Here is a 253,855-nt window from a genome sequence, read left to right as displayed (position 1 = left end):
TGGCGTGTCAGGAATGACGTTCTGTGAGGGCTCTGGAGCCGGAAGAGCCCCGGGCACGGGTCTGCATTGTCTATAAAAAGATTCAAACGCCCTGAAAAGCTGGTCGAAAGTTTGAGGATTGCAAGATATTGACACCATGCGTGAGCCCTCACCACCTGCAGCACCCGCTGACTGAATACCGGAGGTGGAAGGCTGTTGGTCGCCTCCGGAAGCCATTGCAATCGCAACTATTTTTTAACACCTACAAATCTAGCCCGGCGAACAGACCCCTTTCTACTTCTGCTTTTTTTTCTTTTTTTTTTTTAATAAACTATTTATTTCTAAATATATATATATATTTATTTATTTATTTATTTATTTATTTATTTATTGTTTGTTTTTTTTAATTTAGTTATTTATTTATTTATTTATTATGTGTGTGTGTGTATGTATGTCTGTATGTATTTATTTATCTATATTTTACTTATTTATTTATTTATTTATTTTTGGTAATATAACCACAGCAGTAGGAGTTATTATCAAGTGAATCTGTAAATTTTAATCAAAGGATTTAGACGGAAGGGAATTACCTAAAGAGGACGCCTGACCAGTAAATATGTAAACAAATGCGATGCCAATTGAACGCTTGCCAAGCTCCTTAGTGTAGCTAAACCGTCAGCTTCGCACCACTCGCCTCTTGCACCAGGTACACTTGCTTACCGCAGGAGCTATGCGCAATTGAATGCCTTTAAGTCTGTTTCTAAATTCTATTAACTGGAATTAAATCGGGGGTTGGTTGGTTTTGAGACAACGCTGTTAAAGTGCAGGTCTCCTGCTTATAATAAAGTTATATAATTCTGTCTATATAGTAAGGTATTGCTTAATTGCTCTTCAACTGGTACAAAAGAGAAGGAAATTTTAATTTTGTTTTCCTTATCCTAATTTTAAAGACAATTATTTAACTATTCTCGTATTATATAGCAATAAATCTCCTACACTGCGGCAACGTGAACTGTTGAGTGACAAGCCTGGCTGCTAAAGGAGGTATAATGAAGTAGAAACAAGGTCTTAGAATCACAAGCTGCAATGACAACTCCTGCCGCTAGGTGGCAGTGTTCCCTAGTCCGAGGCAGAAACAACCCTCGGCTACAGACAAAGAGGCAGTTCACAAGAATATAAAGCAGCAAAATATCAGGCACAAGAATATACAGCAGCAAACTACTGGAAAACGGACAATAACCGAAGGAAAAACAACTAAGTACCTCTAAATGACAGAGGAAAAAGCGGATATAGAAATTAAATGTCCCCACTCAAAATGGCTGCCGGGGGCACCACGTGGACCTTCCCAAGATGGCGGCCGGGGAGGAGATGCCCTCAGTCAAAATGGCGACCACCACGTGGTTACACCAAGATGGCGCCGGCCAACCCTTTGCATAAGCCCCAAGTAAAAATGGCCGCTGCCGACTCAATACCCAAAGAAATAGCACGCTATAGAGCTAGAATTAAAGACAGGGTCAGGGGGGGACGGAGCAAGGCAGAGATAAGCTTTGCAGCACGCTGCCAGATGCAGGCACCTGGATAGAGAATTAAAGACTGAAAGGTGGTGTAGCAGGGAGAAAGACGGCACCAAGCAGGGGGATGGGGTAGGCTGTAGTGTGGTTTACTAGACTCCTACTCGCCAGGCTTAACAGTCCCACAGAATAAGGTGAAAACTAAACAAAGGATCCCCAAAGTCAAAGAACCTATACGACCTGCTCCGATGGGCGAAACTGAACGACTGCGGTGTAGGGCGCAGGAGGGCGGTCAGCTGTGAGGCGGTAAACGGCGGGAGGCGCGCAATCCGAGGCAGTGAGGTAACGAAGAAGGAGCTCGCGCCTCCTTCCAATGCTGGCGAATCCTACGAGAATAAGCTCCCCCCCCGCGAAAAACCCCCCCTAAAATTTTCCGCTCTTCTTGTGCTTGCCGATGGAGCGTTCAAAGTAACCGCCTGGACGATGCACGAAGAGGTAGACGAAGGGGGTATCCCTGGTATCCTTGGTGCTAAAAAAAAAGCTACTCTGCTGCCGAGGGGAAAGAGGGAGATTCCGGGGCGTGCCTGGCCTTAAATAGCCCAGGCCACGCCTCCCCAGCCCGCCTATTGGCGGGCAGGGGGAAGGCGGAGAGGCACGCCCCCGGGGATTCCCTGGCTCTCGCGGGGCTAAACTCCAGCCCCGCGCTTGTGGGAGGGGCCAGCCCCGCAACACCCTCTCCTCCCGAGGCTCGGAAATGGCTTTCTCCTTTCAAAGAGATTCCTACAATGAAGCTAAACATCACCATTCTTTTGACTTCAGTTTATGTGCACATCCTACATAGATGTCAGAGACCAGGCTGAGGAGTACTGCTCTGATGAGGAATGGTGGGAGCCTCCTTCCCCCTTGCCTCCTGACCAGGATCCTGAAGCTGCCCAGGAGTAGTTGAGTGGTATAGATTTGGAACAGTGGTTTACAGAGGGGCATAGTTCTGAAGACAAAAGTTGGGGCGAACTGGGGGGTGAACAGCAAAGTGAAGAAGAACTGGAAGAGAGAGAGCTAACAGACTCTCTCTTGCTAGAAAGTGTCCAGCCTATCAGTCCAGGGTCACGTAGAGCAGATAAGGTGGCTACACAAAAAGCACAGTGGTTGCGAGATCAGGTTGCAAGAGGCGCAAGTGACTAGGGGGGAAGTGGGTGGAAACCTTAATTGGGAACACCGTCATTTCGAGAATGGCTGCTTTGTTCTTTTGCTGTGATCATTAAAGACTCTTTAAATAGTAAATGACTCTTTTCGCTTTGTCCTGCTTATCTACAGTCAAGGGGGGGGGAGCCGAGTCACCAAAGCCTGACAGTAATATGTGCCATGTGGTATAAGGGTTAGAGCAGGCTTCCTCAACCTCGGCCCTCCAGATGTTTTGAGACTACAATTCCCATCATCCCTGACCACTGGTCCTGCTAGCTAGGGATCATGGGAGTTGTAGGCCAAAAACATCTGGAGGGCCGAGGTTGAGGAAGCCTGGGTTAGAGTGTAGGACTAGGAGGCCATACCCTCCAACATTTATCCGATGGAAATAAGGATGTCCTAAGGAAAAGCGGAACATTCCAAGATCAAATCAGAAACTGGGATGGTTTCTGCAAATCTGGCGCTGTTCCTAGAAAATAGGGACACTTAGAAGGTCTAGGAGGCGTGAAACACCAGAGTTGAAATCCACACTCAGTCATAAAGCTCAAGCCGATCACTGTCCCTTAGCTTAACCTACCTCACAGTGTTGTTGTAAGGATAAAATAGGAAGGGGGGAAACCATGTGTGCAGCCACCTTGAGCTCCTTGGAGGGGAAGTAAGCGAGAAAACTAATAAATACATAACAAACAAACAAATAAATGCTCTAGAGATTATTAAAAGTGAGGATGTTGAATGGGGTTTTCTGTCTGAGGAAGCATTCCTTACGCAGTGTGACCCTTCACCACACCAGGAGACTGGGGAAATAGGCCACCTGACCCATCACAAGAGGGTGACTTTTAAAGGCTTACTTAGACAAGCAAACCACAAGATGCCTATTTAAAACCAATAATCCAGAATCTGAAGTCAAACCAACTCATGTTACCCCCAGCATTAAAATCCCAGCCCAAATGAAAACATTGTTTGACACTTCTAGAAAAGATAGAATTGTAGAGTTGGAAGGGATCCCAAGGGTCACTGAGTTGACCACACTGAAATGCCAGAATCTCAACTAGATCACACACGACAGATGGCCAATGTCTGCTTATAAGCAAGTGAGTCTGGGAAGTCATAGAATTATAGAAGCATAGACTTGTAGAGTTGGAAGCAGCCCAGAGGGTCATCCAGCCCAACCCCCTGCAATCCAGGAATCTTACACAACAGACGGCCACTTAACAACTGCTTAAAAACCTCCAATGAAGGGAAGTCCACCACCTCCTGAGGGAGTCCATTCCATTGTCTAACAGCTCTTACTGTCCGAAAGTTCTTCCTGGTGTTCAGTTGGAATCTCCTTTCTTGTAACTTGAAGCTATTGATGTGGATCCTACCCTCTGGAGCAGGAGAAAACATGAGACAGCCCTTGAGATATTTGAAGGTGGCTATCATATCTCCTCTCAGTCTCTTCTTTTCCAGGCTAAACATACCCACTTCCCTCAACCGTTCATGCTCAGAGCTGGGCAAATCTTCAAGGGAAGGTGCTGTTTCATAGCAGCACCCAAAAATTCTCTTTTGCAGGGCTTGGTTAGGGGGTGCCTAGAGGGTCCGAGCCCCAGGTCTGTCATGCTGGGCCCCCATAATATCTGCCTAGGGATGGAAAGAAATTCAGCCCAAAATGCTGGGGAATTTTCATGGGAACATTTTTTTTTAAAAAAAATCACAAATTGGTATGGAAATGTAGAGAACTGAGCTTAAGATTGAGGGAAGAGAAACCATAATTGTCAGATTTGTCTGTCTTTACATCCACCCATCTCCCCACTTTTTGAAAATTAAATTGTTCTTAAAACTCTGATTATGGGGGGGCCTTGGATTACTGCAGTGCACCTTCCTGGTCAGACCCCAGGGTCCAGCCATTGCAATTTGCAACATGCAATAGCAGGGTGGAGAGGGAAAGGGTGGTATGTGGATTAGCGATGGGAGAGACGTTCAGTTCTGTTCACATTTGAACGATGTGAACCTCTCTAATTTTGCACTTTCCCTACCAAAACTGAACTGCAGCGCAACTACCCTTCGAAATTCACTCGATGCAAATTTCACAATGCAGTTCTCCAACAAAGAAAATGTGCTCGTGGATTGGGGAAATGTGTGCATACAAATGTGTGTGTGTGTGTGTGTGTAATATATATAATATTATAATGTACAATATGCATTAGATACGGAGAAATTGCTTGCTATGGGAAAGTTGAATACCAATATATGTATAGCAATAAAAAGGTATTGGATTTTTATTTTTTTTAACAAACACACACACCAATATGGAAATGTGAACTTAAGAATGGACAAATGAGAGATGGAAAGAAACCAACACTGACAGATTTGTCCTTCTGTAGTGAGGTGGAGGCGGGGGAGAAGTAATGTTAGACACTGCCAAAGACTTGTCTTAGTTTTACCATGCACATAATCTGCCGTTCTTGTCAATACATTGCAGGTGGGATGGAGACCCCAATTCGCTGGACCCAGAAAATTCTACTGGTCTGCCATAGATCAGAATAAGCCTTGTCAGAAAAAGCCAGAATTTAAGGTTGTATCTAACTAATGGGTCAGAACAGGCACATTGAAAATAAATGGACATGACTAACTTAGACGTTTTAATTTCAATGGGCCTACTCTCAGTAGGGCTTGGATAAATTTTTGGGCATGGGGTTCAACATGGCACTAATATGATTGTTCCATCAGCAGAAGTGCTGTTCTGGGATTCTCCCACCCCACCCTCCACCCCAAGCATGAGTTCTCTGGTTTGTGTAAATTGGCTTCCCAATTTATGTGGCTGCTTTTCTCCTTTGGGCAGAGTTGGCAGGTGACCCCATATCCAAGCTCCTGAGTCTAGCTTGCCCCAAGGTTGGAGCAACTGGGAAGAATGCTCTTGCAGGCTACTTCACCTCTCTCCACCACCATCAGGTCCACCATCAGGTGTACAGGAGCCACATCTGAGAGCCACATTCCCAGCCAAATACTGCACAATAAGGGTCATGTGGTGGCCCATCAAGGGATTGAGAAAATGCTTATATTTGCCGCTCTTGAAGAACGGGGGGGGGGGGGTCACTGAGAAGTGGGCAAGGCACACTGCAAGGATGGTGAGCTACATTCAGCACCATGTATGCAGGCCTAAATATGTGGGTGTCCTATATTCAATAAGACTCGCCAGCTAGCACTTTCCATTTAGTGGCAGGCATACAGACAGCGAACAATTTAACGAGCTTGGGAATATACAATCATCACTTCAGCCTTTCAGGCAATAAACCCTGATGTGCCTTGTCCTTCACCCACTGCAGCAATTTTAATCCACTTGAGTCGGTTTAGTGAGTGTCTTCTAGAAAGAAGAGATGGAAACCCAGGTAATTAATAAGAGCAGAGCTTGAACCTCTTTTCAGGGGTGAAATGCTCCATGAGTATTAGCACACTGTTATTCAAAAGATAAAAAAAAAAAATGTATCCAAGATGTCTCTGTGTTACAAAGGCTTTGGAAGAAAGCATTTTAAGTTATTCCAGAAATGATGGCAGAATGCACCATTTATTTACTGAATGCCCTTAATAAATGTTATGCCATCTTTTGTAACCAAAATATGGAAACACTGAGAATGCCGCATGCATCCAAAGAATGTTAAAAAGAAAATGGAGATTGACCAATGAATGTGAAGAGTCACCTATGGTCAGTGTCAAACATTCACTGGGTAATAGCTGAGTTGTGGCCATGGACAACCACTAGATTGAACATATGAAGATGTCTTACGTTCTGCCCTGGTGTACTTCAGTGTTAGAGGACCTCCAGATCCTGTGGGACTCCAACTCCCATCAGCCCTAGCCAACACGACCATTGGTCAGGGGCAGGACTGTAGCTGGGGGGGGGGCGCTAGCCGAGTGTTTTGCCCCAGGTGAGGCACCATTAGGCTCCCATACAGTATACGCAAATGTGTGGGTGTGTGTGTGCCAAATTGGGTCTTTGACCCAGGTGAAGTGAAGCCTAGTTTCATGGTGGGAGTACTGTACTAGTTCAGCAACATTTAGAGGGCCACAGGTTTCCAATGCCTGGTCCCCTTTGACTGGCAGTTTCTCTCTCAAGGTACTGGACATAACACACTAATTATGGTAGTATGGTAGCCTGTGCTTGCGCATCAAAGGGTTAGGCAGCAGCTTTTGCATTATTAACAACAGAAATGGCAAGGCAAATGAAAATTTAACATGTTGATCATAAGGAGGAAAAGATAAACATTCAAAACGACCTTGACAGATTAGAGAACTGGGCCAAAACAAACAAGATGAATTTTAACAGGGAGAAATGTAAAGTATTGCACTTGGGCAAAAAAAATGAGAGGCACAAATACAAGATGGGTGACACCTGGCTTGAGAGCAGTACATGTGAAAAAGATCTAGGAGTCTTGGTTGACCACAAACTTGACATGAGCCAACAGTGTGGCGCGGCAGCTAAAAAAGCCAATGCAATTCTGGGCTGCATCAATAGGAGTATAGCATCTAGATCAAGGGAAGTAATAGTGCCACTGTATTCTGCTCTGGTCAGACCACACCTGGAGTACTGTGTCCAGTTCTGGGCACCACAATTCAAGAAGGACACTGACAAACTGGAACGTGTCCAGAGGAGGGCAACCAAAATGGTCAAAGGCCTGGAAACGATGCCTTATGAGGAACAGTTAAGGGAGCTGGGCATGTTTAGCCTGGAGAAGAGGAGGTTAAGGGGTGATATGATAGCCATGTTCAAATATATAAAAGGATGTCACATAGAGGAGGGAGAAAGGTTGTTTTCTGCTGCTCCAGAGAAGCGGACACAGAGCAATGGATCCAAACTACAAGAAAGAAGATTCCACCTAAACATTAGGAAGAACTTCCTGACAGTAAGAGCTGTTCGACAGTGGAATTTGCTGCCAAGGAGTGTGGTGGAGTCTCCTACTTTGGAGGTCTTTAAGCAGAGGCTTGACAACCATATGTCAGGAGTGCTCTGATGGTGTTTCCTGCTTGGCAGGGGGTTGGACTCGATGGCCCTTGTGGTCTCTTCCAACTCTATGATTCTATGATTCTATGAAAGGCATCATGTATATGTATGTATGTATGTATGTATGTTAACATAAGATGAGCCTGCTGAATCAGGCCAATGGCCCATCTAGTCCAACATCCTGTTCTCACAGTGACCACCCAGATACCTGCAGGAAACCCTCAAGGAGGACCCAAATATAAGAGCACTCTCCCATCCTGTGGTTTGGGCATCAGCCACCGCTGATTCGGAGGCCTCAGAGCCCCTCTCCAGCTCTATGATTCTTTGCATATGATGAAGATCACAATAGCAGGTGCAGTCTAACCATTTTACATTAGCTGCTGAGGTGGTTTCCACCCCTATCTACTTTCCATCCGAAAAGCTTCGGATAATCTTGTAGCTCCATGTGATATTCCCATGGTGGTCTCCTCCCTCCCTGAGACCTTTATGTATGGAGACACTTCAGGAGATTCTGCTGAGCTGAGCAGGAAACCATTTCCAGGACACAGGAAGCTGTCTTATACTAGAGGCGGTCTTTGGGTAGTGTGGCTAGTGCGGCTGCAGCACAACAGTGCTGTAGAACGGAGCATGACAGTCAAGGGGCGCATGTTTTTAGCGTCACACATTGCGCTGCTGAAACTTGAGAGCCCAACATCTGACACTGCTTATACGGAAGCCAACCATTGAGTCCATCTAGCTCAGTAGTGACTGCACCATTTCCTTTCTGGCAGCCACTTTCCAGGGTTTCTGACAGGGGGTTTCTCCCAACCCTTCCTGAAGATGCCCAGGATTGAACCTGGCACCTTGTGCATGACAGGCAAGTGCTCTGCCACCCAGGTACATCACAGCTCTGCTCTAGAACCTCAGCCACATAGGAAAGCTTTTAAGCAGCCATCATCCCATCACAATGACATTTGAATGGGACCTAAGGTGACGTTGCAAACCCTGAGTGTAGGTTGAACATATAGTCTGAATTAACAAATTGAATCAGTCCTACATGGGTCTTACTCAGAGAGCCAGTGTGGTGTAGTGGTTAGAGTGCCAGAGTAGAAGCTGGGAGGCCAGGGTTCAAATCCCCACTCAGCCATGAAGCTCTCTGGGTGACCTTAGGCCAGTCACTGCTTCTCAACCTAACCTACCTTGAAGGGTTGTTGTTGGGATTAAATGAGGAGGGGTGAGCCATATACAGCACCTTGAGCCCCTTGGTGGAAAAGGTGAAATATGAATGAATGAATGATCGCCTGTTACGTTCAGTGGCACTTACCCCCATCTAAGTGTGTATAGGATCGCAGCCTAACCCTGTCATTTATTAACAGCAGAGGTGAAATATTATTTATAGGGCTTTAAAATTAGGGCATCCTTGTTGCCAGGGCATTACAGTGGTACCTCGGGTAAAGTACTTAATTCGTTCCGGAGGTCCGTTCTTAACCTGAAACTGTTCTTAACCTGAAGCACCACATTAGCTAATGGGGCCTCCCGCTGCTGCCGTGCTGTCGGAGCACGATTTCTGTTCTCATCCTGAAGCAAAGTTCTTGACCCGAGGTACTATTTCTGGGTTAGCGGAGTCTGTAACCTGAAAGGTATGTAACCTAAAGCGTATGTAACCCGAGGTACCACTGTACCAGAATAGGAGATGGAAGAAGAACAGTATCAGGTACAGTCTCTCCTTCCAGAAATAGATCCCACCTTCCAATTTTATAAACAAAAATGATCTCCAGAAAAAGAAGAGTGGCCCTTCAACTAAGGATTGGGTGACATGCAGATTTATTTAAATGAATCCAATGTTCAAAGTGCATCTGATAGTTTTGCACAATAAAATGCTTGAGCAGAGTCCTGATGTACAGGCCATGTAGAATTTTCTTCCCAACACACACACACTTTTGTTGGAAATAAGTATCTTCCTACAGCTAAACAAACCGAATAGCTGAGGATTCTTTCGGAAGCATTTCTCCAGGTAGCATGAGGTGTCATTCATAGCAGCCTTGGAGGAAACAGTCAGTGGTTAGTGGTGTACGTTTGAGTTTGTGTTTTCTTTTTTAAAACTTTAGAAGTGCATTAAAAAAGAAAAAGAAGATTGTCTCCTCCTCCTTCTCCTCCTCACCCCTCCACTACGTGCTCAGACTTTCCATCACTTGGGGGCCCCAAAGTATTCACTATTATCAGTTGAGTCACGTCTAAAGCCAGGCAAAAGGTCATTCCAGGTCATTCCAGAGATGAAAGGAAAGGCTAAAGTATGTGGGGGGGGGGAGGGAGCTTGAGCTGCAGAGAAGGAGGAGGAGGATGGGGGGGCATGTGGAGAGAAGTAGTGAAGGAAAAGGATGAAGGTGAAGAAAGAAGAGATGAAGGGAGGACATCGCCCGGGATTATGCACAATGTTATTTGCAAGGAGGCAGGAACAATTCTGGGATCCCAGTGTCTGTCTGTCTGTCTGTTCCCCGTTCCCCCCACAGACTGAGAGCCTGAACTTGAATCCGTCTCAACTCAAGGGAAGCAGCTATCGCTGTTCAAGGTCACCGTTTTAATTCATCTCCTTTGCCCAGATTTTTCTTTCTTTCTTTCTTTCTTTCTTTCTTTCTTTCTTTCTTTCTTTCTTTCTTTCTTTCTTTCTTTCTTTCTTAAGTCCTCTAATAAAGGATGAATGCATGAGAGGGGGTGGGGAGGGAGTAAAGCCCATTCATTGTTTCCTGTATAAATCTCACTATCCTTTGTTTGGGGTGGGTGCAAAAAAAAAAAAAAAAACGAGGAAAGGAAAGAGAGACAGAGGGAAAGATATGCACGCTCCATTCGTTTTATCGCGTTATCTATTGGCAATCGATTTTGCATTCAAGGACGGATTTTTTTTAAAAAAAGCATAAATGGCACAGCAGAAGCTAACCTCCCACTCTCCTCCTCCAGGCGGGTGAAATGTCCAGCCAGGCTCATCAGTCATTCTTGAATCCATTCCAAGGCTCGCTTCTCCACACACACACACACACACACACACACACACACGCTTCATCTCCAACCCTCAGCTCTTGCTGTACTTCTCTAACAAATCATTTTTGTAGGACAAGCAATTGGTGCTTTTCCTTCCTTCCACCCGCCGTCCCTCCTTATTCTGGTAGACGAGGCAGTATAAAGCAGGCACGGCTGCTATGAAACTGTCAATGGGAGCAGAAGGTTCCTTGAGGGAGGTCCTTCACTCTTCTGCATTGTGAAGCCCTTTGTGGGAGCATAAAGACCTTTGTGAGGTTCTTCTTTCCTGCCCCTAGCTTGCTGCAATGTGAACCTCAGTCAGGGTGTGTGTGTGAGCCCAACACTGTTGGATGAAGTTCATCAGGCAAAGGAACCCCTGCTAGCAGGACATCAGGGTGTCCACACAGACACACAAATGCAAGATTGATGCCTCATTATTCCGGAACAACTAACTGCTACATCCTCGGTTCTAGACTCATCAAAAAGCAAAGATGGGGACTACCTGTGGCCTGCCAGATATTGCTGGTTTACAGCTCCCATATTTCTTGAACATTGGCCGTGCTGGCAAGGGCTGATGGGAGTTGGAGTCCTCCATTATCTGGAGGTCCTAAAGTTCCTCATCCAGTCCTAATGGTCAATAAGACTAGACAGTGTTTAAATGTACCTTTTACAAGTGGATAGTGTCTAGCTTTTTAATGTCCTCCTTTACTGCCAATACAAAGGGCACAGAGAACATTTAGGGCTATAAAGGCAGAGTAGAAATTTAGCAATAAGCAGACTAACCCAGGACCCTGTGCAGTCAAGAAATTGTATATCAAGCACGGAATGAATTGAAATCCCTTTCCTGTCATGGGTCCAGCGTGGAAATTGCTGAAGGCCTAACTATACAGCCATCTATTCCAGCAACAAAATCATCAAGTTTGCTGATGACACTACGGTGGTAGGGCTCATTTCAGGAGGGGATGAGTCCGCCTATCGGGACGAGGTGGAGCGGCTCTGTGTTTGGTGTGGAGAGAACAATCTGGCTCTTAATACGGCTAAGACCAAGGAATTGGTGGTGGATTACAGGGGAAAAAAAGGCGGACATTCAGCCCTTGTATATCAACGGGGAACGGGTGGAGAGGGTGGCGGAATTCAGGTTTTTGGGAGTAGCTATCGATCAGGGCATGACTTGGAGCGCACATACCACTGCTCTGGTGAAGAAGGCCCAGCAGAGAATTTATTTCCTCAGACTTTTAAAGAAGAACAATCTGAGTGAGAGACTGCTGGTGTCCTTCTACCGAGGCTCCATAGAGAGCATTCTTACATACTGTATTTGTGCTTGGTTCTCCAGTTGTACAGCTAGGGAGAGGAAGGTGCTCCAGAAGGTCATAACCACAGCCCAAAGGATTATTGGTCATCCTCTCCCATCTTTGGAAGAACTGTACGGTTCCCGTTGTCTTAGGAAAGCAAATAACATCCTGCAGGATTCATCTTACCCGGGACACTGTCTGTTTGCACTACTGCCTTCTGGCAGAAGATATAGAAACATCAAGTCAAAGACAAATAGACTGAAAAACAGTTTCTATCCAAGAGCTGTGGCCCTTTTGAATGCTGTAACTCGTTAGTGTGACCTGGGAGTTTGATGGGTGTGGTGTGGGTGTGGCTGGAATGTGGTTTGTTTGGTTGTTGTTGTTGTCTTGCTTTTGTTGTTTTAAGGGATGGCATCCAATTTCGTTGCACTTTGTGCAATGTTGCACTTGTGTAATGACAATAAAGAATCTATCTATCTATCTATCTAAAGGCAGAATGGTCCAGAGTCATGGGGAGAGTTGAAGAGCTATTCCTATTTCTGCTGCAGGGTCCCTGTCTCCTGCATCCTAGAGCCAAATGATCAGTCACTGAAAAGTCTTCTCATCCATTGTGCTGATCAGAGCCAATCAGAATGAAAGGAGGCGAGTCAGCCACTGAGGACTGGCTCCTAGGGTCACTCTGAAGAAGAAACATGGGTAGAACACTGAGGAGCTGTTCTTTATGCTCCAGAGCTAAGCACTGAGGAACACTGAAAACAGAAGGTGCTTCCTTTTCAAGAGAATGGTGTGCAAGTTCTGTTATACACAATGAAACTTCAAGGAAAGCACAGCTTAAGAGACTGGAGCACTCCAAATCATAGGGCTATGTATGTGCATAGAAAACAGTAGATCTAGCTGAAAGTCAACACATGGAGATCAGTACTGATCATTGCAATGCATCCATTATTATTATTACAATAATAATAATAATAATAATAATAATAATAATAATAATAATAATAATAATAATAATAACAACAATAATAATAATAATTTATTATTTATACCCCGCCCATCTGGCTGGGTTTCCCCAGCCACTCTGGGCGGCTTCCAAAAGAATATTAAAATACTATGATACATCAAACATTAAAAGCTTCCCTAAACAGGGCTGCCTTCAGATGTCTTCTAAAAGTCTGGTAGTTGTTGTTCTCTCTGACATCTGGAGGGAGGGCGTTCCACAGGGAGGGTGCCACTACCGAGAAGGCCCTCTGCCTGGTTCCCTGTAACTTGGCTTCTCGCAGTGAGGGAACTGCAAGAAGGCCCTCGGTGCTGGACCTCAGTGTCCGGGTAGAACGATGGAGGTGGAGACGCTCCTTCAGGTATACTGGACCGAGGCCGTTTAGGGCTTTAAAGGTCAGCACCAACACTTTGAATTGTGCTCGGAAACGTACTGGGAGCCAATGTAGGTCTTTCAAGACCGGTGTTATATGGTCTCGGCGGCCGTTCCCAGTCACCAGTCTGGCTGCTGCATTCTGGATTAGTTGTAGTTTCCGGGTCACCTTCAAAGGTAGCCCCACGTAGAGCGCATTGCAGTAGTCCAAGCGGGAGATAACCAGAACATGCACCACTCTGGCGAGGCAGTCTGCGGGCAGATAGGGTCTCAGCCTACGTACCAGATGGAGCTGGTACACAGCTGCCCTGGACACGGATTTAACCTGTGCCTCCATGGACAGCTGTGAGTCCAAAATGACTCCCAGGCTGTGCACCTGGTCCTTCAGGGGCACGGTTACCCCATTCAGGACCAGGGAATCCCCCACACCTGCCCGCCTCCTGTCCCCCAGAAACAGTACTTCTGTCTTGTCAGGATTCAATCTCAATCTGTTTTACTATTACTATTAAAGAAATATAAGATTATTATATAATCTTAGAAGGGGAGTGGCTGTAATTTTCATGAAGGCCCTCTGTATTTTGCCACTATGCTACTGGGCCCAACATTTTATGTAAATAGTGGCTAAGCTGTGGCCTTGCAGGTTAGACACACCTGCCTTGTGTTTTGTGATGGCCCTTTTAGCTGCTCTTCTTTAGAAGGCTGTGGGTGGGTGGGTGTGATTTGGCTGACACTGAGGGGAATGAACTGAGTTCACATATTTCTTTTAGCCCGCCCACCCAGTTTTTCCTCTATACTTCAAGCACACTGTGCGAACCACTCCAGTGCTTGTAGGAAAGTCACTTTTGGACTGCCTCCATTGCCCAAACTGAAGTTGTGTAGACAACCTCCCACAAAGTGTTGTCATTATTCCATGGGAGAGAGGATAATGTTGCAACTGAGAAGGGGTAGAGATGTTGAACAGAATCTGAAGGACTATTAGATTAAGGTTACCAGACGTTCCCGTTTTCTGGGGACAGTCCCCGGATTTACAAATCATTCCCCTGACGAAATCCATCTATTTTGTAGGAAGTTGAAAAGTGTCCCCGGATTCATTGAAAAAAAAATCTGGTAACCTTATATTGTTGTTTAGTCGTTTAGTCGTGTCCGACTCTTTGTGACCCCATGGACCAGAGCACGCCAGGCACTCCTGTCTTCCACTGCCTCCCGCAGTTTGGTCAAACTCATGTTGGTAGCTTCGAGAACACTGTCCAACCATCTTGCCTTCTGTCGTCCCCTTCTCCTTGTGCCCTCAATCTTTCCCAACATCAGGGTCTTTCCAGGGAGTCTTCTCTTCTCATGAGGTGGCCAAAGTATTGGAGCCTCAGCTTCAGGATCTGTCCTTCCAGTGAGCACTCAGGGCTGATTTCCTTCAGAATGGATAGGTTTGATCTTCTTGTAGTCCATGGGATTCTCAAGAGTCTCCTCCAGCACCATAATTCAAAAGCATCTATTCTTCGGCGATCAGCCTTCTTTATGGTCCAGCTCTCACTTCCATACATCACTACTGGGAAAACCATGGCTTTAACTATACGGACTTTTGTTGGCAAGGTGATGTCTCTGCTTTTTAAGATGCTGTCTAGGTTTGCCATCACCTTTCTCCCAAGGAGCAAGTGTCTTTTAATTTCATGACTGCTGTCACCATCTGCAGTGATCATCGAGCCTAAGAAAGTAAAATCTCTCACCTTATATTAGATATGCCCAAAGTCAGCCACAAAGCCTCATTGAGGGCATGTTGGACCTAGGTCAGGGACGAGAAAACTGAAGGCCCTCCAACATCTGGAAGGCCACAATGACCTAGCTGCACAGTTCTTTGGGGCCTGGATTTTGTTAGTGAATTAATTCAGAAATCCAATACCCATCCAAAATGAGTGAGCTTCCTAAGCCACTTCTTCATATCCAGCCCAGTCCTCAAATAAAATATCAGTTGGACCCCAGATACAATCTTCCAATTTCTGAGCCTCTGAATGCTTTCAGATGTGCTTGTTTCCTTATGTGTAAACATGATTCTATGAGAAAGTGCTGCATACTAAACCATTTGGGGGATACTTATCCTAGCAAGCAAAGTTATGCCTTGGATTCTTGAAGCAAAAGTCTCCCCTCTTTGTCTGACCCTTATGCGTGTGCTCAAACCTAATGTTGCCATTCAAATCTGTTTCATAAGAGATTATGAGTGAGTCTCAGTTTTCTTTGTTAGCAGCAGAGAGAGAGAGCGTTATTTTGTCTGGTACGCAGGCTGAGACCTTACCTGCCCGCAGACTGTCTCGCCAGAGTGGTGCATGCTCTAGTTATCTCCCACTTGGACTACTGCAATGTGCTCTATGTGGGGCTACCTTTGAAGGTGACCTGGAAACTACAACTAATCCAGAATGTGGCAGCTAGACTGGTAACTGGGAGCAGCAGCTGAGACCACACAAGGGTCTTGAAAGACCTACATTGGCTCCCAGTACGTTTCTGAGCACAATTCAAAGTGTTGGTGCTGACCTTTAAAGTCCTAAACGGCCTCGGTCCAGTATATCTGAAAGAGCGTCTCCTCCCCCATCGTTCTGCCCGGACACTGCGGTCCACTGCCAAGGGCCTTCTGGCGGCTCCCTCGCTGTGAGAAGCCAAGTTACAGGGAAACAGGCAGAGGGCCTTCTCACTAGTGGCACCCACTCTGTGGAACGCCCTCCCACTAGAGGTCAAAGAGAAAAACAACTACCAGACTTTCAGAAGACATCTGGAGGCAGCCCTGTTAAGGGAAGCTATTAATGTTTAATAGTGTATTGTATTTTAATATTTTGTTGGAAGCCGCCCAGAGTGGCTTGGGAAACCCAGCCAGATGGATGGAGTATAAATATATTATTATTATTATTATTATTATTATTATTATTATTATTATGCAGAGAGGGGCTTGTTAAAATCACCTGCTTGCCATTCTTTCAGATCTACAGTAAGCCTAGCCCTCCAGACAGGGTTTCTGTAAGCCAATCAGCTGTCTGTAAACCTCTTCTGCTCCCATACCCTCAGCTGCTCCAATAGCCAATGAGAGCACTAGGGAGAATGACGAGCTCTAGTTTGTTGCAGGAACTGTGATTTAAAAGTGCAGGTGAGATGCTGATTGTGCAGGTTACAGCAGCACAACATTAAGCACAGGAGAGGGAGACTGTTTTAGACAGGCATGGGCAAACTCCGGCCCTCCAGATGTTTGGTTCTATAATTCCCATCATCCCCAGCTAACAGGACCAGTTGTCAGGGATGATGGGAATTGTAGTCCCAAACATCTGGAGGGCCGGAGTTTGCCTACGCCTGGTTTTAGACACCAAAATCATGGTGTCATGGAACCTAGCTAATTCCCAATATTGATATAAGAAAGTTAAGAAAAGCAAGCTAGTGGAAACCTATTTTAGTCAGCGAAACTATAATAAAAAACCAAGAACATTTATTTAGAATGGCTGTTAATTCAACATTGAGCAACTGTCTTGATTTTTTTAAAACCTGATGTTGTTATTGATTTACATTACAGAATGAAACAGTTATTTTCATGGGAGCTGGGGGCACTATTATGCAGTGGATCCGCTCCTTCCTCCTGGGCCATGTCCAGAAAGTGGTGTTGGGCTCTCACTTGTGGGGTGCCTCATGGCTCCGTCCTGTCCCCCATTCTTTTTAACATCTACATGAAGCCGCTGGGAGAGATCATCAGGAAGTTTGGGCTGGGTGTCCACCAGTATGCAGATGATGCCCAGCTCTACCTCTCCTTCAAATCAGAACCAGTGAGGGCAGTCAAGGTCCTGTTTGAGCATCTAAAGATGGTTGGCAGATTGATGGTGGCTAACAGATTGAGGGTGAATCCTGACAAGACAGCAGTACTGTTCTTGGGGTGGGCTGGGGTCGGGTGGGTGTGAGGGACTCACTGGTCCTGAACAGGTTAACCGTGCCCCTGAAAGACCAGGTGCACAGCCTGGGAGTCATTTTGGACTCACAGATGTCTACCAGCTCCATTTGCTATGCGGGCTGAGTCCCTACCTGCCTGCTGACTGTCTCAACAGAGTGGTGCATGCCCTGGTTATCTCCTGCATGGACTATAGCAATGCATTCTATGTGGGACTACCTGTGAAGATGACTCAGAAACTGCAACTAATCCAGAATGCAGCAGCTAGACTGGTGATTGGGAGCGGCCACTGGTACTATATAACACTGGTCCTAAAGGACCTTCACTGGCTCCCATTTCTGAGCACAATGCCAAGTGTTGGTGCTGGCCTTTAAAGTCCTAAACAGCCTCGGCCCAATATACTTGAAGGAGCGTCTCCACCCCCATCGTTCAGCTCGGACACTGAGGTCCTCCTCTGAGGGTCTTCTGCTGGCTCCCTCACTGTGAGAAGCGAAGTTACAGGGAACCAGGCAGAGGACCTTCTTGGTAGTGGTGCCCTCCCTGTGGAACGCCCTCCCTTCAGATGTCAAGGAGATAAAGAATTACACGTTGTTGTTATTGTTATTATGTCAAGCCTAAATGGAACATGTGTTAACTCTGGCAGAGTCCAGATCAGCCTTCCCCCAACCCGGTGCCCTCCGGGTGTTGTTGAACTACAGTTCCCATCATCCCTTAACATTGCACATGCCAGAAAGGGCTAAAGGGAACTGAAGTCCAAACCAGTTAGAGAGCATCAGGTTGGGAAAGAGTGGTGTAGATCAGAAGTGAGGAACCTGTAACTGTTGAAGTCCAGAACCACACATTTGTCAACCCTGTTCTAGATCATAATATCTGCAATATATTCACAAGGTGTTAGCATTGCTGGGATAGCAAGAGGTTTCCCTGGTATTATAAAACTCTTTATTAAATGTCTAGTTGGGATATGCAGTATTTTTTTTCATAGATTCTATTAGCAAAGTTAACTCAACATAAACTCTCATGCTGCGTAACTTGCACCGAAAGCTCAACAAAGGGGGCGGTGGGGACAGAAAACATCAAAAAGAAAAAGAAAACAACAAATTTATTTAAACTTTCCTTTCTGCTCCTAGTATCTTGTTTAATGGAGAGAGTGAACTCACATAAAAAATTAAGATTTACAGCCAAACAAAATAGAAATTAAGTAATTAAGCAGGCTTGGTCTTCTAATATTTATGCACTTGTAGACAATTGTCTGAACCCAGTTAGTTTCTTGGTGTTATTTATTATGTGTGGGGTACCAGGAATATATCTCATTTTATTTTCACAACCACCCTGTGAGGTAGATTATGCTTGGGGAACAAACGAAACATGAAGACAGATCTACAAAACTATACCCCCCTTCCCACCACATAAACACAATTGTTTTAACAGGATTTGGCTACAGCTGAATTAAACGCACACACACACACACACAAAATTAACCCCTGAGAGGTGGCAACTGATCCAAGGCCACTTAGTGCTATTTTTATTTTTAAAAAATTATTTCCTACCTTATTGACCATCTTGGCTGTGAGTCCTGGAAGAACCACTCCCTGCTTTGCAAGTGTTTTGCACCTGGCCTGAGAGGTTGGGAACCCTGATTGAATTAATCTACAAAAGCTGAGGCTGCTGATCAGACTTTGGGGCTGGTGTGTTTTGTTAGCAGGGGGAGTTGTTGCTGATGAGGAAGAGGATGATTGGTATCTTTATTTCAGATCTTCTTGTGATTTATGTGGGAATTGTTCTGTTTGGCTCTGTATTTTTTAATGTTTTATATATATTTTATGACTAATTTTGTTACAGAGTGTTAGGGGAGGGGCAATACCACTGATAGAGGACACATCATGTTCCTTCTGGGTAGTTAATCCACCATTGATCCCCCTCTGCTGCACCCAGCTCTTACCTGTGGCTTGTAGAAGCTGTCGGCATGTGACAGCAGCCTTTGACCAGCCAGCTAAAGCAGGTGAAGGTAGCCAATGGGTCTCAGACTCTTGGTGAGTTAGGAACATGCCCTGCATTCGAAGACAGGCTCTGGCAGATTGAGCGGATGAGACCAATAGTTGGTCCTACTGTTAAGAGGGTGATTTCTTTGTGTGCTGAAGAGGGAAGTGCGGGACAGATGGGTCTTGTCAAGGAAAACTGATTCGAAACCTCATGCAAATAAAATTATGTAGGCGGGTGGCGCTGTGGGTTGAACCACAGAGCCTAGGACTTGCCGATCAGAAGGTCGGTGGTTCGAATCCCCACGACGGGGTGAGCTCCCGTTGCTCGGTCCCTGCTCCTGCTAACCTAGCAGTTCGAAAGCACGTCAAAGTGCAAGTAGATAAATAGGTACCACTCCGGCGGGAAGGTAAACGGCGTTTCCATGCTCTGGTTCTCCAGAAGCGGCTTAGTCATGCTGGCCACCTGACCCGGAAGCTGTACGCCAGCTCCCTCGGCCAATAAAGCGAGATGAGCACCACAACCCCAGAGTCGGCCACGACTGGACCTAATCGTCAGGGGTCCCTTTACCTTTACCTTTACCTTTACTGTCCTCTGGCAGAGGCAGAGCTAGCTGCTCTGGCACCCAGAGCGGTGCACATCCTGTGCACCCAGGGGTGGGGCAAGCTGCCCTTTGGGCAGCGTGAGCATCCCAGGGGGGCATTGCCCACATAGAGCATCCAGGGGGGCAACGTGGTGATGTCACCGCCCTCAGGGATGACACCAGGGGTATACCACACCCACCGCACCCCCTTTCCTTTGCCAGTGTCCTCTGCCCCATCCTCCTGCCAAAGGAACTCAAGCTTTCTTCCCGAGTGGGGTTTGAATCCAGGTTTTCAGATTCAGGTCTAATACTCTGCCATCCACTCTGCTTTGTCACCTCTCTTAAATTAAGTGGGACTGTGGCTCAATGGAAGAGCATTGGCTTTGCATGTAAAAAGTCTCAGGTTTAATCCCTGGCATCTCTAGGTAGGGCTGGGAAAGACCCCCTTGCCTGAAAGCAGAAGCCCTTCCACTGCTCTACAGCCTTTTCCCCAGAACCCTAAACCCATGGGAGCATGTTACCAGCCAGCCTTTCATGTGGCATTGCTCTACAGGGAAGACTGAACTCATGCCCGACCCTATTCATTCTGATCCACTGCTGTTCTGCGAGAAGAGTATTCCTGGGCTTGGATATCCTCCTTGTGGAGCCCCTGCATCATGACATGCTCCTGTTTTTATTGTCCTTGTTTCCTGACGCCCACTGGCCTACTTTCACAGTTCCACAATGCCCTGGTCTCTCCCCCCCACCTCACTATATATAGCTGCCGGGATCATTCAATTTCTTAAGAAGTGGGACAAAATCTGGTTCAACAAAGCTTTTTGGTCTGGAGCACGGTGATGGAGATAAGGGAGATTGGCACGCCATACCCTGTCCTCGTGGTGGCAAGGCAAGGTCTGTTTTAGGGCTGTACACCTGGGCATCTCTTTTCAGAAGGGTCTGGGCATTGTCCAGGCATGGGCGGAGCCAGGGGCAAGGAGGGGCAGTTGCCCCCCTAAATAAAAATACAGTGGTACCTCTAGTTACGGATTCGATCCATTCTGGGATGCCATTCGCACTCCGAAAAGTCTGTAACTAAAGCGCTGCTTCTGTGCACGTGCGTGGCACAATAGAGAGCTTCTGTGCATGCACAGAATGCTTCTGCGCACACACGCACAGCGAAACCCAAAAGTATACATTTCCGGGTTTGCCACGTTCGCAAGCCGAAAGGACGCAACATGAACCTAACGCAGCACGAGGTATGACTGTACCTAGCTGAGCTTCTGCCCCCTCCCAATGAAAGGCCTGCCCCCCAACAAAAAGCCTGACACACACACACACACACACACACACACACACAAACCGGAAAAAAATCCTGGCTATGCCCATGTGTCCGAGTGTGATGGAATCACGAAGCATTTTCCAAAAGCCAGCAAGACCATCCATTTTCTTTGCAATGGCTGTAGAGTACAGTGTATCTGTGCAAAAGAGAGGGGAGTGAGTTTAAAACTTATCTAATTGCAAAGGAGTAAAGGAAATGCAGGTGTGTGAAAGAAAGGGGAGGATGGGGGTAGATTAAAAAGCTAGTAATTGGGAAACTGGGCAGTGAAAAACAGCAAAGGAAGAGGGGCTTTTGAGTAGGAGGAACTGTTGCTGGCATAGCACAGTGAATAAAAAACTGGCAGTTCCTTTTGGAATAAGCTCATCTCTGCCTTGATATCTAGGATATGCACACCCACTCTACAGGAGCAGCTGGCGCCCATTGAGGCTGGTAGGGTGTAAGGCAGGGAGGCCCGCAGTGAATGGAGCCCAAGCCAGTAACAGAGGGAGCCGACCAAATACTAGTCTTCTTCTCCATCCTCCTCTTTGCTGAACTCTACAAGGGCAACACTGAGAGTAAGGAGTAGGAAGGAGCTGTCATGCAGTGCCACCCCTTGGACTTGTTGTAAGTGTGAAAGCAGGAAGATGGAGGCCGGCTGAGGGCACACTGGAGTTTGTGAGGCAGCTCCCTATTTCTCAGTGTGGTATAGGAGTTAGGGTGTTGGACCAAGGCCTGGGAGACCAGGGTTCAAATCCTCACGCCACCACTGGGGTGACTTTGGGCCAGTGGCATTTTCATTCGCCATCTTGATTCAAAATGGCGACTGGTGTCCCAACATCAGTGAAAACTGCTGAACTCATCTTGTGAACCCTCTTGCCTAATGATATCTCGAGAAGCCGAACCTATACAAGACAGAAAAACAGACTACTTTCCAAAACGGATAGTAGATTTAGTATTTGTTTCAACAACTTATACACCTCTGAATTACAATTGCTTCTAAGCAGTGCACAAGTGACCACATCACAATGAAAATGAAACTATATCTCTTGAAAATACACAATCTTCCCCTATAGCTTCCCCTAAATCCTGGGAATTTCCTGTGCAATCCCAATTGCAACCTTCCTGTTCAAGTTGCAGAAGTAACCTTGTTTTAACAACTGCATCTGACAAACAGTGAATATGCTTTGTGCACATTCACTCCTTTTCAAAGATTCCCCTCTCCCTTCCAGGGGGTCTGCTTCATCAAAACATAATACAGGCGACTTCCTGAAAAGCAAATGTGCGCAACACCTTTGATTTGGGACCATGTCGTGTTTCTTATTGCAAAAAATAAAAATAAAAAAAATCACTCCCTATCACAAGAAACCCCCACAACTCCAACAACAATGTGTGATACTCTAGCAAAGGAGTTTACCAGAGAAAGAATATTCGTGCAGGAGAGAGACAGGGAGAGAGAGAGAAATGAGAAGAGTTGGAAGAATTTGATGAAGTGACTTCATTGAAAAGGGGAAAAACCCTATTGTGATTGTTTTTGTGTGTTCAGACTCACAGGCGGGACAAATGACCGAGAGTCAATTTGTTACAGTGGTTCATAAATGACAGAGTACGGGTGGGGTGCCCTTCTTTTTCAGCCTATCTAAAGCCATCTAATTCATTTATTTGCTTATATTGATATCCTGCCTTCCTTCCATCATGAAGCCTAAAGCAGCAACATGTGACTCCCAGGCAGTCACCTACAGTACCTAGTCATTTACATTGGTGTTTAAAACCCTAAACAAAGCGACTTACCAAAAGAAAAAAGGCTCACCTGGCACTTACACCATGATTTTTTGGGCACCAAGTGAATGCCTTCCTGTTCTTCAAAAACCTGTTAATTACAACCTTTTGGATGCTTTAGTTTTCATACCAAGTCCTGCCTCTCCTCCCCCCTCCCTTGGTGTGTTCAATGAAGTTTTCATGTTTTAGCTGCAGAGCTTTAGGATGTGTTAGGTTTAGCGAGCAATCCTATGCACAAGAAGCTGGCATTGAATAAGCTGGTGTACGTTAAGTCAGTACAGTGGTACCTTGGTTTACATATGCTTCAGATTACATATGCTTGAGGTTACAGACGCTGCTAACCCAGAAATAGTGCTTCAGGTTAAGAACTTTGCTTCAGGATTAGAACAGAAATCGTACTCTGGCAGCGTGGCAGCAGCAGGAGGCCCCATTAGCTAAAGTGGTGCTTCAGGTTAAGAACAGTTTCAGGTTAAGTATGGACCTCTGGAACGAAGTAAGTACTTAACCTGAGTTACCACTGTATAAAGTTACCCCAGATCCAAACCATATTCACTTGCTCTTGTTGCACAGCATAAGCCTGGCAGAGGGAAATCAAGTTTTTTAAATACAGTGGTACCTCGTGTTAAGTACTTAATTCGTTCCAGAGGTCCGTTCTTAACCTGAAACTGTTCTTAACCTGAAGCATCACTTTAGCTAATAGGGCCTCCCACTGCCGCCGCACTGCAGGAGCACGATTTCTGTTCTCATCCTGAAGCAAAGTTCTTAACCCGAGGTACTATTTCTGGGTTAGCGGAGTCTGTAACCTGAAGCATATGTAACCTGAAGCGTATGTAACCCGAGGTACTACTGTAGTGTTCTATGCCAGGCACATGACCAAGCTGACTGGGCTTAGGATCCCGTCTCAGCCCCGCCCCTTTGGTTTGGCCCTGCCATACCCCCAAAATACTCCTTTAGAGACTTGCACTGACCTTGGCTCAGCCCAGCTTAGGTTCAGCTGGCTGCACTCGAGCTGAGCCAGGATAAGCAATTTATGCCAGGGCATCTTTGGTTCAGCCCAGGAATCAGCAAGCTGAGCTGGAGATCTGCTGCCTCCTAAGGTGCTGATCCTGACAGATTTTGCTATAGGGTTGCCCCAGAGGCGTATTGAGTGGATTCTTTTCAATGTTCCCCCACGGCCAGCAGCAAAACACCAAAAGCTTATGCTGAAACACATCAGCTTAAAAGGGTCGTATTAGAGATGGCATGGAGAAATGGACTGCCTGGGAAATTATTTGTTGACTTCTTGGAGCCCATGTATCTCCCCCTCAAAGGACCCTTGGAGTTCAAGGTTCATTTCAGCCATCCAAGAGCAAGACAATAATGAGGGGCAATGGGAACACACAGCTACAAAGCTGTTTTGTTACAGAGCTTCTTCCAAAGAGCCCGTTCCCTGCAAACCAGGTGGAATTATATATACATATCAGTTTGGGCCTTCTAATCAAGCCACTCCACACAGTCCGCTACAATTTCCGTCCTTTTCTTCTCCGGCTTCTTCAGATCAAAGTCAAAACTCCTAGACGTGCTAGTCCCCCAGTGCAGCCCCTCGGAGCTTAATGAGCTCCAACTGAGGGACACCAAAAGACGAAAGGAAAACAGAGGCGATGCAATTCATTGAGTTTGATCAATGTGACAAAACGGGGGAGAGCCACCCACAAGGAGCGTATCCTTGCCACCTAATTTCCCAGTGTACTGCTTTGTGGGGTTTTTTCTTCTTCAATCCACTTCATCCTGGGCTGAGCAGGAGGGGAGAGTGCCCCACCCCCATTTCCAGAATGTGCGCTGGAGAACTCCTTACACTTCTCATCTCTTAGTGTGGTGGTCACCTTCGGCCTCGTTGCCAATGATTTCTAAAATGCTACTTCTTTTGGGAGAAGAACATTGCCTGTGTGTGAAGGGGGTGGGGAATGCTTCCTTAAAGAGGAACAGTTCAGGATGTTGAAATGCAAAAGTCAGGGGTTCTCTCCCCCTTCTCTCCTTCCTTTGAGGCCCAATTTCTCAGGCCACATGATCCCCCCCCTTAGGATTAAGTTGGAGGTGAGCTTTTGCATACAGAATGTTGTGTTTCTTTGTTCCCGCAAAGGCTCCCGGCCCCTCCTCCTCTTCCACAATCGCAGTCCGCAGCAAAGCCTGCCAAGATTCTCGCACATTATCAGGTCAGAATATTCAGAGCCCAATTATTTTAATAGTCAACAATGGTTCAGTGCACCAGTAGGAAGAATATTCCGGAACCTAACGAGTCGCTTAGTCTAACATCTGGCGAGGTTTCTCTTTCTCTCTTTTGAGGAAGACAAGGCACACAGAGATCCATGCCACAGAAGTCAATGGAAAGGAATGATAATTGCTCATTAAAGCGCCTCCTCCACAGGTTATTTTTAAACTCCCACACTCTTACTAATCACGGCACATGCCCCGGGTGATCCGGAAAGGGTCAGCATGTCAGTTGCGCCTCCATTTCAAGAAAGGTCTTTCTAAAGTCTGGAGGTCCACGTACCTAGAGGGCAAATGCACCTGTGATTCACCGTGGGATAAAGTGAGGAGAAATGCAGAGACACCCTCAAGTCTGAAGACTGTCTAACATGTTGCAATCGGTTCAAGTACAGTTGTACCTTGGATCCCAAATGCCTTGTGAGTTGAATGTTTTGGTTCCCGAACGCTGGAAGTGAGCGTTGGGTTTGGAACCTGAACGTCCGACGCAGCTTCTGATTGGCTGCAGGAGCTTCCTGCAGCCAATCAAAAGCCGCATCTAGGTTTCTGAATGTTTTGGAAGTCAAACGGACTTCCGGAATGGATTCCGTTCTACTTCCTAGGTACGACTGTATACCAAGTACACTAAATTTTTATGTCAAGACTCCCTGCTTCAGAATTTCATCAAATATCACATTCCCTTTGGAATTTCAGATGCTGCCTGAGATGCACCCGTATAAATCCTGAAGGCAGTAACATTGCCCATTTATTTATTGATGTAAGTCTTGTAAATTGTATACTGCTTCATCAAAGAATTCTCTAAGCAGCTTAAAGAAGGGCTGTGCGCAGGACCTGGCCAGAGCCCAAACCAAACTGGGCCAGCTTGGGTGAACCTGGAATTGGGCTGGATTGGACTGAGGCAGCCCCAGAACACCCTGGATTGGACAGGGTCCACTCAGCAGGGGTGCCAACTTGGATGAAATTTGGGGGGAGGACAGGTAAACCCCACCCCGCATAATCGATCACAAGGCGCAGTGCATACACACCAGTTGAATGGCAATGCCTATGAACTTTGGGGGGCCTGAAGGGAACTGGGCCCCTAGGAGTTGGCTCCTATACCACCTGGAGTTATCTGGGTGGCATAGGAGGAGGGAGCAGGTCTGGTGGGGAGAAGGAGATGCACCCACAGGGCAACCTTGGGCCAGTCATCATCTCTCTGCCTAACCTACCTTGCAGGGTTGTTGTGAAGGTAAAATGGGGAGTGGGAGAACCATGTATACCACCTTGAGTTCCTTGGAGGAATTGTGGGATAGAGATAATAAATATAATAATAATGCACAGCTCTTGGGACAGAAGGTGTGTTTCTAGAAGAAGAGAAAGCCATGCTCTAATGAAAGCTCTTCCCTATAAACTCAGATATGTGGGGGTCTTCTGTTGTTCCTCAGAGGTGAGGGGAAGCCCACCCTGCACCTGCTTAGGAGCATTCAGCTAGTTTTATGTCATACATTCCAATCCCCGGTCCTGGCATTGGAAACAGATGCCGGGGGCTGCCCGCTGGTACAAATTAACTCTGTCTGAAGTACAACCAGACAAAGCCGGAACTGAGAGGAAGAGCTCATTTCTTCCCAAGACATCCAGTATGGAAACCATACCAAAAAGGTGCTGCAAAGGGCAGCCCAAATGATCAAGGGGCTGGAGCAACTCCCCGACGAGGACCGGCTACAACATTAGGGACTTTAAAAAAAAAATTGGGGGGAGAAATGGCAACTTTACAAAAAGACGTGACTGATGTGTATAAAATATACATGGTGTGGAGAAAGTGGAAAGAGAGGGGTTTCTCACCTTCTCTCATAATACTCAGGGACACCCAACAAAGCTTAGTGTAGGAAGATTCAGATAGGACCAAAGGAAGGAATTCTTCATGCATCACATACCAAGCTATGGACCCTGCTCCCAAAGGAAGCAGTGATGGCCACCAACTTGGGTGGCTTCAGAGGAGGAGTAGACAATTTTATGAAGGATCATGTTATCAGTAGCTACTTGTCATGGGGGCTAGGTTCTACCGCCACTGATGGAGAAGGTAAGTCTCTGAATACTGGTTGCCGGAGAGCACATGTAGGGAGAGTGTCGCTGCTGCCCTCATGTACTCCTTGTGGACTTCCTGTAGGAAATCTGTTTGGGGCCAGTGGGAGCAAGGTGCCGGACTAGATGGGCCCTCAGATCAGGCAGTGCCCTTCTTACATTCTTAACCAGCTTGTTGGTGAAATCTAGTTTGTATTCACATTTTCAGACTTAATGCCACCTCATAGCTATAATCTCACTTTCAGAAACAAGGAAGGAAGTTCTCTGTTAGCATCTCTGGCGACACGGAGCTCTGTTGAGTCTATTCCTCTCTTTGCATTTCACCATATTATTATATTAATGTTTAAAGCTTTAAAAAGAAAAGTAGAGATTTGTGCTCAAGTAACTCATTCCATTTTGACGACATGGTTCGATAGTGTTCTTGAAGCTACCAGCATGAGTTTGACCAAACTGCGGGAGGCAGTGGAAGACAGAAGTGCCCGGCGTTCTCTGGTCCATGGGGTCACGAAGAGTCGGACACGACTAAACGACTAAACAACAACAACAACTCATTCCATTACTCCAAGGATTTCTGCTTGCACAACAGAACTTTTCCCTCCCTAAATCTGATCTGGGGGTTCCTTCAACCTTCTGGAGCAGATCTGGGGAAGGGTGCTGTGCAGCAATGAAGCCTAGTGATCAGTGCTGGGTTTTTTTTTAGAAAAAGAGGCACCAGAACTGAGTTCTGGTGAGTTCCAGCTGAAAAAAAAAAGCCCTGCTAGTGATAATGGAACAAGAGCATTGGATACCGCCCTTAGCATCTCTCTCCGGGAAAATAGGATATACAGTGGTACCTCTGGTTAAGAACTTAATTCATTCTGGAGTTCCATTCTTAACCTGAAACTGTTTTTAATCTGAGGTATCACTTTAGCTAATGGGGCCTCCCGCTGCCACCGCATGATTTCTGTTCCTATCCTGAAGCAAAGTTATTTTTTAAAAAAAATAATAATTCAAAATTAAAACAAAACATATTATCCAGGAACATATCATCCTTATGTTTTCCCCCATTTGTCCTCCCTCCCTCCCCCCACCCTCCCACACAAACCCCACCCCCACCCCCCGGCTTCCCTCAGTTCCAGTCTTTGATTTCTCTGAGAGTGCTGTTTTCTGCATGTTACACAGTTGTATAGATCCTGAAACTATTTAGCTGATTATTATCAATAAAAAGTTTGTGAATGTTTATTCAAAGCCAGCCAAGGAGTCCAGTTCGCTTTGTTGTGTCTTCAAATACTTTGTAAAGGGTTCCCATTCATCTTTAAAGTCACAGTTATCCTTGTCCTGTAGCTTATATGTCAGTTTTGCCAGTTCTGCAGAGTCCATCAGTTTTTCTTGCCATGATTCTTTAGTTGGGGTTTCTTCAGTGCTTAACCCGAGGTACTATTTCTGGGTTAGTGGAGGCTGTAACCTGAAGCATCTGTAACCTGAAGCATCTGTAACCCAAGGTACCACTGTATAGTCCTGTATTAAAATTAGGGCAACTCCTTGTTCTCACTGCAAGGTAAAAAAAAACTTTGGTAGCATCCACACCACACATCTGAAGCCCTGTGATATAACAGTCATTACTTTCCCTTAAAGAATTCTGGGAACTGTAGCTTGTTAAAAGTGCTTGGAGTAGCTGGGAGACTCCTCATAGTGCTACAGTTCCCAGCACCCTTGACAAACTACAGTTCTCATGATCCTTTGGAGGAAGCTATGCTTGTCCAAGTGGGATAATAGTGAATTAAATGTGAGAAGAAGTCCTGAACCAAAGAGGGATTCTATGCAACGGGTTGCCTGTCATGAACAGTCCCTTGCCAGTCCTTCAAGAAGCAACTCCCATTGTGGGCATTGTTTCTTGTCCTGTTACAAAATGATATGGAAGTGTTCACAAGCTGCCAACTAGCTGGGGAGAAAGAGGGAATGTGGCCCCATTGCCAACACAACTGAGCAACACTCTCTTGCCCTAATCTGCTTGCGCAGAACAAGCAAGTTAGAGTAGGCAAAGGCACCTGATTGCATGTGAATTTCATGGAAACTGGTGGAGCAAAAATGGGCCACCACATTTATTCATGCATACCTACTTGCTACAGAGCCAGTGTTTTGCTGGTCATTGTGCTGGGAGCCACCACTAGCACATTGCAGCAATAATCATCATCATCATCATCATCATCATCATCATCATCATTTGTCTTTTAAAAGTAAAATAGTTGTTTATTGCCTTGACATCTGCTGGGAGGGCGTTACACAGAGCAGGCGCCACTACCGAGAAAGCCTCTGCCTGGTTCCCTGTAACCTCATTTCTCACAGCGAGGGAACAGCCAGAAGGCCCTCGGCGCCAGACCTCAGTGTTCGGGCTGGATGATGGCGGTGGAGACATTCCTTCAGGTATACAGGACAAAAAGCCTTGGTCTGATAGCCTTGGCAGTTGCAATGTCTTCCATCTTCTTCACATTCAGAATGAGGGCAACAGAAGGCTTTATTTGCCCTCGGCGATGTCAACAGAAAACCAAAATTTGCTTGGCTGCATCATGCCATGACATCATCGCTTTCAGTCTGTGATCCCTGATTGGCTGGGACCACGCCGTGAAGAAAAGAAAGACCCCTAACAAGTACCACCAAAAACTCTGAACAGCTGCAGATTTGTTTATTTGTTTGTTTGTTTACCTGTTTGCAGAGTTAGGAGCCCTTCACATCCTTCTGAAGCCTCGGCAATGTTCTAGTGTGGAAATCCCGTGCAGCACAACCCACAAGTGCAATGCAATAGTGGCACCTAGTGGCCAGAGTTCTAAGACAGCAGCCCAGAGGATGAAATTGGAGCTTTGATTCTTTTTGTTTTCCCTATCCAGAATCATACCACTTAAAACAGCTTTGGTTGCTCCACAGAATCCTAGGAGCTGTAGTTTATAAATGCTTCTGAGAATTGTTTCCAGGCCACTGTTCCCCACACTGAGCTACAATTTACAGAGTGGTTTGACAAGCAATCCCTCCTCTGAGGAAACTCTAGGGATTTTAGGGGGGGTTGGGGGGGATAGGAGTCTTCTAGCAGCTCTCAGCACCTGTAGCAAACTGTAGTTCCTGGGATTGCACACCAGGGATCTGAAGTGATAAAGTTCCCCCAGCAACTTTGCTATTTATAACTAAATGGTCTTAGGTACACAGGTATTATAACTAAATGGTCTTAGGTACACAGGTTCTATTGATGCTCCTATTGCATCAAAGATGCTTCTATTGCATCAAAGCACTTGGTCCATCCAGCTGCCAGTACTGTCTGCACTGACTGGCAGAGGTTCTCCTGGGTTTTGAATGCGAGTCCTTCCCAGCCGCACCTGGACATACTAGGGATTGAGCCTGGGACCTTCTGCATGCAAAGCCTGTCATTGATCTACAAACTTTCCCCAAGGTGCCTTATTGTTGCTACGTAGATGTTATACTTTAGAGGACTAAGGCAGCCGAAGATGTGAATAGACACCGCAGAAAGGAGGGGGTTCTTTGTTGTTGTTGTTTTTGGTGTGTTTTTTTGAGACAATATGACAGTTCTGTCTGTGACACACAAACCACCTTCATCTTCTATTATTTATGCCACACCCATCACTAATTTATCCATCACTAATAAAAAAATTCCTTCCAGTAGCACCTTAAAGACCAACTAAGTTAGTTCTTGGTATGAGCTTTCGTGTGCATGCACACTTCTTCTGTGTATCTGAAGAAGTGTGCATGCACACGAAAGCTCATACCAAGAACTAACTTAGTTGGTCTTTAAGGTGCTACTGGAAGGATTTTTTTTATTTTGACTATGGCAGACCAACACGGCTACCTATCTGTAACTTATCCATCACTGTAGAAAAAAAGGCATGCAAGTCTAGCAAAACGAAAGGGAGAGACACTGAAAGAAGGGAAATAATGTGCCAAGTGAATGTCAGTCAGGAAAAAACAAGAAGGACTGTGATGGAAAAGGGCAACAAAAAAGCAAAGGAGTCGGCTGCATCATTAGAACATAAGAGATCTGCTGGATCAAGCCCATCTAGGCCAGCATCCTGTTCTCACAGGGGCCACCCAGCAGTGCCAGATTAAAGCCTGTGGAGGCCCCTAGGCAGTCAAAATCTCAGGGTGGGGCCCTCGCAAATGATCTCCTAATACATTCTAGTAAAATTTTCTTTTTTTATAATAATTTTTATTGTGTTTCCATTTTACAATATTTATACAGATTCTCGTTATCCACTTAACTTCTTTTGCTCTTATGAGCTTATCGACTTCCCTCCCTCCTGCCTCTTGGTTTTCAGAGTTAATCTTTACATCATAGCATTTATACATTTTCCAGTTTACATTTCGCTCATTCAAAATATCACCATTTTTAAGTAAATGTAAAAAGGTAAGAACAGTTATCATTACAAGCCTTCTTACAACCCTGCTAGTTAATTGCTTACAATGGTCCTTCAAATATTGTATAAATTTACTCCAGTCTTTTTGGAATGCTTGATCACACTGGTTTCAGATTTTCTCCATCAGCTTTGCCAGTTCTGCAAACTCCATCATCTTCATCTGCCACTCTTCTTGCATTGGTATTTCTTGTTGTTTCCATTTTGGGGCTGAAATAATTCTTACTGCAGTTTTGCATACATAAATAGGTGGGTTTTTGTTTTGTTTTTAATCTCCCTTTGGTATCTCTTCTCCAACAATGCCCAGTAAAAATGCTTCCGGTTTTTTTTTTGGACAAAAGTATTTTTATACTTTTTTTAAAACTCATTATATATCATTGCCCAGTAAGCTTTTACCTCTTTACAAGTCCACCACATATGAGAAAAACTCCCTTCTTTTCCTTTACATTTCCAGCACTCCTTAGTTCTTGTCCTATACATTTTAGCAAGTTTAGTTAGTGTTAAATACCACCTATACATCATTTTCATCACATTTGCTTTAAGTGCACTGCATGCAGTAAAATTAATAGAGTCATACCTTGGGTTACAGATGCTTCGGGTTGCGCATTTTCGGGATATGGACGCACCGAAACCTGGAAGTACCAGAATGGGTTACTTCCAGGTTTCAGTGCTCGCGAATGCGCAGAAGCACCAGATTGCAACCCATGCGTGTGAAGACGCGGCACTGTGGGTTGCGGACGCTGCGGGTTGTGAACGTGCCTCCCACACGGATCACATTCGCAACCCAAGTGTCCACTGTACTTTCATTCTACAGAAGTCAGTAATTTTCTTTCAAGATCAAATCAGTATTATTTTGATCCATTGTTGCAGGGCCCCTAAAAGGCATGGAGCCCCTAAAAGGCATGGGACCCATAGGCCAGTGCCTACTTTGCCTATTTGGAAATCCAGCACCGCCTACCATGTTCCTGTGGGAAACCCACAAGCAGGACCTCAGCATGATCCACTTGATGGTGGGGAAATCCCCCAAGCCTATGGAGCTCAACAGAGAAGATATTAAAATGATTGTAAGGTTGAAGAGATCCAAAGGACCTATGAAGAATAAGCCGAGGTGATAGGCTGCAAGGCTATTTCATGCTGGAGGCACTGAGTTATGGACATGTGTGTTCAATCCAGTGATCTGAGTGCATGTGTGTCAGGTCACATGCGTAGATTCATTGAAAATGCAGTGGGTTTCGAAAGAGCCGCTTAGCCTACATCCAGAATTTCTCCTTTAATTTGCAAGCAGCTCTTAGGCTGCAATCCTAACCTCACTTAGCCGGGAGTAAAGTCCATTAAATTCGCTAGGATTTACTTCTGAGTAGACATGGTTAGGATTGCACTGCAAGTTGTTGCAAAGAATAATAATGCACTTGGCGTCTTGATGGTTGCTGCATTAAACCTGGGTGTCTGTCAAGGGGCATGTAAAACCTCCAATTTGATTGGCCAGTGAGAAGTCTGCTTTGCATCTCATCACCACTGGCTAAGATCTTAATGCCGGTGATGCTCAGACCACCAAAGTAAGCAGCATTGCACAGCCGCCAAAACACAGGCATTAGTGATGGGAAAGGGGTGTGCTGAAAGACAGCTAAGAAATGAAGAAATACAGCGCACTATAATTAAGGAATCATAATTTCTCTCCCATATTCCTACCGCAGCTGTCAGCAACGCCCAGGAGGCAGGCCTTGTTTTTAAATACCATGTCAAACACTTCCTTTTTGTTTGTTTCTTTGCAAGCAGGAAAAAAGGAAGAGAAGGTGATGAGGGAGGGAGCAGAAAGAGTGCTGTGACAGATCAGGCATGCACCTCCACCTGTCTCTTGACTGAAGCACTGGCTGGGAGGTGTCTTGCTTCTTTCTTGCTCACAAGGCTAGGGAGGGGCAAATCGGTCAAGGCTGGATTACTGCAATGCACTGTTTGTGGGGCATCCCTTGCACTTGATCCGGAAGCTGCAGGGGGTGCAGAATGCTGCAGCATGGTTGCTAAGAGGAGTGAAGCCCTGTCAGCATATAACACGCCTGCTCACAGATCTACACTGGTTTCCAGGTGTTAGTATAAAGGTAAAGGGACTCCTGACCATTAGGTCCAGTCATGACCAACTCTGGGGTTGCGGCGCTCATCTCACTTTACAGGCCAAGGGAGCCGGCGTACAGCTTCCGGGTCATGTGGCCAGCATGACTAAGCCGCTTCTGGCGAACCAGAGCAGCACACGGAAACGCCGTTTACCTTCCCGCCAGAGCGGTACCTACTTGCACTTTGACGTGCTTTCAAACTGCTAGGTTGGCAGGAGCAGGGACCGAGCAACGGGAGCTCACCCCGTCACAGGGATTCGAACTGCCGACCTTCTGATTGGTAAGTCCTAGGTTTGTGGTTTAACCCACAGCGCCACCTGCGTCCCTCTGCTATTAGTATATAAGACCCTTAATAGCTTGGAACCAGTTTGCCTGCAGAATCACTTTATCCCATATATGCCTGATAGACCAGTGGAACTAGCTTTGTTACAGTTGCCATATAATTCTCATACAGTGGTGCCTCGCAAGACGAAATTAATTCGTTCCGCAAGTTTTGACGTCTAGCGAATTGTTCGTCTTGCGATGCACGGTTTCCCATAGGAAACAAAGTCACGAAACGTTTTCGTCTTGCGAAGCAAGCCCATAGGGAAACTCGTCTTGCGAGGCAAATCGAAAACGGAAAAACTTTTCGTCTAGCGAGTTTTTTGTCTTGCGAGGCATTCGTCTTGCGAGGTTCCACTGTACTCATTTTTTTAGTGCTGCCCCACCTACAGGTTGGAACTCCCTGACTATTGACACCAGGCAGCTGCTTTCACGGTTTTGTTGTTGTTGTTGTTTAGGCAAGCCTATCCAGACATTTGTTTCTTTTTAGCTACTGTTGGTTTTAATAATCTTTCCAATATTTTTAAAACACCTGCATTTAACTGCTTCTTAAATCTATACAGTCATACCTTGGGTTGAAGTAGCTTCAGGATTAGTATTTTCGGGTTGCGTGCTGCAGTGACCTGGAAGTAACGGAGCACATTACTTCTGGGTTTCGCCACCTGCGCATGCGCAGATGGTCAAAATGACATCACGCGCATGCATGAAAGTGGCAAATCGTGACCCGCACATGCGCAGAGACATGGACATGGGTTGCGTTTGCTTCTGGATGCGAATGGGGCTCCGGAACGGATCCTGTTCACATCCAGAGGTACCACTGTACTTCCATTGCTTTATGTTATATTTTTTGTAAGCTGCTTAGAGGTGTTCTTATGATCAAGGCAGAAGTCAAGACTGAAGGGCAGACTGTGATACAGGAACGCACCAAACCTCAAGAAGACTCGACTGCTCCCGGAAGACTCGACTGAAACAAGAAGGCTTCAATACTCCTTACTGCCCAGGAAGATCCAATGACCAACCTGGGTGGGCAGAATCAGTCCAAAACCTGGAAGTACTTCGCAGAGAAGGGACCACCTTCAGTTCAAAGGTTCACCACCAGGGGTAGCTGTGCACAGAGCCAGCTGCTCCTGAAAATGGCAAGAGGGAAGCCTGCTACCTTGTTAGAGTTATTCGGTAGAATCCCTCATCTGGACCTTGTGCAGAAATAAATGAGCTTTCCACCCCAATATTTAGTTTCAAAGTGTACTGACTTAAAACTAGCCCCCCTGACTTCTCTTTTCCTGCTGTGAGAGATCTGCAGCTCAGGTTTCCAGCAGTGAGTCATCAGGTAGCCTAAACCCTATGAAAAGGAGAAACACCAGGCTTCCGCTTTCACCTACAGTGGAACCTCACAGCTACATTAGTGAAAAAATAGCATTTTGAATGCATTATAAACATGCGACACCAGATGGCGACGGAGAACAAAAAAAAATTCTTTGCTGTTTTCCATAGCTTTTTTTCTTTCGTTACCATGATTTAATTCCTAGTTTATTTATAACGTTTTTTATTTGTGTAGCTCCACCCTTAATGTAAACCTGTCAGCTTTGCAAATGCAAACTTCTACGTAAGTTTTGACTTTAGTGCATGCAAACATTACATTTAATGCATATAAACTTTTAACTTCAACAAACTTTTCCACCTGGGACATCACCATAAACAGGTTCCAACATCAGCAGTGTAAGTTAGTAAGTTAGTAACTTTGCTTCAGGATGAGAACAGAAATCGCTTGGCGGTGGCGGGAGGCCCCATTAGCTAAAGTGGTGCTTCAGGTTAAGAACAGTTTCAGGTTAAGAACAGACCTCCGGAACGAATTAAGTACTTAACCTGAGGTACCACTGTATCTTCCATTCATCTCAGACCATTGACCTCAGGAAATCAAACTGGGGATACATACATTTCTGGAGTGCAATCTGTCATTAGCACAATAATAGTGCATTAGTGGTGGGTTTATACAGGACCATTCAACTTTATTAATTGTTCTGAAATGCTTCTCCAGTGTTATCACATCATTGCCACCTGGAGGGGCTCTCTTGTGCTCTAGTACAACGTGGAACCTTTGCGGTATGATTTCAGAAGGAAGTCATGAGACATGCACCAATTGGAAATGAAGCAGGTGGAAACAGGACATTTGTGGATGCAAAGAGTATTAAAAGAGGGATCATGTATAACTGCCCCCATCATCATGAGTTCACAATAAAGAGGGCATTGAGGTAAGGGGCTAATTAGCCCCAGAGAGGTCTGCAAATCTGTAAGAAAAGCTAGAGATTGAAGAGACTGAAATTGCGGCATGATCACCAAACTCCTATTCCAAAGGTTCTTTGGAGGAAGCCAGATTGGTTCAGCTGGTGGGCCTGTTGATGCCCTAAAGGAGGGGAGGGAAAACCTGGTGCCTTTTGAATGTGGTTGGACTCCAGTTCCCATCAGCCCCATGGCCAATGGTCAGCAATGATAGGAGTTGTAGTTCAGCAACATCTGGAGAGAGACCTAGACCCACCCAACCCCTGCGTTAGAAGATTCTCTTCTTTTCCACTATTTTGGTTAAGATCTGCAAGCCTTCCCTGTCTCATTTGGGTCATCTCGGTGGGCTGGTGGTGTTTCTAGCTGTTGAAAACCAGCAAAACATTTGGAGGTTACCGTATTTTTCGCTCTATAAGACGCACCAGACCACAAGACGCACCTAGTTTTGGGAGGAGGAAAACAAGAAGAAAAAAATCTGAATCTCAGAAGCCAGAACAGCAAGAGGGATTGCTGCGCAGTGAAAATATGCTTCAGGTTACACACTCCGCTAACCTAGAAATAGTGCTTCAGGTTAAAAACTTTGCTTCAGGATAAGAACAGAAATCAGGCTCAGTGGCGCAGCGGCAGCAGGAGGCCCCATTAGCTAAAGTGGTGCTTCAGGTTAAGAACTGTTTCAGGTTAAGTACAGACCTCCGGAATGAATTAAGTACCGGTATTTTTCATACTTTGGCAGCTTCCCCCCACCTCCCCCCGTCCAATCCGTGTAAAGCTTTTTGGGAAAACAACACACAAATATTTTATGCCCTCCCCCCCCAAAAAAAATGTAGGTGCATTGCACCCAAAGTTGGAGCTTGTTTTCCCTTCCAGGATCTAGTTCTCTCTGTGCAGGAAAATAAAAACCACTGCAAGTAAAGTTTTAGGGGGGGGTATAGCAAACCAATAGAAGTTACCCCATTGTATGAGCACAAATGCCTTTCATGGTACCCCCTGGGGAAGTGACTGTATGGCCTTCATCCCGTCAGACGGTTGCTCTCCCCAGGGGACGACTAAAACATCTTGTTTTCTTTTTTCTTTGGGGGCGCAAGAATTTGGAGCTCACAATAGGCCCTTTATCAGGCTGGCCTTATGTTTCCCATGTCGATCATCTGAGGCACAGGCTCTAGAGATTCATCCAGCACCATGGATACGAATGCTTAATGCCGTTGATGCTCAGCACCGCCACTGGATGTTCCTTCCTTTATCCCATTGAGTTCCCCTGCCTTCCAACTGCTCCAATAGGGTCACTCCTAAAATGTGAACTTGAAATTGCTACTGTTCTGTTCACACAAAAAGTGGGTTCCTAGGCTTATTTCTCCCTGCCTGGTTTCAGAGAGAACTTCTGGGAAAAACTAGATGGTGAACCTATCCCTGAAAATTGCAAATATGCAGCTGCTTCTTTTGAAAAATAAGTGGAAGATGCAAGAAGGCCCAAGATGGATTAGGACTGTACCATATGATGAGGGGCCTCTGCAATTGGCCTCAGGGCAGAAGCCCCCACTCAGAAAAGTAGCAAGTCCATCTATTTTTAAGGACTTCTTACTTGAATACAAAGCACTTCCTGATTTGGGGGGGGATAGGGCTGGCGAGAGGGTCTTCTTGGTGGTGGCCCCAAGAATGTGGGTCTCCTTCCCCAGGGAGATGCTTTTGTCAGTTGCTGATGATCCCAGCCTTTGAAAATTAAACAATTGGCAGGTTCACTATCATTAAGCAAATGGCAGAAAAGTTAAGAGAGTCTGGCTCAGTGTGCAAGATGAGGAAAGGGTCCCACCTGGGAATGCTGCTGCCCTCAAGATCAGACTCACAGGCATGTGAGGAGGCTGTCATTAGTTTAAAAAGGTTAGCGGCATCATGAGATCCTTAGAGGAGGGTGGGATGAAAGTGGAATAAATGTAGCATCAATGGCATCCTAAACCAGTTTTGTATTTTTCCTGAAGCTTTAAAAAACACATAACCCGAAACAGCAGCAGTTATTTCTCCAGCTTTAGAAATCAAGCTTGAGTCTCCTGATATATATATTTTGTGTACTTTCTAGCACATGGGTAGGCAAACTTAAGGCCCATGGGCAGGATCCGGCCAAATTACCTTCTAAATTCGGCCCACAGACGGTCTGGGAATCAGCATGTTTTTACATGAGTAGAATGTGTCCTTTTATTAAACATGCATCTCTGGGTTATTTGTGGGGCATAGGAATTCGTTCATTTTTTTTACCAAAGTGTAGTCAGGCCCCCCATGAGGTTTGAGGGACAGTGGACCAGCCCCCTGCTGAAAAACTTTGCTGACCCCTGTCTAGCAAATCTGCTCTCAAATATCAACAGTGTCAGCAGTATCAAATGTCAGCAGTGCCTATCACTGAGAATTCTTCCTTTGCTTCATGTTCTAGCGATGCTGAGTGCACCAACTCTCCTCTCCACAAGATGGCAGAGAAATTCTATCTCAACATGCATTTGAAGCACAGTCCAGTGCATATCAAAAGCACACAAGTTTGCTCAAACAACAGTTCCCATGATTCTTTAGGAAAGTTATTTGCTTTAAATATGCATTGGATGTGCCTTAAAATGTATGGTGTAGACATGTATGTTTTGGGGCTACAACTCCCATCATCCCTTGCTAACAGGACCAGTGGTCAGGGATGATGGGAATTGTGGTCTCAAAACATCTGGAGGGCCGAGTTTGAGGGTGCCTGCTCTAACACTACACCATACTGGAACATATCACCCCCACATTTTCTATTAAAAATACACAAAGTAGCTTACTATAAAATGAAGGTGGAATGCAACAGTGGAAGGACAATGAAAAACAAGCCAGTCTAGCTTCACTAGGAAGTGGGTTTGGGAGAAGCCACTGAGAAAGCCCTCTTCCTTGTCCCCTCCCCCCAAAAAACATGCTGCAAGGGGGGAGGCAGGAGTAAGAGAAGATCTCCCACAAAGATCTGAAAGTCCAGGCAGGCTCATGTCAGGAGAAACAGTCCTCCAGATAGCTGGGATCCAAGTTGCACAGGACTTAGTAGGTCATAACCAGCACTCTGAAACAGCTAAGTAGACAGTGGAACTGTTTTAGGAGCTGTTTTATGCTCAGTTGTGTGCTTGGTTGCCTGAGCTTCAAAGTTTGGTTCATCCATTGTCTCATCCCAAGCGTCCTTGCACAAGTCACATTTTTCCCCCAGCTCATTCACTTATAAGAATGGAAATTGGTTGCGGGAAGATGTCACTTCATATGTACATAGCAAATCATCAGACATTTTATTATTATTAAAAACAGGTAATGTCTTTATTGAACACCAGAGCAAACTCCAGGACCTGAAAAGGAAATATTGTTATTATGCCTTGATAGCCTAGGGCTGCCATACGTCCAGATTTTCCCAGACATTACTGGGATTTCAAAGGCAGAATTGATGTCCGGGGGGAATTTGTGAAAGGTGGTGCTTTGTCCTGGATCTTAGGCAAGTTTTTTGAAATATGGCAACCTTAGGATAGCCTCAAGATTCCTCCTGATAATCACCTGAAAGATCATCTCACTGTTTTGAAGAACAGCCAGCTTCCCAGCCCAAACTTAGCTAACCAACAAGAATGTAAACATAGAGATTTGGCTGGGGTGGTCCAATGTGGCTCCATCGCAGCTGCTAACCTGGTTTTGTGTTCCATGTCTGATATGGACCACTGGGAACTTTCCTGTATGCTGCTTAAAGGAAGGGCAGAATGCACACAGGAAAAAATAACCTCAACACACAGCAATTCATTGAAGGGGAAATAGCAACTGACCAAGCAGGCCCTAAGCCTGGTTCCATGTAACTTCACTTCTCACGGTGAGGGAACAGCCAGAAGACCCTCAGAGTTGAATCTCAGTGTCTAGGCTAAACGATGGAGATGGAGATGCTCTTAGGTTAGGTTAGGCTACTATAGGTTAGGTAACATAGGAAGCTGCCTTATATTGAGTCAGGTCACTGGTCCATCTAGCTCAGTAGTGTCTGCACTGACTGGCAGCAGCTCTCCAAATTTTCTGCACATGCTGGGGACTGAACCTAGAACATTCTGCATGCTAAGCAAATGCTTTCTAGTGAGTTACAGAAGTACACCCTTGTTTATTGTATTACTATTTTTACTATGAAGAAATTCTGAAGTTATTTACAGCTGGAGCAGGGGTTGGCAACCTAAAGCCCAGGGGCTAGAAGCAGCCCATGGAGGCTCTTTAACCGGCCCATGAGCTGCCCCCAAGCCAAGCCACCCACTGGCAAGTCCCCCAGCACAGCGCGGGAACTCTCTTCCATAGCTCCAGAAATCACTTCTGCACATGCCCAGGTGCCGGATATTGTTTCTGCGCATGTCTGTGGTGCTGAAAATTGCTTCTCCACAGGCACAATTTTCGGCGTCTGGGCATGTGCAGATGCGATTTCTGGTGTCACACTGCGCCAGTCCGGCCCATGGGAGGATCCAGCCCATGCCCAGTAAGCCTTGCTGACCCCTGAGCTAGACTAAATGTGCAATACTAAAAATGCATGTTAAAAAAAACATAGTCAAATTAAAAACATCCAGTTGATAATGTCCAGAAAAAAAAGAGCTTTGCCTGGCACCGAAACAATGGCAAAGCTGGCACCAGGAGGGTCTCCCTGGAGAGAACATTCCATGGATCTGGGAGTTATTACAGAAAAATACCCAATTTTCCACTACCAGCCTCTGGCTCACAAGATGATGATCTCTGGCTCACACAGACAAGGGAGTGTGGGGAAAGGTGGGATGAGATAAATACACAGCAGCACTGAAGGTCATGGGTGCGGCTCATAAAGACACTGGTGATCTGGGAACGATTAAGTGAGCATCAGAAAGGGGATATGACTGCAGCGTCCCAGAATTCCTTGGATGTGTGCAGAATTGGGTTGTTAGTAGCTCCGAGTAATTGTTTATCGTAAGAAATGCAAATAGCCTACTTTTCTTCAAAAGAAGAAACCAGAGGAGCTTAGAGCAGCAAAATGAAATCATATTGCAGCAGTAAGCTCTGGTCCCCATCAAAACCGCAGGATAAAAAGCAAACAGTAGTAAAAACAAAAACAGCTGCATAGTTAAGTCTCCCCCTCCTCAAGACGCCAAAAACCAGCAGATCAAAGAAAGGGGGAGGAAGACAACCTCAGTATAACAGCAGCAGCAGCAGCAAGAGGAGGCCACAGAAGAAGACTTTTGCCCATGACAAATGCATCTCTGGGGGTGGAAAAACCCTACAGCAACTCTGAAATTATAACCTTGAATCAGAGCAGTACTGTGGGTGCCTCCAGACAGAAGGTGGTGGACTCTCCTTCATTGGAGATTTGTAAACAGAGGTGGAGTGGCTATCTATCAGGGATTCTTTAGTTATGACCCCTGCGTTGAAGGGGGTTTGTGTCCTTTACAACCCTACAGTGCTATGATTCTATGATACTAACATCCAGCCCACCCTGGTCGCCAATATACGTACCTTGTGTGAGATTGCAAATGCGTGCTTCCCACATTCACCTTTTTAGGTACACACTTATCTCAGGTACACATATCTGGGGAGGGGAAGGTATTGTGTGTGGAGTGGTCCTCAGATTTTTTTAAGAACATGAAATTGCTTTCTCTTCAGAATAAACTGGTGCATTTTCACCATGCACCACATGAAAACCCTTAGCCAATATTGCGTTCTGAACACAGCGGGTGGCGCTGCGGTCTCAGCCACCGAGCCTCTTGGGCTTGCCAATCGCAATGTCGGCAGTTTGAATCCGTACAATGCGGTAAGCTCCTGTTGCTCTGTCCCAGCTCTTGCCAACCTAGCTATTCAAAAGCATACCAGTGCGAGTAGATAAATAGGTACTGCTACGGCGAGAAGATAAACAGCGTTTCCGTGCACTCTGGCTTCCATCACAGTGTTCCATTGCATCAAAAGCAGTTTAGTCATGCTGGCCACATGACCTGGAAAGCTGTCTGTGAACAAATGCCGGCTCCCTTGGCCTGAAAGTGGAGATAAGCGCCACACCCCATATTTGAATTAGATGAGACTTAACCGTCCAGTGGTCCTTTATCTTTTACCTTCTAAACATTTGGTGTCCTTGTTGACACAAACAGGGCCAACCCAGGAAGGGGTGAGTGAAGATCTGCACCAGTAACAAAGGAGGTAATAAAGACCTACATCAGGATCTGCTGCCCCTGTGGATCCTGAAGACTGAAGCAGATGCCTCAGCTTGCCTCACAGGTGGACCAGCTGTGGTCACATGGACACATTATGAGAAAGCAAGCTATCTTCATGAGCCATGACAACACATATTACTCTGGTATCTTTGCAACATCCCATATGTTCCCGAGAAGTAAGCAAAGGTATGTTGATGTCAGTTCCAGGAATGTCGCCAGACAGCTTTTGATTGCCTGCTTGAATGGCAGGATTTGCTCTGCTGAGATAGGTGCTTATGCAAGGGAGATAAGAAACAATAAAAAAGTTAACATGCAACCCAGTCCTAGACATTTCTTCTTAGAAGAGAGTTCTAGAGTTCAAGTAGGATCACAGCCTGAATAATGAGGCTGACTTCTGAAAGCAGACTTGCAAAAGCAAGTGCTTTCAAGTAGCTTTTTGGATCCTGGCCACCGTTGTTCAATTTTGCAACATGGTTTGAAACAAGTAAACTCTTGCAAGAGCATTTCCTGGAAACACTGGAGTCCTTTTCTGCGGGTAGCAACCCAGAGCTGAGCCACGGAAACCCTTTGCATTTCCTCCTCTTTGTTCTTATTTCACAATGCTATTGCTATTGTTAGCCTATAGAAGGCTTCATATGGGGCAAAAGGAAGCAGAATTAAGTTTGGGGTGGGGGAGAGCTACCATGAGCCTGTCTCTTGCTCTTGCAAATATTCAGAAAAGCTAAGAGCAGGCCTGGTGTCATCACACGGCATGTCCAGTTCCCACATGCAGCTTAAAAGACGAGGCAGTAAAGTTGTTTTCCTCTGCTGTGTTTTAAGTTGCATTTTTAGGTTGCTGTACACACCACAGAGAGGAATATCTTTGACTGATACACATTACCCTGTTTGTTTCCTTGTGCCTGCCTCTCTCACACACACCCCAACTCCTACCCATCTGAAAATTCAGGACAGATAAAATAAAGTACCATATTTTTTGCTCAATAAGACTCACTTTTTCTCTCCCCAAAAGTAAGGGGAAATGTGTGTGCGTCTTATGGAGCGGATACAGGCTGTGCAGCTATCCCAGAAGCCACAACAGCAAGAGGGCTTCTGAGATTCAGAATATTATTTTCTTGTTTTCCTCCTCCAAAAACTAGGTGTGTCTTATGGTCTGGTGCGTCTTATAGGTCGAAAAATACAGTACTTATTCACGCAGTTAAACTGTGGAATGCACAGGTGTTGCTTTGGACAACGGGTTCCAGGCAGGAGCAGTTTGAGAACTTGGAACTGCAAAGTCAAAGCCCATACTAACTCAGCACAGAGCCAGAGCCTGAAAAGGTGTGTGTGTGAAGCCAGCTCGTGGGCATTCAATGAAGCAGAATGTTGGAAGATTCAGGACAAACAAAAAGGAGTGCTCCTTTACACAGTTCATAGTTAATCTATGGAACTCATGCACACAGGAGGCAGTGACGGTCACCAACTTGGATGGTTTTAAAAGACGATTGGACAAATTCATGGAGGGGAAGGCCATCTATAGCTACTAGCCACAATGCCTATGCTGTGCCTCCATGCTCAGGGGCAATGATGCTTCTGAATACCTCCTGAATACCTGCAGGAGGGGTGAGTGCCCTTGTGTTCAAATCCTGCTTGAAGGTTTCCCACAGGCATCTAGTTGACAACTGTGAGAACACAATATGGGATTGGATGGGCCTTGGGCCTGATCCAACAAGCTCTTCTTATGTTTTTGTATGCAGGTTTCCTGTGTTAGCCAAGCAAATAAGTCCCATCAAAACTACAGCACAGGGAAGTTTCAGCATAACAGGTCTCCCTCAATAATTGGGATGGGCTCATGGTTTCAGCCCACTCAAGTTTGCGGTGTGGGGGGGATGAGTGAGCCGAGGCATTATATACCAAGTGAGTAAACAAGGCATCTCAAAAGTGGAATCCAACTAATCAGACTTCATCAGATCAGTGGATCTGGTGATGTATGAATCACTCCTTCCATTGATAACAGTTATTCTCCACCTCCTTACTGGGGAGGGCACAGTGTAATTGCCATAAAGATAAGATTTAGCAGTCAAGCGTGGCTAGATAGTGTTGGGGGCTTGTGGTTTAACAGCATCTTACAGACCTGGTTGTGACGTGATATGGAAATATGGCTTGTGGTCGTCCAAAGTTTCTTTTGCAGCAGAGACATATTCAAATCCTTTATTGTTGGAAATGTATATATATATATATATAGAGAGAGAGAGAGAGAGAGAGAGAAATCAGTGGGATTCCTGGGGCCACTTTGCTTGAAAACGATGTGCTAAAGCAACCTCTTGGGCCAGATCCTCTTCCAGTGGTGTTGAACACATGACTGTGCATGAACAAAGCTGGTTTGGTGGTGGAGAACACAGTAAGCCTGCATTTAACTTATGCACATTCAGATTTCGGTGTGTGGTAATATATGGAGGAGGGGGCAGATTCCAGGGGAAATGACTTTCGCAATCCCACCTGCCATTGAATCCAATGGGTTTTGATTCTATGTGATTTTGGCTTTAGGAACAATCCCTGGAGCGTAACCCCTGTGTATGTTGAGGGCTTCATCCTCCCAATTCCATATTTAGGTTGCATCATCACCTTCAAACCAAAGAAGGAACTCGGAACTTCAGATACAGGAACAAATAATCACTTTAGCCCTCATCACTGGCCTGGAGAAGAAAATTCTGTGTAGGTTCCACCATAGCAGGAAAACAATGCTAGGTAGCTGAATACTTAAGACTGAAATCATAGGTGCATTGGTTGAAGCAGAGGTGCATTGGTTAAAGCAGAGGTATCTACCTGGGGCCCTCCAGCTGTTGTTAGACTCCCATCAGCCTCAGCCAGCTTGGCCAATGGTCAGGGATGATGGGATCAGTTCTCCATCAACTGGGCCAGGTTAAAGGTAGTTGAGTTAATGAGCAAGGACCTAAACAAATTGGGCCTCCAATACCTCAGGGACTCCCTGATTCCTGGTGCACCACCTCAATTGCTGGAATTCTCAGAAGGGGCACTTCTGGTGGTTCCTCACACCCTGAGGGTCAGCTGGCCTTGGAGACTGAGCCTTTAGTGTGGCACACCCTGCCCTGTGGAACTCCCTGCCAGTAGAAGTTCATCAGGAACCATATCTCCATTCTATCTGACATCTTTTGATTTATTTTATTTATTTAGACATGCATTTACAGCAAGATTCTTTCTCTCTTTCTCTCTCTTTTTTTAAAAAACAGTTGGTATTTACTGATGCTTTTAATGATTTTTCATGGACCTTTTGTTGATTTTATCCTTAAAACTTGTACAGTGGTACCTCGGGTTACATACGCCTCAGGTTACATACGCTTCAGGTTACAGACTCTGCTAACCCAGAAATAATGCTTCAGGTTAAGAACTTTGCTTCAGGATGAGAACAGAAAACATGCTCCGGCGGCGCGGCGGCAGCAGGAGGCCCCATTAGATAAAGTGGTGCTTCAGGTTAAGAACAGTTTCAGGTTAAGTACGGACTTCCGGAACGAATTAAGTACTTAACCAGAGGTACCACTGTACTCTTACCTTGCTTTATTTTCATGAAAGCGCAGATGAGAAATTCATCAACAGACAAACAAACATCTGGCAGGCCACAGATTCCCCACCCCTTTTTGAAAGCATTCTAATTCAGTACCGGAACGGCACTTCAGTGAATGTTCATGATTGCAATTACACCCCAAATTTACCTTTTCCCCAACAGTGTGGGAGAAAACCCCCTGCAAACTGCTCCTTCCTATGTGTCTGCCCCAAGTTCTTGGCCACGCTGAGGTGAAACCCACCGGCAACCTCCAGGGCCAGCAACCTCCCATTTCCTTCGCAGCTTCCACTTTGCTCTCCAGTGAACCTGACAAACTCTGGGGAGAAAAATACCATGAAGAGTCAGCATTGCTGAAATTCACACGGCTCTCCTCCGTGTTCATTGATGGTGGGGGTGGGTAGGAGTCGGCATTGCTGAAACTGAGAAGGCTCTCCATGTGCGTTGAGCTTTATTCCAGCCTGGTCATTTTCGTTAGATCGCAGAGAAGGAGCTCAGCATCTGTGAAAGTGTCTCGACTTTCCTACCGCGTAGGATGGAGACGCTTAAATGCATGTGTGCGTGGTGTGTTCAGCCACCACCACATACGTACAACGGGGCGGGGGCGACCTCAGAATTGGCTTTAGCTGTTCTCACATATAACACAAAAACCACGGAAAGTTCGAAAAGCAACTCCTCTCTCGGCGTGGACGCTGATCGGTTTTAAAAAACCCTGACCCAAGGGCATTTAAAGGCATTCACTCAGGACAGGGCTATGCGAAAAGGGGGTGCCTTGGTTCTTAATGGGTCCAACTATGGGGCAAAGCACTAGTCACCCCCCCCCCCCAGAACCCTGGTCTCTCTGACAGATGGGGAGCTAGGGGCTGATAAGAAAGGACCAGACTCCCAAATGAATGAATATTGCCAATCGTGCCTCTTTCCTCCACGTATTGTGGATGCGGGCGGGATACTAGTATCAGCAAGAGGTTCCGGATCTCGGGAGGTCCAGCTCCCCTCTTGCAGACAGCGGAAGCTCAGTCTCAGCAAGACTTCCCAGGCTCTTGGACGCGCCTGTTTCTGTGACAGGGGCTGCGGCTGCCTCTTTAAAAGAGGGGGCGGGGCTTTGTTGGCAAGAGATGCGGGGGAGGGAGAAGACGAGAGAGAGCGGCGGGGAGAGAGCGCGCGCTCGCTCGCGCCTGCCCATGCCCGGATTATTATTTTGGTGCTCCTCTTTGATCCATTCAGAAATTCCTGATTGCGAAAGGAAAACAAAAGGGGAGGGGGCCAGCCTCTTCCGGAAGGCGGCGGAGGCCGCGCGCCGATTGGATGGCTCTCGTTTGGGGCGCACGTGCGGCCGAGGGGAGGGGCGGGCAGGGCGGGAGGCGTCAGCGGCGCGCAGCACCTTTGCAAAAGCAGCCGGAGCGGCGAGAGGCGGCCGAGTGACTTCGGGAAGAAAGCTCGCCGGCAAGCCAGGAAGCCGCCGCCGCCGCCGCCGCCCCGGGAGCCGAGAAGCCTTTTCTTTTACGCGCAGCGCCAGGCGCGCCACTCCTCGCGTGGAGCCTCTTCGAGGAGGAGCTGCTGCTGCCGCTGCTGCTATTGCAGCTGAATCCACCAGTCCGCCTGCCCTGTGTGTGTTCGCGATGGCCGGATGATCGCTCGGCACCAGCCCGCCACGCCGCGCACCATGGCCGCGAAGGAAGACCTGTACAGCAAAGTCACCCCCCGGAGGAACAGGCAGCCGCGCACGGGAACCATCAAGCACGGCTCTTCCCTGGATATCCTCCTCTCCATGGGTTTCCCCAAAGCCAGAGCGTGAGTTAGGCCGGAATAATAATAATAATAAAAACCCAGCGGCGGGTAGGTTGGAGGGAGGCAGGGGGTGCCACACGGTACCACCCCATTATTTATTGTTTTAAGAAAAAATCCCGATCTGTTGTTTTGTGCGTGTGGGGGAAAGAGTGGTTGAGTCATCCCTTTTCCTCCGAGAGAACCGAGAAGGCGGAGCCACGCTAATTAATTAATTAATGGATTGATTGGTTTCCAAAATCGGATCTGCATTTCCACCCGGAGAGGAATGCAGGGGAAAAGAGGAGGAGGATGACTGGCAGCGATTTGGCAGCCTGTGTGGTTTGTTGCCCCAGCGTGTGCGCCGATGCGATGGCGGGAGAAGCGAGGCCGCTCCGGGACGGCGTGTCCGCGCTGCCGCGCGTGCAGGAACGCCGCTGACATCTTGCCGGAGCTGTCCTGTGGGACGCGCGTCCGGGGGGGGGGGTTAAAGCGGGTGCTGCGCGCTCTCTCGCTCGCGCGTTTGCATTTGTGCATCGGGCTCCTCGATCCTGCTCTGCAGCGAGTAGGCAGAGAGGCCGATCTGCCTGGCGCGCGCACCCTCGCATACATACACACATACACACGCACTGCAGTGTCATGTGCATTTATTGGTGGCGCGGGTGCAGGGAGATAGACGGCACGTTTCTTCCGAAGGCGCTAGCCAGCACCTTCAGCGGCGATGCAGACGGTGGCGAGGGTGCTGCCTCCTCCCTCCTCTCCCGGTTTAAAGGAGGAACGGAATCGCCCAGCGGAGGCTTGAGTCCCTGCCTTCCTCTTATTTTTCTGATGGATCCCTTGGCTTTTAAATAGCAGCTTGCGAAGGCTGCTAGTTCCAGGAAGGTGGCCGCATCCAGCCTCCTCCTTGCAATGCCTCCTTGTAGTAAAGCCATTGTTCTCCAGGGTACCTGGCAGAGCTTGGCATCTGGGAAGCAGGCAGATAGGGCATCTTCCAGACTCTGGCTTCTTCATCTTCTCAGGAATGGAGGAAAGAGTCCCAACAGGAACATAGGAAGCTTTCTTTATGCACGCAGTCGGACCCACTGATTCACCACTTTCAGGACCGAGGACTTGGGCAACTGCCACCAGTCTCAGGCCATCACAAGGGTGTCTCTCAGTTCCGATGCTGAGGATTGGCACTGGGCCCTTCTATGTTCAATGCAGATGCTCTCCCACTGAGAGCTGCAGGCTGTTCTTGGAGACAGCAGGCCCATGACTCTGGTGGGTGCTGCCTGGCTAACAGATGTAGCCCCCCACCCATATTCAGAAAATGATCATTGGTGGGGAGAGATATCTATCCAGACACAGTCCACAAAGGAAGCTGCCTGGTACCCAAGTCAGAGCACAGATCCTATCATCCTTGCCTTTGGCTGTGAGGCCTGGGGCTGTTGGGAGTTGGAGTCCAACAACACATAGATGGAGGGCACCATGTCCGCCACCCCAGTAGACCATGCTGTCATCACTGCGCTGCAGAATGTTGGACTAGATAACCCTTGTCACTCTAGAATTCTGTGATTCTTTCCTAAGCTAGGTGGACCAATGCTCTGACAAGGCATAAGAATGTAATGAGAGCCTGCTGGATCAGGCCAAGAGTCTATCAAGGCCAGCATCTTCTCACAGGGGGCAGTCAGATGCCCAAATGTGAGGGCAACATCCCTCTGAGATTCCCAGCAATTGGTATTCAGTAGCATACTTCCTCTGGCAGTCGAGGTAAAACACAACCATTGTGACTACTAGTGGCAGCTTCCTACATGGATGTTGGCTACAACTATGTAATAATCCAGCACCTTTAACCAGCAGACGGACACACAGAAATGCAAGCAAGTTAAAGCTTTTTGCAACACTCGCCTGCGTATCAATCAAAGCTTTGCTTTGCTATTTGCATGCTAGGGCTGCTGTTGAAAGCACAGGAGCACAGCAAAAAGCATTCTTAAAGAAATGACCAACTTGATGGCCTTGAAATCATTATCACATGTGCAGTTGTTCCAGCAACTTTAATAACTGGGGAAGCAATGAGTGTCATGTGTGTCGGAAGTCGTTCAAACTAGATTATTCAGAAACATAAAGCTTTGTAATCCTAGAGCTTGTGCTTTCCTTAAGCGATCTCTCTCTCTCTCCATATATGTGTTGGACAGTATGTCTGATATGTGGGATTATTAGATTTAGGATGAAATTGAACTAGGAAGGTGTAGGGCAAGGTCGGTCATGGCAGTTTTGATCTGCTTAGCTTTCCCTTCTATAGTCAATCTATCGTGAACTAACACACATACAGGCTTCACTTTTTCTAACCAGCATATTAAATGTGGGTCTATTTTTAAATCATCAATGGAACACCATGGCTCAGTGCAGGATTGGATTTTTCCCCCCTCAAGTGCTATCATTTCCCCCCCCCCCCAGACTCAGCCCTATGGAAGGCATGACAAAATATCAAGCATCTCTCAGCAATTGGCTAGTTTTGTTGCAGCCAAATTTTCTTCTTCCCTGGCCCCTGGCTATGCAGCACTACGGAATGGCCTTTGGATGGGGCGGTGGGAGGGGGAATGGTGTTGCATTGCTGGGTATTTAAATGATTCTGCACCTCTTACATAAATGAAAATGTGTGATGTTCCCATATACTATATTTTATATGCATAGGTGTGCTTTAGAATTTGAATGTCACAGGCCGGCTGATTTCCCATCCAAACAATCTCAAATCAATGCATTTGCAAATTGCCCCCCACCCCCAGATCACTCCAAACCAGTTCCTCTTCAGTTCACTTTACCCCCAATTAATTAACCAACAGATTATATAGCTGTTCAATTTCTCTTTAATTATGCCCTCATTCATTACCCCCTCAAATCATCTCTAGATAAGGTCATCTTATAGTAATTGATTTCCATAAAGTAATGTCCCAATCACACCCATCCACTCTCTAAATTCAATACTTCCTGAATTCATTACCTACCCAGAGATACCAGGGGAAAAGGTTCAGAGTCTGTGCCCCATGGACACCCCTCACCCCAGCAACACCCCCTCCTTTGTACCCCTATGGTTGTGAGATGTGTTTCAGCAACCTCACCACATCCACTGCCCTACTTCCTTATCTTTATGTATGTCAATGATGAAGAGCCAGATATAGATGCTGAGATCTACTGCTGAAATGCAGCACTTGCAAATTGCTTTGGCTGAGAAAGGAAGGACTATGGGCTCAGATGGGAATACACTGGCCTGCCATTGCTCACTGCAGAGAAGTGGGATTACAATTTGCGTGGCTGGTACTTATCCATATTTGAACACCCTGGCTATATCTGGATTCAAATTTCAACTGAGAGTGCGCAGCTATATCTGCTTCTATGCCTTGATGTTTGAAGATCTGGAACGGAAGCCAATTGGGTTGTCACAACTACAAATAAGTGTCCCGTCTCTCACCTTAAAATACTGCTTTTCACAATAGGAGGTGTTCCAATGAGGTCACATTGGGGAAGAAGTTAATTAATGTGCTGATGAGACTGCAGAAAGCTAATGAAGCAAAGGCATTTATAATTAGAAGCCAAATGTGAGTTGCTTTTTTGCAGGAAGGGACAGCCAAGGAGATTTAGCAGGCCTCCAAACACCCCTAGGTTAAGGGAGGCTCGTTTCCCTACCCAGATGCTATTTAGATATGAACAATTAAAGTAAACTGCAATATGCTTTTCCTAGAGCTGGTCTATACGGAGAGAACAATTGGATGTAATATTTTTTCTCAGCTTGTTGGGTTCAGAGATGATCACCTCTGTGTACCCAAGCAAGGTTTCCCAATCCTCCCCGCACCCTCCAGACATTGTCACAGAGGTGTGCAAGTGTCTTGTGCTTCAGTCTGTTGTGCTGCTGCTGTTGTGTGTTTGTGAAAGGGGTATGGCCCTATGACTTTATAGAGGACTCTTTTTTTTTTTAATTGTAGCATCTCTTACAGTTGTGAATTCCAGCTCTTCCTTTCCCACCCGTCATCAAAAGTTGACTCCCATCGCACTTCTGTGCCTCTTGGATGGAACCAAGACTGTGTGTACTACGCTGAGCTCCATGGCAACCCAAAGCCTATTGTGGGGGGGAAGGGATACTCGTTTTTTTGTGTGACTTGCATAACTTAAGCATGCTTCTTGCATGATTATGGTTTTGCTAGCTGTGGGAGGGAGAGGGGAAGGGAACGAAGGTGCTTCCATAACTTCTGCAAATCTCGTTCAGCCTACCCTTTTTTACTCCTGATCTCAGCCGATGTTTCCCATGTGTTTTGAGGCATATCTTCAACCTACTAGCATGAGTAAAATGCTCTCACTAGCACAGACACAACAGGTAGAATATTCACATTGTCTTTCATCATCCTGAAAGGCAATGCTTTGCAATGGAGCCAGTATCAATAGCTTTGCCACAGTGATTTATGTCCCATCTTCAGTAAATGTTAGTTTCTGGGGCTTTCAGGTGGGGAAACTGCAGTTGTGGGCATTTGGGTAGCCACTATGAAAGCCAGGTATTGGTCTAGATGGGTTTTGGGGCTGATCCAACAGCAGGGCTTCTCTTACATTCTTGGTGCTCACTTGTTGGTTGTGGAAAGTGGAGAAATCACGCAATGTGTGAATTGGGCCTCTGTTAAAGAGGTTTGGCTCAGTCTTGAACCTGGGGAGGAATGTTCCAGGCTATTCAGTGATCCCAGGATGCTTTTTCCTATCCTGCTTGTTGTTTGGCTGCCTTGTTTGGGTTGTTTTGAGCTCCTATGCCATGTTCTCTGTCTATATCACACTATGATCTGGACTAGGTAAGCTGATATGTGGTGGGACTTGTGGGGTGAAACGTGGAGTTTCCAGGAACCCTTGCTTTTGTGTACAGAACCATCCATCTGGCGAGTCAGAGTACTGCAGGACAGAGCAGTGATGTAATCGCAAGCACTGGATTGGCCTTGCCCACCTAGACTGGCCACTGGGGCCTCCTATGTTATTTTATTGTTATTTATTTATGTTTTATAACTCCCCCTTACTCCCAAAGGGAGCCTAGAATGACCTGCATGAATCATCTTTTTATATACAGCTGCACTGCAACATACTACAGACAGAAGGTCAAATCCAGAAGTGTAAGAAGTCCTAAAACTCTTGACCAAGCGCCTGGATAAATAAATTTTGCAGTCATTGTGTGCTTACTGGTTGTAGGTGAAAAGATGGACTGCTTGATTTCCCTCAGGAGGATATGCCATAACCAAGGTGCTGCCACCAAGAAGTCCCTGTTCTTCATACTATTCCTACAGATGGGACGACCAGCAGGACCTCCTAGATGACAGGTCGAAAGATAGAGGTGGAGGTGCTCCTTTAGCCCTTGACTCCCAAGCCATAACTCAGGAGGCCACCAGCCTTTTGTAGGCCTATGGGCACATTTGGATTTTTGAGCAAGGGTTGTTCTTTCCACATCCCTCTGGCTTCCTCCTCCCACAGATCAGTCTCTGTTTACCACAAGACACAGAAGTGTGCACACACACATACCAGTTTTCTCAAGCGATTGGGGATGGGGTGGGAATCGGAGCCAGTACAATTTAATTTGATCCTTGAAAAGCACACTGAGCTGACAGAGGAAGTGGGAAAGAGTGTCATCCCGCCCAGGGACCCTCAGGTGAAGGGCGGGTTATAAATACTATTAACTAACTAACTAACTAATAACTTCCTCCTTTAGCAATATGAACTTCTCAAGGGAAGAGAAAGGTAGCTACGTTCACTAACTCATGGCCAAAAAGGCAGTGAGTAGGTGGCAGTGGGTGGGGTTCACAGATGCTAGGGAAATACTCAAGGGCAACATTACACCCATGGGTGCCGTGTTGCCAACCCCTCTGCTAATGTCTGAATTGGGCCTGGTAGCTCATGGGCAGGCAGTGGATTGTCCAAAGGTGATTTGATCTCCTTTTCCTGCTCCATATAATAACTGTACAGCAGTGACCTAGACCAGAAAGGCTGTTAAAAAAAAGCATCCTGTTTGGGCTTTTTGCCTGGACACTATTCTACCTGGATTAAGTATGCTGTGATGTGTTCTTCACTCCATTCCTTGGCCCTGATCTCCCACCTCCCCTTAAATTATAACCGGCTGCTCAGTCTTATAGTAGTCCTGTGTCAGAGCTGGGCTTGGATCCAGTGGCTTTTAACTTCCTTCCACCTCCATGGTTTTAAGTTCTGAACTTCTCCAGAGCTGTCTTTAATTCCTCATTCACCTCTAAGCTTTGACTCTCTCACCGCCTCTGTGTAATTCTGAAAAAAGACTTTCTATTGATCTCCCACTTCTATGCCAGCAAGAGTCTGGCTTGTACTCAGCTATGAAGTTTCACTCATTTTATGATTTTCTGGGTGTGTTTTTCTTTTAAAGGAAGCAAGGGGTAGTTTGTTTGTGGTGGTGGTAAGAAAGTCTCACAGGCTAGTCCTCTGAAAACCACTTGGCTGCCATCTTGGAATTGCCCAGTGGTGGCACCTCTGAAGTCCAGCACCAGTGCCCAAAATCATCTCTGCAGACCTCATGCAAGATGAGGACCTAATCTGATGACTGGTCAGTGCCCTATGGCAGGGATCAGAAACCTGTGACCCTTTGGATGTTACTGGACTATGTTACCGGCCTGTCCATGAGGCAGACTGAGGTAGCTGCCTCAGGCAGCAAAATCCAAGTCGCCCTTCTGTGGGCACCGCTGCCAGAGAGCAGAGGGGTTTCTTCCATTTTCCTCCTAGGTCTTCAATACATGTTGACCATATTCCACTTCCTCCTGCCAACGTGAGGACTAGGACCATACAACTATTTCATTTTTTAAAAAGTAATGTGCATTAACTTTTAAAAAGTATCTTATGTACTATCCAGAAATATCATGGGCAAGAGAATGGGCTTGTGTTGCCCTAGTGCTGGCAGAGAAAAATGTTGCTGAGAGGGGCTTTTAGCTCTCCTACTGGACCTGGATCCTGTGTTTTGAGTTCCTTCAATTTGCCTTTTTGCCTCTGTTTCAGCAGATGAGTAAATGTAGAATATCTGGGAATCTATGAGAGTACAGTGATGAAGTAACCTTGGACTAGATCCTTGGGGTTCTCTTCCAACTCTGCAATTCTTTGATTCTACCCAATTATTTGATGGCTTCAAAATACTGCCCCAGTGACCTTGACACTTATTAATTTTGAGAGTTTGTGGTTGTTTTTAAGGGTTGTACCCAGCTAAGTTCTGTTCTACAGGTCTATTTAAATTAATGGACCTAGGTTAGTCATCTCCATTAATGTCAACGGGTCTACTCTTAAGTAGGATTGACTACACCCCTAATTGGTTTAAATACGTTTTTATTTTTAATTGTATTGTTTTATCCCTGAGGTGCCTGCAGCCCTGTACTACTTTTGGGAGGAAGGGAGGGATTCAAGTTTCATGAATCATCGTCACCATCAAGGTATTGGTGTGCCAAACATCGGCAGTTGCTTGTTCTGCAAAATCCACAAACCGACAGAAGTCTTGAAGGCAACAGGGCGCCTTTTCTTCCTCAGTAAGAAAATGTTGAAAATGTCTGGCGTGAAAGGAGAAAGCGGGCAGCTGGGTGGGAGGCCAAACATGCCTTTTGTCAGGTGTTCTCCTAGGAGATTGGGGTGATCTTGGGAGGAATAGACACAAACACAAAGTCCTGTTGTTTTGCAAAAGCCTCCGGAGCCTTCTGCAAACAAGACGGCCGAAATTAAACTTAGCATTAAAGAGGAATTGGGCTTGGGGGTCTAGAATGGCTCTCTGTGTCATTTATTATCCAAAGACAAGTGAGTCATATTTGGTCTCCTAAGTAGCTTGCAATAAATATTTGAGAGACTGCGCTCCTTGTTTCTTTAAAAACAAAACAAAAGAAAAACAAATCTGTCCCCTCTGCCAGCTCTCTTGGTTTTCTGTTTTAAAGTATCTTCCCCACATGCGTGCACACTCTCTCCTCTGTTCTGCAATTAGGAACAATCATGTGTAAAAATGTGTGAACTTGAAATAACAACTTGAACTGCTGTCATTGCAATCCTGTGCACTCTTTGCAGTGCAACTTACTCCAAAATAAAGTCACACAAGGTGTGGGCCCCTCTGATTCAGATCAGAACTGTGGTGGGGTCACAGTTTTAATCCTGTTCACCCTTTGCCTCAAAGGAAGGACTAATGGCATTATTAAAAGTGGCCTTTATTCAAGCTGTTCTTCTTAGCCTTGATACCTTACCTGCAGAATAGGGGTAATAACGCTGTCCTCCTTTACAGTGCTAGCATACGCAAAAGAGCCAAGTGCTTTGAACATTACAAACACGTATAATTATTGTGATTTTATATTACTTTGTACACCTGAAAGAACTTTTCCAGTTAACTCAGTAGGAAATTCTTTTTAGGACCGGATTGCAAAAGGAGTTGTAAATGTCACTGTGCCACTTTTCCTGCCCACTCCTTAAGCAAGGCTGTCAGGTCTGTTTTGTTGCAAAAGCAGCCTTTTCCCTTTTGCCCATCACTTCTAGACTGGCATCATTACCTGTCTGGTTGCTGTAGGTACTGGCCTGGAGAGCAGGATCTGAGATCAGCCTTTTTCTCTATCCCTCTTCTGTGGCAGTGGCTGAGGAGTGCTGCGCATCTGGTTTGGAAATGAGCCCAAAGAGGGGGAGAGCTGAAGGGCTGGGAGAATCAAATGTTGCAATCGAACAAAGATTCAGCAATTGCAATAGCAGCTGTATGGGGGGAAAAACACTGGCAAGGGAAGTTACCATTTGGAGTCGTTCATTCGGGGGCTGAGAAGGTGTCGTTCCACATAAGGAACTGTAATTGACCCATCCTCCAGAAATTAGCTGTCTTTCAAATGTGCTTAATAGGAAGGCATGGAACACACACGCTCGCTGTGTGTCACATACATTATGTCAACCTAGACATTTTTTTACAACTGCTCTTTTAGTCTAGAGACGACTCTCTGCCTGCATAGGAGTTTCCGGATGCTTCAGGGACCACTTTCTGCATTTGGCTAGGCTGCCATGTGACCCCCATCTGAGCGCCCTCTAAGGACAGAGGAGGCAGCCTTGCAATGGGGGAAGGGGCTTTGTAGGTCACCTGGAAGAAGCTTCTGCTTGAGATGGCAAACCCAGAAATGGAACAACCTCAGCAGACAGCTGCCTGCTTTCCTCTCTGAAGCCATTCAGCAAAAGCAAATTCACCCCCACCCCCGGCAATTGGTTCCATTGTCAAAAAGTTCCTTTTAAAAGTTTGTCATAATGTGCAACCAAGATCTACCCTATGGAATCTAGTCTTGCCCTCTATGCAAGGACGTAAAGTAGAACCTACCAGATTGTTCCAAGGCATGCTGTTCTCACAGTGGTGGACCAGATGCCTGCAGGAAGTCTGAAGGCAAGGTCTGAGTGCAGGAGCGGATCCCTTCCCATCTGTGATTCCCAGCAACTTGCATTCAGCAGCATCCTGCCTCTTGACTATGGAGGAAGAACGTGGCCATTGTGGCTGATAGCCACTGATAGCTTTCTCTGCCATGAATTTGCTTAACAATTTGTTGCTTGGCTGATTAACGGGGGGGGGGGGATGATTACAGTTTATAAAACCATGCACAGTGTGGAGATAGTGGTCCCTCATTCAAAGAGTCTGGGCCACCCAGTGGAGCCAACTAGCAAGAGATTCAGGACAGGCGAAAGGATGTAGTCTTCATGCAACACCTTAATCTGTGGGACTCATTGCCCCAAGCTGTGGTGATGGAAACCAGCTGAGATGGCTTTAAGAGAGATTAGGACAAATTGGTGGAAGACCATGAGAGGTTTAGATAGATGAGACGACAGATAGATGGGACCTTCAGGTTCAGAGCCAATGTGTCACTGACTGTCATTTGCTGGAGCGCAACAATGGGAGAGTTCTGTTGCGCTCATGTTCTGGCTGTGGGTTTCCCCAGAGGGATTCTGATGGCCACTGTGGGAAACAGGACCTTTGCACAGATGGGCTTTTGGTCTGATACAGCAGGGCTTTTCTCATGTCCTGCAGGAACTGTAGACTCAGCCACACAGATGAGAGATACGGATGCATGAAATGAAAACATGATACTCCAGCAAGACTGAGCATTGCCCGCTGTTTCTGTGTGGCAGTGATGCCTTCTTTGCCCGTTTGATAAGCCTTGTGGGGTTTTTTCTTGGCAAGGAAGGAGACCCCTGCTGCAATAAAGGGTCCAGCTGAAGAATATTTCAGGAGCGTGTGTTTTTTGCATTGCGAGTTTTGTCCTTTGGCATCACATAGTCCTGATTGGCAAATGCCTGGTGGTTTGAGACCAGGGCTTGCAGCGTGCTCCCATTGCTTCTCACACAGTGCCTGGTGTGCTGACACTGACAGGCTGACTTCCTGTCTGACAGTTTTTTTCCACTGACCTTCTAACGAGTGTCACATCGCATGAATCTCCAAGAAACGTGGCCAGATGTCTCTGAGCTGGAGAGTGTTAAAGGATTCCTAGTCAGCTGCACAAGAGATAGCAATCTGTGTGATTATTTACCAGCAAAAGGGGCCCTTCGCTCTGTGAGTGGGGTGTGTTCAGGGGGCAGAGGTGGATGACTTGGTCAGTTTTCATTTCTCATTTTTGCAATCTGAAGCTCAACTCACCACATTTTCAAATCAACTTGCAAATTCATTTTATTTATTTATTAAATTGGTCAGCAGTTTAGTGTTCATCTCTCCTAACAGACACACTCCTATGTGTTATTTTACCTAAAATACGCATTTTCCCAAGCAGACACAGTAGGACTGTCTTCACCCCTTTGGTGAGTTACATTGTGTTTCCCTTTGAAATTACAGTCATCTATTACATATAAATTTCACATATACAAATCTAGATCCTCTTTTTCTTTTTCTTAAAATGATGGTGATGCATTTTCTCTTTTGGAACGGTACATAAGGGGTGACCCTAAGTGGTATTTAGTGATTGATACAACTGAAGGAATGTGTGGGAAGGTTCTGGTTTTACAAGCCCAATTTGTCTTACAACATTGCAGGCTTGGGCTGACCTCTAATGTGTCCTCCTGACCACAGATTACAGGGTAAGGGAGTGTTTCCAAGAATATCTTGTGTATTAGAGGGTGCTTCAGACCAGAATGATTTACAAATTACAGACTCCGTGCGCAGCACAGCCACCTCTGGGATGCAGAGTGACATAGCAAGGGTAGGAGAAAAGGGTTGGCAGAGGATGTTGCTACACCTCACAGGTCTTAGTCACAGCCTCTTTTCCGGGTTTGGCAGCCCAGGATACATCCAGGGGCACACACCCCTCCCCTCTAGCTCCCTTTGTCAGCGATTCTCCGACTGCATCAGGCCTTCTTAACCCTCAGCATGGAGTGGGAGGTTTGCTTCGGTTGACTTGCCAAACTTCAGGAAGGTACTCGATGCACTAGTTACAATAGTGTGTGGATTTTTGTTTGCACAACAGAGCTTCCCCTCTGCATGCCTTGCACCCTTCGCAAATCTGTTCTGGAGAAGCTGCCAAAACAGGTTTTAGGGGCATGCAGGGGGAGGTTCCATTGCTCAAGCACAAATCCTTGAGCTAAAGGAATGTGCTTCCCAGCGCTACATTGGATACACTCCTTATTTTCCAGCGAAGAAGCCCCTTTGGGTACCAGAAGGAGCTCGCAGCACATCCAGGCTTTCTGGATTTCATTCATGTGGGAGGAACTCAGTTTGGCTCACATTTAAAGGCAAACCTACCTAATTCACACTTTCCGAAACAATACGCAACCTGAAACGCATCTTTTGAAATTTGCACATCTCCCGAATTTTGCAGTGCAGTTCTCCAGTCAAGTAATGCGCACAAAAATGCATCTGTTAGGGTAAAGCTTGCATAGAAATGCACATGCAAGTGAAAATAACGATATCAAAGGCATTACAATTGGGAAAATATGCTTTGCAAGAAAAGATACAGGTGTTAAGGGAAATTGCCTACCAAAAAGAGTGTGTTAGGGAAAGTTTGCATTAAAGTGCTGGTGAACTTTAATGAGGACTTAAAATAGAAAAGGAAACTAATATGGAATGTGGCCGACTGAACTTAAGACTGGGGAAAATGAGAAATGGAGAGAAACTGAAATTGACAGGTTCACCCAGCCCTTTTCACAAGTTAGGAGCATGCCAAGTTTTGAAACTGACTGATGACTTCCTTTTCTGTTGCTACCTCTGGGTTGTTCCTGAAAACTCACCCTCCTGATCTCATCTTCTGCATTCCCACTTACAATGCCATCAAGTGCATCTGACTACAGCATTTGCTAGGGCTGGGTGATACCTGGTTTTCAACATCATGATATATCACCAGTTAAACATTGTGATATATCAGTATATCACAATGTCTGAAATAAGAATGGAGCTATGTAGAAGCATTGGCTGGCTTCATGGTTTTTCCCTTCATCATGATTTTTGCTGGTGCCTTCTATTGTGATTTGCTGCCCCTTGCATGAGGCAGGCGAGAACTGAGCAGGCAAAGTTATCAGGGGCTGCAGGAATCAAGAGAGGTGTTGTCTGGCTTCACGGTTTTTCCCACATTGTGATTTTTGCATAGCACACACACAGGTCACAGGTCACACGTACACATTTTTGCCAGGTCAAAAATTAGGAAACCAGTATCATGGTATGGACTTCAAACCAGTTTTGGCAGATGTATCGCCCAGCCCTAGCATTTGCTGAAAGTTCCTTTTCTGCACCTGGGCATCCCAATAATCAAGCAGGTAGCCAGGCCCATGATGTAAATATCCACCCACTTTGTCCTGGACAGTACCCTGCCTTTTGTCCTGTGTCCTCTAAAATGAAAACATCAGTAGCATTTCCTTGTTTCATAAACAATGAGATGAAGTGCTGTCCTTTGTGAAGCCGGAGATCTTTGTTCAAGCAAGAGGCTACCGTTGTGATAACTGAGAATTTGTAAGAACTCATAACATCGTAAGTTGTGCTGCTGGCCTGTTGTACCAAAGTGGACAAAAGAGTCTCGTGACCTTCAACATTTCAGGTTCTGCAAGCCTCTGTTTCTTTTGTGACAACTTGGTGGAGAAAACAGGTTCTTGATCAGTGATTTTGTTCCCTGTGCTCCGAACTGCAGATTGCAGGAAGCATCTGTAGCTTGAAGAAATAAAAATGACCCAAAGTTTTACTGAAGTCCAGAAGTAGCAGTGCTTTTTTGTTTGTCTATGGAGAGTGACGCGTTGCATGGGCTATTCACATTGGAATAGATAATGAAAATTGGGAGCTTGTGCTGAATATTGTGCTTCTCGTGCAATCTATTTCCTTTAAAATGGTTTTCTAAAAAATGTTTGAGTGATTGTTGTTGGGTTTTTCCTCCTGTAAAACTGGTTGATTAGGTTGCACTTAATTGCATTAGTAAAGGAAGAGGCAGCGAGCCATTAAGACAGGTGAAGTAGACTGCTTAAGAGAGAGAAACCTTCCCATCTCCATTACCCTCCCTCCCTGACCTCCATTTGCTGCCTTTCTGCTCAACCACAGGGATCCTTGTCTTTAGTGATCACCTCTATTAAATGCACAGGGATGTAGCTATGTGGTGATGCTCACTCTGCCCAAATTACCATAAGTTATCTCTCTTTGGTTTTTAGCAGCCAGAGGAAGAGGGAATTTAGTGCAGACGGAAGGTTCCTTGATTTGGTTTCATGCTGATGGATTGATTGAAATGGAAATCCCACTTTTAGCCGTATAGGTCTCAAAGCAGCTGGCAACAGTCAAAAGTCTATGCTATACAAAATTTAGAACCTAAATGAAACCTCAGAAATGTAAACATAGAGCACTGGAACATTTACAGGGGAAGCATTCATGATGCAAAAGCCTTCTGAAATAAAACGGTTTTAAACCAGGCATCTGAAATTTAGCAGGCACAGTGCCTGTCTGACTTCTGGTGTCTGGGAGGTCCACAGAGTTGGGCCCAAAGCACTGAAGACACGACTTCTCATTGATTAATCTGAGTCATGGCAGACCACTAACAGTGCTCCCCCAGATGATCTCAGTTATTGACTGCAATATGGTGCAAATGGTGTTTTAAGAAGATAGGAAAAGCCCTGCTGGACCTAGATGGAAAGGGTCCATCTTCTCATCCAGCATTCTGCTTCCCAGTGGCCAAGCCAGATGCTTCTGAGAGGCAAGGTTTGGACACCATTGTCCTGCCTCAAAGTTGTTTCCTGACATTTTATATTTAGGGGTCCTACATAGCCGCTGTGACTAACAGCTGCTGATGAGCATCTCTGCCTCTTCCATTGATTTGCCCAGCCATTGAGACTAGTTGCCATCACCACATCCTGTGACTGTGGATTCCATCAGTTAGCACCGCCTTCACCCCCGCTGCATTTTGAGCTTTGTGTGTGTGTGTGTGTGTGTTTCTAAACGTTAAAAAATATGTTTTTATTTTGTTTGTAGCTTGTACACACAGCTTCAAGTGGTGTTCTGGCGGCAGAAAGGCAGGACAGCAATGCTAAATAAATAAATGTGATTTATTCATTTATCTCTGTATCTCGGCAACTGCCCCAAATTATATAACTCATTTGCAGAATCACAGAAGCTTGAAAGAAGTGTTTTATTTTTATCCTTGCAGGATTAATGTCGCCCTCTTTGTGCGTTGACAGAGGCCTTTGTGTGCAGGTGTTAACTTTTGATGTTTTATTGTATTATTAGATTTCTGTGTTGCATTGCCTAGAGGACTAGGTTTATTAGGCAACAATTTGTTGTAAATAATACAGTTCCACCATGCCAACTGTGTACAGCCATGGGCAGAGAGGTGCTAGATCTTAGATGCTGTACCTCTGAGTGAATGTTGTCTGGCTGTGGGCCAGGTGTGTCCCTTCTGCCCTTTCATGGCTCTCTGGTCCAGAAGCAGCTTGCCAGCTGGGATGGAGCCACTGTGCTGGCTTCCTGGCAGTTGGATCACCATTGTGTATCAGGAGGGCACAGTAGTGTAGCGGCAAATTCAGAAGTGCAGGGCCCCTTCATGACAGTCGCAGCCACACACCCTCTCAGCCATGCCCCCTTCTAAGTTTATACCACATTCTAATAATGCAGTCATTGTATGATTATATCATCATCACAACTGGGGATGTATTGCAATGATCTATGCAGATCTCCATGTGTTGCCTTTCACCTGCTGTTTTCTGTGCACGTAGATGGGTGGGTGTTTTGGAGTGACCTGGTATCGTCGTAGGTTATGTTGTCTGTGCAGTGCTGTTGCATGTAACAAAGCATATGCACCATTCTCTTGAAACTGGAGTGCCTTGTGTTTTCAATGTCTCCCAAAACTTAGCTTTGTTGAATACAGGACAACTTGGTATGCTTCCCAAGTGCCTTCTCCAGAGTGATCCTCGTTGGCTGACTCGCCTCTTTTCACTCTGATTGGTTCAAAAGCTCTTCTTTCCTGCTGATTGGGCGACTCTAGGATGCTGGAGACAGGCACCTTGCCGCCAAAACTGGTCTCCAACCCCAAGCTTACGCACCACTGGGGAAGGACGAGGTGGTGTGGAGGTTGTTGTGGAGCCAGTTTGGCACTCCTGCCAGTGCATTTGAACTTCATCGACCTCCCTGTTGTCTTACCCCTCCTCATCTCCCTCCCACTAAGGAAGAGGGATCTGCCTTCCAGGAAGCTAGTCTCCACCCAGTGATGGGGCCCCGGCACAAACGCAGCCCAGCTCTATGTATTCCAGTAGATGATTCCATGTTTTCCCCCATCAGCCTGCCCTATGAGTAGTGGGGGAATGTGACGTCTAAGGAAGTGTGTCTGAAATCCACTAATGGTGGGCAGAATCTCCTCTACAGGGTTTTGAGAAATATCTCAAGGCATTGCACATTTCAAGTAGTACTTTCTGTAATAGCTCCTTGTCTGAGGAATATTCTCCCACTGGGCACCAACTTTGGCAGTATCCTACCACTTTAAGCAGTCAGGGCTTCCCCCAAAGAATCCTGGGAACTGGAGTTTATTAATGCAGGTAACAGCTGTTACTGCTTTAATATACAGTGTGGACGAGGCCTTTGTCATCACTACGGTGTCAGGCAGCCCCAGACATTTGTTTTCTGGGCATGCTTTTATTCTAACTATGTTATTAGTTTATGTACAGTATTTTTAATTGCACTCTATTCTCATTATAAATCGCTTTTTTGTGAGAAGCAATGCATAAATTCATTGAGCCTAACTTAACCTGCCAGCTTCCAGCTGCATGCTTCCTTGTCCATGTGATGAGAGACCATTTTACTCACTGGCTTCCCCAACTTGGCCTGAGAAACTCGGATGAAGAGACCTCTAGATGCCTCTCATTATCCCTGGCTATGGGCCTTGCTGGCCAGGACTGATGGAAGTTGGGAGTTCCACAATATCTGGAGGGTCACTGCCTGCACCCCAGCAAAAGGGAGTTGCCACTGAGCAGATGATTGCTTCTGTAAATAGTACAGCAAACAAATAACAGAAATTGGGGAGATTTTTCTAAAGAACAGGATGCAGGGTGCATACCAAAGCAGTCCCTTGTCGAGCAGAAACGAGGGGAGGAAACGAAACGAAAGAGTCTTGAATCCACCAGAGATCCAAATTTAGCCTCTCGTACAATGGATGTGAGTAGGCCAGCGGAAACTGTGATGGACCTTGGCTGGTTTGTCAGTATAGATTTGAAAAGAGCAAATTCTTACTGAAGGTCATTTGCTAAGGTCCATCATTGCTGACTCTTGTGACTTTTGGAAAATTGATAGTGCAGCATTCATTTTTCATTATCATCACAAACAGTTCATTAGCTGCCAGCTCCTTTACTAAGGTTTGTTTGTTTATTATTATTATTTATTATATTTTTATTTTGGAACTGTGGGATGGAATATACACATTTTCTTTAAAATGAATTAAGTTCATAGGGGAGCAGCTATTGCCGTCTCTTTGTCCCAATAGGACTGGTTAATACCTACAAACTACTTGGCATCTAACTCTGTCCAAGATAATTTAGATCTGCATTAATGTTCAAAGAGGAGAAACCAAAACGATCAAAGAAATGGAGTGACTCCCCAATGTGGAAAGGTTGCAGCATTTGGGACTTCTTAGTTCAGAGAAAAGGCAAATAAAAGGTGACACAAAAGAAGTTTATATATAAAAAAATAAGCTTGGCATGGTGAAAGTGGACCTAGAGAAGTTTATCTCCCTCTCTTACAACACAGGAAGCCTATGGACATCCAATGAAGCAAAATGTTGAAAGGTTTGGGACAGATACAAGAAAGTAGTTGAAGGAACATCTCCACCCCCATCGTTCTGCCCGGACACTGAGGTCCAGTGTTGAGGGCCTTCTGGCGTTTCCCTTGCTGTGAGAAGCCAAGTTACAGGGAACCAGGCAGAGGGCCTTCTCGGAAGTGGCACCCACCCTGTGGAATGCCCTCCCACCAGACGTCAAAGAGATAAACAACTACCACACTTTTAGAAGACATATGAAGGCAGCCCTGTTTAGGGAAGCTTTTAATGTTTGATGTATCATAGTATTTTAATATTCTGTTGAAAGCCACCCAGAGTGGCTGGGGAAACCCAGCCAGATGGTTGGGGTATAAATAATAAATTAGTAGTAGTAGTAGTAGTAGTAGTAGTAGTAGTACTCATTTACACTGCAAACTTGCTCGCCCCAAAAGGCAGTGGTGGCCACCAACTTGGATGACTTTAAAAGAGGATCGGACAAATTTGTGGAGAAGTCTGCAAATCGCTACTAGCTGCAAGGGCTATGCTCAGTCTCCATGGTCAGAGGCAGTAATGTTTTTGATTACCACTGTGCTGCTTGGGCTTGCCGATCGAAAGGTTGGCGGTTCAAATCCCCACAATGGGGTGAGCTCCCATTGCTCGGTCCCAGCTCCTGCCAACCTAGCAGTTCAAAAGCACATCAAAGTGCAAGTAGATAGATAGGTACTGCTCTGGCGGGAAGGTAAATAGTGTTTCCGTGCGCTGCTCTAGTTTTTCCAGAAGCGGCTTCGTCATGCTGGCCACATGACCCAGAAAAACTGTCTGTGGAAGCGGACAAACACCAGCTCCCTCGGCCTTTAAAGTGAGATGAGCGCCGCAACCCCAGAGTCGTTCGTGACTGGACTTAATTGTCAGGTGTCCCTTTACCTTTACCAGTTTCTAGAAATTGCAGGAGGGGAGAGGGCTGTTGTGCTTGGGTTTTGCTTGCAGGTTTCCCACTGGTGTCTGGCTGTGACAGCTCCTACTCTGGTTCCACAGGTGGAACTTGTTCTCTGGACCCTTCTGTGCCTAATTGGGCAGAAATGGTGCTTAAAAGAGCACAAGGAGATGCCTGGGTTGGGCCAGGACCCCATCTACTTCAGTAGTCTTCCCTGCCCGTGAGTTACCAGATAGATGGCTTTCAGAGGACCACAGATGGGTGCTAATGGAGACAAGGGAGGGCCTTCCATGTCAGAGGTAGACCACTCCTGCATGTGTAGGTTTTGACTCACCTGTTTTTTGATGTGACACTCTCTTTCCTGGTTAGGAGAGCAGTAGTCAGTGCTGACTGTCTGCCCCGCTTCCTCTTTTGCCCTTTTCAGCAAAGTTCTCCTGAAAGCGACTGGCCCATATTTCAGTTGACATTTGAGGGAGGAAGAATTCTGGTGCAAAGGATTTCTTGCCTTCATCTGAGCGAGTCAAAGATGGAGATCCACCCACAACCCCAGCCTGGCTCAGGAAGACCACAAACATTTAAACTGGTAGAATAATGTACTAAGATGTTGCTGATTAATCCATGGCAGCAATATAAATTAGTTTTGGGTGCATTTGTGTAGGGGAGGTGTTCTGGTGTGCCTTTATAATGGCAGGCAAAATGAACATATTTAAGGTGAGCTTTCCTTCCATTTTAATTGTAAGCTACTTGGGCTTTTTTTCAGTGTTCAAAGGGCATCCTTTTTCAGGTTTCACTGATATGCACATCTAAACCTTACCATGTAAAAGGCAGATAATGTAATGTTTGAATTGCTTGGCAGGCCAGATAGCAGCATAGGAAGTTGCGCTATACCAAGACAGGGTAGCTAATTTTATCTGTCCCATCCATCCCAGTTCTGCAAGGAGGCAGGATTAAATCTGCCCCATCCCATCCCTGCAAGGATTTTTAATGGGAAATCCTGAAAACAAATGTGTGTTCAAAGAAAATATATTTCCAAGAAATGGAGGCAGTGCTGCTGCAGTCTTCAGACCCTCTCCCAAAGGAATCCCCAGGGCTGTATGTACTGAACTGGTCCCATGATTCAATCTGGGTAGCAATCTGCCTGGATTAAATCATGTGATTCCGCTTATTCTGGAATGTGATTTTGGCAGGTTCCTCCCCCATCTCTATTCCAATCCCTACTAAGAGACGCAGAGGATTGAACCTGGGACCTTCTGCATCCAAAAGATTTGCCGAATCTTGATCACTGCATGTGCAAATATGGTTGCTGCACAAAAGAAGCCAACACAGTGCAGGGAGTGATTTCCCTGTCTTTGATAACCCCACTCTCATTTTTTTTCAAAGATTAATTACACCAATAAATATTTGTTATGCGCTTTGTGGCTCCTTGAATTCGCAGGAAGTGTACACAACCTTATCTTCTAGCCAGAAAGGTTTACATCTGGGGTTGTTAATTAGAGCTTTCTGGGCTTGCTAATTAGAGCTTTAGGCTCCTTCCCCCACCCATCCGAGTGTTTTCCAGTGGGGTGTGCCCAGATCCCTGCATTTAATGTGCAGATTATTCAGAATCAGCATTAATATCCTGGCTGGCTTGCCTTGGGGCCAAACACTTCTGCGTAGAGGCCCAGGGTTGTTTATGTGGTGCAGGGAGTAAAATAAGGAGCTGAAAGGTTGATGTTGCTACAGAGACATGGTTGATCCATGCTCTTTCCCAGCAATTTGCAGCAGAGGTGTGAACCCATTTATTATTATTATTATTATTATTATTATTATTATTATTATTATTAATTATTGAATTTATATCCTACCCTTCATCTCTAAGCAGCCCAAGGGGGCAAGCATAGATACAATTTAAAAACAAAGCAAAAACACTCTAAAACAGTTACAATGTTCTAAAAGCAAGTACATTTTAAAATGTTCAAAAAGCACCTACATTTAAAATTATCTTTCCATTCATACAACCATCTTGGAGGTTGACATAAAAACATAAGAAGTCAGTGGCGTGCGGTGAAATTTTTCATAGGGGAACAGTAAGGGCCAGAGGTGCCAGGTTGCGAGGGCAATGTGGGGGCCATGTGAGCATCCTAAGCCGAGCAGAAGCTTCCCAAGCTTTGGGAAGGAGGCGTCAGGCTTTAATACTTTAATACTCTGATTTACTGGGAACATGTAGGGGAATAGCCTAGTCCCACTAGTCCACTGACTGCATGCCCCTAGTAAGAAGGACCTTGCTGGATCCAAGCAAAGGCCTATCGGGTCCAGCATCCTGTTCCTACAGTGGCCAACCAGATGTTTCTGGGATGCCCACAAGCTGGGCATAATGATCCCTCACCTGCCCTGACTCTCCAGCAAGTAGCTGTCAGTGTCATGCTGCCCCCAAACCCATAGCAGTGCATGCAGACATCATTGGGGGGAGGAGGAGCTATAGGGAATTCCCCCCTCCATGAACTTGCCTAATTATCTTTTAAAGCTCTCAATGTCCATGTCCACATCGCGTGGCAGCAACATGCATAGGTAAATTGTGTGCTGTCCTCATGGCACGTCACCAAACAAAGGGGACACAGATTTGTGTAAGATTGGCATCAGTTACATTTGAACATTGAAGGGATGCAGGTGGCACTGTGGGTTAAACTACAGAGCCTAGGGCTTGCCGATCAGAAGGTTGGCAGTTCGAATCCCCGCACCGGGGTGAGCTCCTGCTGCTTGGTCCCTGCTCCTGCCAACCTAGCAGTTCAAAAGCACATCAAAGTGCAAGTAGATAAATAGGTACCATTCCGGCGGGAAGGTAAACGGCATTTCCGTGCGCTGCTCTGGTTTGCCAGAAGCGGCTTAGTCATGCTGGCCATGACCCGGAAGCTGTACGCTGACTCCCTCGGCCAATAAAGCGAGATGAGCGCCACAACGCCAGAGTCAGCCACGACTGGACCTAATGGTCAGGGGTCCCTTTACCTTTACATTTGAACATAAGATGTTGCCTTAAAATAAGTCAGACCGTTGGTTCATCTAGCTCAGCTCTGTCTACACTGGCTGGCAGTGGTGCTCCAGGATTTCAGAGAAGTTTCTCTCCCGGCCCTACCTGGTGGTGCCAGGGATTGAATGTGCAGCCACAGCAGATGCTCCAAGCCTTCGCGACGACCCTTCCTCCCAGTGTTAATTTGGACTCATAGACAACTTTAGAAATAGCTATTCAAATAGAGATGTAATACCTGGAGGAAAAGGCTATTGCCATGGAGAAGAAGGCTCTCAGTGGCTGCTAGCCATGAAAGTTCTGCTACACCTCCACTAATGGAGTCAGGAATGCTTCTGAAAACCAGTTCCTAGAGACCGCTGGAGGGGAGAGTGCTCTTGTGCTCAGATCCTGCTGGAGGGTTTCCTGTTAGGGGCATCTGGTTGGCAACTATGAGAACAGGATGCTGGTCTAGATGGGCCATTGACCTGACCCAACAGGACTGCTGTTCTTGTGTTCATTCTCCCCATAATGGCGAGTACTAGGAACAGTTGACCTGCAGGTCTCCTCATTCCTCTATTCAGGTGATGGCCATCAATGGGCAATTTCTAAACCTCTCCATTTCTTCCATCTTATTATTAGACTTAACATAGACCAGATGACCATTCAAACAGAGGACTGTCCTCTATAAAGAAAGGTGAATAGGCACCGTACCTGCCAACCAGTTTAATAGGAAGATCCTAAGCTCTAGAGGGACGCGGGTGGCGCTGTGGGTAAAACCTCAGCATCTAGGACTTGCCGATCGCATGGTCAGAGGTTCGAATCCCCACAGCGGGGTGCGCTCCCGTCATTCGGTCCCAGCGCCTGCCAACCTAGCAGTTCGAAAGCACCCCCGGGTGCAAGTAGATAAATAGGGACCGCTTACCAGCGGGAAGGTAAACGGCGTTCCGTGTGCTGTGCTGGCTCGCCAGATGTAGCTTGTCACGCTGGCCACGTGACCCGGAAGTGTCTGCGGACAGCGCTGGCTCCCGGCCTATAGAGTGAGATGAGCACACAACCCTAGAGTCTGGCAAGACTGGCCTGTACGGGCAGGGGTACCTTTACCTTTACCTTAAGCTCTAGTACTATTTGAGAATTTGTTGGGGATGGTTTCTCCATACCACCCATAACAAGATTGGTTCGCCCCAGAAATGAATTGATTCAGTGTGGCAGTGCCTGTGTATTTTTTTTGGCCAGCGAAGCCGTCAAAGGAAAAAGGGAAATGTGGCTTAGAACCCCTTGATAATGAGCAGCAGCAGTTGCCTGTCATTGGGGGTTATTTTGTGTCATTGGTAATTGTCAGCCTCAAGGGAAGGAGGCTATAATTAGCATGTGTGTTTATCAAAGAGGGAAAATGGTCTTTAAAAGATTGGGTGGCTTTTGTTGTTCACTAAATTGCAGGAGCAGATGGCGCATGCTTTAGCAAACCTCCCCCTGAGGACCTTCTGTGATGGGTCTGGTTTGTATGAACTGGGAAAGAGGTAAGGCTGGACTGTACCTATGCTTGGAATGGGCAAATCAGTCAGTCTCTGGCCCACATGCATTTTGTACGTGTTCGGTCCTAAATCCATTCTGTCTCTTTTCCCCAAGTGAGCCAGTGGGGTCTAGCGTTTAAGAGTATCAGACTAGGAACTAGGAGACCAGGGTTCAAATCCTCACTCAGCCATGAAGCTCACTGAGTGAACTCTCTCAGCTTAACCTACCTCACAGGGGTAGAGAACCATGAGGGGGAGAACCATGAGCTTCTTGGAGAAAGAGGTGGGATATCAATGCAATAAATAAAAAATAAAAATTCACATGTGGATAATGTATTTTGTCACAGAAAACAAATTTAAATACAGTGGTACCTCGGGTTACATACGCTTCAAGTTACAGACTCTGTTAACCTAGAAATAGTACCTTGGGTTAAGAACTTTGCTTCAGGATGAGAACAGAAATCACAGCTGCATTGGGAAGCCCCATTAGCTAAAGTGGTGCTTCAGGTAAAGAACAGTTTCAGGTTAAGAACGGACCTCCGGAACGAATTAAGTACGTAACCAGAGGTACAACTGTAAGCATTTTTATCTCAGTGCACGGATTCTTAAATGCATGTTATCTTTAAAAAATATTTTTTTAACACACTTCAATAATCTTTTCAGCTGTATTGCAAAATTCTGAGATGTCCACATTCCAAAGGAAGGCCTACCTGTTGGTTTAGGAGATGCAAACCAGTTCAATATGGATTGATATTCATAGGTGCTGAATTTAAATGAAGGTTCACTGCCTTAAGTGGTCACAGTGAAGAACGATGTCATCAAAATGGGTGACAAACCACCCTTCCTCACAGCCTTACTCTTTGCCAAAGAGGCTTGCCCAAGTAGCAGGGTCCTCTGCCTGTGTCCACCTGGCATCATCACCCTTGGGGTCCCACTCCTCAGTGCTTGCCTAGGTCTTTATAGACTCCAAAAGCCATCCAGAATGGAAACAAAACACACACTCTTCCAGGTTCCTAGGGCCGCTTCCTTATCACAGGGAAGCTGCAATTGGTAGAGGGCTGGGGATCAATAACTGTGATCCTCCCACTTCATCTTCTCCAGGAGAAGGAGATGCTCTACCACTGAGCCATTCTGACCGCATCCATCATTATCCACACCAAAAGGGACCCTAGAGAACATTTGGTTGTATCCTGCCTTAGAAGTAAGTAGCTAAAATGTGTAAAGGGACGTAAAAAAATTCCTTATATTGTCCATCTAGCTCAAAATTTGTCTACCCTGAACTGGCATCAATTATCCAGGATCTGGGACAGAATCATTTTGCAATATTTGCTATCTGAGCCTTTAAATAATATAAACCCTGGATATATCAAGGACTGAACTTGTGTCGTCCTGCATGCAAAACATGTGTGATCTACCACTTTCCAATAATTCCCATTTGTAGAGGTGGAGAACATGTGGCCCTTCAGATGTTGCTCCCATCATCCCCCAGCAAGGATGACCAGTGATGATGGGAGTTGTAGCTGCCGGCAGTCTCTCCCACTGCTCAGTCTTTGGGCTGTGTCCGTCTTGCTCTTCTGAACTCAGTCCAGTCTGTGGGATGATTGAGAGGCGCCAACAAAGATGAAACCTTCACAGTTGCTATGAACCTGGAGGAATTAAAAGAAAAAGAAAAGAAAGAAAGAAAACCAGTTGACAAGTTGCCCCAGGTTTTGGAGCGCTGCCCTTTCTTAGTCTGTTCAGTGCTTAACTGCAATATACATGTATTTGGGTAAATTACTGAAACTAAGTTATTTCCAGCTGTGTGTGGGAGGTGGACGGGAGCCAAAGTTGCTGCTTACAGAGAGGCCTTTGCTTTGTCGTTTGTTTGGTTTGGTTTTTTGTTACAGCTTTTTTATTGTTGGGGGGGATCTCTCACACGTGCACTCAGTCTCTCTCTCACTCACTCACATTCTCACACACAGAAAGAGAGAGAAACATTTCTTCTATAGATAGTCCATTAAGGGTAAATGGGGCCCTGCCCCACCAATGTCAGTCTTCCATCAACCAGCCTATATTCTTACTTACCTCCAGTCCAGCGTGCAGCACTTGTTATCTGAGTCCTATCTGTCTCAGTGTTGTCCTTATAGAACTCAGTAGAGTTAGTTGGCTCTTCTGCCTGTCATTAGCTCTGGCGCCACCTACTGTTGGCCTCCCTGCCTTTCCCCCCAACAGGCACCAGCCACTGCTAAGTAAGCAGGGAGACAAAGGCAGAGGGTTAACAAAAACCTCTTGGTTGTTAAAAACGAATTGGCTTAAAAGGAATTCAAAATATTATTAAACTCAGCACTTGAAAATATGCATTATGAACTGAACTGCATATTAAAGTACACAATATCCGTTGTAGCTCCATTAAGATCCAATGCAGCACCGAGTGAAAGTCACTTAGGGTTATGCTTATTTCACTGGCAAAATGGTTTTGCGCCAAGAGGACGTTGTTGCAGGAGAAAATGCATAAGCAGTTCGCTGGTAACTCTGTTGTGCAGTAGATTGCACGATCTGTTGTGCAGCGAGTTTCCACAAGCACATCTGTTGCACTGGACTCCTCTGTTGTGCTACGTTCAAACTCACCCGCTCTTGTGCTAGCAGACAGAGAACATCAGATACAGCCCTATGTTCCTATCCAGAGGTATTGTACCCGGGCAAAGCAGCTCTCGTAATGAGTTAACGAAACACTAAAATAATTGTCACTGGAGAATGGCACGACAAAGAGCTGCCGTAACCAAAATACATACCAGGCTGCCGGTTTAGAAGAACAATGTAGCTATTGTGTTGCAAAAGCAGAACTTGGCGCCCAAGCAAAGACTGAAAGAGAATAATGTTTTGTTTATTACGGAAGTGATGAAATTTAACAGAAGCTTGTTTTTCCTTTGGTCCCCCCCCCTTCCTTTCCTTGAGACATGTTTATTTCCATTGCTGAATGTCGAATGTGGACTTAGATGAGAGGAAATGGATTGTTTCTTCAGTGGTGCAAATTTTGGAATCTCACACTGCGAGTGCAGGATCCTCAGTCCTAAGAAAGATGCAGCCATGAAGTGACTTGCACCAGTCTAAACCTTGTCTTGTACCGAACCTTTTCTCAACTGTTTAACTGAATTGGCAGGCAGCTTGGGATCATGTGATCAGGTGCCCCACATTGCAGTGTCCCTGACTGCAAAGCTCACGTGTGGGATGAACCTCTGGGAGCAGGGCTGGGAGCAGCATTCAAAATTCACCAGGTGCCAGGCACATTTTGCACCTGTCTATCAGTCACTTGCGACCAAGTGAAGATGCTCAGGAGCCAGGATGGCACCTGACGCTTCCACCATCTGGAGCTGCTTGCCTGGGGATCCTTGGATCTTGACTACTTTCAACACATCCTGTAGAATTTTGCCTTTGATAGTCTATCTGCACAATTGGAATGAATTTCGGGAACCAAAATGCCGTACTGAAAAATATAGCTTTCACACCATTTTGGCAACCGTAACCCTGGTTTAAGGAGCCATGGTTTCAGTTGCCAAAACAGAATGCCTTGTTGCCGTTTGGGGGCCAGACAGCTCTAAAGTCCTATTTTTCGGCACAGTTTTTTTGGTTCCTGAAATTCGTTCTGCTTGTGCAGATAGAATATAACAGAAAGAATTCTACAGAATGTGTTGATGGTCTGTGAAAACAGTCAAGATCCAAGGACCCCCAGTGCAAAATGCGCCTGGCAAATTTCAAATGCTCATTGTGCCTGCTAAGCATGCCCAGCCTTCGTGGAGATGTATAGGGTTGCGGGGATTTTACATTTCTGCAAATGAGGCTGAACACACTCCTCGCATTCCAGGATAATGTTCTAAGGGGCTACATGAGGATCCGTACTTCGAGAATAAATCTTCCTTGGTATAGAATAGCTTTTCTGAACCTGGATCCTTCCAGATGTTTTGGACATCTCCCATCACACTTAACCATTGGCCCTGTTGTTTGGGGGTGGTGGGAGTTGTTCCCCAAAACATCCAGAGAGCCCCAGGTTAGGTAAGGTTAGTATTTAGGATTTCCTGGCACGAATCAAAGGTTCACTTGCATAGGATTTCTTGGTGGAGTCCCCTTCAGGCATTGACTGGACTTGAACCTGCTTGGCTATAGGGAGGTTTCTTCGCCATCTACCTCCCAGACTTTGCTTTCAGATCCAGCGCTTCGACGTTAACTCCAAAGTATCCTCGAATAGACTAGATTCCTGCTGCCGCCACCTCTTTAAATATGGAACTGCTGATGGCCCCATTCTTAAAGTTCATCCTCACTGATAACGCCTTGCAATTCGAAATTCCACTGGCCCAGCAGCCCTGCTGAATGTCGTGCACTTGCATGTGCAAGGCTGGGCTCAAAGTGCCGATGAAATAATGTTGGCAGTAATTAGTTGGGTTAACATCACCAGCGCTTACTGTCTGCCACCTGGGCACTCCAAACAGATTTACCGCCAGGGAAGAAGAGGTGCGTTTGTTGGCAGAACGTTTGGGAAGGACATGAATCTTGTTTAAGGATATGGTGTTGAGTGGCACCCTGAATGGGGCTCTTGTTTTCTCCTCTCCACCAGCGCTGCCTTCCTGCTGCTTCATGCCAAATTTGAGACAGTCCTCCAGATTTATCGCGTCAAGCAAGCATTCTTATCTCCACCACACAAGTTTCTCCAAAGCAACAGGTTTCCGTGCATACAATGCAAATGCTTCCTTCTCCTCCTTCTCCAGCTTTTGACCCTGTTGAGTTGGCTTCTCTAGTTTGCATTTTAAAAAAGAAGAAGCAAACTTTAAATAATAATAACTTTTAATAGCCTATTTGGTAGGAGGAGAAACTTTTTCGTTGATTCAGTTTGCATGTGTTTACTACTGTTCGTTGACTTAAATATTTTGACTCTTGAGATGGTTGCAGAGGATATTGGGCACATGCACACCATACATGCAAAATGCTCTTACATCACAGTTGTGGCTTCCCCCGAAGAGTCACGGGAACTATAGTTTGCTAAGGGTGCTGGGAATTGTGGCTCTGGAAGAGTCTCCTAACAACTCACAGCACTCATAACCTGAGGATTGTCTATGCTAAGATATTCATGATCTCTCTCCTTCTAATTGATTCTTACTCACATGAAACCAAACCATTGTTTAGTGTGCACAAGCAAAAGTTTGTTCTGCTGGAGTTTTCTCAGGGCCACTTTTCTCCTCCCTGGTCGTTCTGCTGCTGTGTCACACTGAACTAAGCCACTAGGCTCATAGTCCATGTTCTCTTCAGACAAACCAGACAAACCAAGGTTTCATCTATGGTTCTCAACTCCTGGTTTGCTTGAGAGAGCTAAATCATGAGCCAAGGTTCAGATGACAGACTAAGCTAGGCATGGTTTATCTCAGCACAGCCCTGCAGCAAAATAACCAGAGAGGAGCAATGCAGCTGTGATCTCTTCTTCAGGAGCCCAGACATTTCCTTGTCTGCACTAAACCATGGTTGGTTTATTTCCTGCTTCACACTGAGCCATGGTTTGACTTAGAACTGTGTGTAAACTGAGCCAAAATACCTGTACTTATCTGATCCAAATACCTATAGATTAGAAACTTTGGTTTGCGTGTACAGGAAATGAGTAGGCATAGCATAGGACTCTTTGTGTGTATTTCCTCAGAGCCTGCATTTCCACACAAGGAAGAAATTACACTTCTTAGAGAGCTGTAGGTGGTGACATCTCAAGGCTACATGCAAACAAGTTCTGATTTGCGCCATAAAGCCGTCTGCATCATGAATAATTTTAGACAGAAAAACCTTTCTGCCATCATCCTCTGTTCCAGAGCAAAAAGGAAGTGTACTATGGCAACCAAATTACATCTCCCTCTGCCTGTATCCCTAAAGGTACTGCTTTTTATTTTTTAAAAAAACATCCCTGATTCAGAATGCGTTATTGCATACCCTGCCGTTTGAGGGCTTATCTCTCTTTCCTTAAAAAAAATAATGAATCTATTTCTGTGGAAATGTCTGCATTAATTGCTTCGCTCCTGCAGCATGCACACTGCTTCGTTGATTCACATATTTTATTCCGAAAAAGAGAGGGGATGTGTGGCAATTGCATAGCCCCCAGTAATGCCCAAGGTTTATTTGCCAAATACAAATTTGTAGCTCAATCCTGCAGTGAGCTGCAAAAAGCAATAAATAAGTTACTAAAAATGGATAGGTGCAAAGGACCTTAAGAAATGTCTTATCTGAACATGCCTGAGCATTAAGATCCACATTAGAACCCTTTATGGGGCTGTTGGCAGTCGTGGTCCAAAATACCCTGAGGTCACTCGGTTGAAAAAAGCTGCGTTAGATGGGTGCAAATGGACAGGGCCTTTTTTGTGGTGGCCACAGAGCATGTGCAGATGCCTCCCAGGTTCCTTCTTGCATGGTTGGTTGGCTGGATGGATGGATGGTTGGATGGTTGGATGGTTGGCTGGTTGGCTGGCTGGCAGGCAGGCAGGCAGGCAGGCAGGCAGGCAGTTACGACCTGCTTTTTACAGCAAGCATTTGGCCTCTGTAGCTGGATTTTTAAAATAATAATCTATCAATGCTGTGTTTGTTTCTGTGTTTGGATATCATGGGGGTGAGTGGGTGTGTTGCATTTTACTGCTTCTAATTTCAACAAGCTGCTTTGTATAGCAAAGTAGGATACAAATCTATTGAAATTAGGAAATGAATTGAAGGAATCAAATACTTCTTTTCAACGCATTATTAGGACACCCCCCCCCCAGGCTGTGGAATGTCCACCCCACGGAGCTGTGTCTGGCACCTTCATTTTGTAGTTTGCATGGTATGCTGAGAAACACCTGAGAGAGAGAAATATTTTAAGACCCACTCAGTTCTTTGGACTGTAACTTATTTTAACTGTTTCAGTATTGTAACGGCAGGCGTCTCATTTAGCTATAATAATAATAATTTATTATTTATACCCTACCCATCTGACAGAGTTTCCCCAGCCACTCTGGGCGGCTCCCAATCAAATGTTAAAAACAGTACAGCGTTAAATATTAAAAACTTCCCTGAACAGGACTGCCTTCAGATGTCTTTTAAAGATAGGATAGCTGCTTATTTCCTTCACATCTGAAGGGAGGGTATTCCACAAGGTGGGTGCCACCACCGAGAAGGCCCTGTGTCTGGTTCCCTGCAACCTCACTTTACGCAATGAGGGAACCGCCAGAAGGCCCTCGGCGCTGGATCTCAGTGTCCGGGCTGAACGATGGGGGTGGAGACGCTCCTTCAGGTATACAGGACCGAGGCTGTATAGTTAACAATAATGAGTTACTTTACACCTGTGGAATGATGCCAGTATCACCCTGCTGGTATAAAGCTCTCCTTTCTGGCTGCTGAATGTGTGGGTGGCAGATGCTCCAAAACTGAGCATTACAGGGCAGCGAGCTGAGGGGCTGGACTGGCCCTGGATCCATTGCATCCAAAATCAGCTCCACCTCTGTCAATGTGACAGCACCTGATCACTCTGCCAGCTCCAGGCTGGCACAGCCATTTGTCTGCTCCACCCCCTTCTGTGAATGCAGTTAAAAAGGTAAAGGTAAAAGACCCCTGACAGTTAAGTCCAGTCATAAACGACTCTGGGGTTGCGGCGCTCATCTCGCTTTACAGGCCAAGGGAGCCGACGTTTGTCCGCAGATAGTTTTTCTGAGTCATGTGGCCAGCCTGACTTAAGCTGCTTCTGGCGAAACCAGAGCAGTGCATGGAAACGCCGTTTACCTTCCCGCTGGAGCGGTACCTATTTATCTACTTGCACTTTGACTTGCTTTCAAACTGCTAGGTTGGCAGGAGCTGGGACCGAGCAACGGGAGCTCACCCCATCGCGGGGATTTGAACCGCCGACCTTCTGATTGGCAAGCCCAAGAGGCTCAGTGGTTTAGACCACAGCGCCACCCGCATCCCCTTGCAGTTAGGATGGTGCAAGAAGATGCTCTCTGGATGGGGTGAAGCTGCTAGCTAGCATCCCAGCAGGTGGGTTGCTGTCGCTTATCGGGAAGGGGGGGTAAGGTGGTGGGGAGATCAGTTCGGCGCATGCACACCAGGAGGCTAGCAGTGTGGTTCTGACCCAGAGGGTGAGTTGCTTCTGGATTTGCCCTCCTTAAAGCCTTCACATTCATATGGACGAGGCTCTGTTGTCCATTATTTCATCCAAGCCCTCTTGGTCAGGGGTCAGCAAACTTTTTCAACAGGGGGCCAGTCCACTGTCCCTCAGAACTTGGGGGGGCGAACTATTTGGGGGGTGGGTGAACAAATTCCTATGCCCCACAAATACCCCAGAGATGCATTTTAAATAAAAGGACACATTCTACTCATGTAAAAACACACTGGTTCCTGGACCTTCCGTGGGCCTGATTTAGAAGGTGATTGGGCCGGATCCAGGCCCTGGGCCTTAGTTTGCCTACCCATGCTCTTGGTGAATGAAGAACCTGCTTCTGAATCAGAGCTTGACTTTGTCTGCTTTTTGCTGACTCCTGGAACAGTCCTTACTACTGGGTGAGTCATCCCTTCTCATATCAACAAGATGACACGTGAGTAAGCAATTAGCACATCCTTCCCAATTTAAGTCTCGCCTCCTGGTTTTAATGAGACCAGAAAAGCACTTGGCTGAGAATGCATCGCTCAATGACCTTTCTTATGGCAATCTTTGCTCCATCTCAGTGTTTTTCAAGGTTCATCTCCTGTTCTCTTTTCTTTCCTTTTCTTTTAGATTCCCCCACAGCTTTCTTTCTTAAAATATATAATTCATTTGCAGCATTATTGGTGGGAAGTGAAATCATATTAAGTGTGCCTTTACAGTGTTTGTGAAAGGACTTGTATAAATAGGGCCCAAGTAGGAGGACTATAGGATGCAGGCGCAGAACTGTGAATTAAGTGGCATGCAGTATGTTTGGGAAATCTCTGGTTTTCTGCAGGAAGCCTGATCTGCACATCAATTTATGATTGGGGGAGAGGGATGAGGAACTGAAATTGACAGTCACCCATCTCTCATTGAAAGATTCTTATTCCTTTTATTTATTTATTTATAAAAAATGTCTATCTGCCACTTTTCGTGTGGGGGGGAACCCCCCAAAGCTGTTTACAATGACAGTACATAAAACCATACAATTAAAACTATATGGAATGTTAATAACAGATGAGTGCAGAAGCTCAGTCCTTATTCTGGGAAGTGTAGTTTGTTACCTGTGCTAGGAACTGGGGCTCTGTGAGGGGGAAACTACAGTTCACAGCAATCTTTGGGGAAATCATGTGCTTAGGATATGCACTGAATGTACTTTAAATATATGATCGAAATATATATATATATATTGTCAGGGGATGGTTAGCTGCTTGTGCTTAAAATTATGCCCCTTCAGAGTTTGTGCGACCCCACAAACCTCTGTGTGTGACAGAGCTCCTCAGACATGTCTGCTCTAGTCACTAGTAGAGTCTGACAGTGGCTGTCTGCGGAAGCGCTTCCAGCAAAGAAGTTCCTTAACGGAAACGCGTCTCCTGGACTCACGACGCGGCAGCTTCCGGCGAAGTATGGGTCTCCCTGCAGTTGCTTCTGACACCTCCCCGCTATTTTCGCTCGAAGTGTCTCTCACCCCTTTCTCTCCCCTGCTGCTTCCTGCCTGGGCTGCTGCGTCTCTCTCAGCATTACTGAGATCCTCCTCCAGAGACCCCGCGCTCCCCCTGCTGGTCCCTGCTTTGGCTGTTGACTCTCTCCCAGTCTCTGGGAGCCTTACCACTTCCCTTTCCTCCGATGTCAGTTCCCTGACATCCACCTCCCCTCCAGGGCCCCCCTCTCCCCCGCCCCTACTTTCTCCTCTGGGCGGTGAGGAGCTGAAACCCCTAAAAGAATCCTCTTCATCTTCAGACGTCTCGAACAATTCCCTCCATCGGTCTTCGTTCCGACTCGCTGAATCCTCCTCCACCTCGGAATCAGCGAACCCCTCCAACTCTTCTTCGTCGTCGGTGGTGGCGAAGTATTCCCTCCGGAACCTCGCCACTGGCTGGGGTTTTCTAGGGAATCTCTGATGAAAAGTTTCAATCAAAACCTCGTCATCTACATCCTCTGCCCTGACCCAGGTGTTTTCCGACTCCGGCTCCCCTTCCCACATTACCAAATACTCTACTTGCTCTCCCCTCCACCTAGAATCGAGAATCTCCGCTACATGGTAGCTGTGTTCTTTTTCCTCCATAGCTGGTCCCCTATTGACCCTCCCCTCTCTGTCCCCTATATACGGTGACAGCAATGATCTGTGGAACACTGGGTGCAACTTCATGTGGTTCGGTAACCGGAGTCTGAAAGCCACTGGGTTGACCTGTTGCGTGACTTCAAATGGGCCCAGCCTTTTGGGTCTTAACTTCTTACAACCTCCTTTAAATGGTAACCCTTGGGTGGACAGCCACACCTGGTCCCCCACCCTAATGCTTTCCCCTTCCCTTCTGGTTTTGTCTGCCTGCCTCTTATATTCCTCCTTCGCCCTGTTTAAATTAAGTTGGAGCTGGCGATGGATCGCTTCCATTTCTTCAACGAACTGTTCTGCGGCAGGAACGCTCCAGTTCTCCCCCTCCCCCCCTGGGAAGGCTCGGGGATGACACCCGTGATTGGCCAAAAAAGGGCTCATCCCCGTGGACACGTTCTCTGCATTGTTATAGGCAAATTCTGCCAACGCCAGCTTCTCCACCCAATCATTCTCTCTGTCATTCACATAACACCTCAAATATTGCTGGAGGACACCATTAGCTCTTTCCGCCTGCCCGTTGGTTTCTGGATGACGGGCAGTGGAAAAATTCACCTCTACATGCAATAAGCTCATGAGCTTCCTCCAGAACCTGGAAGTAAATTGTTTCCCTCGGTCCGAAACCACCCTCAAGGGGGCACCATGCAACCTAAACACATTTTCCACAAACAATCTAGCGGTTTCTTCTGCTGTGACCGCATGTGAGCAGGCTATAAAGTGGGCCATCTTGGTTAACAGGTCTACCACAACCATAATGGCTGTCTTCCCTTTGGACCTGGGCAGATCAGTCATGAAATCTATTGCCACTGCCTCCCATGGTCTTTCCGGCGTGGGTAGTGGTTCTAATAAACCTGCCGGTGCCCGCCTCTCCCCCTTGGCTCGTTGACATCGGTCACACCCTCTCACATATTCACGCACATCTTCCCTGACCTTGGGCCACCAGAATTCCCTGGTAACCAGCCACATGGTTTTGTGTTGCCCAAAATGCCCTGCTGTGGGGCTATCGTGCAGTTGCTTGAGTACCTTTTCCTTCAATTCCCCTTCAGGTATGTATAACGCTCCCTTGTAATACAACGCCCCGTTTCTCTCCTCAAAACCCCCGGGTTTGTCTCCCTCCCTCCTGAGACCCCTGAGTTTGTCCTGGGCGTATTCATCCTGCACCGTTCCCTCTACCAGTTCCCTTTGCCCCACCAAAGCCGCCCCACACACCCAGCGGTCCTCGGGAATAACATGGGTCTCTTCGGGTGCACCCTCTCCCTCCAAATATTCAGGTTTGCGTGAGAGAGCGTCCGCCCTAACGTTCTCCGGGCCTGGTACGTAACAAATCTCAAAGTTAAATTTGGAGAACTCCTGGGCCCATCTCAACTGCCTTTGGTTGAGCACTCGCGCAGTTCTCCAATACTCTAGATTCTTATGGTCCGTGCACACTTGCACCTTCTGTTGTGCACCAATTAGTAGGTGCCTCCATCTCCGGAAGGCCTCATAAATAGCAAGAAGTTCCCGGTCGTGCACCGTGTAGTTTCTCTCAGATTTGTTCAGCTTTCGCGAAAAGAAGGCACACGGTCGCCACTCTGACCCCTCCTTCCCCGGCTGCAGAAGAAGCACCGCCCCTATGGCTCTGTCAGAAGCGTCTGTTTCGACCCTCAGCTTTTTTTGTAAATCCACATGTAGAAGTTGTTCGTCAGAGGCGAAGGCCCTTTTCAGTTCCTCAAACGCTCGCTCCGCCTCCCCCGTCCAAACAAACTTCTTTTTGCTGCTGAGACAGTCCGTGATGGGCGCCGTCAGGTGGGCGAAGTTTCGGATGAACTTACGATAAAAGTTTCCAAACCCTAGGAACCTCTGCACATCCTTCTTGGTCTTGGGTGTTTTCCATTCCAGCACCGCTTGAACCTTGCCGGGGTCCATGGCCAACCCCTTGTCTGACAAGCGGTACCCCAGGAATTCCACCTCCTTGGTATGAAACTGACACTTCTCCAGTTTCACCCACAGTCTGTTGGCTTGCAGCCTGCTCAACACTTCTCTGACGTCTCTCACATGTTGCTCCTCATTCTCCGAATACACCAACACGTCATCTAAGAAGGCCACGCAATTCTTGTAGAGCAAAGGCCCCAGTACATGGTTCATAAAGGCTTGAAAACACGCGGAGCCTGTTTGTAATCCAAAAGGCATAACGAGGTATTCAAATGCCCCCAAAGGGGTGAACATGGTGGTCTTCCATTCATCCCCTTTCCTTATACGTATCAGGTTGTACGCCCCCCTTAGGTCCAGCTTTGTAAAAATCTTTCCTTTTCGCACCCTGGTCAAAATATCATCAATCCTGGGCATAGGAAAAGCCGCCGGCTCTGTCACTGCATTTAGGGCCCAAAAGTCACATACCAGCCTCGGCTTGTCCGTGTTTTTTTTATCCACAAAAAACACTGGGCTACCCCCTGCTGCCTTGGACTCTCTGATGAAGCCTCTCTTCAGGTTCTTGTCAATGAACGCTCGCAACTCCTGCATCTCCCTGTCTGACATGGCATACAACTTGCCTACAGGAAGCTGTGCTCCAGGGAGTAAATTGATCTGGCAATCAAAGGGCCTATGCGGGGGTAGTTGGTCCGCTTCCTTCTCGCTGAACACGTCGCTGAGATCAGCATACTGTGGTGGCACCTTCCCCTTCTCCATCACTTCCGTCCCTGCTAGGGTGGCTTGGGCCCCTGCTGACCCCTTTTCCGCCCTGCAGTGTTCTAAGCAGTGTGCGGAACCGAAGGAAACCACTCTTTGATGCCAGCCCACCAGCGGATCATGTAGGGCTAGCCAGCTCATTCCCAAAATAATGGGAGCGCCTCCCAAGGTGGCCACATTAAACGCTATCAGTTCTGTGTGCCTTGCCACCCTCATTATCATTGGGACGGTCTGCAAGCTGACGCCTCCTCCCAACAGTTCCCTGCCATCAATCGTGGTCACCTGCAGGGGGTTGCTTAAAGGGATAGTCTGTATCTGGTGCTCAGCAGCAAACTCCTTGCTCATGAAATTGCAGGAGCTGCCTGAGTCCAACAGCGCCTTTATTTTTAGGGGGTGTCCATTTTGCAGCTCTAGCGACACTTCAATCACTAGAGCAGGTCGAGGAGCTTCTGGCACTGGCACTTGGGGAAGGGGCACTTTCACTGCTCTTTGGCCTGGCTGCAGTGCCCTGCTGGCAACCAGGCGTTGGCTTTTACCTGCTCCGTTTCTCCCTGCTCTTCCCCCTCAACAGCTCCCACCATCCCTTGCCATTCCTTCCTCTGGGGGCAGACTCTGGCAAAGTGGCCTGGCTGTTGGCAGAGATAGCATTTCCGGGCTCCCTTTCCCTCCTTCTTCGCCCCCTCACTGGGCTTTGAAACTGCGCGCGCGCGGGCTGTTCCGATTTCCATCGGCTCTGCCGGCGGGAAAGCTGGCTCAGGAATGTCTGGAATGCGTAACTCCTTCCAACGTTCCCCTCTCCCTTCCCGCCTCTCCAAGGCTCTTGCCTCCTGGCGCGCTCCAATGGTCAGCGCAGATTTGGTCAGCTGATCCATAGACCCCGCCCTGGGGCTCCTGGCCAGCTCGTCTTTCACAGCTGAAGAAAGACCTTCTTCAAATAGCATCTGAATGGGTGCCGCCAATAAATCCCACCCCAATCTGTGAACCAGCATGGTAAATTCAGTCCAGTACTCACGGACAGATCTGCTTCCCTGCTTGCAAGCCATTAGCTGTCTGCGTAACACCCCTTCCTCAATATCGCTGGAAAACATGATATCCATTGCACGAAAGAATTTCATAGTGTCCTTTAGGATATCGTTGTGCGTTGCCATCAGGGGTCGAACCCAGTCCCGCGCCCCCTTCTCAAGATGCCCAATTACGAACGCAACTCGCGATTCCTCATCAGGGAACTCATCAAACTGCACATTCAGAGCATATTGCATCTCAGTCCTAAAGGCATGGTAATCCTTGGGGTCCCCCCCAAACTTCTGCACCAATCCTGGTACCTTTCTGGGGAACTGAGTGGTTCTCCCCTTTTTGTCAGCATCCTGAGCCCTTCTCTCCTCGAGCCTCGCCGTCTGCAGCGCAAGTTGGACCTCCAGAGCTTGATACCTTTCTTCCAAGCTTGGACCAGCTCCAACCCCTGCGTCTCCGGTTCCGACTGGGTTGCTCATGATGCTTTCTCCTGCACAGGCAGCGTACAGAGACTGTCAGACTGCTGTCAGGGGATGGTTAGCTGCTTGTGCTTAAAATTATGCCCCTTCAGAGTTTGTGCGACCCCACAAACCTCTGTGTGTGACAGAGCTCCTCAGACATGTCTGCTCTAGTCACTAGTAGAGTCTGACAGTGGCTGTCTGCGGAAGCGCTTCCAGCAAAGAAGTTCCTTAACGGAAACGCGTCTCCTGGACTCATGACGCGGCAGCTTCCGGCGAAGTATGGGTCTCCCTGCAGTTGCTTCTGACACCTCCCCGCTATTTTCGCTCGAAGTGTCTCTCACCCCTTTCTCTCCCCTGCTGCTTCCTGCCTGGGCTGCTGCGTCTCTCTCAGCATTACTGAGATCCTCCTCCAGAGACCCCGCGCTCCCCCTGCTGGTCCCTGCTTTGGCTGTTGACTCTCTCCCAGTCTCTGGGAGCCTTACCACTTCCCTTTCCTCCGATGTCAGTTCCCTGACATATATATATTTGCTTTCGTAGATTTTCACGGGTACAGGAATGCAGGTTTTGGTGTCTTCGGGTGTCTTCCCGTGTAAGAGTCGGGGTGTCTGTGCGACGTTTCGACGAGGTCTCACTCGTCATCTTCAGGCTGGTGCTTTCGGCTTCTTGTTACTGGAACAGAGCAGAGTCTGGTGTTTGAGTTCCTATAAATACTGTTGAGGGGTGTGGTGTATAGCCTCCAACGTTCTGGGCAGAGAGGAAGTTCCTAGATTAGTGTGTCTTTTCTTCTTTTGTTCCTTAATTACTTGAGGGATATCTTGGGTGATTTCATGAGTGATATTCTGAATACCACTGGGTGGGTCATTAAGTGTAGATTAGTTGCTAAAGCTTTCGTGTCTTGACCTCTTGAGCTTGTGAAGAGTTTTTCTGAGAAGATGGCTGTGCTGCATTTAGTTGTGCTCTGGCTTGGCTTCGTGTATAGGGGCGAGCTGTGGTTTTGTGCCTTGTGCCAGCCAGATCTGTGTAGGGATTGCAGGGGGGTGCAGCATCCGGAGGTGCCACTATAGTTTGGCTACTGGATGGAGTCTGTAATATGTCTGTGGAGAGGGTCTGGGTTTGGGTCTGGTGTGGTTGATTGGTGATGGCGTTCTGTGTGCCTCTGGTTCTGGTGTCGGTTTCTCTATCTCGATGGCTTCCATGATTATTCTCTTGTGGTGATGTTCCATGTTAAAGAGCAATTTGGAATCTGCAAAATTAATTTCGTGTCCTGTTTCTTTCATGTGTTGGAAAAGAGAGGAAGTTTTTTCTTCTTTTTTGACGGCATTCTTGTGTTCTGCGATACGTGCATTTATTCGTCTGTTTGTTTGTCCAATGTACGTGGCTGGGCAGACTTTGCAGGGTATTTCATAGACCCCTTGGTTTTCCAGCTGGATTTTGTCTTTTGGGTTTCTGAGGATATTGGCTATTTTTTGGTTGGTGCAGAAGGCTGTTTTGATATTGTGTTTATGGAGGATTTTGCTGATTTTGTCTGTAGTGCCCTTGATATAAGGAAGGAGGGCCATGCCATTGTTTTCTTCTGTGTCTTGGTTTTTGGGGGGTGTTTCTTTTTGGATTAGCTTCGTAACCATCGAGATAGAGAAACACCCTCACAACATGAACAAGCGTGACGACACGTCCCGCCTGCCAGACATCTGGAAATTAGCCCTCCCCACAAAAACCGACACCAGAACCAGAGGCACACAGAACGCCGTCACCAATCAACCACACCAGACCCAAACCCAGACCCTCTCCACAGACATATTACAGACTCCATCCAGTAGCCAAACTATAGTGGCACCTCCGGATGCTGCACCCCCCTGCAATCCCTACACAGATCTGGCTGGCACAAGGCACAAAACCACAGCTCGCCCCTATACACGAAGCCAAGCCAGAGCACAACTAAATGCAGCACAGCCATCTTCTCAGAAAAACTCTTCACAAGCTCAAGAGGTCAAGACACGAAAGCTTTAGCAACTAATCTACACTTAATGACCCACCCAGTGGTATTCAGAATATCACTCATGAAATCACCCAAGATATCCCTCAAGTAATTAAGGAACAAAAGAAGAAAAGACACACTAATCTAGGAACTTCCTCTCTGCCCAGAACGTTGGAGGCTATACACCACACCCCTCAACAGTATTTATAGGAACTCAAACACCAGACTCTGCTCTGTTCCAGTAACAAGAAGCCGAAAGCACCAGCCTGAAGATGACGAGTGAGACCTCGTCGAAACGTCGCACAGACACCCCGACTCTTACACGGGAAGACACCCGAAGACACCAAAACCTGCATATATATATATATATATATATATATATATATATATATTGTCCAGTATCACCTTAGAGACCAACTAAGTTTGTTCTTGGTATCTGAAGATGTGTGCATGCACACGAAAGCTTATACCAAGAACAAACTTAGTTAGTATCTAAAGTGCTACTGGCCAATATATATGCATCAGGCCAACACGGCTACCTACCTGAATTTAAATATATGGTGCAGGTCTGCCCTCCCTTATTGTCTGCAAGTCTGAGCTGTTTGCAACTATGGCCAGTTGATCTGCCTAGTACAGCTAAGGACTGAATGTCCACACTCATCTTGCAATTTGAGATGGATGGATGTCAATTTCAGTTCCTCATTTTTCCAGTGTTTAATTCAGTTCATCCCCATTTCTGCATAGTTTGCATCTTTTTTAAAAAAAATACATGACAATTTCTGCATAGTTTTGTGTGCATTTCTCCTTTAATACACCCCCCCAGTTTTCCCTAACATCATTCTTTTGCTGTTATTTGTTTCCAATAATGTACAGTGCCTCTAATTTCTGCAGTCTTTCCCCTCATTTTGCTTAGGGAACTGCATTGCAAAATTCAGAGGAGTGCGAAGTTTCGAAGGATAGTTGCATTTCAATTTGTGAAATGATTCGGGAAGTGTGGATTTAGGATGGTTTGCATTAAAATTCAAAACGAGTGACTTCTCCTCACATGCCTTCTTGTGATAAAGACACACTTAGAATTCAGTCTGGTCTGAATGGCTTAAGCATGGCTGTTCCACTAACTACCATGTGCCTGGTGGGGTTGAGTCTATGCTGTAGCTCTGTGAGAGTTTCTATGGCACTGGGAACACAATTTAGTTTTATGAGCATCTCTGCTCCCTTTCACTTCTAATTTCAAAAAGCAACTCTAAGTTGACAATCCCATGTGTGTTTAAGCCTAGCAAGCAAGTGCCCTCTTGTCAAAAGACTTCTGTCTTTGCATTGAGGTTGTTTAACCTGTGCACACTTACCTGTGAGTAAGTCCCAGGTTTAGGATTGTGCCATCACTTTCTCCCCACTGCATTCCTGATTGGAAGGGGGAGTGTGTCCCTGCAATTTCCTTTTGAAAAGTCACCCGCACAAATGCTGATTGTACAAAAGGCATCTGGTCTCATCTGACCTATAGCACTCCATCAGCTGATTACAGGATCAAAGGTGACACCAATTCAGATCGAAGCTGGTTTGGGTGAGGAAAACACACCAAGATACTGTATTTCATGAGAAATGGTAGGTTCAATATGGATTGTGGCTAATGTTTTGTGTTCACTGTTTCCCAAACCAGTGGTGGCAGTGCGCCAGATGAAAATAGGAATTCGTACATAGCTTAAGTCATAGAAACACCCAACCCTCAGTGTTGGATCTTCAGTCCTGAGCAACTCATCTGCTGGGCGAGAACCATACAGACCTTAGTCTGTACCTCCAGTGTGGTGTGGAGAGCCAGTGTGGTGTAGTGGTTAAGAGGGGTAGACTCGTAATCTGGGGAACCGGGTTTGCGTCTCCGCTCCTCCACATGCAGCTGCTGGGTGACCTTGGGCTAGTCACACTTCTCTGAAGTCTCTCAGCCTCACTCACCTCACAGAGTGTTTGTTGTGGGGGAGGAAGGGAAAGGAGAATGTTAGCCGCTTTGAGACTCCTTCGGGTCTGTAAAGTGGGATATCAAATCCAAACTCCTTCTCCTTCTCCTCTTCTTCTCCATCCTTTGGATCTTGGCTGGCTGACTGTTAGGGTGACCATGTACCTCATTTCACAGCAGTATCTGGAGGACCATAGGCTCCCCATCCCTGCTGTGATGCCAAGTCCTTTAAATAAGTTCCAGAAAAGCATGATGTGTAATCATTTTGGCCTTGCTTTTGTGACTCTTCCAGAGAACAGAACTTCCTCCTAGCAAGATAGTTCCTGATTCTGCCCCCCACCTTGAATCTTTATAACAGGGGCAAACGATTCAGCTGTGAGTCAGGGTAAGAATTAGGCTCGACACTGAATCATCCCCAGACCACTTCCTGCACCACCATTGCTTCAAAGTGCTCTGTTCCATATGCCGGCCTGGCTGGCCTGCTGTTAGCTTGCACAGTCTGAGAAAGTCTCTCCTGGGGAGGGTCTGCAGTGCTGGTGTGGTGGTGTGTGTGACCCTGGGACCACTCTTTGTCATCTCCAGCTACAGTGGTCTTGGCTAACAGGACATCTACCAGAGACCCCAGAGGCCTGCTTCCAGGAGCAACTGGATCAGAGATGGAGGACTTGTGGCTGTCCTGGTGGCATTGGACTACAGTGGTGTCTTGCAAGACGAAATTAATTCGTTCCGCGAGTCTCTTCGTCTTGCGGTTTTTTCGTCTTGCGAAGCATGGCTATTAGCGGCTATTAGCGGCTTAGCGGCTATTAACGGCTTAGCGGCTTTAAGAAAAAGGAAACAAACTCGCATGAACTCGCAAGAAGTTTCGTCTTGCAAAGCAAGCCCATAGGGAAATTCGTCTTGCGGAACGACTCAGAAAATGGAAAACTCTTTCATCTTGCGCGTTTTTTGTCTTGCGAGGCATTCGTCTTGTGAGGTACCACTGTACAAGTTCCTGACTCTTGGTCATGCTAGCCAGGGCTGATGGGAGTTGGAGTCCACCACCAACTGGAGGACCACAGGTTCCCCATTCCTGAACCATATGAACAGGTGGGCTGCCTTGGCATTAAGGTGGCTTCATCCGCAAGGTCACCCAAGAGCGTCCTAAGTCAGGGTTTGTTCCCATTACTGCTTCCTCTGCATCCAGCGTTCTCCCACTTCTACTTTTCAAAGCCACGTTCAATGCCACATTAGCCACAGTCCATGTCAATTCAAATGGTGCTGTTCAGTCGTTGCGCATGCTTAGATGGGCAGGCATGCGCAGATGACAGCTTCATGAATAGGAGATCTGGGGGAACCAAAAGCACCCTGAAGCTGAAAGGTTCCACCAGGACAAACCATGTATTACCCTTGGACATAGCAACATTTGTACAATTACCTTCCTTCCTCATTCCTCAGGTCTTCTACTTCCTTCTTGCTGTGTGAACACTTCCCTTTCCTACCCACCCAGTCTCTCAGCTTTGCCTTTTCAGCAGCCGATATCTAACTTCCCTCTTGGACATTTTTACCAAATGTGGTCACCCTAGACTCAATCTGACTGCACATCAGTGTCAAGGATTTTGACTGGAATTCTTTTGATTAAGACGAGTTCTGTAACCTCTTGGGGGCTGTGTAGATGAGGCCTTCTTATGTCTCTTTAATCTATTGGGTACCACATCTGCATGTTTGCTGAAGGGAGCCTCTGTGGATGGGGCAGGTGCACCATCTCCTAGGGGCTGAGGCAGTTTTGGCCCACATGGGCCCCCCTCAATCCCCTTAAGAAGATGGCGCCTCTGGGATGGGGGCTTCCATGCGGTCTGCAATACCGCATATCCAGTGGGGCAGAGGTGTTGGGATCAGGGCCTGTGGGCATGGTCCTTCTCCCTCTACCATCTGTTGGGAGTGGCTCATCAGCAGGGGCTTCTCTCACCCAAATTCCACTCTGGTCTTCTGCTTCCAGGCAGAGTGCACTGATCCTTTGTTTTTAATCCTCCGGTTTTATATCTCCAGCTGAAACTCCATGCTTTGCTATAAACACGGTACAAAACCGTATCTCAGTTTTAGCAGTGAGAGAATCATATGCACCAACTGTGTATGGTGTGCATGAGTTTACATGACCAGCTGATGTGACTAGATGCTGCTGCTCTTTGCTTGAACACCCCACTGTATCTAATGAAGACATCAGGTAGATGTTCAGAACTCCATCATCCAGGGAGATCAGGGTGAGGGTGTGAAGAAACAGGGTCTCTTCCATAGCACCCCCAGGACTGTAGATTCAGATTCCAGAAGAGATGTGGCAGCTTAACCCCCCCCCTTTAAACAATAAATTTAAAGGCTCACTTCTTGGTGGCTGCTCCCTGACTTTGAAATTCTCTCTGTAGAGAAGCTGAACTGGCTTCCTCCTCATTGTCCTTCTTCTGGTAGGTGACGCCTATTTTATTCCAACAGGACTTTGGGGACTGGTTTGTTTGTTTTTGCTTTTAAATGGGCTTTTAAATAGCGCTGTGCTGTTTTTCCTACCTGTATATTAATAGATCTGTTTCTTATACAGTGGTACCTCGGGTTACAAGACGCTTCAGTTACAGACTCTTCAGGTTACAGATTCCGCTAACCCAGAAATAGTACCTCAGGTTAAAAACTTTGCTTCAGGATGAGAACAGAAATCGTGCGGCGGCAGCGCAGCAGCAGCGGGAGGCCCCATTAGCTAAAGTGGTGCTTCAGGTTAAGAACAGTTTTAGGTCAAGAACAGACCTCCGGAATGAATTAAGTTCTTAACCCAAGGTACCACTGTATTGTTTTATTTCTATTATAGTTTGATTACTTTTAAACTATTGTCTTTTTATGTTTTTAGCTATCTTGCGTTTTCATCTGTGTTGTTTTAATTTGTGTAAGCTGCCTTGAGTCCTTGTCTGGGGAAGAGGCAGGATACAACTCAGTATAATATGATGGCGATACAAAAAGGCACGTACTGAATAAACAGCCACTGGAGGCTGTAAAGAGGAATGGCGGAAGCTTGGGATTTTCCCTTTCAAAATCACTCCACCCCCACATTTGTGGTGTAAGAGGAAAAGATAGAGATCTCTTCCCCACACCCCCTTTCTGCACCCTTGCAGTTTGGCTCTTTGTTTAGGCAAGCTGTTGCAATCGGAGCTGTCATTATAACCCGACTCTCAAATATGCCTTTTCCCACCCAGCTTCCACTGCGCCTCTTTTACTTTTATGAATGTTAAGAGTGTTTTGTAAATGGCATCAAATGGTTGGGGAGGCAGGATATGCGTGTTCTGGAATGAGTGGGCCTCTGCTTAAGCACTCACACCTGCCATTCACAGTCCATAGTGCCAAGACATTTAAAGGCCTTGTTCGCATGGCACTTTAAACAATAACTAAACCAAACAATGGTTTAAAGGTGTGTGGTTGTGCACCCAGCTGAAATTGTGGGCATTGCGCTCCTCCGCTGCTCCTGCTGCTGGGAGCTTAGCCATGGATGAGCTTAGCATTACACCTGAACCTAGGCTCATGGTTTGTTTTTTTCCATGCCAACCATGAGCAGGAAACCAAGAATGAACCTTGGTTACAGCTTGTGATGTTTCATTTTTTGTTTTTTAGAGAGAGAAACAAACGACAAGCCCAGGTTTGGACATTGCACTAAACCAGGGGTCAGCAAAGTTTTTGTGGCTTGGGCTGGTTTACGGTCCTGCAGACGCCGTGGTGGGCCGGAGTGCGTGCGTATGCACGCATGCGCAAATGTTATTTCCGGCGCTCCTTCCGGTGCGGAGGAGGCGTGTGCAGCTTCCCATTGGCTGCAGGAGCCTCCTGCAGCCAATGGGAAGCTGGCCAGTGTCGCAGAAGGCGATCCCCGCTTTGCTCTGCACTGGTTTAGCCGCGGCCCATGGGAGCTGGCCGAGCAGGCGGTGGGGGTCCATGGGACCCCTGCACTAAACCAAACCATGGCTTAGCTCGTAAATAAATAAGAGGCTGCAGGATCAGGCCAGTGGCCCATCTCGTCCAGCTTCCTGTTCTCAGATTGGCCAACCAGATCCCTGTGGGGAGACCCCAAGCAGGACATGAGCACAACCAACACACTGCCCTGCTGCAGTTCCCAGCAACTGGTTTTCTGAGGTTCACTGTGGCTGATAGCAAGGGTGGAGCCAGGCTTCATAGCGTGCACCATCCAGCTGCATTTAAACCATGGTTTGCTTTAAAGCAGACATGTTCAACCGGTTGACCACATTTGACAGGTAGATCCCTGGGTGATCCTGGTCAATCATGGGATCCTTATCAAGTGGGTGGTGTTTGGCGTTTCATGTTGGCGATTGGGAAAACGATGGTTGGCTTTAGCACTGTGTATGTTCATTAGTGGTGAAGTTTTAGGTGAGTGCTTTATGTCCATCCCCCTTAAAAAAAGCTAAACAACTTTGCTCAATTCCCCCCCCTCCAAAAAAAGCTCAACAACTCCGGTCAATCCTCAGTGACAGTAGGTAATCTCTTGGGAGTTGGATGGGCCTGTTTAAAGTGATGTGTAGATGAAATGTGAGCTGTCACTTTTTATCACCACCAGCACCTTCCCCTTTAAGCCACGGGAGCCTCTTCCTCCTTGTATGAACTGAAAGTAGAGTCTCAGAAACGTGTTGGGCAGGATGGTTCAGACCTCACTGAAGCCACAGGGCTGCTGCTTAGTGCAGCCATACGGCGTGTCAAGATCTCTGCTTATAATTTGGGGGAATGACCCAGAGAGAGCCGTGCAACCAAGTTCCCCAGAACAGCAGGTCTCTGGCTTGTTAGGCAACCAGTACCAGCCCCCAGACACAGTGGCGTAGCGTGGGGTTGCAGGGGGTGCCGGCTGCACCGGGCGCAACATCTGGGGGTTAGGGTTAGGGGGCGCAAGTCCACGGGTTAGGGGGCGCAAATTACTTGCCTTGCCCCGGGTGCTGACAACCCACGCTACGCCACTGCCCAGACATCCATTTTTAAAACCATGAGAGGGGAGAAAATCTTAATACCACCATTTTTAGGACAAAACGTGTCCCTTGTTGGGTTGATGTGATGTGTTTGTATTGAAGAAGTTTTTTAAAAGAGAAAAGAAATAACAATCTTGACTGGAGATATCAGAAACAGAACTGAAACGGTCCTGCTTTGGAGCTTCCTATTGGCCACTGTGAAAACAGGGTGTTGTCTTAGGTGTGCCCTTGGTCTTGTCCAGCTGGGCTCTTCTTATGTACCCAGTTAAAGAGGGAATGTGGCAGGAGTTGGTCTGGGAGGAGCCCAATCTGTCATGGTCTCCTCCATAGTCGCTTCTGAGTATCAGCTGCAGGAAGCCACAGAAGGGCAGAGTGCTCTTCTGCCCAGGTCCTGCTTACAGGTTTCCCACAGGCATATGGTGGGCCACTTTGAGAACAGGAGGTTGGACTAGGTGGGGCATTGGCCTCATCCAGCGGGGTTCCTCTTATGGTGGATGATTGATCCATTGTTCGTCTTACTCAGGAGTGAGCAAGTGCCCCTTCACTACACGTGACCCAAAAGAGACCTTAATGAGAATTTTGTTTGAGAACTTCCCACCATTTGTGGCTTCAGAGAACAGAAAGAGGGGTTTTGATTCCAGCCTCCCTCCCGCTTTTACATAGAAAACAGGAGGGGAGCAGGGCGTGTGCATATCCTATTTGTCTTCCAACATAGGGAGAGAAACTTATTTATTTCAAATCAACACGACAGCCATTTCCTTTCCTGGCTATCACTGCAGCTCCAGATGGTGCGTTTGCAAGTGTATTTGAAACCTCCAACTGCATTCCCACTCTTTCCTTTCTTTATTTTCCTTTCTTTTTATTTTAATTACAAAAACAGCGCCTTCCCAGTTGCCCCTTCTTTGCCTTACATCCCTGCAATGGAAGTGAGGAGCCCCTCAGCATATTCTGTCTTCTGTTTAGAAGTGTGCTCCTAACAATGCAGTCTGTGAATTCAAATATATATGCAATATTAATGTTGGTTTAAAAACACACGCTGAGATCATTTTAAAGAAGTCAGCATGTGCCTCACACAGGGAGCCCGAATGGCTTCTGTCCCCCTTGGAACAGCCCCTGTGCCATGACCCACATGGATTCCATGTGGTCTGTAGCAAATCGGCACTTCTGAGACCTGAGCTGGGGGAAGGGGAGTGAGTTTATCCATCTCTATGCTAATTGATGGTGCATTTCCCCTGCCCCTGTAATTCCGTGTCCTTGAAGCTCTCAAAGCAGCCTTCTAGTTTTATCCAAACTTCTGATTATCTGTATTCTTAGAATGTCCCCTGCTTTTTCCTCAAGGCCATGTGGGTTAATGATCTCATGTCAGGCAGCAGCAACAGACCTCTTTGAGAGGGGGGCGGGCGGCGGGGCAAACCAAGACAGCACATTTTTCTGGTTATCTTTCCCATTGCATTTTTTCTCCTTTAAATGAGACCGCTGTGCTTCCCATCCACGCTTTTGATTTAAGGAGCCAGCCAAGCAGGAGATTAAAGGCTGGCACACATGTGCGGAGGAGACAGGGAGCCTCTGCAGCAGACACAGCGATCTTCAGCCTGCAAGAGGTTACGTAACTGAAATATTGAGCGCCCAGCAGAGTCAACGTATCCTATAGCCCTCCCCCAACATATCTCTCTCTCTCTCTTTCCATTGCTTCTCCAGCTTGTGCATTGCTGCTGGAGCATCTTTGGCAAAGAAGAGAGCTCCGTGTTTGTTTGTTTTTTCTCTTTCTTGTATTGGGTGTGGGTTTATGCCTCTTGAAATAGGTCACGTTAGACCCCAAGTTACGACTTCTACCCATTTGTGGTGGGTGCTAATGCTGATCTTATTTGTCAACAATTAATTATATATCTGCTCGTCGCCAGTCATTTTGTGATTGCTCAAGGATGAAAGGGATGCATTCTGTGGTTTAAAAAGTCATTTTATTGCAATCTCTGAAAAACTGATCCATAATATACGTGCCGCCATGCAGACCTCTCAGATTTTGCATCTGTTTGGGGACTGTTTGTGATTTACAATCTCATGGTTGGTGCATTCCTATTAAATATGGGTTTTTTCATGGCAGTGTTTATGAATACTTGATATATTTTGTATAAATACGAACTTTGTATCCCACCATGGGATATGTCTTACACTATTCATTCTTTCTTATGCTTTTTTACCTTGTATTTTTTAGTCTTCTTGCACATATGGCATTCTTATTATGTGTTTTAGTTTGGGGTTTTGTTTTGTTTTTGTTGCTATATTTGCAAATCTTGTTTTTTTAAAAAAAAAATTAAGAAAGAGGGCAGTAGCCTATGAAAGCTGCAAGAGGAAACACTTCCCCGTTCCACTTTCATGGTCTATCCCACCTATCCTAAAAGCAGCACCAAATGGTCTCCCACCCAGGAACTCACTAAACCCCAGACCTGCTTAACTGCAGCAAAGTTGTGACATCATGGATTGCAGGCATTGTAGTGGCACATGACTGTTCTGTCAGCATAAGGAGTTCTGCTTGCACAATGGAACATTCTCCCCCTCTTCCTCCTTCCATGTGCCCTCTAAATCTGTTCCATGAATTCCCCCAGCCCTCTGGAGCAGTTGTAGGGGGAGGATATAGGTTGCACACAGGGGGAGGAGATGGTCCCATTGTGCAAACAGAAATCCTTGTGCAATACCACCCCATATGTCTTCAGACCATACCCTGGGAACAAAGCCTAATTTATTGCGCTTTTTTCCTCCAAGGCAGTGTATGTGGCTGTTCTTCTATCCTGTTCTTCTACGCTGATAGAGAGGGGGAGAGAGGGAAACTATCCCAGGGCACCCAATTGTTTTCATGGCTGAGTAGGGAACTCAAGTACCTTCCATCATAAGGCGAACCACAACACCATTAAATGCAGTTTCTAGAGTGTGTCCTACTGTATAGTTCAGCCTTTTGCAGCTTGTTTGTTTATTGATTTCTTTGTTGTATTTATATCCAACCTTTTCCTCCAAGGAGCTCAAGGCGGCATACAGTGGTACCTCGGGTTACAGACGCTTCAGGTTACAGATGCTTCAGGTTACAGTCTCCACTAACCCAGAAATAGTACCTTGGGTTAAGAACTTTGCTTCAGGATGAGAACAGAAATCGTGTGGTGGCAGCGGGGGGCCCCATTAGCTAAAGTGGTACCTCAGGTTAAGAGCAGTTTCAGGTTAAGAATGCACCTCCAAAACGTATTAAGTTTTTAACTTGAGGTACCACTGTATATGTTTCTCCCCCTCCTTGTTTAATCCGCACAACAACCCTCGGTAGTGGCGCCTTCCCTGTGGAACACCCTCCCACCAGATGTCAAAGAGAACAACAACTACCAGGCTTTTAGAAGACATCTGAAGGCAGGCCTGTTTTGGGAAGCTTTTAATGTTTGATGTATTATAGTATTTTAATATTCTTTTGGAAGCCGCCCAGAGTGGCTGGGGAGGCCCAGCCAGATGGGCGGGGTATAAATAATAAATTATTATTATTATTATTATTATTATTATTAGTTAGGCTGATTGGCATTGACTGATTCAAGGTCACCCATTGAGCTTTGTGGCCAAGCAAGGATTTGAACCCTGGTCTCCCGGATCCTAGTCCAACATTCTAACCACTACACCACACTGGCTGCTATGTTTGGACATGGTCCAGAGATGCATAGGAATGCCTTTGGGGCAATCCTCCTTACTGCCTCCAGTATGTCATGTGATGTTTACAGTGCCTCATGTACAAGCCAGTTTCGTGCAGGCTGACAGCATCTACAGAACCATGGACAAGGGTTTTTGATATGCTGGGGTGAGTGCCTGCACAGCACACTCAGGGCCCAAACTTTTATTGTACCACACAGCTATTGCTCAACACCTTTCTCGTAAAGATCTTATTGCTTAGCTAATGACTGTGGCAAGGCTTACCAGTGCAAGATTTTGGAGGACTTTACATCCAAATAATAATAATAATAATAATAATAATAATAATAATAATAATAATAATAATAATAATTATTATTATTATTATTATTATTATTATTATTTATTTGTACCCCGCCCATCTAGCTGGGTTTCCCCAGCCACTCTGGGCGGCTTCCATAGAAACCCAAAAATACACTAAAATATCACAGATTAAAAACTTCCCTGAACAGGGCTGCCTTAAGATGTCTTCTGAATGTCAGGTAGTTATTTATCGCTTTGACATCTGATGGGAGGGCGTTCCACAGGGCGGGCACCACTACCGAAAAGGCCCTCTGCCTGGTTCCCTATAGCTTTGCTTCTCGCAATGAGGGAACCGCCAGAAGGCCCTCGGCGCTGGACCTCAGCATCCGGGCAGAATGATGGGGGTGGAGACGCTCCTTCAGGTATACTGGGCCGAGGCCGTTTAGGGCTTTAAAGGTCAACACCAACACTTTGAATTGTGCTCGGAAACATACTGGGAGCCAATGTAGGTATTTCAAGACCGGTGTTATGTGGTCTCGGCGGCCGCCCCCAGTCACCAGTCTAGCTGCCACGTTCTGGATTAGTTGTAGTTTCCGAGTCACTTTCAAAGGTAGCCCCACGTAGAGCGCATTGCAGTAGTCTAAGCGGGAGATAACTAGAGCATGCACCACTCTGGCGAGACAGTCCGCGGGCAGGTAGGGGCTCAGCCTGCGTACCAGGTGGAGTTGTTAGACAGCTACCCTGGATACAGAATTGACCTGCACCTTCATGGACAGCTGTGAGTCCAAAATGACTCCCAGGCTGCGCACCTGGTCCTTCAGGGGCACAGTTACCCTATTCAGGACCAGGGAGTCCTCCACACCAGCCCGCCCCCTGTCCCCCAAAAACAGTACTTCTGTCTTGTCAGGATTCAACCTCAATCCATTAGCCGCCATCCATCCTCCAACCGCCTCCAGGCACTCACACAGGACCTTCACTGCCTTCACTGGTTCTGATTTGAAAGAGAGGTAGAGCTGGGTATCATCTGCATATTGATGGACACCCAGTCCAAACCCCCTGATGATCTCTCCCAACAGCTTCATATAGATGTTAAAAAGCATGGGGGAGAGGGCGGAACCCTGAGGGCCCAGGGGTCTGAACACTCATCCCCCACCACCACTTTCTGAACACGGCCCAGGAGGAAGGAGCAAAACCACTGTATAACAGTGCCCCCAGCTCCCAGCCCCTCTAGACGATCCAGAAGGATGTTATGGTTGATTGTATCAAAGGCCGCTGAGAGATCCAGCAGAACTAGGAAACAACTCTCACCTTTGTCCCTAGCTCGCCGGAGATCATCAACCAGCACGACCAAGGCAGTTTCAGTCCCATGATGAGGCCTGAATCCCGATTGGAAGGGATCCAAATGGTCTGCATCCTCCAGGCGTGCTTGGAGCTGTTCAGCAACCACGCACTCAATCACCTCCCCAAGAATGGAAGATTTGAGACTGGGCGATAGTTGGCCATACTGGCTGGGTCTAAAGATGGTTTTTTAAGAAGCGGTTTAATGACCGCCTCTTTCAGCGGATCTGGGAATGTTCCCTCACAGAGGGAAGCATTCACCACCCCGCAGAGCCCATCGCCCAGCCCTTCCCGGCTTGCTTTTATTAGCCAGGATGGGCAAGGATCAAGGAGACAGGTGGTTGGTTTCATGCGTCCAAGCAGCCTGTCCACATCCTCGGGGGTAACGGATTGGAATTGATTCCATGCAACTTGACCAGACAGAGCTCTAGCACTCTCCCTCCCCGGCCCTGCTCCCATGGTGGTGTCTAGCTCCTTCCGAATATGAGTGATTTTATCTGCAAAAAAACTTTGCAAAATCGTTGCAGGAGATCTTGGGGTCTTTACAAGGCCCCGGTGGTAAAGGTGGTTCCGTTAAATTGCAAACCACCTGAAAGACTCTCCTGCTACTATTTTCTGCAGATGCAATAGAGGCGGTGAAGAAAGTCTTCTTCGCCGTCGCTATCGCCATTTGGTAGGCTCGACGTTGAGCTCTAACCTGTGTCCGGTCAGATTCGGAGTGAGTTTTCTGCCACCGACGCTCTAGCCGTCTCAGCGATTGTTTCATTGCCCTCAGCTCCGAAGAAAACCACGGGGCTGTCCGGGCTCCATGCAATCGGAGAGGGCGCTTCGGAGCCAGACAGTCAATAGCCCTGGTTAATTCCACATTCGAGCGGGCCACCAGGGAATCAGCTGAAAGGCCATCAACATGGGATAAAGCATCCCCTACCACTCTCTGGAAACCATTTGGATCCATTAAGTGGCGGGGACGGACCATCCGAATTGGTCCCACCTCCCTGCAGAGATCTATTTGGAGTCTGTATTTCTCAACTCTGGGGTTTAATATCAGGGGACAAGTTGACGGCGCATGTTCCTGAGAACTGGGCAAGAGAGCTAATGCTTCTCATTCAGCTTGGCGTAACTTTATTTTATATGCAGCATCAATAGAACATGACTATAGGCCATAGACCATAGAATTTGAAAATGTTCAGGAAAGGGCAACCAAAGTGATCAAGGGGCTAGAATGACTCCCTTATGAGGAAAGCTGGTCACATCTGGGACTTTTTCTTTCAGAAAAGAGGTGAGTAAAAGGTGACATGATAGAATACACCCAATGAAGCTTAACGTCGGCAAATTCAGGACAGAAACAAGAAGATAGTTAAACTATGGAACTCACTCCTGCAGGAACCAGTGAGCAACACCAAACTGGGTGGCTTTAAAAGAGGATTAGACAAACTCATGGAGGAGAAAGCTATCAGTGGCTGCTAGTCATGCGGGTTATACTCTGCCTCCGTGGTCGGAGGAAGCAATGTTTCTTAATACCAGTTGCTGGAAACCGTAGGAGGGGAAAGAGCTCTTGTGCTTGAATCGTGCTTGTGCGTTTTCCAAATGCATCCGGTTGGCCACAGTGAGAACAGCATGCAGAACTAGATGGGTCATTGGCCTGATCCAGCCGGCTCTGCTTATGTTCTTATAGGCCTCCGGCAGCACATGGTGACTTGTGGAACAGTAGTTTTATTTCATGGAATGACTTGAAATGATTGATGTGCTGAAACTCGGTGCTTCTGTCAGGGCGGTTGGGAGAGTTGGTTGTTGTTGTTTTCTTTATGGATATTTGAAAACAATAAAATGCATTTCTTTTAATAAAAAAAAAAGGCATCCAAACCACACATAGCAGGGTGGATCCAGATTCAGTCGTGCTTAGACTAGACCTGTTGAAACTTAAGTTGATTAGACAAATCCATGGAGATAAAAACCGTGAGTGGGTTCTCCAGTCACAATAGCTATGTTTTTCCACCACAGATGGAGGCAGATGGAGTAATTCTTCTCAATACCAGTTGCTGGAAAACACAGGAGGGAAGAGGGCTCTTTTGCTCACTGCCTCCAAAGGCATCTAGTTAACTACCGTATTTTTCGCTCTATAACACGCACCCGACCATAACACGCACATAGTTTTTAGAGGAGGAAAACAAGAAAAAAAATATTCTAAACGAAACAGCGGATGTATGATTTTTGTGGTTCATGCTGTGGCCACAGACATGTGATCTGACGGTGAGTTTGGGGTAGCCCAATGTAAAAATCCTGAGGATCCATGTGGATCCATGCTTTGTAACCACGTTTTTGCACCACTGTGGCCCCAGGCAACAGTGGGTGCGTGATTTTTTTGGTGCAAGCTGTAGCCATGGACATGCTATGTGATCTGATGGTGAATTTGGGGTGACCCAGTGCAAAAATCCTGAGGATCCATGTGGATCCATGCTTTGTAACCACGTTTTAAGTGGGGAGGGAAAGAAAAGCACTCAAGGGACAAGGAACACTCGTGGGGTGGGTGGAGAAGGATGCTGTTAATAATGCAGAAGAGGGGTATAAGAGGAGAAGGCTCCTCTCCTCTCCCGCTTTGCTCCTTTAAAGCAAGCAGGCTCTCTGTCCCTCTCTCCTCCCCACTCAGTGGCTCTTCTCCCACTTTGCTGTTTCAAAGCAAGCCACGGAGGAGGGAAGGATGGGGAACCATGGATCCTCTGCTCACGACTGCAGCAGACCCCCCCCCCCCACCATCTGTAGGCATTCGCTCCATAACACGCACAGACATTTCCCCTTAGTTTCTAGGAGGAAAAAAGTGAGTGTTATGGTGCAAAAAATACGGTACTTAATTTGCTTTATCCAGCAGGGCTCTTCTTATATTTTTATTGCTTTAGTTATTAACTAAGTTAGTCTCCTCTGCCTTTCCCCAACCTGATGCCTTCCAGATATTTTGGACTCCAACTTCTATCAGACCCAGTCAGCATGGCCACTGGCAAGGAATGATGGGAGCTGTAGTCTATCAACATTTGGAGGACTTCACGTCCTCCCCCCCCCCAACCCAAGCAATATATAGCCCAAAAAGAAGTTATCCTTCAAAATGTGCTACTTCTCCAGATTTGGAAATGCAGTTCTCCAAACAAAGTATGTATATAATAATGCATATATAAAAGGGAAAGTGTGCATCCATTAGGGGAAATAACATGAGAAATTCTACAACTTTGCGTACTTATGTATGTGTGCATGTCTCTATGTGTATACACACTCACATTCATTCATGTTATTCTCATAGACTAATAACCATTCCAGTAAAGAGTCATGCCACTTATTCAGAGAAGCTATTCAATCTGGTTGCTTTTCTTAAGAGCTAATGCCTCATTTCCTATTGCAATAGCTTCCTCTCAAGTAAATGGAAATGTCGCCATTATACCTTCACATTTATTGACATGCACCTCTGTATTGAATGGACATCCTTTGCGGTTACTGCTTACTCTCCGTAATGGACTGTATGGGAAGCTAAAACCTTTATGTGGCCGTGAACATTACATAGTGCGAGGGGGATGTGCTTTTTCCATTGGAGGTTTATGCAGAGAGCTGGAAGCGTCTGGCACCTGCCTTAGGAGCAAGTGGGTTTGCAAGGAATGGGGGGTGCCCAATGCCAGAGGGTTTGTGGGTGTGCCTTGCCCTTTTCTCCAGGGAGATCAGATTATGCAGGTTGCCTCCCACCCAAGTATTGGTTCGGGCCAAGAAGCCTCAAATGAAGCCATTTCTCTCTCTCTCTCTCTCTCTCTCTCTCTCATATCAATGATGCGAACTGCATTACAGCTTTTGTTGAGCAAGGAGTCAGTGTTTCCTGTATCCCTTAACTCCCAACATACCAAAGAAGTGATGAGGGGAAAGATTGAGGTGAAAATAAAACAAATTATTCCAAACCGGCAAAAGCAAACCTGGTGTATGAAATGGTCTGATATATTCAATATGAAGAAAATTAGAAACAGAGAGCAGCCACTTTCACACCATGCATTTAAAGAACTATGTTGTTACTTTAAACAGCCATGGTTTCCTGCAAAGAGTTTGGGAGTTGTAGTTAAGGGCACTGAGAGCTTTTAGGAGACCCCCCCCCCAATTCCCCTTCCAGAGCTCCCTGTAAGAGGGATTGAATGTCAAAACCACTCTAGGAGGGGGGGCAAGAGTCTCCTAGCAACTCTCAGCCCCCCAACAAAACAACAGCTCCCAGAATTATGGGGAGGGGAGGGGAACCATGACTATATCTTCGTGTATCTGCTGTTTTGTGTGTGTGTGTCTACTATTTTGAAGGCAAAAAAAAGCCTAAACAAGAGTTTGGGTATCTGATAACGACGCAGGTATTGGAAAATATATCATTACATATCTTTAGGTGCCAGGCAAAAGGGGGGAAAAAAATCCTCTTCTCCCAGACTTTTGGTTACTTAAACAATTTATGGCCTTTTAAACTTTGTGTAGTTTCGGTGAGGGGTGGGGATTATTGGTTTGTTTGTATTGTTATGTATTTTCGTGGTTTCGTACAGTGAACCGCCCTGTGATCCTCGGAGGAAGAGTGCAATATACATTTAATAAACAATAATAATAGGCGCTACCTAGCTCCCATAGTGTTTCCTGGCAAGAAAGCAGGCTTAGTAAACTGCTACCCATCGCATGTTCCCACTGCTCTGGAAAGCAGGGAGCGCAAGGCAGGGTTTCCCTAAGGAATTTTCTCTTTTTCAATGGAGTGAGTCAGCAAAAACTGTGGGTGGGTTGAGGTGGCAGGTCTTTCCTGCTCTGTCATGTACCACTCAGTCCTGGGAGACTGGAGGGAGCCAGTTAGTGGCTGGTGGCTGTCAAAAAGAATAACCAGCCAACTCCTACCTGACTCCCCTTAGTTTGCTCCTAGTGATTCTATTACTGGCATATGCTAAAGCCAGGAAGGTCTTTGGAGGAAATAACTTTTTAATGCAAATAGATGCTTGATGCCACAGATAACTTGAGAGAGAGGGAACATTGTTTGCTGGAGAGAGTGGGTGGGGTTTGCCTTACATATGTGTAAGCTATAAAAAAGGGTGGGTGTGTGGAGATATGGAAAGATCTTATCAATAAATAAATGCAAAGGACGTCAGTGTGGAGGCTAAGAAGAGGCCTATATCTTGCAAATCTTAGAGGGAGTGTGCTGCATCTCTCTTTGGAGAGAAAGAGAGATTGCCCACCTTCTCATCACAAATTTCAAGCAGTATGATAACACTTTGAACAGTCACAGCTTCCCCCAAATCACCCAGGGAGCTGTAGTTGTGTTAAGGGTGCTGAAAGTTCTTAGGAGACCCCTGCTACCGTCACAGAGCTACAACTCCCAGAGTTCCCTGGGAAGAGGGATTTGACTCTTAAACCACTTGGAGAATTGCAGCTCTGGAGTGGGGTGGGGGAATGGGGAGGGATCTCCTAACAGCTGTCAAGACCCTGAACAATCTACACTTCTCAGGATTTGTTGGGGAGAAGCCATACCTGTTTAAAGTGGCGTCATAGCACTTTAAATGCGTGGTGTGAATGTGGCCTTTGTGTTCGCACCACGGTGCCGTCACTGAGGACCCAACTAGATGCAAAATAGAAGTACCTTGTGTGGTGGGTTCATTAATTTCAATGAGCCTACTCTGAGTAGAACCTACTTGAATTCAGTCCATGATCTTCTGCAGTTTTTTCTTCCTTGAATTAAATAGAAGCTGGGGGTTTGATTTAGATTTAGATCAGGACTGTGATAAAGAGAGCAAAGGAAGATTAATCCCTTTCCGTTTTCATTCTTGACTGAAATACACATACAAACAGCTGCAAGTGTTTGGGGCTGTTTGCTTCTTTGTTGTTATACTTTTTCTATTCTCCTGTTCCTCCAAGGAGCTCAGTGCTGAGGCAGTATGTGTAGTTATTGCCTTTGTCTCATTTTAACTTCACAACAACCGTGTGATCTAGCTTAGGCTGAGAGAGTGTTGGTCCTAAGGCCACCTATGGCTGAGCAGGAATTTGAGATATTTGTTTCACTCTTGCAAGGATACAAATTGCCGGGGCGGTGGTTGGAATATGACAATGCACACCACCTTGAGCTCCTTCAAGGAAAGGTGGGCTTATAAATCAACCGCAGTAGTTCAGGCTTCAGGCGAGACTCTATAAAAGAGTAAATGGCTGCTATTACCAGCCAGCAAAATAGTTCTGAAACAGCCTGCGGTGTTGACTGCAAAAAACAAAACAAAACAAAAAACAAAAACAAAGGCCGTTTTTGTTTTTAGAGAAAGTCAGCAGCTGGAAAATAATTGGGAAGCTGGAAATTGGTCTCAGAGTTCTCCACATGCTGCTCGCTGCTGCCTCTTTACCCCTACCCCCCCCCGTAAGAGTTACTGGCGTTGTGATAGTGCAGCCAGCGAAAACTCTGTGCTGCCATTAAACTGCAGCTGCAGATTTCTGCATGAGCTGTTTCTCAGTCTTTCTGGACTCGCTTTCCCCAGTTAATCAGTCAGGAATCTCAGCGCAAGCGAAAGTTTCCAAGGGAGAGTGGACATTTCGTTGAAAGCAGCATAAATGTCTTTTTTTTTTCCTTCTGCTTTATCGGGGAATGAAAATAGATTGAAGGTGGTAAATTTTAAATAATCCGAGGGGGAATCCTGGTGCAAGAAATGGATCAGGGTGGCAAACTTTCACCCCTAGCTGTTGCTAACTTGTTCAAAGGAACGGCAGCAACTTCACCCTGCGATTGCCATCTAGTGCTAGCTGAGAGCGCTGACAGTGGGTCTTTCTTTCTTCCCTTCCTTCCTTTCCTGCAGGCAGAAAGCTCTGGCGTCTACAGGAGGCCGAAGCGTCCAGGCGGCTTGTGACTGGTTGGTATGAATTATGACCTTCTACACTCTTGAAAAATCAAATTTTTGATATCCGTATCAGGAGAAAGTACTTGGAATAGGAGTGCACATCAAGGGACATGGCTGGCGCTGTGGGTTAAACCACAGAGCCTAGGGCTTGCCGATCAGAAGGTCGGCAGTTCGAATCCCCGCGAAGGGGTGAGCTCCCGTTGTTCGGTCCCTGCTCCTGCCCACCTAGCAGTTTGAAAGCACGTCAAAGTGCAAGTAGATAAATAGGTACCACTCCGGCGGGAAGGTAAACAGCGTTTCTGTGCGCTGCTCTGGTTCGCCAGAAGCAGCTTCGTCATGCTGGCTACATGACCCGGAAGCTGTACACCGGCTCCCTTGGCCGATCAAGCGAGATGAGTGCCACAACCCCAGAGTCAGCCATGACTGGACCTAATGGTCAGGGGTCCCTTTACCTTTACCTTTAAGATGCCTTGTATCAGACTGTGGGCTTCATCATTGCCCACACTGACCATCAGCAGTTATCCAGTGTCTCCAGAAGGGGCCTTTTTGTTTTCTTTTCCCCCACCCCATCCTGCCTGGTGATGCTGGGGGTTGATCCTGGAGTGCCCTGCATGCTCTGCTGCTGAACTACAGGAGCTCCCGGTGCAAACTTGGTCACCCTCCTCTGTACACGTTCCAGCTTTTCAATATCCTCCTTAATTTGTGGTGCCCAGAACTGGACACAGCCCTCCAGGTGTGGGCCTGACCAAGGCAGAATAGAGTAGTCCCATTACTTCCCCCGATCTAGACAGTATACTTCTGTTGATGCAGCCTAGATCTCATTGTAACCAGGTTTTCACAAGGCATTTCACAAGGGCAAAAAGGAGGAACAGACTAGGAGATGGTGTTTTCCTAGGGACATGTTCTAGAAACGGGGGGGGGGGCAGTCCTGTCCCTTGTAAACAGGGACACTGGAGAGCATATGGTGTGGTGCCATTGCACTGCAGCGCTGTCAGTCATGGCGATTGGAATGCTGTTTCCATACATGGAGGCCCATGGCCTGCCTCCACATCAAGAGCCGCAGCCAAACAGCCGTGGGCAGAGCTTCCATCTGGGTATGGGAGATTTTCACCCACAACCCAGAGCTCCTGAACCACCACCACATTTCCCACTGCACCCCCTGAAATCTGTTCTAGAAAGCTGGCAAGGAGAACTTCTGAAATATCACCAAGAGCTGTCCGCAGGACAAAGAATCTGGAGAGCTTTGGTGCTGTATGAAGGGCTGGAGCTCAGTGGTTGAGCATTTCCTTTGCAGGCTGAAGGTCCCAGGTTTAATTCCCTGCCTGAAATCCTTTCAAAAAAATTAATTTTATTTTTCATTTTCACATTTTACCACGTTTAATGAGAAAAACAGAACCTTTACAAATTTAATTTGCATTTCCCACAACTTCCCTCCCCTCCTTTCTGTGGTTATTTAATTTATATCTTTTTATTACTGCATATCCAATTCAAACCTATTTACTAATTTTCCTTTGTCTTCCCCTTTAATTATCTCTTAACGCACGTGTTTATATCAACCCTGCTAACGTTTTAATTTGTTTATAATATATCTTCAAATAATCAATAAATTTTCCCCATTCTGCTTTTAAAAAGTCTCTCATCTTGATTTCTTATTCTTTTGGTAAGCTTTGTCATTTCTATGTACTCCATCAATTTTAGTTGCCAATCCTCTTTTGCTGGAACTGTTTGTTCTTTCCATCTTTGGGCATAAATCATTCAGACAGCTGTGGTAGTGTACATAAACAGTTTTTTTCTGTTCATTGGGTACCTCTCCACTGGTTATACCTAGAAGAAAAGCTTTTGGTTTTATCACAAAAGTTATCTTCAGCATTTTTTTCAACTCATTATACATAATTTCCCATAAAGCTTTTGCTAACTTACATGACTGACATCCTGGAGAGTCATTGCAGCAAGCCAGTGTGGCCAAAACTAAAGTAAATGGATCCATATATTATTATTTTTTTAAAGGTAAGGAACCCCTGGACGGTGAAGTCCAGTCAAAGGCGACTGTGGGGTTGTGGTGCTCATCTCGCTTTTCAGGCCAAGGAAGGCAGTGTTTGTCCGCAGACAGCTTTCCCTTTAAATGGATCCTTAGTCTGACCTTGCATAAAGCATCCTCCTTTCTTCCCAGGAATGCATGCAAGACTCTTAGATTCTTGACTGTTTCTTTCTCGCTCCAGACTGATATTTTTTGCATCCTGGCCTCTGTATTGGTCATCTTTTCTGACTGCATTCATTTGCCAAACTTGTTTCTTCCCTTCTCCTCTCTTGCAACGGCTGTTCATTTCCCCCTGTTTTCCCTTACAGGCTGTTTTCACACGTATGCGACCCCTTTCTCGATGACCCCCTGCCTCGGGAGTACGTCCTCTACCTGCGTCCCACCGGCCCCTTAGCGCAGAAGCTCTCCGACTTCTGGCAGCAGTCGAAGCAACTGTGCGGGAAGAACAAAGCTCACAATATCTTCCCCCACATCACGCTCTGCCAGTTCTTTATGGTGAGTTGGTCCTTTCCCCTTCAGCCTGCATTGATCTGTTGGCCAAAGTGCTTCCAGATGTCCTGTTTGTGGAGCACTCGTCCTCACTGACTTACACAAAGCTTCTGAGGAGGTTAGACCATGCCTGGTCTTCACTGAGCCTTTGATCTTCCCAAGGAGGTTATACAACAATGAGTATTCCTCCTGATTTCTTTGCAGGGTGTGCCTGCATCTTCTTGAGGGTTTCTTGCAGGCATCTGCTTGGCCACTGTGAGAAGTGGACTAGATGGGCCATTGGCCTGATCAAGCAGACTCTCCTTTATGTTCTTAAAGCTACAATAAGTTGTACCAAACTGCTTAAGGCAGGCTTTCTGAGATGATGTTACTGTCCAGTTTACAAAGTAGCTGGAAGATCTTGGCCAAAGTGGAACATTCAGCTTTTGAAGACTCCAGTTGCTTGCGACAGCAATTGGTTAGTCCATGGAGTGTCCACACTGAGCTGCCATCTGAATAGGTTTCCCTGACTTTCCCTGTGCATCTCTTAATTATCTTCCACCTACAGGAAATATTGAAAAACACAACCTAGATAAAGTTCTCTGAACTTTATACTTTTTTTTGGTTTTGTGCTCATGCACATCTCACTGCCGGTATGAAAGTAACAGCTATGGAAACTTCACCTGGTAGACCACTGCATTTTGGTTTGCATGCCGTGGCGATGCAGTGAGTGGGTTGCTAACTGAAAGACATGTGGGGAAATAAGGCAAGTGTAACAGGAGCCCTAGTCCAACAACATCTGGAGGAAACTGTGTTGGCTACTCTTGGGCTGCAGAATCTTGGGACAATCCAACTGATTTGGGGGTTTAAAAGGTACACGTTTCCAGTGCTCATGGTGCATCGGATCATGGCCTCTAAACTGACCACAGTCTCTTGGCAGTGCGAAGACAGCAAAGTTGAGGCACTCTGTGAAGCTCTCCATGCTACTGTGACCCGGTGGCGATGCAAGTTCCCCGTCCCTTTGCCCCTGGAGCTCTACACCTCGTCCAACTTCATTGGGCTCTTTGTCAAGGAGGACAGCGCAGAGGTCCTCAAGAAATTTGCCGCAGACTTTGCTATGGAAGCCACTTCTAAAGCCGGTGGGTGCTCAGGGCAGGATGCAACTTCTTTAACTTTTATATTTTATTTCTTTAATGCAAGATGTTTCTGTTCCACCTTTTAGACTTCTTTGTGTTTATGATTTTAAAAAGTCTCCCAGGGTAGTTTACAAAGTTGGGAAAGCCCCTGTAAAGTTTGGGGCCAAGGTATCTCAAGGATTGCTTGCTCCCATATGAACCTCTCCATGCTCTTAAGACTGGTGTGGGGCACTTTTAACCCTCCAGAAGTTGATGAACTACAGTTCCCATCACCCCTGGCCATTGAGCATAGTTTCCTGGGGCTGATGGGAGTTGTAGTTCAGCAACATCTGGAAGACTAAAGTTTCCCACCACCTGCTTCTAAGATCAGTCAGTGAGACGTCTCTCCTGGGTCCACCCATCTGTTAAGAGCAGATGAGTAGTGAACAGAGAGCAGGGCCTTTTCTGTGTTGGCACCCACTCAAAGAACATTCTTAGTTCTGTAAGCTGGTTGCTCACACTTATGATCTTTCTGCACTAGGCTGAAATGTTTTACATATCCAGGTCTTTAAACTCAGTTTGTTGCAAGAGTGGCTGGTAGGGAGGGGCAGAACTGCAGACCCGGCCTCCTGACAGCAATATACCAGTGCTCTCAATGGTATGTCTACTACACTGTCCTGACTTTGCTGCTGTCCTCATGCTGTCCTAGAACACTGTAGTAACACTGGTGCCAAGAGATCCATGGTGCCAGGTGAGGTATTGGAATAAAGTCTGACCACCAGGATGCCACCACAAAAAAGGCCCTGTCTTTGGAAGTGCTTGCCTAACTTTCTGAAGGTGCAAGGACACCTGGTGGAGGGCAGCTTCTTGTAGTGGGTGGCAGTCTTTTAGTTACAGAGGCTCCAGACTCCATGCTGTATAATATGCCCTTCGTAACACAAGTAAAGTGCTTTTTATTTTCCTGACATATGACCAGTTTGCCATTATTCCCACCTTCACCATGTTTTCAATATGCAGTTTGGCTCACTTGCTGGAGCCCTCTGCTAGATCCACTCCCCCACTTCCTCCACTTCTGGCAGTTCATTTGCTCTGTAGATTGCCTAGGGTGGTTTACATGCAGAGAAGTTTCTGCATGTGCTGAGATTATGTAGGAGCACAAGATATTTTAACTGTTTAATATATATATTTTCTGTTTTATGCACTGTATTTTTTGGCGGGTTTTTTTTTCCATTTCTGTAATTGCTTCAGCTACACAAAAATAAATAATATTCACAATCCAAAAAATAAACAGATTGTACAATGGGGCTTCCAGTCTCTGGATGTGTCCTGTGTGGCTCCTTCTATTTTCCAACACTTTGCAATGCAAAATATCAAGAGTCAGTCCCGAGAGAACAGACCATTTTTTCCTTTTCTTTTTTTGAGCTCCTGGAGATCTGAACTTTCGTTCTTGAGCTAAGAGAGAGGTGCCCCACTGTGTTCTGCCTCAGCCCTCCCACTCTCATTGCTTCAAAAGAAAAACAGAATCTATACTTCCTCTGATTCATTATCTCCTGAGAAGGAAGCTGACATTTCGGCAGTTCTTTAACCTTTCTGACAGATGCGTGTTTGTTCTGTGCTTGCAATACTGGTGCTTCCTGCATCCTCTCGGTGTCTCAAGATGCCTGTAAACAAAACCCTTTCGTTGATGGGCAAGAGATGGGGGAGAAGGGCCGTTCAGTTTGCATTAAAAGGCAAAGCTCTCTCATTTGCACCTTCGGAAACAACAGGCAGACCGGAACTCAGCCGTGCTTTGGAATTTGCACATCTCTGAAATTTTGCAACGCAGCTCTTCAGTCAAGCCGTGCATCCAGAAATGCACGCGCTAAAATATACATTAAAATGCATATAGATATAGATATGAATGCATTTTTGTATTTCATATTCACTATTAGGGAAAATTGCTTTGCAAAATGTGTATGCTGTGGGGGGGGGAGAGTGGGATGTGCAAATGTGTACATTAGGAGAGATTTGTGCTAAAATGCTGGTGAATTGCACACAGAATTACCATTCCCAGAGTCCCCTTTGTAGAGAGATTTTTATTTATCTATCAAATCCCCACAACAACCCTGTTAGGTCGGGGGGTAGACTGAGAAGCGGTCACTAGCCCAAAGTCACCCCCTGAGCTTCATGGCCAAGTAGGAATCTGGCCTCTCAGGTCTGTGAGGGGAATGGAAGTTTCCAGAAAACTCCCAGCAGATAACACTTCCCAGGATTCCTTGTGGGGTAGCCATGACTGTTTGAGGGGGCATGATATTGTGCTAAATGCATAGTGCAGATGGGGCCTTAATAATCTCTTACAAGCCTTATTTTTTATATAAAAAAATAAGGGATGTCTTCAATAGGGGTTGAAAAGACAACAAAAACATCCCAGAAGCACCAGATCTGAGCTAGGCTAACCTGGCTGATATCCAGTCATCTCAGTGGCTCCCAACTGACCACAGATTTCCAATTTGCAGATGTCCACGTGGAACCCCATAAGAAGCAGCTCCACGTCACCCTGGCCTATCACTTCCAAGCCAGCCACTTGCCGACGCTCGAGAAGTTAGCTCAGAGCATAGACGTCAAGCTGGGCTGCGACTGGGTGGCTGCAATATTCTCCCGGGATATTAGATTTGCCAATCATGAGGTAAGCGTGGGACTCCTTGTTCCCCTTAGGGGAAATGAAGGCGGTTGCTGCGTTTGATTCCCAACACACAGCGAGGGTGGGAGTTGTTCTTGCAGGAGAATCCATGTCTGCTTTAATATAAAGTAGGCACAGGCAAGTTGTGGCTCCAAGGGTTTAATCCAGATCACGAGGTCTGTTCTGTCTCAACCCAGTGCCAATCCACATAAGATGTAGGAGCACTAGGGTAGGGAGGGCAGTTGCTACTGGGGAAAGAGATTTATCTTTGGTTGGTTGGTTGGGGAGGAGCCATTGCTTAGCATGTGCTCTTCATAAACAAGATCTCCTAGTTCAGTCCCGAACATCTCCAGGTCGGGCTGCAGATGTCCCCTTTCTGAAAATCTGGAGGTCCACTTCTAGGCATCGTAGGCAATCTGAGCTGAATAGACCAATGACTTGCAACAAGGCAGTTTCTGATGTTCTTCTGCTCATTCACCGTTGGCTTAAGGCTTTCTCCTTCTCCACTCCTTGCAGACCCTCCAGGTGATCTACCCATACACCCCACAGAATGATGACGAGCTGGAGCTGGTCCCGGGGGACTTCATCTTCATGTCTCCCGTGGAGCAAGTCACCACTAGCGAAGGCTGGATTTACGGCACTTCGCTAGCAACAGGGTGCTCTGGGCTGCTGCCTGAGAATTACATCACCAAAGCAGATGAGTGCGGCACATGGGTGTTCCATGGGTAAGAGGTCTGATCCTGCTTGCATGGGTGGCAAGGGCTTTTATTGTGGATGAGTCTGCCACTAGAAGGTCACAGCATGGTGGTAGGGAAGCTCAAGCTGACTCACGGATGAGGGAGAAACAAGTCATTTTCGGTTCGGGCATCAATTATTGACTATGATTATGATTACTATATTTATTTATATCTCCCTAGTCAGATTCAGTCCTTTGACATTCATGCACCTATCTAACGATGGTTCATTCATTTAAATGGGTCTTCTCTCACTGCCAATGTAAACCAGCGAACGAATGGAAAGAGAACCTGCTCAAGTGACGCTGCCACAAAAACCTCACACATAAACCAATTTTGAAAAAAGGAAAAATAATATGTGAATTTACCAGCCACTCTCTCCTCCCACCTCTCTTCCCTTTCAATCATGTACTAGATACAGAATTGTCTAACATTGAACATAACTCAGAGACTCTATGATCTCAAAAAGAGAGAGAGAAAGAGACATTGCACTTTCAAGTTGTAATTCAAGAAAATATTTAATAAAAATTATTTCGAAAAGGAAAAAAAAAGAATTAGTAAACTGCAACCCAGAAATCCTGGCTGATCATCTCACTCAGAGCCTGCCCAGTCCTTTTGTAAGATGCCTTATACATACTTTGTTATGGGGGAAAGTGGGTTGTACATCATTAAATAGATGAAATGCATGTCAGCATCCACAAACCACCTGTGCCTGTTTTGGCAGGTCATATTCCATTCTGAACGCCACTTCGTCCCCCTCCCTCCTGATGTTCACTGACGGAGTGATGGATCGAAGGTTGCAGGAAGAGCAAGGACCAGGGGATACTGGGCCCCTCACAATCTTTTGCCAGAGCATGCAGGTAAGGTTCATCTGCACCTTTACCTGCCTCCAAGGCAGGCTGAAACACCAGAAGGGGGAAAAAGAAGGCTGGTTATTTATCATACTAAGGTGTTGCTTTTTTAACCTCCTCCTCAGCCCTTAAGGATCGCCAACTCACCTGGGCCACAGAAGAGGTGCCTTTTCGTTTGCCGACATGGCGAAAGGATGGACGTTGTGTTTGGGAAATACTGGCTCTCACAGTGTTTTGATGCCAAAGGTGAGTTTGTTTCTGTCACAGTGTTTTACTTTTTTTACTGGGAGACATCCAGTGCCATGCGAGCAGACATTAGTTTGCTAGGAATAGAGGAGGAATCTGCACTACTGAAATTTCAAAGTGGACTCCACAGATCCAATCAGACCAATCGTCCTCTTCAGAATCTACAGTCTGGTAGATTCCATTACAAGTTCAAGGGATGCACGCTGCCTCCATTCCCCACACTCCATTCCCCAACTTTTAAAGTTGTAAAGTAGGGTGTTTGCTTTTCAGTTGCCCCCCCAACCCAAGTGGCTGATGCATAGGGCTTTTGACCTCTGCACACTTTGAATGCATGGAGAGCAGCTCTGCTTGGGAATGACAAGACATATTGACATTCTCTCACTCTCAGGAGGAACTGTATTGAGGTGGGGATCTAGCTACTTTCAGGTAAACACCCTGGGACTCCCTGCTGCAGGATCTTCTCTCTCTCTGGAACGTCACACGATCTCCCAAATGTTTTGTTGCCTCTCTTGGATGGCTGGGGGAACTCACATTACAATTTGAGAACTGCTACCTGAAGGACATGCACTAGGGGGAATCACCTAAACTTTTGCCTCCTTGCTCTCTGTGTCTCCTGACAGGAAGGTACATGCGGACAAACCTGAATATGCCTCACAGCCTACCTCAACGGAGTGGTGGTTTCAGGGATTATGAAAAGGACGCCCCCATCACCGTGTTTGGCTGCACTCAAGCACGGCTTGTGGGTAAGCTCCCCACTTGGGGAACAGTATTTTTCTTTTTCTATTAGAGGTGGCGCTGTGGTCTAAACCACTGAGCCTCTTGGGCTTGCCAATCAGAAGGTCGGCGGTTCGAATCCCCATGACAGGGTGAGCTCCTGTTGCTCAGTCCCAGCTCCTGCCAACCTAGCAGTTTGAAAGCACACCATTGCAAGTAAATAAATAGGTACCACTCCGGCAGGAAGGTAAACAGCGTTTCTGTGCACTGCTCTGTTTTTGACAGAAGCGGCTTAGTCATGCTGCCCACATTATCCGGAAAAACTGTCTGCGGACAAACGTTGGCTCCCTCAGCTTGTAAAGCGAGATGAGCGCTGCAACCCCAGAGTCGTCTGCAACTGGACTTAACTGTGAGGGGACCTTTACCTTTACTCATAACTTGTCTCCTTGAGAGTTTTGGGTTCTAGTCTCTCTTGCTCTCTTAACGGATCCTTGTCTGTCAAATATCCAGCCACAACATGAGCAGCTGTAGCACATTGACCACGATAGTAATAATAATAAAATCAGGCCTGCTTGCTCTGTCTTGCAACTCGTCCAAAACTATTCTGGCTCTTGGGTATTAGAGGACGAGAGGTACCAACTGTGGGGTGGCTTTTCCTACTTGCCATCACCTTGAATTAAAGTGCATGAGGCCCACTGCAAAGAAGACGTTATGAGCTGGAAATCAGAGATGGCTCAGAGTCTAGATTTTCTAGTTTAAGAAATATGAGCCTCAGGGGCTGGTCATGCTCACCTCAAATTACAACTTCCCAATTCTTCTTCTGGCTCAGATTTCGTTCTCAGTGAAAGAAAAACCCCATTCCTCGCTGTGTCCCTCCTGCTCACCTCTTCCCATGATCCTCTACTCCTGGAGTAGCCAGTGTGGTGCCTTGCAGGTGGTGCTGCACTACGACTCCCATTATTCCTGGCTTGTCGGCCATACCAACTGGGAGTGGAGACCCAAGAAGATCTGGAGGGCCACCCCGTTAGCTGTGCTTGACTGCTAGTGTGCCTGGGTGCAAGGGTGCAAGTGCTCCTGCACTTTTAATAGCTTTGTAAAAAAAGAGAATTTCATTTTTTAAAAAATAATTTTTAAATTAGATTTTCACATTTTTATACATTTTATCTCTAAGTAATTCAAACATTAGATTACAAGGTTCTCTGATCCTTCAGACTTCCTCCCCTGCGTCCCATTGGTTGTTATATTAAAAGGTTAAGTTTTCTGCATCTTATGCTTTGTCCAGCTATTCTATATCTATGATTATCATAATCAATTTCACATTACAAATGTCATTACACTACCAATGATTTTAACTGTTTACAGTGGGGGTTTTTAAATAAACTACAAATTTACTCCAGTCTCTAGCAAATACTTGATCCTCTTGGTTTCTGATCTTCCCCATCAGTTTTGTCATTTCTGCATATTCCATCAATTTCGTCTGCCAGTCTTCCTTTGTTGGTGGTGGTTCTTCTTTCCATTTTTGGGCTAGTTGCATTCTTGGCACCGGCGCCGTTGCATACATAAAAAGTCTTTCTTTTAGGTTTAATAGGTGAAGAAATACCAAGAGAAGATAAAAGACTTTTTAAAAAAGATAATTTCAGCTTAGATGACAAACTACATTTGGCGAACTGTCCTCTTCTATTAAACGTGCAGGTGACCTGCCCTTTGTTTTTGCATCTAGACACACTAGCAGCGGAAGCTGGGATTTCAGCTGGTGCAGCTTGCTATACAAGCTGAAGTTCTTTACACAACGCATAGTTAAACTGTGGAATTCACTCTTGCAGGAGGCAGTGGTGGCCACCAACGTGGATGGATTTAAAAGAGGATTGGGCAAAGTCATGGAGGAGAAGGGCTATCAATGGCTATGAGCCACAACGGCTATGCTCTGCCTCTGCTGTCAGAGGCAGTAATGGTTCTGAAAAAGCAGGTTGTGGAAACCACAGGAGGGGAGAGGGCTCTTGGGCTTTGGTCCTTTTTGCAGGTTTTCCACAGGCATCTGGTTGGCCACTGTAAGAACTAGATGAGGCTCTCCACATGCTCTTATGTTCAGAGAAATTATTTCCTTTACACTGACATCGTTTGCACTTGGGCACCCTGTCTATTGTTGTAAGTCATTAACTGGCAGGGAACCAATTTTGTATTGGCTCTGAACCAAATACTCCAAGTGTGGTGAAGGGGAGAGAAGAGAAAGAGGTGGAAAAACACGGCTATTCCTGCCAAAGGTTAATCTTATTCAGCAGCGGCAGCCATTGGGAGAATGGACCCAGGGGCGTAGAAAGGGTGTAGAGGGTGTGTGCAGTCCGCCCTGGGTGTCATCCTTGAGGGGGTGACAAAATGGCACACTGTGGGGGGCGGCACTTACTGTGGGGACTGGGAGTGACATGGTGGCTCAAGGCCCCACGCTGCCCAAAACGGGCTTGCATCTGCCAGGCGTACTCTGTGGGCAGCTCACCACGGCACCCCCTGGGCAGATCGCCATGGTGCCCCCATGCGTGAATCGCTGCTGCAGCCCCGTGGGTGAATTGCCCCATCCCTGTGGGCAGATCACCCTTCCCCCGCTGCTCCAGGTGCCGGAGCAGCTAGCTACGCCCCTGAATGGACCTTGAGCCTAGAATTGTTGCAAGTCTCTTTGCTTGGTTGGTTTAAGCCAGGCTTTGCAACCCTGGTGCTCTAAAGAGGTTTTGGGCTTCAAACCCCTCAGCCCCAGCCAGCACGTAGTCAAGCATATTTAGAGGGCACCAGGTTGGCAAAGGCTGGTTTAGACAGAGAGCTGTTGCAATTTTCCTACATTCTGCATGAGCGCAGCAGTTTCCAAGACTTGCCTGGTGGCCCTGTTGCCCTTCTGTGCTGCCATTTGTGCCAGTTCCTGTGCGAGACGAGCAGCAGCCATTGTCGGGGTGACTTTGGAGGTGACGACTTAAGCTGTGATCTCTATTTGCACATAACTGTCAGCTCAGCAGCGAAAACACATTTGGCTGCAAATCCATGAGCTGCTGTAGTGACACATCGATTTGAGTGCCTGTTTGAGAAACGGAACGAGTCGCTGGGGATGCTTCCCAATGCTGAGATTCTCCAAGCACTGCGTGAGAAGGCCGGCTCCTTGCTTCTTCCATGCAAAATATCTCGGGGAAGCAAGACATTCGACACCTAGTCATACAGCAGGGGACAAAGCATTATTTTCGCACGTGTGGAATTTTTGCCTGTGACTATCACTCACAACCCTGAGAGTTGCCTGCTTTATCACCCAGCAAACTGTGGGCAGTCCAGTTACCCATCTCTGTGTGTAGAAGCCTCAGGACCTTATTGTGAGCACAATAGAATTGTTGCTCGGGTATCATTATTATTAAATTCATTGTTCCGCCTTTCACCATCAGGTTACGACCATTTAAAATTCAGTCTTATAAAACAGTTAAAACCGATTACAGTTTCAGGAAGAGGGTGATACCCTGAAAATGTGCTTCTCAGGTGTCAAAGGTCAGGGTAATAATTAGATGCAAAAAGAAATGTTCCTGTCTAGAAATGTTTGATTTAAGTGGCATGATGTTAATATAAGTTGTGCTGCATTTGCAATAGGAGAGTGTGTGTTCAGGAGGGAGTCTCTTGAGAAGGTAGGAAGGGGGCAGGCTCCAGCCATGCCCCTCTAAACTGGCCTGCTAGGGAGTCTTCATGTTGCTAGAGGACCTCTCCTTTATCTGTGGGTTGGCAATCAGAAGTTGCAGGGAGAAAAATCAAGGCAGTAGATTTGGCACCAGTTAGGAATCCTTATGGCTTGGATCAGGACGGTCCTACTTTTCATACCAAGAGGGCCACACACTGCCTTGTTGCACAGGATGAGGTGCAAGTCCAAGATTGGGCACCCCCTTCCCATGTTCCCAAAGGCAGCTAAGCAGAGGCACCAGGCTTTGGGATGGAGGCATGAGGCTCTGGCAGGGTCCTAGAGCCCTCCCACCTCCTTCCCGAAGCTGGGAAAGTGCAAACTAGGCTTTTGGGAGGAAGAAGGAGGACTCTAGGACCCTGTCAGAACCCTCACACCTCCTTCCCAAAGCCCAGCACCTCCCTCACCTGGCTTTGGGAAGGTAGGGCAAGGGCTGCAGGGGGCATCAAATGTTTCCAAGGGCCTCCAAAGAAGCCCTCAAGCATGTGTTGGAGTGCCCTGCCTTAGATTGAGAGAGGATGAATCAATTGATTTAATTGACCAAAAGTACAAAGTTGCCTTATACCAGACTAGACAAGTCTGTCCATTTAGTTCATTATTGTCATCTCTGGCATAGTCCTGACACAGACCCGACTCCCTTGGAAGGTGGTGGACTCTCCTTCCTTGGAGGTTTTTAAGCAGGGGTTGGATGGCCATCTGTCATGGATGTTTTAGCTGAGATTCAAACATTGCAGGGGGTTGGACTAGATGACCAGGGGGACCCTTCCAGCTCCATTATTCTAACCCACTACCTAATATTTCTTAACTGTCAGTGCTGGGAATTCAACTTTGGACCTTCTGTGTGCAAAGGATGAGCTACAATCTTTCTTTCTTATAAGAGAAATAACTGATTGCAACAACAGCTATATACGGACAAACTATTTTCCTATTTTATTAAGCGTTCTCTAAACACAAGCATCCCTTAAAATGATGAACGGATAGTCTCCCTGAAGCCCACCCTATTGTTTTGTTAGTTTCAGTGGGCTGCCCAAATAGGACAATTGCAGCCAGAAGTGTTCCCAGCTTACAGCAGAACAGATCAACTGGGATGCTCAAATAATATCTGCCCTGTATTCATACAGAGTGCAAGATTCTTTACTTAAAGCAGATGGGAAGTCACAGTGAAATCTGCCAGTTTTTTCTACCAGAACCCTAAGAGTTGGAAAGTGCAATGCGGCTGCCCCCTGCAGGTGGAAAATGAGTCTTGCTTCGCCACCAAACTGCTGTGTTTGTTTCAAGACTGAAATGGTTACCTGCCAGATATCGAAGGAACTGCTGTGGCCCCAGCAGCAAAAGCCCTGCTTTAAACAGGAAACAACTATTGATCAGGAGCAAACTGACCCAGAGCAATAATAATAATAGCTGGCTAAGAATAGATGAACAAAAGACGAGCCTTCTGGGTCAAGCTGATGGCCCATCTCATCCAGCCTCCTGTTCTCACAGTGGCCAGCCAGATGGCCATAGGAAACCAGCTAGCAGGAACCGGGACAGTATGGTGTAGTGGTTAGAGAGCTGGAGTAGGAGCTGGGAGAACAAGGTTCAAATCCCCACTCTTGCCATGAAGCTCACTGCATGACCTCTCGACCTAACCTACTCCACAGAGTTGTTGTGAGGGTAAAATGGGAAGGAAGAAAACTATGCACACCACCTTGAGTTTGGGAGAAAAGGTGGGGTAGTTAGAAAGAAAGAATCTGTAGCATTATAATCAAGAAAACTGATGCAATATTCTCCAGGTCTGAATGCACTCTTATTTTGAGCATGTGTCTTCAAACAGGTGAGGCCCTCCTTGAAAGTAACACAGTCATCCACCACATCTACTGTTCCCCGTCACTGCGCTGCGTACAGACTGCACACTATATTTTGAAAGGTAAGAAGATGGCAACAAGGTAGCTGGATGAAATAATAATCATATTTTTATTATTTTTATTATTTATACCCCACTCATCCGGTTGGGTGTCCCCAGCCACTCCGGGTATATATATAAGAGCATACTAAAACATCAGACATTAAAAACTTCCTGATACAGGGCTGCCTTCATGCTTTGTTCATATTGTCTTCCTTCCTTCCTTCGAAACTCCGGTGGTCCTTTCTGCAAACAGGGGTGATGTCTCATTTTGATAGCCATAACTAGGCGGGGTGGGGGAGGAGGAATTTATATGCAAGGGGAGGCACAGATGCCCTGGAGTGAAAATTCCCCCCCCCCCCAAAAAAAAACCCTATAGCTGAACAAAACCTACAGCTACTTTGCATACCTGCAGCTTCTGAGGCTCCATCCCCCAAAGGGGATGAAATATAGTGGATTTTTAGTTAAGGGCTCCCAAAATATTTGCAAAATCAGGAATGAGAAAATGCCTTGGAGTGTCCTATTTATGTCCCTGTCCCGGACTTGTACTGTGTTTCTTATTCAGAGCGCCCTATTTTTTACCTTTCAACTCCCAGGCTTGCAGCAGGAAAATAATCTGAAGATTCGTGTAGAGCCGGGCTTATTCGAGTGGACGAAATGGGTCGCTGGAAGCTCCCTGCCTGCCTGGATACCTCCAGTGGACTTAGCGGCAGCCAGTTTGAGTGTGGATACAACTTATAGGTAAGAGAAGCCAGTGTGGTGCATTTTTTGTTTGTTTGGGACCTTGTGAAGCTGGAACACAGGGAGCTTGTGTTCCTCTACTCCAGCCTTACCCAGACTAATGCCTTCCAAATGTTTTGGACTACAACTCCCATCATCCCAGACCATGGCCCATTCTGGCGGGGGTTGGTGAGAGGTGATCTGGAGAATTCCTCCCCTTTTTGATGGGAAAGGACCGTGGCTCAGTGGTAGTAGAATGCATGTGAGTGCCTGGAGGCGGTTGGAGGATGGATGGCGGCTAACAAATTGAGGTTGAATCCTGGCAAGACAGAAGTACTGTTTTTGGGGGACAGGGTGTGGGGGACTCCCTGGTCCTGAATGGGGTAACTTTCCCCTTGAAGGACCAGGTGCGCAGCCTGGGAGTCATTTTGTACTCACAGCTGTCCATGGAGGCACAGGTTAATTCTGTGTCCAGGGTGGCTGTCTACCAGCTCCATCTGGTACGCAGGCTGAGACCCTACCTGCCTGCAGATTGTCTCGCCAGAGTGGTGCATGCTCTAGTTATCTCCCACTTGGACTACTGCAATGCGCTCTACATGGGGCTACCTTTGAAGGTGACCCAGAAACTGCAACTAATCCAGAGTGCGGCAGCTAGACTGGTGACTGGGAGTGGCCACCGGAACCACATAACACCGGTTCTGAGAGATCTGCATTGGCTCCCAGTACGTTTCCGAGCACAATTCAAAGTGTTGGTGCTGACCTTTAAAGCCCTAAACGGCCTCAGTCCTGTATACCTGAAGGAGCGTCTCCACCCCCACCGTTCAGCTCGGACACCGAGATCCAGCACCAAAGGCCTTCTGGAGGTTCTCTCACTGCGAGAAGTGAGGTTACAGGGAACCAGACAGAGGGCCTTCTCAGTAGTGGCGCCCACCCTGTGGAACACCCTCCCTTCAGATGTGAAGAAAATAAGCAGCTATCCTATCTTTAAAGGACATCTGAAGGCAGCCCTGTTCAGGGAAGTTTTTAATATCTAACGCTGTACTGTTTTTAACACTTGATTGGGAGCCACCCAGAGTGGCTGGGGAAACTCAGCCAGATGGGCAGGGTATAAATAATAAATTATTATTATTATTATTATTATTATTATTATTATTATTATTATGCTTTGAATGAAGAAGATCCACAGTTCAATCCTGGCCATCTCCCAAGTAGGGATGGACAAGCTCCCATCTGAAATCCTGACAAGCCACTACCAGTCAGGGTAGACATAGTGCTGACATGGTCGGCCAATAATCTGTCGGAGTACCGGGCAGTTTCCTGTGTAGTTCAAAACTTCTGGAGGAGGGCAACAGGTTGAGGGTAATGGTTCTGCACGCTGAAAAGCCCAACCAGTTCACCCGTGGTGCATTTAATCAGCAGCCTGCTCAGGCCAATGGGATTTACGGCAGGAAAGAGGCGACTGCCAGGGAGCTGAACTGAAGCATGGAAGGTGATGCTCTGTAAGCATCTCTGCATCTGGAGAATCAATATGGAGGGTTAGGGAGCCAGACAGATGTTTTGCAAGAGGAGGGGGGAGGCATGATGCCTAAAGTAAAAGGCAGAGAGCAAGCTCCTCGTGTTAGGAGCCAAATGAGTTATGAGCTGTAGTTTGTGGCCATTTGGAGGAAAGGAGGAGGAGGAGGAGGAGGAGGAGGAGGAGGAGGAGGAGGAGGAGGAGAAGAAGAAGAAGAAGAAGAAGAAGAAGAAGATCAAACATTAAAAACTTCCCTAAACAGGGCTGCCTTCAGATGATAACTGGTATTAATTGATAGCTGGCATTGATAACTGGTATCCATCTGTGATGGAAGAGCATAGCCGCTGTGGCTAGTAGCCATGTTGAACTATAGAATGCTAGATATGTTTATGTAAAAAATTTTAGACCACAGATACACGTGGAAGGGGACCCCCGGTCATCTAGTCCAACCCCCTGCAATGTAGGAACCTCAGCCAAAGCACCCATGACAGATGGCCATCCAACCTCTGCTTAAAAACCTCCAAGGAAGGAGAGTCCACCACCTTCTGAGGGAGACCGTTCCTGTGTGTGTGTGTGTGTGTGTGTGTGTGTGTTTGTATGTTTGGGTGTGTGTTTGCACTCCATGAACACATGGTAGAAGCCGAGCCCTTTTTATTCTGGCAAAGAGTTCGGCTTCCTTCTAGCTTTTTCTTCTCATCCCAACCATCTTGCATTTGAAGAAGTGGAGGCTGAGTGGGAGGATCCCTGGGATTGTCGTTGGGTTTGTTGAATTCATGCGGAGGTGGAAGGTTGGATCCTGGCCTCCCCCAACCCCACAAGGCATTATTACAGGTGGACAGGCCACCTCCTCCTCTTCTGCTTCTCCTCTCCCACTCCTGCTTTTCTTCTACACTTATATTTTTCTGTCCACAGACCTCATATACCGGTGAGCAAATTAGGCATTTCAGAGTCATACGATACATACATCAGCAGAAGCTACCAAGTAACAAAAGAGATCCTAAGTGAATGCAAAGCCAAAGGCAAGTAAAACCCCACCTTGCAGTCCAGGATTTGCTCAGTTCAGTTGGGTTAACTCCCAAGCCAGGGGTGTACAGAATTGCATCCTCAAGAAGTCGCTTTGTGGCGTCACGTATACATCTAAGGGAGGTTGAAAGGATCATACAGCTAAACCACAGAAAGCAGCAGGGAGTGTCCCCAAGGTGGAGTGAGAGATTCATTCTCTCTAATTCCAATGGTCAGAGCATCATTGCTCATGTAACCAAATTGCAGCATTCATGCACAACAGGGGAGGTATAAGCTGCTTTTGGTGAACTGCAAGATTTGTAGTAGTACCTATATATATATATATCCTAAGAAAAATTCAAAGGGACCCAAAAAAAGCCAGCCCAGTAATGGCTGTGCATGCTCAGTGAGCATGGAATGCTCCTTGACTGGCGTACTGGGGAAATTGAAAAGGGGCAGGGAATGGAATCGCAGCAGCATTTTGTTGAGGGCCCCAATTGTCTGTATTAAAAGTAATACCAAGAGCATTTTTGCAGCTACCAAATGATGAATGTGCATGTGTAAATTGGCCTTGTTGCTAGTCCTGCTAAGGCCTTTTTGCCCTTCACACATTTAAGAACAGAAGAGTCGTGCTGGATCAGGCCAGGGACTCATCTCGTCCAGTTCTCACTATGGCCAACCGGATGCTTGCCAGATACACTCAGGACCCAGCACAGGAGCACCCTCCCCTCCTATGTCGTCCAGCAACTGGTATTCGGAAGCATTCCTGCCTCTGAATGTGGACGAAACAAAATTAAAAAAAAACCCTTCCAGTAGCACCTTAGAGACCAACTAAGTTTGTTATTGGTATGAGCTTTCGTGTGCATGCACGAAATGGGACACGGATGCCACTGTGGGTTAAACCACAGAGCCTAGGACTTGCCGATCAGAAGGTCGGCAGTTCGAATCCCCGCAACGGGGTGATCTCCCGTTGCTTAGTCCCTGCTCCTGCCAACCTAGCAGTTTGAAAGCACGTCAAAGTGCAAGTAGATAAATAGGTACCACTCCGGCGGGAAAGTAAACAGTGTTTCTGTGCACTGGTCTGGTTCGCCAGAAGCGGCTTAGTCATGCTGGCCACATGACCCGGAAGCTGTATGCCGGCTCCCTCGGCCAATAAAGCGAGATCAGCGCCGCAACCCCAGAGTCGGCCACGACTGGACCTAATGGTCAGGGGTCCCTTTACCTTTACCTAAGGTGCTACTGGAAGGATTTTTTTTATTTTGTTTCAGCTACGGCAGACCAACATGGCTACCTACCTGCAACTAGAACTCTGAACGTGGAGGCAGAGCATAGCCATTGTGTCTAGTAGCCATCGAGAGCTTTCTCCTCCATGAATTTGCCTACTACACACGATGGCCACCCAAGTTGGCGGCACATCACTGCAGAAGCACATAACTGAGTGGAGGTCATGTGAGGAGGTGTTGGGGAGGAAGCCCTGCGCCCTCAAATACATGACCCCCCCTTTACTTACAACTCTCCATGAGTGAGAGGGTCAACCTCTGAAAGCAGGAAGCCCCCTTGGCTCACGGGAGCTCCTTGTCCAATTCGGAACCCCATTTAGAAGGTGATTTCAAGGAGTGAAAATAGTCGGAAGGGGGGAGGGTTAAGCACTCTACCCTTCCCACCACTTCCCCATTCGAAATCACAGGCTCCTGAGGTTGGTTTTGCATTATAAACTTCATCGCAAACAGGTGGCTGTGATGTGTCAATTTCTTTATGTTCTCTCCCTGCAGGGAATAACATTTTGATAGTGGCCCATGCATCCTCCCTGGAAGCTTGTACTTGCCAACTGCAAGGACTGTCTCCTCAGAATTCCAAGGACTTTGTACAGATGGTCAGAAAGGTAACGGGAACCCACCACTAATGGAAAGATCTTTAGATGTATAGCAAGGGGGGCCCTCTGTTGCCCCCAAGTGAAAAATCTTCCAAGTTCAGTTGTACTCTGGAAGTTGAACGGAATCCGTTCCGGAAGTTCGTTCGACTTCCAAAGCGTTCAGAAACCAAAGTGCAGCTTCCGATTGGCTGCAGGAAGCTCCTGCAGCCAATCGGAAGCTGCGGAAGCCTTGTCGGACGTCTGACTTCCAAAAGAATGTTTGAAAACCGGAACACTTCCAGGTTTTGATCATTCGGGGGCCGATCTGTTCGGGAGCCAAGGCATTTGAGATCCAAGGTCCGACTGTACAAAGATCATCATATCCCATTGTCTGAGCTCCAAAAGGCTGGAGAATTAATGGCTGTGTTCCATTTTTGTGACTTTTCCCCTAGCTGTATATGTATATTTGAGCTTTTGCATGGCATAAAAGACACTTCTGCAAGTTTAATGCTCATTTCTGAGTTATTTGCTTCCAGAAAAAGAATCTGTTTGCAAATAATATGGAATTGAGTGCTAATTCCGTGCTGCATACAGTGGTTCTCAACCTGTGGGTCCCCAGATGTTGTTGGACTACAACTCCCATCATCCTTGAGCTCTGGCCTTGCTAGCTAGGGGTGATGGGAGTTGTAGTTCAACAACATCTGGGGACCCACAGGTTGAGAAATGCTGCACTATAATAATTATTCTGCTGTAGTTTCCCTCTCCTCTCCTCTCTCCCACTCCTTCTGGTTTTTAATCCATCTCTTTTATGAACCACAGATTCCATACTTGGGTTTCTGTTGCTGTGAAGAACTTGGAGAGACGGGTCTCTGGCAACTTACTGACCCACCCATCCTCCCTCTCACTCATGGACCAACCGGCGGCTTTAACTGGAGAGAAACTTTGCTACAAGAATAAGAGCTGGCCTTTCAAAAGACTGGAGAATGTCTCATGTATTGGAACTCTTCCCCCTCTCCCCCTTCTAATTACTGATGATGGAGAAAATTACTCATAACCTTTTAGATGGATTTTAAAAAATAACACTCTAGCATATCTTCCACAGAGTGGCATTCGTGCGTCTAGAAAAATAGCTCAATATAGACGTATGCTTGGATTGTGGAACAATATATGTGTACTCAAACACTCTCTCGTTCTCTCTTCAGGCTTCTGTCCAGCAGAAATGTCTTTGTGACGTAAGCTACTGAGCTTTAATATATAATTTTTTTTAAAAAAAATGAATTAAGCTCCAGGGAGGAGAACCAGTTTTCACTGCCTTCTGTATAACGTTAGTGACAATTAGGACTGTGTTCTAAATTGTGGGCTTCTCTGTTTTGTTGTTTGTTAGATTTTTAATTTTTCACAGGATTGACCTTTGCCGTTTCATTCCGAGCCATTTCGGGTAAAGTACACCCCACACCGTATTTTGCTAAGTTATTCTATGTGCCACATCTACATTCCACAAGATTCCCCCCAAAACATTTGACAGAAGGAAGTGGAATGGCTCCCCCGATCAGAACTAGTGTAGAATTATGTGCCTCAGGGGTTTGGTTTTTTTGTGTGTGTTTAAAAAAAACGTGCAGTTGAATGAAAAATGTGTAGTTGGAAAGCTGATGATGTGTACTTGGAAAATGGGGTGAAAGCGGGACACATTAGGTGTATGTGTTTCTTAAGCATTTGAATGACAGGCACTGTCAAGGAAAGTGTGTGCGCACAAATTACTTAAGGGTAGAATGTGCTCAGTTTCTGTTCTTAAACTGCCCAAACCACATTACATTTTCATCATCTGGGCCAGAAGCTCCTCTACTTCATCTTCAGGCAGGTAACACTTTGTTGTAAATGCCCTTAAGGTATTCCTGGTTTTGCACCTTAGGCCTGTCTCGCACCCTATGTTCCTTCTTCTGCACCTAATGCAAAATAGCTAGTCTGGTGTCCCACTCAGCCAACGGTGGCTTATTATAATGAATGTAGGTATAAGTTTTCTATTTCCACAGATGGTCAGGCCCTGCTTTTCCTTTTCAGCATAGCACTTGCACGTACAAGCCCCTCAACATTGGCATTATGAGATCTGGCAGGCAAGGATCGGAGCAGCTCTCTTGTAATTTGGCAACCCTGCAGAGAATTTCACCTTGTCCCTCAAAGCCTTGGAGAGCATGCTGTCCACACACTTAATGCCCAATATCGAATCGGCGAAGATAGTTTTGCTTTTTGCTTTCTCGGAGGAAAGCTACACATAATTTCCCTTCCCCCACCCCACCCCCAACACAAGAGACAGAGAGAGAACTTCAGATGGGTGTGAGAAGCTGAGGAGATCCACTTACTGAGCCAGTCCAGAGAACTACTAACTTATTGATTGATTTTGGCTCGGCTCACTAAACCCCTCCATCTCCTAATCAGGTCTTTCAGATTGGCCAGACCAGTCAAAGGACTGGACTGAGTCTGAAACGGACCATCCAGAAACCCTCGGAAAAAGCTTCGTTGGCTAGCAACTTGATTCGGCAGACAATACAAATTATTCTGGCAGAGGGGGCCGAGTGGACCATCCTGCCATTTGCTAAACACAGCTGCCAATTTGACTCTGCTTTTAATCCACTGAGTTGCCTGGCTTGAAGGAGCAACTTCTGCAGGGTTTATGGATTCTCCATTGTGGAATTCATGTTCAAAGCCCAAACACCAGTAGACATGTCTTGTTTGAAGGTGTGTGTGTTTTCTGACAATCTCTAGATCAGTATACATTTCAGTAGATCTGTTGTGAGTTCAGCAGACCTGAAAATATCAGAATAGATTCAGAAACCTGCGTGGAGAAACCACCACTGATACAGGGTGAGCGCAAGGAGCCAAGCATCTGTTGTGCTCGCTTTTTTAACGTGGGGTGTCTGACGGGGAATTTGTGCAATCGGAGGATCTGTTTTTTTTTTAAAAAAAAACATAGCATAGCTAGTTTACTGCCACCATTGGAGCATTGTAAATATTTCAGAGATCTTTGAAATGAGCCCAAGGAATCTTGGTGGGGACACAATTGCTATGAGGAAGGGCTCATTCACACATCGCTTTGGTCTCCCAGTACTTGGTAACTCTCAACAAGGTGGCCTTCTGTTTTGAGCATCGTGTTTAGAGGTCATATGGAAGTTTCATCTCTGGTGTTTGAACCTTGATGGCTTTCTTACACAGCCAAAGTGTCTCTTGCGACGAACATGCATATGCTCAGCAGTGCCGGCCAAGGCTGGTTGTGCGAACTCTGTTGGCAGGCCCCCTAATGGGTCTGACAACTTCCCATGTTTACAGATTATTTCCATGTTTCCTTATCTTTTGCACGATGACCAGTCCCTTGGACAAGGGCTGTTAAGGGCATGCCTCTCACCCATTTGCATTTTTTACTTGCAATATGACGATTCCTTTCTGTAACAGGCCCAAGTCCAAATGCCGCGCCATTCCAGAGAAGCCACCTTTCGGACTCGTAGAGCCAAAAAAAGTAGAAATGCATGACACCCCCCCCAAAAAAGGAGAGAGGACAAAAGTGGGCACTGATTTGCATAATCTTTGCATCTGTTTATTTATATGTATAGACACACATTGAGAAATAGAAATTGAAATTAAGTACATCTCACCATGGTGGGGAAGACTGTGACCAGGGGATCTGGGTGCCTCCTCCATCTCCTGTCCTGGTGCTATCAGTAGATGGGGAACTTCAAGGCCCCTCAACTACTCTCCCTTCTTAGCATTCTTTATCATTAAACTGGATTTGGACCGGACAGCCCTTCAAACAGAAGACTACACTCCATAAAGTAGGAACAAAGGGCCACCCTAGCAGACAACCAGTTTTTAAAGTAATGACCAGTATTAGCTGAGAGTTTGTTGTTATTGTTATTGTTCAGGGCACACTCTCACATTACCATAGCCTATATTTTTGTGAAGTTTGCACTTCCAAACTTGCTGTGTAAGAAAATACTCTTGGCAAGTGAGCTCTGTCTTCAAAAGGACCACTGGGGTGCTTTAGTCAAGTCAGCAAATCACATTTATCTGAGTTAGTCATTGGTTTCGTCAGATGTACCCTGGCAAGTGAGGGAGAGGGAGCTGTTGTGTACATGTCGTCAAGCCCAGTGGCACCATTTGGCAACCCTGGGAAGCTTCTGGGGGCCCAGTGCCCCACAAGGCCCACTACTGACACCTGCCATGGGAAACTATTAGACCTTTTTTTGCCCAGTTCCAGGCCACCATTTTTATGTTCCACAATGCTCCCATTGTAGAAACATTCCAAGGCATTATGGGAAATTAAAATGGTGGCTTCCAGACACTCAGATGTTGCCGGAAAGCTATTGGACCATTACAGCCACTGCCCTCATTTGCTGCCATTGCCAGGTAACCCCAGCAGGGGGCCTACCAGAGTGCGCCTTAAAGGATCCCCTCAAACCTGGAGCCTTGACAAGCCTGTAGCTACACCTCATAATGTGATTACCACATGCAGTGATCTCTAAGGAGCACCCAAAACATTATGGGAACCAGAAACTCTGTGAAATAGGCCTGCTGTTTACATGAGGTAATATTACCATAAGTTCTCCTGGAAGACAAACCCAAGTGCATAGGAAAAAACCTGAGTAACAAATTTGGATAATGAAAGCTCTGTTTGTCAAATGCTACCTGGAGTATTACCCTGAAGTGACGGATGTGTCATTGAGATTTGTTGACCAAATTATTTCTTTGAGGAACCACTAATGTCATTGAAAACCTTCTTTGATGCAGGTGGCTCAAGGCAATGGTAGAGAACCTGTAGGGCTCTGGTAGTTTTAGACTGCAACTTCATCCCTGAGCCCCAAGATCTCCATTCCTATGATAATTTAAAGCAGACTTTCCCAACCTGGTGTCACCTTGGACCACAGTTCTCATTAGCTCTGCCCAACACGGCCAGTGCTCAGGAACAATGGAAGTTATAGTCAGTCATACCTTCCATCCGAAAGGCCACAGGTCCCCTCTACATTTGCTGATCTTTTTTAACCAAGCTGTTTGTTTGCTTTCTTTCATTCCCTCAGCTTGCCACCCATGCATACTTGCTTTTTTAAAAACAAATAACACCCTCTATGTATACTGATTGGGTGATCTGAATGAGTGGCAGACCAATCAGCCAACAGCTTTGCCACACAGCCAGCTTCAGCTGAGATTAATTCAAGTCGCATTTGATCTTACATACAGGACAGAATCCGCTCCCATAGGGAGCTTTTTCAAAGAGTGAACAGAAGGCACTAAACTGAAACTAGAGTTGGCAGAATGCTGTTTGAGTGCAATATGTATATTTCCTTAACTCGCAACGTGTACATTTAACATGTAAAATGCCACAGGACATTCTCAAATGCATTATTTTTTACCAGGGATGTATAGTGAAAAGTCGGGGAGATAAAAGTTACACGACAGCAGTGAAGCAAACTGTGTTGTTTGCAGTTGTTATTAGCTGCTGGTATTTTTGGGAATACATATATATATCTATCTATATATGCATATGTAATTTAAACTATTTTTGGCTATGTACAGACATTTTGAGGATGAATTGGTTTGTGGCTTCTTCAGATCTGCTTTCTGAGGAAGAGTTTTAATGAACTGAATGACAATCATGACCAAAATGTTGGTTACTGGTGTATATTTCATTCTGGGGGCGGGATAGCTTGCCAGGGTGGGACAGTTGTTGTTCTTTGCACTGATAGCTTGCGAGTCGTTAACTCTTAATTATGTACTGTACAAAAGTATGTTTGAACAGCATACAATGGTCAAAAATGCATCAAGATGCTGCCGCAATTGGAACATTTTGTTCCCTGGTCTTGTCGGAATGTTATTGATAACATCAAATGAGACCCATTCCCAGTGGAATGATTGGATCAGTGCACATTTTTGCTCTCTTGGCTATTTAGGTTGCAGTCCTATGCACACTTAACTTGGGAGTAGCACCTCTGAAAATCATAGGATTTACTTCTGGGGAAAGCATGCCGAAGAGTGTGTATTTTAAAAAGCCAATTCTATTCCAGAAAATGGACAAAGAGGGAGGAAGACTATTGTACAGTACAAAAGTATATTTTTGGATGTTAAAGATTTTTCTTTTCCTTCTCAGATGTTGGGTTTCTAAAAAAATAACACCCATACCACTGGCACTTCCAGTATTTTCAGAGTGGAGAAAGATTTTGCATTAGAGGAATTGGTGCTAATAAGGCAACACACTTCCAATTATAGAAGCGCTTTACAATACCAAGGGAAAACCTTTTGCCTCCTCCAGAAGATTTCATTAGGATGCTTAAAAAAAAAAAGCCCAAGAAGAGGGAAAATTGCTGCTTATGTTTTGTGTTACTGCTCATCTTCCATGTTTTTGCCACTAGAAAATTCTTGATTTCAATAATAATAAAAAGTATTCCGTCTGAGTTTCTCACAATCACAAAGCTTGAAAGTGTTGAATCATGCTGTTTCCTCTGCAAAAGTGTTGTGTTCTCCCACCAAATTTCTGTTTTGGAGCAGGTGGCAGGAAGATTGCAGAAAAGGGGGGGGGTGAGCGTGCTGACAAAAGGTGGAGCAGAACCTTCTCTGCAAGGAAAAATAGAAGCACTGGAGGAATAATAATAATAATAATAATAATAATAATAATAATAATAATAATAATAATAATAATAATAATTTATTTATACCCCGCCCATCTGGCTGAGTTTCCCCAGCCACTCTGGGCGGCTCCCAATCAAATGTTAAAAACAGTACAGCATTAAATATTAAAAACTTCCCTAAGCTTCTCTAAATTGGAAAGTTTCCAATTTAAACATCGGAGGCAGTGTGCCTCGGAATGACATTTGCCTGGGAATCACAAGTGGGGAGAGTGTTATTGCATTCAGGCACTTCTTTCAGGCTTCCCATATGGGGTCTGGTAGAGTCTTGTAAGAACAGGATGCTGGACTAGATTTATCTTTGTCCTGATCTAAGAGGGCCGTTCTTTTATGTTCTTAAAACTAAGGGGGGGCTTGATAAATTTTTGTGGAAAAGATGGAAGTGCAGGACACAGACACATTCTTCAACCCCTCTCATAATATCTATGGATAACTATGGAGTTGCAATCTTAAGTGCGCATAGGGGAGTGTAAAGCCCCCTTTTATCTGCCCCACCTGTGTTTCGCTAGCTGTTGAGGGCACCCTAACATTATACATATCTGAAAGTTCTAGGGCATTTTTAAATGAAGGTTTTAACTTTTTTAAAGGCAATTTTGGTTCCTTTTTCTGTTCCCCACACCTCATTCTCATGTTCAATTGCTGCCCCTCCTTTTTAAACAAAACATGTGAAATTGTGTTGAGGAAGAAAACTGAGGCAGGGAAAGTACGTCTTCTGTCCATTGTGCATCCTTCTCAGTTCTCCATACCTTTATTTGGACACTTCAAAGCTTTCAACATGAAAAATAGAAGGGGGAGGGGAGGGTGGGTTTTTTAACAGTTACATTCAATTTTTGAGAACGGATTTGAAATTTGGAAGGTGAAAGTAAAGCCCCCTTGAGCTCTGTAGGACTTTACTTCTGTGTAAACATGTTCAGGATTTTGCTGTGAGTCAGCCAATAGTGTTGACTGGTAGCAGGATCAAGACAAGCAGGGCATTAGTCATTTATACATGACGTTTCATATCCTACCTTTCCTCCAAGGAGCTCAAAGTGGTGTCCATGTTTCTGTTCCTCCCCATTTTTATCCTCACAACAACCCTGAGTTGGTGACTGGCCAAAGTCACCAAGAGAGTTTCATGGCTGGGTGGAGATTGGAACTCTGTTCTGCCAGGTCCTAGTCTGACACTAACCACTACACCACACTGTCTCTCCAGTGTACATAACTCCAATACATAACTTGGGATGGCCAAATGCATCTATTCCTTTCCGTTCCTCTTGGTTTCCATTTTTCTCCCATCTTGTTTGTCACATTTCTGCAGCATTATGCATTTTTTTAAAAAAATGATGAAAATTTGTAATCAGGATAGTATGCATTTCCTCACGTACACAGTTTTGTCTACTACACATTTTACAAGCCATTTTGTACGATGTTTTTGTGTTTGTGTGTTGTTTTCATGAACATGTGCATTTTTATGCATGCTTCCTCTTACTAGATGCATTTTTGCTCACCCTTTTTGGCTGAGGAACTGCACCACAAAATTTGGAGAAGCGTGGGTTTCAAAGGACGGTGCTTTTTCTTTGATTCACATGTTATTTCAGGAAGTGCAAACGAGAGAGGTTCCAGTGAAAATCCAAACCAAATTTCTCGCCATCCCTTTTCTGTGGGATACCCTACCATATGGAGCTCAGATAAAGCAGCTTGGGGGGAAAATCCCAACGGGCCAACACAGCTTGGTAAATACAGTGGTACCTCGGGTTAAGTACTTAATTCGTTCCGGAGGTCTGTACTTAACCTGAAACTGTTCTTAAGCTGAAGCACCACTATAGCTAATGGGGCCTCCTGCTGCTGCTGCACCGCCGGAGCCCAATTTCTGTTCTTGTCCTGAAGCAAAGTTCTTAACCTGAAGCACTATTTCTGGGTTAGCGGAGTCTGTAACCTGAAGCGTGTGTAACCTGAAGTACCACTGTAAACACAAGTGTGCACAACCACCTTAATGAACAAGCTGAACTGGAAATTGTGTGAGATAGTTTTGCCTTTTCCATATATGAAGCAGCAAGGAAAGATGAAGTACATGTTGGGCTTCAGAGAGGAATCAGCAGAGGTGTCTGATGTCAGCACTGCCCACATAGAAAGTTAATTTTAGAGCAGGCTAACAAGTGGCTACAAGTTTTCTTGACTTCAGCCGCAGAGGAAAGTGTCCGCCGTCTGAAAGATGTGAAGGGAGAGAGGAAAGGGGGCAGATCCTGTCACTGCTGAGGTCATGGCACATGCACTTGGTTGCCTGTTGAAAAGGAGGAGCCAGCTGCAGGCCCCTGACTTCAGATGCAAAGAGGAAGTTTCTTCGGTAGCAACTTGGGGGCTGCCGTTGAAGCAGGCACCATCTCAACATGTCCCTCGTCTCGGCACTCTTTGAGCTGGCTTTGCTGCTGCAGCTGCTACAAGGTAGGTCACAACAGTTTATTATTATTATCATTTACTGCATTTGTATCCCACTTTTCCTCTGGGCAGCTCCAAGTGATGTGCATAGTTCTCCCCATTTTATCCTCACATGAACACTGTGAGGTAGGCTGAGAGCGAGAGGCTGGCCTACGGTCATCCAGTGAGCTTCATGGCTGAGGAGGGATTCAGCCCTGGTCTCCCAAGTCCTAGTCCAGTGCTCTAACCACTACACCACCGCTAGTTCTCTGAGCTCATTTGGGTGATGTTCAAACTTGCCAAGTTCAGAGAGAGCCATCCCTGCACTGGGACACCCAGAAGATTCTGGGAAATGGTCTAGGGTGACACACTTCAACTTTTTCAGACCTATACACACCTTTAAAAAAGATAAAGGGACCCCTGACCATTAGGTCCAGTCGTGGCCGACTCTGGGCTTTATTGGCTGAGGGAGCCGGCATACAGCTTCCAGGTCATGTGGCCAGCATGACTAAGCCGCTTCTGGTGAACCAGAGCAGCACACAGAAACGCCATTTACCTTCCCGCCAGAGCGGTACCTATTTATCTAGTTCACTTAGATGTGCTTTCGAACTGCTAGGTTGGCAGGAGCAGGGACTGAGCAACGGGAGCTCACCCCGTTGCGGGGATTCGAACCGCCGACCTTCTGATCGGCAAGTCCTGGGCTCTGTGGTTTAACCCACAGCACCACCCGCATCCCTATACCCACCTTTACCCAAAGACAATTTGAGCAGCAGAGTCTGGTGCATCAGGGCAAATGGTGCACTGCCCCACCAATCTCAAATTATTATTTTTATTAATTTTCCAAATGATTACAAATGAAACTGAATTACTTCAATTCAATACAATTTCTTCAAATCAGGTTTCCCGCTCCTGTTGCAAACAATGATCATTTCCTCCCATAACTGCATAATTTGTTATTTAGTGTCCACTTGTTGTCCTTCACTTGCCGTTAAACCGTTCTTCCAGCTGACTGTTTTTTTCATCCTTACAAACAGTGCCTCTGTTACATCTTCTAAATACAAAATCCATTTCACGTGTGTAGTCTCACTGCCCCACCAATCTCAGCCTGGCCTCACCTGCCTGTAGTGGCATAGCGTGGGTTGCTGGTACCCAGGGCGGGCAAGCCATTGATGCCACTGGAGCGTGCCCGACCTCATCGGATCCAAACAGGATTGCACTGCACCACCTGCCCACCCGCACAGGGAGGAGCCCAGTCAGCCGACATGGCCCTTACCAGGCATATCCCACTGATACCTGCAGAGGAGAGCACCAGGCAAGGCCATGCTGGGATAGCCCCTCGCTTGCCTCCCTCACTGTGGGCCTGGACTGCTCATTAGAAGCCATCTCTACCATGCCCATAATAGCCTTGCTTTATCCTCCTATTAAGGGACACGGGTGGCGCTGTGGGTTAAACCACAGAGCCTAGGACTTGCCGATTAGAAGGTTGGCGGTTCGAATCCCCGTGATGGGGTGAGCTCCCATTGCTCAGTCCCTGCTCCTGCCAACCTAGCAATTCGAAAGCACGTCAAAGTGCAAGTAGATAAATAGGTACCGCTCTGGCGGGAAGGTAAATGGCATTTCTGTGCGCTGCTCTGGTTCGCCAGAAGCGGCTTTGTCATTCTAGCCACATGACCCGGAAGCTGTACGCCGGCTCCCTCGGCCAATAAAGTGAGATGAGCCCAGAGTCGGTCATGACTGGACCTAATACCTTTTTATCCTCCTATTAGCTTGTACTGGGAAACACTAGATCCCCAGGCAGGAAAGCTTGGCAAGCCACACTCCTTTCAGGAACTGGGGTGGGAAGGCATTGTCTTTCCAGTAGGTCTGGTATGGCTGGATGTATGAGGACAGGATCCAGGCATCACCAAAAGGCTTCTAATTGGGGAGCCAAACCGACAACAGCCACCTCTTATTCTCCCAAGCCTATGCAGAACGTAGCTCTGTTTGGGGCGGGGAATGGGCTGCGAAGCAGCTCTGGGTGTTTCTGTTGTTGTTGTTGTTTAGTCATTTAGTCGTGTCCGACTCTTCGTGACCCCATGGACCAGAGCACGCCAGGCACTCCTGTATTCCACTGCCTCCCGCAGTTTGGTCAAACTCATGCTGGTAGCTTCGAGAACACTGTCCAACCATCTTGCCTTCTGTCGTCCCCTTCTCCTTGTGCCCTCAATCTTTCCCAACATCAGGGTCTTTCCAGGGAGTCTTCTCTTCTCATGAGGTGGCCAAAGTACTGGAGCCTTAGCTTCAGGATCTGTCCTTCCAGTGAGCACTCAGGGCTGATTTCCTTCAGAATGGATAGGTTTGATCTTCTTGCAGTCCATGGGATTCTCAAGAGTCTCCTCCAGCACCATAATTCAAAAGCATCAATTCTTCGGCAATCAGCCTTCTTTATGGTCCAGCTCTCACTTCCATACATCACTACTGGGAAAACCATAGCTTTAACTATACGGACCTTTGTTGGCAAGGTGATGTCTCTGCTTTTTACAATGCTGTCTAGGTTTGTCATTTTTCTGGGTGTTTCTACAAAGACAAAAACATGACTACCGTACATGGGTGTTAACTGGAACTTATAGATAAGCTTTGTGAGGGGCAGTCAGCTTTAGGTGAGTCCTGTTGAAGATGGTGTGCTGCATTTAGCCTGTGTTTAATGATGTTGCGTACAAAGCTGAGGTGCAGCTGGGTGCCATTCAAGTGGGTTTAGCATGCATTCCCTGCACTCTGGACTGAGAATGTGCAACCACCTCTCATCTCTCATCACAGCAACCACCATCTAGACCAGAAGTCCTCAATTTTTCAGTTCCAGGATCTGCCTTGAACCCAAACAAACCTTGGGAGCCCCACTTCTCAAGTTTTTTTACCATGCATTGGTATGGTAGTACTGCTGCGATCCACTGTAGATCAAGCTACGACCAAGCTGCAGCTTCCTTCAAACCCACCAGCTGAAGACTGATGGTGCCCTGATGGTCTAGGCCATATACACGGCACTTAAGGTTGCCTGTCGTAACCCTGGATTTTCTAATGCCTCACATGGGAAAGTTTTGGGGTTTTTTGCACAAATGAATCTGGGCTGTGCGCACTCACACATAAACTTCCTTTCTCTTTTAGTTTCAAGCTTTTGAACGCATATGTTTTTGCCTCCACTGATGCTAGTGGCAGGAAGCAGTGAAGTTATAGAAAGGTCCCATAGAAAACCACAAGCACAGCTTTCTCCGCCTTGATACAGTGAAGTTTGCAGTGTTTTTCTTTAAAGTCAGAGCTTCAGAAGGTTCTCATGTACCCTAACAATTTCATCATATGAGTGGCAATCCTTATGCATCCAAAACAGTCCCTTCCTCACAAAGTGGGGGAGGTATCAGCAGGCTTGGGGAAAGCACCAAGGTTTGCAGAAGCACAAGCAATCTTTAGAGAAAGAAAAAACAATAATGGTAAGAAATCCCTACACACACACACACACACACACACACACACACACAACAGTCCAGCAAGGAATTGAGCAAGGTTTGTGGTCTGCTCTGCTCATGGGACACTAGCTAATGGTTTGAGCTGCTAAGTTTCATGCTAAGTTTCTGCTGTGTGGTTTGTTTGTTTGTTTGTTTATTGTCTTAAGGGCTTGCATTTTAATTGTATTTTGCATTTTCTTGTCTATGAAAATTGCCTGGAGGTGGCACATAAATGCAGTGAATGCCTGGGGTAGGGAGAGGACAGGAGGAGTATCCTCTGGAAGGAGCATAGAAGGTTAGAACTCTGAACAGGAACATTCAACGCTGCAACATTTTGTTGCAGTCCTACTTGTTTCTCTGTCAGAAATCATATCCCTCAAGGCAGCCTCCTTTAGTAGTTACCACAACCGTGTGAGATAAATCAGGCTGAGAATCAGACTTAACCCAGACAGTGCAGAACTGATGCTCGTTGGTTGCGTTGGTAAGGAGACAGCCTGGATAATTCAGTGCAAATAAAGCATGCTCCTTTATCTAATCCAACCTAAGTTGTGTACCTTTGTCACAGAGGGATTGAAATGGTGAATTGCAACATAGGGCTCACCACTCATTTCGGGGTTTTTTGTTTTCTAGCTGCAACTCATTGTTCTGTGGAAAATAAACAGGCTCTCTCCCCTTACTGCACTGTAATTGTGGTGGTGGTTCTTGAGTGTGTGTTTTTTCTTTTCATTGCACTTATCCTCAGAGTCCCCCCTGAGCACGATCATTTGGCCCAGTTTGGCTATAATGCTGGTGGCACTCACCACCTGAGTTCGCCATTGTGCTGTGTGCACAGATGTGGAAAATAAACACATGTTTAAAGGTGTGTGACTGAAGTGAAATATCAGCTCTTTAAAACAGGAGAGGGCTGTTCTATCTTGTTCCAAGGTGAGCTTTCGGCTCGGAGCAACCCTTCACGAATCCATTTTCTTTAGCAGGGTCTTTTCAAGAAGCTCCCATTGAAAACGTAACTGTAGTGGAGGGGGAAAATCTGGATCTACGCTGCGCTGTTGCTGGGGACATCGGATCTGCCGTGGAGTGGAAGAACCCACGTGGGTTTGTGATTTTCTTCAGGAACACCCAGCGAGGTAGGTGCTGGGGGAAGGCAGGGACCCCATAACATTTCCACTGGAAAGAGGAAACAAGTAAGATTTCCCACGGAACAGCGATATGAGTCACACACACCAACACAACTCAGTTTTGACAGGTTCACTCACAGCCACACTCCTGCAGGAAGTCAATGCAATGAAGGCCCCCTTTGCAGTGGTTAGGATGTGTGAATACAGCAATTCCTTCCAACGGGTTTATTATGCCGCCCCTACATTTGAAAAAGGAACGGAAAGAAAGCCCACCACTCTTTCCAACAATCGGTTTGTTCAGGTGGGCTCTAACATGTGCCACAAGTGTGGTGCAGTGGTTAGAGTGCTGAACTAGGACCTGGGAGACCAGGGTTCAGATTCCCACTTGGCCATGAAGCTCACCTTGGGCCAGTCACTGCCTCCAGGCTTAGCCTACCTTACAGGGTTGTTTTGAGGATTAAATGAGGAGAGGGAGAACCATGTCTACCACCTTGAGCACCTTGGAGAAAAAGGTGGGCTGTATGGTAAATGCAATCAATCAATCAATCAATCAATCAATAGGTAGGTATTTAAAGATGCCACTTTACAGGAGTGTTTTGCCTATACTTTTGATTCTTGGGGCACAGGATTTCCTGGATTACAAGGGGAGGCATGCTTCCCTCTGCCCCCTTATCCCTTCAACACAGCCCATTACTCCCCTTCATAATGAGGCAGAACCTAATGCACTGCTATGCAATCTTTTACTGACTTGCCCCCATTGTTTCTCTCTCTTGCAGGCATAAGAGATCCAAGGTATACACTTGTCCATCATTCAGCAGCTGACTTCTCTGTCCGTCTCTCCAACGTCACGGTGCGCGATGAAGGAGTCTATACATGCCTCCACTACATGGTGCCAACCGGAAGGAAGCAGGTGAACGTCAATGTCTTAGGTGAGCCTCCAGGCTTTCAGTGGATGACGCAGTGATGGGAAGGGTGGTGTCAGAGTGAAACCTCCAACAGCTGCTGAGCGGGAGCCACAAACTCCTTGTCTATCCCGGGATCAAAGACAGGAGCTGAAAACCAGAGGCTGCATTTGCACTTCCAAAGATGCCAGAGTCGCTGGATGATCCCAGTTCATTTTGCATGAGCAGCATTTCATTTATTTAACTTGTTTGTAGTGAAACCAGTTTACAAGAAATATTGATATTATCCGTTAAAAACCAACTGAAAACATCAAAAGCTAATTGAAATTAACAGTAAGAGATAAAGAAAGGTTAAAACAGCCAAATTAAAAGTAATAGCAAAAAGTTTAAAATGTATTTGTTTCTTTGTTTAAATGTTTATACAGCTCACATTCATAAGAAATGCAACAAAGCAGTGTGGCAGCACATGCAAGTTGCAACGGTATGAAAAGCATCAAGAAAACATCAGTATAAAAACCCATAAATTTGGCTTGGTTCAAAGAAAATTCGCACTTCAAAGGCCTGTCTAAATAGCATAGTTTTCAGAAAACCTCTAAGCAGTGCTATTTTTCTAGAAAAAGAGGTGTCAGAACACCTCCCTAGTTCTCTTACAATGGCAATTAAGAAACCAACCAGGAAGCTGAAATTAAGCTTGGCTTTCTGTTGCTGGGGATAATGGTTTGTTGCACCCTCATAATCAGGATTGCCAGCCAGCCAGAAACCATGGCTTGTTGTTGACTTGTGATCCTTGGCTTGTTCACTAGGTGAACATCTCTTATCTGCAGATGTTGAAAAATTTGGAGTGAACCCTTCATTCTTTGTCATAATGAAGTTGCGGTGGGGAGACTGTCACCTCCAAATCTGATTCTGTCTTCTTACAGCTGCTCCTTCCAGACCTCTGCTGGAAGCAACAAGGGTCAGAGTTCACGATCAAGAGGAAAAGATGGTGTTAAGGTGCTCCACCTGGGGTGCTAAACCCTCTCCTCAAATTACGTGGTTGCTGGACAATGGGATGGAACTCTTTGGTATGAACTTGCTTTCCACTTGCTTTCTTTGTGCAGTGTATTTTGTCTTTTAAAAGCCATTCTAGAACCATTGGTCAGGAATGATGGGTTGGCCCTTGTCTCACTGAAGCAAATTTGCATGCACAATAACCAAATTTTATTCCATAAAATCACCTTTTAATAACTGCGTTCAGATACACTAATCATAGAATTGTAAATTTGGATGGGACCACGAGGGTCATCTAATCCAACCCCCTGCAATGCAGGAATCTTTTCCCCCTTTCTGGTTTCCCTTTCTCTTCCAAATACATTTTTAAAGACTTTCCTCCCAGGTCTTCATAATTTTTTTAGAAGCAAATGCTGGTAGAGTTTGTGTTGAAATTAACACTCCAGATCAAGGATAAGGATCCTCTGGATTTGGGGCCAAATGTGGTTGTGTAGGCATCTGTGTCTGGCCCTCAGCACTCTCCTTCAGGCCATGCACTGTCCCCTGGGCACACTTCACACCACCCCTCTCTTGAGTGAATCATAGAATTGTGGAATTGTAGAGTTGGAAAGGACCTCAAGGATCACCTTGCCCCCCCCTGCAATGCAGAAATCTCAGCTAAAGCATCCATGACAGATGGCCATCCAACCTCTGCTTAAAAACCTCCAAGGAAGGAGAGTCCACAACCTTCTGAGGGAGAACATTCCACTGTCAAACAGTTCTTCCTGTCAGAAAGTTCTTCCTGGTGCTTCTGCCTGGATAGAATATGTCCTCGAAATCTGGATAATGCCAGCTTTTGCACAGCCGGAATGTAGCCTACTGTGTACCAGGTGGTTCCCCCACTTTTGGCACTGCCCCTACACACTACTGTGATGCTGCCCCTGAAGGGATACCCACAAGGGAGTGTGACCCTTGGGCTGAAAAAGGTTCCCCGTCCCTGATACAGGTTTAGAATTTCAAATGTCCCATTCATTCTGGATAGATCAATATGGTAAGGCACTATAAGGGATTTTGTGGCGGTCCAGTCAGGACCAGAGTGACTGGCTTGCCTGTCTGCCTGTTACAGAGAAAATGGCCAATTGAAAGGGCTTTCTGGCAGTGATTGGTTTCGTTATGGTGATTCTCAGAAAGGGCAACGCAGGAAGAACCCAGCAAAGGAGGGATCAAATTATAAAGGGGTCCGAATAAAGCAAGCTTGGAGACAGGAAATTTCTGAGAGAAGAAGGAGGGGGAGAAAAGGCAACAGGAAGGAGCTGGAGGGAAAAAGGAAAACAGAGAATTGGCAGGTCTCTAGCTGTCAACTAAAGTTCCAAAAGTTTTAATTGCTTGCCATTCCTTTTCTTAAAACCATCCATAGGAATTATTTCCTTCCTTGTATTCCCAAATGCATTTTAGGTGATACTAAGCACCAGCTGGGAGAGAAGAAATGGAATTCAACTAGCACCCTCACAGTCCACACCTACACCCAGAAGTCTGGCGTTACTTGTGTTATTCGTCACAAAGCTCTCCGAGGAGGAAATTTAACAGCAAATTTACACCTTGGGCACAATGGTAAGTGCCAAATGTGCACAGTGTGGCTGAGGTGGCTCTGTGCCATCAGCATTCAAGACAGAGCAATACCGAGAGGAGAGAAGGCACAAATTCTGTCTTCTTCACATCAAAATACATTCAATGGCAAATCAATAGCGCAGATTGTGGCAGTCTGCTTTAAAAAGGAGGGACTGTCATATTATGGCAGCAAGTTAGCTCAGTTGGTTAGAGCAGGGTGCTGATAATGCCCAACTTGCAGGTTCGATCCCCATACGGGACAGCTGCATATTCCTGCTATTGGACTAGCTCAGTGCTCAGGATCCCTTCCAATTCTACAGTTCTATTAATCTAGATTAGTAAAACCAGGGCAGAATTTTGCCAGGCCCCATGCTAACCTCGTTGCTTACTAAGAACAGAAGGACATAAGAGCGTAATAATAGCTCAGCTGAATCTCAAACCAAAGGCCCAACTTTTCCAGCATTCTATTTCTTTCTGTAGCCAACCAGAAACCTCCAGGATACCTCAAGGAAGTTGTGAAGAAAATAGCCCTTCTTCCATTTTTGCTTCCTAGCATAGGTGCATGGAGGTAGACTGCCAGTGAAACTGGATTCTCCATTTAGCTGTTGTGCATAATAGCTAGCAAAGGTTCTGCCATTCCTAAACTCTGCTAACCCTCTTTTAAAGCCACCAAAAATAATTGCCCTTGCCATTTCTTGTGAAAGTGAGTTCTATAAATGACCCTGAGTTCAAATATTATTTGAGAGCAGAAGAGGAGTGGCCTTGTTCTGTGTCCTTCACCATTGGGGGTACAGTTGATGCTCCAATGCCTTGCATCAGGGATGCGAAAACTGTATCCCTCCAGACTTTGTTGGACTGCAGCTCCCATCATGACTTCTAATCCTCAACCATGCTGGCAGAGGCTGGTGGCAGTTGGGAATCCGACAATATATGCACCACAACCATACATGGAGGAAATGAGGAAAATTCTGAACAAATCTGTTTCTGTGTTCCAGAGCCTACCACAGACTTCACCCCAACAACACTTGCAGTTAGTACGATAACTCCAGAAAACCTTCCCCATTATAAAGGTAAAATATCCCACCACCATTTTGCAGGGTGTGATGTACTCACTACATTCTCCTCATCCAATGCTATCTGATTTTCCTGCCTTTCTCCCCAAATCCAATGCAGTGGTACCTCGGTTTTCGAATGCTGAAAACCCAGAAGTAAATGCTTCCATTTTCGAACGAGCCTCTGAAGTTGAACGGCTTCCACTGCATGTTTTTCAATTTTCTCAATTGAACTTGCAGCCAGCCCTTTGTGCCTCAGTTTTCAAACATTTCGGAAGTCAAACGGTCTTCCGGAACAGATTACATTTGAGAACTGAAGTACCACTGTACATGGACAATCCGATCTGTTCAGTCTGCAATGAGCTGTTTTATTTTGAGAGCTTGGTTTTTAAACTTTGTTTTTTATACTTCTGCAAATATCAGGGTTCTCCAGAGCATGTTGATACAGCCAACTCCTCCATTTTAGTCCTAATCCCGTAGGTGCTCACTACTTGTGTTCATTATTAGAGGGAGCTGGTGGCTTTCAAAGGGCATCGGGCAACTTGAAGGGGATAGGTCTGTCAATGGCTGCATTAGCCAATGGGAAACAAAAGGAGGAGAGGGAGGCCATTGCTTCTTCAAGCTTTGCCTGTGGTCCTCATGGAGGGTCCAGTGCGTCACTGTGCAAAAGAGGATGCTGGCTTAGGTAGAACTTCTGATCTGATCTGTCTGGGCTTTTCTGACATTGATCCTCCACAGTGGAGGCTGGTCTATTAGGGTGCCCCACCAACTTCAGTCTGCCCCCAACTACTACTTGCAACCAGTCAATCAATCAATCAATCAATCAATCATCCCCTGGGTAAGCTTTCCCAGAAGATGTTTAGCACATAGCTTCCGCGCTATGGAGACGAGGCTTATTGGTCTATAGTTGGATGGTAATGTGTGCTCTCCCTTTTTGTATATTGGAACGATTGCACCTGTCCATGCCTCTGGCATAAAAAGTCCAGTCCTATCTACCCTTGTGAATAGGTTGGCCAGCAAGGGAGCCCACCGGTCAGGGTCTAGTTTAAGAACATTGGGACCTATGCCATCTGGGCCAGTGGCTTTCCCTTACTGGCCTATTAACATTTTTATTTCATCTGATGAAACTGGGGGCCACTTGGGGGGCATTGATTTGCATAGAATGATAACAAGCTGTCCCACTGGAATGATCCTCATTGCAAGACACTTGAAAAGTAATGGTACCAACCAGTAGGCGAAACAGGTGGAGAGGATAAGTCATTAGTGTTAAATGCCCCAGAAACTAAGGGCCAGAATCTCCTTTCATCATTTGACGTTATGGCATACATAGTGGAGTTGTTCCCATTGTTTGTTGGTATGTTCAGATCTCTGTCTTTTTAAAAAATAAGGTGCTGCAGTAAGTTTTGGGACCTGAAATATTCTGGGGGTAGGGCGGTGGCTTCGTCCTTACGGTGTGGGTGGAAGATATTCCAGATGTGTGCTTTGAGATCTCTGCATTCCTTATGAAACCAGGTTGCAGCAAAGGGCTCCCTGGGTCGTTTTCGCATAGTGAATTGTTGTTTTGAAAACTCATTCAGAGATGTTATTAGGACTTCAAATGATTCAACCAGTCTAGAGGGTGGCACTGGACGTCCACTTCCTCCTCCTTAGGATTCACCCACTCTTCTGCTTGTCCCAAGTCTAGAAAGCACAGGTCTGAGTGGTTTTTCCCTTGCCTCCCTCCTTTCATAGGAAAAGCCCACACCTTAGTGCTAAATCAGAGAAAACTTGAATTGCTGTTTGCTCCGACTGAGCACTAAAGAGCGCTGTTCCCTGAGGGGAAGCAGTGGGACGAGAGTCAGTGTGGAGAAGCCCTTAGTCTCACTACTGACCATATAAAACTCAGTAAGGAGGAGGTTTGGGACAAAGCTAGAATGGGTTTGCTGTGACTGTCATTAACTCTGGCTCCCCCTACTGTCAGCCTCCCAGCCTGCTGCCCAACCAGTCCCAATGGGCACCAGCCCCCCGTGGTCCTGGGGTAAGAAAAGGAGGAAGAAGACTTTTTAAAAATTCTTTTTTATTATTTCAACAGGGCCAGGCGAAGCATTAAATATTACAGAAGGAAGCCCTGGAACACCAACACCACACACAAGTGCTGCAGCAGCAACTCTGAATTCTAATGCTACCAACGGTATGATGAAGCAGTTTAACAATTATTTCCTGACGTTAAAAAATGAAGTTGATTTCCGATGACAACCCAACCCCATGCAGCTTACTTCATCTCCTGGAATATCAGTATTGCAGCATTTTACATTGGGGTCACCAAAAGAAATGACTCTTTTGCTTGATGCAGAACATTGGGTAGTTCATTGCTTTTAGATGTGGTGATAGTTACCAGTCTAGACGTCTTGAAAAGTGGATTAGGCAAATTCATGGAGGCTGAAGCTATTGGTGCCTATTTGTTCAGATGGTTAAATAGAACCTCCCAGTTCAGAGGCAGTATACCAGCACAAAGCAACAGCAGGAGAGGGCCTTTGCCTTTATGACCTGCTTGTGAGCATGAGGTTCTTAATCTCAGGGTTGTGGGTTTGAGCCCCATGTTAGGCAAAAGTTTCCTGCATTGTAGGGGGGCGTGACTCTTGTGGTCCCTTCCAACTCTACAATTCTATTATTTCCAGAGGCATCCAGTGGCCATCATGGTAACAGGATGCTGACCTAGCTGGAGCATTGGTCTGAGGCTGAGCTAGTAGGATTCTTTATGAGTTCTTAAATTTTTGCTTGGGAATTAAAGGAACAACACTTCTCTTTTCATTTTCTTCAGGCTCAGAAAAAATATTAAATGCAACAGAAGAAAACCTTAGTATACCAACTCTGTCTCCAACTGGAGGAACAACAATCCTGAATTCTTACGCCACTAAAGGTATGCTGAAATAATATTAAAATAATCGTTTCCAAATGGAAAAATGGAATTAACTTCTGCTGCTAATCCTTAAATATACAGGTTATTTCAACCTATTCACTGTAATGCCAGCATTGTTATATTCACTCCTCTCAGGATGTGAAAGGAATAAACCTTCTTTTTTTTCAATTCAGCAGGATCAGATAAAATATCCAATGTGACAGAAGGAAATTCTAGTACACAAACACCGTATCCAGGTTCTGACACAGCAACTCTGAATTCTCAGAGCACAATTGGTAAGTTAGTGAAATGTTAACATCCTGATGTACAGGTAGCCAGTGTGGTGCCCTACATATGTTTTGGACTTGTGTTCTCATACCCAATCCAGCTTGGCCAATGGTCAGGAATTATGGGAGTTGTAGTCCAACATCTGGAATGAATGCTCAATAAAAACATCTAAACTTTTTGGAAACACTCAATAGACAGGTCATCTGCAAGTGACCAAAAACTCGTTCTACCAGCTGAAGAGAAACTTTGCAACCAACCCAATGCACTGTTGTTAACTCGTTTACTGGTGGGGATCCATCAGACATTGCCCCTAAAGGAACCATGGCTGTTACAGAAATATGATGTATCCGCAACACACAGAGGACAATGTACCAAAAGCATGAATACTCACATTTTTGTTTTTGTTGTTTTTGTTTGTTTTGTTTTGTTTTGTTAACAGGAACAAATCTTACACATGAAGGAATCGTGAAACGAGCGAGCCTTTTGCTTCCCATCCTTGTGACTGTGATACTTTCTGCTCTCTTCATCATCGTCCTGCTTTTTGTGGTGAAACTGTGGAAGGCACACAGAGAATGGAAGAAAGGTTAGAGAGGACAGACAAATGAAGGGTGTGCATTCTGGATGCTTTGACAACCCCTCCCCTCCCAAAAGCAGTGCAGGGGGTAGGACTGTCATTATGCACACTTAAGGTAAAAGTAAAGGGACCCCTAACTATTAGGTCCAGTCGCAGACGACTCTAGGATTGCGGCGCTCATCTCGCTTTATTAGCCGAGGGAGCCGGCGTACAGCAAGACTAAGCTGCTTCTGGCGAAACCAGAGCAGCACACAGAAACACCGTTTTCCTTCCTGCCACAACGGAACCTATTTATCAACTTGCACTTCATGCTTTCAAACTGCTAGGTTGGCAGGAGCAGGGACTGAGCAACGGGAGCTCACCCCGTCACGGGGATTCGAACCGCTGACCTTCTGATCGGCAAGCCCTAGGCCCTGTGGTTTAACCCACAGCACCACCCGCGTCCCTTTATGCACACTTACCTGGGAGTAAATCCCAATGAATTCAGTGGGGCTTCAGATTGCAATTGACCCCTGCCTCTTTGTGAAGAAATGTCATACACACACACACACACACACACACAGAGCTGCTGGTGCTGTTGCTCATTATTTTCCTTTCCAATGTCACCTATGTAGAAACTGAAGTTTCGGATCAGACGCTTGAAAGTAACAAATCTCGGCCAAATGAGGACAACCATGGGCAGGAGAAGAATAGAAATGGTATGCATGGAAATTTTTGTGTTTGTGTGGATGGGGGCAGAGGGAATGATTTGAATTAAGAAATGCAACCAATGTAATAGCTGATGGATCAACTAGGGATTAAAGTCTAATTGTATTTTTGTTCTCAGTTTATACAACTGTTCCAAAACAATGGATCTGGATTTCATCCATGAAAACAAAGTTGTACCACAAACCCCACAATTCAAGGCCTATGTCCAGAAAGGACACAAAGAAAGTGTCTACAAAAAGGGGTTACAATTTAAAAGGGAGGTGGAATAAATGATACAATGAAATAAATTCCAATACAGTCACACCTTGCATCAGTACAGCCATCAGTAAAATCAACAAAAGTTTAAAAGAATAAAAAAGAGGGGAGGGTTCATCTGAAGGCAGCAAGAGAGAGGGGACGAAATGGAATTCTCAAGGGAGGCAATCTTCCTGATGTTAAAAGGTCCTTGGCACCTGACAACCCATGTGGCAAGGTCAGTGTAGTGGTCACAGTGTTGGACTGGGACTTGGGAGACCAGGGTTTGAATCCCCAACACAGCCATGAAACTGACTAGGTGACCTTGGGCCATTCTAACCTACCTTAGAGGGCTGTTGTTGCAAGGATTAAATGAGGATGGAGAGAACCTTGTCCACCACCTTGAGCTGCTCAGAGAAAAAGGTGGGATGTAACTGCAAGAAATAATAATAAATAGAATTTTAGGTCCCAGATTGCTTCGAAATACATGAATAGGTTCTGATTTCACTAATGGCTGACAGAGATAACTTCATGTCATATTACACAGCAAAATAAGCACTCTGTATGATGGGCAAGAGCAATATATATTTGTTTTATTTTTTATCCAGTTATCCCTTGGAAGATCAGTAAGAAATATGTAATTGGAGGATCGTGCACGAGGACAATGAAGAATTCAGAGGGGAGTCAAGATTCATCAGTCTTTGAAAAACATTTGCCTTCTGTTAAGGAAACTGACCTGTGAGCATCACTCCCTACTGATAATATTGGACTATGTACAATGGCGTAGGACGGCATTCACTTTATTTAGCCTGTGGCTAAATATTCACCTTTCTGTGAAAAACACTTCAGAACCAACATTTTCAACAGGATTTCAAACCAGCGGGAACAACTGGTTCATAAACGTGGGATTCAAGCTGGGCTAATTGTGTTGTAAATAAAAAGACAACCATACTGCAAAAGCTGTTGAGAATCTGCAACTTGTATATGTTATGATTGAGCTAGCATCTTAATAAATACAATGCTTAGCCCTTTGGAGCATACAAAGCAGTTCACACATTTCCCCAGTAAACCCTCCCAACAATGCAGTACAGGTCAGAATAATTATCCCCATATTGCAGATGGGAAGACTGAAACTACCTAGAGAGTTGACCTGAAGTGACTTATCTGGTGTCTGACTGTGGTTTGAACTTGTTGGAAGCCCTGGGTGACCTTGGGCCAGTCACACCCCCTCCGAGCCCAATGGGTTGTGGTAGGAACACAGCCCACTACAAAAGCTGTTCATTGCCTTTGGGGCCAGCACTATTGTTAGGCAGAATGAGGTGGGTGACAAAGGTAGCTGACATTGGGTGTCATGAAAGGGCAAAAACTGCTAAGCTATTTAATGTATTGCTATTTTCTTTTTAACCCCATCGAGAGGCACTTGCAGGGTTTTCTGTTCTCAGGAGCTAAAATAATCTGGGTGGGAGCACCCCTTGACTTGGAAAAGGAGCACCGTTTGCTCTTCTGCCTCAGACAGCAAAATATATTGGACTAGCCCAGTATGCCCTGCACCACGCGGGCTTTAAACGAGGCTTTTCCCTATTGTGAGAGAGGAAAGGGAACTGCTCCTGCCATTTCCATTTCTGTCAAGACAAATATCTGTATCCGCTGCCAACTATAAGGGTTTGTGCACAAAACGCATACATATATAAACACAAGCAGACGAAAATTAAAAACTATGCAACTTAAAACATAGAATGCATCATCGTGGCTGCTTATTTCAATGTTCAGTTGCCAGATGTTTAAAATCCTCCGCTGCCACCAGTTTATCTTGATCCGCGGAGACAAAAGTCGCCCAATAGTCAGCTGAGCATCCTCAGCGTCCTCTGCAATCTTGGGCGGAAGGTACCATTCTGCCCCGACCGCGTTGGTCTCTCACCCCCCCCCCCCCCGTTACGGAGGATTGGTAGCTGCGGAGAGGGCGGGGCGCCGAAGGTCGGTGTATCTGTGTACCGTTGCTATGGAGACGTGGCGCTAGTGGCGCAGCGGGAGCTGCGGAGAGTAGCTCTGTGAATAGCCTGCGGCGTCGCTGCTGAAAGGTAGTTGGGGAGCAGAAAGGGAAAAGGGTTCGGATGGGGTGGGGGGAAGCAGGCAGGTATCACTCGAGAGGAGACAGGAAGGAAAGGGGGTGGGCATTTTCCAGCATGATGTCAATGAGGAACAAGAACTGCACCTCTTCCGAAGTCCTGCTCCCTTTGGCCAGCTGCTGGAGGTGCAGAGAGTCCAAGAGGTGCAGCAGCTTCTCCTGGATGCAGTGGCGGAAAACGCTTCCCCGGTTGAATTTCTGCCAGTCATGCAGCTATTAAATGAATCTAGAGGTGGGAGGAGGGCGATGAGCAGCTCAGAGGACACCCGCCCCTCCAAGTTTGGAGGGGCCAGTTTGACTCAAAGGGTTTATCACAGATCCGCAGGGAGAAAGGTGTGTGTTTAAAAGTTCGTCTGTGCTTATGGTTTTGCAGTGGTGGCTTGTATTGGGCTGTTGCTGTTTTGCCTTGTTGGGTTAGCTGCCCTGGAAGATAGGTGTGCTTAAGGCACGCAGTTAATAGTAATAAATAGATGTCAGTATATTTAAATGTGTTGTTATAACTTATGATACCAGCTGCCTAAATGATTGCAAGAAGCAAAGGCTTGGCTATAGACTACCCCCTCTCATCCTGACCCCACATATGTGATGCCTTCTTTATTCCATTTATGTTGTGCCCTGAGACCAAATATATCTTTAGTACCCTTTTTCCAGGCAAGGAGACCTTATGACAGGGGTCAGCAACCTTTTTCAGCCGTGGTCCGGTCCACCGTCCCTCAGAGCATGTGGTGGGTTGGACTATATTTTGGGGGGGGGGGATGAACGAATTCCTATGCCCCATAAATAACCCAAAGATGCATTTTAAATAAAAGCCCACATTCTACTCATGTAAAAACACACTGGTTCCTGGACCATCAGTGGGCCGGATTGAGAAGGCAATTGGGCCACATCCAGCCCACGGGCCTTAGGTTGCCTACTCCTGCCTTAGGATGATCAATTTACACGGCTGCTTCTGATCTAATGGTATTGCTCCCCTGCCCCCCCCCCCCATCAAAAAAGAGAGAAATGTGGTCAGAACCACATACTGCTTTCCTTTTGTTTACACTCCAGAAAGTACAGAGTAGTCCTTATGCAGGAATACTAACTCCTATGTTGCAGAATGGGGATTACATACATAGGCCTAGGTGTGCCAACCTTAGGCTGTTTGCGCATTACTAGCTTAAAGTGCAGCTAGGTCATTCTTTTCTCAATTCAAATTGAAGCTGGTTTGGGGAGAAATGCATCAGAAGGCAGAATTTCACAAGGAACAACAGGATAGATGCGGGATAGATATGGATTGCGGCTAAGACATGTACCGTAGGAGCCAACTCCAGGGGGCTGTGGGTGCTTGGGCACCCACAATTATATAATTGTGGGGGCCAGGCACCCACAAAGTCAATGGGAAAAGCTGGCAGGCAGCATTGGCGCTGCCTCCGAGATGGAAGCGGTCCAGCTCCGCCCTCTGCAGCCAGCAAGCAAGGCACCCTTTTCTGAGCCCAAATCCCTCCCCGCAGAAAAGGGTGCCTCTGTGGCTGTAGAGAGGAGGAGGAGGGAGAGAAGCCACCGTTGCTACAACACCGTGGACATGAGACATCACCCGCACACACCTGCACATATGGTGGTGAGCACCCACAATCCTGAGGGTGAGATGGCACCCCTGCCGTGTATGATGCTTCCAAAACCAGTGATGGAACGTGTAATGGATGCAGAGGGGGTTATACACAGCCTTAGATAAAGCAATAGTAACATTTGATCACTTGTGCTTAAGGCCATTGGGATTGCTGAGGAGTCTTTGCCTACAAAAGCAGGCCCATTGTTGCAAACATAAAACACAGATCAAGACTGTAATGCCCTTTTTTATATGCAGTGTTTACATGACTTGAATATACACAATTATTTAATTGTTATTGCAAGTTGCATTAGAAGGCTTGATCATTTTTCAAGCAACTTTCAGATTTTCAGACCTTCCACATTTAAGCTTGAAAACATTTTTAAAAAATTAAAAATGGCTATTCTTGGGTGTGTGTTTTTAACCTTGAGGATTCCAGGGGGTTCTGAGCTTCCAAAGTAAAATCTTGAAAACACTAAACTTACTTATTTTTAAATGCTGGCCTTTCTTTCATTGGAAATTTGAAGAGTTGAAATGGTCTTTGGGGATCATATGGTCCACACATACACCTCTTTTGCATATAATTGTAAGCCATCTCAGAAACAGAGCAGGCAGCAATAATTAGGATATTGCTTACTTTGTTTTACAGAAGGGTCACACACGTGAAGTGGATTTTTCTGCTCATTCTGAACTTTTTTTCCCCCTGCACCATGAATGCAAAGAGCCCATTATCCCAAAATGGTTTAGTTCGGCCGCACGTCCATTACTCCTTTTTGGAAACGGCATCTGAAGGATTGTCACAGAGTGACTCTGATTCTGAAAGCCTTGCTCAGGAGATTCAGTATCAGCTTGAACTTCAGAAGCGGATCCACAAAAGTGAAGAGCTGGTGGGCCAGTCTGGTGATGAGCTGGAAGAAGACAGCTTAGACGAAAACAGCTTAGATGAAGACAGCCTGGAGGAAAAATGTCTAAGTGGAGGAGGAGGAGAAGTCTCTGATGGAGAAGAAACACAAGTTCCAAGCAGAAGCGGTTCTGGAAAGGAAAACTGCAGCCATGCAAGGTAAAGCATTTGCATTTTAATATACAGGCATTCCTGCACTTCTGTTTTCGGTCAGGACATGTTAAAAATATAAGGACAAACCTAAATGTGGCCTACTGGATCAGGCAAAGATCTGTCTAGTCCAGAGACCTGTATATGGTATTGACTACAAGCAGACCATGAAGGTAGCAACCCTCCTGTCTCCTGAGGTATACTCTGTTTTTATGTGGACGTTCCATTTAGCTTTCATGGCTAGTGGCTGCAGAGACCTATTCTCCTTTATTTGTCTCAGCCTGATTTAATCACATATACTGAGAAGAGTGAATGACAAGACGGTCATTTACCAAGTAATAAGTTATCATGGTATACATGTGATTTCTTGGTAAGCAGGTTGTTGTTGTCTTGCTAAGTGGTGGAGATCATTCTACTGCTTGCATGCAATTCTGTTTACATGCAGAAGTGAAAAATCAAAGATGGCTTCTTGATTACTGTTCGTTGAACATTTAGCCTGGTTTGTTTGCTCAAAATTTGCGGGGAAGTTAGATTATATCTTCTATTTATTGTGCATTGATCTTGATTTCTTTGCAGGATCAAAGTTAGGCAATGCAGTCAAGCAAATGTTATGCTATACTTTCCAGTACATTTTTCTGTCACTTCTCTTCTTCATAAAAGGTCCAATTTGGGGATGGGAAAGAGAATTTGTTGCACAAGAGCTCCAAATCAGCTTTAATTGCACAACCTGAATTTTGCTGGCATGTGACTAAATCCCAAACAAAAATAGTGATGGTCTAAAAGCACCCATAGAAATGAACCTCAAAGTTTTGATTACCTTTAATCTGCCAGTTTTCATTTACCTGGTCCTTTGTTTTACATATGAACTTGATTTTTTGCTTATTTTATTCCTATTTTATTTTAAGGGGGATCAGCCTAGGAACCTGAACAGTGGTATACAAATACTTCCAGTAAATTAAAAGTGCTGAAGAAAATTGCTGTATTTCTTTGCAGAAGCATTCTACTTTCTTCTAGTGACCAATATGTTCTAAGTAGAACATTCTCTTGTGTTATCAAATATAGTCATACCTTGCAAGTTGAACGGAATCCATTCCGGAAGTCTGTTCAACTTCCAAAACGTGCGGAAACCAAAGCGCGTCTTCCAATTGGCTGCACAAAGCTCCTGCAACCAATCAGAAGCTGCTGAAGCCCTGTCAGACGTTTGAGTTTCAAATAACATTTGCAAACGGGAACAGTTTGCTGTGTTCGGGAGCCAAAACGTCCGAGTACCAAGGCGTTCAGGATCCAAGGTACAACTGTAATAGAAACAGAGTTGACACACTTATTTCTTTTACCATAATCCAGTAACTGTAAATACTAATAGAACGGTGAGATTTAAATATTTTTTTAAGAATAATGTTCTACATATTTGTTAACTTTAAGATCACAGTGGTATCTTCAAAACAATGCTTTTCACAGTGCAGTCCTATGACATAAGAATTAAGTTTATTGAAGTCAGTGATAAGTCTTCCTCCCAGGTAAGCATGCAGAGGATTGTAGCCTAAACAACACAGTGTGTCACAATCTTTATCACAGGGGTCCCTAACCTGTGGCCCTCCAGATGTTGTTGGACTACAACTCCCATCATCCCTGACTCTTAGCCATTCTGTCTAGGGCTGATGGGAGTTGAGTTGAATTTCAACAACACAAGGAGGATCCCGAGTTTCTTTCCCATAATACTTTTGTTTGCATGATGTATTGAATTGATTTTTAGCTGTGCTTGACAAAGACCCTGCTGTACTGGAAACTTGTTCTGCAAAAACATACAACATTCTTATTTCATTTCTCTGGCCTGAAGACTGGTGCTGCCCTCCTTTATATTTTTAAATAACATTCTGGTCATTTCTTGGCTGGGCAATGCAAACAGACTGCTTACCAGACTACTTGCACTCACTGGCAAGTTACCAGCTGTAAAATGGGCATAAATTCTATTGGTTTCAAGTGTGTATACAGTCCTTCAATCACATTTTTAAATGTATCTGCTTATGCTAGAAGGCTCTATAAATTTTAAAGGACTTTTGAGGATGTGCCAATGAAATAGTTGCCTTTTTTATTCAATAACTGCATAAATGCCAAATTAAAAAATTCCAGAGTGGTTATTTGTTTTCCCTGCTTACTTTGAGAGGTGCATTAACTTCCCCATTCTGTGCAACTAGAAATTGGATTTGTTGCGTGCACTGAAGGCTTAATGCTGCGTAAATGCAAAATAATTGTTGTTTAAAAGGATTAAATTAAGCCTGAATCAAAAAACGATAAACACAATCCATTTTCATGCTCCGCTTAGAAACAAACATGACAAAAAGGAAAGAGGGTTAAATTATTAACGGTGCGCTTTCATGCACCTCCTCAATGGGCAAAGTGGCTAGTTATTGAACATTTTATTGCAAGTGGGAAAGGATGTTAATTGTGTAGGAAACATGCTCCAGCCTTTGTGGGGAGGGGGATTCTGACAGAGCACAAAGCTCTTCATTCAATGGAAATTTGATGTGATGTTCTTCCAAATTATCGCAGTACGTGCTCAGATGGAGTTCATTAATGGAGACAAATATCATTCCCTGTGCCTGTGATGCTTCCTGTCTGCCTCTATTCTGAGCTCGGAATTTGAAGTGGAACCCCTACATCTGTTGTTCCAGAGAGAGTCCATATAACCCTTATTTAGCAGAGAAAGCGGGGCACAGGATTACTGAGAGAGAGCGACAGAGACAGAGACCCTCTTTTTGTCTTGTTTTGAAGATGAATCTATTCACCTCCGTTTGGATTCACCAGGTTGACCCTAGACAGCACAGCGCAGCAGAGCTCATGCTCTTGGATTTCAGTACAATAAGCCTTGGCAAGGATCACACTCTGTTGTTAGAAGCATTTCCATTGTTTTAAGCCCAGTGTGACATATTTCTGGGCTTGTGCCACTTCAGAAAAGCTCTCCTGCGTGCATATCATTTGCATTCATGAATAATCATGGCTGGTTTTGGACCACCCTCCAGATAAACCTGCAGGGACATTAATAATGTGTTCCGGTCCCTAGCCTAGCCAGCTGCAGGCATTAGCTGAAGTCAGGGGTGCCAACTTGAATAAAATATGGGGGGGCAGGTAAGCCCCGCCCTGCATAATTGATCACATGACAGTGCACACACAATTTGAATGGCAATCCCCATCAACTTTGAAGGGGCCCATCCCTCTCAAATATTGTATGGAGTTGGCTCCTATGGCTGAAGTTCACTGGATAATTTACAGTGGTACCTCGGGTTACATACGCTTCAGGTTACATATGCTTCAGGTTACACACTCTGCTAACCTAGATATAGTGCTTCAGGTTAAGAACTTTGCTTCAGGATAAGAACAGAAATCAGGCTCCAGCGGTGCAGCAGCAGCAAGAGGCCCCATTAGCTAAAGTGGTGCTTCAGGTTAAGAACAGTTTCAGGTTAAGTACGGACCTCCGGAATGAATTAAGTACTTAACCCGAGGTACCACTGTACATGGTTGGTGTCTCCAGGCTTTCGAGGGCTCCTGGCCAAGCAAGACACACTCCATGGGCCACCCACCCTTACTGAGTTTACTTCCTCACTCCCATTGCCACCTACTTGCTTCCCAGGAAGGGGGAGCCACTGAGCAAGCAGGAAGTGGCAGCTCCTCCTCTTAGTGGTCGCCAGAGCAAGAGGTCGAATGACCTGAATGGCGTTCAGGTTGTAATGGTGAAAAAGAGGAGCAGACCCAGGGGAGGCTTCTGTCATGGGCCACCTGTTGAGATGTGGACCCTCGACAGAGGCCCATCCATGCTAATCCTTGGCACCAGCCCTGTTTGCAACTGATCCTAGGGTTAAGCTTTTGGCCTGTATAGACAGTGGCCAAAGTAACTTTGATTTGACTCACCCCTGAAAGACATCCAGCTCCCATTTCAGTTTGGAAAATTGCCTCGCATCCACCACCCCAGGTTGTTATTTTTCATAGTCCTGATTGGAAAGCCAGTGCCACATACATTCCTTGAAAACAACTACCCTCAAGAGAAAGTGAGTGAGGAAGCAAAAGGCTTCAGTAGTGGCTGAGAAACAAAGGGTTGTACCCAACTCCTCAGAGTAGGCCCTTAGAAATGAATGGACCTAAATTAGTTATGTTGATTAGTGTCAGAGAGTCTGCTCTGAGTATGACCAATTCTGGCTAGATCCCTGAGTAACAGACATTGAAAGCTCCTGGTTCAAATTTTACCTCTGCCATGAACTTGTGTGACCTCACACAAGCCTTTTCTCACCCTCGCTCAGTAATATGGATTTTTTTATTTGTGTTTAAGTTTCAGAACAGTCAAAAGAAAGTACAGTGGTACCTTGGGTTGAGAACTTAATTAGTTCTGGAAGTCCGTTCTTAACCTGAAACTGTTCTTAACTTGAGGTACCACTTTAGCTAATGGGGCCTCCCGCTGCTGCTGCACCGCCACTGCACGATTTCTGTTCTCCTCCTGAAGCAAAGTTCTTAACCCGAGATACTATTTCTGGGTTAGTGGAGTCTGTAACCTGAAGCGTCTGTAACCCGAGGTACCACTGTATGCACATGATTAAACATGATTAAACTTTGGAATTCTCTCCACAAGAGGTAGTGATGGTCACCAACTTGGAAGGAAATCAAAGGCTGCTAGCCAGGGTGGTTGTGCTCTACATCAACGGTTGGCTTGATCCAGAAGAGCTTTCCTTATGCTATATTCTTAGGTTTCTGTCTCCTTTCCTAAAAACTTCAAAGCAGTACTAGCTGTACAGGACATAAGGTGCTGGAGACTAGCTGCCGGAGACCTTGATTTGAGATGCGCGCAGACCACCAGTGCCTTCTAACAAGTGAATTTTTAGCGTCTGGTGCTCACCGTCTGCTGATTAACAAAAATGGAACAATTGTTTCAAGTGACTGTAGATAAGTTGCTTTCTGGTTGTCACAAAAACCATAACCTGCCATTGTAAGCACTAAAACACCCAGGTATATTCCTTGCATCCAAACCTTAAAATTCTTATAATAGTTAGGGCCCATGACTGGGATTGTAAAATAAGAAGCCTTTGAAAATAATGCTTTTCTTGATCAAAACTTCCTTTTCGTTTGTTCCTTTTAGTAACGAAAAGGAAACAGTGGACAGGTATTCAGAGCTGAGATATAATCCCAACTGGAAGAATAATAAAAAGGTAGTAGGCTTTGTCGAATTAGATGGCTGTCCCCCAGAGGAAGACGAAGACTTGCCTGTTCTCTCCATCGATTCAAGTGGCAGCCCTTCCCAGTTCAGATTCATATACAGGCATCGGCAGCACCAGGAAAGACCTCAAAACAGACCACCTGTGTTTGACAGGGAGCTCTTGTACTCTAGCGATCAGCCTGCAAAGGTCAGCAATGGATCTTGTGGTTTGTATAACAAGGAACAGGAAGTAGTAGTTCTTTGCCATTATAACAGCTGTTCTAGTATACACAGCGACAGTTCTTCTACTCAGATGAAAGAGTTTAAACCAAGGCCTGAGAAGGACTTTGTCGAAAAGAACAAGCTCACTTTGGGACTAGCGATCCAAGAGAACAATTCTTATCTTCAGCGCCATGGTAAAAAGCAAAGGGAAGACCATGAAGAAGAGGTAGGTGAATGACCTCTGCTCAGAACGTTCTGACAGCACTTAGCAATTATTTACATGTCAATGTGTTCAAAACCCTTCATGTCTCAGATTTTATTTTCTTTAATTTGTACTGTGGGCAATGCAATATTTGCAAATCATCCAATAAAACGAGGGTTTGCGTTCCATGAAGTTGCCCCATTAAGCAGCTTATTTTTATCACTTTGTATTTTTATTATTATTATTATTATTATTATTATTATTATTATTATTATTTATTTGTACCCTGCCCATCTGGCTGGGTTTCAAACAATGTTTTTAGAATGTTGTAAGCCTCCTGGAGTCCCAGCTTGGGAGAAACGTGAGATAGAAATACAAAAAATAAATTAGCACCAGGACTTCCTCCAGATGGGGTGTAGGGTTATGAACATATTTTTGAGACGGGGGTTACCTGGGAGTAAATCCGGTTGAACTCATTGGGACTTGCTCTTGAGTAGATGTGTATAGGATGGCACAGTATTGATTTATGTGGCAGATGACGTAGATATAAAAAATATGCATTGACTGTGAAAAGGATTTGACAAATCAAGCTACAATCTAGACAAAATGAAATCCTTTTCACAGACGATGCTTCCACCCTACCTACTCCCAAATCAGACATTTCCTTGAAGGATGTTCTACATTACTTCAGTCCTAATCTCTAGAACTTGACATAAACTTTTTCATACGCTAGGGGGCACTGAATGAATGCTTTAATGTTAGTTGGAGTCCTGGCAATTTCTTTCCCTGACAGCAGTATTTGGAAATGCAGATTTTGCATATGGAATTCATCTGGGGCAAATACTGCTCACTTCGAATGAAGGAAGATAAAGGATGTGTTGATGTGTTGATTTTTCTATATTTGCCACTGCTGCAGAATTGGGAATATGTGTGGTGTAGCCTAGAGTCATGCCACCCTGCAGATTTTACCCTTAAGCACCATCTTTCCTTTAAGAATGTGCCACTGTTTCCAGTATAGCAGGTCTTTATTTCTGAAATGTGAAAAGTGATTATAATGATATATGGTTCAGTCTGTTTAGGGCTGCAGCTATGGCAATTATACAGCAAATTTCAAATGTACAAAACACTTTTTCTGAATAATCTCCCATAGCAAGAAGCACCCACATTTGGAACACCACAATTTTTCCTCTCATTGGTGCACCTCCTAGTAGGCCATTACTAATATTGCCATTTTGCAGGTTGGAGAAGCTGAGGCTGAGAGAATGACTTGCCTGAGGGCACCTAGTGAATTCACGACAGAAGCAGGATTCAAACCCGGGGACCACCTCATTTGTAATTTGGACTTTCATGGCCCATCCTATGCATGCTTACTTGAAAATATCATATTTTTCGCTCTATAGGATGCACCTGACCATAAGACGCACCTAGTTTTAGAGGGGGAGAACAAGAAAAAAAAATTCTCTCCCTCTCTGCGCAGTGCCTCTCCAGCAAAGTGAAGCCAGGAGAGCAAGAGGGATCGGTGCGCACCGATCCCTCTTTGTCTCCTGGCTTCAGCGAAAGCAACGCGAAGCCTCCGGAGCTCAGCACGACTGCTCCCACTGCACTCCGGAGGCTTCGCGTTGCTTTCACTGAAGCCATGGAGCCTGCATTCGCTCCATAAGACGCACACACATTTCCCCTTAATTTTTGGAGGGGGAAAGGTGCGTCTTATAGAGCGTAAAATACGGCAAGTCTCACAGAATTCAGTAAGCCATACTGCCAAGTAAGTGTGCAAATGTTTCTTTATGCTTATGAAGCATTAGGACAGGGTGGGTGATTCTGGACTACAACTCCCATGATCTCGGGCCACTGGCCTTGTTGGCTGAGGCTGAAGGGAGTTGTTGTCCCTCTATCTGGAGGGCCACAGGTTCTCCATCATTGAATTAGGGTGTGAAATTGCTATGGTTTCTTTCTTCCTTTCCCACTTCCTTTTGCGTTATAACTATTTGTAATTAATAATACTACTACTAATAATAATCCTACAAAGGATTTATTTTTGGTATTATAAATAGACATTGACTGATAAATAAGACCACGACCGGAACTGTGAGAACTTGCTAGGATTTAATTTTACTGCTCTGGAGTGTTATATAAGAGTTTATAGTTTATTGTTTAAAATTTATTGCGGACAGACCTGAAGGCTACTGATCCGGTCTTAGAAAAAGCAAACAAGGGGTGAGAGATAAATTACAATAAGGAAAGGAAGTGAATGTAAGGAAATTGTGGGAGGGATTAAGAAGGATAAACGCGGGCGGGAAGGGAAGGTGGGGAAAGGGACTACATAAAATACAAGATGGCTCATACAGGAAAGAAGGGAACGAATGGGGGTACACCAGGAGAGAGGAGAGGCTCTAAACAGGAGACAGACTTCAAGACAGATATTCTGAAGATGTTTGCAGAGATCAAACAAAGTCAAGTAAATGTCGAACATAAGCTAGAATCGGTGGACAATAGAATTGGGAAATTAGATAAAAAAATGGAGGAAACTGTGAATGAAAATAAGGGCCAAATAAAAGAAATATCCAGGAGAACGCAGCTCACAGAAGAAGGTTTGAAAAGGACAAAGGTAGAGATAAGAGAGGTCAGAAGAGATAAGGACAAGATCAAATCAGATGTGATGGAAATATGTAAGACACAGGAAGAGATAAAAGATATTATAGCAATGAATGAATTAAGGCAGAGGGAGGTAAACCTGAGGCTGAGAGCAGTCCCAGAAACACAGAACGAGAATATTAAAGAAAAGTTGACGAAGGAGTTAGCAGAATGGATGGGTTTGTCTGCAGAAGAAATGACCAATAGTAGACTAGAACCAATTTTTCTTTGGGGGGGGGTGGGCAGGATTCTCCTAACAAGCCCCATCAAGCAGAGGCCCTATGCAAGGACTTCCGCTTGTGCAATCGGGCTTTCCTCTGCCTGTGCACCCCCAAAATTGGCTTTAGGGGGAGTCTGGAGAGTGTCCGGAGCAGCACACAGGGAGAAGAAGGTGGAATTGTCCTAACTGGCAAGCCAAAATGCTTGCACAGGTGGAATGTTTGTCATGGTGCAACATTAAATCCTACCCTTTGTAACATTTGGGGGCTTATTTCCAAGGCAACACTCATGGGAACTTATTTAATTTGTTAATTGCAGCTGCAGAGCGGGGGCAGGGTTTTTTGTTTGCTTGCTTGCTTTTGGACCTGCTGGAAGGAAAGGGTTAATCCATCTTCTGCTCCAAATCTGGGCTTTCATCAGCTGCTATTTACATCGGGGAGGGGGCAGATATACACAACATTAAACCACATGTAATTTGACCTTGAGTGTCCACCTGAAAGATGCACATCTAAAAGAATGTAATGTGCAAAGCAGCCTTAAGATTAGGTTATCTTGGAACAGTTAGCGAGGAAAGCTATATAAATGCTAATTATAATTATTGTTGCTACTCCCGTTGTTGTTAAATGGGTATACATCTGCGCCAGGCTGTACAAATCTGGGCTGAAGTGAATGTTTCCCTCGTTCAGATTGTATTTTCTAAAGCATCAACTTCTTTTGCAGTGCTGCCTGATTCCCTAAGAACCCGATGATGAGTTTCTTTGAGCACGAGAGCGAAGTAGCGGGGCCTATCTAGCTGAGCTGTGCTCATACTGAGTTTCTTTTCCTCCCTGTAAACCCCTTACTTCAAAGCGAGGAACATAATGTACGATTTTTTAATGGCTCTAGACCAAGGCACTCAGACTCTCTGTGCACTGTGCCTTACCTCCGTGTAAACACCTAATCAAGATTGCCTGCGCTCCAACAATAGCAGCCAAATGCAATTCGAGAACCACAAGCCTTTGAAGTCCTCCCTGCAAAGGCCGGTTTTCTAGTCCGGGATAATGACATCTCATGATTGCTGCCTTTGTTGTATCTTTTCAGCAGAGAAGCAATTACGGGCCTCAATTTAACAGAATAGACATTACACAGCTTATGATGCTCAAAATGCAATTTCATTTGATCATTTTCTCAATTTGATTGGCATTAATAGAACAGTTCGCTTCCAAAAAAAAAGAAGAAGGAAAGGAGAGTGGGTCGAAGTTCTGTCCTGTTCTTCTTTCAAAGAGATAATGCAGAAGCATCCTCTTACCTGCCCGGCGCACTGTGCGGCTTGTGGCGCTACCAAAACATTTTTTCTCCCAGCAGCAAAAATCTGTCTGTCTCCGTTTGTTCTGGAAGAGCTGAGCTCTTGGGTGGCTTCTCAATATTTCTAAACTGCCCTGTGGTGCTGTGAGGGCTGATAGGCTCAGCCATTAATTAGTACTTGGATCAATGTGACTCAGCGAGAGGATTAATTACATGAGCTGAAGACCCCTGAAAGTTATGGTTCTGAATTTCCCTTGGTTTGATATGGCTACCCAGCTGCAAAGTGCTGTCTGCCTTCCTGGAGCAGCAAAGGCAAATGGGGTCAGGCCACCAATGCCTGCACCATTCCTCCTTTTGGGTCATTCTCAGCTGCATGCTATGATGCTCAGCACATTATTTCTACCCATAGCAGGACCTCACTGAGCATGCTTTATATCAGGGATAGCCAGCAGGGCACCCTCCAGATATTGCCAAACTGCAACTCCCATCAGCCCCCAGCCAGCCTGGCCAGGGGTCAGGGGTCAACAGCAGTTGTAGTCCGACAACACCTGGAGGATGGAACGTCTCCCAGGACAGCACCATGGAAGGGCATTTTGCTTCCTTATTTATCCAGACACAAACACGTTAATTACTGTACAGCTACAGTTCAGGCAGGACCTAAATGAGAGGTTGGGGGGGGGCAGGGGACTGTAATTAATTTAGCCTCCTCCTTAGAGTGTAATGCAAAAAGGGATTGGAACAATACGAGGCTTAAAGGGCTCATTTGGTCTCGTGCTCTTAAAATAAAAGAGAAATGCAGTGGTAATGCTTGCAATTGAAAGAGGAGTAAGGATTTGCAAGATTAATAATTAGGGGCATGTTTAAAGGAGCAGCCAACTCATGCTGTAGATAAACAGATTGTGGCCCAAACCACCTCACAAGGGGGGGGGAGAAGGGGCAAATGTCTGTTCCTCATTCGTTGTTTGTTTGTTTAAAGCATCTTCATCCTGTTCTTCAGCCAAAAAAAGGCTTACAGATGTCACTGACGAAATGGTCTCAACCCTCAGGCTTACAACCTAAAAGTCATGACATAAAAGGAAAAGCGACTCGGGAGGGAGAAGGGGGCAAACAAATGCTGCTTCTTAGGTTGAAATCCACCCCACCCCCTTATTCTGGGCTGTGAGGCAGCACAGGAAAATAGGAAGCTCCTTTATACTGTGCCAAGCCCATTGGCTCTTCAGCTCAGTATTGTCTACACTGGCTGGCAGCTGCTTTCTAGGGTTTCAGATAGGAGTCTCTCCCAGACCTACCCAGGGAGGCCAGGGATTGAACCTGTTTATTTTATTTTTAACATAATGTATATATTGCCTGATTGTAAAAAGCAAACAAACCTCTAAGCAGTTTACAACAATATAAAAGAAAACATTAAAAATTATTGGTAAAAGTTCTTTTTTTAAAAAAACGGTTTGGGAAATTTTCAAAATATGATTGAAATCAGCGGTAGCAAAAAGTAAATGAAGCACATATAACTTCTGCCTATGAATTTCTACATGCAAAGCAGATGCTGTATCACTCAGCTAAAGCCTTTCCCCTTATAGTATCCTTTCCCTTGCTTCTGTCAGCTCAGCTGGCTTTTGAACGGGCAGGAGGCATGCTCGCAGTACCTCTGCCAGCGGAGTCTGGCAGAAGGCCCTGAAATGGAGGGTTCTTAGCATGGGACTGCACCAGCTCAGAATCTGATGAGTCCTGAGCTGGTCTTGCAACTGGCACTGGCCAGCATCAGACACAGTCCAGGCCTGATCACTATGTAGCGGTGGACCTTGGGGGTCTCAAATTTCAGTGGCACCCTGTACGAAGCTAAAATTCAGTGGCAGCGGGGCACTGAATTTTAGCTTCGTACAGGCAGCCACCCCATTCGTGCTCCCCTGAATCCATCTCTGCACTGTGCCAGCATGGAGATGGCACAGGGATCAGGATCCATCTGCCTGCCCCAGACTCCATCCATACCACTGTTAAGCGGCCATTTTGCAGATGCAGCACAGAGCCTTGGAAGCAGGGAGTTAAGATCAGAGGTGGGGGATAAATTCAGTTCAGTTCTCTTTCAGAGGTAAACCCGCATCATTCTCGCTTTCTGAAGCCGTACCCAGACTGAAACTCTGCTATCCTCCGCAATTCGCCCTTCACCGAATTTTGTAACACTGTTCTCCAACCAAACAACGTGTATAAAAATGCATATATTTGGGCAAATGTTGAATGTGTGAAGGAGAGCTATCACAGGATTGGTCATCTGCCATGGATGCTTTAGTTGAGATGTTCAGGGAAGTTTTTAATGTGTGACATTTTAGTGTATTTTTGGTCTTTGTTTGGAAGCTGCCCAGAGGGGTGGGGTACAAATAATATTGTTGTTGTTGTTGTTATGCCTGAATTGGAAGGAATTGGACTAGATGGTTCTCAGGATTCCTTCCAACTCTATGATTCTATGGATATTATTATTATTAATTCAACTCACAGTATATCCCGCCCTATACCCGGAGGTCTCAGGGCAGTTCACAACAAGACCACAACATATCAAATCAAATCAAAAGCAATAACCCAATAACGCCCCCCCCCCAAAAAAAGCCACGTTTTAAACAGGTATTGGATGTCAATAAGATCAACCAAAGGCCTGGTTAAAAAGGAACTTTTTTGCCCACCGCCTAAAGGTGTGTAATGTAGGTGCCAGTCGAACTTCCCTGGGGAGAGCACTCCATAGATGGGGAACCACTGCCAGTGCATAGCGTGGGGGGTGCAGGGGGGGCCGGCCGCACCGGGCGCAACATCTGGGAGTTAGGGTTAGGGGGCGCAAATCCACGGGTTAGGGGGCGCAAATTACTTGCCTTGCCCCGGGTGCTGACAACCCACGCTACGCCACTGACCACTGCAGAGAAGGCCCATTCTCGTTTTGCCACCCTCTGGACCTCTCGAGGAGGCGGCACACAAAGGAGGGCCTCAGAAAATGATCTCAGGGACCGGGTAGGTTCATATGGGAAGAGGCGGTCATGCTATTGTTGACTCTTGGATCAACACTCAAATTCAGTACTTTTCAGCTGGGTCAGTTTCACCCATGAAAGTCTCTTCAGAGTGCATACCCTCCAACATTTCTCCAATGAAAATAGGGACATGTTGTTGTTTTGTTGTTGCTGTTGTTGTTGTTGTTGTTTTGCCCCTGGAAAATAGGGACACTTGGAGGGTCTGTGAGTGTTCTGATGTATACAATAGGGGCAAGTGGTATTGTATAGGGGAGCTCTGCTCCTAATCTGTCCACATTTTTTAAAACGGTATTTCAAGAGCCCTTGTACGTATAGCTGTATCTGGCAAAGACTCTCCCCATATGATGGCTTTGAGAAAGGCCATTTCTCTCTCTTTCTTTTTTTTTAGTTGGATTGTGTGCTTGAGATTATGGTCTAACCTCTTGAACATACTGTTTTGAGTTTCCAGCTGCCCACTCTTTAGGAGACAAGCCAAAGAGGAATGTTATGCTGCGACAGTAAAGCGATGCAAGTTTTTCTTTGCTGAAAAGTGAATTTTTAATTCCCCCCTTTTTTTCTTTTTACAACACCGCTCAAGGCACCCAAGCAGGAAAGCGATGGCCAGCTCACCGCTTGCCTCCGTCTCACGCCGAGACTGTAGGGCTATAAGCAAGATTTGGCTCTGCATATAAACACTAATCACTAGAGAAAAGGTCTGGCTAACAGGTTATCGTCTTGTCACCGGGAGCTGGGATTCCCTAGTGCTAAAGCTTTCACTAAAACATTCTGCTCTATATGTGACTTAATACCTACCATTAAGCAGTTATTCTGAGTGCATACACTCTGCCTTCAATGCAAGTGTTGGACACAAAGGAACCCTGGGGAGGCTGGAGGATGAAATGGAGGAGTTCAGTGCGGACAAAGATTAAATGGATTGAGAAGGGCTTTGTGCGTTACCTCTGGGGAGTCCAGCGTCTCACCTCATGAGGAGTGGCACCTGAGGCCTTAACTGGAACTTGATGAAGCTTTAACTTTTCCCCCCGCAATCCATTTTGAGTTTGATGGTTCTTTAAAATGGTGAGGGAGACCTCTTAGCTCCTATTCAGACATTGACTCAGCCAGGGTCAGCGCTGCCATTAGGCAAAGTGAGTCAGGCGCCTCAGGTGGCAGTTGCAGAGGGGGCTGTGAGTGAAGAGAGCTGTTTGTGTGCTACATAGCCTGCCTGCGGTCTACCTTCGCTTGCCTGTTGCCCTTGAATGAGACCCTCTTTTATTGCCACTGTCAAAGTCAGATTCACCTGCCAGCCTGGTTGGCTTCTCTCATATATATATATATATATATATATATATATATATATATATGCTTTCGTAGATTTTCACGGGTACAGGAATGCAGGTTTTGGTGTCTTCGGGTGTCTTCCCGTGTAAGAGTCGGGGTGTCTGTGCGACGTTTCGACGAGGTCTCACTCGTCATCTTCAGGCTGGTGCTTTCGGCTTCTTGTTACTGGAACTTCTTGTTACTGGTTCCAGTAACAAGAAGCCGAAAGCACCAGCCTGAAGATGACGAGTGAGACCTCGTCGAAACGTCGCACAGACACCCCGACTCTTACACGGGAAGACACCCGAAGACACCAAAACCTGCATATATATATATATATATATATATATATATATATATATATATATATATGCTTTCGTAGATTTTCACGGGTACAGGAATGCAGGTTTTGGTATCTTCGGGTGTCTTCCCGTGTAAGAGTAGGGGTGTCTGGGCGACGTTTCGACGAGGTCTCACTCGTCATCTTCAGGCTGGTGCTTTACCAGCCTGAAGATGACGAGTGAGACCTCGTCGAAACGTCGCACAGACACCCCGACTCTTACACGGGAAGACACCCGAAGACACCAAAACCTGCATATATATATATATATATATATATATATATATATATTATTAGATTTTCCGCAATGATAGCAAAAACCACAAAGCGGAGTGGTACACAAAAACAGAAAAAATAAAAAAATAAACAGATAAACAATAACAACAAACTTAATTCTTCACAAATCCAACCTTTTAAGCATCTTAGTTGACTTCCTCAAGTCCTTCCCTTCTGAGTTTCCTTGTAGTTAAAAGTAACAGCTTTCCAATATCATTATTAAACTAAAACAATTTCCAATTATAGTCCATCTTATTCACTTTTCTTAACATTCTAAATCCCATTTATTTTATTATAACTTGATTTAATCCTAGGCCTATTTGTTTTCTTTCAAGTAATTTCTAATTTTTTATGTTACAATATTTATTCAAACAGTCCTTAAATTTCCTCCAGTCCTCTTGGAACTCCTCTTCTTTCTGGTCGCGGATTCTTCCAGTCAGGTCAGCTAGCTCCGAAAAGTCCATCATCTTCATCTGCCAATCAGCCTGGTTGGCTTTGTACATGGAAACGGGGGAAGGTACCATCCTGTCCTTTGCATGGAGGAGTAAAACACCTTGGACAAGCCCTAGAAGCAGCCGATTGATCTTTTGCCCTCATCACCATGAACCTAAAGCAATGTAGGCACAGAACAGAAGCCCATTCCCCAAAAGGCCAAATCAGGCAGTTCTACCCCTGGGGGGGGGGGGAAGGTGAGCTTAAGATAGGAACACAAGGTGATCTTGCAGGATCAGGCCAATGGCCCATCTAGGTCAGCATCCTGTCCTCTTGGTGGCCAACCAGATGCCTGTGGGGAACCTGAAAACGGGGCATGAGTGCAGCAGCTGATATTGAGAGGCATCCTGCCTTTGGCAGAGGAGGTACAATGCTGGTATGATTCAAACTCTTCCAATATGGACGTTTGTATGAAGAACACACAGAGCGCACGTTAATTTTCAAGGCACAGTGGCAGAAGCAGCAGGCCCTCCTCCCGATGCCTCAGGCCAGTCCTCGATTTGCTTCATCTTGTTGCCTTTTCTAAACACAAGTGTTACATCTTTTTGGTTGGGCTGTTGGAGAATTAAAGGAACTTTGGCTCATCAGTTATACCAGGGCAGGTTGTAGCTCAGTGGTAAGGCATTCGCTTGTATGCAGAAAGTCCCAGATTCAACCAGTGGGATCTCAGGGTAGGGCAGGGAAAGGCTGCCAGTCGGTGTGGACAATATTGAGCTGCGTGGACCACTGGTCTCACTCACTATAAGGCAGATTCCTATGTTCCTCTGATTAAATTTGCACATGGGCAAAATGAAGAGTTCTGAAGCAGCTTCCTTCTTTGTTTTTAGATGATCACATATGTGTCATTTAGTAAGCATCATCTTCAAAGAGGCATGTTCTCTTTTATGGATGAATATGAAGAATTTCCCTCTTTTTCTTTTTCTTTGGAGTCCTCTATCTGGAGCCTCTATTAAGGTCCAGGGATTGCGTACTCCTGGGGGTGTTAGATGGTTAATAGAGGGCCCTGGGTAGAAGACAGGGGAAAGTACATCTTCCAGGGTGAGAGGCTGGGAAGGGAAAGGAAAGGTCCCAGCTGAGAGCTGGGAGGAGCTGCTATCCCTCTGTGGATGGTAAGGGCTAAGAATTACTAAGAGGAGTCTGTACTTTTTCTATTTGCATTTTTTGTAGCTCCTATTTTATTGTATGATGAAAAACTTTAATAAAAATCTCCAAGAAAAAAAGATTTGCCTTTTAACATGGCACTGACCATCTGTCAGTTTTACAACTGCTAGGTCGCCCTGACCTAACCACTGTGATCCACATGACGGTCACCTCCAGGCTTGATTATTGTAACTCACTCTACGTGGGGCTGCCCTTGAGACTGACCCAGAAACTCCAGCAGGTGCAGAATGCCACAGTGAGACTCTTCATGGGGTCCTTGCCATGGGAGCACATTCATCCGGTGCTATACCAGCTGCACTGGCTCCCGGTGGAGTACAGGATCAGGTTTAAGGTGCTGGTTTTAACCTTTAAAGCCCTATACAGCCTAGGACCCTCATACCTACTGGATCGCCTCTCCTGGTATGTCCCACAGAGGATCTTACGGTCTTCAAATAAAAACATCTTGGGGATCCCAGACCCCAGGGAGATTAGACTGGCCTCAACCAGAGCCAGGGCTTTTTCGGCCGTGGCCCCGATCTGGTGGAACGCTCTGTCACAAGAGACTAGGGCCCTGCAGGACTTAACATCTTTCCACAGGGCCTGCAAGACAGAGCTGTTCCACCAGGCCTTTGGCCAAGGCACAGTCTGACCCCCTTCTTCTGTAATCCTCATAGAACTCTAGCCCAATGGTTGCCATTAATTTGATTCTGAATTGATTTTAGAATGAATTGATTTTAGAATGTATTTCAATTAATTGACTGTGATTTTATGTAAACTCTGCTATTTTGATTGTTGTTAGCTGCTCTGAGCCCGGCTTTGGCTGGGGATGGCGGGATATAAATTATTATTATTATTATTATTATTATTATTATTATTATTATTATTATTTACTAAAAAGGGGGATTAAGAATCTGCTGACTGATTAATTAATTAAGTTTGAAAGAAGTAAAATAGTTTATTAGTCTAACATTCTTTGGTCTGATGTTGCTGTTTGGTAATTTTGGCATAATAGATTTGTTACTTTTCAGGGTGCCCCAAGACTTCATTTTTTTAACACTGGTGTTTTTGCACTTACAATTATCCCCAAGTCTTCTTCATTTTAGTGTCAGGCCTCCTTAGGGAGGAGGGTGTTTGTTTCTACGGAAGATTGTACCAAGACATTGCTGCCTTGTTTATTTTAGGATGCAGTAGAGCACAATTGACTGATGCAGAAAAAATGTAAAACTCTTCTGAAATTGAATTATTATTATTTTTCAATTTCACATATTTTTTCCTGAGCCTGCAAGCACTGTGCTGGAAGGCAGGCAGGAAGGGAGCAGTCCTTGAACTTTAAGATGACCGCTTACCACACATACACTTACCGTAATTTGTCCTGGTCACACAAAATCCAATTTGCATCTTTTTCATGAAGTAATCGTTTTCTGCTTGTAACATATGTAGCTCGCATGAGCTGATAATCTTGCAAATGTTCCTGTGCAGAACCATTAGATGCAAAAATGCCATGCATTGATTGCTTACTACTTGTGTAATACTTGAGGTATACACAGTGGTTAAAGCTTGTTTACATGGTACTTGGAGGGAAGGCGGATGCCTTCATTTTGACTCTGGATCGAATGCAGCCAAGGTCATGAGCAAAGCATGCATTCTTGACAAGCTATGTTGCTAACTCTTTTGAAGATTGAGGCATAGAGGAATATTAGGGCGAGAGAGTTCATCAGTATTATCACAATTCCAAATTTTAACAGGCAGTAGTAAAGTTGACCAAGCTTGCTCATGACCTGATGTTTCAAAGCAATGAGTCCTTGAGCACCTCAACTTTGTTTAAGGTCATAGAGTTCCACTCTCCCTATCTTATCTCAGTCACAAGGTCTATGAGTCTTCCCCTCGTTCCTGTTTGGATTCAACTACAGCCACTTTGCCCATATCCCAGCGGGTAAAGGTAAAGGGACCCCTGACCATTAGGTCCAGTCGTGACTGACTCTGGGGTTGCGGTGCTCATTTCTCTTTATTGGCCGAGGGCCATGACAGCTTCCAGGTCATGTGGCCAGCATGACTAAGCCGCTTCTGGCGAACCAGAGCAGCGCACGGAAACGCTGTTTACCTTCCCGCTGGAGTGGTACCTATTTATCTACTTGCACTTTAACGTGCTTTCAAACTGCTAGGAGGGCAGGAGCTGGGACCGAGCAATGGGAGCTCACCCCGTCGCAGGGATTCGAACCACTGACCTTCTGATCGGCAAGTCCTAGGCTCTGTGGTTTAACCCACAGTGCCACCTGCGTCCCATCCCAGCGGGTAGGCATGGTTTTATATGAGTGTTCGTCTATTTGTATTCTGTTTCTTTTTATTCACTTATCCTCATCAAGAGCTTCTCCCATTTCATCACTACAACCTGAGAGATGGTAGATTGTCCTAAAGCCATCCAACTAGCCTCTCGGCTGACCAGAGATTTGGACCCAGGTCTCCCTGACTCACTTCCAAAACTCTCTCCACTACAACACATTGGTATCAAATTTTATTTGATAGGTACATGCACAAAAAGGACCCATCACCATCCAGGTTTAGGGCAGCTGTTGCATATAGTGTGGTAGCCTGCATAGTATAGCAGTTAGTGTGTTGGACTAGCACTGGGTTCCAAATCCCCACTATGCTGTGGCATTTTCACAGGGTCAGTCATGTCTCTAAGCCTAACCCACATCACAATCCCTCCCTTGGAGAGGCTGGGATAAAGATGTCATATTAAAGTGTTGCTTGCCCGCATTTTCAAAACATGATTCTTCATGAATGCAAGATATCTTGAGTTTCACGATAACTTTGTTTGCTTGTTTTAGGCTCACCCATACCAATGGCCCGAGATGGGCAGAACAGACTCGAGCCAAGCTGCACCCCCAAAAGAAAGCTCTCTCCAGCATCCATTGGGAGCCCAAGTAGAACTAAGAAGCCAGTATGGTAGATGTCACAATCTGTTAGAATTTGAGAACGCTTGTGCAGATTCCAGCTCTTATAGAGAAGCGCCTGATTTGGAGCAGGACGCCAGACGTCTGTTGCATCACAGGTTGCATCCAAAGCCATTTGCCGCTCCTTTAGCTGCCAGAAGGTCTGGTCAGGACAGCCCGTTCTCTCCAGACTCGGCCTATGTTGTTCATCAGGATGGCAAGCAAAATTCCATGAACTTGACCTTTGCTAGGAATCCTCTTCAGCCAAGCTCCTACCAGAACTTCGCAGGGTTTCCTTCACCATGTACTGGTGAAAAGAAGAAATACCGATGTGATCCTGAAAACGCTTCTGGGTCCCGCCACCAGTATCCCTATAGGCATACAGTTTCAGAGCCTCGGTCTACCGCCAGACATGGCAAGTGTTGGAACCTCGTAGGGCACAAGAGCTTTTCGGATGCCTACAATGCTAATCTTCAACAGCCTGTAAACGGAGAAGTTTTGTCTTGGAACCCCAGACAGATTTATACAAAGAAGACCCTTGGCAGCTATGTTTCTGGTAACTCAGAGTAAGGATGCAGGATAATCAATATTATTTAAAGAGTCAGAGAATCAGGGGAGCATTGTAGATATATACAGGGCTGTCTTAAGCATATCCGGTGCCATGATGAAAAGATCCCTCTGGCGCCCCCCCCCCCGGCAACTCCAAAACAAGGGACGGGGTGGTAGAAAATGTCCTCTGCCCCACTGCCCCGATCCCTGCCATGGCAGCGGCGATTAAGCAGGAAAATGTGCTGGCAGACATGCTCTCTGGCGTTGGGGCACCCGAGAAGGCAGCCCGGGAAGGCTGTGCACCACCTTTTGCCAAGAAGCAGGAGGAGGACCACGACAGGGAGCAGGGCAGTCTTTAGCAGATGCAGAGGCTTGGGAGGGAAGCTGCATACAGCTTCCATCCTAAGCCTACAGGGGTCGCTCTCCTCCTGCGGAGGCTTGGGAAGGAAGCTGCATGCCCGCCAGCCATATAGTTGGCAGGGCGCAGCTGGAGGGCATGCAGGGAAAGGGGAGGCTGCCGGTAAAGCTGCACAGCTCCCCCACTCGCTAGGGCACCCCTGAGAGGCTGCGCCCTGGCGCAATGAACCACTAACACCAATGGGAAAGACGGCTCTGGATATATAGCTAGTACTTGCTCGTTTTCTCTTGATTTGGGCCTGAAATTGCCATGAATACGGACTGTGGTCCCCAATTAGCACATAACAGATACTATCTTTTCCGCAGTATTGCCGTGTTTTTACCTATACAATTGTCTTGCAATACCTCTCATCCACTGTAACAGCTTTTTTCAAAAAAAAAAAATTGTTGTGCTGCTTCTAGCATTCATCATGCATCTTCATCTCTCTTTCACACACACACACACACACACACACACACAGGCTTTGTTATCCCACTTAGCAGCCAGGTGAGTGGGGTAGCTGGAAGGCTCACTCATTTGTTTTAGGGTACAGAGAAACTTATTTGGTTATGCTATCTCATGGTACTTAACTAGCCAGCCAAAGCCGTCACCTTGACAAAGGAACTGGTTTGGCAAGCTTGCTCTTACACATTCTACCCCACCAAATACAGGATTGCAGGTTCTGAAAGGGATTCCATCCAGACTGACCTCCCAACTCATAGCAGTTTGTTTGTTTTTCCAACCAGCAGTTGTCTTAACAGACTGCTTATTTCCACACTCCACTGCAATATATATCATGGAATCATAGAATCCTAGAGTTGGAAGGGACCCCAGAGGTCACCTTGTCCAACCTCCTTCAGTGCAGGAATCTTACCTAAAGCATCCATGACAGGTGGCCATCCAACCTCTGTTTTAAAATCTGCATTGAAGGAGAGTCCACCGCCTTCTAAAGAAGTCTGTTTCACTGTCAAACAGCTCTTACTGTCAGGAAGTTCTATCGGAATCTCCTTTCTTGCAATTGAAGCCATCAGTTTAGATTCTACCCTCTGGAGCAGCAGAAAACAAACTTACTCCATCTTCCATGTGACAGGCCTTTAAACAGTTGAAGATGGCTATCATATCTTCTCTTAGTCTCCTCTTTTCCAGGCGAAACATACCCAAGTCCCTCAACTGTTCCTCATAAGGCTTGGTTTCCAGACCCTTGGTCATCTTCATTGCCCTCCTCTGCCCACGTTCCATCTTATCAATATCCTTCTTAATCTGTGGTGCCCAGAACTAGACAAGGTACTCTGCGTGGAGTCTGACAAAGGCAGAATGGAGCGGTACTGTTGCTATACCTTACCCAACTCCCAACTCATATGACTACCTAGGTAAAGGTACCCCTGACCATTAGGTCCAGTTGTGGACGACTCTGGGGTTGTGGCGCTCATCTCGCTCTATAGGCTGAGGAAGCTGGCGTTTGTCCACAGACAGCTTCTGGGTGATGTGACTAAGCCGCTTCTGGCAAACCAGAGCAGCGCACGGAAACACAGTTTACCTTCCCGCCAGAGCAGTACCTATTTATCTACTTGCATTTTGACGTGCTTTTGAACTGCTAGGTTGGCAGGAGCAGGGACTGAGCAACGGGAGCTCACCCCGTTGCAGGGATTCGAACTGCCGACCTTCTGATCAGCAAGCCCTAGGCTCTGTGGTTTAGACCACAGCGCCACCCGCGTCCCTATATGACTACCTAGATAGGTCTAAAAACGATTCTCACCCCGCTGCTGCTGCTTTCCATGGTCTTCCTTTTTACTTTGTTTCCTTTTGCTTCCCTTTTCCTGCTCTTCTTCCTTGAGGCTGTCCCAACCACCTGCTCACACCCCTGTAAGAGCCCTTTCCCCAGCCACCCGGCTCATCCAGGCGGCAGAGCGGCATCACCGAGAAATCTCTCAGCTGGCAGATGATCACCTCGCTGTGAGCCAGTTCACGGCCATGTTTCCTCCCATTATACAGAGGGGAGAGAGCGACTCGCAACTCAACATGGAGAGCTGTGAACAGACCCGCCAGCCCATTCTGAGCCGCAGCAATTCCGAAGGCTACTTGATTCAGATGGAAAAACAGAAGGAGAGGAAGGAGAACAGGAAGGTAAGCTGGGAAGAGCACCAAGAAGAGCAGGGGTGGGTGGGTGAAAGGAGGCCTGTGGTCCCCTGGTGTTTTGTGATAGATCTGCAAGGAATTCTGGCTCTCAGTTCCTTGAGTAACAATGAAAAAGATCCCTATCACCTCCTTCTAAATCAGTGGTTCCCACCTTTTTAAGAGAGGACTCTGTGTTTCCTTTTCTCTTTGTTTCTCAGTTTTTGTTTTAATTTAGATTACTTTCTTTTGTCTTACTGCATTACCAAAAAAAAAAAAAAAAAGCTTTAATAAAATCTTACCAAAAATAAATTAATCAGTGGTTCCCTAAGTAGGTGGTAGCACCCCTGGGGTGGGGGCAGGAAGTTACCTAGTGGAGCACAGGATGTATAAATGACTATCAGGCTTTGAGAAGCTGGTTTTACCAGAGCAAGTACACCAGTTGTTTGTTTGTTTGTTTGTTAAATTAATAAAGCTAAATAGTTTTAATTGGATTTTGAATAAATTATTACTGTTTTGAATTTTGAGTTAGTATCTTCCTTAGTGGAAAGCACTGAGGAGGAGTTTATGGACACAAAGGGACAGTGGCCAAACAAACTTTGGAAACCACTGTTCCAATTTATTTATTTATTTATTTATTTCCTAAAATTAATATACTGATTAGTTGTTGTTGTTTTGTTGTTGTTGTTTTTTAAAAATACCCACCTTAGGCTGATGAGATATAGAAGGTATTTCGGGACGTGGGTGGGGGGAATCAGGTGTGTTTTTGTGTGTGTGATAGAACTCGTGAAAGGGGAGCAATTCAACTTCATTAGCATTTTGAGGCTCCATCTGCCCTGTGCATTGAAAGCAGTATCACAACACTTTAAACATTCACAGCTTCTCCCTGTGTTTGTTAAGGTGTGGTTGAGCAGCCAGCCTTTATTCCCAGGGAACTCTCAGCACCCTAACTCAAGGATGGGGAGTTTGTGGCCCTTCCAGATGTTGATGGGTTCCAACTCCCATCCCCCCAGGAAGCATGGCCAGTGGTCAGGAGTGATGCGAGTTGTTGTCCAGTGAGGAATGGAGTGGTGCCTTTTAAGATTATGTTTGCCACCCACATTCTTTGTAAGTACTAGTTTCATAAGGAAAGAAAATCTGCCCAATTGGCTGTCCATTAGCAAATTAATTGGGGAATTAATCCATTGTACAAAGTGCCAACCCCGCAATGAGAAATGTAATTTTGGAAAGCACCAAAGTGTTGCAATTAAGGTCCCATAACAAATGAATAACATAAGCAAATGGTGACAATGGCAACGGAAGGGTGTATTTAACTGCACATGCCAGAGAGGGGTATTTTGTTTTTCAAAAATTTTTATCCTTCTCTTTCCCACTCCCCAAAGAACTTGCTCAAAGCAGTTTCCCAGTATAAAAGCAATTTGTTGTTGTGTTTAGTTGTTTAGTCGTGTCCGACTCTTCGTGACCCCATGGACCAGAGCACGCCAGGCACTCCTGTCTTCCACTGCCTCCCGCAGTTTGGTCAAACTCGTGCTGGTAGCTTTGAGAACACTGTCCAACCATCTCATCTACTGTCATCCCCTTCTCCTTGTGCCCTCCATCTTTCCCAACATCAGGGTCTTTTCCAGGGAGTCTTCTCTTCTCATAATGTGGCTAAAGTATTGGAGCCTCAGCTTCAGGATCTGTCCTTCCAGTGAGCACTCAGGGCTGATTTCCTTCAGAATAGAGAGGTTTGATCTTCTTGCAGTCCATGGGACTATCAAGGGTCTCCTCCAGCACCATAATTCAAAAGCATCAATTCTTCGGCGATCAGCCTTCTTTATGGTCCAACTCTCACTTCCATACATCACTACTGGGAAAACCATAGCTTTAACTATACGGACCTTTGTTGGCAAGGTGATGTCTCTGCTTTTTCAGATGCTGTCTAGGGTTGTCATTGCTTTTCTCCCAAGAAGCAGGCGTCTTTTAATTTCGTGACTGCTGTCACCATCTGCAGTGATCATGGAACCCAAGAAAGTAAAATCTCTCACTCACTCCATTTCTTCCCCTTCTATTTGCCAGGAGGTGATGGGACCAGTGGCCATGATCTTCGGGGTTTTTTTATGTTGAGCTTCAGACCATATTTTGCACTCTCCTCTTTCACCTTCATTAAAAGGTTCTTTAATTCCTCCTCACTTTCTGCCATCAAGGTTGTGTCATCTGCATATCTGAGGTTGTTGATATTCCTTCCGGCAATCTTAATTCCGGTTTGGGATTCATTCAGTCCAGCCTTTCGCATGATGAATTCTGCATGTAAGTTAGATAAGCAGGGAGACAATATACAACCTTTCCCAATTTTTAACCAATCAGTTGTTCCATATCCAGTTCTAACTGTAGCTTCTTGTCCCACATAGAGATTTCTCAGGAGACAGATAAGGTGATCAGGCACTCCCATTTCTTTAAGAACTTGCCATAGTTTGCTGTGGTCGACACAGTCAAATGCTTTTGTGTAGTCAATGAAACAGAAGTAGATGTTTTTCTGGGACTCTCTAGCTTTCTCCATAATTCAGCGCATGTTTGCAATTTGGTCTCTGGTTCCTCTGCCCCTTCGAAATCCAGCTTGCACTTCTGGGAGTTCTCGGTCCACATACTGCTTAAGCCTGCCTTGTAGAATTTTAAGCATAACCTTGCTAGCGTGTGAAATGAGTGCAATTGTGCAGTAGTTGGAGCATTCTTTAGCACTGCCCTTCTTTGGGATTGGGATGTAGACTGATCTTCTCCAATCCTCTGGCCACAGCTGAGTTTTCCAAACTTGCTGGGATATTGAGTGTTAAGCAATTATTTTTTAATAAACAACAATTATCTCCTCACTAAAGCACAAATTAGCAAACTCAAAGCAGCAGTATTAAGAACAAAAGGAGCAGCACTCACGAGCGACATGACCAGGAGCAACATAATCAAAAGCTTATTGAGAAAGGAGAGTTTAAGAAATAATAATTCATTTGCTAGTATTTAATTCCTAGTATCTGTGCTAACCAATCCATTTGCTACATCTTCCCTGCCGCCGCATTACGAGATCTGTCATATGGAAGGATGCAGGGGGCACTGTTTCACCTTTAAGCTGTTGCATCCATAAAACAGTTTCAAGCACAGCCATTTATATATATCAGCAGGAAGCCAGGCTGCAAGTCCGAGAGGGAACCATTACCCTTGCCATGCCCATTTTCCTCCTCAATATACCCTGCCCACTTCCCAAGGAAAATAAACCGGATGCTACAGGATTCCTGAAGCTCAAATATTCTCACAACAGACTTAACCAGGGTCCCAGTTCACTACAGCTTTGATTTTGTGGTTCCTTTTTTCAACAGCACGTCCAGACTCCATGCAGTAACAATTACATCCTGAAACTGGGACAGGACGATTTTGAAAAATATCCTCATGCACCCATGACAAATTGTAATGTTTAAGAAGCAGGCTTCTGGCCCCAGAGCAGACGGGCTAAGCTGAAATAATTGTCCATGAGTGATGACTCAGATGGCTCTTTGTGGATTGCTGCTTCACTGCCCCTAAGAAGGGGGTTAGCTGGATTAGAACCATAACTGCAGGGCAGATTTCCTTCCCTTTCTCTTCCTCCATATCTAGACTATCATCTTTTGTTCCCTTTTTTGAATAACGGTCTTAACACACAGGCACACAGGCTTCTGAAGAATTTCACAGAGGGTTGCCATTTATAATACAACCTGGCCCCCAACTTTTGAGAAGTTCTCTTTGCTTGCTTGCTGGAAATGTTTGCATTTTTCTCAAAGACAGCCACAACACCACCAAGTTGCGAAAATGATCCTTGACAGAAAGGGATATCAGTTTCTAATTCTAGTTTTCCTTATCAAGCTTCTGGCCCAAGTCTTCCTTTTCCCCCCAGCCTGTGGGTGGGACTCTCACAGCCAAATTCTCTGGGGCTATTTTGCTGGATGCTTCAGAGCAAACAGAAATTTATATCTCGGCAGTTAAAGCTGTGTGGGGCAAGTGAGAACCCAGACACGCTCGCCGGAAAACCTAAAAGTAAGATCCCCATTCCTATTGCAATTCCTGAGTTTGCAATTGGGCCTGTGCAGCAAATTCAGAGCCTTCCTGTCAACGCTTGGGTTGTCTTTGGCTCAGCTGAGTTGTCACAGGAAGCCACTGTTTCCCATACAGGAGCAAGTTATCGCAAGGAGCTCATGTGTCATACCTTGTCCTCCTCTTGTGCATGCGAGAGGAAATCAAAAGCTTTATTCCAGTCCTGAACAAACCACAGTTTCTCTTGAAGTTCCCAAACTCAAGGAACTGTGGCTTGTTTATGCTCTAGTTAGTGAAAGCAAACCAGGATCAAAGCAAAGTTTCAGGTGCTCACTTGTTCACTAACTTGAGTTTGAACCAACCACAGTTTCACGAGTTTCAATGTCATGAGGAATATCTTCAAGGCCCCTCTCCAGTTGTTGTTGTTGTTGTTGTTGTTTTTCCTGCTCTTCCTGTGGTCATTATTGATCCTTGCAGTCCTGGTTAAATAAGTCTTCTAATAATGAATGGTGGAGGTCTTTGTCTTTTGCTCAGAATGCAAAACTTCATCTCAACATCCCAACTCTCTGCTTAGGGTTCCAGGACAAAAGGCTACATGAAGATGGACCTCAAGCTTGGAGGCCTTGGACCTGACTATGGAACCATCAAAGAGAAAGTAAGCAGCATGCATGGCAATAAAAGAAACTAAAAAATAGTTTGCACATCTTGCAACTGCCCTGCAGTGGGCACAACAACAGGTGCAATATTATTGTTGTTAATATTAATATATTTAATATTGGGCGGTATCCAGTGCTCCCCTTCCACTAGAACAAGTGATGTACACTATCAGAATGGACCTCTCCTCTCCCCTGAAGCCTCTGGTGTACTTCCAAAATCGGCTCTGGAGGGACGAAAGGAAACACAAACACTACTGGGCCAGCAGAACTCCACCAGTGCTACTTTGGATACAGGCTATGGTTGTTGTTGTTACTGATCCTACTACTACTATATTTTTAATTGATTTGTTAATTTATTAGATTTGTTACCAGCCCTTCACCACTAGCTCCTAGGGCAAGTCACAACAATGTAAAAACGCAGTATTAAAATCAGTTAAATCAACTTACAATCAGAAAAATTGGGATGGGGGTAGCCTAAGGTCCCTGAGCCTGCTGTCCCTTTCCCTCCCCCCCCCCAAGGAAGCACAGTCCTGGTGAGACCCCAGCCACCCCCACTGTCTTCATTTTCCTGGAGGCATCTATACCTTTAAATTAGCACCTGCAAATGGTACACAAATTTGTGGTGTGGGGCTGTTCCCCAAATGAATTCTTTGTGTTATGTAGCAGCATCCCTAAGGGACAATGAATTTGAAATTGGGGGCAGTGGAGGTTTTTTAAGTCGGGAATGGTGTGGAGACTTGGACTCCCGTCAACCCCTCATCAATGGCAATTATGTCAGGGGCTGATGCGGACTGGAGTCCCCAAAACATCTTGGTGGGGGCGGCCTGAGGGAATCTAGACTAGATGATCTGCTCCCATCCATCCCTGTGGTTCTGTTTGTTCTTCCTGACCCAAAGAAACTGAGGTGGGGGCAGGGCCAGACACTGCGTCCTCCAAACCCAGGCGCATTCAAAATAGATCATATTTTCAATCTGCCGTTTTCTTTGCCCTTTGGCAAAGGTATCCATTAGTCGATACTCACCTGCGGAGAATTCCAATTGCAGATAAGTACACCCAAGTTTATTCTCTTCCGGCTGGTTCAAGTGTGCATTACTTTAATGCAATTGAGCTGCCCTTGCGAATTCAGATGGCCTGGCTTTATTGCAGAAGGGAGGAAAATGAAAGTAAACAGAGCAAATGCAGCCGCAGAGTAGCTGAATGCACATTAGGCCCTGTTAAGAAACATCAGGTGTTGCTGGACCAAAGAAGAAGATGGAGCCAATCATCCAAGAAAGGGCCTGAAAGAAGCCTCTTTTCTCCCCCTTTACCGTGGATGATTTTGCAAGATGCTCTGAGCAGATAGATGGGAGAACATAATCCTGGCTGCCCTTCCACCCTACTGATAAGACAACAGTCATATAGCATTTGCAGTCTAGGAGAGCACCGCGGGGTGTTGCAGTGGGGGAAATAATTCAGCAGACAGCACCAGTCCAGAGTACTTTAAAAGCTGCTTTGATTCCTTTGGCCTTGTGTGTGAAATGAAGCAGATTGGACAGCTGAAATGGGAATAAATGCAGAGATCCATAGCTACACATACAGCCTTTGTGAAACCATGAGGTTTTGTTTCTCCATAAAATTATGTGTCAAGGATAATGTGCCATTCTGGTACGACTAGGGCCACAATGATGTTTTATCGTGTTTTTAATATTTTTTGTTGTGGTGGTTGTTGTTATTGTTGTTGTTGTTATTAGCCCTGAGCACTGAAAACGTTATATGCCCGCCCCAATATGATTTTTTAAATAAAAAATATATATTAAACCATAAAATAAAGATTTAAAGATTTAAGCACTTGCTTCTCCAGACCAGTGGTTAATCCATCGCCACATATGACTGGAATGGCACGAGTGGCGTCTAAGACAAAAAATCATTTCTAAGGAAATTCCCACCCACTTACTATAAATTTCAGTAGTTAAATATTGAAATTTTTAATATTGTATTGCTTGTAGGCCACCCAGGGGCTATTTATTGATGGGTAGCTATAAAAATTTAATGCATAAATAAACTTGAGTTTGAACATGTCTCCATTGTTGAAATAAGGCAGATGGATATACAGTGGAACCTCGTGTTATGTACCTTCCCCCTTGTGAACGCTGCAGGTTATGAGCTCTGCTAACCCGGAAGTAGATGCTCCCAGTTGCGACCTTTTCCCTGGGATGCGAGTGGAAGTCGCGCGCCAGCAGCATGGCAGCAGTGAGAGGCAGCATTAGCAAAAGCGTGCCTCATGTTATGAGCGGTTTTGGGTTACAAATGGATCTCCAGAATGGATTAAGTTCATAACCAGAGGTACCACTGTATAACTGTTTCTGTTGTTTTGAAAACATAAAAGATGAACAACCTGCCTGGAACATGAGAGGAGGGGCAGGAATGGTCGCTGATAGTCCTGTTCAACTTAATAGAATATCCATGTCATGTCATTTATGAAGCCAAAAGTGAGCTAAACTCTCAGTGATTTCTCTTTAAGTGTCCTATCCACACCCTCAAAGTAAGCTGGGTGAGCTGACCACGCAATCAGAAACACAAAAGAGAATAGAAGATAATTTAAGTCATTAGTCATGTTTGTATCCTGTGTGTTCCTCAAGATGTTTATGGTGGCATAAACCCCATTTCATCTTCACAACATTCCTGTGATGTAGGCTAGGGCGAGAGACCATGCTTTGACAAATACCACCCACTGATCTTTGTACTCATGGGATTAAGAAGTCCAGCACTCTATCCTCTTCCAGAAGCAGCTGACACAGTGCCCTCCAGATATTTCTGAACCACAGCTCCCATCATCCCAGACCATTGGCCATGCTTGGTGGGGGAGTTGGGAGTCCAACAACAGTCCCTGCTCTCGTCTCTAAATTTATCACCGACCATCACACCGCATCCTTACAGTATCCGCCCCAGACTTGTTAAACAGTCCTTCCACTACTGCCATTTGTCTCCTGACAGTCCGAAAAGATGAAGCAACAGAAGGAATATGCCAAGCAGGTTAAGGAACACAACATGAAGAACATCTCGAGCGCTCGGAAACCGCAGCCAAGGCACGACAACAAATCGGCCCTGTCCAGGCAGAAGGTGAGTCAGCTCCCAGAAAGAGAAACTCAGCAAGTAGAGGGATAAGAGGCACACTGGATGGCTCAGCCCTTTTCCTTGAGTCAAGAGCACATAGGATGCTTCCATGCGGCAGTTTATTGCTCATGCATCACATGCAAGTGTTGTTCTTTTTTTTGGGAGGGGGGTTTTGCATCATCCATGCAATACCATTCTCATCAAAAGGCCATCCTACTTCTCATCCTCACACCTCAGCTCAATCCACTTTTTCCATTTCTCTAGGATTTTATTTACATAATGGATTTTCCACTGGAAACTTTGAATCCAGATTAAGCGGGGAGACGGTTTGAGGTGGCCTTTTGATGAAAAGACGGTGTGGTGCAGGCACTAAGCAAAGCTTTTACGCATGAGGAACACCGAGTCGATAAACTGCCACTTGGACGTGCCCACAGAGGCTCTCTGTGCTGTAAAACATGCAGTTCACGCGGTAAATTACCACTTAATGAATGGTTATCTCTGTTCACCTGCTGCTTCTCCCTTAAAGCAGCATGAAGGTGATTTCAGCAGACCAGTGGCTGGGAAGATGGCAGGCATGGTAAAGCATCCTTAACCCGTCCACCACCCACTTCTCAATTTTTTAGATTTCCCCAACCCTAGTTATTTTTCTCCCATATTCCAAACTTGCATGTGGAATCCCAGCTGGGGAGGAGGGACAGTGTGTAAGGGATGTGAGTGGGGAGTCGTTGCGTGGAAACAGAAGCCAGGGGGAAGGTTAAGCACCCCTCCTCCAGCCTATGGCTTCCCACTTGAAAACTGAACCCAGCCACCAGCACTTCCAGACGTGAAGTAGATGCTGGATGTGTAACTGTGTCCTTTCCTGGGAAGCGCAGTGTTCCCCCTGCTGTGTTCATTGATTTTTTCATTTGCTTCCTTCAGGCCCTAGAGTACGCCAAAACCATCCCCAAGCCCAAGCTATATGTGTCGAGGCCATCGGAACAAGAGCCCAAAGACGAAAAGAACCTGGCACGCACCTTAAACGGAGAGAATCTTCCTCCCATTTCATCTCTCGAATCCCTGCAGAACAGGCACGAAAAGGAGAAGCAAGTCGTTGCAGCTTTCAAAACCCTTCATATTGTATGAGACTGAGCCCAAAGTCACAGGGACTGCAGGCCTTCCGAGGCAGCAGAGAACTGGACCGTTTTGCTCTGCTCTTTTGATGGTCGCCCTGAATGCCCAAGGACTGGCATTGAATTATGAGTTTCTGCTATCTCAAAATGAACTTTGAAGATGTGAAGTATTTTTCTCTCCTTATTCACCCTCCCTCCCTTGTTTTTATTTTATTTTTATGTCAGAATTTATTGTTGCTAATTAAAGACTGTTGGATAGGTAATGTTCTAGAATGGTCTTAATTTATTTACACCACCTTTCTCCCTTTTATTATTTCCTTGCCAAATCCTTCACTGGGCCAATGTCATATTATACCTAGGGCCACTCCAGGTTGGTGAGGGGTTGTGGTTTGGGGGGGTGGGGGGGTGGTATGAACTCTGTTATTTTCCAGTCAGGCAGAAGTCAGCCATGTCCGCTAAAGTAAATATATGATTTTATGCTAATGATGAGTGTTGAAATGCTGTCAAATGCTCAAGCTGACTTGAAATACCATTGGAAATGCTCTGGGGTGGTTTGTTTTGAAGAAAAACTGCAAAGCAACAGTTATGCCAAGGTGTAATTTTGGGGCCTTCCCCAAGGGTCACAGATGACACTTGATCGGGAATTTGAACTACTAAAAGCTTAGTGAACTACTGGCAGCCCACCCAGCCCAGCCCTGTTTATGTGGGGGTTACATCCCAAGGCACCTCACGTGCAGTGCCGGATTTACATGTAAGCTAAACAAGCTATAGCTTAGGGCCCCACTCTCTAGGGGGCCCCAAAAAAATCTAAAGGGAAAAAACTGGATGTACATTTCCAAAATATAAGATAAAAAACAAATAAAACCTACATACAGCAACAGTGTTTTGTGTTGTGTAGGCTCCTATTTGTTATGTGCAAGTGGCTTTAGATACCTATGAGGTCCATGAATTACCATATAGCATATATTCAGCACAAAAAAACAGTGACAATTTGTTGTTGACAAAGGACAGCTGGACATATAAAGGGCCCCATTACCTTCAGTAGCTTAGGGCCTCATCAAACCTAAATCCAGCCCTGCTCACGTGTTGGTGAAATCACGTATAATTGAAACCCATGAAAAAGCCTGCAAACACCCCATTCCACCCTTTTAGTGAGGTTTCAGTGACATCTTTATGACATTTCCACGTCTCTTCCGGGTTCAGCACGACGCATATGTGCACATATTGAATGCACGTAAACGGGTGGCTGTCTGTACTGAACTAAATCATGGTTTCAGTTACTTGGGCGTTCATTCTGCAGAAACAGTGGCATGGAAAAGTCACCCTTCTGTGCCTTCTAGGACTCCACAAATTGTATTCAGGAATCAAAGTGAGCAATATGGCTTCCTTAGCCCTTACTCTACACAGTGTGAAATGATTCCCAAATCAACGTTTTTCCAGTTTCATTCATATATATATATATATATATATATATATATATATATATATATGGTTTTGGTGTCTTCGGGTGTCTTCCCGTGTAAGAGTTGGGGTGTCTGGGCGACGTTTCGACGAGGTCTCACTCGTCATCTTCAGGCTGGTGCTTTCGGCTTCTTGTTACTGGAACAGAGCAGGGTCTTAGTGTTTGAGTTCCTATAAATACTGTTGAGGGGGTGTGGTGTATAGCCTCCAACGTTCTGGGCAGAGAGGAAGTTCCTAGATTAGTGTGCCTTTTCTTCTTTTGTTCCTTAATTACTTGAGGGATATCTTGAGTGATTTCATGAGTGATATTCTGAATACCACTTAGGTGGGTCATTAAGTGTGGATTAGTTGCTAAAGCTTTCGTGTCTTGACCTCTTGAGCTTGTGAAGAGTTTTTCGAAGATGGCTGTGCTGCATTTAGTTGTGCTCTGGCTTGGCTTCGTGTATAGGGGCGAGCTGTGGTTTTGTGCCCTGTGCCAGCCAGATCTGTGTAGGGATTGCAGGGGGGTGCAGCATCCGGAGGTGCCACTATAGTTTGGCTACTGGATGGAGTTTGTAATTTATCTGTGGAGAGGGTCTGGGTTTGGGTCTGGTGTGGTTGATTGGTGACGGCATATATTCAGCACAAAACACTCCATAAACACAATATCAAAACAGCCTTCTGCACCAACCAAAAAATAGCCAATATCCTCAGAAACCCCAAAGACAAAATCCAGTTGGAAAACCAAGGGGTCTATGAAATACCCTGCAAAGTCTGCCCAGCCACGTACATTGGACAAACAAACAGACGAATAAATGCACGTATCGCAGAACACAAGAATGCCGTCAAAAAAGAAGAAAAAACTTCCTCTCTTTTCCAACACATGAAAGAAACAGGACACGAAATTAATTTTGCAGATTCCAAATTGCTCTTTAACATGGAACATCACCACAAGAGAATAATCATGGAAGCCATCGAGATAGAGAAACACCCTCACAACATGAACAAGCGTGATGACACGTCCCGCCTGCCAGACATCTGGAAATTAGCCCTCCCCACAAAAACCGACACCAGAACCAGAGGCACACAGAACGCCGTCACCAATCAACCACACCAGACCCAAACCCAGACCCTCTCCACAGATAAATTACAAACTCCATCCAGTAGCCAAACTATAGTGGCACCTCCGGATGCTGCACCCCCCTGCAATCCCTACACAGATCTGGCTGGCACAGGGCACAAAACCACAGCTCGCCCCTATACACGAAGCCAAGCCAGAGCACAACTAAATGCAGCACAGCCATCTTCGAAAAACTCTTCACAAGCTCAAGAGGTCAAGACACGAAAGCTTTAGCAACTAATCCACACTTAATGACCCACCTAAGTGGTATTCAGAATATCACTCATGAAATCACTCAAGATATCCCTCAAGTAATTAAGGAACAAAAGAAGAAAAGGCACACTAATCTAGGAACTTCCTCTCTGCCCAGAACGTTGGAGGCTATACACCACACCCCCTCAACAGTATTTATAGGAACTCAAACACTAAGACCCTGCTCTGTTCCAGTAACAAGAAGCCGAAAGCACCAGCCTGAAGATGACGAGTGAGACCTCGTCGAAACGTCGCCCAGACACCCCAACTCTTACACGGGAAGACACCCGAAGACACCAAAACCTGCATTCCTGTACCCGTGAAAATCTACGAAAGCATATATATATATATATATATATATATATATATATATATATATATGCCCCAAACTCTACGGTCTCCCCAAGATACACAAAGAAGGAACACCACTCAGACCAATAGTCAGCTCCATAGGCTCACCTCTACAAAATCTCGCTAAATTTCTCGCTAAGCAACTTCAGCCCTATGCAGAATCCATCGCTTCACACGTTACTAACTCCTTCCAGTTCATAGAAACAATAAAGAAGCAATACCTACATCCCGATGACCTACTTGTGAGCTTCGATGTTGTATCTCTCTTCACTCAAGTGCCCATTAATGAAGCCTTGACAGCCATTCAAAACAAATACAACCCCCCCAAATACATCCTGGACCTGACCAACCACTGCCTAACCAACACGTACTTCATCCACAATGGACAAAGATACAAACAGATAGAAGGAGCACCTATGGGATCACCCCTCTCACCGGTCATCGCAAATTTGTACATGGAACACTTTGAAACCAATGCTTTAGACAAGTCAGAACACAAACCCAAACTTTGGCTCAGATATGTTGACGACACCTTTGTAATTTGGCCACACGGGAAAGAAAAACTAGATAGCTTCCTCACACATCTCAACAGCCTACACCCCAAAATACAATTCACTATGGAAATAGAAGACAACAACCAACTCCCCTTTCTTGACGTCCTAATCTACAAAAAACCTGATGGCTCCCTAGGACACACTATCTACCGGAAAAAAACACACACCAACCGCTACTTACATGCACAATCACACCACCACCCTGCACAAATAAACTCCGTAGCCAAGACTCTCATCTCCAGAACCAAACGCCTGGCTGACAAAGACCACTTGACAACTGAGTTACAGAATCTCTCAAATGTGTTAATCGCCAATGGATACCAGAAAAACAGGGTTACGAAGCTAATCCAAAAAGAAACACCCCCCAAAAACCAAGACACAGAAGAAAACAATGGCATGGCCCTCCTTCCTTATATCAAGGGCACTACAGACAAAATTAGCAAAATCCTCCATAAACACAATATCAAAACAGCCTTCTGCACCAACCAAAAAATAGCCAATATCCTCAGAAACCCAAAAGACAAAATCCAGCTGGAAAACCAAGGGGTCTATGAAATACCCTGCAAAGTCTGCCCAGCCACGTACATTGGACAAACAAACAGACGAATAAATGCACGTATCGCAGAACACAAGAATGCCGTCAAAAAAGAAGAAAAAACTTCCTCTCTTTTCCAACACATGAAAGAAACAGGACACGAAATTAATTTTGCAGATTCCAAATTGCTCTTTAACATGGAACATCACCACAAGAGAATAATCATGGAAGCCATCGAGATAGAGAAACACCCTCACAACATGAACAAGCGTGACGACACGTCCCGCCTGCCAGACATCTGGAAATTAGCCCTCCCCACAAAAACCGACACCAGAACCAGAGGCACACAGAACGCCGTCACCAATCAACCACACCAGACCCAAACCCAGACCCTCTCCACAGACATATTACAGACTCCATCCAGTAGCCAAACTATAGTGGCACCTCCGGATGCTGCACCCCCCTGCAATCCCTACACAGATCTGGCTGGCACAAGGCACAAAACCACAGCTCGCCCCTATACACGAAGCCAAGCCAGAGCACAACTAAATGCAGCACAGCCATCTTCTCAGAAAAACTCTTCACAAGCTCAAGAGGTCAAGACACAAAAGCTTTAGCAACTAATCTACACTTAATGACCCACCCAGTGGTATTCAGAATATCACTCATGAAATCACTCAAGATATCCCTCAAGTAATTAAGGAACAAAAGAAGAAAAGGCACACTAATCTAGGAACTTCCTCTCTGCCCAGAACGTTGGAGGCTATACACCACACCCCTCAACAGTATTTATAGGAACTCAAACACCAGATTCTGCTCTGTTCCAGTAACAAGAAGCCGAAAGCACCAGCCTGAAGATGACGAGTGAGACCTCGTCGAAACGTCGCACAGACACCCCGACTCTTACACGGGAAGACACCCGAAGACACCAAAACCTGCATATATATATATATATATATATATATATATATATATATATCCATACTGTGCTTTTTATTTTGAAAATGACTTACAGAATGCCTTAGAGTTAAGCAGTACTGTATACCAAGATATGGAAGGAAGGAAGAAATACTCTGCAGCATAAACTTCCCCAAGCTTATCCACAATATTGCTGTCTGGAGGGGTAACTCTTGCATGATAGCACAACAAAAGAAAAATCAGGGAGGAAATCCCAGTAGGAAAATTTACAGGATTTCAGTGGGAAGCTACGGGACATGCACTGTTTGGAAATGAAGCAGCATATCCACCCCAAAATGCTTGCAGGCACAAATAGAATTGAAAGTGGAAATGAATATAACCACCCCAATACCATCCTGAGCACAAATCATCATGAATGCACAATGCAAAGGCTGTCTGACACAACCTCAAGTGAATACTCAGAAGCCATGGCAAATTCCAGGGGTCTGGTGCATAGTGAACAGTGTCATTGGACCAGTCCTGTGGAATGCTCTTCCTAAGGAGATCCAGCAGGCATCTTCTACATTAACCTTTAAATGTTTGCTGAAAACCTTTCTGTGCTGCCAGACTTACCCAGACCACATATTTCCTGTAAAAGTCAGCGGGTGATCTGTAAATTTGCATGTGGTCTTCATTGTGCAATTGTTGTAAACAGCTTTGATTTTCTTTTTTGAAGTTGAGATGCAGAAGTGGCCTTTTTAAACAAATAATATAATAAATAATCTTACATACCTTGCGCAAAGTGTGGAACCTTGCACGACCCAAGAATGTGGCTCCACTGCTCCTTTGGAATGCCAAGCTAGAAAGCATTTAGCAGGCCCATATATTGAAAGCGGCTCAGTTTCTGGACCCCTTCACACCTAGGAAGTTGCCTTATACAGTGGTACCTCTGGTTAAGAACTAAATTCGTTCTGGAGGTCCGTTCTTAACCTAAAACTGTTCTTAACCTGAGGTACCACTTTAGCTAATGGGGTCTCCCGCTGCCGCTGCACGATTTCTGTTCTCATGCTGAAGCAAAGTTCTTAACCTGAGGTACTATTTCTGGGTTAGCGGAGTCTGTAATCTGAAGCATCTGTAACCTGAAGCATCTATAACCCGAGGTACCACTGTATAGAGTTAGATCATTGGTCGATCTACCTCAGTATACACTGACTAGCAGAAGCTCTCCAGGATTTCAGAGACGGTTCTCTCCCAGTCCCACCTTGGAGATTCCATCAAGGATTAAAACTGGGACCTTCATGCAGAACAAATACTCTGCTCCTGAGCTACCATATTTTTTGCTCCAGAAGACGCACCTGACCATAAGATGCACCTAGTTTTTAGAGGAGGAAAGGAGGAAAGCCCCGTTTTTGGGAGGGGATCAGTTCACAGTTGTGCACCTTCTTTTGCAAAGGGGAAAAGCCCCTTTTTTGAGGATCAGCTCAAAGTTGTTGAGCTTACTTTGCAGAGGGAAAGAATCCTGTTTTTATGGGGTTCAACTCACAGTTCTGCAGCTTCTTTAGGAAAGCAAAGGGAGCCATTTCTACAGTTTCCAAACAGATAATCTAATCAGCCAGTCACATGTCGCTGGGGAAACCCGCCTCTGTCTGCAGAACATTCAACAATGGAGGCCTGGGCAAGGGGGTAGGGCCAGAAAGGGAGCCAGCGATCGGCCACACATTCACTCCATAAGACGCACAGACATTTCCCCTTACTTTTTAGGAGGAAAAAAGTGCATCTTATGGAGCGAAAAATACGGTACAGCTTCTTCCCCTAGATTCCCTGCAGAGCAAGGGCTGCTTCTGCAAGGCACAAAGCGACATTGCAATGGTGTGCATGTGAGGTGGGTCTTTCTCAAAGAATTGCCTTCACCAGAAAAACACACACCAAACCACATGATCAGCCCTGCCCACATGTGCAGTCACACACTTGCTGTGACAATGTGGCATTGCACCATGCTGAAGTGGCCCACACTCAGTGGTGGAGTTTTCTTTCTTTCTGGGTCTACTCCAGTTTAGGCTCTGTCTCCCAGCTCCCCTCCTTTATATTCACTTAGGTGACAGGGAGATGCATGAGCACCCATGTCCAAATTTGCTATAATAATAATAATAATAATTTATTATTTATACCCCGCCCATCGGGCTGGGTTTCCCCAGCCACTCCCAAAAGAACATTAAAAACACGATAAAAGATCTGACATAAAAAACCTCCCTGAACAGGGCTGCTTTCAGATGTCTTCCAAAGTCAGATAGTTGTTTATTTCCTTGACATCTGGTGGGAGGGCGTTCCACAGGGCAGGCGCCACTACTGAGAAGGCCCTCTGCCTGGTTCAGCTCTCCCCCAGAGTGCCACTGAGGCAGCTGCCTCAGCAAGCCTCATTATAGCACTGGCCCTGCCTTAGGTCTCCCAGATATTGCCTGCAATCCTGCAACAGAGTAAAATTTCCATACTGCATAAGAACTGCTTATCTATAGATAATAATCATCCCACCCCAAAATGGTAACACTTTGAAGCATCTCTTAGTAGGGCCCAAAACTTGTTTCTCTGATTAGATGTGATAATCCCCCTAAATACAAAGCTTGAGAACCTATTTTTTAATGAAAGCTTCAGAGGGATATCAAAGAACTATTTACTCGCATCTAATATTTTAATTAGATTATATTCTCAATTTAACCCATTACACACACACACACTGCTTTGATGAGCTGCACGCCTAGTGTTTGGCCCCAGATGCTGGAGGTAATGAATGCTGGACCTCTTTGATTTAATAAGCATTTCTGCCTTTCCAGTCTGACTCTCTTTGTATCTATTTTTTATTAGTATTATTATTTTTTTCCTGAGCCCATAGAATTTGGTTAATTGAAGGAGTCTCTTACCACCACACATTAAGGGCTCTAAATTAGCATTCCCTTTTCCGATTAGAAAATGCAAGCGGGCATTTTTGCTTTGATCCAAGGATTTAGCTGAAGTAGCCCGTGCTCCCTTGAAAATGAGCTGATGGCCTTGTTATTAGGATAAAATGCAAATGAGGCCATGTGTTAGGAAATGCTTAATGTCTTAATTGATCACCTTCTGTACTGTCTGTGCCTTCCTTACATCTTCCACATCACCTGGAAATGAGGACGCCATTGAAAAAGGCAGGTACAACCTCAGCTTTTAGGGACATTCAAATTGTACCCATTAAACCCCTAAATTGTACCCATTAATCCCCTAAACACACGCACAGCACTTTAACTTTTAACAATGCCCTGTCACTTCTTTTAACAGTGAACTTGGGCAATCAATGAAGATATTTATACTTTCATTTTCAATTCCTTGAAGAACTCCATCTCAGTCTTCGGACATTTAGCTTATTCTCTTTGCAGAGTGGTATTTCAATTGTTGTTGGCTGAGATAGTTGGAAAAGGGGAGAGAGCCATTGCTGGGTGGTGGAGCATAGAGTAGTCTATGCAAATAGTGTCTGTGTCTCTAGGTAGAGCTGTCTGAAACCCTGGAGAGCTGCTGCCAGTCAGTGTTGACCTACTGAGCTGTATGGACCCAGGTGGTCTGACTTGGTGGTAGTTTCATTGTTGTGAATGTCCTCTAAAGGTTGAGTGGCTAAAACTTACCAAAGGGTCACTGAAAGTGCTGACTTCTCTTTTTTTAATCCTTTGAGGCCAGACATTTAGAGGCTGTTGCTTTTTTATTATTTACAGCAGTGATTAAAAGACAGGGAGGCCTTGCAATACCTTTGCCAGTCAATGCATGTCTGTAATGTCTTCCTTGTATGGGGTTGCTTTGAAATTCCAGGAGTTCTTGGGAAGTAACCATGCCCCCAGCTTGAGAAAGATGCACAGTGCATGTAAGTCCCATGGTGATCAATGGGGCTTACTCTCTTGTAAGCATGCTTGGGCTCTAAGCCTCCAGGGTTTCTCAAACTTGGGTCTCCAGATGTTTTTGGACTACAGTTTCCAGCATCCTGGACCGCTGGTCCTGCTAAGCTAGGGATGATAGGAGTTGTGTTCCAACAACAGCTGGAGACCCAAGTTTGGGAAACAGTGCATATTAGAGCAAGGGTAGGGAGTCTGTGGTCTTCCAGATGTTTCTGGATGCCAGCTCACATCATCACTGACCATTGGCTGTGCTGTCTGGGGCTGATGGGAGTTGGAGTATGGCAACATCTGGAGGGCCAAAGGTTCCCCACTGATCCCTGTATTACAGGAATATTAGTCAGGCTGGCATGAGAAAAACAAAATTAATAAGTAGAAGGTCACAGCACTGATCCATGTCTTACAGGAATATTAGCCAGGCTGGCATGAGAAAAATAAAATTAATAAGTAGATGGTCGCAAGAAGAGGACAAGCAGAAGTGATTTAATGGAAATGCTAGCAAGTAAGGGGATATGTTTGTTTTTACTTAGGTTGTCAACCACTTTGAGGATTTTGATTTTTAAAGAGGGTTGTAAAATTAGAAATAAAGTGTTGTCTTTGTGTCAAGAGGTAGACTACTCTGGAATACAAATATTTTACCTTCCTAACCATGTTTAATGACTGTGTTTATATTATATCCTAGACAACATGATCCCCCGTTTCGGAATGATAGCTTTTTGCTATCCTATCATTAGAATGAAATGTGGAGGGCGCGCAATTTAGCTTGTTATCCAAAAGAACAGGTCAGACTGCCCTTTTAAACTTCCAGATCAACAATATTTTCTTTCTGTGCAGTCAGGAAAAGGAGTTTCCCTTGGTTAAAAGGCACAGTCTTTATGGTTTAACCTTCAAGCTTGCATTAATCAGCAGACGTTGTTTTTCAAACTGTGCTCCAGAGAACCTTGAGGGGTTCCAAAGAAACAGATCTTGGGTAACTCAGTGAAATTATCCATCACAGCACACAAGCGACCATGTCAGACCAATGGAATAGCTGCAGAGAAATGCACATTATGTTCCACATTATGTACAGCACTTGACGGATGGAGTCAATGTGGAAATGCACCCACTGCTGTGTGTTCAAATGTACAATCACCAGTCCTCTTGTGGATCAAGCTTGAGGAGAGACATTTATGCATGTTTTCAGCAGAACCTGTCTGTACACAGCATCAGTTGGCTAGAACCAGTGATGCAATGAACTCACCGCAAGCCCTTTTTGAACGTTCATATCAGTGTGACTTTTTTTTGTACCAACAAGCAGTTTTTCAGTTTTTAGACAACATTGTTGTACTCTTATTAAGGATTAAGAGACCCGTGCATGTTTGATTGGATACAGATGCATTCAGTCCTTGGAAATATTTCTTTAAAGGCAGGCAGTTTGTCTGAAGCACAGGGACAAGTGCAGATCAGATGAACAAGATCTACATTCAAATGGCTGGCCAGTACATCTGTCAAATATAGGGCAAAGATGTGGGGGGGGGGATCCAGACTCAGAAGTGGGGGAAACCATAGAGTTGAATCAAGACACTGGTTGTGTGCACATCGTACATCCAAACCACCTGACTTCCCCCAAAGTATCCTGGGAGTTGTAGTTTAAGGGTGCTGGGAATTGTACCCCTGTGAAGGGCAAACTAGAGTTCCCAGGATTCTTTAGGCAAACCCAAGTGCCCTAAATGCATTATATATATATGAAGCTTTAGGCTGCGATCCTAACTCTGCTTACCTGGGAGTAAGCCTCTTTGAATTAGATAGGGCTTGTTTTCTGAGCAGACACGGTTATGGGTACAGCCCTAGTCATACTGTACTTGTTAGGGTTCCATTGATCTAAATGAGCCAAAGGATGACTAAGACTAGAACGAACCCACAATTCTAATTTGTGGGTCATTTGTATGTAGCCTCAGTTCAAACAGAGTTTTGGCCAGAACTGTTTATGAACTGAGTGTATGCACTAGGCTATCAGCAGTGTTCCTGCAGCATGTGACCGGGTGGGTGGGTGTCCCTGTGCAAACTGAGTTTGTTCCATGACGACAGAAAGCTTGAAATCCACCATCATTTATATTTATAGCAAGTTCATCAGCCCATTTACAAGGGAGTTGAAATGAGGCTCAAATGAAAACTGGATTTCTGTCGAGGGGGTGGGTTGTTTCTCCTCAGAGAGAAAAGGGGTAGCCAATGTGTGATCACTTCACCACACAGCCGGAGCCCCCGGTCTTTCAGCATTTGGTTGCATCTAACAGTGTCAGCCTTGAGCCCATTTCAATAGGTACAAATCAAGAACTGTGCTCAGGGGTGAAGTGATTTGGAGAAGTGGGGCCTACCCTCAACCCATCTTAGTGGTATGAGATGTGATCCATGAGAGGCAGTCAAGTACAACATTCTTTGTAATGCTAGAGAAGACATGCAACGGAATGTTTGGTCCAGCCAGTCAAAACTTCCTGTTCCTCTTGGCTGGTGCATCCTTCCTTTTGCGTGTGATAGAAGGTGGGTGTGACAAAACCTGTCCAGGTAACAAAAGGACGAATCTCACAGCACACCTCCCTTTTTTACCTCCTCCTTCGTCTGACCAGCTTCTAGCTAGGACTGCTCTGCTAGCTCTCAGCTAGCAGAAACACTGGGATTATTCCCCCATATGGGGTAGATCCACATGTACATATTTGAAACTAAGTCTGCCTTCAGGATTCCAACTGTGAACTAATGTAAGTAAACTTCTTTTATTAACTTTGAATAAGATTGTTGCGTCTTTATTCTTTTAAGAGGGATTCAAGGGAACTTACCAGAAACACACAATTCAATCTGAGACAGACTGAATTGTATAATAGTGAAAAGCTCACACGAGCCTGCAACCAGCTATCTGCTGTGCATGTAAAGGGGGAATGTAAACTCTGCTAAGTAAAGAAACTTGCTAGCGCAAGTCAGGAAAGATATTAATAAACAATATATCCTCTCCTGTGATCCTGAACATTCCCACAAGTGGACCCGCTAAAAGGACCTGTCAGTGGCACAGCACTATAAGCAGAAGTCTCTGACGCAAAGCCCAGCCCTGCTGTTTATGCAATACTTGCAAAATAAGTGCACACAAACATACACCACCTGTAATATGGGGACAAAAGTACTGGCCTACCTTCCAGGCTCATTTTAGAAATTCCTAAGATGTTGTATGTTTAACATCTTCTTGGGCGATCACTCGTAGCTGAGTAAGATTGTCTTCCACAAACACGGTCTTAACTGAGTCCGTAAGTGACTGTGGAGGCCAATTCTGGATCCACACATCCTTCCACAGTGGGGACAAAGTTTTCTGGGCAGGAGCTGATCATGGTGAGGGTTTGCCAAGAGTGCCTTCCTCTTAGCACGTTTCTCCCTAGCGTCCTGAATTCAAGTGTCTTCAAAGCCCATGACACCTTTGATAAAGGCTGTTCTCCACTTGGAGTGCTCGCAAGCCAGTGTTTCCCAATTGTTGGTGTTTATACTACATTTTTTAAGATTTGCCTTAACCAGGTGCCTTCAGTGTATTGGTTTTGGTCTCTGCAAAACACTTCATTCTAGCCACAGAATTTTGGCACGTAATTTTGTCAACATGGTTTTAAGAAGTGTAAGTGTTTTAAAATTGCCGTACTGATTTCATTTCATGTTTTCAAATGCTTATGTAACTTGTTTCTAATGTTTTGCCTAGAATCATAGAATCATAGAATCATAGAATCATAGAGTTGGAAGAGACCACAAGGGCCATCGAGTCCAACCCCCTGCCAAGCAGGAAACACCATCAGAGCACTCCTGACATATGGTTGTCAAGCCTCTGCTTAAAGACCTCCAAAGTAGGAGACTCCACCACACTCCTTGGCAGCAAATTCCACTGTCGAACAGCTCTTACTGTCAGGAAGTTCTTCCTAATGTTTAGGTGGAATCTTCTTTCTTGTAGTTTGGATCCATTGCTCCGTGTCCGCTTCTCCAGAGCAGCAGAAAACAACCTTTCTCCCTCCTCTATGTGACATCCTTTTATATATTTGAACATGGCTATCATATCACCCCTTAACCTCCTCTTCTCCAGGCTAAACATGCCCAGCTCCCTTAGCCGTTCCTCATAAGGCATCGTTTCCAGGCCCTTGACCATTTTGGTTGCCCTCCTCTGGACACGTTCCAGTTTGTCAGTGTCCTTCTTGAATTGTGGTGCCCAGAACTGGACACAGTACTCCAGGTGTGGTCTGACCAGAGCAGAATACAGTGGCACTATTACTTCCCTTGATCTAGATGCTATACTCCTATTGATGCAGCCCAGAATTGCATTGGCTTTTTTAGCTGCCGCGTCACACTGTTGGCTCATGTCAAGTTTGTGGTCAACCAAGACTCCTAGATCCTTTTCACATGTACTGCTCTCAAGCCAGGTGTCACCCATCTTGTATTTGTGCCTCTCATTTTTTTGCCCAAGTGCCTTTTCATTGGAATTTTAATGACTATTTTAGACTGCTGTTCTAGAGTCAGTGGCATATAAATTTTGGAAAATAAATAAATACATAGTGCTTTGGAGACATTCCACTCTGATTCTTTCAGAGTGTGTGATTTTAATCCCTCTACCCCCACAAACATCCATCTATCTATGCATCCCTATGTTCCTTTGACTGAGGTAGGGCAAGCCCCCCCTCGCTGCCACTTCAAGTTATGTCCGTCGATTATAGGTAATCATGTGGGTTTAATTTGATTAGTTGATCAAGCTGCTGATTACATTTGCTTACACTTTCATATGAGTAAACACAGTAGTTCTGAATCAAGAAACATACAGTGGTACCTTGGGTTAAGTACTTAATGTGTTCCGGAGGTCCGTTCTTAACCTGAAACTGTACTTAACCTGAAGCACCACTTTAGCTAATGGGGCCTCCTGCTGCTGCTGCGCCGCCGGAGCACGATTTCTGTTCTCATCCTGAAGCAAAGTTCTTAACCTGAGGCACTATTTCTGAGTTAGCGGAGTCGGTAACCTGAAGCGTATGTAACCCGAGGCACCACTGTACTTTGCTCGTTTTCAGATGGTACACATCTGTATTGCTGCAGGCACATAGGACTCTAGCTCCCATCAGCCTCAGCCAGCATGGCCAATGGGCAGAGTTGATGGTGGTTGTAGTCTAAGAACATACAGCAAGCCACAGGTCCCCCATAAAGGAAATATTCCCATCCTGGGTGTGAGAAGTGGCTGGTGCCTCTGCCAAGACGGTGCTGACTATCCTCTCTTTCCCCATGTATTGGTATTAAAATACATTTTAAAAATAAATAAATCTGGTCAATATATCAGGTCCCCATTTTAGTCAAGTAAGGTTGTACTCCTGTGCCCCTTTACAAGAGAGTGGGTCCCTTTGAACTCTGTGAGATTTAGTTCTGAATACTGTAGACATATATAGGATTACACGGTGAATGTTTGTAATCAATTGATTGGGTTGCAGTCCTTAAATGAGGAAAGGGGAATGCCCGGTTGAATTACTGACTTTGTCATAAGATTAGCATAGCTGTTAAAGTGACTGAGATGTTTCCTTCCTTCCTTCCTTCCTTCCTTCCTTCCTTCCTTCCTTCCTTCCTTCCTTCCAACTTTTCTCTTGTCCTTCCTTCCAAAAGAGCAGGGTTATTTCTCTGGAACTATCTAACTATAGGTTTTTTAAAAGGCTGATTTGAATCAGCAGCACGAATCAGCAAAGGCAGGCTGCCTATTAGGTCTTGCAAATGGTTACACTACTCCTTTTGACGTGATACAAATATTTTATAATTTGAGAAACACTACCCCACTTTTCTTTTAATTAAAAAACAAAACCCTTTCTTTTCTGAATGCCACATCTGCAAACTGATCCTTTGCCCAGAAGCAAGACCCAGTGATTTCAGTGGGGCATTCAGTCAAGTCTTGCATGATTCGACTGCAGCCTCACAGCAGAAGGAGCCTGTGCATTTGCTCCCATTTCACTCTATGGGGTGAAGTAAGAAGAAATGGCCCGTTTTGCTGTGGCGGGAACAGTTCTGCAAGATCCTGGCGGACAGCTAACTTTGAAGAGGACGGAGGGATAGGGAAAATAAACCCCATCCCTCCTTACACATAAACCCATTAAGGCTGTTGCAACCACTTACTTGGGAGTAAGACTGTCTCCTCGAATGTAGCACGAGGGTCTTACTTCGGAGTAAATATGCATGGCTGAATCTTTTGTCTGAGTTGGTTTCGTTACCGCAAGAGAGTCGCAAGATGACAATCACCCATTCTTCGAATGTTTATTTTGTTTCCCTACGTGCGATTTGTAAAAATTATATTTTTAGTAGTAGTATATTTTCGCTAATATTCTCCAAACCCACAAAAACGGGGGAAACATACATTATTTCAAGCATTTAACTTTTGTATACATGAGTGAACAAGTCCGACGTTGGCTGGGAAAACTCGAGAAAGGATCAGACCGTGGGGATGAATAATCGGGACCTCGAAAGGCCAAAGGGACAAGGAAACAGTGGCGAGCGAAGCACAGGATCAAAGCTGTAATCTGGCCACAGGCTCCGAGGGGCGGGAAGTTTGGCTTTAGGGGTCCTTTCACACAGCAAAGTAGACAAGGGCTGTGTCTCTCTTCCAAACGCACCCCGAAAAGCTCCCGTTCTGCAGAAGGCTTAGGCAAGATCTAAGTAAACTAGACCCGAAGGGAATTTTAGTCCTACAGTGTAATTGAACGTGAAAATCCTTTCCTTGCAGGCAGCAGACATCCATCACCAGGGTCTTTTTTAAGGGTTCAATTCTAGGGAGGTTTTCTTTTCTAACATGGTATGAGGAATGTGTGGCTTGCTCAAATGGCGGTGGGAGAAAGCTTAGTGGAAGAGAATAAGCAGGAAATTAACTGGAACTTGGACACGGTTATAGGGGATAGCAAGATGAAATTAAGAGAAGGAGTGTCTCTCTGTCTCTCTCACACATACTTCCTTACTCTTGCCAATTGCCAATTGGTCAATTACGCGCGCGCCCCCAAAAAGTTTTCTTGGAAGGCGCTGCGCTCTGCTCTGTCCTTGCAACCAGGCTTCTTTTCTAACCACCCTAAAAGCTGTTTATTGGGGGGGGGGGGAGCGTTTAATAAGGACAGGAAAACAACAATGTCATGCGCTTGAGAGCTTTTGCGTTACACAGGGTGAGTTTTTTCTTCTTCAAGAGGTGAGATTCTTCTGAGAGGGCTCTCAGGCACTTTACAAAGAACAACAGGGTTTGTGGCTTCAGTCCTGCGCGCACTTATTGGGTGGGTAACATGGGATGCCACAGGCCTTACTTCTGGACGATGAGCACGCACCGAATTGCGCGATTCTGTGCAGACTGGCCTGAAATCAGTAGGACTTACTTCTGAGTAGACATACCCACGACTGTCTGCTCTTTTAAGGACACGCATCTCCCGGCCGTCCTGTGCGTGTTTGCTCAGAAGTCCCTCCCGTTGAACTCAACGGCGCTTCCTCCCAAGTAACAGTGTCCCAAGGAAGTGGGCATAGCACTGCAGTCTTTAAAGACCCGTCAGACTGTTGTTTTGCAACAGCAGAAGGCGAGAGGGTAGAATTCCCACACAGCCAGACGCTTAAATAGCTTGAGAATCTTTGCAGGTTCATCTGTCTTCCCCCTCTTTGGAACGGATTTTATTTATTGGCTTCTTCAAGCCATCAAACCTCCTGGATACTTTGGGAGGGTATTATTTTTCATTAGGATCTCAGAGCTGGAGAAGACCTCAGAGGTCATTTAGTCCAGCCTCCTTGCCCTTGCAGAATGTCCACAGCGACGACAACTTTCCAGAGGTCATCCAGCCTAGCAAAGTACAAATCTTACCTTTTTTCAAGTAGAAAAACGCCTTACCTTTCTGTAGAGGTAACTTTCCCCCTCTCCACGCCTTTCAGTACAGCGTTTGAAGGCAAATGCCTAATTCTGACTTTTGTCTCTTAAAATTTCCAGTGCTAAATTTGTCCACATTTTTTTAAAAAATCCATAGCTATATTTGTATTATAGCAATATTTTTGAGAGCAGACGCCCAACTTTCTAGAGAAAATGACTTTTTTAAAAAATCCTATGTACAGCGTGGTATAAATTTTAGGCACAATCCCTTTATAATTAAGCACCCTAAGAATCCATTTATCCCAAGGAGAAAGATCTAAGCGCGCGCTTTAACTCCCATTTTGAAACTAATGGGACTGCAAAGTGTTTCTAACTTTGCTTGGATCGTGGCCTTTACTTGCAACGGTCTTACTAAGTTTGCAACCCTGTGTGCGCTCACTCGGGAGCAAGTCTTAGTGAAGGCGGAGAGGTTTACTTCTGAGCAAACAGGCGCCATAGGATCGGGCTGTTTGGGGATAGAATCTCAAGCATTCTGAGAATTAAATTTCCTAGAAATGATGTTTTTCACGCGTATTATTAAATGGCCTTACTGACGTTACCTTCTTTGCATCTTCCACGTAATAGAGATCGAAGAGTTCATGGTTTATATTTGCATTCAGAGAAACTGCCATTCATTCCCCCGACTTCAATTTAATTTCTGCATTTACCGTAGGAATTGGGGGTGAGGGTGGGGGCGGGGGATGGAATCTACTCAGCCCCGCGTGCAAAAATACAGCTGTTTTAAAATGCCATGGTCCAAATCCCTCCTCCAGCTGAGATCACCTGCATGGATCTGATCCGGATTCTGAGCCTCGCTCAGTTTCCTCCGCCCTGTTCCCACAACCTTTGCCTAACTCGACGGGGCGGGAAAATGTTGGTGGAGATTCCCAGTCCTAAAAAGGAGCAGGGGGGAGGAGGATGGATGAATGGGTCAGAGGGGTTCTCTCACATCTGTCCGGGGTTTGGTCTTCTCGGATCAGAGTCTGGGGTCAGATCCATCGGCCACCTGTCCTCAAGTGGACCCAGGAGTCTTTTAGCAGCGGACCGCCCATCCCACTCCTCCCCGCGTCAGGCCAGTCCCACCCCAACCCATCTTGGCTGAGTCCCGGAGTCCGAGCTCGCCCTAGATGAGGTGCTGGGGACCGCACAGCTCCGCCCCTTCGATTATGTCCACCTCGTCCTCGGTCTCCTCTAGCAGGAAGGGCGGCGGGTGGCCGCCCTTGCGGGGCTCGGCCGAGGAGGAGGCCGAAGAAGCGCCGGGCGCCGTTTGGTCTGGCTGCGCCTGCTCCGGCTCGCTGCTGGCCCCCTGCTCCGCGCTGTCCTCCGCGCCGGGGGCCTTGGGGTCGTCCTGGCTCTTCCTCAGCTGCTTTTTGTGCTTCATCCGACGGTTCTGGAACCACGTTTTCACCTGCAAGGAGAAGCGGCGAGGTTGGCTCGGGCGCACGTCAGGAGGGAGAGATATTCGGAACTCCTTCCTCCCAAACGCCATCCCTGCGGAGTGGGTGGGATGGCACTGGAAAAGGGTGGAAGGGAGGGGACCGAATGGGAAAGGCACATTTGCCAAGTGGACAAACAAAAGTTCCCTTGTTTGAAAGAAAAGGAAAGCGGGGAAATGATGATCCGGATTCGGAACCGGTTTACATTTTCTAGGGCAAGTGGAAAGTCCGGGGAGGACTTGAAATGCCTCCGTGTGTCCACATCTGCATTGTGAACACGTTGGACAACTATTTAGGAGCCCAGTTTTCTTTGGGTTTCTTAGACTGTTTCACGGGGATCCTAGCGCACACCTGCCATTAAACACAGCATGTGGCCGCTCCAAGGTTCACGGAAGCTTGCAAAGTGTTCTGCCCATAACTCCCGAGAAGAAGCGGGCGCCTTAGAAAGGTGGGAAGCTGAGTTTGTGTAAGGGGGGGCTTGTTCAACACCCCGCAATGTCAGCTCATCCTTCTCTTACCCTTGCACACACAGACAGAGAGAGACATACACACGGGCGCAAGGGAAAGGAAACCTAAGGCTGCAATCCTACGTAGGCTTAATTTGCTAGTAAACCCTACTGGGATTCTTAAGGCTTACTTCCGAGTAAACATGCACAAGCTAGCTTCATTGCACGACTTTGTAGCAAAACTTCATCGGCTCATCTCCATGCCCCACTAGCTTCACCGTTGCCCTCCCATTATTGGCATGCAAACTGTAGGGTCCTCCGGGCAAGTCTTTTGAGCTTCTGTGTTAATTCTGGGTCACTTCACTTCACCACAGACTAAGCTCCATTTGCTCCTCGGAGTGGCAGATTTGAAAACCGACATCTCTCTGGTGAACTTATGGGAGGGCTGATTTATGATTTTAAATTCTGTCCCAATTGCATCATATTATTATTATTATTCCTGCATTGTAGGGGGTTGGACTAGATGACCCTCTGGATCCCTTCCAACTCTACAATATAATAATAATAATAATAATAATAATAATAATAATAATAATAATTCTACTACTACCACCACTACTACTATTTTACTGTTCTGGTTTTACTGAAATATCATAAACTGCCCCGTTACTCAAAGGACGAGAACTCAAATCAATTAAAAGTAATTCGACACGACCATTTTGCTTTACTGTTACTGTTTAAATTCGTTCTGTGCCGCCTGAATTCCTCCTTTCGCCTCCACCACACAGAAAGGCTCTCAACACACTGAGCCAGGACTTATGACAGCTGCAAGCAACATCCTGCGCATGTTTCCTGAGAAGTAAGCCCCCGTGTCCTCCATGGGACCGACTCTCGAGTAAGGCCGTAGGCAGGAGGACCGCAGCCTCGGTCACCCGGCATCCCAAGGCTCTCGAGGGAGGGAAGAAAACGTTCCGGGGCTCACTTCCCTTTAAGACAGCTGCTTTCTCCTCCCCCCCCCATTGGGGGCCGGGGTCTGGTCTTTTGTGGGGTGCCTGACTGCACCCAATCACCCACCCACCCACCGCGCTTCGTTCCTCCGCATTCTTCCAGCCCGGCCCTACCTGGGTCTCCGAGAGGCTGAGCGCTGTGGCCAGTTCGACGCGCTCAGGAGTGGAAAGGTAGCGCTGGATCTCGAAGCGCTTCTCCAGGCCGGAGAGCTGCGAGTCCGAGAAGACGGTGCGGGCCTTCCGACGGCGGCAGTGCTTGCCCGGCAGCTCGGCGTGCGGGTGAGGCTGGAAGAGAGCGGGCACCGGCATCCCTGCAAGGAAGACACGAGCGGATCCGTGGCGGGCCTGCCAGACGCCCCACCGACAACCCACAGCCCACCTTTAGGAGAGATCGATATATATAGATTCTTGCTTGGTGGGAGGGGGGAGATAAAGGTCCGTGGAGTCCCAGGCTAATGCCCTCTCAGAAGTCCAGGCACTGGGAGTGGAGGCGCCGTGGTCTCCGCCAAACAGAGATAGACTGCCCCTGCTCGCGGAAGCTCCATGTAGCCATCGCAGCGCCTATTCGCCGAGAGGCCTCAACAGTAAACCGACTGCAAACCACCGTGCGGCCTCCTTTATGTGAACGCAGCCGGGGATGGGGAAGCCGCGGCCACAAAGGTAGCATTGCAACCGCCAGAGTAGGGTTGTTGTTGTTGTTTTGCCATTCCCAACACCCAGCACCACCACACTGCCTCTTAGGAGTAGCACTGAGCTCCCGAATTCTATATTCCCCACTTAATCTATGGACAGGGGCTATTTACCTATTATTTCCCCTATTCACTAAACTTCGTTTTAATACGTGTCATTTCCTACCCAGTCCTGGGCCTCATCTCCCTCCCACCCCCGCGCTCCACTTTCTTTGAATTCAGATCATGAGGCAGCCACCCGAAAGGGTAGAAAATCCTCTGCCGTTTGGCCCGGGTTAATTAAAACGGATTAAACGCGAGGTCTGCTTTTCTGTTCCCAAACCCTTCTTTTACGCACGTGAGTGAGCACAGTTCAAAACTGGGGCGGGTTTCCAAGAGAAACAAACGGTGGTTGAAGAGCCTCGGAGCACCTCATTCCGTGGTCTGGAGTGCTTGGAGTGTGGACGCTGCGGGGCGCTTTTTCAAGGAACTGGGAGGTGGTTTGTTCTTAGCTCAGCACTTGAGCCAGTTCCTGCGTCCCGGTCCAAAATCTCCCCCGTCGATCATGACAGAAGTGGGACGTTCTCCTTCCTGCCCCCCCTTCCCCCAGTTCCCTGGAAGACACAAAGCTCCCCTCCCCTTTCTTCCAGGGTAAAGGAACGAACAGTCTCTGCTAAAAGTCTACCGACAAAACAGCTCAGTGTAGCGGTGGCTTCAGAGGCAGAGCTAAAAGACTACAACCTCACACATTTACACGCTTTCGTAGATTGAAGTCAATAGGACCGACTTCTGAGTGGACAAGCAGAAGGTTGCGTTAGAAGCAAATTGCGTGCGTGTCCCTGCGAGGATCCTGCCAGCAGTCCTAACCCTCACCCCGCAAGCTAGAATTTGAACTCAGGACTTCTTCGCTGTCAGCTACTACATCAGTTGGGCTGGGGGGGGGGAAGAGGATTTCAGGAGGACTTTTCTTTAGCCATGGCAGAGCTCCTGTGACTTTGCTGCGTAACAGGCAGAAAATCTGACGGTGAACCTTTCCGCACCCCCAACACAGCGGCGGGAAGAGCTTTTCCTGCTGAATTTCTGCCTTCCTAGAAAAATAAAGGGAGCCTGCAAGTCCGGAGGCCATTAAGGGCAGCATCAATCGCTTCCTCTGACATCTTTCATTGCTAAGGTTTCCTAGAGTTGATCTACCCTCCACCTAATCTCCCAAATGCAAATGTGACTCCAAATGGGTCATTAAGTATTTGTGACCAACTCCGCAGCTATTGCCCCTTTCCGCTTCCATCCTCGTTTTTCTCCTTTGTTTTCTGGCTTTTGAGACTCTGCAAAAGTTCGTCATTTAAAAAGAAACCCTCTGGGCGTACGACTGTAATTCCACGTCCCAGAGTGGATGCATTGCGGACGACTCTTTTTACCGGGTGTCAGTTCACCCTGGTGGCCGGCAAAACAGGGTTATTTCCCTATCATCTTGCTGAGTCCTAAGGAGGATTTTATTTGATCACCTATCAGGTGGATCTGCGGGTGGGAGCAGAATGTGGAAGAGCGACCTTCTGCACCCGCCAGCCTGACTTCACATCTGATCAGGAATGCCAGCTTGGCCGCGACCGTGGGTACCCGGGGTCGTCGGTGCCCTGCAGCGTGCATGGCCCTTGCGCCAAAATTTGTTGGTGCGCGGCCCCTTCATGGGGAATTTTATGGGTGCTCGGGCACCCAGGGCCGCAGGGAGTCGACACCTATGCATCTGATTACATTGCAGCCTTTAAAAACACGCGCTCACTGCGGCTCCTTATTTCTATATGCGATACTTTATACGGGTTACCTTCCCCGTTTTAAATCGTATAACCGTTAAGTGTCGTTTACATTCTGCATAGGCAAGCTGCAAGGTTCGTGTGTTTCCTTTCACGACTACTGTTTTCGTATTTCTAAGATGTTTTCCTTTATCGACTTAAAAAAATTTTTTTGTTTGATTTTGCATTTTCATGACTGGAAAAACGGGATTGAATAAAACCATCTCAAGGAAACATTCTTGTGCGCTTGGCAACTCTTGAAAAGCTTCCCAGTCTTTTGGGTTGCAATCCTGTGCTATTTGAAGCAACGTTCCCTTATATTACTTATAATTTCTAATTAAATAAATTTGAAGGAAAAAAAAATTAAGTTTTCGTCTGACATTTTGCCTTTTCTTCCCTTTCTTTTTCTATCCCTTTGTAAATATGTAAGTCTTCTACATTCTAAAAGGTAACGGGTTTATGCTTTTTTTTGTCAAAAAGACGGTTCCGTCTCTATTTTAAATCAATTAGCGTCCTGTTTTTAACAGATTCTAAATACTGGAGTCTAAATTGTGGGATGAATTCGGTTCGAAGATAAATCCAATATTCGTTTTCGTTTATAAACTGAGAATGATTCACGGTTAAATTATAATTTCAACCACTGGTCGCTCCACAAAATATTAATCTGTCTTCTCTTCCTCTTCAAGAGAAGCCCCTTTAAAAGCCTGAAGGAAGACAGCAACCGCGTGAGTTCATTTATTTATTTGTATTCAGTGAGAAAGAAGTTCCATACCGCGTTTTATTTTACAATTTCAGATTCAATCGTGACATTGCTGAAAAGTTATTAAGGTTTGGCTTGATTTATTTTTGAGCATCGGAAGTCAGAAACCTTGGAAGTTAGAGACCAAGAAGACTTTCCTTCCAAGGGCTTCCGATTCTTTTAAGGACGAACTGAAACTCTTATAGACCGAGGGATTTTCGTGCCCGCGACGCAAGCGGAGGATCTCTGTGTCAAGAGGCTGATTCCTAAACTTCCAGCGCCCTTTCCCCGCTTCTTTGATTAAACCTCTCCTCGCTTTCATCAAAGAGAGCAGGGACGGAAGATGCCCTCGCTGCTCTGAATTTTTTTAAAGCCTCAACCCACGTCTTGTCATTTTGTGCGTAAAGAAGAAAGTTTGGCAACCACCTGGATGAAATCGGATTTGGGGAGTTCTCGACTAAACCGTTCGCATCAGCAGCGCGGCTAGACTTGACTGGACAGCTTTGCCTTTTCTTGGACAGCAAAGCGGGCAGCTTCCTCTCCTTTTTAAAGCCTCCCCTCCCCGAAAAAAGCCCACCCACCAACAATAGCCAACCTGTGGCACCGGACACACACCGGCAAGAGTTTGGGTACCAGGCAACGCACACGACAGAGACTCGCGCGGTTCCTCAAGCCAAAGGCAGAGAGGCGACGGCGAAGGAGCGCTTACCCGAAGTGGTCAAGAAATAAGGGTGGTGATGATCCGGTTTATGGAGCGGGTGGTGCGGGTGAGGCGCCAGGATGGTCGGCGGGGGCATCAGGGGGTACCCATAGTCCAGCAGAGGGACCCGAGAGGCCAGGGGGCTGTGGAAGTGCTCGGGGGCCACTTCCCGAAGGGGCTTGGGCTTGTGGAGCAGGATGTCCTCGATGAAGAAGGAAGTTGGCCTGTGGGAAGACACCGAGTGGGCCACCGCGTGCGAGGTGAAATTGAGGTTCATCTCCCCGCTTCTGGAGACGCGGATCCGGGCTGGGGGGCGCTGAAGGAACTCCCTGGCTCTTGTCCTCTGTCTCTCCGGGTCTTTTTGTTGCTTTTGAAGCCAACCACGAGTAGGGTTCTCTCTCAGTCGCCCTCTTCTTCTTCTTCTTCCTCCTCCTCCCTTCACGGTTTGGAGGGAGCCAAGAGAGAAGAGCAAGGTGGATCCTTCAAGGGCTTTCGGAAGCTGGGGGTGGGGGGAAGGGAGAGGATTTGCGCCTTTGAGGGCCGCTCCGAAGGGGGATCTCCAGCGAACCAATCGCGGGTTAGCAGGGCGGAGGGAAAAACCGGCTTTGCCCGATGTCACCCACAGGAGTGGCGAATGTAGGCGACGGAGGGAGACGCTGTCCGTGGTGCTGAAAAGAGCGCAGGCGAAGCTGCTTGCGGGGCAATGAGCAGGAGCGCCAAGGGATGGCGTGGGAAGGGATTGGTGTCCACTTTGGGACAGGGGATACAGAGGGATAGGCCCCTCCTACCACCTGCGCCACCACACCTTCCCATGGAAAATGCAGGCACGGTGTACTTTCTAGACTGCCAGGAATGTTTTCTTCCTGGGTGCAACAAGAAGCCACAATTGGCCATAGCTGCCCCCTGCTGTGGCCACATCATGAGCACATGCACTGCAATCGAGGCATGTGTGATCATCATGCAAGACAACACATACTCTTTTTCTCAGACACAGAAGTACTTTCAGTGTCAAATTCAAAGTGGTTATTTGTGCATCCCTGGGTGACCGCGTGGCTCTGTGGTTTAGAGGGATGGCTTGGGAAAATAGGAGGTGGAATGATAGCTCAGCTGCAGAGCCTGAGGGGGGTGGCCCTACAATCTCCCAGTCTCGGTTCTCCATCTGTGAGAGCCAGAACCAACAAGTTGAAGACCGCAATATGCTTTGTACATTTTAAAAGTGAGCCTTGGAAAGTATGGCACGAAGCAGTATATAGATGCTTGAAACAAATAAAGTGTGGTAGAAATGATCAGAAATCACAACTGAGAGAATCCTTCTGTGTGAAAAAGAAGTGCAGGTTGTCTGAGATACAGTTGCATGTTTGCATTGGCACAGAGAGGGATTATATGATGGTTTAGGTTAGGACAATGTCCCAAGCCACTAACAGCCCAATCCTATGCACATTTGCCCATGAATGCAATAGGACTTGCTTCCTACTAAGGATGCTTAAGAAGTGTTGGTAGCAGCAGAAGAGACCTGTTTGGCCAAAGTCAAATATTCCTAAGGCCTAAAACTGTGATCCCATGCATAGTTCCTCAGGAGCAAACCTTGCTAAATCCAGTGGGGATCACTTCTGACTTCACTTACCCAGAATCAGGTTCTATGTTCCATTGGTTTCAACAGGAGTAACCTAACTGCACCTTAATCTCCCAGAAAAAAACAAGAAGTCATACAAGTGGTGATGTATCTAACAACAGAAATGTCCAAATGGCATCTGATGGAAACTGGAAATGAGTTTAAAGGAGTGGCTTTCAGCTAATGATGTTCAAACAGCCTTTGACTGCATGCACATTTAGGAGGTCTTTCAGTCTTAACTTTGTTTCTCCACTTTATTCTGCACTAGTCAGGGCTCATCTGGAACACTGTATCCAGTTCCAGGTTCCAAAATGTAGAAAAACTGAGAATGGGTCAAAGGAAAGCATCGAAAATGCTCAGGGATGTTGGGGATAGTGAGTGGGGAGGGAACCTAGAAGGAAAGGTTGAAGGAACTGGGTGTGTTTAGCAAAGAGAAGATGATATCATGTGGGGACATGACAGCACTCTCAGAACACCTGAAGGGCTGTCACACAGAAGAGGGCAAAGATTGATTCTCTGATGCCCTAGTGGGAAGGACTCGATCTATTGGGCTTAAGTTCTAAGTCAGTAAATTTTAAGAACATAAGAAGGACCTGCTGGATCAGGCCAATGGCACGTCTAGTTCAGCATCCTGTTCTCCTAGTGACCTAACAGATCTCTGCGGGAAGCCTGCAAGCAGGACATCATGAGCACAAGAGAGCACCCTCCTCTCCTGTGGTTTCCATTAACTGGTATTCCGAAGCATCTTGCCTGTGACGGTGGAGGTAGAACATAGCTATCAAGTTTAGAAGCCACTGACATAGCCCTATCTCCTCCATGATGGAACCGTAGTAGAATCTTCTTGATGGTAAGAAGAATTTGACAATTGACAATTGAATCAATTCCCTTGGAGGGGGGTGGGGCTGAGCTCTCCCTTGCATGGGCGTAGCCAGAATTTACGTTGGGGAGGTGGGACACCCACCTCTCATCATCCTGTCTGGCTCTGTCTACCAGATTCAGAATGAAATGTCTCAAGAACAGTTGTTTTTAATCACTTTCTTTTGACTCCAAGTCAAAATCTTCAGTTGTTTGAAAGCTAGGAAGATAATTTTTTTAAAAGCATCAGGGAGTACCTTTCATGTGGTTAACAAGTTTATTTTGCAAAATTATAAAGAACAACTTTTGCAAAATTATAAAGAACACACCTTTTCCCATCTTATTTTTTTTTAAAAAATCTAAGCTAAAACAAGTTTCCCTGGATTTGCTGGATGCACTTTTTTTCTGCATTCTCAATAAGCATAGTCCATTGATAGCTTTTGAGCATTTCAGTTTCAAATATTCTGATTATTTCTACTTTTAGTTAAATATGTTTTAGTTATTTGCTTGATTGTGGGGTCAGCTGCCCCCCTTGTGGCTACACCCATGCTCCCTTGCTGAAGGTTTTCAAGCAGAGACCTGACGGTCATATTTTGGAGATGCTTACTTGAGAGACTGCCTTGCCCCTTATAAACCCAATAGATCACTGTGGTCTGTGGGAGAGTTTCTCCTATGAGTTCCAAAGATCTAAGAAGTCCGCTCCACAGTCACTCAGAGCAGGGCTTTAAGGACGGCTGCCCCTGTTCTGTAGGAAACCATTTCTGTCAAGATCCGACAAGCTACCTACACTTTCTAGAAACAATTGAAGTTTTCTTTTTGTTCTGACAGGATTTCCCAGCTGGATAAATGGGTCTTTACCATGAGTACCCCCATGTTCACATTTTAGTCTTGTTTTAAATGTACCATAATTTTCCATGTATAAGATGCCCCCGTGTATTTTGGGGGACACAAATTCCCAAATTCCCTCCCTTCATTCACTATCTGTTTATAAGATGAGCCATATTTTTAAACATTATTTTTGAGTAAAAATAACCTGGTCTTATACATGGAAAAGTACGCTATTTGCTGTTTTTAACTGTTTTTAATTTTCTTGTGTATAAATCACCCTGAGATTGTGATTTAGAAGTCAGTCAGTCAGTCAATCAATCAATCAATCAATCAATCAGTGGTGATTCTGATAACCACCATAATTTAAATCTCTTTGCACAGCAGCTCTGTGAGGTAGACAAGACCAATATAATTTGCTTGGGGGCAGCATAACTAAGCAGGGAGGTAAACTTTGATGTCTACTCTGCTGTGCTCCATTAGTTCTACTGCCCTGATGTGTTCTAACAATGGTTGTGAGCAATAGGTGTTTTTTAAGCCAAAAATGTTCAGAGCAAAACAAGGAACTTGTAGCTGAAGCTTCCCTCCCCTCTTCTCCTTCCCCGCAAAGTTGAATTATTGCAGGGCCACCAATTTTTCCCCCATCACATATTTCTTTCTGACTTCTTCCTTCTGCCCCTCCCAGACATTATCCTGTTGGGATTTTCCTCCAGCTCATTTGCCTTCTAATCTTATGTCTCACCCCTTATTACCTTCCCCTGCTTTTCCTCGCCTCTCCCTCTGCTTGTTATGTTGTTTTTTTACCCCCTCCTTATCCGTAACATTCATTTCCCCAGAGTCAATTTGCTAAAATTAGGGTGATACACCACATCATAGCCGAGATAATTTCGGCTCGCATCTCAGAAAATTGCTCTAATTATTGATGTTAAATTCGGGGAAATTAAAAGAAGGCACTCCTCCTTCATCTCCTGATTTTAAGCTCTAATTTGTCAAAATCGAGTTGTCATCACAATTCCAGTCAGGGGCTGTTAATAGTCAAAATGTTTTAATAGAGCCAGAATTCTCGCAACCCATGCTATTAGATAATTAGGAGGGATGTTAGAAAGACAAGTGGTAATCCTTGGGCGCACAGACAGCAGCTCCATCTGATCTAGCAGGTAGAACAAATTAATTACCAGAATCAATTAGGCTGAAAAGTACAGTTCTCCAGGAAGTGTAAACCATGCCATACATATGGATGAGCTTGTAAATGGTAAATAAATGGCAAAACCCCGAAAATAATAGAAACGGCAATCATGATAGTTTAATGAACCTGCAACTCAGAGAACATGAGTTAATGTTACCCTAACTCCCACATGTTTGTCTGCTGGATAATGAAAATGGCCTCAGGAAGATAACGGCCACAGCATGTCTCGGTGTTCCAGAGATCACTTCATCACTCTGCTTTATTGGATTGTTAATGTTCCTTTTGCTGCAACGAAAACTAAAGAAAAACAAGAGGGCCCAGAAGCTTGTGCGGAAGTCAGTCTCCCCTGGTCCAACAAGTGAGAGCTGCTGTTTGTGGAAGATGATGCAGTAGAAAATCATCTGGTTTTGTGTGTCCTTCCTAGGATGCTCATCACAGCTCCACCGAACTGGCTAGGTGCATCTTTTCATTGTAGATGGGTTCACTGGTGGTTGGTGCCCATTGGAACAGGTAGAGCACAACCAGGGAGCCCAACAAGAGGGAGAGACAGAGCAGAGCTGACAAATTCCTGTTACACACCCACCCGCTCCCTGCTGAGTTCCACAAGAGGAAACACTTGAGGCCAAAGAGGAGGAACTTGTTAGGCTTGGCTACTCCTTGGACTGGTTGTAAGTCAGAAGACAGGCAGATGGGGGGTGGCTGAGGGCAGGCTGAGGTTGGTGGGGCAGTACCCCATTTGTCCTAATGGACTACCCTCCACTGAAAGGGGTTGCATATAGGTTTGTCTGCTGTTCAGCAGGGGAAGAAAACCCCACTGGGCATGCTCAAGTCATTTTGGAGGAAGGACTTGATATCTATCTGTAAAATAAATACAACAAAACACACCCTTTGGAGACACCTAAAGTAGCTCTTTTTGGATTTCAGCTCCAGAAGATATATTGATCCTAGTCTCCAGGCCAAGTGTGGGGGAACTTTGGTACACCAGATGCTTCTTAACTACAGCTCCCATCTTCCCCAGCCATTGGCCATGCTTGCTGGGGTTGATGGGGTTTCTGGTTCAGCAACATATGGAGGGTGAACAGTTCCCCTAGTCAAGGCATCCCCAAACTCAGCTTTGGGACTACAACTCCCATCATCCCTAGCTAACAGGACCAGTGGTCAGGGATGATGGGAATTGTAGTCACAAAACATCTGGACGGCCAGGTTTAGGGGTGCCTGCCCTAGTCAGACCTAGTTGTAATACTCCCCTTGGTTTTAATAGCAGTTGCCTCTTCCATGTTTATCATTGGGGCAATGGCTTCCTCTGTACACATATACAGACCTGGAACAATCTGTCCAGTTCTCAGACCACCTTTTGAGAAGGGTGTTTACAAACTGGAGCACGTACAGAGAACAGCCAGGCTGGTGAGGGGTCAGGAAACCAAGTCCCATGAAAAAGGATTGGGGGGGGGGTAAGTGTACATGTTTCACCTGGCAAAGAGAAGTTTAAGGGGAGACACGATGACAATCTTCAAGTATCTGAAGGGCTGACTAACAGAAAAGTGAGCAGACTTGTTCTCTGTTTCTCTAGAACTAATGAGCAGATATTGTGAGGAAGCAAATGTTGGCTAAACGATAAGAAGACCCTCCTAATGGTAACAGCTGTTTACATACATAGAAAGCTGCCTTAAACTGAGCCAGGCCATTGGTCCACTGTCTTCTGCATGGACTGGAAGGAGCTGTCCAGGATTTCAGGCAGGGTTTTCTTCCAGCCCTACTTGGAGATGATGAGGTTGGACCTTACCTGGAACCTTCTGAATGCAAAGCAGATGCTCTTCCACCCAATGGGGAAGCTCCAACCCTCCCTCACTGCTTGTCAGTGGAGCAGACTATGTCAGGAGATGAAGGACCTCCAATGGAGGCATTTCAGGAGACATTGGACAGCCATCTTTGACAGGTGTGGTGGTTGTACTGAGCAGAGGTTGAATGAGATGAATTCTTAAGGTTCCCTTCCTGCTCTGGTATTATATGACTCCATTTATCAGTGAGTTTTATGACTATGGGTGATATCTCCTCCTGAGATATAAGAACTCACTTTGACTTAATATTATTTAATCGAGCACAACACCTTGCAATTGGATACAATTACATTTAGTTAACCCTTCTTGGGAACAAAGAAGCTGACATAGATTTTTTTTTTGGGGGGGGTACATTTTACTGTCCTAAGGCAAATCCAATGCATCTTGGAGTAGTAAAATGTCCCAAATGACATGTGTGTTGTGTCCAAATAAGGCCACATATGTTTGCTTCTCTGATTCATTTTTTGTTTGTTTGACAAACCACATGGGATTTCCCCCCCACCCCAATATATTAACATTGATTGGGGCAAAAATCAATAGATTTCTTAGGGATTTTTGGTCACAGGTGCTTTAAGTGTACTGAAAGGAAATTATAAATGGTAAGTAGCTGAAATCTGGGGACATGGTTTAGTAGTGTGCAGGTGACAGTGTCCTAGACAGATTATGGGTTGTATCAAGTATAGAGTTAAGCTAACATCACTTAGCATCATACTTTCTCTGCTGGTGAAATGTTTTGTGCCAATCAAACATTATTATGCAAGCGATGAATAAGCAGGTTACTGGTAACTTGTTGTGCAATTGATTCTGCACACTGTAACAACAACAACAACAATTTATACCCTGCCCATCTGGCTGGGTTCCCCAGCCACTCTGGGCATCTCCCAAAAGAATATTAAAAACATGATAAAACAGAATGAAATATCAAACATTAAAACAGAGTTGCCTTCAGATGTCTTCTAAAAGTTAGATAGTTGTTTATTTCCTTGACATCTGATGCGAGAGCCTTCCACAGGGCTGGTGCCACTACTGAGAAGGCGCTCTGCCTGGTTCCCTGTAACCTCACTTCTCACAATGAGGGAACTGCCAGAAGGTCCTCAGAGGGGGACCTCAGTGTCCTGGCTGAACAATGGGAGTGGAGACGCTGTTGCACTGGATTCCACAAACTGCACATTAAAATCCACTCACCTACTAGTGAAAGAGTCGCTGCACTAGTGGACAGAGAGGACAGACAGAGAGGATACAGCCATACATTATGGGTCTACTTCTGAGCAAATTCTGCAGTGAAAAGTGCCACCGATAAACCAGACGCACAAACTATAATGGATAATGGTTATAAAAAAGACCCTGTATGAATCCCCCCTTATTTTTCAGAAAACAACAAACACCAGCAAACAACTTGGGTACCATCACAGTATCTAAGCCCATAAAATCCAAAAGCAAATACATTGCAGTACAATAGGATGAAGGCACCAATATTTTGAATATTACAAATGGTTAAGTATTTTATCCACCCAGCCATGCATAGAGAGTTGGTCTCATTTGGGGTGGAATTCTATAGGCACCTGTGCCCACATAACAAATAGGAGAGGAGTTCTTCCATGCTTTGCCCCTTCCTTGAAAAACTAGCTCCTCCATCACTTTAGGATTTGGGCTCAATGTGTTAGAAAGCCAACAGGCTAACAAGTGTTCTCTTAGGAGCAAACGGGGGAGGCAAATGAATTAATAGTGATGGAACAGGCTTACAAACCCAACTTATTAATGGAGCCAGCCATGGTAGGGAGAGAGAGCTAAGCGGCTTGCCTCCCCATTTCATCTAATGCAATTACTTCTCAGGGAGGGAGGGAGCTCCTCTTTTAGCTATCAGCGATATTTCTTTTTCAAAGAAGATTCGAAGATTAAAGAAATGGGACTTCAGCAAATCCTAGAGGGTTGCGGGAGAGAAGCTGGAGGGGAGCGGTGGGGGTGGGGCAGGAGAAAGCATGTACAGCAGAAGGACTAAGGTCAAAAGGAACAAGGCAGAGTGCTCAAAGATCAACCCCCTGTCCAGAAAAGGGGGAAAGGAAAGGAAGAGCTTCCTTTTTCGTAGCCTGGGAAGCAGAAAAGAGAAGGCACTGGGAGAACAGGAAAGAGCTTGTATCACAGGCCTGTTGATTTTTAAAGTAAGCCTTTGTAGCACTGTTGTGTCAATATCCCCCTCCCACCTGAGAATCACACTTTCCCTTTAAATAAGAATCATGTTTCTGGTCCTCCTTGTGAAGATTAGTTCAAGAAGACAACAATAATATGTGGGGAGATGCTCAGAACTTCTTTTTTCAGATTATAAAACACTCGCACACTGCTCTGTAGATCCTCCACCCAGGCAAGAAAGCAAGAGGTATCAGAGACTTCAAGGACACATTTCTCCCTGGCAAAAGCACTCAGTAAAGCAGGGGTGGAAGGGGGTGTGTCCTGGGCCAAGGGGGTGTGGCTAGTGTGGGGTGTGGCCAGGGAAGAATCCTAAGGGCCAAATAAGATCACCCAGACTTGAGGTTCTGTATGTTGTTGTTTAGTCGTTTAGTCGTGTCTGACTCTTCGTGATCCCATGGACCAGAGCATGCCAAGCACTCCTGTCTTCCACTGCCTCCCACAGTTTGGTCAGACTCATGTTTGTAGCTTCGAGAACACTGTCCAGCCATCTCGTCCTCTGTCGTCCCCTTCTCCTTGTGCCCTCCATCTTGCCCAACATCAGGGTCTTTTCCAGGAAGTCTTCTCTTCTCATGAGGTGGCCAAAGTATTGGAGCCTCAGCTTCAGGATCTGTCCTTCCAGTGAGCACTCAGGGCTGATTTCCTTCAGAATGGAGAGGTTTGATCTTCTTGCAGTCCATGGGACTCTCAGGAGTCTCCTCCAGCACCATAATTCAAAAGCATCAATTCTTCGGCGATCAGCCTTCTTTATGGTCCAGCTCTCACTTCCATACATCAGGTTCTGCATACCAGCCTTAAACCTGAGGTTCCCCACTCCTGTAATAAAGAAGCTGGGATTTTTCAAACTGAAGTGGTTCCTTAACCTTTTGCCACTCACAGAGCTCATTCTACCAGCTTGGCCAAAAGATCAGCTCCACCAGCCACCTCCTGCTTTTGAACTGTGACAGCTGGTTATTATAAAAACAGCCGTTCAAGAACCAATGCCTGAGTTTGTTTTTCCCCTCTTCCCTCCCTGTCTCTTTCCCCTTGCGTGTCATGGCCTTTTTTCTTTTTAAGTTTGTTAGCCTTTGGGAAGGAACTGCCTTGTTTTACTTGATTGCATGCCATGGGAGATTTTTTTAGCTGAAAAGTGGAGTACAAATGCTCTAAATCAGGCTTCCTCAAACTCTGCCCTCCAGATGTTTTTCGCCTACAATTCCCATGATCCCTAGCTAGCAGGACCGGGGTTCAGGGATGATGGGAACTGAAGTCTCAAAACATCTGGAGGGTTTGCCTATGCCTAGACTAGGACTGTTTGCCTAGTTTGCCTAGTTTGCCTATGCTTGGACTAGGATCTGGGAGATCAGGGTTCAAATCCCCACTGGGTCATGAAGCGCACTTTGAGCTGACCTCTTACTCTCAGCCTAACTTACCTCACAGGGTTGTTGTGGAGATATATTGAGGAGGTGGAGAACCACTGATACCACCTTGAGCTTCTTGGAATAAAAATTGGATATAAGTGGAATCAACAAGTCAATAAATAACTAAAAGTCAGGATCAGTGAAATAAGTGGTGGCACTTGCCTTTCCTGCTCAACTACACTAATTGTCCTTTGATTGCCATTGATGCCACTTGGCCAATCCTTAATTATACTTTTCCTTTCCTTGGAGGGGGGCTAACGCCCACATTATCAGGAATATTGTCTGCTGGTGCTTCACGGAAAATCAGATGGCGAGGAAGGCAGAGCTCTTTCAAGGCTTTCTAAGAAAGGGAACTGTGCATATCAAATGCTTGCTGTTGTGGCAAGATCACCTGGCCACACTCACTGTGTCACACGTGCCCCATTGTTCACCACAGACAGGATGCTGGTCGAGGCAGAATTGGGAAGCTCAGATGTTTCCCTGGAATCCTGTTTTTCAATTAAGTTTCTTCTTCACTTGGTCACATACTAATTATCCAGGAGCAACCATGGTATGCATGTGGGTCTCAGTTGTACCCTGGAGACCAATGTAATTATTAAACCAAACCCCATCTGTGTGTGCTGAGATCCTGGTTAATCCCCCTTTCTCTTATAGATCCATTCTATTGTTGCCATAGCCCATTAACTTGGTTAATTTTCCTTCATTCAGGTCATCTTGCCATCATCCCGCATCTTCATTCACATCTCGGGGCTTTTTGTTTGCACCCTCCCAGCTTCCATTCAGTGATGTACAGAATCATGTCATTGTTCGCAACTTCGGTAGCTGATTGCAACTCTTCTCCAGGTTTTCTCCAGCTTTTGTTCTCTGCCTTCATTCGGCATTGTGCCCTGCATCTGTGCTGTGATGGGTTACATGCTGGTGCAATGAAAGATATACATATTTTTTAAAGTCATTCATTGCAACTCCAAAGGTCTAAACCAGTGGATATCTACCTGCACTTTCTTTAGAATAGGGATGGGGAACATGTGGTCCTCCCAAAGCTTTTGGAGTACAATCTCTAACAATTGAACATGATGTCTGGGGCTGATGGGACCACAGGATCCTCATTCATACTTTAGAACAGGGGTGTCCAACAGGTCAATCGCAATCTACCTGTCGATCGCTGGATGTTCCTGGTTGATCTTCATCAATTGTGGGACGCTGATGCCCCCCCCCTTTGGCTGATCGTCTCTCAAAAATAAACTCAACAACTCTGGTCAATCCAATGGGTAGATCACTGTCAGTTTAATTATAGCGGGAGTAGATCACAGTCTCTTGGAAGCTGGACACCCCTGCTTTAGAATATATGATCTGGGACCAGAATACCTGAAAGATTTTTCCAGCCCATATATACCCAGTTGATCACTGTGCTCTGCAGGTGAGTTCCTCCTGCAGATGATGATGATGATGATGACTTTATCACCATCATCATTTTATTTATACCCAGCCACTCTGGGCTGCTCCCAACAGAAAACTAAAAACAGAATAAAACTTCAAACATTTAAAAAATTCCCTAACCAGGGCTGCCTTCAGATGTCTTCTAAAAGTCAGATAGTTGTTTATTTCCCTGACATCTAATGGGAGAGTGTTCCACAGGGCGGGTGCCACTACCAAGAAGGCCCTCTACCTAGTTCCCTGTAACTTCACTTCTCGAAGTGAGGGAACCGCTAGAAGGCCCTTGGCGCTGGACCTCAGTGTCCGGGCAGAACGATGGGGGTGGAGACACTCCTTCAGGTATACAGGACAGAGGCCGTTTAGGGCTTTAAAGGTCATCACCAACACTTTGAATTGTGCTCAGAAACGTACTGGGAGCCAATGTAGGTCTTTAAGGACCGGTGTAATATGGTGTTGGCGCCCACTCCCAGTCACCAGTCTGGCTGTCACATTCTGGATTAGTTGTAGTTTCCAGGTCACCTTCAAAGGTAGCCCCATGTAGAGCTCATTGCAGTAGTCCAAGTGGGAGATAACTAGAGCATGCACCACTTTGGTGAGACAGTCTGTGGGCAGGTAGCGTCTCAGCCTGTGTACCAGATGGAGCTACTGCCTTATCAGGACGTCTGTTATGCACAGTATAGGATTTGGGTCTTTAGTGTTGTGGCACCTGCCTTTTGGAATGCTCCCTCCCATTACATCTTAGACAGGTGTCTTTTCTTTTGACTCTTTGGTTTCTACTTTGGAAGGAATGTTTTCTGAGACCTTTTGTGGGTGCCATGAGAAGTACCAGATGGGCACATTGGCACCTGTGGGTGCTCTGTTGCTGACCTCTGCCTTAGAGACTGCTGTGGTCACTAACAACCCCTGGTCACTAACAACACCTCTAACCTCATTCACAGTTGCTAGCCACAGGGATCTTCTCTCTGCCTTCCAGCTGCACACTCTGACAGCACTCGATAGCCCCCTAGTGTCCCATGTCGCTCTTCCAGGCCTCATGCACACCATATGTTTAAAGCACAATGACACCGCTTCAAAGAGAGTTTTTAGGAGACCCTGTTTCCTCCCCTCCAAGAGCGGTTTAACAATCAATCCTTCATCATGAGGAACTCTGAAAATGGGAGCTCTTGAAGGGGAATTGGGGTCTCCTAGCAACTTTCAGCACCCTTAATAAACTACAGCTCCCAGAATTCTTTGGGGGAAGCCATGACTATTAAAGTAATAGCATGGTGCTTTAAATGAGCCAAAATGAGGAATTTGGGGTATAGGGGCTATATTAGAGGGTGACCTTGGAAGTTTGAACCTGAAGTCTTTTGCACTGACTCCAGATCTCCTCACCCATTATTAAAACCAAGTTTTATTTATCTTACAGAGCTGCAAAGCACAGGACCTGTGAGGTACTAAACACCCACTGTTCTAATTTGCTCAGAGACCCAACTATGCATTTATTAGCATATGCAAATGCTATGCAAATTTGTGCTGTGGTCTTGAGCCTCAAGTCCTTAAGGAACTGAACATTAGCCCAGGTTTTGATAAGATGTCCGTTTCTTGGGAAGGAGTGTCTGACGTTTTGTCTGTGCCAGAGTCATTGACCCTCCATTTTCTAATCTCTGCCTGGGTGACCCTAAGTCAGTAACTATCCCTCAGTTTAGCCTACCTTACAGGATTGTTGTCAATATAAAATGGAGACTAAATTAAGTGATTCATTCAACAGTTCATCATAAAGAGATCTAACAATAAGATACCAGGAGCAGAAAAAAGAGCGAAAGGTTAAATAATGCAACCACAAGATACTTTATATACCTTCAAGCCAGCATTACCTAGCAGTCCTCTGTGACTGCAGTGGAGCTGGCCATGGTACTGACCCAGGGCATAGTAGACAGACTCCCCCCAACCCAACAACTAGAATCCAAACATCTGAACCCCCTGAGGAACTACAGTACTGCAGCTTCCGCAGAGAGTCCTGTGATCTCCTGTCTGTGCTCATCAAAGATGCCAGTGAACCCATCTGGAAACACCAGGAGGGTGATAAGGTGCAAGTGACCAGGAGAGATTGCTCCCTTTTTAAAAAGTTCTCTGCACCTCAAAGGTGGATAGATGGAAGGAGAATCTGATAGGCTCAGCTGGATTTTGGAACTTGCTGGAGCAAGATCTTAGCCTTTGGGTCTCTGCTTGGTCCTATATGACTGGTCCACGGCAACTCCACCACAACCCAGATTGGGTGGGATGCTTCATGTGGGATGTAACATCACTGAAACAGTCAAATACAACATTTCCTGTTTGCCCAGAGTGGACACGCAGGGGAATGTTGCTCCAGCCAGGAGGCCTTCCTGTCACACCTGGTCTGGAGCATCCTCCCACTTTGTGTGACCAGGTAGATGGGCGTGACCCTAGCAGACCCTATAAAGGGGCTAGTTAGGCAGCCATCTTCCTCTCTTTTGCTGTCTGTTGGCTCTCAGCCAGCAGCACATGGGCTCATCCCTCACAGAGGATGAACCCACACTTTTCTCTGTAACTGTAACTACAAGCTAAAGCCTGCCTTCAGGAGCATACTGTGAACTGAATGTAAGTAAAACTTATCATTCCTTTTAAAAGAAGACTGTTGTGTCATTATTGTTTTCAAGAGGGAACTAAAGGGGATTTACCAGGAACAATTCAATCTGGACAAGCCAGACTAGACTGCTTAATTGACATGATTCTAACGAATCCATCCACTAGCTTCCAACAATGTACAAGGGAATGTGCTTTGCTACTACCTCATTAGCGTGAGTGAGGAAGGATAATATTTAATCAATATATCTTTCTCCTACTATCCTCAACACTCCCACACTTCAGAGACCAAATATGATATTGGACAATGGCACACTGTTTGGGGGGAGACTTGCCAATTCACCACATCAGATAGTTTAAGTAGTACTGCTTTAGAAGTTGGACTAGGACCTGGGAGACCAAGGTCCAAATTCCCACTTGCCAGGAAGTTTGCTGGGCGATGCTTGGGCCAGTCATAGTCTTACAGCCTGACCTACCTCACAGGGTTGTTGTGAGGATGAAAGGGAGGGGAGAACCATGCACACCATCCTGAGGTCCTTAGAGAAAGGTGAGGTTGAAATGTAATAATAAACAAAACAAAACTTTAAAAATCTTCCCTTACCAGTTCCACTTGTGGTCAGGACATGACATCAGAAGCTCTAGAAGTGCATTATAAGCCAATTGATTCCTTTCTAATCCTCAATGCAAAGAGTGGGGGACAAAAATCATTTCTTTTCTTTCTGACATTTTTCTGTATCAGAGCATTGCCAAATCTTTAATCTACTTTGCACAACAAGTTCCTCTGCACTTCCCTCAAGTGATTAGCCATATTGGACCTGGCTATCTTCATAGGTTGCTGCTGGGGACTGCAATGCCTTTCAGGCTTAGAAACCCAGTAAGTACCGTATTTCTCGCTCTATAAGATGCACCAGGCCACAAGACGCACCTAGTTTTTGGAGGAGGAAAGCAAGAAAAAAAAATATTCTGAATTTCAGAAGCCAGAACAGCAAGAGGGATCGCTGCGCAGTGAAAGCAGCAATCCCTCTTGCTGTTCTGGCTTCTGGGATAGCTGCGCAGCCTGCATTCGCTTCATAAGACGCACACACATTTCCCCTTACTTTTTAGGAGGGAAAAAGTGAGTCTTATAGAGCAAAAAATATGGTAATTAATAAGCCTCTGTGAATCTAGCAGACATTTTACATTCACATGTTGCAGGTTGGGGGAACATTCCCAAGGCATTTCAGCCATATCCACAACATGTAATGTGCAAATGTAACTCACATAAAACACATTTCCTAATCATTCCAATTCACTTCTTCAGGCACTCATTATGAGCATCGCATGAGCACTCAGAGCACTCATGAGGTTCTAGTTTGTGTGCAGAAGCAAACTCAGGCTTAGTAATATGCAATGTGTGAAAGAGCGATCGCTTTCAACCTTCGTGTCAACACAATAATTCAGGTCTTCTTACATTTCCACATATCTTCCCCCGTCACTGCTGCTCAATTTGTACTCTGAGTAAAAGAAACATTAGACGTTGTCCACAAACAGGGTGATGTAATAAATCAATGCACTCAAGATCTCAAAATGCTTTTCAAATGAGAGGAAGAAATTGAATTATCCTCCTCCCTCATATAATGGAAGAAATGAAAGCACACAGAGAGTTCAAGTGGTTTGACCAAGTTCACCAACAGCCAAGTATTTGCTCTATTACTGAAGTTTCTGGGTGTGATGTTAGAACTAGAGAGGACATGCTCTCTCTTCTCCATCCACTGCCCAAACAACACCAAAAAGGTCCAGTTTCTTTTAAAATATAAGAAAAAATCCACAATCCCATCTCCTGCTAAAAAAATGGATTCAGAATGTTATCTCTGAATGACTTAAATTCCAAGTATTTTGATGAGTGGAAGAACAAAACAGTTACCCATATAGTGGTACCTCGGGTTACATACGCTTCAGGTTACAGACTTTGCTAACCCAGAAATAGTACCTTGGGTTAAGAACTTTGCTTCAGGATGAGAACAGAAATTGTGCTCCAGCGGCGTGGCAGCAGCAGGAGGCCCCATTAGCTAAAGTGGTGCTTCAGGTTAAGAACAGTTTCAGGATAAGAATGGACCTCCGGAATGAATTAAGTACTTAACCTGAGGTACCACTGTAATTCTATGCACACATTAGATATCCGTGCACAGTTATATCAAAGTTGGGACAGACTATCCCTTCTGTCACATTTACCCTGGGTTGCAGATATGCAACAGATAAGCCAATGGAACATCTGAAAGCCAGGGTGGTGTAATGGTTAGTGTTTTGGACTAAGACCTGGGAGACCAGGGTTCAGCTCCCCACACAGCCATGAATCTCCCTGGGTGACCCTGGGCCAGCCACAGTCTCTCAGTCCAACCTACCTCACAGGGTTGTTGTGAGGATAAAATGGGGAGGAAGAGAAGCACATAAGCCATGTTGAGCTCCTTGGAGGAAATGCAGTTTTAAAAACCCCCAAAAAGGTAAAGGGACCCCTGACCATTAGGTCCAGTCGCGGACGACTCTGGGGTTGTGGCGCTCATCTCGCTTTACTTGCTGAGGGAGCCAGCGTTTGTCAGCAGACAGCCTCCGGGTCATGTGGCCAGCATGACTAAGCTGCTTCTGGCGAACCAGAGCAGCGCACAGAAATGCTATTTACCTTCCCACCAGAGTGGTACCTATTTATCTAAATGGTACTAAAAGGCTATACAGCAAACAAACCCAAATAAATAAGGAACAATGATGGGGTGAATGTGGAAGTCTTTTGACATGAGATTAGCAAAAGAAACTGTAAGGTGTATATATTAAGTCTGTGAAAATGAATAAATAAAAACCCATAAACAACTGCTTCATCCTGCCTACTCAACTGGCATGGGCTGAACTGTGGACTAAGACTGTGCCATTAGCATCTTTTCCCACATAGGAGACTTTCAAAAAACAGTTTATTCTATGGCATGATGGCTGGCTGTTCAAGACAGAGGAGGCAGAACTCCTACTGGGCATGCCCAGACCCTTTGGATCATGGCTCTCCTCTCCTTTATGTGGTTTTTCAAGGGCATTAAACTGTTTTGCAATCTATCCATCATAATGCACAGTCACAAAGAACTGGCCAAGGCTTTATGCAATTTTAACCAATTTATTCCCCACCAAAATGGGAAAGGGATGCTCTTTTATCAGCAAACAAACAATTAAAGCTCACTTTGGTATCTGGTTTTCTCCATCTAGGCTGCACCAAGGCTACTTTTAAAAAGAAAAAGAGTGAGCTTTATTTTGAGGATCAAAGCAAAATATAGGTTCCATTAGCTGGACTTTTCTGTACCATGACCTTCAGAATGAAATGGGGGGGGGCAGGCTACAGGAGGCATGTATTTTAGAAAGATCTAAGTAACCTGCATTACCCACATGGCTTTTTCTTTTTGTTTTTGTTTCAGATTGCTTCTTGACTGTTTCAACTTGCTCCATATCTGGGCACTCAGTTTTAAGCACTCCAGAAGTGGATGACAGGTCTTCGGGGTGGAAAGGCAGGTTTCTCCTCTGCATCAGGTAAATGGATCTTCAAATGCTGCTTTTAAACTGGAGATTACATTTGGCAAATGCCATTTTGTACATTTCCAAAGAGGAGGTACTCCAGATGGGGAGGAAGGCGGGAATATTACCTTGCATGACATTTAAAAAAATGGCCTCTGATCTAAGCCAATATCACTTCAGCATACTCCATATGTTAAACTGAGAGACTCTCTCTGCCCAAGTCTCAGCAAACAATGAGACTGAAGCGTTTTTTTAAGAGAGTTGTAAAAGAAAAGGGGGAGGGAACTGTTGCTCGTCTTGATTTGGGGCAGTGACCCATGTTTGACCCAGGAGATGCATCACTAAAGCAGCCACAGGTGGGAATTCACACCTTGAATAGGGAAGTGTCTTTGAGTTAACACTTTCCCCTCCAGATTGAAATGGCATCCTCTCAAAGGTTCTACTTAATGCCAGGGTCAGGTCGAGAAAGTGGACCCCCCCAAAAAAAAACCTAATGGTTCTCCTCTGACACCAGCTGATCAACCCCCAGCTGAAAGCTGCCTTATTGGTCAGGTCATTGGTCCTAGTTCAGTGTCATCTACCCTGACTGGCAGTGGGTCTCTAAGGAGTCAGGCTGCGGTCTCATCCAGTCCTAACTGAAGATGCCAGGGGTTGAATCACGAGCCTTCTGCAAGCAAGGAACATGCTCTACCACTGAACTATGGTCCTTCTATAGTTATTCACGGGACATTGGAAGTTGCCATATAATGAGTCAGATCATTTGACTCAATGTAGTTTTCCTACCCTCTGAAGGGTAGCCTAAAAACTCTATTGGAATACTAAATTAAAGGCCCTTTTACTGCTTGTATGTCAAATGCACAGACTGTTTCGCTAGAGGTGTGCCACTTGTTCAAGTAAGTCGGTTCAGCCCTGTAACTAAACAAAGATGGGTGATTGATTGATCGATTGGCTGAGCGAGTGTAAAAAGTAGAACCTGCGAAACATGTGTACCAAAGGATTTTTCACACAAAACTGATCTTGGATTTAATTCACACACTGGAACACGTTTCCCCTACCAGGTTGAACATACAGGCCCAACTTGCCTGGATTTTATTTTTCTGCACGCGCACCTCCCAAAAACACAGCTCTGATTTAGAAATGCATATCGTATCGTCTCCAAATGAGCTTTGCCCATGTGCTCTTCAATAACTCCCCCCCCCTCCTTCCCAACCCGCACATTAAATTCATTTAGCCTAGTGCATTTTAATAGTCATTATTCATCTATTACCTTAATGAGCGTGTGGTGAAAGCATATTGCAGGGGTTGCTTCGACAAAAGAATACTAAATGTTACTGTGGCTCTTCAACTGCGCCCCCCACCCCAGCTCCCCGCCGGCTTCCAAATCAAGCAAGCAAACACAGAGGGGAAAGTGTGTGTGTGTGTGTGTGTGTGTGTGTGTGTGTGTGTGGAGAGAGAGAGAGAGAGAGAGAGAGAGAGAGAGAGAGAGAGAGAAGGAGGGAGAGAGAAAAGCAGCCAGCCCCAGAGGCGGATAAGGGCTTTATTTCGTGTGACAACACTACATTAAGAATAAAACCTTCCACTTAAACACTTAAATGAAAGCATCGAGAAACTAATTTATCATTTGTAGCCCCATGATTTAAGTAGGAGCAGCTTTAATTTCTTTCCCATTTCCCTCATATTCAGTGTCAGCCCACATTAGATTTCTCTGGCTCCAATCACAACACTTAAAGGCGCTTCCATTTTCCTTCTGATTAAATAATTGAAATTCCTCTCACTGCCTGCACTTTGCTGGCGCACAAATTTTGTGTAAAGATAAATACTCCTTCCCTTCCCCCTCCCTGCTTTCCACTTTCCTTCCATCTCCTCCCCCCACCCCCACCCCCGGCAACACACACTTTACCCATGTCTCTTTTTGGCTTAATCTTAAAAGCAGGCAAGGTTTCGCTTATTGATGGCCCATAAAATGGATCAGTACGCCATTCGCCTATTTCATGGAATAATGCGGCTCCCATTAAGTGATTGTTTGGGGGAATTAAGGGCGACCATCTTTTCTAATTTAGCTGTTGTGATTGGAAAGTGCAGGGGGGGGCGATCGCTGTGACTATCTAATGCAGTAGACAAGAGAGGACGCCTGAGTTTACTTACGCGCTGTTCAGCCCTTCCTTGCATCTGTCCATTAAGGCCCACAGCCTTCGTTCTGTTTTTATTTATTTCATATTTAAGTATTTATTCCAATCAGGGTAACAACTTTTTAATAACACCTTCAAATAACTGACCTCTGGCAGAATGAAAAGACCCTTTTGAGTGCATCAAAACAAAACGTCAATATGCATTTCCAGTAATGGACTGTGGAACACAAATGTTTCCTTCTAGCGTTAAGAGTTGCATGTGGCACTTTCTTCAGACACTTTTCAATCTACTCTGCTTCACCCACAACATACATATCAGACTTAAAGGCTCTTCTGAGAGGACCTTGTTCCCTCCCCAGTAGTCCTCACCCTGGTGGGCAGTTCATTTTTCTGTTTAAACCCAAACCCACAAATCAATTGTGTTGATATTTATGGTCTCACTGAAGTCTATTATTATTATTCACCATTTCTACAGCACTTTTAACCATATTGTCCTTCCAAGTCTTATCTTGTTTCATCTTCCCAGTATACCTGAAGGAGCGTCTCCAGGGAATCTATTCAAAGACAATTATGAAAAATGCTGGGCTGAAGTGAAAAAAGATTTAGAAATTTGGTCAAATTTGAAGCTTTCACTGCTAGGCCGTATTGCTGCGATAAAAATGAATGTATTGCCTAGAATGTTGTTTCTGTTTCAAACATTGCAAATTTTGGACAAAATGGATTGCTTCAAGAAGTGGCAGAGAGATATCTCTAGGTTTGTCTGGCAGGGCAAGAAGCCTAGAATAAAATTTAAAATACTAACTGACGCAAAGGAAAGAGGTGGATTTGCCCTGCCAGACCTTAAATTTTATTATGAATCAGCAGCTTTTTGCTGGCTGAAAGAATGGCTGCTTCTTGAAAACACAGACATTTTGGATTTAGAAGGTTTTAATAATGTATTTGGATGGCATGCATATTTGTGGTATGATAAGGTCAAAGCACACAAAGCATTTAAAAATCATATTGTCAGGAAAGCATTGTTTAATGTCTGGATAAGATATAAGGATCTATTGGAAAACAAAACCCCAAGGTGGCTGTCACCGATGGAAGTGAAAGCTCAGAAAAAGCTCAATATGGAGGCCAAATGGCCGAAATATTGGGAAATTCTGGAACAAGAGGGAGATAGACTGAAAATGCAGAGTTTTGAGAAACTAAAAAATAAAGCGCGAGACTGGCTTCATTATTATCAGATAATGGAGGCATACAATTTGGACAAGAAAATTGGCTTCCAGGTGGAAAAATCAAAATTAGAAACAGAACTGCTAGAACCCAAAACTAAGATTTTGTCAAAGATGTATAACTTGCTGTTGAAATGGAATACTCAGGATGAAACGGTGAAATCTGCTATGATTAAATGGGCACAAGATGTTGGACATAACATAATGATGGCTGACTGGGAACAGTTATGGACCACAGGTATGAAGTTTACGGCATGTAATGCCTTAAGAGAGAATATTATGAAATTGATATACAGGTGGTACATGACACTAGTCAAGCTTGCAAAAATCTATCATTTGCCCGATAATAAATGTTGGAAATGTAAAGAAACTGAAGGTACATTCTTTCACCTTTGGTGGACATGCCCAAGGATTATGGCTTTCTGGGAGATGATTTATAATGAAATGAAAAAAGTATATAAATATACCTTCCTGAAGAAACCAGAGGCCTTTCTCCTGGGCATGGTCGGCCAATTGGTGCCAAAGAAGGACAGAACTTTTTTTATGTATGCTACAACAGCAGCAAGAATACTTATTGCAAAGTATTGGAAGACACAAGACTTACCCACTCTGGAAGAATGGCAGATGAAGGTGATGGACTATATGGAATTGGCGGAAATGACTGGCAGAATCCGAGACCAGGGAGAAGAGTCGGTGGAAGAAGATTGGAAGAAATTTAAAGACTATTTACAGAAATATTGCAAAATTAATGAATGTTAGAATGATGTCTGAATGAAGTTAAGTGGTTTTAGCAGCAATGTTATTAAGGTGTATGTAAAAATGGATTGTTAACAGATGAAAATCCAAAGTCATAATTTACAGTGGTGCCTCGCAAGACGAAAAGAATCCGTTCCGTGATTCTCTTCGTCTAGCGGTTTTTTCGTCTTGCGTAGCAAGCCCACTGATGGATTAGAGGATTAGCGCTATTAGCGCTATTAGCGGCTTTTAGCGCCTTATCAGCTTATTGGATAAGCTGATAAGTGGCTTAGCGGCTTAGAAAAAGGGGGGGAGGAAAAAAAACCCGCAGGAACTCGCAAGACATTTTCGTCTTGCAAAGCAAGCCCATAGGAGATTCGTTTTGCGAAGCACCTCCAAAACGGAAAACTCTTTCGTCTAGCGAGTTTTCCGTCTTGCAAGGCATTCATCTTGCGGGGCACCACTGTATTAAGTTAAAGGATTAAGATAAAAACAAAGAGGGAAAGGAATTGCTGAATTAATTAATAGAACTAGAATACAAAAAAGGGAGGTGTGAGGAGGTCAGGGAAGTAAGGAAATGAAATGTAAGGTACGGAAAGATTGATGTGTGTTTTTTCAAATGTTTATTATCTTTTTTCTGCATTTTGTATTTTTTTATTTCTTTCTTTTCTTTTTTTCTCTTTTTATTTATGTAATCTTTTCTTTGAAATTTTAATAAATATCATATATATATATATATATATATATATATATATATATATATATGAGCGTCTCCACCTCCATTGTTCTGCCCGGACACTGAGGTCCAGCGCCAAAGGCCTTCTGGCGGTTCCCTCACTGCGAGAAGTGAGGTTACAGGGAGACAGACAGAGGGCCTTCTCGGTAGTGGTGCCCGCCCTGTGGAACGCCCTCCCACCAGATGTCAAAGAGAACAACAACTACCAGACCTTTAGAAGACATCTGAAGGCAGCCCTGTTTAGGGAAGCTTTTAATGTTTGATGGATTACTGTAGTATTTTGTTGGAAGCCACCCAGAGTGGCTGGGGAAGCCCAGCCAGATGGGCGGGGTATTATTATTATTATTATTATTATTATTATTATTATTATCACTACTACTACTACTACTACTACTATTGCAACTATGGCATAGAGACTTGAGCAGAACAGAAGACAAGAGATGGGACGGGTGCCAAATTTTGGCCTCGCACAGGGCACTGCTGAATTTTGAAAGACCAAAGCCCACCCCTGACCACTTTCCCCCTCTTAGTTTCTTTTATTCAAACGTCTTCCGTTGTTTGTGCCTGCCATTTTAAAACCTGCCTTCTCTTTTGTGCCCTTTCCTCACCCTGACTTCATGCAAATCCAATATTGTGAGGAGGCACTGAAGATCCACCAATGGGGGCTGTGCAGTGATAGGTGTGTGTGTGTGTGTGTGTGAAGATATGGAAGCACAGTAAGGGGTGATTGTACTGCTTCACTTTCTATTAGTAATCAGCAAAGTCAGGGAATTATTTTCTTTCTCCTCTATCTTGGATTTGATTAAAAACATAAAAACAAAAATTAAGTGCACTATTTCTGAGTCACAAATAATGCTAAATGAAAATATATCACTGCAATGAATGAATTCCAGTCAGAAATGCAGAATACAGCTCTAAATAATGCAATATTATAAAATGGCTTAATAACTAAGCAAGGTGATTGATCGATCCATATTCCAGGCATGCAAATATTTGGCAACGAAGTGATACAGAAAACCATCTCCTTAATTGCCCTATTAACATTCCTGCATCCAGTCTAGAAAATTGAAATGCTGAGTCACACTTTCACTCTTTTAAAAAGAAAACATATGATTTTTCAAGCTAGAAGCAAATATTTTGCTAAGTTTATACAACCTTTTTTTTACAAAACACGATGACCAGCTTCTTCATGCAAATTAAACAATATTTTTCAAATCCCTGAGATATGTTTAACTGAAATGTAAATACTGCAGTCTGTTCAGTGCATCCAAGAGCTATCTGAACTTGCACAATTGACTCACGGAACTCACTGTCACAAGACCCAGCAACAATTTATAAGGCTTTCTGAACAGTATGAAATACAGTCAATGGAGGATATTAACGTCTATTACTGATAACAAATATCTCTGCAGAGACAGGATGCCTCTAAGTTAGGAATGGAGAACCTTAGGACTGCGGACCAAATGCAGCTGTTCAAGTTCAAGCCTTTCTATCTCCCCAGGTCACCCCCCCCACCTCACTGGCTCTGCTTCAAAAATGTTGGAATGTTCAGGGTGGAAGGAGATGATATATTGTTTATTAATATCCTTCCTAACTTACGCTAGCAAGTTTCTTTACTTAGCAGAGTTTACATTCCCCTTTTTACATGCACAGCAGATAATTGATTGCAGGCTCGTGTGAGCCTCTGACTATTATACAATTCAGTCTGTCTCAGATTGAATTGTACATTCCTGGTAAGTTCCCTTGAATCCCTCTTAAAATAATAAAGACGCCACAATCGTATTCGAAGTCAATAAAATAACTGTCATGGGCTCAGGGGCTGAGCCACAGGGGAAGGAGGAGATGGAGAGCGAAGGGGAACAATCTGAGGGGAGTTCAGGAGGGTATGCCAGTGATCCATGAGTCTCTCCAGCGAATCAGAGGATTCCCAGAAGGGGGCCCCCAGAGGCAGGGCAAGGGGGGCCAGTGGGGAGTCTCCAAGCGGCAGCTGGAAATCAGGGGTAGCTTCCCCACCAGAGCGTAGCGGGGGGAAGAATCACAAGGGTTAAAACAAGAGCCTCCTGCAGGAGGCTGGACTGACCACGCCTCCGTCAGAGAGTGGAGGGGCAGAGGGAAGAGCAGGTCCGGTCAGCCTCCCTGAAGGAGAAAGCAGTGAGGGGAGCAGTGTAGCCGTTAGGAGGAAAGTAGGCGGCTGGGCGCGCGCGCCAAGTTCAAATGTGGAGGCGCGCGGGCCAGCAGAAAACCCGGATTGGGAGCCAGGTCCTAAAGCCCGCCGGAAAGGTGGGGAGGAGTCAGAAGAATCCGCCTCCGAAGAAAGTAGGAAGGAGGTAACCCCAGAGGGCAGGAGGACCCGGAGGAGAAAGGAGCAGAAGGAGGAGAGGAAAAGGTGGAGCAAAGCTCGGGTCTTGAACTGGTGTAGGGGAGGGGAGGAGTCAGACGGAGCTTCGCCGGTCTAAGGACTCAGACGTAGCGCTGCGCGCCACGGATGTCAAACCAACAATGAACCACAATAAAGACTTTTGTTTATAAAGAGCAACTGGCGTTGGTCCTCTGTGAGCTAGGACCTGAGGCAGCGCTGACAATAACTTTACTTACATCAGTTCACAGTTGGACCACTGAAGGCAGACTTAGTTACAAATATGTGCATGTGGATCTACCCCATATGGGGGAATAATCCCAGTGCTTCTGCTAGCTGAGAGCTAGCAGAGCAGTCCTAGCTGGAAGCTGGTCAAACGAAGAAGGAAGCAAAAAAGAGAGAGGGGTGCTGCGTGACTCATCCTTTTGTAACCTGGACATGCAAAAGGAAGGATGCTCCGACCAGGAGGAACAGGAGCTTTTGACTGGCTGGACCAAACATTCCCTCGCATGTCTTCTCTAGCATTACAAGGAATGTTGTACTTGACTGCTCCCAGTGGAATACATCCCACAAATGTTTTTGGAATGTGCCCCTGAACTCTCAAGATGCCTCCTGCTTGCCTAGGAAGGTGATACAGAGGAGTGTGCTAGTGTGCATAGAAGGCAGCCTACTGTACTAAGATACATTTCACATTTGCTTTTCTACCTACTTTTGTCTCTGACCACTGCCACCATTGGCAAGTGGTCCTCAGAAGGTTACCTAGAAGGGAATGCACCCTCATTCTGAAACTCATTCTGAAGAGAGTTTCTAACTCAGGGCTCAGGGCTTTCTTGCGTTTTTAAAGTTTATTTCTTCCTGAATGTAGAGAAGTTTAAAAATTCTGGGAAATGATATATAATGAATTGAAAAAATGTTTAAAATGACATTTGTAAAAAACAACAACCCAGAAGCATTTTTGTTAGGGGTTGTAGGACAAGACCTACCAAGATAAACAAAGAATTTATTTGTGTATGCTACAACAGCCGCAAGAGTCTTGATAGCACAAGGATGGAAGAATGAGGAAACCCCAACGAAAGAACAGTGGCAAGAAAAATTGATGAGTTATGCAGAACTGGCTAAATTGACATACAAACTGCGGGACAAGGACAACTGTGACTTTAAGGAAGAAAGGGAACTTTTTACAAATTATCTAAAAAGACAACAAATTGAACTGGACTCCTTGGCAGGTTTTGAATAAACATACACAAATTTATTGGTTGATAACATGATAGATGCAAGGATATGTATAATTTTATAACACAGAGAGAATAATATGTGCAGAGAAATCAGAGAGAGGAGCTGAGGGAAGTCCCTGGTTGGGGGAGGAGGGAGGGATGGAAGGGGGCAGGGAAAAGGGGGGGAGAAATAATGTATGTGATTATATGATTTGATAATTTGTTATGTTGAAATTGCTTAATAAAAATATTTTATTATTTCTTCCTTGTTGGATAGCAGAAGATATTTGCATTTGGAGTCAGAAAGACTGTGGATTATTATTATTATTATTATTATTATTATTTTAAATAATAATAGATTTCTAAAACCAATGCCTATTAAATCATCATCTGGAGTGATCTCTACCCATTTTTGCATGTGGAGGAACAGAGCTAGCTAGTGTTATCTTCCTATATAACAAATACAGAGCCAAATTATGCGGGTGTCTTACTGAAACAGACAGATCATGGGAACATTATAAAGGAAAAGAAATGGTCAATATGTGACTAGTGGATCAATTTATTTATTTATTTATTTATTTATTTATTTATTTATTTATACCCCCTCCCATCTGGCTGGGTTTCCCCAGCCACTCTGGGCGGCTTCCAACAAAACACTAAAATACAATAACCTATTAAACATTAAAAGCTTCCCTAAATATGAGAAGAAAAGGAGAATAGAATAGAAGCATTATGTATTCCGGGGGGAATTTCCGAATAGCAGAGCTTTGTCCTGGATCTTTCTTGTAAAAAGAAGTTTAGAAAATTTTGAGTTTGTCTAAAAACAACCTTCGGTGGTTTCCTTAAAAGCTCAACAATTTTGGAGTGTCCTGGTTTTTACCTTTTGAAATATGGCAACCCTATGGTAGGAATCTATTTATTAACCACTGAAATATGTATTTTGTATACCGTAATTTAGGTTGCATCCAACTGAGTTCTATTTAGAGTAGGGCCACTGAAAATAACATATCCCAAATTAATCATGCCAATCAATTTCAATAAATTTGTTCTGAGTAGGACAGACATTGGATATGACACGTGATAATTTTGTGTGTGGAGTATTACTTGTATTTCTGAGAGAAAGTCATTTTTTATTATTTAAAAACCCCACATTTGCAGTCTGCTTGTTACTACGGAATCTCATTGGAGTGAGGACAAACTGTGGGAATATGCCCCAAATAAAAAGAGTATTGAGAGACACCCTCTTTCCCCCTTTTTGATGGAATTCACCCCAACAGGCAATGTTAACCTATTAAAAGTGCCAATGTTTGAATTAATTAGGCACTCATAATAAAACAGATGCCACTATTGTCAGAACAATGGAGCAAAAGTATTGGCTTAGGTGGCTCGTGGTTCAAACCAGGCTAAGCAGAATATGAGGTTAATTGAGTTCTTGCTGGTAATTTTTCACCCCTAAATGAACAAGAAAGAAGAGGATCAGAGGGTCTTGTCTGTTGCCGCTTACATGCAGGCCAAATGTTTTCAACCTTAGCAAATGAGCAGTCTAATCCGTGAGGATTTTAAGAAAGAAAGAAAGAAAGAAAGAAAGAAAGAAAGAAAGAAAGAAAGAAAGAAAGAAAGCTCAAAAATGTCATTGTCCAGAAACGTGACTGCTTCACGTCAGCAGCAGTTGGTTGCCACTAAACTCAAATTAAGCAACTTTTCTCGTTTCTTTTGCAAATACTGGGAACAAATGCTGATGTGGAGGGGTTTATCACAGCCAGGAGGTTGCTAGGCACTTGAAGGACTCAGGGACATAGGCCTGTGAAGAAAATCAGCATGACATTTGCATATGCTAATTTATATGCATTGATGTCTCTGGACAAATTCAGCTGGAGGGAGACTGGGATCTCATAGCCATGGTGCTCTGCAGTGTGCCTTGTGGGCAAAAAAAGACATACATACATACAAACATATGGTTTTTTAAAGGTTTGTTTTAAGGAGATCAAAAGGGCAGGAAATTTCCTTCCACTTTCCTTCCACACAAACAGCTCTTGCAGGTTTATGATGGGCTATGAAAGCTGTTTAACTACAGATAGGAAGCATAAGGATTAAAAAAAACCAACCCAAAATTCTGACTACAGTCGTACCTCGGGTTAAGAACTTAATTCGTTCTGGAGGTCTGTTCTTAACCTGAAACTGTTCTTAACCTGAAGCACCACTTTAGCCAATGGAACTTCCCGCTGCTGCTGCGCCACTGGAGCACAATTTCTGTTCTCATCCTGAAGCAAAGTTCTTAACCCGAGGTAATATTTCTGGGTTAGCGGAGCCTGTAACCTGAAGCGTATGTAACCTGAAGTGTATGTAACCTGAGGTACCACTGTATATACATTACCCTAAAGGCAATAATAACTGTATCGCCACCTTCGATTCTTGGGTTTGGTGGGGAAAGATCCTACACTGAAAGGGTCCCTAGCCTAAGTTTCCACAATTTAGGTTAGCGATAGGTGGCTGGAAGTGACCAGGGTCTGAAGCAGACTCTCAAAGGTTACCTGATTGCAAGCACATTCAACATACAAATATTGAACTCTGGTACTGGGTGATGATGTTTGCATAGTCAAAATGGGGCTATTTAGAAAGAAGAGGCAGATCTCAGCAATCTCAGGTTTCCAGAAGCAGAGAGAGAGAGAGAGAGAGAGAGAGAGAGCAGAAAACAGGGGAAATATAGGGGTAAACTCTTCCCTCCCAACAGCCCAGTGTTTTTCCTAAGGATGCTGGAAAAAGCTGAGTGTCTGTTGCGAGATGGATAGGAAACCAGTTGGGAGGGGTAAATGGAGCGTCCTGGAAAAAGATGCAGGACCCTTGACTTTCAGCCACAGATTCAATTTTTCTTTAGCCAACATGGGAGTTATGTGTGCACAGCTCAAAATAGCAGAAATGCTTTGAAATCATGGATGTGGTACATGTTTGGCTCCACCGTGCACAATTGTACTGTAGCATTCACTGAGATGGAAACGTCATCAGAGGAGAACTTGGGGGGCTGGATGAGGGTGCAAGAGAATCAAACCATTTCACCCCTGTAGTTTAAGGTGTGTGCCCAGCGGTCTGTATGTCTCAGGCCTTTCACAGCTTAGCTAACACTTGCAACCACAATCAAAATAAAGCCATTCCAATCTTTTAAAAGCTTTTCTTTCTCCTTTTTCTTTTCTTTTTTCTTTGCAACTCACTAAAAATATCTGTTGCTGACAGATGCAAGCTATCAATAAGGAATTTAAAACTCAGTATGAAAAGTGGTAAGTGTGGAAGTCTTGATCAACATCTCAAATAGGATTTTACCCAGCAGGTACCGACTAGTTTGTGGTGGTAATTGTAAAGGGCATTTTACATGGGAATCAATTAAATGAAAATCTTTTAAACCCTTTTTAAAAGGGACTTTTTAAAGTTAACAGGTGATTTTAATTGGAACCAGGGGAGTTGCATTTTCCCCCCTCGTCTTCCTTTCTTTCTGAAACATTCAATATGGGGACAAAAATCAATACATTTCCATCAGCAGCTGAACTCCCAGCGTTTTCACGAGCCAAATGCTGAAACTTGACAAATACTATGAAGCATGCTCCATTTTATGTTTAATTTTTTGGGTGACATGGTAAGTCATTAAATATAATTGATGAGAGAATGGTAGATCCCAGAAAGGTCCCTTAAGCAGTTTGAATACTGAGCAAGTTTCAGAGACAGAGAGAAAGAGAGATAGACTGACTTTGAAGGCTAGTGGACTTTTGACTGGGGTCTTTGTTAGTCATCAGTGGCTCCAAAAAGCCCAAAGTTCCTTTTCCCAAGGCAGCAGCAAAACTGAGGCTTCTACCTTCTTCACTGTCTACATTCAAATCACCAAACTAATTAGATGGCTAGTAGCCACTAGCCACTGGATGCCATTAAGCAATCACCTTCAGCTAGCAAATTGTTGTTGTTGTTGTTGTTGTTGTAAACTTGCATGCCGCCCTTCATCTGAAGATGACAGGGCAGTTCACAACATAAAACCACAAAATGAGAACAAAAAATACATATGAAACAGAAACAAACCAATAACTTCCTCTCCCACAAGCACATTTAAAAGGCCTGGTTATAGAGAAATGTTTTCACCTGGCACCTAAAGATATGCAATGCAGGCAGGGCTGTCTTAAGCATATGTGGTGCTGGGGTGCAAAGTTCCACCTGGCACGCCCCCCCCCCCAGGTTGCCCAGTCCCAGGCATGTAGGAGGGCGGAGCCGGCTGGCAGCCTCAGCGTCTCGCTGGCTCGGTCGCCCCCAAACTCATGGCACAGAGCCACCCTCAGCAGAAGAGCCTGCCGCAGCACTCCAACCGATAGTTGGGCTCTTCCCCAGACTCAACTCTTGGGCCCCGGACTCTTGGCCTGGCACCCCTGAGAGTCCGGGGCCCAGGTTCCCTGCACCCCTAGTGCCTATGGATAAGATGGCCCTGAATGCAGGCAATGCAATGCAGGCACTAGGCAAGCTTCTCTAGGGACAGCCATGCCACAAATGGGGAGCCATTCTTGTGTTGCCTCCCACTGAAACTCTCATGGAGGTGGCACACAAATAAGGGCTTCAGGTGATGATTGCAGGGTCCGCATTGGTTCATATGTGGAGAGGTGGGCCTTGAAGTACTGCGGCCCCGAGTTTCTTAAGGCTTTATAGGTCAAAACCAGCACTTTGAATTGGGCCCAGAAACTAACTGGCAGCTAGTGTGCAACGTGCATTGGGTGGATGACATACTGGGCAGCCCTATAGTCATCATGGCAGCCATGAAGTCCCGAACCACACCACAGCCTTGGCATGGATGTTGCAGACGCTCCAAGTGCCCCTATTTTCCAGAGATGTCCCTGATTTAGAGAAGCCATCCCAGTTTCTGATTTGATCCCAGAATGGCCCACTTTTCCTTAGGACGTCCCTTTTTTCATTAGAGAAATGTTGGAGGGTATGGAGTTATCTGACCCCCGGGCCATTTGAAGGCAATCCTGTATAGGGAAGGTTTTTTTCCATGCTTAAGGTTTTATTATGTTTTTTTATAAATATTGGTAACCGCCCAGAGTGGCTGGGCAACCCAGTAAGATGTGTGGGGTATAAATAGTAAAATTAGCATTATAGAATGGGATGTCCCTATTTTCATTGGAGAAATGTGGGAGGATATGGATGTTGAAGTCTCCCAAAGCTTGCAGTCTGGGAGTCCTCAACACAGCCTCCAAGACCAGCTCTGTCAGCTCAGGCAATGAAACGGCTGGGCAGTGAGGTAGGCAGTAAACCAGCAGAATCCCTGATTTGTCCCGATTGCCCAATGCCAGGAATACATACTCAGGACCCTCACTCAACTGGCCTGGGATAGAGAGGGGAGGAAGGGAGGGATTTTTTCTTCTTCTTCTATAGACCACAGCAACTTCTTCTCCCAGTGTCAGGGACTGGGCACTGGAGGAATGGTGAAAAATGCCTTCCCAGCCTGACCCTTCCAGAGAAGAAAGAGACAGTTCAGAATTACAACAGGGGTTTGAGGGAGATCACAGCTCAGAGGCAGATGAGGGGAAAATAATGGGAAATAATAGGAGAGGAGGAGGAGGAGAAAGAAGAAGAAGAAGCACCAGGGGGAAAACAGTTGACAGACACAGTGTCTTTAGAAAGCATTCCAGACCCCCTCTCCCAGAACCCGGCAAGCATTGAAAGTAGGAGAGCAAAGCGCTCAAAGGCACTTTTCAGCGCCTGTAGCTGTTATACATGAGACTCACTCGCCCTAATTCCAAAGGCAGCATATCCAAGCCTCTCTCTATGAATATTGAATAAAGAACAGTTGGTAAGAACTTTTCCTTGTCATATCCATTCCTGGTGCCCTGCCGTGGGGGTTGGATCCTCTGCTGCCTGACACCTGGACCCTCGTCTGTCCTGATGCTTTACTGAGTAACCAGGTGGGCACAGCTAGAGACCAACTCTGTCGTGCTTCCCCACCCAAGACTCAGTAATACAAACCCAATCAGCCTCCTCATCCATAAACAGATCATGGATGTGGGAGGTGTTACTCAGAGCCAACCTGGCATTTAGCAACAGCAGCCACAGACCTGGGGGCTGGCTGATAGGACAGCTGCAATCCCCCCAGTTGGAGGAGGGCCTGGCACATGACACAGTCACTAATGGCCTGTGCCATGTGCCCCTTTCCCTGCCTGCTCTTAGGATATAGCTCAGTTCCACCTTAAAATGAACAGGCATGACTGTTGTATGTCACATGCCTGTTTACTTCCAGCACAGGCTTGCTGGGAACTTCCGTTTGTATATTGCTTTTGAAATATTGCTGTTTTGCTGGACACGAAGGGAAGCAGACATGTTTTTCCTTTGTTCCTGAACTATGCTGAATAAACGCCTGTAAATAATGCTTACACATGATTCTGTCCGCCACTTCTGTCGTGAGGATTTATTCACTCTGCTGATAAGAGCGTGCACAGCTTCTGAACGTTTCAGAGGTTCGTGTTGATGCTGTTCCGGGAACCGAAGTTTGCCCGGCTGCTGGCTGGTGGCTGGAGCCAGCTGGGGGGCTGCCAAATGCCCCCATCTCCTCAGACGCATCCCACCCCCACAGCAAATTCCTCCTTGCCCAGTACCACTGTGATCGGGGTCCTCCCTGCTCAACCCATCTCCTCTCTTCCCTGGCATATCTTACATCCCATACCAAGAGTAGGTTCAGCTGCCTCAACTTTTGTAGCTGAAGTCAGTCAGGCCAGGTGGCAAAAGGCCAGCAAGTCAGGAAGGAGGTCTTCTAGGACTCACAACCAGGATGGCCTCTGACCTCCTCAGCAGCCTCAGCCCTTTTTATTTAGAAGTTATATCAGAGCCTCGAGAGTGAGTCATTTTGCCACATCGTGGGAGCCTTCAGTGCACTTCTTATAACGTCAGTCATAAAAATAAGCCTTCAGTAATTCCATAGCTACCAAATTATGATCTTGACCTCTGTGCTGGTCTCCAGTAACTGGCTAAATGTCCAGGTGGGCCTTGCCTTTGGTCGATAGTGATAACACTGGAGGGGAACTGCCCTCTTATTGATTTTATGCATAGAGCCACTTGCCCAGTTGTTTAACAGGATTGATCAGCCTCGAGCATTTATTCGTTATCACTTCATTTAAGCAACATGAACAAAGGGTCTGGGAACCTATGCTGGTATCATCACTGAATCCCATGACTTGTGCAGAATCTTGAGGTCCTAATCTTTTTCTTTTTAAGAGCGTGTTCCCAGGCCTCAAGACTGCTCAGGTAGGGGGAACCCTGTTAGGTTCTGCTGAGGGCTTTAAAATGACACGTACCTTGAGATGAGGATTGTAGCAGTCATCTGGTTCATTCAGCACAGCTCCCTCTCAATAAATCCCCAGGAAATTTGATCTCTGGTCATCTGTCTTTATGTCGCATCAAATATTAACATTTTCTTGAATTCCCACAGGCCCTCTCAGAGGTCGAGACAGGCCCAGGCTAGTTCCAACTTTAGAGGTCCCTAGCCAAAATTAGAGGTCCCTAATTAGAGGTCCCAAAATTAGAGGTCCCTAGCCAAAAGGGACGCGGATGGCGCTGTGGGTAAAACCTCAGCGCCTAGGACTTGCTGATCGCATGGTCGGTGGTTCGAATCCCCGCGGCGGGGTGCGCTCCTGCTGCTCAGTCCCAGCGGCTGCCAACCTAGCAGTTTGAAAGCACCCCCGGGTGCAAGTAGATAAATAGGGACCACTTACCAGCGGGAAGGTAAACGGCATTTCCGTGTGCAGCTCTGGTTCGCCAGAGTAGCTTCGTCACGCTGGCCACGTGACCCAGAAGTGTCTGCGGACAGCGCTGGCTCCCGGCCTCTAGAGTGAGATGAGCGCACAACCCTAGAGTCTGTCAAGACTGGCCCGTATGGGCAGGGGTACCTTTACCTTTACCTTTAGCCAAAATTTTTAAAAATGGTGAGACAAGAAAACAAAATACAGCACACAGATACAAAAAGAAGGAGACAGAATTTGATTTTTGTTTAAACAAAAGCTTCTCTTGCCTTTTGTCTTTTACAAATCACATCTCTTACTTGCTTAAAACTGCAGGGCTAAGTTAAGAGCCTGCGTCACATTTTAGCCTGATGCACCTTAAAAACAGGTTGCGAAACCAAGGTTGTCAAGAGCATCCCGGACTCTGATATTTCAGGGTGCAAGCCTGAGACTCAGGGGCAGCCCTGGTGGTATCACAGGGAAGTGGGCATGGAGACAGAAGTTATGTGGGAGAAGGGAGTGGAGGAGGGCAGAGCACCCCCCCCCAGTGTCTAAGCTATGGTTTGCAGATGCCTCCTGCTGGGTTAAAGCTTGCAGCTCAGTTGGTTAGAGCATGGTGCTGATAATGCCAAGGTTGCAGGTTCGATCCTCATTGCAGAGGGTTGGACTAAATGATCCTCAGGGTCCCTTCCAACTCTACCATTCTATGACTTTATTAGCTGCACATTTATATACACTAAGTGTGTGTGTGTGTGTGTGTGTGTGTGTAAACAGACGCAGTGCACATTCACAACATGCATTTAAAGCACTATGGTGCCACATTAGACATTCATGGCTTCACCCAAATAATCCTGGGAGCAGGGGCGGAGGAAGGGGGTTCAGTGGGTGCAGGCCACCCCGGGTATCACCACTGAGGGGGTGACAAAATGCCAGGCGGCACTCACCACGGGGCCTGCAGTGTGCCCGAGCCACACGTCTCTCCTGGGAGAGACACGGTGGTTTGGGTGCATGTAGGGTCTATGCTGCCAAACGGTCCGCCCGCTGCTCCCCCCCTCCCAGCTGTAGGGCAGCTGAGTGAGAGGAGGCAGGCAGACTCCAGAGGCCCTGCGATGCACCCATGGGCGGCTCGCCCCGCCCTCGCCCCACCCCTATAGGTGGCTCACCTCACCCCTAGCCAGGCACCTGAGCAGCTTCATCCGCTGCTGCCTGGTAGGGTAGTTTGTGAATGGTGATGAGAGTTCTGAGGAAACCCCCATCCCTCATTCCCCAGAGCTACAATTCTCAGAGTGGTTTAACAATCAATCCCTCTTCCCAGGGAACTCTGGGAGAGCCAGTGTAGTGTAGTGGTTAACAATGGTAGACTCGTAATCTGGTGAACCAGGTTCACGTCCACTCCTACACATGCAGCTGCTGGGTGACCTTGGGCCAGTCACACTTCTTTGAAGTCTCTCAGCCCCACTCACCTTACAGGGTGTTTGTTGTGGGAGAGGAAGGAAAAGGAGATTCTTAGCCGCTTTGAGACTCCTTCGGGTAGTGATAAAGCGGGATATCAAATCCAAACTCTTCTTCTTCTTCTTCTTGTAGCACAGTGAAGGGAATGGGGGCCTCCTCACAACTCTAAGGACCCTTAATAAACTCCAGCTCCCTGCATTCTTTGGGGGAATCTATGACTGTTTAAAGTGGCACCACAGTGCTTTAAATGTATGTTGTGAATGTGACCTTAGCGGCAACCATCTGAAAAGGGGGGGGGGGTTGATGAGGTGAGGGGATTCGAGAGGAAACTGAGAAAACCCGAGAAGACTCTGTAACAACTGCATTGTGTATGTGCTTTCCCACTGAGCCACAGTCCCTCCCCCCTCCAGAAAGGTAGACTTTCCACACTTTGGGATTAATGCTAAAGCATCAAAACAGGAGCATGTGCAGACTTTGGCCTTTACCCTCGTTGCTCAGATGGGAGGCACAGCAAGCCGCCTCCCCCCTCCCCTCCCAAAACCAGGACCTCTGAGGCTGCATATTCAGCAAGGGGATCGCATTTCCATCTCTGGGATTGTGACATGCTTCTGCTGCACACTAAGTGATTAGGACTTTGCGCGTAAGAGTACAGCCCTATCAGAGTGTAAGTGCTTGGCGGGTTTCTGTGGGGTTTTATTTATTTATTTATTTATTCCTTTCCCCCCCCTCCCCCCTCCTTTTCCTACGCCTTTGACAATCTCGACAAATAGGCTTTTAAATTAGGAAGTGATTTGGAATATAAGTGAGTGCATTTAAGCTGATAAGAGACGGAAAGATCCTAATGGCTGAAATATTTGTCGCCTCACAAATAAACGGAGTGTATCAGGAGCCACTAATATAACTAATTTTGACCATCTCCTTGGCTGCTCTGCGACAGAAAATGAGGTCAGCGTGGGTTGAGGCAACAGAAAATGAGCATCTGTTGGAAGGCAGTTGAGAATACTGATAAAGGAGTCTACTGAGCTGCATTACCTAGCCAGGGGAAAAAACTAGGAATCAGGTTGTTAAAATTAGGGGCTGAGCCTTCCTGAAGTGTCCGGGGTTTTAAAAACATAAAGGTGAAAATGAATACATTGGCTTCCAAACAAAGCTTGAATACAAATGCCGCCCGCGCCATCTGAACATGGGATGCTGTGCAGTGTTGATGTGATATAACCTGGGTGTTTGTGGACATGGAAAGTTTTCTGGATTCACTTGGGGGAGGGGGAATGAAGACTTAGTCCAGGATGTAAACGTGTTCATCATACATCATTATTGTGTATACGGATTGCTTCTTTGGCTCCATCCAAGGGCTGCCTTGGAAACAAACCAAGCTATTTCCCAAGGCCTAATAGCTCTCCAGATCCTATATGCAAATAAAACTAAATTTGAGAGCCACCCCGTAATCAAAAGTGGTAGGTTCTTGTAACCCACCCTGTTGCTGTTGTAACCTGGCCTGGAACATAAAGGTAAAGGACAGGTAAATTAATAATGATGATGATGATGATGAATAGGTAGGATGGAAGGCAGGGAGGCCAACTGTAAGTGATGCAGAAAATAAATAAAGCATTGTTTTGTCCCCACCTGCCTCCCTGCAGAGTTCTGCAAGGGCAAATCTGAGACTGAGGAGGAAGAAGCTGAGAGGCAGGATTATCCCCCTGGTTGTAAGAAGACAGGAATGTAGGTGGGAGCTAGCTGAAGGCAGAGAGAGGTTAGCAGGGCAGTGCCTCCCTTGCCCCACTGAAAACAGCCTTCACTGCATAGAGCCCAGGGACATGTTTGTCCCCTCATCTGCTGTTTGTGATAAGGAAGCCATGAAGCTCTGTTTTGACTGGGAAATTATTATAAATAAGGCTGACTACATTTACAGGCTGCAGGGCTGGCCCTGCTATTAGACAGAATGGGGCAATTGCCTTGAGCAGTATATGTAGGAAGTGGGGAATGGCAGTGAAGCGTTGAAGGGCAACACTGGGTGTGCCCCCTATATCCTCCTAACCCAGCTTGCTGCCCTTAGGAGTGGTGGAAGATGCAATACCATCTTCAGCCCTAAAGGAAGACCTGGTCTGCTTCAGTGCATGGAATGGAAAGACACCATTTTGTCCTTTGCCTCAGGCGGAATAATGTCTTGGACTGGCCCTGACTGGTTTCATGACAAACAGCTTCTAGGACTCGGCAGGTAGCTTGTACTAAAGTCCTGGCAGGTGTGTGTTTGCTTGTTTGTTTTGAAAAGGAGTTGATTTCCCTGTTGTACATCTTAAGGGGCTCTCAGACTGCAGGCAGAGAACCTGAGGAGAAAGAGAAGGGACAAAGCAGGCAGAGAGCTGAGAGACACAGGGATGTGAGGATAAGGTGGGTGACATGGGGGGTAACATGAGACAGGCTGTGGTCCACCAAAAAAAAAGAACAGGAAAGGAATGAGGCTGTGTTTGGAAGCAGGTCCAAGGGGCAGGTGTGTGGTGGCAAAAAGTGAATGGTCAGGCAGGAGAGCTTTGGAAGCCAGACCTTCCAGAGAGACAACTGTGTTGGGCTGGTGCAACAACATTTCTGTGCATAGGTTTCCATGGAGTAGATGTGCTGGTCTTCAGCTGGTGGGTCAGGACATGAAGGAGCATCACCACCCCCATCGTTCAGCCTGGGCACTGAGGTCCAGCGCCGAGGGCCTTCTGAGGGTTCCCTCACTGTGAGATGTGAAGCTACAGGGAACCAGGCAGAGGGCCTTCTTGGTAGTGGCACCCGCCCTTTGGAACACCCTCCTATCAGATGTTAAACAGATAAGCAACTCCTTGACTTTTAGAAGACATCTGAAGGCAGCCCTGTTCAGGGAAGTTTTTGATGTTTGATGCCTTACTGTGCTTTTAATATTTTGTTGGGAGCCGCCAAGAATGAGTGGGGCACGCAGTCAGATGGGAGGAAGGCAGATGATGATGATAATGTCATGGCCTGATCCAAAGTGGGTTGCAATAGGAGCACTACAGCCATGCAGATGTATGGTAAAGGATTAAGAGATCTTGGGTCCCCCCGATGCATGTTTGGGTTAAAAGTAGGTCCTAGGTGTGAAAAGGTCAAAGATAATTGGAGTAAAGTAAGAATGCCCATGAGAAGACAAGACTCCCTGGAAAAGACCCTGATGCTGGGAAAGATTGAGGGCACAAGGAGAAGGGGACAACGGAGGACAAGATGGTTGGACAGTGTTCTCAAAGCTACCAGTATGAGTTTGACCAAACCGCGGGAGGCAGTGGAAGACAGAAGTGCCTGGTGTGCTCTGGTCCATGGGGTCATGAAGAGTCAGACACGACTAAACGACTAAATAACAAAGTTTTCCCAAACTGTGGTCTATGAGCTTCGTTCAGGTGGTGGTTCACAATGTGCCTGCATAAATACAATTAAAAATCACACAACATCTAGCACAGTGCATTGCAATCAGCACAACAGGCAGAGAAATTGTTAGGTGGACCACCAGTAGTTTTCGAGGGGTCTGTGGGAGAAAAGGTTTGGGAACCACTGGACTAGAACCATTTCATCGAATGCGTGCAGTGCTAGTCTCAGTGGGTTCACGTGCAATACAGACGCATAGACATAAATGAAATTAACAATGGGACCCAAAAGCCATAAGATACAAAAGGTACAGTATGTAGCACTTCAGCGGGAAACTCAGAACATAAACGAGAGAAGCACTGTGGCGATTCTCAAAAATGGTAATAAACAGATCTCTTTCTGGCATTGCAGCTGCAATTTTAACACCTGATAGTGGGAGAAAAAACCCTTGGCTCAACTAAGTCCTAAATGAATATTTTATTTATAAAAATATTTGTATACTGCTGTGTCCTAATATATATATCTCAAGGTGATTTTCAGCAATAAAAGCATACAATATAAACCATTTAAAAATTAAAAACAGGCATCAATTAACCATTATAGAAAAGTTTTCTGCAGGCATATTATTATTATTATTATTATTATTATTATTATTATTATTATTATTATTATTTATTTATACCCCATCCATCTGGCCCCGCCACTCTGACCGGCTTACAGCATATATAAAAACATAGTAAAACATCAAACATTAAAAAGTTCCTGATACAGGGCTGCCTTCAGACGTCTTCTAAAAGTTATGTACTGTAGTTCTTTATCTCCTTGACATCTGAAGGGAGGGCTGTTCCACAGGGAGCGCGCAGAAGGCTCCCACTGAATCTCAATTGGTTGTACTTTTTATAGGCCAGAATTTTACACGGATACACTGATGATGGGGAAACAGACTGGCATGATGATTCCAGTATGTTATTGGGTGTGATGGGAAGAGAATACAGCACTTTTGGTTTTGCTTTGGGCTGATCCCTGCAAAATATTATTTTTTTCTACTTTTTTAGGAGGGAACAAGATGCTTTGCAAGCATCTGACAGTTTCCTAAAACGAGATCCCCCAGAATTAGTGAGGAAACCTCAACTCCCTACGTTTCCTTAGCAGAGCTATGGAAGGGTTCATATTTGATAACCATTAAGCAGCTTAATGAAATAATTATAACTCAGGCTCCTGAGCCCCGAGCGATCGATAGCCATGAGCTCTGAAGCGGCCACACACTCTGAGCTCTGCCGTTTGCCCAGCGCTACCCAGCAGGCAGGCCATCGGCCTGCAAATGCAATTGATGCTAAAGTTGCATTAAAACATTCCCATCAAGGGCAATCGTAGATTAAAGGCTACCAAGGCACTGCGGTTTGCCGGTCAATATTCTTTATTTGCTGCATCAATCCACCCCAGCTCCAGCTCCCCCCCCCTTCCAAGTGCCTTGTCCCCTCCTGCACTCTATTAGCAGAAGTCAATTTGCTGTCAATGGGCAGCCGAGTCAAAGACACATTAATGCATGCTCACAAAAGCAGTGCACATGGCATTATCACTTCACTCGCTTTCAAATTACACTCTAACGCCAACTCCGGGTAGCTTGTGACTTGTTAGCACGATATGCGATTTGTTGCTACTAGGCGTAATATTTCATGCCTAAAGATTTCATCAGATATTTGATGACAGAAATAAACTGCCGCCCGCGGGGAAATCACTTTGAATAATAGAATTAGGTATTGTTGGGAAATCAATCAGGAAAAAGCGCGGACAAGGAAAGCGAGGAACATGTTCCGCCCCCCTTTGCCTTCTTAGAACCCATTTGTCTGCTAATTAAAGGGCTTATTATTAATAAATCATACTTAAGCAGCAGAAATTCAAAAGCAACCTCTTCCCTCTCTCAAGAGCAGGGAAAAGTTGATCTGTCAGGGTCTTTTTTCCACCCTTTAAAGCAAGGAGGGAAATACAGTTAGTACAAACATCTCAACGCAAACAGCTAGCAAGCAATTTGCCTGGGTATCTCAGGGTTTTTCTTACAGGTGTACAGTTTCATTTTAGAATCAATTACTTTATATACAGTACGTTTATATGCATTCTCCCATCGGCTGTTTTGCTTTCAAGAAATAGGTTGCCTCTTGGCCATGGATGGGGAGCTCTGAAGCATCCATTCTTCCACAGGTAAACCTTCTCCCTTTCCAGCAAGGCAGTCCACATCCCAGAGGACCTCATTTATACTGGATGAAGAAAAAAGGGAAAGGAAAGCATTTCACTGTGCATGGGAAATGATCCCAGCAGGCCTGGTGGTTCTTGCGCCATTTCACAGAGACCTGTATTTTGGGAACCAGCAAAGCAGAGTCAACCTTACTGAATATGTGTATATGTGTGTGTTGTGTTTTGCGTTGTCTGACTTCCACTCACAGTGAGTGGCTCGTCATAACTTTTCCCTCAACAGGCCCTCCTTAAGGAGTACTTACATATTCTTTTAATTTTCTGATTTGTATGCTGCATTTTCTTCTTTGTAGAAACACACACACTTCATCTGAACAAAGCCCATGTGATGTCGTGGTTATCAGGACAAAGGTGCATTAACAATCGGGACCAGAAGCCAGAGGAAGTGTGGGGTCATGGTGGTCAGAATGTTGGAACAGAACTGGAGATGTCTGAGTTCAAATTTGTGCGCGCACACACTACCTTTCAGAACTCAAAGTGTACTCGAGTGCGCTCAAGACTAGTGCACTTCAGCAGACTAGTTGCATCTCATGACGCAGGCACAGATAACAGCTTTTCCTTCCATTGAAGTGAAATGGGGAAGTCCTTTGAGATGCTGGTGGAGAAACGCAGCAATGCCGATAGCCCATTGGTTAGGATGTTTTCCCTGCCGGTGAAGGCAATCGAGAAATAGCTTGGTGGCTCTCCAAGGGCCGGGAGTTCCAGAGTTTAGGAATCACAGTAGAAAAAAATATTTACCTGTGCTGCCTACCCCGCTCATCTCATATCAGTAAAAGGAAAAAAAGCAATACATAGCAAGGATTTTTCTTCTGATCTGATGGGGCAACAGGCTAGGTATTGACTGCATTAAGCATCTAATTCATTCCCCGATAAATGAGCAGCGGAGGGGTAGGGGCTGCAATTAGAAATTGTACGAGAAAGCTCCCAAGGGGCATATTTTGCATTTGTCCCTAGGCATCATGGACAGTCCATTTTATTTAATTCATCTTTCTTCTAAGGAGCTCAAGGCAGGGTACATGATTATTCACCGTGTCATTTATATCCTCCCAAATGTCTCCCGCTAGCAGCCATTACACCAGGGCTGCAAAACAGGGTGGAAGAGAAGCAACACAAAACCATCACCTACCCAGCTGGGAAGCCAGGCTCTTCCCTCTGTTAACTAACACCTGGCAACATAGCAGAGGAGGGAAGGGAAGGGAAGCAAGGTCACTGTATTGGCACAGCTGAGATACCCAGGGGACGGAGCAACTCAGCTCTGAGGAAAAGTTGCAACTTTTGTGGCCTTTTAGGTTAGAGAAAAGGTGACTAAGAGGTGACCTAGCAGCAGTAGCGTAGCGTGGGTTCTCAGCACCCGGGGCAAGGCAAGTAATTTGCGCCCCCTAACCCGTGGATTTTAGCACTCGAGTCTCTTCCGTGCCCCCCAGATGTTGCGCCAGGTGTGGCAGGCCCCCCCTGCACCCCCCACGCTACGCCACTGCTCCCACCACAAGTCTTCAGGACAGCCATCCGAAGGCTGGCGCGGGGAGAAGGTCTCTCCGCCCCACCGCCAGGCTTCGGAGGAGGTCCGAGGACAGTGGGGTTCCTGCTTCCTCGAGGAGGGCCGGCCAAACGCGCCCCCCCCAAATGTTGTGCCCGGTGCGGCCGGCACCCCTGGCACCCCCCACACTACGCCACTGCCTAGCAGAGGTGTATAAAAGTATACATGGGTTGGAGGAAGTGGATAGAAAAAGTTTTCCTCCTAAAACTCGGGGACAGCTAATGAAGCTGAATGTTAGAAGAGACAGGACAAAAAAAGTTCTTTTAAAAAGTATTTATTTACACAGGTAAAGGTAAAGGTACCCCTGACCGTTAGGTCCAGTTGCAGACGACTTTGGGGTAGCGCGCTCATCTCGCTCTACAGGCCAAGGGAGCCGGCGTTTGTCCACAGACAGCTTCCGGGTCATTTGGCCAGCATGACTAAGCTGCTTCTGGCGAACCAGAGCAGCACATGGAAACACCGTTTACCTTCCCGCCGGAGCGGTACCTATTTATCTACTTGCACTTTGACGTGCTTTCAAACTGCTAGGAGGGCAGGAGCAGGGACCAAGTAACGGGACTCACCCCGTCATGGGGATTCGAACCGCCGACCTTCTGATCGGCAAGCCCTAGGCTGCAGTTTAGACCGCAGCGCCACCTGTGTCCCTAGGATTTATTTACATAGTGCAGAGTTTACCTATGGAATTCACTGCTGCAAGATGACTACCAACTTGGATGACTTTGAAAGAGGATTAGACAAATGGATGGGGGAGACAGGGCTATCAATGGCTAGAAGCCGCAATGGCAATGTTGTGCCTCTGTTGTGGAAGCCATATATCTCTGAATACGTGTTGCAGAGAATCACAAGTGGGGAGAGCGCTGTTGCCCTCAAATCTTGCTTGTGGACTCCCCACAATGGTGAGGACTGGATGCAAGACTAGATGGGCCTTTGGCCAGATCCAGATGTGCTCTCCTTACATTGCTGGGTCTTCTTGCCTGTACAAGGCAACCTGCAATAAAACTGCAGTTCAGATTGCTCTGTTTAAGGTTTCATCCAGCCATGGCCTTCTCTGGGATTTTTTTTTTCACCCTCTGCTCAACAAATTCCTGCATTATAGGGGTTTGGTCTAGATGACTGTTTGGGTCCCTTGCAATTCTGCAATTCCATCAATGCAACCTTCTCAGTTTATTGGGCGTTTCCCTCAACTGAGGGTTTTCCCCTAAAAAGTTCTTTTGCACTTCTGCAAATTCCCCGCCCCCCAAAGTTTGTATGGTTGGTGGTGTTTTGACTGCAGAAGGATCTGCAATGGAGAAGGAGGTTGCTTTTAGCATATGTGATGTCGTGGCCCATGCACATTAATTAGTCACCAGTCAGCCCAATCTAAGATGTTATTTTCCTCTTGCCTTTTGTCCTCTCCAGTTGGATGCTGTTGCGCCTGTAATCTAAAATTAATGGCCATAATCCTAATATAGGGATGGGAGGAAGGGGGGTGGAGAGAGAGAGATCTAGCGGCTGCTCCAAAGTGGTTGCAAAACACAAAAGGGAAGGAGCCAGGCTCAGTTTGCGCATTGTTCCAAGTTTCGTGAAGATTATGACGCAACTAAAGGGGCCTAAATAGCTTCAGATCAAACAGGCGGCTGGGTCCTCGAGGCGTCTGGCTGGGAATTATCCTCCTGAAAGGGGAACCAATGCAGAGATGGCCGAGACAGGAGTTAAAATCTATGAGACTTTCCAGTCAGATGTGATGAGATAGCTTCTTGACCCTCCAATAAGCAAGGAATTAGCTTCCTGCCTTCTTTTAATCAGGCAGGAACTGAAGCTGATGATATAAAGACAGCCTCTCTCAGAGAAAGCTGGGGAGGGAGATAATCAGCTGGTTCTGGTGGGGGGCGTATGTACTGCGCCCGGCCTTTCCACACTTCATGCAGCAGCAAAGGCAGGGTGGTGTACTGGTTATAGTGCCCGACTTGGACCTGGGAGGGACGAAGGTTCAAATCCCATGAGCTTGGGAGGGGGAAAAATATATATATTTTCTGTTTATTTATTGTAGATATATTCCATCTTTTTCTCCAAGGAGCTCAAAGTGGTGTACGTAGTTTCCCTCATTTAATCTCCTGCAACACCCCTGTGAGGGAGGTTAGGCTGAAAGGCACTGATTGGCCCAGGATCACCCAGTGAGCTTCATGCCCCACTTCCAAATATGCTAAAATTTCCTTGTTGACCTTTCATCGCTGAGGCAATTGCATTCAACCTTTTATAACGTCTCCTCTTAGAATCTGTGCAGGTGTCTTGATTTGGGATGCTCCTGCCAACTAGGGATGCATTGATTGGAGCACCTCACCCAAATATGCAAGTGATGAGAAAAATTCATGCTCTGAAGTGCAACTGCTGTGTGACTGTCTGCCATCCTCTCTTGACATTCGAACTCATCCAGTAACACCAAAAAAACAAAGCTAGCTGAGCTCCACATCCCCAAGTAGCCGAACTCCAAATCCTCAACACACAGCTTTTATAAATTAGTGGCTGCTGACATCTGGTGGACAGAACAAGAATTTTGGCATTTAACTATACGGCCTCAAAAAAGGCCTAAAACCAGGCACAAATTCTGGGATCTCACTGGGCGATCAAGCAATTAAATGGGGCATCTATACAGCCGCTATGCATGTGACAGGTATGTATCCTGGCTTAAATAATGTTGGGAGTTCAAAAGCTTTATTAGTCTTGTATTTATTACACTTATATCCCACCCTTTTCTCCGAGCTCCCCCATCCTTATTTAATCCCTGCAACAGCCCTGTCGTGGCTGATCCAAGGTCACTAAGTGAGCTTCATGGCCAAGTGGAGATTAGAACACTGGTGCCCCAGATCCTAGTATGACACACTAACCCAGGGTTTCCCAAACTTGGATCTCCAGTTGTTTTTGGACTACAATTCCCATCATCCCTGACTACCGGTTCTGCTAGCTAGGGATGATGGGAGTTGTGGTCCAACAGCAGCTGGAGGCAAAGTTTGGGAAACACTGCTCTAGCCGGCAGACAACACCAGCACTCATAGATATTTGAAGACATGACACAACTGCAAATTCTGAATCCCTCCCCCAAAACTAACACCAGCTTCCTCTAGGGAAGTGGGTCATAGCTCAGTGGGAAAGGACATGCTTCCATGCAGAATGTATGAGGTTCGGTTTCAATTAGATAGGAAGAGCTTTTGTCTGAAACCCTGGAGCAACACTGCTAGCCGGTGCTGACAATTCAGAGGTAAATTAACAGATTTAGACTGTTTAAAGCAGCTGCTTTACTGGTCATAGCAGCACCTTTATCAACATGGATATTAAGGAAAACAGGACTTATATGGGGGCAAGAGGCTGCCCTGATCAAAGCCAAAGACTGCTATCCTAAAGCCACTTGGGAGTAGGCCCTACTGAGTTCAGTGGGATCTACATTAATCCTAACTATATACTCAGAAACTTTGGTGTTAGTCACAATAGAGAATTGGATACAGCAAACTTAAATTCATTAATACGCTCTACTAGAGTGCAAAGACCTTCCTTTGCTGTTCTATCTCCCCCTACAAAAAACAGAGGGGGTACTTCACCAAGCAGATCTGGCTCCAGTGTGTAAACATGGGTGGCTGATTAACTGAACAACTAGCACTATTAACTGTATTAACTGGGGGGGAACCATTCTAGAATACTTGTAGAATCAGAGTATAACTTCCTTTTGAATGTATCGAACAGACCTTTCAATCTCATGAAACCCTTGCAACTTCCATTTTGTATGATGCTTCATTGTCACTTCTCTAAAATATGGAGGACTGATTTTTAGGGGGCTGCCCTTCTACGGCTTCATCTAGGTTCAAATACTCTCCCTTATTGTGGGCTGTAGTTTCTCTTTTCCCCCATTAAACCTTGGGAAGGAA

The 253,855-nt window shown here is 45.7% G+C and overlaps 4 protein-coding genes across 9 annotated transcripts; 3 read left to right on the top strand and 1 right to left on the bottom strand.

The window, feature by feature from the left end:
* Positions 1 to 47,322: 47,322 nt before the first annotated feature.
* Positions 47,323 to 131,435, top strand: UBASH3B (ubiquitin associated and SH3 domain containing B). 2 transcript variants are annotated; one of them, XR_014214020.1, is made up of 15 exons: positions 47,323 to 47,767; positions 105,753 to 105,806; positions 108,141 to 108,327; positions 109,241 to 109,439; positions 111,911 to 112,080; positions 112,591 to 112,799; positions 113,533 to 113,668; positions 113,785 to 113,905; positions 114,526 to 114,648; positions 120,127 to 120,219; positions 120,792 to 120,936; positions 123,341 to 123,447; positions 125,203 to 125,312; positions 126,102 to 128,775; positions 128,903 to 131,435. XR_014214020.1 is itself a non-coding variant. In XM_082201002.1 (14 exons), the coding sequence occupies exons 1-14, from the start codon at positions 47,604 to 47,606 to the stop codon at positions 126,237 to 126,239; spliced, it is 1,956 nt and encodes a 651-aa protein (XP_082057128.1). In that variant the 5' UTR covers positions 47,323 to 47,603; the 3' UTR covers positions 126,240 to 131,435. The 2 variants fall into 2 exon arrangements, 1 of the variants encoding a protein (XP_082057128.1); XM_082201002.1 differs by having other exon boundaries at positions 126,102 to 131,435.
* A 2,670-nt stretch (positions 131,436 to 134,105) lies between these two features.
* On the top strand, positions 134,106 to 149,104 carry CRTAM (cytotoxic and regulatory T cell molecule). 3 transcript variants are annotated; one of them, XM_082201042.1, is made up of 12 exons: positions 134,106 to 134,368; positions 138,789 to 138,941; positions 139,709 to 139,861; positions 140,755 to 140,898; positions 142,259 to 142,414; positions 143,407 to 143,481; positions 145,535 to 145,633; positions 146,264 to 146,362; positions 146,539 to 146,637; positions 147,069 to 147,212; positions 147,818 to 147,901; positions 148,754 to 149,104. In XM_082201042.1, exons 1-12 carry the CDS (start codon positions 134,314 to 134,316, stop codon positions 148,885 to 148,887), a joined length of 1,395 nt encoding a protein of 464 aa, XP_082057168.1. In that variant the 5' UTR covers positions 134,106 to 134,313; the 3' UTR covers positions 148,888 to 149,104. The 3 variants fall into 3 exon arrangements, with proteins under 3 accessions (XP_082057168.1, XP_082057166.1, XP_082057167.1); XM_082201040.1 differs by having other exon boundaries at positions 134,108 to 134,368; positions 146,536 to 146,637; XM_082201041.1 differs by having other exon boundaries at positions 134,109 to 134,368; positions 138,792 to 138,941; positions 146,536 to 146,637.
* Positions 149,105 to 150,104: 1,000 nt separating this feature from the next.
* On the top strand, positions 150,105 to 184,349 carry JHY (junctional cadherin complex regulator). Of its 3 annotated transcripts, none has more exons than XM_082200961.1 (8): positions 150,105 to 150,223; positions 152,505 to 152,915; positions 158,029 to 158,533; positions 172,024 to 172,694; positions 174,910 to 175,198; positions 179,793 to 179,873; positions 182,848 to 182,973; positions 183,886 to 184,349. In XM_082200961.1, exons 2-8 carry the CDS (start codon positions 152,566 to 152,568, stop codon positions 184,087 to 184,089), a joined length of 2,226 nt encoding a protein of 741 aa, XP_082057087.1. In that variant the 5' UTR covers positions 150,105 to 150,223; positions 152,505 to 152,565; the 3' UTR covers positions 184,090 to 184,349. The 3 variants fall into 3 exon arrangements, with proteins under 3 accessions (XP_082057087.1, XP_082057086.1, XP_082057085.1); XM_082200960.1 differs by lacking the exon at positions 150,105 to 150,223 and adding an exon at positions 150,292 to 150,414; XM_082200959.1 differs by lacking the exon at positions 150,105 to 150,223 and adding an exon at positions 150,331 to 150,605.
* A 17,789-nt stretch (positions 184,350 to 202,138) lies between these two features.
* On the bottom strand, positions 202,139 to 208,125 carry BSX (brain specific homeobox; the record flags this gene model as incomplete). The annotated part of the gene is made up of 3 exons (XM_082200760.1): positions 207,808 to 208,125; positions 204,019 to 204,215; positions 202,139 to 202,423 (listed from the first exon to the last, which is right to left on the bottom strand). The coding sequence occupies exons 1-3, from the start codon at positions 208,073 to 208,075 to the stop codon at positions 202,139 to 202,141; spliced, it is 750 nt and encodes a 249-aa protein (XP_082056886.1). The 5' UTR covers positions 208,076 to 208,125.
* Positions 208,126 to 253,855: the final 45,730 nt, after the last annotated feature.

This window comes from Podarcis vaucheri (genome assembly GCF_965113315.1).
Source record: "Podarcis vaucheri genome assembly, chromosome: 15".
Classification (NCBI taxonomy): domain Eukaryota; kingdom Metazoa; phylum Chordata; class Lepidosauria; order Squamata; family Lacertidae; genus Podarcis; species Podarcis vaucheri.
Note: the sequence above shows the minus strand (reverse complement) of the source record. Positions and strands in the feature narration are given on the sequence as shown.

Excerpts from the sequence above, each read along its gene's own strand:
- UBASH3B (XM_082201002.1), top strand. The coding sequence starts at position 47,604 with ATGATCGCTCGGCACCAGCCCGCCACGCCGCGCACCATGGCCGCGAAG. Across the intron at positions 112,081-112,590 it reads TTAGATTTGCCAATCATGAG|ACCCTCCAGGTGATCTACCC; the intron begins GTAAGCGTGGGA and ends CACTCCTTGCAG. Across the intron at positions 125,313-126,101 it reads TTGTACAGATGGTCAGAAAG|ATTCCATACTTGGGTTTCTG; the intron begins GTAACGGGAACC and ends TATGAACCACAG.
- CRTAM (XM_082201040.1), top strand. The coding sequence starts at position 134,314 with ATGTCCCTCGTCTCGGCACTCTTTGAGCTGGCTTTGCTGCTGCAGCTG. Across the intron at positions 145,634-146,263 it reads GAATTCTAATGCTACCAACG|GCTCAGAAAAAATATTAAAT; the intron begins GTATGATGAAGC and ends CATTTTCTTCAG. Across the intron at positions 147,902-148,753 it reads GCAGGAGAAGAATAGAAATG|TTATCCCTTGGAAGATCAGT; the intron begins GTATGCATGGAA and ends TTTTTTATCCAG.
- JHY (XM_082200959.1), top strand. The coding sequence starts at position 150,478 with ATGCAGCTATTAAATGAATCTAGAGGTGGGAGGAGGGCGATGAGCAGC. Across the intron at positions 175,199-179,792 it reads AGAGGAAGGAGAACAGGAAG|GGTTCCAGGACAAAAGGCTA; the intron begins GTAAGCTGGGAA and ends CTCTCTGCTTAG. Across the intron at positions 179,874-182,847 it reads ATGGAACCATCAAAGAGAAA|TCCGAAAAGATGAAGCAACA; the intron begins GTAAGCAGCATG and ends GTCTCCTGACAG.